Source organism: Moschus berezovskii, chromosome 17, assembly GCF_049115385.1.
Source record: "Moschus berezovskii isolate FMDL1 chromosome 17, NW_MosBer_1.0, whole genome shotgun sequence".
NCBI classification, from domain to species: Eukaryota; Metazoa; Chordata; class Mammalia; order Artiodactyla; family Moschidae; genus Moschus; species Moschus berezovskii.
In genome coordinates, this window is record NC_142476.1 from 49,533,595 (window position 1) to 49,820,854 (window position 287,260).

Below are 287,260 nucleotides of genomic sequence, written 5' to 3' on the forward strand. Positions count from 1 at the left end.
GGACATGGGGGAGGCACACAGGCATCTACCTTTCCCTGCTAGCAGAGAAAAGAGGGGAGCTTAAAAACACGAGTCCACAACGATGGGGAACATGGGAGAGGACTCGACATCTAGGAAGCTGGAGAAACAGATGGACAGGTGGAAATGATGCTGCAGGAAGCAGCTCTGAGCTGGCAGTGAAATCAGGATTTTTGTGGCCCCAAGTCCTGGACACAATAAAGCATCTTGCCAATCCCCGCTTCCCATCCCCCAACCCCAGCAGAAACAGGCAATTTATTCTTGGGGGATACACCTGTCAAAGCAGGAGACGTAAGAAACACAGGTTTAATCCCTGAGTTGGGAAGATCCCCTGGAGGAGACCATGGGGACCCATTCCAGTGCTCTTGTCTGGAGAATCCCATGGACAAAGAGCTTAGCAGGCTGCAGTCATAGAGTCACACAGAGTCAGACATGACTGAAGCCACTTAGCACTCATGCATGCATTCTTAGAGGAAGGATTTGGAGAGTCCCAGGTCCTGCCGAGGATGGGCTCTATGCGGACAGACCAGCCTTCCTCGGACTCAGCTCCTGGAATCTGGCAGCCCCCAGGCTTCTCTCTTTCCCCTGGGAAGAGTGAAGAGGTCAGGAGGAAAGATCTAGAGATGCTGACCTGAAGGTTCTACAAGCAAACGGCTCAGTGTGTCATCCACCGTGCAGGTCACTGACACGTCCCTGTCATGTGCTCAGAGCTTCCAGTTAGCTTTTTAGCCCCCAGTCTTACTTATGGACAGAACTTTCAATGACTACTGAGGAAAACCTCATACATGAGAAAGACCAAAAAAATATCAACCAAGCAGCCAACCACCACAAAACAGAAAGCATCAGTGAGCAGGAAATACCCAAACTAAAAGGAAGCAATCATTATTTTCAAAGGAAGAGGGCCAGCACAGAAGCAGGCACAGGATGCTGTTTAACAGGAGCATTCAGAGAACAAAACATGGTTTGCAGAAATAAAAATACGATAGAAACAAAAAACTCAAAAAAATGTTTGGAAGATAAGCTGAAGCAATCTTCCAGAAAATAGAGTTTAGAAAGAAATAAAAAAAAAAAAAACAGTAAAGATAAGAAGTCTTATATGGGGATTTACCTTGTGGTCCAGTGGTTAAACTCCGAGCTTCCAATGCAAGGGATGCAGTTTTTCGATTCCTAGTTGGGGAACTAAGATTCCACAGGATCCACAATGTGGCAAAAATATAAAAAACTAAAAAACAAACAAACAATATTCATTCGTAAGAAGTCATATACAGTATGTCAAAGACTGAAAAACAGAAATTCCAGGAAAAGACAACTAAGAAAGCAGAAGAAAGGAAATTATAAATAAACACAAGGAAATTTCCCAGAAGAGAATGTAAGTTTATTGATTGAAAATGTCACCCAAGTGCCCAGAACAAGAGATGAAAATAGAACTTTACACATGTTATTTTAACACAGTAGAGAGAAAACTATGTTCTACAAATTGTGAGATAAAAAGAGGGAAGCAGAGGGAAAACAGAGCAGATCACACACAAGAGATCAGGATATAAATGATCCTGGAGCACTCAAAGCAACACTGGAAACTAGAAGCCAGACTCCAGTGAGTCCCATATTGGGATATTCACATCCTCACCTGTAGAACTTTTCCACATTGATCAAACCAGTCAGTCCTAAATGATATCACCCTGAATACTCATTGGAAGGCCCATGCTGAAGCTCCGATACTCTGGCCACCTGATGTGAAGAGCTGACTCAGTGAAAAGACCAGATGCGGGCAAAGACTGAAGGCAAAAGGAGAAAGGGGTGACAGAGGATGAAGAGGATGCTTAGGTAGCATCACTGACTCACGTATGGACATGAACTGGAGCAAACTTCGGGAGATAGTGGAGGACAGAGGAGCCTGGTGTGCTGCAGCCCATGGGGTCACTAAGATTTGGACACAACTTAGCGACTGAACAGCAACATAGGTCATGGCTGAAATGATGGTATGTTATGTGTGCTGAGGCATTCAAGGCATCGCAGAGTCTACCTGGCTCTCTTCCGGATCACTTGTTCAGGGGGATGTCAGCCACCATGAGTGAGAACAGTCCACTTCAAGAGGAAATGGGTCCTCCTGATAACCGCCTCTGTAATTTGCTAGTCCCGTGACTGAATCATCTTGGAAGCTGACCCTCAGCAATAGCAACAGCTTTCCTGCAGCCTCATGAGTGACCCTAAACTGAACCAACCAGCTAAGTCACTCCTAAATTCCTGGTCCACAAAAGACATGCTTAGTGCTACTCTTTCAACCTACTGATTGTTTCCCCGTGCTACATTTCGGGCTAATTTTAAATGATGCAATGATAATAAGAATGGAAAAGAGCAAATCTCTAAATGTTGAAGGGAGATCACTGCCAACGTATTTCTATACTCATCTAAAATCTGTACCCATCAGTTAAGCATGAAGATGGATAAAGACTTTCTCGCGTGTCAGATTTTTAAAAACTTTCATCTCTTGTCCCCTTTCTCAGAAAGCATCTCAAGGATGTGCTCCACCAGAACAAGGCAGTAAACCAAGAAACAGAAAGATACGGGCTCTGAGAGTCAAGAGTGGAATTCCATCTGGGTAGTCAGGAGACACAGAACAGACTTGTCAGAAGATGAAAATGATAAAATACCTGTAGAGCCTAAAGATTCTTTAAAAAGCTTTTTTTCAGTAGTTATTTTTCCTAAATGAATGTGAAAATTAAGCAAATGGAAAAAGCCTCCAGGGAAAGCAAGAAGCTATGCCAGAGATAAGGTATCGTTTTTTTTTTTTTTTTTTTTCTGAGTCTCAGCTGCAAATGTTATTTGCATGGTTGTAATGGTGCAAACACTGAATCCGGAGCCAAGTGAGACTGTCATTTAATTGTTGAGAGTGTGGTAGGGGCAGGGAAGCAGAGAGCTACATCTTCACCTTCCCAAATGGGAAATCGACAGATTGTGACTAAAACTGACAACAAGCATACTGCTTAGAGTCATGATGGTAAATACCAAAATAATCAACGGAAGAGGTGAATGTGGCTGCCTCTGGGGAGAATAGTGGGTATACAGAGGGGCTATTTTCTCCTAACAGCTCACGTGGAAACTATTGGAATCCTTAAAGTGGGGGCAGGGCTGCTTTTAATACCTGAACTTCAGAATTCTAGATAGGATTCTGATTCTATTCTCCATGTCAAGAGACTAGACTTGTTCATGGCCCTCTTCTGGATTTTTGGGACTTGAGAAGACTCGACTCACGTCTCCACTAAACACCTGCTTCTGCAGATGAGTCTGTGTCCACATCATGTCCACCCAGCTGTGGGGTCAGTGCGTTTTCTCAAAGGCCAGTCTCTTTGAGGTGAGTGCCTACTTCACTCACATTTGAGGAAGTGGAGGGATTTACAATGCAGACACCTTCCATTTCCAGGTCAGGTATTTTTTTTTTAAATTATGCTTTGAAACTTCCCAGAGCAGGGATCAAACCTGTGTCCCCTACCTTGGCAGGTGGATTCTAACCACTGGATAACCAGGGCAGTCCCAGGGAAGGCATTCTTGCTGCTATTTCTGCAATCTGGGCCCTTTCTTCTTCTTCCCCTGCTCTGAGAAGGAATTCTGATTTCCACCAGCTCAGTGAGAACCATCTGACACGTGCTCTTTGAGAAACCTTGTAACCCTTGAGGATCATTGCTCCCATTTTACAGACAGGATAACTGAGTCAGGAGTTGTGAGTATCTAAGTCACAGGCTTCCCTGGTGGCTCAGACAGTAAAGAATCTGCCTGCAATGCAGGAGACTGGGGTTTGATCCCTGGGTTGGGAAGATGTCCTGGAGGAGAACATGGCAACCTACTCCATCGCTCTTGCCTGGAGAATCCCATGAACAAAGGAGCTTAGCAGGCTAGAATCATAGGGTCACACAGAGTTGGACATGACTGCAGTGACTTGGCACACATGCATGCATTCTTTTTTTTTTTACATGCATGCATTCTTGGAGGAAGGATTTGGAGAGTCCCAGGTCCTGCCGAGGATGGCAGGGCCCGACAGCAAACAAGGGCTCTATGCAGACAGACCAGCCTTCCTCAGACTCAGCTCCTGGAATCTGGCAGCCCCCAGGCTTCTCTCTTTCTGCGGGAAGAGCGAAGAGGTCAGGAGGAAAGATCTAGAGATGCTGACCTGAAGGTTCTACAAGCAAACGGCTCAGCGTGTCATCCACCACGCAGGTCACTGACACGTCCCTGTCGTGTGCTCAGAGCTTCCAGTTAGCTTTTTAGTCCCCAGTCTTACATATGGGCAGAACTTTCAATGACTACTGAGGAAAACCTCATACATGAGAAAGACCAAAAAAATATCAACCAACCACCACAAAACAGAAAGCATCAGTGAGTGGGAAATGTCCAAACTAAAAGGAAGCAATCATTATTTTCAAAGGAAGAGGGCCAGCACAGAAGCAAGCACAGGATGCTATTTAACAAGAGCATTCAAAGAACAAAACATGGTTTGCAGGAAAAAAGACACAATAGAAAAAAAGAAAAACCCAACAAAATGTTTGGAAGATAAGCCGAAGAAATCTTCCAGAAAATAGACTTTAAAAAGAAATGAAAAAAACAATAAAGATAAGAAGTCTTACATAGGGATTTACCTTGTGGTCCATTGGTTAAGACTCTGAGCTTCCAATGCAAGGGATGCGTTTTTCGAATCCTAGTTGGGGAACCAAGATTCCACGTGCCCCACATGTGGCAAAAATATAAAAAACTAAACAAACAAACAATATTCATTTGTAAGAAGTCCTATACAGTATGTCAAAGACTGAAAAACAGAAATTCCAGGAAAAGACAACAAAGAAAGCAGAAGAAAGGAAATTAAAAAGAAACACAAGGATTTTTCCCAGAAGAGAATGCAGGTTTATTGATTGAAAATGTCACCCAAGTGCCCAGAACAAGAGATGAAAATAGAACTTTACACATGTTATTTCAACACAGTGGAGAGAAAAATCATGTTCTACAAATTATGTGATACAGAGAGGGAAGCAGAGGGAAAAATCACATGCAAAAAATCAGGATATACATGATCCTGGAGCGCTCAAAGCAACACTGGAAACTAGAAGTCAGACTCCAGTGAGTCCCATATTGGGATATTCACATCCTCACCTGTAGAACTTTTCCACATTGATCAAACCAGTCATTCCTAAACGATATCACCCTGAATAGTCATTGGAAGGCCCATGCTGAAGCTCCGATACTCTGGCCACCTGATGTGAAGAGCTGACTCGGTGAAAAGACCAGATGCAGGCAAAGACTGAAGGCAAAAGGAGAAAGGGGTGACAGAGCATGAAGAGGATGCTTAGATAGCATCACTGACTCATGGGTGGACATGAACTGGAACAAACTTCAGGAGATAGTGGAGGACAGAGGAGCCTGGTGTGCTGCAGTCCATGGGGTCACTAAGAGTTGGACTGAACAGCAGCTAGCGACTTGGCTGAAATGCTGGTATGTTACGTTCGAGACATTGCAGAGTCTACCTGGCTCTCTTCTGGATCACTTGTTCAGGGGGAAGTCGGCCACCCTGAGCAAGAACAGTCTCTTTGGAGAGGTCCACTTCAAGAGGAAATGGGTCCTCCTGATAATCGCCTCTGTAATTTGCTAGTCCCGTGACTGAATCATCTTGGAAGCTGACCCTCAGCACTAGTGACAGCTTTACTGCAGCCTCATGAGTGACCCTAAACTGAACCAACCAGCTAAGTCACTCCTAAATTCCTGGCTCACAAAAGACATGCTTAGTGTTACTCTATCAACCTACTGATTGTTTCCCTGTGCTACATTTCGGGCTAATTTTAAATGATGCAATGATAATAAGAATGGAAAAAAGCAATTCTCTAAATGTTGAAGGAAGATCATTGCCTACGTATTTCTATACTCATCCTAATTCTGTACCCATAAGTTGAGCATGAAGATGGAATAAAGAGTTTCATACGTTTCAGAGTTTTTAAAACTTTCAACTCTTGTCCCCTTTCTCAGAAAGCATCTCAAGGATGTGCTCCACCAAAACAAGGCAGTAAACCAAGAAACAGAAAGATATGGGCTCTGAGAGTCAAGAGTGGAATTCCATCTGGGTAGTCAGGAGACACAGAACAGACTTGTCAGAAAGATGGAATTGATAAAACTCCTGTAGAACCTAAAGACCCTTTAAAAAGCTTTTTTTCAGTAGTTATTTTTCCTAAATGAATGTGAAAATTAAGCAAATGAAAAAAGCCTCCAGGGAAAGCAAGAAGCTATGCCAGAGATAAGAAGGTATCAGTACTTTTTTTTTTTCCTGAGTCTCAGCTGCAAATGTTATTTGCAAACACTGAATCCGGAGCCAAGTGAGACTGTCATTTAATTGTTGAGAGTGTGGTGGGGGCAGGGAAGCAGAGAGCTACATCTTCACCTTCCCAAATGGGAAATCGACAGATTGTGACTAAAACTGACAACAAGCATACTGCTTAGAGTCATGATGGTAAATACCAAAATAATCAACGGAAGAGGTGAATGCGGCTGCCTCTGGGGAGAAGAGTGGGTATATAGAGGGGCTATTTTCTCCTAATAACTCACGTGGGAGCTACTGGAATCCTTAAAGTGGGGGCAGGGCTGCTTTTAATACCTGAACTTCAGGATTCCAGATAGGATTCTGATTCTATTCTCCATGTCAGAGACTATAGCCTTGTTCACAGCCATCTTCTGGATTTTTGGGACTTGAGAAGACTTGACTCACGTCTCCACCAAACAGTGGATAAATCTGTGTCCACATTACATCCCCCCAGCTGTGGGGTCAGTGCTTTTCCTCAAGGCCCATTTCTTTGAGGTGGGTGCAGACTTCACCTACATTTGAGGAAGTGGAGGGATTTACACTGCAGACATCTTCTACTTCCAGGTCATACTTTTTTTTTTTTTATGTTTTTAATCTTCCCAGAGCAGGGATCAAACCTGTGTTCCCTGCATTGGCAGGTGGATTCTGAACCACTGGATGACCAGGACAGTCCCGGGTAAGGCATTCTTGCTGCTGTTTCTGCAATCTGGGCCCTTTGTTCTTCTTCCCCTGATCTGAGAAGGAATTCTGATTTTCACCAGCTCAGTGAGAACCATGTGACAGGTGCTCCTTGATGAAGCCTTGCAACCATTGAGGATCATTGCTCCCATTTTACAGACAGGATAACTGAGTCAGGAGTTGTGAGTATCTAAGTCACAGGCTTCCCTGGTGGCTCAGACAGTAAAGAATCTGTCTGCAATGTGGGAGACTGGGGTTTGATCCTGGATTGGGAAGATCTCCTGGAGGAGAGCATGGCAACCCACTCCAGCGATATTGTCTGGAGAATCCCATGGACAAAGGAGCTTAGCAGGCTAGAGTCATAGGGTCACACAGAGTCGGACATGACTGCAGTGACTTGGCACACATGCATGCATTCTTGGAGGAAGGATTTGGAGAGTCCCAGGTCCTGCCGAGGATGGCAGGGCCCGACAGCAAACAAGGGCTCTATGCAGACAGACCAGCCTTCCTCGGACTCAGCTCCTGGAATCTGGCAGCCCCCAGGCTTCTCTCTTTCTGCGGGAAGAGCGAAGAGGTCAGGAGGAAAGATCTAGAGATGCTGACCTGAAGGTTCTACAAGCAAACGGCTCAGCGTGTCATCCACCACGCAGGTCACTGACACGTCCCTGTCGTGTGCTCAGAGCTTCCAGTTAGTTTTTTAATCCTCAGTCTTACATACGGGCAGAACTTTCAATGACTACTGAGGATAACCTCATACATGAGAAAGACCAAAAAAATATCAACCAAGCAGCCAACCACCGCAAAACGGAAAGCATCAGTGAGCGCGAAATGTCTAAACTAAAAGAAAAGTGAAAGAGAGTGAAGTTGCTCAGTTGTGTCCGACTTTTGGGGACCTGGACTGTAGCCTACCAGGCTCCTCCATCCATGAGATTTTCCAGGCAAAAGTACTGGAGTGGGTAGCCATTTCCTTCTCCAGGGGATCTTCCTAACCCAGGGATCAAACCCTGGTCTTCCGCATTGCTGGAGATGCTTTACCATGGAGCCACCAGGGAAGCCCAAAGCAATCATTATTTTTAAAGGAAAAGGGCCAGAACTAGAAGCAAGCACAGGATGCTGCTTAACAAGAGCATGCAGAGAACAAAAAATGGTTTGGGGAAATAAAAATACGATAGAAACGAAAATCTCAATAAAATGCTTGCAAGGTAAGTTGAAGAAATCTTTCACAAAATAGAGTTTAAAAAGAAATGAAGAAAAACAGTAAAGATAAGAAGTCTTATATGGGGATTTACCTTATGTTCCAGTGGTTAAGACCCCGAGCTTCCAATGCAGGGAATGCGGTTTTCTGCTTCCTAGTCAGGGAACTAAGATCCCACATGCCCCATAGTGTGGCTGAAAAATAAGAAACTAAACAAACAAACAAAAATCATGGTTAAGAAGTCCTATACAGTATGTCAAAGACCGAAAAGCAAAAATTCCTAGAAAAGACAACAAAGAAAGCAGAAGAAAGGAAATTATAAACAAAATTAACATAAGGAAATTTCCCAGAAGACAACGCAAGTTTATTGATTGAAAATATCACCCAAGTGCCCAGAACACGAGATGAAAATAGAATTTTACACATGTTATTTCAACACAGTGGAGAGAAAAATCATGTTCTACAAATTATGTGATACAGAGAGGGAAGCAGAGGGAAAAATCACATGCAAAAGGTCAGGATATACATGATCCTGGAGCGCTCAAAGCAACACTGGAAACTAAAGCCAGACTCAAGTGAATCCCATATTGGGATATTCATATCCTCATGTATAGAACTCTTCCACACTGATCAAACCAGTCAGTCCTAAAGGATATCAATCCTAAATAGTCATTGGAAGGACCCATGCGGGAGGATATGGGGAGGAGGGAGGTGGGAGGGGGGTTCAAGAAGGGGAACACATGTACACCCGGGGCGGATTCATGTCAATATGGCAAAATCAACCAATATAATATTGTAAAGTAATTAGCCTCCAATAAAAAAAAAAAAAAGGAAGGACCCATGCTGAAGCTCCAATACTTTGGCCACCTGATGTGAAGAGCTGACTCAATGGAAAAGACCAGATGCGGGCAAAGACTGAAGGCAAAGGGGTGACAGAGGATGAAGAGGATGCTTAGATAGCATCACTGACTCATGGGTGGGCATAAACTGGAGCAAACTTCAGGAGACAGTGGAGGACAGAGGAGCCTGGTGTTCTGCAGTCCGTGGGGTCACTAAGAGTTGGACACAACACAGCGACTGACCAGCAACTAGGTCATGGCTGAAATGATGGTATGCCACATATGGCGAGGCGTTCAAGGCATCGCAGAGTCTACCTGGCTCTCTTCTGGATCATTTGTTCAGAGGGATGTCAGCCACCATGAGTGAGAACAGTCCACTTCAAAAGGAAATGGGTCCTCCTGATAACCACCTCTGTAATTTGCTAGTCCCGTGACTGAATCATCTTGGAAGCTGACCCTCAGCAATAGCAACAGCTTTCCTGCAGCCTCATGAGTGACCCTAAACTGAACCAACCAGCTAAGTCACTCCTAAATTCCTAGCCCACAAGAGACATTCTTAGTGTTACTCTTTCAACCTACTGATTTTTTCCACGTGCTACATTTTGGCATAATTTTAAATGATGCAATGATAAGAAGAATGGAAAACAGCAAGTCTCAAAATATTGAAGGGAGATCATTGCCAACTTATTTCTGTACTCATCTAAAATCTGTACCCATCAGTTCAGCATGAAGATTGAATAAAGAGTTTCATGGGTGTCAGATTTTTAAAACTTTCATCTCTTGTCCCCTTTCTCAGAAAGCATCTCAAGGATGTACTCCATCAAACCAAGGGGGTAAACCGAGAAACAGAAAGATACGGGCTCTGAGAGTCAAGAGTGGAATACCATCTGGGTAGTTAGAAGACACAGAACAGACTTTTCAGAAAGATGGAAAGATAAAACACCTGTATAGCCTAAATATCCTTTAAAAAGCTTTTTTTTCCAGTAATTATTTTTCCTAAATGAATGTGAAAATTAAGCAAATGGAAAAAGCCACCAAGGAAAGCAAGATTCTATGCCAGAGATAAGAAGGTATCAGTATTTTTTTTTTCCTGAGTCTCAGCTGCAAATGTTATTTGCAAACACTGAATCCGGAGCCAAGTGAGACTGTCATTTAATTGTTGAGAGTGTGGTAGGGGCAGGGAAGCAGAGAGCTACATCTTCACCTTCCCAAATGGGAAATCGACAGATTGTGACTAAAACTGACAACAAGCATACTGCTTAGAGTCATGATGGTAAATACCAAAATAATCAACGGAAGAGGTGAATGTGGCTGCCTCTGGGGAGAAGAGTGGGTATACAGAGGGGCTACTTTCTCCTAACAGCTCACGTGGGAGCTACTGGAATCCTTAAAGTGGGGGCAGGGCTGCTTTTAATACCTGAACTTCAGGATTCTACATAAGATTCTTCTTCTATTCTCCATGTCAGAGACTAGACTTGTTCATGGCCCTCTTCTGGATTTTTGGGACTTGAGAAGACTCGACTCACGTCTCCACCAAACACCTGCTTCTGCAGATGAGTCTGTGTCCATATCGCATCCACCCAGCTGTGGGGTCGGTGCTTTTCTTCAAGGCCCATCCCTTTGAGGTATGAACAGACTTCACTCACATTTGGAGAAGTGGAGGGATTTACATAGTATATACCTTCTACTTCCAGGTCAGGCTTTTTTTGTGTGTGTTTTCAATCTTCCCAGAGCAGGGATCAAATCTGAGCCCGTCTGGCAGGTGGATTCTCAAGCACTGGATGACCAGGGCAGTCCCAGGTCAGGCATTCTTGCTGCTATTTGTGAAACCTGGGCCCTTTCTTCTTCTTCCCCTGCCCTGAGAAAGAATTCTGATTTCCACCAGCTCAATGAGAACCATCTGACATGTGCTCCTTGATGAAACCCTGTAACTGTTGAGGACCATTGCTCCCATTTTACAGACAGGATAACTGAGTCAGGAGTTATATATAAGTCACAGGCTTCCCTGGTGGCTCAGACAGTAAAAAATCTGCCTGCATTGTGGGAGACCGGGGTTTGATCCCTGCATTGGGAAGATCCCCTGGAGGAGAGCATAGGAACCCACTCCAGTATTTTCTTCTAGAGAATTCCATGCACAGATGAGCCTGGCAGGTTACAGTCCATGGGGTTGCAAAGAGTTGGACATGACTCAGCAACTAACACTTTCAAGTCACAGAGTTAGTGTGACCCAAGCCCAGTGTCCCCAGAGGTGGAACCCATTTTCACTGTCTTCCTTCATTACTCTGATCATGCTCAAGTTGGGTCCTCCTGGAGCTTGGTCACTGACGGGCCTAAGACGGGGAGGTGGGGCGTGAAGAGTGGAGGTCTGGGCAGACATGTTGCTGGCAGCACCAGGGTCCTCGGGCTAAGCTGCCTCTGCAGATGGAGTGGAGCAGTTCCTAGGAGGCCTGCAGGCTGGTGTGGCCCTGGGAGGTCACCTGATGTGAATTAATAGTTATGTGGAATTAATAGTATCTACCTTCCTTCCTTACTCTGCCAACAAAGGTCCGTCTAGTCAAGGCTATGATTTTTCCCGTGGTCATGTATGGATGTGAGAGTTGGACTGTGAAGAAAGCTGAGCGCCGAAAAATTGATGCTTTTGAACTGTGGTGCTGGAGAAGACTCTTGAGAGTCCCTTGTACTGCAAGGAGATCCAACCAGTCCATTCTAAAGGAGATCAATCCTGGGTGTTCATTGGAAGGACTGATGCTAAAGTTGAAACTGCAATACTTTGGCCACCTCATGCAACGAGTTGACTCACTGGAAAAGACTCTGATGCTGGGAAAGGTTGGGGGCGGGAGGAGAAGGGGAAGACCGAGAATGAGATGGCTGGATGGCATCACTGACTCTGTGGACATGAGTTTGAGTGAACTCTGGGATTTGGTGATGGACAGGGAGGCCTGGCGTGCTGTGATTCATGGGGTCGCGGAGAGTCGGACACGACTAAGCAACTGAACTGAACTGAACTGAACCTTCCTTCCTTAATTAAGGTTAAAGGAATTAAAGCAGGTCGGACAGTGCTCCTCAACTGGCCATCACTAGTCTTCCTTTGCCTGGTACTCATGTAGCCCAGATAAGTCCTGACTTCACGGCCTCCCAGGGAGGAAGACCTGGGATGGAATGGGGAACTCAGCTTGGGTCAGACTTGCTGACCAGGGATGAACATCAAAAAGTGCTCACAGTCCAACAGTTTCATGACGATGGAGAAGCCCAGAGAGGGTGGTGACTGGCCTGAGGCCACCAAAGGAATAGGTGGCAGAGCTGGACCCCTGTTCCCACTCCCATTATGACTGCAATCTTAGCCTTTGCTGAGTGGGTGCCCAGGGTAGGGGTGGGGCTGGGGGGACCCTTGAACTACCACCAGGTTGGAGCAACTCTTCTGTCCTGCTCCCTACCCCCTGTCTCCGAGGTTAACATGATCCCTGGCCACACCGCTGCCAAGGGCAGATGTGGGGCTGGGATTGGTGAGGCCAGCTCTTGCAAGGAGTGAGGACCTTCCTTGCCAATCCTGAGTCAGGAGTGGGCTAGAGGCCCCCTTCCCCAATCTGTACCCCATTGTGGTGACTCTGGTCCCACCATCAGAGCCCCAGTCCTGGCAGCCAGGAGGGCTGAGGTGCCTGCAGGTTCAGCACCTTGGAGAGGGGACAGTCCTGCGCCCACAGAGTCCTTGTGGCAGCTGCCCGCACCTGCTTGCTCAGCCTCTTAACACTTGGGGGAAGTTTCTAAGAACTTACCAGAGGGCACACTCATGAGGAGGGGAGGCAGGATTTGAACCCAGGTCTAAAATCTGAGCCAAGTCAAGGTACTTAATGTGCACGCCCAAGAAATTGGATCCAAACCAAGCTCCAGACAGCTACCTCTGGGGTCACCTCCACCACCTTCCCCAGGATGGGACCTGGCCCAGATTCTTCTGAGACCCCTGTTGTGCAGCCCCAAGGGAAGGCAAATCCCTTGATTTTGACAACTCCCCAGCCCAGACCCCACGGGTCTAACAACACCAACCTTGTGTGGGGCTTGGGGATGGAATGATTAAGGGCCGCTTCTCAGGACAGACTTGGGCCAGTGTGATGATTCTTGCATCTCTGGGTCCTACAGAGCTCAAGGGGCTGGCCCAAGGTCACACAGGGAGAGAAGCCTGCCTGCTCCCACAGCAGACACTTGGAGGCCAGACAGGGGGGCCAACTCAGGGTCTGGCACACAGGAGAACCCACTGATGGCTGAGGTAGCCCCTGCCTGGGCCCATCTGAAGTCCAGGGACACACAATCCAGAATTTTGTTATAAATACATGTGTTTGGTGAGTGAGGGGCAACAGAGGTGGGGGAGATGCTGTACACAGCTGGTATAGGTTTGGTGGCTGAACGCCACCCAGAGGAAGACAGACAGTCCACCCAGCAGGGCCAGCCGGACAGCGTTCTGTAACAGTCAGTTGGTGGGCGAGCCAGCAGGAGTCTTGTCCAGGGCTGGCGGGACCCAGGTGCCCCAGAGGCTCCCTGTCCGAGGTCGTGGGCGGTGTCAGCAGCAGTACCCAGGCTCAGCTCACATCATTCAGGGCCTGGAAGGACACAAGGCCTCGTCGGGAGGGGGCTGGGATGGGGGGGTGGGCAAGATGGCCCTTCAGGGAGCCCTGGGTACTCCCTGCCCCCTGGGGGGAGGGCTCACCTTCCGGGCAAACTCAGGCAGGACGAAGGCTGCCCGGTGGACATCGGAGTTGTAGTATTTCAGCTGCATCTCTTCCACCTGCTTCTGCGTCAGTGGCTGCAAGGGCTCCCGGAAGTTGGTGCTCTGGGGACAGGGGTGTGTCTCAGAGATGTGCTCTCCTGGCCCACCTGCCAGGCTCCCGCCCCCACCCAGGGGCCAGTCCACTTCGGCTCACTGGGTTCTTGCTGCACAGCATGAAGCCAATCTGGCCGCTGGGGTAGGTGGGGATGGTGCAGTAGGCGTAGTCCACCACTGGGAAGAGAGACTTGCAGAAGTGCCGCATCTCCTTGATGAGGTCCAGGTGCAGCCACTGGCACTCGCCTATGGTGGGGGGGCGGGGTGGTCAGATGATGTCAACACCGGCTGGGGGAAGTGCCTGATCCAGCCCCAGCCGGACCCCTCCCAGAGGGAGCCTGGCTCACCCAACGGCACCCAGTCCACCCTAGCCCCCTCACCCTGGCAGCAGAGAATGCCATCCTCCTTGAGGGCAGTCTTCATGAGCTGGTAGTAGGACTCCTTGAAGAGGCTCTCAGCAGGACCTGCAGAGGCGGGGGGCCAAGCACCAAGGGACACCGCCTGAGCCTGCCTCTGGGGGCATGAGGCCACTCTCACCCCAGGATACACATCCACACAGCCACCAGGGGGCACAGCTGGGAGTTGAAGCCAGGCCTGTGGAACTCAGAAACCAACCACGAAGACAGTGCTTTGGAGGGGTGCAGGGATCCGGTGCCCCAGTGTGAAGGGGCTCCACATTTTAATCCCATTCCTGGGGGATTTTTGTCGGCACTGCATCTGGGCAGTCTCCAGCCTAGGCCTTGGTTTAAGACTATATCACATGGAACTTCCCTGGTAGTCCAGTGACTAAGACTCCACATTCCTAATGCAGGGGGCTCAGGTTTGATCCCCAGTGGGGGAACTAGATGCGACGTGCTACAACTAAGACCCAGCACAGCCAAATAAAAATAAGTGTTAAAAAAGAAAAGAAAAAAGATGAGATCCCTGCATACATCCTGATGCTGGCCTGTCAGGAGCAGAGAGGAGGCTGAGAAGGAAACTGGGGCCTCAGTGGACCAAGGCCCCACTCTCCTCCAGGTTCTCAACCAACTCTGGGCAGTAGTCTAGTGCCCCTACTCTGCTGAGCCATGTTTGAGGGCGTAGGTGACACCTCAGAAGGGAAAAGAGCCACACTAGCTCTGGAGGGCCCCTCCGTCCTCTATTCTGCAACTTGGGCTTGGGACACACAGGGGGACGCTGGCCTCCCCTCTGGTGGCTGCCAGAGGCCCCAGGCCAACCCCGCTTACCCATGGGATCTGAGGAGTCAGTGATGATGACGTCGAAGGCGTCCTGGTTCTGTTTCATGAACTCAAAACCGTCACCCACGTGTAGGGTCAGTTTTGAGCTGGAGTAGCCAACGGCCATGCTGGGCAGGAACTTCTTGGAGACTTGAATGACATCCTGGGGAGGGGACAGGAGGGAACAGGTTGGGCCACAGGGGTTGTGGACCCTGGAGCCAGAGTTGAGGGTGACCCCTTCTCAGAGCCTGATTTACCTTAGACAAGCCATTCCTTTGTGGAACCTCAGTTTGCACATCTGTACAGCAGGGAACAGCTTGGTACCTCCCCTTCTCAGAGGGCTGACACACGTCACCACCCACACGGCCACCACCCCTGCTCCCCCTGCCCAAACCCAAGTGCCCCAGGATAGTGGCTTCCTTACTATTTCAGAGGGCTGGAATTCCACCTGGCCTGTATGCCTTACTACACACACCTTTATCAGATAACCCTTTGACTCCTAAGTTGAATGTCAGCTCCAAGGGGGCAGGGACTAGACTTGCTGATGCACCAGTGAACCCGGCACCTAAATGCTCATGAAAGCCCCCAGCTGCTGTAAAGGACAGAAGGAGTCCCCTGGGACTTCTGTGAAGCATCAGCTCTTGGTGTCACTAAGAAATAGCATCAGCGGCACACCTACTGTGCACCAGGTGTTTTCCTGTCTGCTTTTCCTACTGAAGCCTCCAACGTGCTCTTGAGACCAAGAAACAGGCCTGGAAAGGTTAAGCAACTTGCCCGGTGGTAAACAGCCAATTCAGGGCAAACTGGGACTTGAACCCAGACTCACCCAGCTGTGCGCTCACCTCGTCAATCTCGCACTGGACCACGGACTCCACAGAGGAATGCTTGACCACCTCCCGCAGGACGCCTCCATCCCCACCCCCAATGATCAGCACCTGCCGAGGGGAGGAAGAGTCAGCCAGGAGCCAGGCAGGAGCCCCACCAAATAGACTCCAGAGGGAGTTAGTGGCTGGCCTCTTTGCCCCCTAAACTGCACTGAGCAGACAGAGCTCCCTGGAACAATTTCTCAGCTCCCCTGTGTCACAGATGTAATCACTTCATCTTCCACTTTGTCCCCTTTGCCCGGGAACTCCTGCCAAGGCTGCTCCATCTCAAGCTTCAGGCCTCAGCCCGGGTGTTAGCCCCCACCGCTTGTGAAATGGGCGGCTCCTCTCCTCTGGGCCCCTCTTCCTCGCTATCACTTCTCTGACAACCCTTTAGGGAGGGCGGAGCACTGGGCACTCCTGGGGCCCCCAGCACTGTTCTGTGGGGGCTATCCCTGGGCCCAGGGTTGGATCTAGCTGGGATGGGGTACCTTGCGTGGGTTGGGGTGGCTGCAGAGGGGCAGATTGGCGATCATCTCCTGGTAGGAGAATTCGTCCCTCTCCGTGCACTGGATAACGCCGTCCAACACCAGCACATTCCCGTAGCTCTTACTGAGGGCGGGAGTGACAGTCAGCGACCTGGGCTCCTCGGGAAGGGGGCAACGTGCCCCCCACTCGCCCACGGTGAGAAGAATCTCTCCCAACCTGCCGAGGGGCCTCCAGGGGTGAGTCCGGGGGGTGACACGTGGCGAGGATCGGCGGGCGGGCCCGCTGGGTGGAGGCTGGACGCGGGGTCCCGGCTCTGACGTGTCCGGGACTGACACGTGGAGCTCAGCGCAGCGGGTCGGCGCAGATTCCGGCTCCCTCCCCGCCGAGGAGGACCGCCCGAAAAGCCGGTCCCCAGCCCAGCGAGACGGATGCGGGTTGGGGAGGGGACGGAGGAAAGAGACGGGCCTAGTTCACGAGAACTTCTGACAGTTTTGCAGGGGAAGGAGCGGGCAGAGACGGCCGGGGGCGTCCGGAGGTAAAGCGCGGAAGACAGGGGTCCGGCAGGAAGAGGGTCGGGCTGGGCCGAGCCCAGGGCTGGAGTGCCGGCGGGCTGCGAGGGGCCGGGCGGCCGGGGCGCGGGGCCGGGCGGGCGCGGGTACCTGCGGAAGACGAGGATATCCTGGTACCGCGAGCGTTGATGGTGTAGCAGCTGCTCCACCTGCAGAGACAGGGCCTGGCCGGGCCACAGGCTGCACGTCTCGCGGAACCAGCCCTCGCGGATGGCAGCGGGGCCGGGGGCGGCGGGGCCGTCGGGGCCAGGCTCCATGGCGGGCGGGCGGGCTGGCGGTGCGGGGCGCGGGCCCGGGACTGCAGGCCGCGCGGCGCCGCAGCACAACGGGACCAACTCCGCCCGCCGCCCGCGCGGCAACCTAACCCGCCGGCGGGGCGGGGCCTGTTGCCAGGGGCGGGCTCCAAGCCCTCCAGTGGCGGCGCCGGTGTGCGGCGGCCCGGCGGCCCCGCCCCCTCTGGCGTCCGAGCGCACTCATTGGTCTCCGACTTGCAGCGCGGCGTCCAGTGGCTGCGGCGGGCCGTCAGTCTGCGGCAGCAGGCTAGTGCGGCAGCTTCCCTGGGCCACGTGGGGCCGGGCTCGGGGAGGCACAGACTGGCCCTAGAGGGAGTGAGGGGTACCCGACTCCGCCGGGGAAACCTGAGCTGACATCTCGGGCCCGGAGCGGCGTGTCGGAGCGCCGAGACGTCAGGGCTGCTGGCTTGAACCCTTGGGCTGGAAACACTGGACCGGGTGGCTACACTGTCGAAAGAAGAGTTACGTTGTTTCGCTGGAGCTAGAGTAGAATGTATCATCTTTACCGCGTCCGCAAATTTGGGTCCGTGTTGGACTTCAGCACAGCAGTGTGCTTGGTCAGGGGGCACAACGAGGGTTTTATTTACTTGAGAAGAGCCATCACAGCCCCAGGACTTAAACTCGATTTAGGCATTTCCTCTTAGAGTCTCTGATCCTTGGGCGTATGGCTGCTGAATGAGAAAGAGTTCTTTTCTAAACGAGTTTCTAAATTTACCAGCAGTGTCCCGGAAGAGGCCAACACATGCATATTCAGCACCAAAAAAGACTGGCACACAGGGTTTTTTTTTTTTTTGACAAACTGGGCCTCGCTTCTTGAAAGGTGGGCGGGAATGTGCTTTCTGATTTTGTGAAAATGTCAAGGAACTTTTCTGAATCACATTAAGCATGCTAATTACCAAATATTAAATGCTAATTGCTCTACATGCTTAGTTCTTAGCATGCCAGGGCAGGGAGGTGAAACTGGTATAAGCCACGGGTGACATTATGACAAGGGTGTTTTTTTGAGGGACTTTTTGTAATGCTGAAAGCTCAGCTTCTCTGTATACTGGTGCAGAATCAAATCTCAGAGACAGTTTTGGGTGATACTTCACCCAAAGACTACCTTTTCTACCGGAAAGGGTAGCTTTCTTGCTTCACCAGGTAAAGGGGAATGCAGAGGGCTCATGCCCTCAAAACCATGTGTCCCCAACTTGGGGAAGACAGTGATAAGTTTTCTAGTCATTGCTTAAAGAGGGCATGATCAGCTCGTGGACATTCTTCTAATGGATTGGTGGTGAAGTAAGTAGGAGTCCACATTGTCAACCTTCAAGTCAAACTGATATGGGGCCTATGTGCTTGTGGGCAGCATCAGTTCAGTTCAGTCGCTCAGTCGTGTCCATCTCTTTGCGACCCCATGGACTGCCGCACGCCAGGCTTTCCTGTCCATCACCAACTCCCGGAGCTTGCTCAAACTCATGTCCATCAAGTTAGCGATGCCATCCAACCATCTCATCCTCTGTCATCCCCTTCTCTTCCTGCCTTCAATCTTTCCCAGCATCAGGGTCTTTTCTAAGGAGTCAGCTCTTCGCATCAGGTGGCCAAAGTATTGGAGCTTCAGCTTCAGTATCAGTCCTTCCAATGAATATTCAGGACTATTTCCTTTAGGATTGACTGGTTGGATCTTCTTGCAGTCCAAGGGACTCTCAAGAGTCTTCTCCAACACCACAGTTCAAAACCATCAATTCTTCGGCAATCAGCTTTCTTTATGGTCCAACTCTCACATCTATGACTACTGAAAAAACCATAGCCTTGACTAGATGGACCTTTGTTGGCAAGGTAATGTCCCTGCTTTTTAATATGCTGTCTGGGTTGGTCACACCTTTTCTTCTAAGGAGCAAGTATCTTTTCATTTCATGGCTGCAGTCACCATCCACAGTGATTTTGGAGACCAAGAAAATAAAGTCTGACTGTTTCCGTTGTTTCTCCATCTATTTGCAATGAAGTGATGGGATCAGATGCCATGATCTTAGTTTTCTGAATGTTGAGTTTTTTCTCCAGCTTTTTCACTCTCCTCTTTCCCTTTGATCAAGAGGCTCTTTGTTTTCTGCCATAAGGGTGGTGTCATCTGCATATCTGAGGTTATTGATATTTCTCCTGGAAATCTTGATTCCAGCTTGTGCTTCATCCAGCCTGGCATTTCTCATGAGGTACTCTGCATAGAAATTAGATAAGCAGCGTGAAAATATATAGCCTTGATGTACTCCTTTCCCAATTTGGAACCAGTCTGATGCTCCATGTTCAGTTCCAACTGTTTCTTCTTGACCTGCATACAGATTTCTCAGGAAGCAGGGAAGGTGGTCTGGTATTCCCATCTCCTGAAGAATATTCCAGTTTGTGGTGATCCACACAGTCAAAGATTTTGGCATAGTCAATAAAGCAGAAGAAGATGTTTTTCTGGAAGCAGATGTTTTCTCCTGCTTTTTCTATGATCCAATGAATGTTGGCAACTTGATCTCTGGTTCCTCTGCCTTTTCTAAATCCGGCTTGAACATCTGGAATTTCTCAGTTCACGTACTGTTGAAGCCTCGCTTGAAGAATTTTCAGCATTATTTTGCTAGTGTGTGAGATGAGTGCAATTGTGTAGTAGTTTAAACATTCTTTGGCATTGCCTTTCTTTGGGATTGGAATGAAAACTGACCTTTTCCAGTCTTGTGGCCACTGCTGAGTTTTCCAAATGTGCTGGCATATTGAGTGCAGCACTTTACCAGCATCATCTCTTATGACTTGAAATAGCTTAACTAGAATTTCATCACCTCCACTAGCTTTGTTCCTAGTGACACTTCCTAAGGCCCATTTGACTTTACATTCCAGGGTGTCTGGCTCTAGGTGAGTGATCACACCATCATGGTTATCTGTGTCACTTTTTTGTATAGTTCTTCTGTGTATTCTTGCCACCTCTTCTTAATATCTTCTGCTTCTGTTAGGTCCATATTGTTTTTGTCCTTAATTGTGCCCATCTTTGCATGATATATTCCCTTGGTATCTCTAATTTTCTTAAAGAGATCTCTAGTCTTTCCCATTCTGTTGTTTTCCTCTGTTTCTTTGCACTGATCGTTGAGGAAGCCTTTCTTATTTCTCCTTGCTATTCTTTTGAACTCTGCATTCTAATGGGTATATCTTTCCTTTTCCCCTTTGCCTTTCACTTCTCTTCTTTTCTCAGCTATTTGTAAGGCCTCCTCAGACAGCCATTTTGCCTTTTTGCATTTCTTTTTCTAGGGAATAGTTTTGATCACTGCCTTCTGTACAGTGTCACAAACCTCTGTCCATATTTCTTCAGGCACCCTGTCTATCAGATCTAATGCCTTGAATCTATTTGTCACTTCCACTGTATAATCATAAGGGATTTGATTTAGGGCATACCTGAATGGTCTAGTGGTTTTCCCACTTTCTTCAATTTAAATCTGAATTTGGCAATAAGGAGTTAATGATCTGAGCCACAGTGAGCTCCCGGTCTTGTTTTTGCTGACTGTGTAGAGCTTCTCCATCTTTGGCTGCAAAGATGACTTGCAATCAATCTGAATTCGGTGTTGGCCATCTGGTGATGTCCATGTGTAGAGTCTTATCTTGTGTTGTTGGAAGAGGGTGTTTGCTATGACCAGTGTGTTCTCTTGGGAAAACCCTATTAGCCTTTGCGCTGCTTCATTATGTACTCCAAGGCCAAACTTGCCTTTACTCCAGGTATCTCTTGACTTCATACTTTTACATTCCAGTCCCCTATGGTGAGAAGGACATCTTTTTTTGGTGTTAGTTCTAGAAGGTCTTTTAGGTCTTCATAGACCTGTTCAATCCTGTTTCCCTATCCCTGTGGGCAGCATACCATTGTTAATCACTAACTTCTCCCTCCTGGAGGGGGTTTCCATATCTGCAAAATAACTCAAAGATAATGTTGTCTACTGGAGATATGCTACTGGAGATCAGAGGAAAAACAACTCCAGAAAGAATGAAGGGATGGAGCCAAAGCAAAAACAACACCCAGTTGTGGATGTGACTGTTGATAGAAGCAAGGTCCAATGCTGTTAAGAGCGATATTGCATAGGAACCTGGAATGTTAGGTCCATGAATCAAGGCAAATTGGAAGTGGTCAAACAGGAGATGGCAAGAGTGAATGGTGATGTTCTAGGAATCAGCAAACTAAAATGGACTGGAGTGTGAATTTAACTCAGGTGACCATTATATCTACTCCTGTGGGTAGGAATCCTTTAGAAGAAATGGAGTAGCCATCATAGTCAACAAAAGAGCGTGAAATGCAGTACTTGAATGCAATCTTAAAAATGACAGAATGCTCTGTTTGTTTCCAAGGCAAAGCATTCAATATCATGGTAATCCAACTCTATGCCCCAACCAGTAACGCTGAAGAAGCTGAACAGTTCTGTGAAGTCCTACAAGACCTTTTAGAACTAACACCCAAAAAAGATGTCCTTTTCATTATAGGGGACTGGAATGCAAAAGTAGGAAGTCAAGAAACACCTGGAGTAACAGGCAAATTTGGCCTTGGGGTACAGAATGAAGCAGGGCAAAGGCTAATAGAGTTTTGCCAAGAGAACCCACTGGTCATAGCAAACACCCTCTTCCAACAACACAAGAGAAGTGGGCCTTAGGAAGCATCATTACGAACAAAGCTAGTGGAGGTGATGGAATTCCAGTTGAGCTATTTCAAATCCTCAAAGATGATGCTGTGAAAGTGCTGCACTCAATATGCCAGCAAATTTGGAAAACTCGGCAGTGGCCACAGGACTGGAAAAGGTCAGTTTACATTCCAATCCCAAAGAAAGGCAATGCCAAAGAATGCTCAAACTACTGCACAATTGCACTCATCTCACACGCTAGTAAAGTCAAGCTCAAAACTCTCCAAGCCAGGCTTCAGCAATACGTGAACTGTGAACTTCCAGATGTTCAAGCTGGTTTTCGAAAAGGCAGAGGAACCAGAGATCAAATTGCCAACATTTGCTGGATCATGGAAAAAGCAAGAGAGTTCCAGAAAAACATCTATTTCTGCTTTATTGACTATGCCAAAGCCTTTGACTGTGTGGATCACAATAAACTGTGGAAAATTCTGAAAGAGATGGGAATACCAGACCACCTGACCTGCCTCTTGAGAAACCTATATGCAGGTCAGGAAGCAACAGTTGGAACTGGACATGGAACAACAGGCTGGTTCCAAATAGGAAAAGGAGTACGTCAAGGCTGTATATTGTCACCCTGCTTATTTAACTTATATGCAGAGTACATCATGAGAAATCCTGGTCTGGATGAAGCACAGGCTGGAATCAAGATTGCCAGGAGAAATATCAATAACCTCAGATATGCAGATGACACCACCCTATGGCAGAAAGTGAAGAAGAACTAAAGAGCCTCTTGATGAAAATGAAAAAGGAGGGTGAAAACGTTGGCTTAAAACTCAACATTCAGAAAACTAAGATCACGGAATGTGGTTCCCTCAATTTATGGCAAATAGATGGGAAAACCATAGAAGACTTTATTTTCTTGGTCTCCAAAATCACTGTGGATGGTGACTGCAGTCGTGAAATTAAGACACTTGCTCCTTGGAAGAAAAGTTATGACCAACCTAGACAGCATATTAAAAAGCAGAGACATTACTTTGCCAACAAAGGTCCGTCCAGTCAAAGCTATGGTTTTTTCCAGTCGTCATGTATGGATGTGAGAGTTGGAGTATAAAGAAAGCTGAGCACTGAAGAATTGATGGTTTTGAACTGTGGTGTTGGAGAAGACTCTTGAAAGTCCCTTGGACTGCAAGGAGATCCAACCTGTCCATCCTAAAGGAGATCAGTCCTGGGTGTTCATTGGAAGGACTGATGTTGAAGCTTAAACTCCAGTACTTGGCCACCAATGTAAAGAGCTGACTCCTTAGAAAAGACCATGATGCTGGGAAGGATTGGGGGTGGGAGGAGAAGGGGATGACAGAGGATGAGATGGCTGGATGGCATCACTGACTCGATGGACATGAGTTTGGGTGAACTCCGGGAGCTGGTGATGGACAGGGAGGCCTGGTGTGCTGTGATTTATGGGGTCGCGGAGTCAGACACAACTGAGTGACTGAACTGAACTGAACTGAATGTTGTATATATATCTGTTGGCAGAGAAACAGTATTGATTGTTTTTCCCAAATCCCCTCCCTTCCCTAATTAACAGCTGCTTGAATCTGCCCACTGAAACTCAGAGAAGTTCCTGGAGGCTGAATGAAGGCTGTTTCCTATAATCAAAGGAATGGGGGACATGAAGGCCTTATGCCCAGGAGCCGCACAGTGCCCTGCATGTGATCAATACCCTCCTTTTCTTTGATACTCCTCAACCTTGAGACCAGATGTTGGATGAGAAAAGGAATAATTGTTTTTGGGTAGATCTCAGCAGAGGATGGGATTCCCTGGTGGCTCAGAAGGAAAAGAATCTGCCGTCAATGCAAGAGACCTGGGTTCGATCCCTGGGTCAGGAAGATCCCCTGGAGAAGGGAATGGCAACTCATTCCAGTACTTTTGCCTGGAGAATCCCATGGACAGAGGAGCCTCATGGGCTATACGTCATGGCGTCACAAAGAACCACACATGACTGAACAACTAACACACACACACATGTCAGAGGAACTTGGTTTTGGGGGAGCTCAGTTTTAATCCCCACTTTGGTTTTCAGTTCAGTTCAGTTCAGTCGCTCAGTCGTGTCTGACTCTTTGTGGCCCCATGAATCACAGCACGCCAGGCCTCCCTGTCCATCACCAACTCCCAGAGTTCACTCAAACTCATGTCCATCGAGTCGGTGATGCCATCCAGCCATCTCATTCTCTGTCGTCCCCTTCTCCTCCTGCCCCCAACCTTTCCTAGCATCAGAGTCTTTTCCAGTGAGTCAACTCATTGCATGAGGTGGCCAAAGTGTTGCAGTTTCAGCTTTAGCATCAGTCCTTCCAATAACACCCAGGATTGATCTCCTTTAGAATGGACTGGTTGGATCTCCTTGCAGTACAAGGGACTCTCTAGAGTCTTCTCCAACATGGTTTTATCTTTCCCCATATCTTTCAGGGAATGGAGTGATGACCACTGTAACTACTTTAAGCTGAGATGGGGCATAGTCCTGCCTAACTTTGGGGGAATAGGTACCGGATTGGAAATAGTTGAGTTCCATGTCCTTGATCCAGGTCTCATATGATTAAGATCTCAATCCCTTGTTCTGCCATTTTGGTGCAACAGACCCAGTTAGAGGTAAAAGGAATGACAGCTAGAACTTTAGTAGACATAATAGATCTCATTTCCTTAGGAATTAGGGAGAATAAGTCTGAAGACCAGTCTGGAACTGGCATTTCAGAGAGACTTATTGTAGCCAGTTGTTTCCAGACCATTCCCTACATGGGGAAAACCCATCAAAATCCAGGAGAGACCTGGAAATAGGAAGCTGGCCACATAGCCAGCAGTTAGAATGACTGAAAGAATCAGCATATGAAATCTATAGGTAGAAGGTATAAGAAAGGGTGAGAACACAGAACTTCCATTCCGCTTGTTGGAACAATACAATGTCTGCTTCTCAGGAGTCTGCTTGCTGACTTGGCTGGTCATCTGGTAATCTTTTTACTCTGGTGTGATGTACCCACAGCTTTACTCCATCCAGTTTTAGAGAGGTGTGAATAGTAAGTAGTAAGAAGAATGTTATAGGGTCCCTTCCTTTATTTTCAAGCTGCAGCTCAGGTTATTGCTTTTTTCACATTTTCAGTAGCATTCGGTTTCTTGCTTTGAAGGGATGGAAGGAAGCTTCTGGGTGGCGGTGGTGGGGGGACCTGTGGAACACAGACTCATGCATAGCAGTTAATAGTTGTCCGGTCTGTTGAATATAGAAATTGGCAAGACCTTGTCCCATTTTTGATAAGGTATTTTGCATTGCTTGGCAAGAGTTTTCTTTATAACCTTATAGTTAAAGAGTTTTTCTTTATAGTTTCCTTAAGAAGGGTTTTTGTCACTTTCAGTGCTTTTTCTTTTCTGACTGGAAAAGTCTCTATTCAACTTCTCAGTCTTTAGCCAAAATCTTGTTGAAGAGGGTGGGGGAATTTTAAAATCCTTGTGGATGGTGATATAGCTCAGAAAATTCAAGTTTGCGACAATTCTGGAATGATCACATCTGAAAGCACAACCACTATGGTCACCTAGTACTCCATCTTGACTTTCAAATGCATTCCCCTCCCCAGTGTCAAAGCAGATGTCACTGTTAATGATTTCATTCCTTTTCTAGATATGGGAAAATGCAAGAATTCAGGCTCATAAAATCTTCTGAAAATACCTGACCACCTGAAGGCCTGTTCAGCCAGTTTTTCTCAGGGCACAGAGTGCCTCATTTCTGATCTCCTTTATTCTGAATTCCTTTATTCAAGGGCTGTTGAAGTTCAGTGACTATAGTGGCCATTGACTTAATCTTTTCAGAGGCAGATGGCAGGTGCCAATTTTCACTTGGCAGGGTCCCTTCAGGGTCATGTATGTGATCATGGTTTGCGGGCATTTAATGACCATTTCATCCATGGTGATACGAATGCTTATTCCCAGGTCTGGTGAAGATAGGCCGCTCAGTGTGTTGCTATTATTGTACTAGGCCTCCTTTTAACAGCGCCAAAAGACTCTGGACCCTTTGTGTCACTAGCCTCTTAAGGAAAATATTGCCTCTTATTCTTCCCATATCTAGAGTTATACTGTTACAGTCACTGATCTCATATAGAACTATATATCATCATTTTATCAGAGGCTCAGTCACATATCTGATAATGCAGTAAACAATACTTTTATAAAACAGGTAAAATAAAAACATAGCTAGTAGTGTTAGTCCTTAGTATGATTTAATTGTCCCCAGAGTAAGGGAGCCTATAAATTTAAATGACCATCAGTTCAGTTCAGTTCAGTCACTCAGCCGTGTCCGACTCTCCGCGACCCCATGAATCACAGCACGCCAGGCCTCCCTGTCCATCACCAACTCCCGGAGTTCACTCAAACTCATGTCCACAGAGTCGGTGATGCCATCCAGCCATCTCATTCTTGGTCGTCCCCTTCTCCTCCCGCCCCCAACCTTTCCCAGCATCAGAGTCTTTTCCAGTGAGTCAACTCATCGCATGAGGTGGCCAAAGTATTGCAGTTTCAGTTTTAGCATCAGTCCTTCCAGTGAACACCCAGGATCGATCTCCCTTTGAATGGACTGGTTGGATAGCCTGGTGGTAATCTCCTGGTTGTAGATTATGGAGCATCTGATCTTTATCCAAAGATTAACTACATAGTTAGGCTTCAGAAACAAACTTAATGTTCTTCTGACAATTAAATTTTGTAACAATATGATGTAACAACAAGGAAAGTGGGTAAACATAGACCTTATTTAACAAAACTAGAATTTAAAAGTGAAACCTCTTTTTTTCTAGAATTACCTCCATTTTCATTATGTACAGCTGAGACTAATTTGTTTTTAAAATAAGTTTGGTCCATTGACCACATCGGTTCATCCACACTGATTCTGGTGTAATTCCTCAGTAGGAGGTCTCAGATGAAAGTTTCAAAAGGCCTCTCAAGGCCAAGAAAGCCATGTCAAAGGCCTGCCATCAGATTTTGCTTAGGTGATTTTCTCTCTTCTATAGAGGTCCTCAGAATATCAAGATCCCCACACATGCCAGAAGAGTCTTTCCCATTTGCCTGATAAGGCTGCTCAGAACCCAAGAGTTTACAGTGTTTGAAGGAAACAGGCAGAGGGAAAAGAAAAATATCTCAGTTTTACTCACAGAGGTATAATTTACCAAACTGTTGTAAATCATAACCAATTTGAGGAGAAGGGCTTCCCTATATCTGGAAAACATAAGTCAAAACCAGTGACATTTCAGATGAAACCCATAAAATTATTACAATGTTCAGCAGTCCATTGAGTAACCAATCCTGTTTTTAACTTTTTATGACGCGATCAGGTTTTCCCTTAGGACTTTCTTTTCCTTACCCAGTTCCCCAGTATAACCTGAGATTTAGCAGACTACAACAGTGTTGTTGTTGTTCAGTCCCTGAGTCATGTCCAACTCGTCTCGACCCCATGGCCTTCAACATGCCAGGCTCCTCTGTCCTCCACTATCTCCTGGAGTTTGCTCAAATTCATGTCCATATATGAATATACATGAATACAACAATCGTTCAGTTCAGTTCAGTTCAGGCGCTCAGTCGTGTCCGACTCTCCGCGACCCCATGAATCACAGCACGCCAGGCCTTCCTGTCCATCACCAACTCCCGGAGTTCACTCAAACTCATGTCCACAGAGTCGGTGATGCCATCCAGCCATCTCATTCTCGGTTGTCCCCTTCTCCTCCCGCCCCCAACCCTTCCCAGCATCAGAGTCTTCCAGTGAGTCAACTCGTCGCATGAGGTGGCCAAAGTATTGCAGTTTCAGCTTTATAGCCATCAATAAATCACAGAAAGACTTTAAAAAGTCATAAACATTTGGTCACAATGGGATTGACAAAAGAAACTGAGTGATTGTGACATGCAACATTTTAAAACAACTAGAAATAATGACTGATAACATTTTACTAGGGCATATCAGATTTTTAGAAATTCCATGAAGTTTAACATACTAATTATTAAGTATTTCTCTCTGAAGCCTTGGCCTTCTGCTGCTGCTTAGTGTCCAAATCTTTGTGATCCTATGCACTACAGTCTGCCAGGTGCCTCTGCCCATGGGATTCTCTAGACAAGAGTACTGGAGTCGGTTGCCATGCCCTCCTCCAGGGGATCTTCCCAACCCAGGGATCGAAGCCGGGTCTCCTGCATTGCAGGCAGATTCTTTACTGATGAGCCACCAGGGAAGCCCTTTTAGAATCTGTCAAACAATACTTACTTAACCAAAGTAAAAGATTTCAATGGGAAATACAGATTACTTAAAAGCAAAGGAACTCACAAGCTGTCCTCTAAAGCAGAATTCCAAGAAAACTTTGAAGGGTGAAACCAAATCTCTAGCCCACTCCCAATTAAATCCATATACCCAATTAGATTTAATCCAACCTAACAAAATCCTATGGAAATAAACCCTGAATATTCATTAGAAGGACTAATGTTGAAGTTCCAATACTTTGGCTACCTGATGCGAAGAGCTGACTCACTGGAAGATATCCTGATGCTGGGAAAGACTGAGGGCAGGAGAAGGGACTTCAGAGGATGAGATGGTTGGATGGCATCACTGACTCAATGGACATGAATTTGAGCAAACTCAGGAGATGGTGAAGGACCGGGGAACCTGGCATGCTGTTGTCCACGGGGTCCCTAAATTGGGTACTATTAGCAACTGAACAGCAAGAGTTTTGTAAACATACCCTACGAAGGGGCTACAAGATGCAACAGAGTTCTGGTTGCCCATAACAAGGCTAGTCCAAAAGGGAAAATCCCAACCAACATTCCATCACAGGCAAAGCCTGATGCAATAGGGAAGGATTCCCTGGAATTGCCACATGGGAGCCCTGTTGTTTAGTCGCTAAATCGTCTCTTGACTCTTTTGTGATCCCGTGGACTATAGTCCTCCAATCTCCTCTGCCCATGGAATATTACAGGTAAGAGTACTGGAGCAGCTTGCCATTTTCTCCTCCAGGGGATCTTCCTGACCCAGGGATCAAATGAATGTTTGTCTCCTGCATTGGCAGGCAGATTCTTTACTGCTGAGCCACCAGGGAAGCCATTAATAACTTACGTGCTAAAGTGCTTAGTCGATCAGTCATGTCTGACTCTGTGACCCCATGGACTGTAGACATTGTAGCCAATGTAGACATTCTTCCAATGGGTTGGTGGTGAGGTAAGTAGGAGTCCACATCATCAACCTTCAGGTCCAACTGATGTGGGGTCTATAAGCTTGTGGGCAACATACCATCATTAATCACTAACTTCTCCCACTTGGAGGGGGTTTCAGTCTGTGCAGAGCAGCTCAGAGATACTGTTGTGTGTATCCTTTGATGGGGAAACAGGACCTTGCCCCAAAGCTGCTCTTGACTGTTTCTCCCTGGTCCCCTTCCTTCCCTAATTAACAGCGGCTTGAATCTGCCCATTGGAACCCAGGAAAAGTCATGGGGGCTGAATGAAAGCTGTTTCCTATAATCAAAGAAATGGGGGACACAGAAAGGTCTTGTGCCAAGGAGCCCCACAGGGCCCTGCATGGGATCAGTTGCAACCTCCACTTGGAGGTGGGAAGCCTGCGTCCTCTTGACCCAGATGAAAAACACACTAGTGTTTGTTAGTACAAGCCTCACGCCTTATAGCAATGAGCCTTTATTGAGTTAAACTCCTTTTAAAGGGGAAGTGAGCCAAAACAGTAAAAGAATTGCTAGGCAATTATGTAGAAGCTTGGATGGGAGAAGAGTTTGGGGGAGAATGTATGCTGTGTGCTTAGTCACTCAGTCATGTTTGACTCTTTGTGATTCCATGAACGGTAGCCTGCCAGGCTCCTCTGTCCATGGGGATTTTCCAGGAAAGAATAGTGGAGTGAGTTGCCATGCCCTCCTCCAGGGGATCTTCCCAACCCAGGGATTGAACCCAGGTCTCCTGCATTGCAGGCAGATTCTTTATCATCTGAGCCACCAGCGAAGCCCAAGAATACTGGAGTGGGTAGCCTGTCCCTTCTCCAGAGAATCTTCCTGATCAAACCAGGGTCTCCTGCATCGCAGGTGGATTCTTTACCAGCTGAGTTACTAGGGAAGCTCTTGGGGGAGAATGGATACATGTACATGTATGGCTGAATCCCTTCACTGTTCACTGGAAACTCTCACAACACTGTTAATTGGCAATGTTGTTGTGATGGCTTCCCTGGTGGCTTAGATGGTAAAGAGTCTGCCTGCAAAGCAGGAGACCCAGGTTTGAACTTTGGGTTGGGAAGATCTCCTGGAGAAGGGAATGGCTACCCACTCCAGTATTCATGCCTAGAGAATCCCCATGGACAGAACAGCCTGGTGGGCTACAGTCCATGGGATCACAAAGAGTCAGACATGACTGAGCACCTAACACTTTCACTTATGTTGTTGTTCAGTCGCTAAGTCGTGTCCAACTCTTTTCAATCCCATGGACTGTAGCACACCAGGCTTCCCTGTCTTTCACTCTCTCCTGGAGTTTGCTCAGATTCATGTCCATTGAGTTGGTGATGCCATCCAACCATCTCATTCTCTGTCTGCCCCCTTCTCCTTTTACCTTTGCTATATCCTAATACAAAATTAAAAGTTGTTTTTAAAAAAAGAATTGCTAGGAGACGGCTCCTTTGGAACTGTTAACCTACTCAGGGTCGGGATCACACAGCCAGCCAATGAGACAGTCAACCCATGCCAGTTACTGCAGGCTTGACTGGGTTCAGCCCTGTACTTGGATCATAGTGCTCACATCACAGCCTGCACATCAAGACACTTATACATGCTCTGAGTTGTGACAGCCTGCTTACTTCTGTGTGCCCCAAGCTAGACTGTAAGCAGACTAGGGATGGTGTTTATAGCTGGCAGCACTGGGTAACAGGCTGAGTGAACACGGGCGGCCAGGACGCGGGCCCAAGCACCCGGTGGAATCAGCTGTCTTGGCTTCCACCCAGGCACTGCACAGCTGAGCCCAGGTTGGGGCCCTAGCATTCCTGGGGCACTGCATGGGGGTGGGGGTGGGGCAGCGGGTGGTCAAGTCTGTCCTGTCCCTCCTGCAAGCTAAACAAAGCTGTTCCAGCATGTGCATCTGAAAATGAGGACAATAAATGACACCCTTGACCCTCCTGTAGAGGAGATAGAGCTGTAGTCTTGGCCTTAAATACCAACAGCAAACGGGACCTCTAGGATAATTTGTACAGCAGTAGCCCAGACCTTCCAAGTTGAAAGAAAATGAAGGTCCTGAATACATTTTAGGTGAAAAAGTCCCCAGATGTACAGAGACCATGAGCCCAGAAAGGTCACCCAGTTTCAGATCACAAGGAGGAAAAGCTGGTTTTGCCAGAAGCAGCCACTGTCATACAGCCCACTTAAATCTACAACTGATAGGGAAACTCAGGACGGGGAAACCTGAAATGTTCCCTTGCATTCAGACCAATGTGTGTTTACAACTCAGCGGTAAAGCGGTACCGTTCAGTAGGTCAACTGTCAACCTCCTAAGGGTAGCTAGTTTATAAGAGAACAGGAGGGGGAGAATGGCCACCGTCCAAGGCGATGGGGCTGCCACAGGGCAGGAATGTGTTTCTGTCACTGATTAGCACTTGGAGTCATTCTTTAAGCCAGGTAGACAGCTGTGGTTCTGAGTGTGAACGAATCTGGCCAGTACATGGTGTTACTTGGTTGAAAATGCTTATGGCAAACTTCCTAAGGGCCACAAACAGCAGTGTACCTCCTTGAGCAAAAAGTCCTTCTGCTCAGCTTCTGCTCTTAAATTCTCTACCTCCAACCCCACCCGGTCCTGCCAGATTGTCTTCCCAGAGCGCAGGGCCCTTCACAGCCTCCACAGTTTGGAATCACCAAGCAGTTCCCGACTGACAGGTACCCTCCACCCCCCACCTCACGCTCCTCCCTGATCCTTGAGGATCCAATCAATCTCCCCACGACTTCAAGCTTCAGTGAAATGGAGCTACAGATGTTCTCCAAACCTCCAAGGCTGTTGGCTCCATCCCTTGGCTCAGTGGTCCTGGACTTTGGGGTTCCAGGGACCCGTAAAATTTCAAAAAACACGCTGGGGCACTGCTATCAGGTTGCCAACTTTTTTTGCAAAATAAGACACTTAGAAAAGATCTCTACTTGTACAGTTTATAGTCTCCACCTTATTAAAAAACAAAATCACGACTTCCCTGGTGGTCCAGTGGTTAAGACTGCAACTCCACCGCAGGGGGCACAATTTGATCTCTGGTTGGAAGTTCCACATACAGTGCAGTGTGGAAAAAACAAAACCAAAACGACAACAAAATCCAGGCAAAATGAGCAAGGATAACTTCCAAATACAGGACAAGGAATCATTTTACCTCCACGAGAAATTTACTACATTGTCACCACTGTTCACTTCACCTCTGAAAGGTGGTGAGCCCACTGAACATGAGGCCCCCCACCTTGCTTTCAGCACTTGGTCTTCAGACTCAAGCACGCACAAAAGAACCACCAGGAAAGTTAGGACTGGGTGGGCCTGCTCCCCCGGCCTGATGGCTGGTCTCGGGAGGACCTGGGGCTCCGCCCACTCTTTGAGTAAAGCTGGCAACAAGGTTCTCTGCACTTCTTATGAAGCTTCCTCAGTAGAATATAATCTCTTTCTCTGGTTAAAACTTTTTTTCGGCTGGGCTTTGTGGCATGTGAAATTAGTTCCCCCGGGATCAAACCTGTAGCCCCTCGCACTGGATATGCGGAGTCTGATATGCGGAGTCTCTACCACTGGACCACCAGGCAAGTCCCATGAATATAATTTCTTAAAAAAATTCCCATCTCTTTTTTTTCTTGACCAGGGATTGAACTCAGGTCCCAGCAGTGAAATCCTGGTATTCTAACTACTAGACCACCCACCAGAGAACTCCCTCATCTAGCTTTTATAGTGGAGACTCCTCTCATTTTGTGGCAGACGATTGCCTCAATGTCTATTCTTACCAAATTCTGATTAATTATAGAATTACAGAACCCTGAATTTTCAGCTGGGCATTGAACTAGTGAGTTTCTCAGTATCCTTTGATGTGGTCATGTGGCTAAGTTCTGGCCAGTGGGGAGTGGAGGTTGGGCGCTGGTCTCCCCTCCCTCCAGCTGAACAGAATGAGGATGTGGCGGGTGGCATGGGGGCAAGTCACTAGGCCCGGGAGGTGGGAGCCCTGCGCTTGAGTTAAGGACGGTAGAGCAACAAGATGGCAGTCAGAGTCTGAGGACCACCAGTCACTGCACCAGCTTTGGGCTGACTGCATTTACAGAGAAGAAATGAAGCCACTCAGTCGTGTCCAGCTCTTTGAGACCCCATGAACTGTAGCCTGCCAGTCTCCTCCATCCATTGACTTTTCCAGGCAAGAATATTGGAGTGGGTTGCCATTTCCAGACAGAGAAAAAACGTCTTTTGCTAAGCCAGGGATAGTCTGGCTTTTCTGTCGGCTTCGACCACTCGAGTCCTACCTTGTTCACACTCTGGCTGTCCTGACTGCTCTCCACAGCACAACCATGTCTGGTCTGGCCTGGCAGCCCCGCAGGGTCTCACATACAGTCAGCCCTCTCAATAACTCATGGGAAAGACTTCCAAGAAAATAGGTTCCCTGTTTAAATATTTGTTAAAAAAATAATGGTATCATTCTGTGCTTTCTTGATAGCCCACCTCCAGACTAAAATAAAATGGAATTTTGAAGAATAATCAAGAGACTGGGTCACGAATTTATACAAAAAGTTCAGTGTTACATTAAGCACAGTACAAAAATGGTGGTCCCATGGTTACGAATCCGCCTGCCAACAGGGTATACGGGTTCAATCCCTGGTTTGGGAAGATCCCACATACCATGGGGCAAATAAGTCCACGTGCCACAACTACTGAAGCCCGTGTGGCCCTAAAGCCCGTGCTCTGCAACAAGAGAAGCCAGCATAATGAGAAGCCTGCAACTAGAGAGTGGCCCCTGCTCGCTGCAACTAGAGACAAGCTTGAGCTCAGCAATCAAAAAAAAAGTACAAGATGGAAACTTAAATGTTGAATGATGTGCATTAGCTAAAATGAATTTCAGGATGAGAAAGGTCTCATAATATAAATTTTAAAGGTGAAACACTATAGAAATATAAGGTCATTTGGAAGGTATTCACACATAAGGTAAAAAGCCTTTCCATCAAAATAGTAAACATTCTTTCTGTGCTGCACGATTAAAGATGATTTTTCTCTTTGCATTTTTCTATATTTTTCTCATTTCCTATAATAAACATGTTATTACTTTTATAACAGGGAAAAAACAAAATGTAAAAAAAAAAGAAAGGAATAGAGAAGAGACCAGGCTGTTGAGAAGCCCCAGTGGCTCTAAGCACCCACCAGTCCCTCTTCCCGAAGGTACTTTTCACCATCTGGCTTCATCGGCATGATGTGCAGGATTGGACAAGTGCGTCCTCTCAGGATGGAGAGTCAGGTGGGCGTCGTGCCCTGGCCTGTGGAGGCCTCCCTTTCCTGAGTCCTGGGGTGTCTCTTGCATTCCTCCTCGGGGGAAGTTCTGGATTTCTCCGGAAACCACACTCCAAGGGCACACTTACCCCAGGCCGCTGAAGAGGGTGACCTGGATAGGATGAGGTGTGTTCTTGCCTGCCAGAGCTGGAATGGCCGCAAAAGAAAAGTCAGGAACTCGCTTTCTTCCAGCAAGAATTATTTTTTAATGGTTTAAAAATGAGTCTGTACAAAACCAGCACCACTATCTGGTGCTTCCAGTCCAGCAGGGGATCCTGAGGCTGTCTTCCAACACTATCTCTTTGGCCAATTGTGCCTGAAACCTCTGTAGAGACAGTGTGAAAACAAAAGGGTTAGTTCTTGCAGTCTGGCTGAATGGTGGCAGTTAGCCAGTTTATAAAACGTTGTGAGCCTTACTATTGCAGAACTGAGGGACAATAGTCTATTTGGGGTCGAGGAGAACTGAGCTGGGCAGTAGAGTGCCCCTGGCACTCCAAGGGCACTCCAGGGGACGGGAGTGGAGGCGGGAGCAGCAGCGCCCTGTGGCCTAGCAAGGGAGGGCTGGCCGAGCTGAGGATGGTCCCTTCCCCGCTGCCACATCCTGGGAGCGCGTCCTCCGACTTTAGGGTCTGCTGCAAGGCTTAGGGTTTCAGGCTTTTAACCAAAATACTCTTTTTTGGGTGATGCCATGCGGCTTGAGGGATCTTAGTTCCCCAACCAGGAATTGAACCCAAGTTATCAGCAGCAAACGCACTGGACTGCCAGGGAATTCCCTAAAATATTCTTGGACAACAATGACTATCCATACTTGCTTACTGATTTTTTTTTCCTCTTTCCTCAGAAAGGGACTGATACAGGCAGATTTCACACCTATTTGCTCTGGAATGACCCTAGGAGACCACGTGGTGATGGGAGAGGGTAGAGGGTGACTGGAGTCCTAGGAGGCATGGTTACGACTGTGGTGTCCGGTAATCACCTCTCCTCCTCCCAGCTCAGTTTTCTGACTGACAAAGATCGGGATCAGGTCAGGAGATGTACTCTGAGACTCTCTCTAGGTGAGGCCTCCCCAGGTTTCCCTGGCCACGATGGTATCTTGCACGTACCTGTCTGACTTTCCAGTTGGAAAGGACATGCTTTTGTTTCCCATCGACTGTTTAATTTTTTTGGCTGCAACGCATTTCTGAAAAGACAAGAAACCACCTAGGCTGAGTGACGACCATAACTGCACGACACACAGGACAACATGCCTAGGCTCAGACAGCCCATCAGAGCCTCCAGTGCCAAGGGTGTGACTCTTGGTTTCCTTGCAACTGGACATTTCTGGGTGTTAGTGAAGGCAAGGCTGTACGGATGAGCTACTGAGGGAATGGCCAGGCTCTACGCAGGCCTCCCTCGCCCTCCCCATGCCAGACGTCCAGTCAGATTGCGCTCTGGCTGGCAGCAACGCCCACGGGGGCAACGGCAGGCCTGTACTGGTACCACAGGGAGTGTTTCAGCCTGCTGCTATAATTCCCAAGGCAGCAAACAGTAACACCCTTCAAAAGCACACACCCACTTTTAGAGACACTTTACAACATTTTTTTTCTTGCTGAACTAGGTGATGGGTATTGTTTGTGCCTGGGAAGAAATGAGGCGAGGGAAAAGCTATGCAGACGGAGAGGATTCCTAGATGGGCCAGTCTTGCCAGCAGTGGAGGGTCAACAACGCACACCTCGAGCCGACTGGAATTCTCAGTCTGTTTCTTACCTTGCCTGACTGCGGCTGTCTGCTTGGGTCAAACTGGGAAGAAGGTTTGGATTTGGTGTTTCCTGAAAGGTAAGAGAAAAGAGAGGCCGCTGACCATGTGAGTGAGTTAATTCATACTCACTACCAGGCCAGGTGCACGAGATCCAGGCAGTGTGGGCCGTCAGCTCACTTGCCTTTCACAGACAGAAACTTCTGACTTGCTATCACCTCACAAATCATGTTCTCAGTAGCTAAGGGCAGCCCAGAGGCCAGGCTCATTTCTCACAGGTTTATTCTCAGGTCAGGGGCCGGTGGCTAAAGCACTGGCCAGTTCACATCAAGGAAATCCCTCTGGTTTCTGTGAAGGATGAAGCCACTGTCTGTAAATTGGGGCCAGAGGGGATGTTCTTGCAGAAGACGGCTGTGTCACCAAGGAGGCTGCTCTGTCATCAGGAATGTCACTGCAGCCCTTTCAACACAGACAGGCTCTCACAGGCTAAGGAGGCACAGAGCGTCATCTTCGAGGCACCAGGCTGTCTCAACAAACCACATCTTTCTCAACAATCCACATCTCTATGTGTGTGTCTGAGAAAATGTGTTTCCGGGCACAACTTGTGAAGAAGGACGGGGCCACAATTATTAACAGAATGGACACTATCTTGATGAACCACCAAAGTGGCTCCTGCAGCTCAGGCCCGGGGGCTGAGGGTGGGGTTTCTGCCCCGTTCCCGTCATGTCCTTGTGTTGCCCTCACAATTCCAGGCAGCCTGCCTGGCCTTGGGCAGAGCTTAATCTCCACTGAAGTTCTGCTCTTTCCTTCCCTCCCCGCCACCTGCTTCCCCTGACAGGACGTGGTCAGGTGGTCCCTGCCGGATACCCTCTCTGGCCTCACCAGCAAAAGCCTTGAAATCCGACTTGCTGTAGTCATAGGGCGTAAAGTCTTTTTCTGGCGGATCTGGGTCTTTTGGCTTCTTGGAAATTTTGAGGCGTTTCTTCTCCTGCTTCTGTTCTGTTGTCCTCGGGTCACTTGTTGCCCGCTCTCTCTTCTTGGCAGCGTTTTCCAGCTGTGGATTGAACAGACCTGTTAAGAGGGAAGCACGGCCAGGGCAGAGGCCACTCTGTGTGTGTGAGACCCCTGTGAGCACCCTGTGAGGCACACAATGCCTCCAGGGCTGTAAACACCAGCTCCGGACGGAGAGGAGCACTGGTGGTGGGGGCCGAGCTCCCAGCTGGGGGATGACATCAGGCCACTTGGAAAGGCCAGAGCTGAGCACTCCAGGGTGCTGGGGAGCTGGCGGGCAGGGGGTGCTCCCAGGTGGAGTGGGACACAGAGTGGGCTTGATGCCTCACCTCCTTCTACAGGCCAAAGGCATGTTCATTCCAAATGCAGCGGGAGAACCACCCCAGACGAACAGTGACATCGAACTTCTGGGGTGGGGGGCAGGGGGTGGCCACGAGGCAGCACTACACTGGACCAGCAGTCGGAAGACGCCTATAACCCAACGCTGAGGGTGAGCCCTCCCGACATTCCAGACCAACCCTGACCGCGACCAGAGAAAGCAGAAACGCAGGCACGTACTGCAGCCTGCTGGCGGACGGACACGGCCTGCTCTCCGGCTGCCCTGTACTCCTCTTGGGCCTGGTCCTGGGCGGCTGCAAGAGAGAGAGAACAGTTTCTGTGATTGTGGCAGCAGCCGGGCCTCTGAGCCACACTGCTTGCAGCGTCACCCCTGCTGAGTGCAGCCACCTGCCCCACAGCCCCAACCCCCACATCCCTGGAGGACCCTGCCTCGAGGCTCAGCCCAGATGTTCCTCTCCTCATCAACCAACCTCTGGGTCCACACCCCTGCCTGCTCTTCACCCAGCGGCCTCCGTCACTCCCCTGAGGACGTGGTGTCGGGATCTCAACCCTCACAGGTCAAAGACCAGAACCAAAACCTCCGCCTCTAACCGGCCCCCCTGCAGCCTCACTGTCCACACAGCCCCACCTCCCAAGGTGCTCAGGACAAAACCAACTCTCCAGGACCACCTCACCCAATGCGGTCAGCTTCTCTATGCGACATGCCAGACTCTGACTTTCCACCACCTGCCCTGCCCCCACGACGTCCACACCAGTGTTCCCCTTCATCTGCACCCTGACTGGACTGCCTGCCCTGCCCTCTGCCCAGCAGCTGGTGAGGCCTCCACACCTACGTCAGGGGACAGCCCTTCCCTGCTCAGAGCCCTCCATGGCTTCCAACTCACTTGGAGTAAAAGTCCCAACAACAGCCCCTGCCTGCTCTCTGTCCTACCCTCCACCCACCCCCCGCCCCCATCCCTTTGGCCTCCTGGGTCACTCTGAGCAGTATTGCAAGCTGTGGCCTTGGCCTCGCTGGGCTGCCGGTCTGAATACTCTCTCCTGATGGCTGTGGGTCTCGGCTCAATGTCACATTCACTAGACCACCTCCCTGGACCGCTCTATAGAAGCAGCCCACGCCCCGTCAGGCCCAGCTGCAGCACTTCCTTCCTCTCTCTCTGCCTAAGTACCCGCTGCCCTGACAGCTCACACATCTCCGGTTCACTGTCTGCTACCCCTCGGCAGAAGGGAGGCCGTGGAGGGGAGGGCTAGGGCTGCTCGGCTGTGCCTGGAGCTTCGCTCGAGTAACTGGACAGAACAGTGAGCCAGGGCTGCTCTCAACCAAAGGTGCTGGCTGAGCTGACAAGGGGGTGGGCGCTGCACTACCTGTATGCTCAGCTGCCTTCTTCTTGGCAGTTTCTTTAGGTTCTCTTTGTACCTGTACCTGGCTTGCCAGCTTCCAACGGTTGCTGATCTACAAATGAAAACAAACAAAACAAAAAATCTCCAAAACTCAGCCACCTAGGATGATTCTTTTAATGAGGTGATGCAGAGCATGCTAACTGGTAGCTATACACATTCTAGGTCCTAAGTCCCATTATCTAATGATCCTGTATCTAATGACATGAAAAATAAGAGCTCATGCTGGCTTTATTTATAAAGTACTTATATTATTCCAGGCACTGGGTTGGATGCCTGCATATCCACCCATTCAGTCCCTTCTATGACCCTGAGGCAGAGGTACCATCATCACCCCCACTTTACAGACAGGAAACAGGTTGAGAGAAGCTAAGTAATGTGTCCAAGGGGACATGGTTAGTAAATGGTAGAGATGGTGTTCAAGGTAGGACTCCTGCAAGTCTAATATGCTTCTTTACGACACCACATTTACCTGGGGCACAAGAACACATCTTGGTGACAGTAAATGGTAAGTCTGGTGGGTGGGGCAGTGGGTGGGGGGGTACAGATGGCTGCCCCAAAGTAAGCCACAACCAGGGGGACGAGAAGAGACAGCAGAAACCTCACCTGACTCCCCGTTTCTAAAAACAGCAGGCTTACCAACAGCGACAGGGTGGAGGCCCATCAGAGTTTCAGCCTGATTCTCTTTTCCATTTTTTTTTTTTTTGGCCATGCCACATGGCACATAGGATCTTAGTTCCCTGATTAGGGATGGAACTCTCATCCCTGCACTGGGGAGCATAGAGTCTTAACCACTGGACTACCAGGGAAGTCCCTTGGCCTGACTCTCTGGCCTAAAAAGCAGTGTGGGGCTGGGGTGGGGGGCAGAGGGAGCCAGGCCACCCATCTGATCAGAGCACCACTTCCTGTAGGGAGGCAGAGGGCTTTTTAACAATTAACATGCCGGTTCCCAGGAATATTTCATGGGGATCCAGGGAAGATGGATTCTTATTCTTACTTAAAATGCTGCTAAAAACAAACCACACAACATAGAACAGAATGTTTCAAAATTTAAGCTGTCATCTTTAACAGCATTAAAGTAATATTCATAAATAGAAATGCATCAAGCTATACATTTCTTATCTGTATACTGTATACCTTGTAAATTAAACTTTAATTAAAAAAAAAACAAAGACCTGTTTCTTTAAAAAGTTCCCCAATGCTTTCAAGAATCTGATTAAAGTCTAGCTCCTCTCTCTGGAAACAATGCTTATATATGAAGTGTTTCTTGTACTCATTTTCACGGAGGTTCAAAGATGGGCTTATTTAGAACAGAAACCTGGTTTAAGAAATTAAAAAGTCCTCTTTTCTTAGAAAGTTCACTCTTAGAAAGGGTGACAAATCCACTTACTTCATAGATTTTCGATGATGGATCAAACTTTGCTGACTGAGAAATATGAGCCCGGTGTTCTACTGAAGGCAGAAACTGGAGAAATGGAAACAGTCACGTTAAATGCTGAGAAATAGAATCTGGACCCAGAATTTGGTGCCACTCAGATGGGGGTGTCCTGCTGGTTACATCTTAGGAGGCCTCAATGCAAAGCGTCAGCCTGGCCGCAGCTGCCTGGCCCTCAAGTGGGGTCCTCTTGTCGACTTGGTCTCAGAAGACCTGACTCGGGGTCTCGACCCCCTGCCAGGGATGACATCACTGTGGTGAGGCTTCTCCGGTCTCTGAAGTCGCTCGGTTCCTTTTTCAGGCAAGAGGCCCCTACAGCTGCAGAAAGCTCTGCCTCTTCTGTCAGCCCTTAACATATGCAACCAGTACTTACCATCCGAAATGGATTTTCAAATGACTCCATTATGTTCCGGGCTTTTTTCTGTGCAACTGTTAACGGGCTTTTTTCATTTCCTTCAGCACTAGGTTCCTGCAGGGACAGAGAACGATGGCTTACAACTGTGACCATTTTATGATGTTAGATGCAGGCAAGAGGGGTAACAGTAATAACGCCAACAACTGACTTTTTTAAATTATTTATTTATTGGCCATGCCACACGGCACATGGGATCTCAGTTCCCCAACCAGAGATTGAACCCGTGCCCCCTGCAGTGGAAGCGTGGAGTCTTAACCTCTGGAGTGCCAGGGAAGTCCTAATACACACTCATTGAATTGGTGAATTCCTTCCACATCCTTACAACCTATAAGGTATGTGGCGTTACTCTCATCATCGTACAGATGAGGAAACTGAGGCTGAGAGAGGTTAAGAAAGTCTTCCAGAGCCTTACAGCTAATAGGGGCAGAATAAGGATATAAGCCCAGATCTGGCTGACTGGAGAACCTGGGGTTGAAACCTGAAATTAGCTGAGATTTAAAATCATACACCTTTATATGTGACCAACAAAACTATGCAACAGAACGTCGCTCTCACCAGGGACATCAGCCTGCGTTAGCCCCTGGCCTTCTCAGTGGTCAGGCTTCCTGCACACCAGGAACAGGGATGCAGCCTCTGCTGGACAACACACAGCGCTCACACATCCACACAGCCGCAAGTTCACGCTCACATCTTTAGCTGCCTAATCGCCCTGGTGAGTCAATGAACTCTGTGGTCAACTAAAGGTCCTAGACTTCTTTTTGCACTGGCCACTGAAACAAGACTAACTGTATGTAATTAAGAGAAAAGGAAAGTTCACTCCCAGACAGTTAATGCATCTTGCTGCTCTGGCGCAGCATCTGAGTGTGATGGGAGAGTTGTGAATGGGATTGGAGCGCCCAGCTTCTTAGCATCTGAACACGTGCTAAGAATGAAACTTGTCTTTATCCAGACAGTATTCTTGTTTCTCATTCTCAGTTCCTTCTTTCTAGAAATTATAGTTTTTCCTTCTTATCACATCTGTTGCATTTCCTGGTGGCTCAGATGGTAAAGAATCTGTCTGCAACCCAGGAGACCCAGGTTTGATTCCTGGGTCAGGGAGATCCCCTGAAGAAGGGCATGGCCACCCACTGCAGTATTCTTGCCTGGAGAATCCCATGGGCAGAGCCTGGCGGGCTACAGTCCATGGGGTCACAGAGAGTCGGACACGACTGAGCGACCAACACTTTCACATCTATTGTGTGCTGCATTCAGAATTTATCTGTGTGATTTCCTTTTTTCCCTGGTCATCTCGGTAACTATCCATCCTGACCAGCACATGCACCCTGGTCTTCCTTTTGCACAGAACCCAGAGCTCATGTCTGTGGTGGAAAGGAGAAGCGTGCTGGGTGGGATCGACCAGGACAAGCTCTGTTGTGTCCCAGACCAGATTCCAGGAACAAGGTCCCCAAGTGGGCCACACTGGATGGAGTCTCTACTCAGCCTCCCTGGGAGGGGGGAACAAGTTCTTACCCACTTCCTGGTACTTGCATCTCCTGCTGCTCACTTAATCTAACAGGCCATACTGGGGAGAAATGTTTTTCTTTTTTCCTTCTTTTCACCCAAAGCACACATAGATGATGCTGGCGGTCATCAGGAAAGTATACGCAGCACATGCTCTGAGTTCACTGGAAACACTGTTATACCCTTTCTGGGAATCAGGATAAACTGGCCCTTGACTGACCTTGGATGAACGGGGAAGAAAGGCCCCTGTTTATATGTCCCTGGAGCTCCTGTCCAGCTCCCTGGGGGCACTTCCCCTGAGGATTTCCTCAGGCAGCACACAGAACCCTCCACCACCCCTCACAGACCTCTTCATCAGGGCAGCAAACACCATCCGGCCAATGGGCTTCCCGCCCAACCCCACCGCCACTGGCTTCCATTTCCGGCAGACGGCCTCCTGTCTGATAGCCAGCACATCCCCCTAGTCTGGGTCACGTCCCGGATGGTGTCACTCACGTTAAATAATGTGATGACAGCGGTAGCGACGAGACATCTAATGTCTGGCAGGGTCTCCTCGTCTTCTTTGGCGGAGAGGAGGCCCTCCTGTTTCTGCACTGGCACAGGCCCTACAGGGAGGGGAGTCAGCACGGGCCAAGCCTAAGGGGCAGCACACCGGGCAGCCCCACCCCCAGGACGTGCCAGGGGCTTCTTCGTTACCGTTGGTTGGGATGAGAGGGTAGCCATCTGACGGGGTATGGGAGCAGTCATGGGGGCCAAAGAGAACATTCTCCAATCTCTGTGTCAAAAAGAAAGCAACAGGCCGGCGTGAAGGACCTGCAGGCAGGCGGCAGCTTTATGACCAGATGACAGGCCCTGGTGTCTGTCAGGGAGGCTGGGTCTGTCCAGGCTGTGACTGGTTCCCCCTCCCTCCCTCCCAAAAAGCCACAACGAACACATCGCGGTACCTCAGGGTTGGGCAGCGGTCCACTCTTCCTCACTCCTGCTGCGACTTCAGACTAAAAACAGAGAGAAATGTGAGGAGAGTTCCCTAAGTTTGACGACACACTCATCCTCTTTTTTTCCCTCAGGGCAGACGTGTCTCTTCACTAGACGGTGTTTCTCAAGAGCCCAAGACTTTCTCTCGTCCCTTCACCCCTTCCAGTGCCTGGCACCGTAATTACTGTGCTCAGTAATTATTTGTTGGATGAAAGAATAAAACCCTTTATCACAGTGATGCAGAATACAGAAGGATTCCAAAGAGCTTGAGAAAGATTTTTGTCTAGTCACTGTTGTTTTGCTCTTTACTTGGACAAAGTATAGAGTCAAGAAAGAAATATTAGCATGAAGACATTAAATGTGTTTATCCTCAGATTCTCTTTTTTTTTACCTCAAAGGGATTTCAAGTCACCTGGGATGAATAATCTTTCAAAAAATGACAAGCATATTTTACACATGCTAATATTACTACTGAGACAAAACATTAAAAACTGTGCCAATTAAAACACAAATTGAAACATGCCTATCTTTTTGAACACCCTCTTTCCCACCCCATGGCAAGGGAAGAATAAATGTTTGTATGGATTAAAAAAGAAAACAAAACACTCGCACATGTGAATCTACATATAATCTTGTGTAGACATACTATAATATCTACAAAGAATACAGTTGTGTTGGTATGTGTGTATGTATGGGTTTGTATTATGGGCTGGGCATCCTGCTTTCATCTAAATTTGCCTAGACTTTAGCATCTTCTTCACAGTTAGCTCTTTCTGAATTCCTTTCTCTCCGGAGTGCTCCTGTTTCTCGTCACCTCGGCTTTCTTGTGTGGAATGAATGGTCCTTGACTCCACTTCCATTATCTTCAACTCTACTTGCCATTCAGAGAACACCTCTAAAGTACTTAGCATGGTGCTCAGAAAAGAACCACAGCCACTGTCACCACCTGTTATAAAGTCCCATCAGTCTTTGCTTTTGAAGATGTTTCTTGAACCTGTCTTTACCCTTCCATTCCTGTGACCGACACACTCATCAGGGCTCTTATCATCTCACTTTGGACTACTGCCAGGCTTCCAAAATGCAATCTCTGTGCTGAGATCCCCATTCCATTTTATCCTGCAAGCCTGACTGCCTCGGGACAACAGCTAACCAGCCCATCGTCAGACATCATGAGACATCACTGGCCCTTGGATTAACAAAGATAAGGTCGCAAAGAAAGAAGGATGAGGGTTTCCCTGGTGGCTCAGTGGTATAGAATCTGCCTGCCAATGTAGGAGACGTGGGTTTAATCCCTGGTCTGAGAAGATCCCACATGCTGTGGAGCAACTAAGTCCGTGTGCCACGTCTATGGAGCCTGTGCTCCAGAGCCTGGGAGCTGCAACTTCTGAGCCCAAGTTCTGCAACTACTGAAGCCTGTGCGCCTTAGAGCCTGTGCTCAGCAGCAAGAGAAGCCACTGCAATGAGAAGCCTGCATGCTGCAATGAAGATTAGCTCCTATTTGCCGCAAATACAGACAAGCCCATGCAGCAATGATGCCCCAGCACAGCCAAAAATAAGTAATATTTTTTTAAAAAAAGGATGAACTTTAGCTTCTAACTATCATAAAGACACACCCACTGGATTTCCTAAATCCTATTATTTCCTCCGGTTTTTTTTCAGAATGCAGACTGACTCACGTGTGAAGGAGACTATAAGGAGCAAGACGCCAGCAGACAGAGCTGAGAACCTGTGGAGTTGGGGAGCTTCTTACCTTGAGCAGAGGCATCTCTCGTGCCTGCTGAATCAGAAGGTGCATTTCGTTGATCTGCTGCCGTACGAGGGGAGGCACGGGGTTACAGCAAGCGATGATGCCCTGAGGTTCCCTGAAGGAAGTGAGAACACATTCAACATTGCCCAGGAGCTCGGCCCACAAAGGCTCCAGGAAAGAACAACGACCCAGTGAAGGCAGAGCGTAGGTGCTCAGGTGAGAAGTGAGGGAACACAGTCCGTCAGGGTGGCCCCGCTGGCTGTTCCAAGACATGCTCTCTGCTGCACTTAGCCCTGAGCAGACGCCTCCTACTGCTGCCTCCTGCTCTCAGGGCAGGCTGGAACGCAGCCCCACAGTTCTGCTCACCTGCACCCCTGCAAGGAGGTGCCAGGTGATGATGAGCTTTGATTCTTTGCTTATAGTCCAATTAACATCATAAGACATCTAAAATCATGAGACACCTTAATCCAGAAAGAGGTACAGATCAAAGAGTCTGAGACATTTTCTCTCCTTTAAAGTGGATGCTCCAGGCTCAGAGACTTACACACTGAGGCTGCTGTTAAGTCACTCAGTTGTGTCCAACTCTTTTGTGACCCCCATGGACTGGAGCCCACCAGGCTCCTCTGTCCATGGGATTTTTCAGGCAAGAATACTGGAGTGGGTTGCCATTTCCTCCTCCAGGGGATCTTCCACACCCAGGGTTAGAACCCATGTCTCCTGCATTGGCAGGTGGATTCTTTACTAATGAGACACCTGGGAAGCCCAGAGACTTACACAGGAGTCCATATAAGGGATAAACATGGAAACAGATCCAGTTCAGAAGCTCCGCTTCCTAAATGGCAGCGCATGGGCAGAGATTCTGCATTCCTTGGACTTGCCAACTTCCTCAGAGCACTAATCTGCTCTGAGCAAACAGCCCTGAGGTAACAACAATCAGGGAAGCCGGATCTGAAGGACAGTACTTCCTCTACTGAGGAAGTCAGAGCACATTAATCAGTCTTCACTCACTTGGGCAGCTCCTCAGCTATCTTTAGCATCATGTGGTTTGGCAGGACGTATCTGGAATAAAACACACAACAGGATCCCATTAAATTCCGCCAATAAGCTCCATGATGTGCTGTAACCCTGGGAAAACATAATCATCTTTCACGGTGAAAAGAGTTGAAAAAGCCCATTATTTCCTTGTCACCAGATCTAGCAAGAATGAAAGGGGTCGACAGTCCCTTACCCGTAACTCTCATCTTCCCGACGAGCTGTTTTATCCCTCCAGGCAAACAGCAGCTGAAAGGCCGTCAACTGCTGTGTGTTCAGATGCTTCTTCTGCTTCCTATAGAGTTCCAGGTAAGATTCGTCTGTGAAGATGGGTTTGATGAATTTCTGCAAAATATTAGAGAATATTCAAGATAAGTGGGAATCAATACTGTGCCTTGGGCTCTTCGGGACACTGGGCTCTTTCATGAACGTAAACAGCAAAGCAGATGTGCGCCGCCACAACCACTGAACCCCTGTGCCGCAACTACTGAAGCCCGTGTGCCTAGAGTCTGTGCTCTGCAACGAGAAGCCACTGCAGTGAGAAGCCCGCACTCCCCAACTAGAGAGTAGGCCCCACGTGCTGCAACTAGAGAAAGCCTGTGTGTAGCAACAAAGGCCTAGTGCAGCCAAAATAAATTAACTTATTTTAAACATTAAAAAAAATAAAAGAGCAACGCAGAGCACGGGGACCCAAGCGGAACCCGGGCCTAGGCTGTACCTTGAGGCAGATGTCGCGACTGCGCTGCCACACCACCTGCAGCTGTGTGGGCTGCTCGTTGCCACGCTCCCACAGTTCCAGCCGCATCTTATCATAGATGTACAGCAGGTAGTGAGTGTCGTCTCGGGCGTAGCTCAGCATTTCCTCGGGCAGAGGTCTAGAATTGCAACAGAGAATGCTGTTTCACTGGTTTCCCCTGCGGTGGCAATTTGACTCGTCTACCCTGTGGGTTCCTGCTGAAGTCCAAGAGTCTCCCCTGGCCAATACTATAGCCCCACCAGCTTCTCCGGCATCCTCATGGGACAAGCCACTCTTTCCACAGCTGGGCAGAAGGGGCAGCAGGGCAACGATGTGGTTAAAAATCAGGGCCCTGTCTTGAGTGTGAATCTTATCCCACTGTGTGGCATGTGACAATGGTTAAGTAAAAGGAAGTGGTTTTTAATCAATTTTCATCTTATAGCTCAACTTTACTAAATTCTCTTGAGAAATTCTGGCATGAGATGTACAGAAGAGTTTGGTGCTTTTGCATACAACAGCTACAGCCTCAGAGAGGAAGCCAGCCATCTGAAAATGACCAAGGGGAGCAGGAATCCCACAAAGTGTGGCAAAACTACATAATAGCCTTAGATTATAGTAAATACTATAAATTACTATACTATAAATTATTATATTTATATAGTATATATTTACTATGTGCTATATTTACTATATTATAAATTACTATACAGTAATTACTCCACTATAAATTACTTAGATTACAGTAAATACTGATTACAAGGCTAAGTCAGTTCTGTTCTTAGAATTCTCTCACACTTATGGGAGACCACTTTACACACACGTATCAGGGAGATGTGGGTTACAAAAAAGAGACTGACATGGACAAATGCTGACACGGCATGGCAATTTCAACTATTTCCATGAAGCATGATGTACTATTTGTTTGTTTGTCTAAGATAGTAATTCCTGACTTTTTCAAATATGAAACATTCTTTTCACTTTTTCATATAATTTATGCTCAAGTACACTCTAATTTCCTGCTCAATAAATATGAAGCATTTTTTTAAACAAAATTTACTTCCATTTTAAAAGTTTTAAATATTTCACATCACAAAACTAAACTGAAATTTATTAACCTTCTCCTCTATGTAACATAATCAGTCTAACATTAACTCTGCTGCTGCTGCTAAGTTGCTTCAGTCGTGTCCGACTCTGTGCAACCCCACAGACGGAAGCTCACCAGGCTTCCCTGTCCCTGGGATTCTCCAGGCAAGAACATAAACTCTATATTATTCTAAAACTTCCAGTTGTCCTTATGCCATTAAAAACAAATGGAGAAAAGCCCAATGACGTTCAGCTCAAGATCCAAATGGGGTACCTCCCTGGTGGCCTAGTGAGTAAGAATCCGCCTGCCAATGCAGGGGACCAGTGTTCGACTGCTGGTCTGGGAACTAAGCCTGCGCACCACAACTACGGAGCCCACCCACCCTACAGGCTGGGGTCCTCAGCAAGAGAAGCAATGTAATGAGAAGCCCAAGCTCCACAATAAAGAGTGGGCCCTGCCTGCAACAGTGAAGACCCAGTGCAGCCAAAAAGAAACTAGAAAAAAGAAAGATCTAAATGGTGTTACAGCCTGCATGCAGGTCTCCACAGTGGGGTTAACCACCACCCAGGCCTCCCTCCACCAGCCCTGTTTCCTTATCAAGAACAAACTGACCGTATCCGCCAGTCGGCCAGCTGGTACTGCTTGTTTGACTCCACACTGCAGTACAGCTTCAGCAGGTGGTCCAGGGAGTGCCTGCCCAGGTTAAGAAGGCGAGCTGCCTGGTGGGTATCAAACATGTTCACCACGTACAACCCGAAGTCCTTCTGAAGCCATTCTATGTCTGAATCGGCACCATGGAAAACCTGAAAATAAAACCAAAGCCGTGCAGTACAGAGGCACAGGGCCATTTATGCTCTGAAGTGAACTCTGTCCCTAGGTTATTAGAACACTGGAAGAAAAGCCAGGAGAAAGACAAAGATGGTTCAGTTCTACATGCTTCTTTTAGTTTGGGCCATAGTCCTTTACAATCCTAATTGTATGCTTGTAACTGCTAACAGCTGATGACTCTAAGAAAGTCACGTTGCTAGCTTCAAGGACAGTCATTAAGTCCAACAATCTTGAGATCAAGGGCTCGCTGCAATATTCATTAAAGTGTTTTAACATTTTTCTGGGTGGTGATGAGCTAAGTCTTAGCTGTTCTAACAGAGGGTTAGAAACAAAAGCATGTGGTACCCTACTGGTATTAGTCGCTCAGTTGTGTCCAACTCTTTGCGACCCCATGGACTATAGCCCACCAGGCTCCTCTGTCCATGGGATTCTTTAGGCAAGAATGCTGGAGTGGGTTGCCATTTCCTTCTACAGGGGATCTTCCCAACCCAGGGATGGAACCCAGGTCTCCTGCATTGCAGGCAGATGCTTTATTGTCTGAGCCACCAGGGAAGCCCACCAGAGTGGAGGAAGTTACAATTTTTTCTCTCAGCTTTACTGGGGCTACGCTGAAATGATGACAATAGTAAACTGAGAAGCACTTAAATCGTGTGCTTACATGTAAGAGTGGGAAAAGGCTGGCTGACCTTAACAATAGCTGGGTCTGTGAGGCTCTCATTGAGAATGTACATGTCACTGCGAAGCTCCAGAGTGTCAACGATGAAGTCTTCTGTCCGGGTGGAAATCTGCATCAGGCAAGTGAGCCCCAGGAAGCTCCTGTAAGAGTGGTGCTAAAATACACAGAAAGAAGGGGAAACAGCGAAAAAAGGATTTCTATCAGGCTTACAGTTGAATTGATTTTGAAAAATCAGTAATAAGTAAAGTAATGTGATTGTTACCAAAAACAGGTTTAAATTAGTATTAATTTTATACTTCTTGAATAGGTGAACTCACAGAAAATGTAAACACTTCCCTCTAGGTCATTAATAAGTTACCTCCAAGTCTACAGCAAATTCTTGACACTTCAGGAGCTTTTCGTTGAGTTCCACTAGTTCATCCAGTGTGGACACGAAGTGGCAGGGTGTCTCTCCTACAGGTCTGTATAACTGCATCACAAAAGTATAGGGAGAAAGGGAAGACTATGAACCATCGTCTTTCACTAACGGACAAAGTGAATTATGAATCCAAAAAATGATCTGAAGACACGCCCTTCTATTTGGGTAGCCAGAAAATTCATTCGGCTTTCCATAACATCTTATGGGAAAACTTGAAGGAATTTTTGGCTACCCCAATACTATAAAAGCAACTAAGGAAAGCCAAAACTGCATCTAGTCATCAATGTACCTGATTCGTCCTGGGCTACTTGGGAACCACCCATCAGCTAAGACTGGCACTTACCTGAGGCTCTGGCTTTTGAAGGACTGAGTCTGGTGGCGTGAAGTGATTTAGTTCATACTGATAAGGATGCGCAAACCTGAATCAGTAAAACGAAAAGGTACAAACAATAAATGCTGGAGAAGTGTGGAGAAAAGGCCCTCTTGCACTGCTGGTGAGAATGTAAACTGATACAGCCATTATGTCAAACAACATGGAGGGTCCTTAAAAACTAAAAACAGAACTACCATATGACCCAGCAATTCCATTACTAAGGGTACACCCTGAGAAAACCATGATTCAAAACGACATGTGCACCCCAATGTGCACTGCAGCACTATTTACAACAACTAGGACACAGAAGCAACCTAAACGTCTGTTGAAAGATGAATGGATAAAGAAGACATCGCACACACACACAGTCATTTACAGAGAAGTGGATGGACCTAGAGGCTGTCAAACAGAGTGAAGTCAAGTGAGAAAAAGAAAAACAAATATTGTATATTAACACACATATATGGAATCGACAAAAACTGTCCTGATGAACCTATTTGCAGGGCAGGAAGAAAGATGCAGATGTAGAGAATGGACCTGTGGACATGGTGGGGAAGAAGAAGGTGGGACAAGTTAACAGAGCAGCATTGACATACACACACTGCTGCTACTGCTGCTGCTAAGTCACTTCAGTCGTGTCCGACTCTGTGCGACCCCAGAGACAGCAGCCCACCAGGCTCCCCTGTCCCTGAGGTTCTCCAGGCAAGAAACTGGAGTGGGTTGCCAATTCCTTCTTCAGTGCATGAAAGTGAAAAGTGAAAGTGAAGTCGCTCAGTCGTGTCTGACTCTTAGCGACCCCATGGACTGCAGCCTAGCAGGCTCCTCCGTTCATGGGATTTTCCAGGCAAGAGTACCGGAGTGGGGTGCCATTGCCCTCTCCCATACACACACTACCAGGTGTCAAATGGACAGCTAGTGGAAGCTGCTGTATAGCACAGGGAGCTCAGCCTGGTGCTCTGTGACGATCCAGTGGTATCTTGAAGGGATGGGTGGGAGGGAGGCTCAAGAAGGTGGGAGGATATATTTGTACATATAGGTGATTCCTTTTGTTGTACGGCAGAAACACAACACTGTAAAGCAATTACACTACAATAAAAAACAAAAAAGAAAACAAAAAGAAAAATTTTTGTGATTAATTCCATGATTCAAGGAAGAACAACTGTTTTAATCCAGTCTGTTAAAACAAATAAGACCATTGTGAAAATATTTTAAAAAGCATCACTGCTTCAATGATAATTCAAGTGCATCAAAAAAAAAAAATTAGGTGAAACTTGTTCACCCTTAAAAGTATTTAACAATTAAAAATCTATTCATTTATAAAGATTTGAGCACTAATTGGAAAAACACTGTATAGCTGCTGCTGCGGATGATACAGAAAGGTGAAATATATAATTCTTTGTGATCTGGAATAACAGATCTGTGAGGTGAGAGAGGATGGGGCAAATACCTCAGTTGTCATATACTAAATGATGCATTTTCTTCAGTTCTGCTATCAGATTCTGGCATAAGAATCCTGTCTTTTTTGAATTCCCTGAGGGCAGGGCCACCTTTCTTTCTCCAGCACTTGATTGGAGGCCTCATAGTGCAGAGCTGGGGCTGAGGCATGAATGCCCAGACGCTCTGGCTATATGTGAGAAAAGGACCAACACTGACAAAGTCCCCCTCATCTTTTTTCTTTACACTGAAGGCAAAGCCCTACTGTCTGTTTACAGCAAAGTTTTTCCAAGTTGCTTATACTGCCAGGGAGAAGGTCTTTTCTGTGCTAAGTTTACAGTTGAGCCTTACCTTCCTGTGTGAGACCCCACCTGACAAGAGAGGCAGAGTGGTACAAAGGAAAGAAAATTTTAAGAAAACTTGGGTTTGAAGTTCTAGTTCTGTGGGAAGTTAGCATCTCAAGTTTGGTTCTTTCATCTGTACAATGGGGACGAGAGCAACTGGCAGCTCTTAGGACTGTGTGAGGGCTACGTGAGCGACGCCTATGTGAGGCCCTCTGTGAACACAAGCAGGTCAGCTGGTAAGATTCACGTCAGGATGAGGGGAAGAGTCACCCACCCCTCAGGTTCTGCTCTCATTCACACATTTTACAAAAGTGACGCAGAGTGAAAACACACATGGCGGTCAAGACTCACAACAGGACATTCAGACAGGTGAACACTTACATGTCCTGCTCCACCTGCTGGGTTCTCTGCTGATGGATTAAATCCGCCAGGGCAGGGGGGACATCCAAGTCCTCGGGGCGGTCTTGTGGGCGTTCCCGCCTTTCTTTGGAGAGTGCTGGAGACCCAAGCAGCGACAAAGACAGGTTGGCACTTTGTCTAGTTACTGAGGGTTAACTGGCTCCCTCTGAATTTGAAGAAAGGAAGACGGGAAGGAGACCTCTCCCCCTTCAGTTGTGTTGTTGGGCAGAGTTGGCACCACTTACCCTGAGGGAGGGGTTTCTGAGCATTGGGTTTGATGAAGATTTTGGGAAGAAATGGTGTGTTAGAGTTGTCGATCTTCTCTCGGAACTTAAGCTGAGGTCGGATGATGTTCTTTGCATGAAGCAGCCGCAAAGTTTCAGATTTTGTTTTTTTGCTATATTCTCCTGCCTATGATCAACAAATACAAATACTTTATAACACAGCAACTTGAAAACTTAGAAAACTAAATTCCGTTTTACACCAACGGCCACCCATTAAAGAATGTACGTGTGACATTGGGGGTGGGGTGGGGGATGCAAAGTTGACTAGAGGGTGGAATTAGGCTGTGTCTGTTTATGAGAACAAGTTAGGCAGTGGCCAGTTCTGTGTTCAATAAATTAGAACAGAAATGAAAAGGCCCTAAAGTCGGTATCAGATACTCCAGCGCCTCTGAAAAGCAGCCCTCACCTTCCGGTTCCAGCTGGACACTATGGTTTTGGGGACCTGTAACCCTGCAGGGAGGACAGGTTGTTGATTCTTATTCACGCCTGATGCTTCATCCAGTAAAATGCCCTAAGAGTACAAGAGGTATTAGTATCTTCCTTTAAGGGTTAACAGAGTTAATTACCTAAAATTTTACAAAACATAGCCAGAGAAGTACGTGCAAGAGTACACATTTTTAAGAGCGAATAACTGTAGGAGACGTGATTTGAGAGTCAACCCAAGTAATTAAAGCATTACTTGCTCAAAGGCAGGGCAGTGATCAGGCACTCCCAACCCTTGACTGACTCTCTTCACAGTTCTGAATTGGGCTGAAAATTCAAAAGTGACTTAACAGGATGATGTGGCCTACCATCCTAGACTGCATTAAACACAGAGGAATGGTAATCAGAGTGAGAATGAAGGCTGGCCTCATCTATCCATATTTTGTACAGCAGCACTAGATGTGGGGTCTCAGCTTGGGTACTACTAACAGTGGTACACCTAGCTGACAAACGGTAGGACTTAAAATCATAAAATTTGAGAAAACCACTGAAAGACCTGCGGGCATTTAGACCATGGAAGAGATGACTTCATGGGACAGGAGAGCATGATTTAAATATCCGCAAGATTGTCACATGGCTAAGCATTAGTTGTGTTTTGGACAATCTGTGTATATCTGTTAAGGAATATTCTGCCGCAGAATTAGGCAGAAGAAGACGGATGGCTAGCTATCTCAATGAGCCACATCTCCCTCTAATCACGCAAGTCAGGGTATTTAGAAGACTGAATGCGTGTGTGCTCAGTCATGTCCAACTCTTTACAACGCCATGGACTGTAGCCCACCAGGCTCCTCTGTCCATGGGATTTCCCAGGCAAGAATACTGGAGTGGGTCGCTATTTCCTCCTCCAGGGAATCTTCCCGACCCAGGGAGTGAACACAAGTCTCTTGATTGTTGTCTCTTGCATTGGCATGCGGATTTTGTACCACTAGCGCCACCTGGAAAACCTAGTAAAAATGGATTAAATGTTGGTTGTGCCCTGTATCCAGAGGTCTCCTCTCCTGCAACAAAATGGAACTGGCAAATCTGGAGGGCAGATTTCTGATAAAGGCACTTTAGAAACAGGCATCCCCTGGGGAAGTAATATTCTGAAGTGATGTATCTGAAGACAACTGTGTTATTCTTTGGGAAAAGAAGCCAACTATCAGAGGAAGGGAATGTTGTTATGGGCAAGAAATGCTAAACTTCCCTTCTTTTCATTTCCTGAAGTGCCTGGGTTTTCTTTCATTATTTACTAATACAAAGGTTCTTCATTTGTTAGTTACCTTAAGAGTGAGGTGAAATACTCACCACTCTTTCTAGAATAACATCATTGGTGTCGACCAGCAAATCAAACTTGTCTTCCAGCTCGGTCACTTTACTCCGGTCCTTAATGTTGCTTCGGCACCCATGGTACTGCATCACCCTGCTCATGCTGGGAAGGACAGGGAAACCCAAATCAGTCTGTATACTTTTGTTTGCTTGTTTACTAGTCTGGCAGAAAGCTCCCAAGGCTTTGCTCAGATTATTCCCAACACTTTCTATAACAAAATATTTATTTATTTGGCTGTGCTGAGTCTTAGATGCAACATGTGTACTCTTAATTATGGCATGTGGGATCTGGTTCCCTGACCAGGTATCGAACCTGGACCCCCTGTAGTGGGAGGGCAGAGTCTTAGCCACTGGACTCCAGCGAAGTCTTCCCTAATACTTTTTGATCAAACTAACAAAACCTGCACCCTTATAGCAAAAAACATTGCTAGTTGTATGGCATTGGGCAATTCACTAAATCTCACAAAGCCTTATTTTTTTCATTCGTTATTTGAAGGGGTAGAAGAAATTACCCCAGCATCAGAGTTGGGAGGCCTGGCGTGCTGTGATTCATGGGGTTGCAAAGAGTTGGACACGACTGAGCAACTGAACTGAACTGAAGAAATTACCCCAAGGCTTTGTTTAAATTCTAAAGAAATATATAACACTATGTAAACGATGTACTCTGCATTCACTGTTTTAACATGAAATCTAAAACAGATTCTTTAATTCTGTCATGCAACAGTTCAACAAAACCAAGTGTAATGTCTGTCCTAATACACTTATTAGAAAGTCATTACTGAAAAAGAAAATAGATTAAAAAAAAAAATAGAAAGCTAAAACCTGTGACTCCACAGGTTGTGTGAGAGAATCTTGAATCTAGGTTTTCAAGTCCCATATTAATTAAAAAAGATTCACTGTCTATAGCTGTAACAGTCAACATATGTATTTTTTAAAGTTAAACTCAAAATTTACCAAGTAAATTTTCCCTAATCAAAATCCATTGTCATTTTTACATTTTATAGCTCCAAAGCACAGAAAATTATGGTGAGAAAAAAATACAAATCTCAGGAAAAATCATCTACTTCTTCATAGTCGTTTCTTTCAACATGAGAAAAGAATATATAGTACTTACCACTGAAGCAACCTGTCTCCCTGTGTTTCACAAAATGCCTGGAAGCCAGGGAAACTTCGGTAAAAATCATACTCATCACCAAACTGCGGTAGGCCCCCAGATGCCTTGGTGACTGCCACCACTGCCCCAAGAGCGGACTGTTAAAACCAGAAAAACAAGCATATTTTAGACACGGGTCACCATTCATTCAGCTGCTCATTTTTTTTCAAGGTCTACTATATATAAGGAACGGTCTTAGATGAAGATACCCAATCTCCACGCATCATTTAGTGCCGATTTTACCCCAACCCTTATGATACAAGAATGAACGTGAAAACGAGTTTTGGAGCTTACATTCTTGGGAGAATGGGCATAGAAATAACAAATACATATATAATAAGGCTAATATTCAAAACAGCCTGGTACTGTGACTTTGGGCAAGTTATTTTATTTATTTGAACCTTAGTTTCTGAGTTTGATAAACAAGTGTAAGGGAGTTCCCTGGTGGTCCAATGGTTGATACTCCATGCTTCCACTGATAGGGGTATGGGTTCAATCCCTGGTTGGGGAATTAAGATCCCACAAGCCGCATGGCTCAGCTAAATAATAATAATAATAATAATAGATACAGACAATATAAGAATATTCTAGATCTTTCATATGACTGATTTAGAATGGCTACTATCCACAACTGGACTTGTGTTTATGGCTCAGTTACTGCCAAGGAGGTCTCTATTTCAATTTCTGTGTGGTAATGAGAAAAAACCTGAAGTGGCTCTCATGGGTAAATGATGGTTGGTCACGTAAAGGCCAAATAACATCACTGTAAACTGTGTTATAAATGTTTTCCAAGAAAAAAAGAGAGAAAATGGGAACTTGAATCATGGTGGCGTTCTTGGTAGCACAGAGCCACCCAATCAGGACCATGGCTAGTGGCCCTGGAATTATTCAGAACCAAATATATGAATCTGTGGTAATGATAAATTAGACAAAATGCAAGTGGAGTTTTAGGGAATTTATAGCGCTAACTTACAAGCTATCTCAGTTTCACGGTCTTGTAAGAGCTATGCATGAGATGTTTAATTCCAGATTTGTTTGTTCATATTTAAGCACCATTTGACAAATAATCCAAATGAACTCTATGGAGGGAGGCACTGATCAATGTTCTATGGCACCTGCAGGAGGGACACTCGGTGGCAGCTCTACATTAAACCCAGGGTTTAGGATAATGTAGGGCTGGACCTCAGGAGAGGGAAGAAGGGCCATCCCCGCCGCGGGAGGGGAGGACAGCAAGTGTGGGCAGCTTGAAGCAGCCGAGCCTCTCCGGAGGTTTGTTTGAGTGGCTCAGGCCTGGGCGGGGTCGGGGTCGCGAGGGCAGGGGGTTTCAGGGTGACCAGGAAGCCCTTCCTATGACGTGACGACAGCTCTCCATGCTCGGGACTGCAAAGGTTCAAACGGGAGATCCAGGACCCTGGGGAATGGGGAGTCCCCCAGTGTCAGCGAGCGAAGCCCCATCCCCGGAGGGTGAAGAGGCAGTCTGTGCCGGGAGAGGGCACAAGCCCCTTTACCCTCTCCCGGGGCTCGGCTGCATCGTGCACGCGGCCGGGTGGGCAGCCGCCCAGAGGCTTCGGGCCTGCTTTCGGTCAGCCGCGGGCGGCTCCCGATGCCCCCGAGGCCTCACGAACTCACCTTCACGAAGCTGTCTGCGTCCGGGAAGCCTGGCAGCACCATCTCCCCGTCAGACTTGGCCGCGCTCGTGGCCGACTGGGCCTTGGACTCTCGGGGACTGGGAGGCGCCATTTTTCCGGCTGGCGCGGCTCTTCTCGCGACAGTGCCTCGGCCAGCGCGACGTGCGCGCACTGCGCATGTGCGGAGGCAGTTCTTGCTGGGGGCGAGCTGGGGAGTTTGAATTGGGGCGAAATCAGCCTGAGAGTCCGGCTCCCGGCGCCCTCCCACCCAGGGAGATTGACATTTTTCTTTAACCTCGTCTTGTTTCATGCCAACAACCCAGTGCTTTACGGTGAGACGCAGAAGACCCAGTAATTCTCAAATTTAAAGCCAGCTGTTCCTAGGCTCTGGTTTCGTGTCCCCTGACCCACTTGATTTGACTCCTGCAGTTCTCCCTGTCTGGTGTCTTCCCTCGTTGCTGGTTTTTCCGTAACAGACTACAAGTATGCTGGCATCTCTCCCAAATGAAAGGCAAGACAGAAAACGCCACTCCCCTCCACACCTTCCAGCCACCGCAACATTTCTCTTGCACTTCATAGGTAAGCTACTGGAAAAGGCGTCTGTTACCTCCAGCGCTCTGGAACTTATCCAGTTAGAGGTTTCTCCTGATCCACACCGCTGGAACCACTCCTAAGGCACTTCAGTGTGAACGCAAACGTTTGTGAAATGAATATCTGCAAGAGATCTTCTTAGGAGGGAGGCAATATTAGGCAGCTCAGGAGTGGATTTGGATGCCTCTAGGGTGTATCCTGGGCTTTCCTGGTGGCTCAGAGTTTAAAGCGTCTGCCTCCAATGAAGGAGACCCGGGTTCGATCCCTGGGTCGGGAAGATCCCCTGGAGAAGGAAATGCTAACCCACTCCAGTATTCTTGCCTGGAAAATCCCATGGACGGAGAAGCCTGGTGGGCTACAGTACACGGGGTCGCAAAGAGTCCGACAAGACTGAGCGACAGAATGGAACGGAGGGTGTATCCTCTCTCCTGAGAACAGGGATGACACACCCTAATACAGTTTGTTTGGCTTAGTAGGTGTTCAGTAAATATCAGCTGTTACTTTTTTTTTTTTTTTGCCAGGCCTTGCAGGATCTTAGTTCCCTGGCCAGGGATTGAACCTGGAAATTGAGAGCCCTGAGTCCTAACTACTGGACTGCTAGAGAATTCCCACCTTAGCTGTTATCTTAGTCAGAATATCTTATTAACAGGATGCTTTTTTCAGTCTCCCCACCCCCTCCCCAGCCATTTGTGTACCTCAGGTACATAGATACCATGGCAGAACAAACGCTAGGCTATTTCTTTTTAAAAAAACTAATATATTTTGGTTTGTTTATTTTTGGCTGTCCTGGGTCTTCATTGCTGCACACAAACTTCCTCTAGTTGCTGTGAGTGGGGGCTACTCTCTAGTTGCAGTTCATGGGCTTCTTCTCATTGTGGTGGCTTCTCTTGCTGCTGAGCGTGGGCTCTAGAGCTCATGGACTTAGTTGCCCTGTGACATGTGGGATCTTAGTTCTCTGACCAGGGATTGAACCAGGCGTATGGTTCAACCTAGGCTGTGCTGAGGTGCTTTACATGGATTCACACCTCCTCAAAACAACCTGATAGGAGAAGGAAATGGCAACCCACTCCAGTACTCTTGCCTAGAAAATCCCATGGATGGAGGAGCCTGGTAGGCTGCAGTCCGTGGGATCGCTAAGGGTCAGACATGACTGAGCGACTTCACTTTCACTTTTCACTTTCACACATTGGAGAAGGAAATGGCAACCCACTCCAGTGTTCTTGCCTGGAGAATCCCAGGGACGGGGGAGCCTGGTGGGCTTCCGTCTATGGGGTCACACAGAGTCGGACACAACTGAAGTGACTTAGTAGCAGCAGCAGCAGCAGGGTAGACTCACATTTTCAGTGGAGGAAGCAAACACAGAAAAAAAGTAGCATTTCTGAAGTCACACTGGTAGGATGAGACAGAGTTGAGATTTGAAACTAGTTAATTTGTTACCTAGTGGGCACAATAAAGGATAGAAACGGTAGAGACCTAGTAGATGCTAAAGAAATCAAGAAGAGATGGAAAGAATACACTGAAAAACTTTACAAAAAAGATCTTAATGAACTGGATTACTACAATCATGTGGTCAGTAACCCAGAGCCAACATTCTGGAGAGGGAAGTCAAGTGGGCGTGCTGTTAATAAAGCTAGTAGATGCAATGGAATTCCAGTAGAGCTATTCAGATCCCTAAAGAATGATGCTGTCAGAGCATCATTTGCATTCATTATGTCAGCAAACCAGGAAGACCCAGCAGTTGCCATAGGACTGGAAAAGGTCAAACCTCATCTCAATTCCCAAAATGGGTAGTACTAAAGAATGTGCTAATCATCAGACAGTTGCACTTATCTCCCATGCTAGTAAGGTCATGCTTAAAGTCTTGCATGCTAGGCTTTAGCATTATGTGAACCAAGAACTTTTGGGATGTCCAAGCTGGGTTTAGAAAAGGAAGAGGAACCAGAGATCAAATTGCCAACATTCGCTGGATCATAGAGAAAGCTAGGGAATTCCAGAAAAACATCTACCTCTGTTTCATCGGGGACACTTTCCTTCTGATGTCTATATTAGAAGATTTCTCTGTCTCTTTTTATACTTTAGTAAAACTCTGCTACACAACAGTTCTTGAGTGATCAAGGCTGGTCCCTGGTCCCGAAGCTAAATCTTCTTCAGAGATCATGAACCTGATCCTGTTCACCCTTAAGCTATCATCTTGGGGGCTTGCCCAGGATCTTCAGGATAAGGTAAGAACCCTCAGAGCTCTAGCCTCTGCTTTCTCAGTACACACGTTTTCTGATTTACTAACTCTGCGGTGTGCTTGTGTGAATGAATGACATGCCCTGTGCAAAGCAAGTGATGAGCCCTGCTCTGTGGTCTCATGGTGCCTCGAAATGACTGAAGGCAGCCCCACAAAGGGGAGCCTTGTCGGGGGTTTATACCGACCTGCCAATGCCAAGAGACACCCAATGTCCTTGCAAGGGAAGCGGCCAGAAATGGGCGAAGCATGTGGACCAAACTTTCCTTTCTGGGTCAGCTTTTCCTGGTCTCTTTGGCTGTTTCTGAGAGGGGAATTAGAACTACTAACCTAATCTGTCAGATCACAGACTTTCAAGGGACTTGTGATCCATTTTGTCACTATGTGCTTTTACTTAGACCTGAGTGTGGAAGCGCCTAGCCTTGCTAGGAGCCAAAAGTTGCAAGAGCACGTTTGGGAGAAGGTAGAACTCTAGCTCCAGGAACGTCTCTCAGGTTAGAGGTCACTCTCTTGGCTGCCTGCCTCAGGGGCCAGAGTCCTAAAAGTGAATCTTTGCCCCTGATCTATGGCTGTGCCTCTGATCTATGTGGATAGAAGCACTGCTGGTGACCATGAGGTTTTTGAGGACACAGATTGGGAAATTGCAGGATCTGGTCAGATTGGAAGTGCAGTGGGCTTCTTCTCTTGGTAGTACTGGGCTTCCCTTGTGGCTTAGCTGGTAAAGAATCTGCCTGCAATGTGGGAGACCTGGATTTGATCCCTGGGGTGGGAAGATCCCCCGGAGAAGGGAAAGGCTACCCACTCCAGTATTCTGGCCTGGGGAATTCCGTGGACTGTATAGTCCATGGAGTCACAAAGAGTCAGACATGACTGAGCGACTTTCACTTCTGTTTCATCAGCTATGCTAAAGCTTTTGACTGTGTGGATCATAAAAAACTGTGGAAAGCTCTTAAAGAGATGGAAATACCAGACCATCTTACCTGTCTCCTTGGAAAGCTGTGTGCGGGTCAAGAAGCAAGTTTAGAACCCTGTATGGAACAACTGATTGGTTCAAGATTGAGAAAGGATTATAACAGGGCTGTCTGTCTCACCTTGTTTGTTTAACCTATATGCTGAGCACATTATGAGAAATGTTGGGCTGAGTTACAAGCTGGAATCAAGATAGGTGGGAGAAACATCAACAACCTCAGATATGCAGATGATACCACTCTAATGGCAGAAAGTGAAGAGGAGCCAAAGAGCCTCTTGATGAGGGTGAAGGAGGAGCGTGAAGGAGCTGACTTAAAACTAAATATTAAAAAAACTAAGATCATGTCATCTGGCCCCGTTACTTCATGGCAAATAGAGGGAGAGAAGGTGGAAGTACTGACGTATTTCCTCTTCTTGGGCTCTAAAATCACTGCAGATGGTGACTGTAGCCATGAAATCAGAAGATGATTGCTCTGGCCGGAAAGCTATGACAAACCTAGACAGTGTGTTGAAAAGCAGAGACATTACTCTGACGACAAAGGTTCCTATAGTCAAGGCTGTGGTCTTCCGCGTGGTCACATACAGTTGTGAAAGCTGGACTGTAAAGAATGGAGAACACCAAAGAATTGATGCCTTTGAACTGTGGTGCTGGAGAAGACTGCTGAAAGTCTCTTGGACAACAAGGAGATCAAACTAGTCAATCTTAAGGGAAATCAACCCTGAATACTTGTTGGAAGGACTTATGCTGAAGCTGAAGCTCCAGTATTTTGTTCATCTGATACAAAGAGCTGAGTCATTGGAAAAGACCCTGATGCTGGGAAAGATTGAGAGCAGAAGGAGAAGAGGGCATCAGAGGATGAGATGGCTGGATGGCATCACTGGTGCAATGGACATGAACTTGGGTAAACTTCGGGAGATGGTGAGGGACAGGGAGACCTGATGTGCTGCAGTCCATGGGATCGTAAAAATTCGGACACGACTTGGTGACTGAACAACAGCAATTTGATACCACAGCCTTGACTCTCACTGCTTTAGCTGTCTCCAAGATATTTAAGGCCCTCCCCTCACACTAGTTACTTGAAACCATCCTGGATTAATAGGGGGATTAGGCTGTCTTTAAAAGCTTCTACAGAATTCCCTGCAGTCTAGTGGTTAGGACTCTGAACTTTTACTGTCAAGGGCTCGGGTTCAATCCCTGGTCAGGGAACTCAGATCCCACAAGCTACATGGTAAGGCATAATATTAATAGTAATAATAATATAAAAGCCTCTTTTAGCTCCTCACCTTCCTCTGCTAAGTCATTTCAGCAGTCAGAAGGTTTTGCTTAGATATAACTTAAAACCCATTGGGTTCACCAAACATCTTAATGCTAAGAACTTTCCATGTCCTAAGAAATATGTCTTTATCATAGGTGGCCACCATTTTCCTGAGTCCATCCAGTCTCATGCCATTTGTCTTACAGTGATGCTGACATCACTGTAGTCATTGATAGTTACTTCACATAGAACTTTGTCATATTTTGGGGAGCAAAATATTTATTTTTGGCTGTGTCAGGTCTTAGTTGTAGCACATGGGCTCCTCGTTGCTGCACAAAGGCTTCTCCGTAGTTACGGCGTGCGGGCTTTGGCATGTGGCATCTTAGTTCCCCGACCAGGGATCGAGCCCTCGTCCTCTGCATTGGGAGGCTGATTCCTAACTACTGGACCATCAGGGAAGTCCCACTACTGAGAGTTAAGTCCATCTTTGTTTTTAATAGAGGAGTCCTCCAATAAGTGTTTATGGAGCACCACGGTGCACTTGCTCTTCTGACAGATTTGGGGGATACAAAGTCCCATAAAATATGGTTACTGGCTTTATAATCCTCATCCAAGTGCAAGTGTTAAGTCGCTCAGGCGTATCTGACTGTTTGCGACCCCGTGGACAGTAGCCCACCAGGATCCTCTGTCCGTGGGATTCTCCAGGCAAGAATACTGGAGTCGGTTGCCATTCCGTTTCTCCAGGGGATCTTTCCGACCAAGGGATTGAACCTGGGTCTCCTGCATTGCAGGCAGATTCTTTACCATCTGAGCCACCAGGGAATAAGTTCTTTTTAAAAAATTTTTATTGAAGTGTAGTGGATTTACAATGTTAATTTCTGCTGTACAGCAAAGTGACTCAGTTATTCTTTTTCAGATTCTTTTCCATTATGGTTTATCACAGGACATTGAATATAGTTCCCTGTGCAACAGTAGGGCCTTGCTGTTTATCCATTTTATATGTAATAGTTTGCATCTGCCGGTCCCAAACTCCCAATCCTTCCCTCCACCTCTCCCCCATCCAGTGGCAAACACAGGTCTGTTCTCTATAGCTGTCTGTTTCAGTTCTGTAGATATGTTCATTTGTGTTGTATTTTCTTTTTATTTTTTGGTTGCGTGGTGCGGCATGCAAGATCTTAGTTCAACCAGGGATTGAACCCATGCCCCCTCAGTAGAAGCACGGAGTCTGAACCACTGGCCCACCAGTAAAGTCCCTATTTGTGTCGTATTTTAGATCCCACATATAGGTGATACCATATGGTATTTGTCTTTCTGACTTACTTCATTTAGTATGATAATCACTAGATCCATTTTACAAGTTCTTTGAATCACTTTTATAATGAGTCAGTAGTTCTCATTGGGTAGCTGTGGTCCACGGGAATTTCGAAAAAGAAATCTAGCTCAACAACTGAAAACAGTATTTTGTTGGTAGAACTCATTAGGCATGCTCTTTACAGGAATCTGTATCTAGTACTTGCCGGCTCCGTTTAAGTTCTCTCTTCATTATTGCATAGGTTTTGCAGCTTTTAATTTTCTTTCTACCTGTTTGATACTAGTTTCTTTAAAAAACACTACTGAGATTCTGCTTGTTTTAAAACTTCACATGGTTCCTTCCCTGCAACCCACAGCACCAGGTTCAGACTCCTTGCCGTTGGCTTGTGAGGTCGCCGGTCTGGCCTGGATCTATTTTCTAGCGTCCTTTTAGTTCCTTTATTTCCCACTGAGCTGGGCATGCTGAACTGTGAGGTCCCAGTGTGTCAAACTGCTGTTTTTATGTATAAAAAGCGTCCTAATACCTGCAATCTCGCATGGTTCAGGTTCACACGTGCCCTTCCTGCACGGTATTGTGCTTTCACACCTCTTTTCTGATGAGGACGTCCTCACTTGCTTCATTTGACAGACTCCCACTCCCATTTAAGACCCCCGGCAAGTGTCCCCTTTCTATGAGGCTCCCAGTGGAACCAGTGGCCCCTACCCAAGGCTATCGCAGCTCTCTCTTCTTACCAGGTGGCCATGTTGCTCCTAAAAGACGTGGCTCTGTCTTGTCTGGCCTGGGAACACCCCGAGGACAGGGATCACAGCACACAGAACCCTATCTTGCCTAGTCCCAGTACTCAGTGAATGTTGAAGGAATAACTGTTTCTTTCATGAACTGACTAATATACAGGAATAAATAGCCACTCATATTCATGTTTTTAAAATTCTGATGTCGTTTATTGGCACAAAAATTATTCAGATACAACATGGTGTCTAGACATGGCTACACTTTATACTTTGTGCATTTATTTCTTTTGCTCCTACTTCCCAACATGTACTAGACCTTCCCTCTCTGTGTCAGCACCTCCGTGACAGCATTTCCGTATTCCAAGGCCTTGCTCCAAATGGAGGGCATTCAGACCTCACTGAAGACATCCCAGAACCAGGCCGGGTAGGCCAGTGTGGGCCTCCTACTGCACTGTGATCCCCTCTGTGCACCTGCCCAGCCGAGGCTGCCCGGCGATCTGAACAGACTCTCCTCTGAGTGGCTCGGGTCTTGGCTTGAAGTGTATATGTCGCAGCGTGGCAGGTGAGGCAGAAGACCAACCTTTCCCACCCATTTTGGCCCATCTTGCAAGGGTTGTTGCTGAGTCCACGGACCAGTGAGGTAATGAGATGGGCAAAGGTGATGAAGTCAGCTTCTCTGCGTCTTTACAATCCAGAGTCCTAATCTGTGTCCTCCATGACCTGAGGCTTCGTGACTGCGCTGAGTTTGCTGTGTCCATGTTGAGAGGAACGACTAGGCCATTCTCCTGTCAGCAAACACTTCTGAGTTCTTTTGTGAGTTAAGTCAAAACCCGTATTTCTAAAGTTATAGATCTTCTGTTCCCCAAAATCAAGGGCTTGATTTCTGTAGTATTACTGTGTTAATTGTCCTGGGAACCAAATCAAGCCTTGTGTTTCCGACAATATATTCTTTAACAGCAGCTAGAAAGTTGGTTCAAACCAACTTATAATATACAGTAGTTCTTTTCATTTACATTTCAGAGCTGAACTTTCTGACCATGGTTTCAGTTTAGTGGAAGCAGATACCAAAGTACAAAAGCCTCAAGAGAAGTGCTGTGGGCACGTCTGTGCCTCCAGTTACCAGAAAGGACACCTAACGAGACAAGGAGAAAAGGAATATTTTAATAATCTGCGCTTCTTCAAAGCTTTATGCAGATATACTGAGAATGGAAACAGCAAGGTCTGCACACCCCTGGGACCCTCCCTGAGGTCTCCCGCAGCTAATTGTGCAGGACAGGCGTTATCGTTTCCAGCCCAGGCCAGACGCCTGCTGTGGTCCCGCAAGGACGCCTCTCTGTCACCGTCTCTCTCTAGTTTCTACCTTCAAGCATGCCTCAGGCGATTAATCAAAAGAGACCCCAGAGTGGTCCTTGAGGTTACAATCGTGGATGATAAATCTGTCTTCTCATCTCCTTCTGTCACCCCTCTGGCTTCTTCTCCTTTGCCCTTCCTGTATTTCTGAATTGACAGCAAAACCCCAAAAAGAACACCCCCACTCCTCAAATAAGGGGGCCTCACCTATTCATCTAAGTCAATTTAACATGTCATTTTAATTCACTTTGGTGTTTGCCTTCCAAATACACATCCATATGTCTCCATTTCCCCCTTTTTGGAACAATGAGCACACCCAGTAAGTATAAACTTTTGAAGAGATTTGAGACACAATTTCCCTGTATGGATACTCCCCCCCCATCTTTTTTTGCAATTCTGGCTTTGGGGCAGAGGGTAGGGGCCTGATTGCTTATTTGAACAGAGGTGCTCACCAGCCAATGTAGCACTGGCAGAGGTTTTCATGGGATGTCGCTTGTTTGATGAGCAGCTCGACTTGTGTTGGGACATCCAGGGTTTCGTCATGAGAGAAGTCCCGACCTAGGACATGAGGAACAAAAGTGTCCAGTGTGCACCAGGTACCAACCACCCAGCTCCAAAGTCCCCTAGTCAGGCTCAACTGTCCACACAGCCTGAATCAGTTCCCCCTTGTACATTAATATAAATGCTATATAATACTTGGATTTTTAAATTCACCTCCATGTGACCCATAAACACCTAATATATACTAATAAACACTAATACATACTCGGCTCTCGGTTTACAGAAGGTAAAATCCTACAGTGGGCAGAGTACAGGAGTGGCGAAGATCTCCATAATCACCCGTGAGTTGTGCAAGTGGCCAAGGAGCCTCTTTCAATCCTACCAGCTTCTCCTTCTAGCCCCTTGTCCTGCAGGGCTGCCTGCTTTCATCACACATTCATAGTCTCCCGCCTTACATGGCCACTCAGCACTGCCTGGCCAGCTCCTCTGGCTATACGCCCTTCCATCTCCACCATGAAGTTCTCTCCTCTCCTTGAGCGTCCACACCTCTCCTCTGGCTCCTCACTCTCGGCAGGTGCCTTCATCTCCTCCTCTAGAGCCAACTGACTCACTAAGGGCAGAGTTCAGAGCCCTGAATATGTTGGGCAATGTTCGAGGTGCCAGCTTTGTTCAACATGAGCTCCCCCTTCTTCCTTTCCATCACCCCAGATAGCAGGCCCTCCACCCATTTAAGGCCAAGATCACTTGCACTGTGATCTACCACCTCCTCTTTGTCAGGAGCCTGACAGTACCGACCATCCTGCCTCTCACTCACGTCTGCAAACCCTCCCCTTCACGTGCTCACTTTCTGTAAACACTTTCCTCCTCCTGTTGAAGGAAACAGAGCCGCTCATCCAGCTTCTCCCTCTTCAGCGATGTCCTCTCTCCTCCCTGCGCAGCCACACTTTCTGAGAGCTTTGAAACTTGTCTCCGTTCCTTCTCTCTCTCACTTTGCATTCTCTTCCACTGCTTTATTCTGGCTGCCAGGCTCATCAGAGCTCTCAGAAGGCCACCAGAGACCCAGAACCACCCTTGATCCCTCCCCACCCCTCATAGCCCATCATCCGTCCTTTGCTTTTTCCTTCTAAACAGCTCTTGACTCCATCTCCACTGCTACCCTTGTCTAATCAACTGTCCACCTGGCATCGACTGTGGCAGCCGCTTCCTCCCCTCCAGCTCCTGCTCCCCCCAGTCAGAGCTGGCAGGATCTCATAATGTAAACCTGCCCAGCTCCCCGCTACCCCCTTAAAATCTTCAGTGGTTTCTCACTGCCCACAAGATACAGGGTGAAAACAGAAGGCCCTGCATGGTCTGGCCCTGGCCCTCTCAGAGTCTGAACACTTTGTATCGTGCTCCTCTCACCCTTCTTGGGGGCAGTTTGGTCTGCCAGGCTTTCTGACCTTTTTTTCTTGCTATCCTCCCTCCTACCACAGAGTCTTTGCACATGCTGTTTCCTTTACCTGGAAGAATCTGCCCTAATTAACTCCTCTAGCAAATTTTGGCTCCTAGGTAGTTTATTGAGGGAAGCTTTTCTGGAACTCTTGGACTTAAGTTCCAGTTACTGTCATCACAGCCCTAGTCTCTCTTCCACTTGTAACAGTATTCCTCTTTAGAGTCTAAGTCCCATGAAAGCAGGGAAATGCCTGTTTTTAACCGACACTGTTTCTTCAACATCTGGCACTTGCCGGTGCTCAATGAATCAATATGCCTTGACGACAGAGCTTATGTGCTGGGCCTCCCACGTCCCAGTTCATCCTCACCGCCTTCTGAGTGAGGTGTTCTTGTCACTTTCTGGCCAGAGGAAGAGACCCAGGTCCGTGGGGTCCCAGCAGTGGTGCTGGGCCTTTGGCCTCTCTGCCTCCTACCCCCACATCACACCATATGGTCAACATGACATGTCTCTTATTCAAAAGTACACGGTGTTCCCATCCAGGCTCTTCACTCCGTAACAGCTACCCAAGCACAGGTGGGCAGTGAGCCAAGTGGTCAGATTTACTCTAATATTCAGCCATGATGATTAATTTTCTTGAATTTGGCTGACTTTGGACTCAACAGAACTTTACTGTTACACTTTACTGTTAAAACAAGATTAACAACATTACTTGAAGTTCACTGGTCATTAGAGAATCAGAGAGGATCCTTCACTGATGGCCTCAGAGACACTCCAGTTAGCAGCACAGGGTCACAGTTTAGGCACCAATACCACTGGAAACCGGGCTGAACACCCACTCAAGGAGATTTTATGTTCCTTTTAAGTAAACACATATACACACTCACCAGTGAGCTTATCTCGAACCCTGTTAATAATTTGAATAGCTTTCTTATTTAGGGCCTCTGGTTTCACCAAACCATCTCCAACTGCAATAAACAAAAGCAGCAATAATAGTAAGATTGGATCATCATGACAGGTTCAATGCACACCCCTGTTTTTCTCAAATATTCACTTTTGTAAGTGTGGAGCAATTCTTCCTCTTTGTCTATCTTTGTCCTCAGAATATAATGAGAAATTCATGGGACCTTTGCTGCTCAAAGGCAGTTCTGTTGCTTCCTATTACTGACCCTCCTCCTGGTGTTCACAGCTGCTCTTTTCTTAATGAGCTTTCTGATGCAATTCCTCAGAGGCTGGACTTACTGAAAGAATGAATAGATTCTGGCACTGTGGTCCCTGTTTTCTTATGGGCTGGTTCCCCAAGTTCCACACCATCCAAAATTTCTAGGAGGAAAAACAATCAGCAGAAAATTCAAACACCAAGAAGCCATTGTTCCAAGGTATTAGCTTTAATTCTTCACATATGATCTCCCTTCTAACACCTGCCCCACCTGTCTCAGAGGAGAAAGGAAATAGGAAGTGTTATGCTCTTTATGAATTTAACACTTTTTAGGGAGTTCCTGGGTTGTCTAGAGGTTAGGACTCAGCGCTTTCATTGCTGTGGCTTGGGTTCAATCCCTGGTCAGGGAACTGAGATCCCACAACCTGCACGGCACAACTTCACCACCCCCTCAAAGAAAGGTTTGAAATCTGAATGAATTTGCAAACACACAGCATTATTAAAATGTTCTGACGTACAGAATAGGCTCAAGGGTCAAAGATCTGGCCACAAAATTTGGTTGGTTGGACCCAAACTGGTCATAACATAAAGAAAACTAGCTTTCAAAGGATCACACGTATGACTGAAATGTTATTCCTTGGAGGAATTTATACATCAACTCTGGGGAGAAGTCCACAGGGTTTAGGCTCACCCTCTGCTGACTGTGGCCTTCAGGAGAGGCATCTATAATCAGAACCCTGAAGCTATTTACACACTGCCCTGGGACACAACAGGTCTTCAAAACGAAGCTAGTGATGATAATACTTTAATTAATGAGTCCTTGGAACTTCACTTCTGAGGCACATACACGCAGCCAGGTTTAGCACCACTGATGCCACCAGAAGAAGCTGTCCTAACTCCCCTCGGTATATCACAGGCGGCACATGGGAGTCACCCAATAATGTATTAACAAGGCAGACCCTGAGAGTTATACCAGTAAGTGTCACATAATCTGGGTGAGACCAGTCATCCGCACGAGACCCCCAGTCACTGTGGGTGATTCACGGATTCACAAGTCCTATCATGGTGTCCAGGGTAGAGTCCAAGCTATTCTGGATGACACGGATCCAGGAGGCCTATTTCCTGGCAAGAACACTCTCTTCCTTTCTACCCATCCAGATTCCACTCATCCAGTAAGGCTCAGCTTCAATTCTACCAGCCCACGGGCTCCCTTAACCCTCGCAGTTCAGAGTGATACCTCCTTTCTAAGGCCTACCACCCCGGGTTCCCAACCAAACCACACGGTACCTGCCTACACAGTGTAGTGTGCTGCTCTATTATTCCATACACACTCTGGGATTCTGTGCTTCCTCAGAGCATTCTCAGTATGTCACATTGTTTTCATACCTCTGAATACCATTTGGCCTAGTTGGTAACCAGTTGCAAATGTTCCATAAGTATTTGGAGAGAATATTTAACTGTTTTACATCCCAATGGTATTTCTAAAATATGACTGTGTAGGATTTTGTTGAATGTGGGGGTCAAAGGGTTGGGTTAGGGGTAAGGGGCAAAGGGGAAGGGTAAACAAGTCAAACAAACAGCTTGACTCTAAGACGTCTGAGAGCAGGGAATACACGGAGCCCGTTCTGGCTCTCAGAGGGGCATTATCTTCTTGTAACCCTGCTTTGCGAACCACATTCCCGGGAACAGTGTTTCCTGTGGCTTCCTAGCTGCGCAGGCAGCAGTGTATGTATATTTCCACTGCTTCCACCTTCCCATTTCTGAGCTATTCCCAAAGCTTTAGAATTAAGGTAACATAGTCGGAGAAGGCAATGGCAAGCCACTCCAGTACTCTTGCCTACAAAATCCCATGGATGGAGGAGCCTGGTAGGCTGCAGTCCGTGGGGTTGCTAAGGGTCGGACACGACTGAGTGACTTCACTTTCACTTTTCACTTTTACACATTGGAGAAGGAAATGGCAAGCCACTCCAGTGTTCTTGCCTGGAGAATCCCAGGGACGGGGCAGCCTGATGGGCTGCTGTCTATGGGGTCACACAGAGTCGGACACGACTGAAGTGACTTAGCAGCAGCAGCAGCAGCAGCAGCTAGTAATTATCCCAGACACCATTAAAGGGCATGCTAAAGACTGGCTAATATTCAGACATACTTAAAAAAAAATGGACTCTGCTGGGTCTTAGTTGCAGCACATGGAATCTCTGATCTTAATTGTGGCATGTGGAATCTAATTCCTGGACCAGGGATCAAACCCAGGCCCCCTACATTGGGAGTCTTACCCACTGGACCACCAGGGAAGTCCAATTCAGACATACTTTTAATTGATTGTGTTTTATCAAAATTTCTGAGCTTTAGGTACCCACTTCTTCCTGAGAGTCATTAAATAAAAAATACATTAGATGCTTATTACTTAAGTCATGCCTTCTAAAGGTAGTGACAAGGCTTGCCCTATTCTAGAAATACCCTGGACAAAAAGAGGACAGTCTGCAGCACTCACCTACTGACTGGCCAGCAGAGTAGGAATCTGTCCTCGTCCGTGATCGTTTGTTACCTTTGGTATTTGCTAGGGAAAGAAAGAAAAGGAGGGTTAAAAAGTGCTTCAAACTTTGATTTGAAAAAAACTTGCCTGATACACTTTCCCTTAATCATGAAAATATAATTTTCCCAAAAGCCATAACTAAGATAAAACCAAAAACGGGTGGATGTTCACAAGGCATCTGATCCTGAGGGGCATTTTATATGGCTGAGTGGGATTCAGACAATGTAAACTGGATAACAAGTGACTGTGTGACAACTGCAGTGGAGGAGACGCCTCTGATCAGTAAACACCTTCTGAGGAGGTTGGAATAAAGAGTAGACTAAGACACTGTTGAGACAGCACAACTGTTTACAAATCCTGTAAAAATTCCATCTGCTGTTTAACATGAAACCTAACAAAAGTCACTAGAGTACTTATTTATTCTGAAAAATGCTTTAATCAAGATCTAAACTGATGACCAGAGTTTTCTTAGTTAATAAAAGTACTTCAAATTGATTTCCAGACACCACAGCTGCCTTGTGCAAGTGTGGTGTGGCAGCTGAGTACTGGGTCTTGGGCTCTGTGTGTGAAGCGGGGCAGGACTGTGAACTGGCCATGCCCACTGTGGGAGGGGGTGAGCCCAGCACCCGGGCTCTTGATGAGACTCACTGTCCATCAGCCTCCAGTTCAGCAGGGGGTCATAGACGAAGGCTTCTAGCACGGCCATGACGCTGTCCTTGTGCTCCCGGAGCACCTCCATCACGGTGTGGCATGTGATCCTGTAGTTGCCATCAAGGCCCGTGACCTGCAGACGGGCCAGAGCCACTCACCATGGAAGTCACCATGCTGGTCCTGGAAGGCCTTACCACCCAGCATCACCTCAGAGGGTGTGTCACCCCACTCAGAGAGATGACATGGCCATCACTGAGGGGCCAGGCTGGGAATGCCTCAGAGCAAAGGGTCAGGAATGTCATTCATATGAAACAATGTCTGGCATAAAGGTTGGGTAAGACTTTTAAAGACTGATCATTTCTAACAGGATGGAAAATACCAGGAGGATACGACTACAGCATAAGCTGGGCATTTGGGGAGCTGGAGATCTAACAAGGAAGGAAGTCTGTCCTTGGAGAGGGGCTAGAATTGTACTGGTCCCACTTCAAAGCAGCTTGTTACCAACATCCACTCACCTCCATAGCATTTGTCAGCATTCTCGTTAGTCTAAATGGAATCTTCTCTGGGAATTTCTCTCTGGTCATAGCAACCTAAGGGTAATAAAAGGAAAACCCAGGTCCACTGGTTAGACTGCCTTTCTCAGCTGGAGCCAGGTGCAGGTAGGTGGCTTTCCTTTGCATCACCAGCACCAATTTCAATTAGAGCACAGAAAGGAAGCAGTGTGAGTCTAGTTTAGTGATGGGACTTATCGCTGTAATTTAAGACAGCTAAAATTTTTAAAATGAAAAAAGAGAAGGTGGGGGAGTTGGGAGGGAGACAGAGAAAAAGATAAGTGTGTATCACGCCCAGGCCTTCAACCAGCATCTCCTTTTCTGAGTCCTGTAACAGCAAGAATTAAACAGCACGTACTTCATCTGTTAGACTGATGTTCTATCACCTTGAGAGAAGAGTCAGGGATAAGAATACAGCATTTGGGCTTTTAAATTTGCCTAAATGGTTGGATCGGGGTAGAAGATGGTCTTCTGGGTTCTGGAACATATGCTCACCTCAAAGCAGTCCCCAAAGTCAATGTGCAGGATCTTTCCACTCAGCCGGTCCAGCATCAGGTTGGATGGGTGTCTGAGAAACAGAAGAGAGAACAGCTTGGATGAACAAATCCCCAAGTCTGTGAGACTCTAGGCCAGGGGTTGGTAAACGACAGCACTCAGGCCAAAGCTAGCACTCCACCCCAACTTTGGCAACTAATTTTTACTGAAACACAATCATGCTCATTTGTTCATGTATTGTTTTGGGCTGCTTTTGTGCTGCAGCAGCAGAGATGAGTACTTGTGATGGAGACTGTAAGGCCAGCGAAGCCTAAGGTATTTACTATATGGCCCTTTCCAGAAAAAGTTTGCTGACCCCTGCTCTAGGGCGCAAATGAGAATTGATCTGTGTAAATCAAAAGTTGCCCCATGATACCAAGACAGTTTGTTTTCCCAAGATCTCTGGTCACAGGATAAATGGTCACAGGTTTCTGGCAGTGCTGGCATCTCAGAGTGACAAGGCTCTTCGAGATGGGCTCTCATCTCCCTGAGTCCCTGAGCCCCTCCAGGCAGGAGCACCTGGGTATTCTGGACAGGTGCTCTACTAAGTTTTTTAAAAACAGGAATTTATTACTTTTGGGATTAAATTTTTTCACTCTCAAATAACTGCATGAGAATGATCCCAGAAGAAAAACTGTAGACATCAGAATATTATCATTGTTTAAAATTTCTGAACATTCCTAAATGACTTGCAGTCAGTACATTTGGATGAAATTTAATATGTAGAAATATCGGAGGGATCTACTTAGGCTGGTTTCAATTATAGAAATAGGATTGTCTTAGCATAGTGATGATTGATAAATGTTTATTGAATCAATAAAATCAACTGGATTTCATATGGTTTTTAATACGTTAAACCAACCAATGGAGAAAGTACCCCTGAACTATGGTTTTTCTTCTCTTTAGTTTGACGTGTTGTTTTGATGGCATGGACAATAACAGGGGACTAAGGTTGATGCTGCAAAAAAAAAACAGCTAAAGTACAAAATACAAATATATACCAAACAGTCATAAAGCTCACTGGAAAACAAAATGAAATCATTCAAGAAAAATATATAATGGAGAAAGAAGATTCAAAGAAACAAATTCACTCACCTATCGCCCAGGCCCAAAATATACCCAACCATAGACATGACCGCTAAAGAGCGGGTATAATTGGTTCTTCGATCAAACCACACCTAGAACACAGGAGCACATGTGAACCGAGGCTCTGAAAACTAACTGGTTTTCAATACAATTATAGCCTAATTAGTTGATTGCTTACAGTCTAACAATAACCAGTTAGAATGTTTAAGGGAACAAAAATCATTCATAATTACAAAATTAATAAACTCTGCTCAGAATAAACTTAATTGGAAATGTGTAGAACTTAGATGACTAAGCAAATTAAACTTTGCTTAGAAATATAGAGACTAGAGTAAATGAAAATATCCATTTAAGGATATCCACTTAAGATTGAAAAGATGTAATATCTTTCCAGATTATTTAATACATTTAATGTAATTTCAATAAAAGTTCTTTGGCACTTTCTTGGGAATCTTGACAAAATGATCCTAAAATTTACCTAGAAAAAAATTACATGTAAATAACTAGTGAGAAAAGACTTGTATTAACAGTGGGATACTTGAGGATCAATAGGCAGAAAGATCAACGATACAGAAATTCTAGAAAGAAATTTAAGGGCATATAAGAATTTAGTATATAATAAAAGTTGACTCTGTTACAGGATGGATTATTTGGTAACACTGTGTGTGTGGTAAGTCACTCCAGTAGTGTCTGACTCTTTGCGACCCCATGGACTATAGCCTGCCAGTCTCCTCTGTTTATGGGGTTCTTCAGGCAAGAATACTAGAGAGGGTTGCCATGCCCTCCTCTAGGGGATCTTTCCGACACAGGGCTCGAATACATGTCTCTTACATCTCCTGTATTGGCAGGCAGGTTCTTTACCACTAGCACCACCTGGGAAGCCCCTGGTAATACTGTCATGTTGGTTAATCACCTAAAAAAAATAATATCTATACCCTAACTTTAAATTCCAATTTGGGTTGAGGATTTAAATGTAAAAACAAATCTTATAATTAGTACAAGAAAATCTTGTGGTGGAGAGAGCCTTTCTAAATATAAAGCCAAAGAAACTTTAAAGAAAGGATTAAAAAATCTATTAACTTCTAACATTTAAAAATGTACATCAGAACCAAACCAAATAAAAACTTCAAACCTAGAAACATACTATTAACGAAATTGAAAAACCAGATAAATAGAAAATTAGTAACACATATGAAAAAGATTTAACAGCCTTAATAAAAATACTACTGTAAGCAATGGCTGAAACATGAAACTAACTACAGCTACACTGCATGGCTCAGCCATTCGGTTTCTGCTCTAAAAGACTACACATCACCTACAGCTAATCGTTACATGACACGTCCACAAGGTGCACAGGAGCAAACAAGCAAACAAGCCTTCCTGACGAGAGGGGAGGTTGAGGGGTAGGGGCGCCATACCTCAGAGCTGGGGCTCTTCAGCCACAGCAGTTTGGCCAGGTCGTCCCCAGCTGTGTTGTTGACGGCGTGCTCAAACACCTCGACCTTCTGCATCAGAGTTAGGTGGTCATAGTCCGGAGCCATCTGCACCAAGACACAAGTGCTGTGAAAGAGGTCCCCGAGATGAGCAACTCACATCCGGGAAGAAATAAGGCTCTGAGACCAGGCAGAGATGTGTTCTGATTTCACCACTGCTACCAAAAGGAGAAGGGGAATAAGGAGAAGCAGTGGCCACTCTAACCTGAGGACCACAGGAGGGGCCAGGGCACAAGGGGTAAGCCTCGGTACCAGCTTCAGTGTGAACGAGGGCACTGGGAGGTTCATAAACTCTCTCACTTTTCTCCCTCACACACCTACTCAACACTGCTTCTTTGCTTCTCCATTCAGCCAGTCAGCGCTCTGTATACCGTGTTAGGATCAGCAGATGTATGTTGCCTGATGAGTAACACTGTCCAGTCTCATGAACGGTGATGAAAACCTAATTGCTGGGCTTTAGGATCCTTGTTTCTTAGAGAAGGTTATCTGCTTGAAGACTCATACCATTAATCCTTTGTCAATAGCTAATTCCCTTGAATAGATTTTTCAGTGATGGAACAAGGAAAACAGCTCTGTACCAATTCCTGAACTGATTTGAGAGCTTCGCCCTCAAGACACTAAAGGGTTGGGTCTGGCAGCCTCATCACATACCCGCAGCATGATGCGATGCTCGATGTTGAGAAGGATCTTCTTTTTCTCCCTGTAGTCGCGGATGAGGGCGTGCAGTGTGTCACAGTGGGGGACCCAGCCGATGAGGCCCGAGTTGGTTGATAATGGAATGACGGCGTATCTCTGGATGCTAAAGCCCACAGGAAAGCAGGGTCAATGAAGAGAAAACAGAGCAGACCCTTGAGCCTCTAGTGGCACATGCAAACTGGTTTTAATGAGCCTGTCCACACAAGGCTATTGTGGGGCGTGTGATGAGGGATGTGGTGTGAAGCATAAAGATAAAAACACAATCGGGGTTGATGGTATAAAGGTCTTTCCAACCTGCCTAACAAACCCACTGCTTTGGGGAAACAATCCCATGATGACTTCTAAGCCTAAAATGACCCCTCAACTTAATATCCAAGTTCTTAACAGAAAGAGGAGTGAGAGAAGCCTGAGGACAGGAAGGGCTTGTTTGGGCTGTCATTTCATTTGGATAGAACACATCAAATTTGTGGAATCTCCCATCTGAAGGCCATGAAATGTTCCTTTCTGAGTCCTCTGAAGGACTTCCCCTGAGAACACTCTAAAACCAATGGAGAGTCTTTCTCTTTGACATTTTGGCTACCGATGACCTCCTGCCATTTACTTGGCAAAGGTAAGTGACGACCCAGAAGAGAAGTCAGAAATAACTAGGTTTCTCTAGTTATCCAGGGCCGTCTCTGTGGCATCCTGAATACCTGAGGTTCTTCCGAAGAGATGTTGGGTCGTTAGCCAGAAGGGTGTTGACCAGGCCAAAGAGCTGCATCACCCGCTCGTCCTGCCGCAGGTCCTCGTGGCCCTTCAGGAGGAAGACGAACTCGTGCCCGTTGCTGCCTGTGGGGAGCGAAGCGGGGAGCAGTCAGCGAGGATCAGAGGGCGTCCATCCTGGTGGCTGGGCACCACCGCTGCATTCGCAGGTCGGCAGACACATACCATACCCAGTCACACTGTCCTGACAAACAGAAGAAATGCACCCTAGAATGGGTGAAAAGAATGGCCTTCTTTTTGATGGTCCCCCAGTGAGATGTTCGAATCAACAGTAAGTAAAGCTTTTTAAAAAGCTCTGTTCTTCAAGTGCCAGGAATGAGTCTGTACAGAGATGGTCACTCTACATGTCACCTCCCCAACCCACTCTCTGTTCTGCTCTGACCTTAGAAGCCTGACTCCTAGACAACACATCCCCTGGGCTCCCTGGTGTGCTTGGCCAATGGGGGCACTGGCAGGAGGTTAGAGGGTGGAAGAGGGAGAGGTCGGGGTACCTGCCCCTGACAACTGGCCAGGTTCTGGTTCTACAAGTAGCTCCCTCCCTTGGTCTGGGCCACAGCGTCAGGGCGTGTCCTCTCTTTTCAGGTTACAGCCCGTGCCGGGCTCCGTGCCCTCTAGGTCTGAGGGGTGGGGGTGAATAATTATATACTTCATACTGCTGGCCCTCTTAACTCAGCCATGCCTCTGAAAACAGTCCTTTGTTAAAGTCTCTTTAGTTAGAAGCTGCTGAAAGCTGACCAACACGCATGTTAGTATTAGAAGAGACCAGCCTACAGAGAGACAACCACCCAGGGACCAGCATTCGCCACTGCTGGTTAATAATCAGTTTAAGAAACATGAGTACTGTTAAAGGTGCGAGAGCTCTGAGTACCAGCAGAACACTCAGGCCTTCAAAACCGCCCTCCCGGTAGCACACCACACTGTCAGAACTACTGCTTCACTAAGTTCACTTTACAAAGCATCCCCGCAAAGAGAGGGTGTGAAGTATAAAGAAGGACACTCCAGCCCAGGTGGCCCTCCTCGATGTGGCCTGTCACCTGCTGTGCTGCATCCGCAGCCTCCTCCTTCCTCACCGACTCCCTGACCGGTCCCCTGCCAACCGTGCTGTAGGCCTGCACGGTTCCCTTCCACCTGCACTGGGGTGGGGCTGATAGGCCTCACCTAAGGAAGCACAACAGTAGGAATCAACTAGAAGTCCCAGCGAGGATGTCCTCCACTCGACTCTCAATACATGGGAGAAAGGTTAGCAGTGTGGATAGCACGCAGTCACGTCAGGAGGGGAGGTGTCCCCTGGGCTGGGAGTGAGACTCCAGTACCAAAAGTGCATGAGGGGCCTTACCCATAAGCGTCAGCTTCCGCGGCCTCTGCTTGGATGTGATGACTTGCAGAGATGGCGCGATGGACTGAATGCGAATGATGGGCTGGTTGGGGTCGTAAGTTCCCGGCACAGCCAGTTCCAGATCCCGGCACATCAGAAGTTTGGGGGAGACGTATTGCAGCTCTAAGGATGTGAGCTGTGAATAGTTACCACAGGGTTTAGCTTTCTGCCTCTCGGGAGGAACTGAAATGCCGTTTATGTATTTTGCAATGGATTGCTAGTAGCCATGCCTTGTCCCAAAGTCCGCAGGTGGAAGTGGAGCCAGGTGCTGGGGACTCAGTGTCAAAATGTTCACAGGCAGTGGGACAGAAAGGACTATAATGACTGGTAACCCTGCTAGAACCATGAGATCCTACCTGAGGCAGCTGCTTGGAAATTCGTCTGAATACATGGTAGTAGAGGTCCCAGGCTTGGGTGAGGTCCTTGACGTTCCCTGATTTCATGTACTTCCTGCACCATTCCTGGGCCTCCATTAAATCTCGACCATATGCCTGAGAGGGGAAGCAAGAGAATGCGCAAGGTGTCACTTGTGTTGACTAAGCCCAACTCTGAATCCCCAGCAGGCAGTAGAACTGCTCGGGAGGGTACGCTGGCTGGACGGCACTGGCCGGGTTGATCAGCAGCTTTCCAGTCCTGGAGCCCCACCCTCAGGATGGCTTCTCAGGTAAAGTGAGGTTGGAAGAGAGACGAGATGGCCTTGTGAGGTACCTCGTGGTTTTCTAGTTAAAGTTTTGGAAGGGTTCTTGTAACTTCATGACAATTCTATTTTTGGTGTTTTATATCCTGTGACCTCCCTCCATCAGAATACATTTCATTCAAGTCAGCAGAAAGGTTAGAGAGAAAGGAGTCTGCTAAGGACTTTGGGGTCCCGTCAGTTCACGTCTTTTTTTATCCCATACCTGGTTAAAGGATGTTTCCTTCAGTGTCTGGGGTCCCCGCTCCATCATGGCATGCAGGGGCTCCAGCACCTCGAACATGCCTTTCACGTTCCTCTCCCCAAAGTACAAGCGAGATGCCTCTTCCAGGCCTTCATGCCACATCTCGTGCCAGAGGATGGCCACTCGGATCAGCTCCTCACTCACCTGCATCAGAAAGGGGAAGGAAGGATGTGCTCAGGGTGAGCTAAGCTCAGAAAGGCCCGTCTCAGAGAAACAGGAGGAACTCCTTCTGGCAGAGGGAGTACATGGCCCTGCCCTAAGGAAGATTCCTCATTTGAGACCTCTGCTTGGTGGCTCGAGTGTCTCATTTGAGACCTCTGCTCGGTGGCTCGAGTCCGCGGACTTACCATCATAGCCTGCTGCACCAGGGTGTTGCTGTGTTCGCACATGTTCTTCAGGATTTTGTTGGCTGCGTTGTGTCGGGCTGTGGTGGTGGACTTAGAGGCCACTGTCAGCGGATAGATGAGGGCCTGAAGCAAGCACAGAAGGAGCGTTTGCAAACGTGTAAAAGGAGGATGACAAGAGTATGGTGCTGACACTCATCCAAGTCTACCAGGCAGGGGCTGTGTGGCCTTGGGTGGAATTTTTTCTTTCCCAGAAGACCCTGGGTCCCTGAGCCTGCCAGCTGGGCAGATCCTCCTGGGTGCAGGACAGGACTCTTGGCTCCCAGGGGCATTTGTGTCCCTAGAGCAGTTTTAGGAAAGGTTGATGGCCAAATCAAAGGTCAGTGGTTAGACAGAAAACTGCCCGGGGTCTCCACACACCTGGGGGTGGTACCGACCGATGTCTGTGAGAAGCTGGTGGATAAGACGTCCCACCAGGGGCCTCGGCGTATCAATTCTTGCAATGAGCTGAGGTATAACCTGATATTCAGAAAGACACAGTATGCAGCCTATGCGATGTGAAAACAACTCCAGTTATTCTTCCAAGCCATCAACAGCTCTTGCAACTGGTTTGATAGATACCGTTAAGCATGGAAATGGTTCATTCTCTTCAGTTCTCTAAAGGAACTGAAGAAAATATGGAGTCTTGACCTTGGGGTTGAGCGCTACTTCCTTACCACTGTATAGTGCATGCTTCCTTGCTCCTCTCAACACTGCATGATTCCAAGAGAGATGAGGAGCAAGACTTGACCTATCCTCATCTGTAACCCAGTGCTCTCATCTGTGACCCACTAACCTCACCTGTGATCCAGTGTCCCCACCTGTAACCTAGTGCCCTCACCTGAAATCCACCCGTCCCCACCTGTAACTCAGTGCCCTTACCTATAACCCAATGCCCTCACCTCTAACCTAGTGTCCTTACCTGTAACCCAGTGCTCTCACCTATAACCCAGTGTCCTCACCTGTAACCAAGTGTCAATCTGGATTGCTTTCACCCCTTCCACTAAGGCTTCATTTACATCAGGCCAGTGACCATAATCAAACCATAAGGTGAGGACTCTGGAAAAGAAAAAGGAAAGTCATAGAAAATTTAATTTGCCAGGTTTTGCCTGTTTTCTCATTTTTAAGACTCTTTAAAAGAGAAGTACTGGCGGGGTCCCAGATCAGTGACTCTCCAGTGTGCTTGGTCTCGGGAGCACTTGGGAGTGGCGGATGGTGGTGATGGTTGGCAGTGCCTGACTGGACACAGGAAGACCATCCCCAGGGAATGACTATTTCACTCCAGACAACACAGAGGGATCACCATGGCACCAGTTCATACATCTAAGAGATGAGTCCATGGATAAGCTTTGCATGTGTAGGAAGAGTTGCCTCTAACACAGCAGCAACTAGGAAACCTGGCACTTAGCCTGAAAACCCCCAGACGCAGGACGGCTGGACACTGACAGCCTCTGGACTGACCAGCTTGTACTATTTGTTTGGGCCTCTCAGAGTCACCTCTGAAAGCTGAAGGGATTCTAGCAATACTCTGAGAAAGAGCTGGGCTTCTTCTTCCTACATAACAGGTTACACACCAGAGCCCTCAGGCACTGCTCTTTCCTCTTAGCATATTTCACCACACAAGTTAGGCCCCGTCAGCTGCGACTCTGGGATGTACTCATGGGGGTGGGGAGGGAAAGAGGACTTTATGGTTGACTCCTGTGACCTGCCCTCGACATGGCCCACCAGGACTTCCCTTCCTGATACCTGAGTGTGTCCTGGAGGTTGTTGCCTCGTGACAAGGAGATGGAACGGAAGAAGCCCTGGACAGCAGGGACAGTGTACATCAAGAGGGTTTTGGACAAATCCTGTTGGAATACATGTATGTTAGTGACACTCCCACCTCAGCTTTCTCATCTGTAAAATGGGCAGAACAGCCCACTAAACAGCACATCTCCAAGAGTGGTTATGAGGATTCAATCAGTAAATGCACAAAAAGCCTTTAGATTGGCACCTGACGTGTAGCAAGCACCCAGTAACTACAATGGTGCCCTAACGTTAGTATCTTGGGCTAACAGTGGCTTCCTGGACAGGGTGGCAGAGGAGTGGGGCCAAGGCCCTGAACATGCTGATCTCTGGGCTTATCAGCTGCCCCAGAGCTTGAACTGACTGCCCCAGGGGAAGTGGAAGGGGAGAGAAAAAAAGAGTAGATTCTGCTGGGCTCTGTGCTCAAAGTGGGCCCGCAGATGTGCAGGCCAGCCCCACACAGGTGCCGGGCATTAGGAGAATGAGCTCAGCCACGTGGGAGACGTGACAGGACCTCATTCTTCAGCATGGAGGCTACGTCAGGTCCCCAAGCACAAATGCACATACAGAAGTACTGTCTAAACAGTGCTGGATGGCAAGCCATGCCTTCTGGCTTCCTCCAGGGCTGCGAGCGGAGCCTCAGGCTCCCGAAGGGTGCTCAGGGCCCCAGCCTCAGGGCGCCTGTGCCGGCCGGCCCTTGCAAGCGGGGCGAGTACCTCGGTGGCCTTCCTCTGCGGGGGAGACGGCGCGGGGCTGTGCTCGGCGCTCTCGGCCTCGCTCTCGCTGTTGCTGCCCTCGGTGCTGGTGGCCGTGGCCGTGGCCGTGGTGGCAGCGGCAGCCGCGTTAGTGATGCTGGCCCCGCTGGCATGTCGCAGCTTCTTCTTCTCGTCGCGGGCTTGGTTCTGATGTTTGTAGTGGAGCACAGCCTCAAAGTTCATCACTGCCCACGCGTGCCAGGCCTGCGGGCAGGGTGAGAGGACAGACACAGGGGCTGTGACAAGAGCTGGGGCAGGAGGCTCGGGTATCAAGGGCCTTGAGGGGTGTGAGGCCACAGCTGAGGCTAAGCAAGGGCTTCCCTTTCTTCTCAGCTGTCAGTAAAGCGAATCCTCACTTCACTTCAGTGGGACACTTGGGAATGGGGCGTTTCACTAAGTCCAATGTGATTCATTCATTCTGTGGTGCATCTGTTGTATTGGGGACTTCGGTGGGTGATGTAGGATGGGGGGCATGTAAAGAGGAGCACGCCATGGGCCTTGACTCAGGACCTCTTCATCTAGAGAAGAGGTCGCTCAAAGACCTGCAAATAGGCAGAATGGGACAGGGGCAACAAGAGAGAGACAACGGGAACGCCAGGTGCAGGGCTGGGAAGGCTTCATGGAGGAGGGATTTGGGGCAGGTCTTGAGCCCCGCTAGATGGGTGAGGAGGGAATAGGAAGGCACAGCAAGGATGTCCTGTAAGAACAGGGACGAAGATGCAGGTGGGCAAGCAGCGTGGTTCATAGAAAATAGACATGTGCCTGAAGCTTAGGACACACACAGGAGGGCAGGGAATTCCCAACAGAGCTTTTAAGAGGGGTTAAGGGGCTTCCCTGAAGGTCCGGTGGTTAAGAATCTGCTTGCCAAGGCAGGGGACACGGGTTCGATCCCTGATCCGGGAAAATTCCACATGCTGCAACTAAACCTGTGCACCACAAATCCTGGGCCAGCACTCTACAGCCAGGGATGTGCAGCTACTGAAGCCGGTGCACCACAGGGCCCGTGCTCCGCAACAAGAGAAGCCACTGCAGTGAGAAGCCCGTGCACCACAACTAGAGAGTGGCCCCCACTTGCTGCAATTAGAGAAAAACAAAAATGACCTAGCACAGCCAAAAACAAATAAGTACAGTTTTTTTTTTTTAAAAAAAAAGATAGGTTAAGGGAATTCCCTGGTGGTCCAGTGATTAGGACTGGGTGCTTTCACTGCTAGGGCCTGGGTTCAGTCCCTGGTCAGGGAACTAAGATCCTACAAAGTGTGGCTCTGCCAAAAAAAAAACAACAAAAAACAGGGGATGCGTTAAAAGCTGGATTTGAAACATTCCTTTGGCAGCAGATACAAAACAGATTACCGAGCAGAGCAGAAGTTCAGAGAGGGAAGGGGGAGGTCGTAACCAGGCAGAGGACAGTGGGAAAGGGGGCACACTAAGAGCACAGGCCAGCCACGGAGGGTGGCTCGCTCAGTGTGTGGCCCTCACACCTGGCTGAGGGCCTGTCAGAGCTCAATGACTGCCAACCAGAGAAGCCTTTGGTGCTAACTACTCACACCTCTGAGGGTGTGAGCTGTAGTAATGCTTTGAGATAGCATTGCCTGGTGCACAGGGCATGAGGAAGAGTTTGATTTTGGATCTTGTAAATTTGCGGTGATAGCAAGACATTAAATAATCCACTCATAGTTGGAACTTTCTGGATAACTGGTACATTTCTATGAATCCCTTGCTAAAAACCTTGCTTTAACACAGAAGTGTCCATTTCCCCAGCTGAGCAGAGTAGATGAATCACAATCAACTTCTACTTGATGAATAAGAATCCTACAATGACCCAGGCTCAGCTTTCCCATACCTTCGTTTAATCCACAAATACCTGTATGTGTACAGTGAGCTGGGGCATCACAGCAAACAAGACAGAAAGAGTCCTGCAGGCAGGTGGGACTAACATGCACCACTGACGGGAGATTACAGCACAGACTCAACAGGCCCAGACCAAAGTCAGTGTTTTTTTTCCTTTGATTTGTTTCTTTCAGAAAAGTTGAATGAAGGAAAGTAACCTGGTTAGGACACAGTTCTAATTAGTAAGGCTCAAGCTGGTCAAAGGTTCACTGGACATATTCTTCCAGTCTTGGACTGAAGCTGTCCGAGAGAGAATAATTACTGCTGCTTTCATGAAATGGGCATTTTTCAGATCATGTTTAAAGCATGGCAAGAATTTTACTGTAGATGTTTCTGGGGCCTTCAGATGCAGGTTTTGACCCCAGAGGGATTCATTCCCAGAGTATCAGCAGGTTAAAGAGACACCAGAAAGGAGTGGATGACATCTGCCTCACAGGCAGTCTAACCAAGAGGCCCCCCCAGGAAAGACATTAAAAAAACATGAGAAACCATGCTCTCACCAGAGGTGTGTACTTCCAAGACTTATTCTTCTACCAGTCAAGCTTTTATACATTTTCTAGTTTTCTTTATCTTCTTGAAAAATTTCCTATGATATAACAGGATGTTACTCAGAGCTTTCCAACAGAAACAGAAAGTTCAGTTCTTAGATGAGAAGCAGGCAGGGATGGAAATCATAAAGAAGCTGGGAAGGAACAGATGACCCAAGGGAAGATAAAGTTCCAGAGACTACAAGGGAAGATAAAGTTCCAGAGACTAACTGTGTGTCCAGATGGTCTAGGAAAACAAGCTGCTAAGAGTCTGTAAGACTGGAGAGGGTATGAAGAAAAGGGAACCTTTTGTGCTGCTGGTGGGAATGTAAACTGATAGAACCACTATGGAGAATAGTATGGAGGTTCCTTAAAAAACTTAACAGAACTACCATAAGAACTACCACAGGACCCAGTAATCCCACGACTGGGCATACACCCTGAGAAAATCATAATTCAGAAAGAGGTATGTACCCCAGTGTTCACTGTAGCAATATTTATAACAGCCAAGACATGGAAACAATCTAAATGCCCATCGACAGATGAATGGATAAAGAGGATGTGACACATATACACAACAGAATATTACTCAGCTATAAAAAGGAATAGCATTGGGTCATATGTAAACATGTGCATGGACCCAGAGTCTGTCACACAGAGTGAAGTAAGTCAAAAACCACACTGCATGTTAACACATAGATGTAGAATCTAGAAAAATGGTACAGATGAACCTATTTGCAAGGCAGGAAGAAAGATGTAGAGAGTGGTCATGTGGGCCCAGGGGGTTAGGGAAGGGTGGGACGAATTGGGAAATTAGGATTGACATAACATATACTAACTACCGTGTGTAAAACAGATAGCTAGCAGGCAGGGAGCTCAGCTCAGTGCTCTGGGATGACCTATAAGGGGAAGGGGTGAGAGGAGGTCCAACAGGAAGGGGATATGTGTACACACATAGCTGATTCACTTCAGTGTACACAGAAACTAACACACCACTGTAAAGCAACTATATTTCCATTAAAAAAAGAATAAAAAGATGACAGCATCTCCACAGCCATGCACACATTCATGGTGTAATAAATATTTTTCAAGTGAAAGAATCTCTCAATCTTTCTGTATCAGTTAGACCTCTGACTGACTAGCTCTTGGCACTCAAAGAATCAAACTCATGGTACCAGACCAGGCCACCGAGGCTCTGCGGTGAAGCACGAGCACCCTTGGGCGTACTGGCCGGCGTCTGGAGGCAGCGGCGGGAAGCCAGGCTCACTCCTGTCTCCGGTTACCTTGTACCAGCTGCGGTCGTGCTCCGTGGCAGCGCTGTAGTACTGCAGGACTTTGGGGATCGTGCTCTCGTTGATGCCCTGTAGGTTCAGCTGCCACTCCCCAAGTTTCAGGAAACATCTGAAAGCAGAGAAACAAACCCTGTGTTGCTCCCTCCTCAGAAGAGCCATGCTGAGGAGGACGACGTCCTGGGAGCACAATGGTCTTCCTACGGTTGACTCCCAATTTACGGAGGCAACACAACTGAACCACCTGGATTCTCAGCCACCTGGAGGAAAACGGACAGGTTCTGGGCACCAATTTTTTAAGGAATGGTCTCTTCTTGCTCTCTTTCAATGCTAACATAAACCAGGTAACTGGCACACTGAAGTCTGAATGGACCTGGCTTCCCCAAACTCATTTTGGTGGGTGGCAGCTGCTGCAATTTTTCTTATTGATTGCTTTATGGCTTCTCCCTTATTTTCTGGCCGTGCCATGCTACATGCAGGGATCTTAGTTCCTTGACCAGGAATGGAACCCAAGGTCCCTGCAGTGGAAGCATGGAGTCTTGATCACCGGATTGCCAGCAACGTCCTCCTTCATTCTTTGTAAAATGAAATTAACAGCTAATGTTCACTGATTGCTACTCTGTTCCAGGTACTGCTCCAAGTGCTTGATGTTTTCTTTCCACACTATCCTGTTCCACCTTAGGGAAAAGGAACTCTTACTATCCCCTTTATAGATAATAAGGAAACTGAGGCACAGAGAGGTTAAGTAACTTATCTAAAGTCACACATCAAACCAGCAGCATTTGAAAGCTAGGAGTCTTAACTCTGAAGCTGGACACCAGGAGAACAGCACATGGGTGCTCTTGGGCTATTGGATCCTGGGAAAATAAGTGGCAGAGACTGTGGAGCACTGGAAAAGGTGACAGAGATGCACGCTACTGGCTGCTCTGGGAGCTTTGAACACCATGGGGCAGAGGCTGCTGACAGGGCAGGGCTGGGGTGTGACAGGCCTGGCCGTAGGGTGCTCACCGGGCCATGAGCTTGTGCAGCTCCTGCTTGTGTTGCTGGTCCTCGGTGGCGATGGCATGCTGGGCTTGCTGCTGCATGGTCTGAACAAAGTGCTGCATGTGCTGGAAGGCGTCAATCTGTAGTAGGACAAAGGCACAGAGAGTCACTTTGCATCTGGCCCAACACCAAGGGAAAGGAACTGCCGTTCACCCTCTCCCAAAGAACATCCTAGAGCATGGGGTAGGACAGGGGGTCAGGGCATGATGCTGAGACATGGCTGAACTTGTCAAGAGGATTCATATTTTTCCAACTCAAGGAGTAACTCTCCTTGGCCAACTGCAATTAATAGTTTAACAAGCCTTAGAAAAGCTACTTGCCCAGCTTCCCCAAATAATCCATATGAAGTAATCGGAAACCACTGCTTAATTCACTATCAATATATTGCCCTGGGGGAAATCAGACTTCTTGGGAGTTGTTTCAGGCTAGTGAACCCTTAGTATTTGTTTAAGACACTGTATACCTTGGATACTAGCACAGGAAAAATTACAGTGTAAAAAATCTAATAGATCCGGGGACAAACCACAATGGAAAATATAAGAAACAGTGTGCCTGATGTGTATACACACAAGTCTAAATCACTGCCATATAGCAGAAATTACACAACCTTGTAAATTAACTATATTTCAATAAAATACATTAAAAAGATCTGCTAGAACCCTCAGTACCCAAATAAGAACACAGAGATGGGGTGAGGCCCCTCATACATCCAAGTGGAATGGGAAGACACTAGCCAAGCATTTAGTTGAACAGGCTGGCTAAGAAGCAAAGACTTCTGAGGATCCTCAATCAATTCCATCTCTTCACATGATTTTATACAAAGTGAGCAGGAGGCATCTGGGTTAGTAACAGATAGTGGAACTAGCGAAGAGTAGAGCCAGAGTCAGAGGTTGGGAGTCAGTTACAAGCCACTTGCATAAACCTGCCATGTCCACATGCACCAGCATCATGATAAATGGAGTCCAAACTCTTCAAAGGGCTTCAAGGAGGAAGACAGAACACACAGACATGAGAAGCACAAATGGGAAAAGCAGTGGATTCCAATCCACCGACAGAGAGGGGAAATGGCATGGGACAGAAAACGAAACAGAGTATGTGTTCTTTGCTACAGAAAAGGAGAGAAAAACCCAACACTTCAAATAAATAAGGTCAAAACGATCTCCTTATAAATTATATAAGGTTTCCTTTCTTTCTTTTTTAAAAGTGGAAACATATTAGTAATGATAGGTCTGAAGGAAAATGAAATTCCCTTGCTTGGGGGCCAGAACTAACCTCAGATACTTTTAATATATAAGGAATTAAGTAATTAATTGGCATCAAGAGACAGAGGGCTTCACCCAGAGGAAGAATGACGTGTCAACGATTTACTAGGGAACTAATCCACACATGAGGACAGTGCAGACACACACATGTTCTCACACTTAACAAGACATCTGTCTCCTTCACATCTGCTTTTAGTTTCATTCCTCACCACTGGCTTTGAAAAATGAACTATATTAGCCTCCCACACCTGGGAAGTGGTAAGTATTCTTTTAGTTTTTCTTCTATGGAAACTATACTGACTAGACTTAAATCTGATTAGGAAGAGAAAAGAGAATTAACCTCTCATGACAAAGGTGGAGGATAACTCTGGGGCTTCCCTGGTGGCTCAGCTGGTAAAGAATCTGCCTACAATGCAAAAGACATGGTTTGGTCCCTGGTCTGGGAAGATCCCACATGTTGCGAGCAACTAAGCCCACACACGAGAACTACCAGGCCTGTGCTCCAGAGCCTGGGAGCTGCAACTACTGAGTCCACACACCACAGCTACTGAAGCCTGCGAGTCCTAGAACCTGTGCTCTGCAATATGAGAAACACTGCAAAGAGACGCCCGCACAATAAACACTGGCCCCTACACGCCTAAACTAGAAAAAAGCCCGTGCAGGAACAAAGTCCCAGAACAGCCATAAATAAGTAAATAATTATTAAAAAAACAAATAAAAAAATCTCCTTTTCTCCATCTCCAGGAAATGAGGGGGGAAAAATGATTCTTTCTCTCTTACAGATAGATCACCCACTTGGAGGACGGGGCTTCTCTTAGGCTGAGTGTGAGCTGGGCAGACTCTTCTGGCTCTTGATTGCCTGGGGGCTTGTGGGCAAGAACTAGGGTCTCGGCTTAGTGAAGTTTTACAGAAGGAACCAGGCTGTCTCTAGATTCTGTGAACTGTCTCTTCTAGAAGAACACTGGCCACACACCTACTGCCTGATGTTTTCCTGCAGAAGGGGACCTGCTTTTCCCCATGTCTACCTGTCTAAGGCAAGGCAGAGAGTCCAGTCCTTATTTACAGAGGAAGAACATAATGCTCAGAGAAGTAAAGTGACTTGTTCAACAGCACAGTTAGTATTACTAGTCAGTCTTCTTGGAGTAGCTCCTGAACTCTTATGAAGATGTGGCATCTCTAGCTCCAGGCTTGAAGTTCAAGCACCTAATTTTAAACTGATTTCTAAATTTTTAATCCATGTGGTTTTGTGGTCTGCCTCCAGAATGTGGGCTCCTACGAAAAGGTCATAATCTGTGAAGTTGGGCTGTAATCCTATGTTGAAAGAAGCCACTCCGTGGTTGAGATATTAGCCAAGATATTCCTTATGCCTGCCTTCGGCGAGACATTCAAAGACTTGGAGGCTACACATAGGAAGGAAACCAGACTACATTCAGATCCAGCACCTTCTGTTTTTCTCATTTGCCTGAAGGAAGAGCAAGCTTTGAATCAGAAGTGCTCTGGCCTGGGAGGCACACCAAATAGAGACTAAACAAACATGTCCCCCCAAACAATAACAAAAGAGAAAAACCTTAAACTGCACATTTGGAGAAGGACACTTGGGCCATTACTTTTGAAGTATGCCCCAATCAAAGATCCAGGACCTGGGTGCATGGCTGTGGCTCCCACCCTGGGTGGCATTCAGAGTCACAGAACCCAGTACCCACAAAAGAGGTCAACTCCCAGCCACAGTCCAAGGATCTCCCAAGTGAGCCTTTAGCCCAGACTTGACTGCTCTTCTCTCATATCTCCCACAACCATGGCTTCAGTGGCTGCTCTGTGTTCCTTCCTCACCTCGGACACTGTGGACACAAAAGGGAGAGGACAGCTGGGACTCCCTCCTGTTTCTTAGGAGGACGATGAGGAGCCAGAGAAGTGCTGACGGTGCCTCCACGACCTACTTTGGGTTAATCACCACCATCAGCCAGGGAGATTGTTTTTAAAAATAAATAGAAAAAAATCCCACCAGAAGTCACATCTATTTCTCAAGGCCCTGTCTGTAAATAAAGTCAGAGGAATACCACACTGGCTTCAAGATGACTCTCCCCACTGTTTCTAGCATTACACCCTGGGTGTTGCTGCTTGTGAATCCAAACTGATGAGTGGAGAGGAGACAAGAAGTCTGAAAAACCAAGTTGGTCTTATGAAAGTTTCAGTCTGTGTTTTCATAAACATACTGCTTTTTTGGGTACTTCTCTTAGGGAAAAAAACAAAACAAAACACAACCCAGAAACTGTGCTTTTTCTGTTGCAGCACATTCTAGCTGCTCATAAAAAGAACTGTTATTACATGCATTGGTTTGATCCATGAGTATACGTGCATCTCCCCGAATGTGATTCACTTTTTGAAATCTGGCCAAATAGCCTCCCCACAGAAGCAAACTCCCTGACTTGGCGGTTTGGACACTGTCTCCTTTCTGGCCTGGAGGAGGCAGTAAGAAGCAGACTAGGCGAGTGCTCTAGAGAAACGTGGTCTACTGCTGTAGTCGGGTACAGACCTTGCGGGCGCTCTTCCACATATTTTTCATGTAGGCGTAGGTCACCTGGGGGTGAACTGTTGGCAGAGGATGGTCAAGTTGCCGAGATGGATCAACTCCCAGGAGCAGCACTAAGGTTTTGTGAGCAAGCGCCTTCAAGACAAGAGGTCAGGTTAGACACAGGACTGGACCAGGAGCAGTGTTCCCTCCTCAGCCCCCACCCCACTGAGGGGGCGGGACACTTACCAGCCTGCCACTCTTGCCACACAGGCTTGCGTACTTGAGCCAGGTCCTCATGTCCTCGTGAGGACTAACGACAAGTGACCGCACCATGAGGATTTTTTGCCAGTCCTCCACAATACGCTGGCAGCCCTGGAATGTTCAGAAGTGAGGATTAGATATGTGCTCTGCTTATATCTTAACCCCTCATGGGCAACAGTGAAACCCACTCCAAAACAAAAAAAGAGATTCACTTTTATAATCTCATATTTCTCAACAGAAGGGTACTGTGAGTGAATGCCTCTTAGGAACTTTTCAAAATTCAAGAAGCTACAGAGCAAGGCCTCTGGAGCCTGAATCGCGGCCCATACACTTACTACCTATTGTGACTCTGAATAAGTTACTTAACCTGTGACTGATCTGTAAAATAGGAAAAGAACTGTACCAACTTCATGGGGCTATGGTGAGGTTTAAATGAAAACTAAATTATTTAAATTTCTCTTCTGGATTGTAAATAATGTATTTTTGCTTTAGTCTCTCTGGTTGAAGATGACTATCGCTGACAAAAATTAAAGATGTATCATTCAAAATTTTAAAAACTACTTAAGTGTAAAAAAAAGTTTAATTAAAGTTTCAACTGATATTATTTGAAAGTTGGTGGCATTTATATTCCTGAAGTTATTAGAGCCTAAACTTGCACTCAGATCTTGGCCTTGTCTTTCCTCTTCATTTTTTAAAAAAAAAATATCTCAGATCGAAAACCGTACACAGAAGGGAAAAGACCTCATTCATTCACACGTATAAGCTCTTTTAAATTAAAAACAGTGAACTAATCACTATCAAAAGGGCCAAGTTAATTTTATATCAAAAGACTGTTGAGAATACAGTGAGCCTCTCCTCCTCTATCTTCCTGATAAGAAATCAGACGCAGAGACGAACACCAGGGGGGCGGGTTTCTGAGATCTATCAATTCATCAGTGAATTCCATGAAACCAAACAAGCTGTCTTCCATGGAGGTAGGTCTAAAAGTCTAGCAACAATGGTTGAGGGCTTTAAAATAACTTTTCACAAGTAATTTTTATTTATTTATTTCTGGTTGTGCTGGGTCTTCGCTGCTGTGCAGGCTTTTCTCTAGTTGCAGTGAGCAGTGGCTACTCTTTATTGCAGTGACTTCTCTTGCTTGGAGCACGGGCTTGAAGGCAAGCAGCCTTAGTAGTTGTGACAGGGGGACTCCATAGTTGTGGTTCCCAGCTGAACAGCTGCAGTGAATGAGCTTAATTGCTCCGTGGCATGTGGGATCTTCCCAGACCAGGGATTGAACCTGTCTCCTGCCTTGACAGGCAGATTCTTTACCACTGAGCCACCTGGGAAGTCCAGTTGCAGGCTTTTAATCATGACAGGACACAGTCTGGGTCTGAATAAAGAACCCAAGGCAAGAAAAGAGCCCAATGCAAGTAAGGCTGACCTCTCATACTGTCCCATGGGAGCTACCGGCTGGGGAGTTCAGCTGAATGGATCACAAAATGGCAGTCTTCCAGCTTAAGCAGTTGGTTGAGTGTGTTCGGACAGCAAGCCATCCATAAGAGCCAAATTCCTACCACAAAGTTAACACTGTATTTTTAGCCTTTGGACCATCATTTTTCATCCCGTTAACGACAATGATTTGCAAAGTTAGAAAAACAGAACAAAGTACACTGAGTGACTGTTCTGGTGACTTCTCATCTGCCAGCTTCTCCCACATGCTGAAATCCCTTGGCTCTGGAAAGCAAAAAGTGTCTCAAGGCAGGAAGGTCACGAAGGCCTAAGATGATGATGGTATCATGGACATAGTAAAGTCAAACATGGGTCTCCCCTCTCTGAGACTTGTCTAGTCCACCCCCTTCCAAGTCTCTGTCTGGCCAAAGTCCCACTTGTTAGAAGGGCAGAAGATTCATCAGATCTCTGACTTGGAAACTCTTCACCCCATTACAGGCACTTAAAGAAAACAAAAACGAGGGTGTGGACAAGCGGGAAATTCTGGCTTTGTGGAATTCTTTTCTGGGGTTCAATAGACAATTTTCCACCAAAACATTCACTGGACATTTCATAATTGCTAATAAAACATGGGAAGGAACTGCATGTGCTCATTTCAGAGCATAAACGACTGTGCTCATGGGCGAGCCTCTGCCCCACTCCTTTCCTTTCCAGAGGAATGTGCCCGGAACTCCATGGACAGGAATGCAACTTGGAGTCAGAAGGCTCTGTCACAGCCTGCTGAAAAGCTGGAAGCACAAACCTCTACTGGTCTGGGGACAGAATTTGGAATTAACTGTGGATTGAATCAAGAGGAAACCACTAACGATCGAGGGAGGTTGATTACGATGAGCAGGGGGACAAGTGCCTTCTGGAGCAGTGAAGGCTTTGCCAATGAACTTCCCCTTCTGTCTCCTCAGGGGACGGAAGAACTGTCCTTTCCAAGAACACTTGAAACTCCTGACTCCCAGGTTGGGAATCGACAGCTCCTTATGCTAAAATGATCAGAATGTACAATGAGAATACTAATGGAGAATTTGGACTAGTCTCTCGATGAGGGGAAACTTCGGTGGAAAAAAGTTTGCAGAGATTATTGCATGACTAAGACCTGAGGAACTGTAAACCGCAGAAGTTAGTAAATGAAAACATCAGGCCGCCCCACTGAAAGGTGGCCAGCAAGTGGATTTAGAGCAGTGGATCTCAGCATCAGACACATCCTGGAATTATCTGGGAAGGCTGGAAAGATACTGATCCTGGGTCTATCTCTAGGACTTTTGTTGATTTGGTCTGACATGACCTGGGTATTTCAATTTTTAAAAGCTTTCCAGGTCATTCTGGGCTTTCCAGGTGGTGAAAGTGGTGAAGAACCCAACTACCAATTCAGGAGACATAAGAGACCTGGGTTCAAACCCTGGGTGGGGAAGATCCCCTGGAGGAGGGCATGGCAACCTATTCCAGTATTCTTGCCTGGAGAATCCCACAGAGGAGCCTGGAGGGCTATAGTCCATAGGGTTGCAAAGAGTTGGACATAAGTGAAGTGACTTAGCATGTAGTACCAGGTCATTCTGTCACGTAGCTGAAGTTGAGAACCACTGATTGTGAGGTCAAGATTCTCAACCTGCTGGCCATAATGTCACTTATTTAAGATATTTTCCTTTTAAGAATTTCCTGGTGGTCCAGTTAGATTAGGACTCCATGCGTCCACTGCAGGGGGCACGGGTTCAATCTCTGGTTGGGGAACTAACAACCCACAAGGTATGGGGCATGGACAAAAAAAAAAGATTATTTTATTTCCTGAGAAGGGTAAAATGAGGCTGGAAAAGTGGTTCATTCTCTCACAGCTAAAGGCTCAGGTGAAAAGCCCGTGGGTGTTCTGCTCTGAATGTATACTGGGCCTCAGTGAGGAGGCAGGAAGTGGATGCCAGCAGGGGATGGAGGAGTTGGGGAGGGTAGCACAGGGCTTTCCACCAGGCTCACCTGCAGTCTCTCCCACCAGATCTGGCGGATGATCTCCCGTCGCTCGGGGACAAGTTTGTACTGGATAACCTCCTCCAGTTCAGATAGCATGTGGCAAGAAACCATGGCCTGATGGAAGCAAATCACATTCCAACTTAATACAGCATGAACAATCCGAAAGCCAGGCTTCATTTCAGTCATTCCTTCTGGTCCCACAGGCACACTCCCAGCAGCCTGTGTGTCCTCATGAGCCCACTCTGCAAAAAGAACTGAACCGAGCTGGAAACCTGGCACTGCGCAGGCAGTCCACACTCACCCCATAGGCCCGGCTATAGCTCTCTCCCGCCATCGCCGTTAACTCCGCGTCCAGTAGGTCCCGAGCTTTGTCGATGCACTGGAAGAGAACGAGAGAAGCACAGGAATGGAGCTACAGGCTTGGGAGCTGAGGGAAGCACTGTGATTTTGGGGCTTCCCCACCAGACGCACAAATTCCCTGTCTCACTGAAATCCCAGTGATGAAGAGAAAAGCTCACTGAAGAAGGGAGGAAGCCTTTTACCTGATTTGAAAGCCCAGATAAAAGCATTCTCTGATTTCTCAGAAAAACAGAAATATATGGCAGCCAAAAGCTCATCGTCTTAGAGATTGGGCGACAAAGGAAGGGAGACGTGTGCTTAGAAACAGAATCACTGTGCTCTCTCATGTCAAGAGGACAGCCTGTGGACCGATCTGCTTTCAACTTCTTCTTACTGGGCATATTGGTTAGAACAGACGGTGCAAGCACTCAAATGGCGCACCTGCTTTTAAGCACCTTGTCCTCCTAAGGAGGGTCTCTGAAACTGGCAGAAAAATGCCAAATCCTCTCCAGGTAAATGGGAGCTTTTGTGTCTGGAACGTGAATGGCCCAGGGCTCAGTTTTCACATCGTGTAAACCAGAGCTCATAGGACTGCAGTCTGAGGCTTCTCTGTTTCATCAGTTAAAACCCAAGCAGGGGGAACTCTTCCTTTCTTGAATGTTTCAGGTTAATGACTATGTGCCCGTCCTGGAGTGCTCAGGGCATTCACCCAAGCACCTCACCTAAGACAGTCTGGTGCCCGACAGGGTGGGTGTGATCACCTCATTATTTTAGTCTGCCAGACAGCAGAGGATTTCCAAATAAAGTGCTGGCTTCCCTAGAAGGTGAGCAGTGTGTGACATGCCCTCACAGCTAGAAGAGGTGGGATTTTTGCTGCAAGGGGCGCGCTGCTCTCTGAATCCTTCTTTAGTGGACAGTTTGTCTCCACCATAGGGAATGCTAAAGCAGCATGGTAAAAAGGAGGCCACGATGACCCAAGAAGTCAATTCCAAAAGCAATCTACATGGTAACTTCCAGAACAGGTGTCCCTCTCAGAGCGGAAAATGGCTGACGTGCTAGGAGTTGTCTTCTCACTGAGTCTTAGGCTCCTAAGCCATTCTAGCAGGCTCCTAAGCCATTCTAAATGCCAGAGCCTGTTTACACAGGTGGCCTGTGCCTAGGAGCTGACTGGGCACCTGTGATTACCATTTCATACTAGAAGGTTTTGGTTACATGTAGATTTTTACCTGTTGTGCCAAGGAGAAGAGGTCCTGATGTAGTGCCAGAACGGCTCTATAAAATGCTCCGTCGTGGGTGTCCCGAGGGATCATACAGGTGTACTCTTCCATGCTGTCCCACTGACCTACATGTGCATACACGCACACACATATACACAGAGAAAACATCAGAGTGGTCAGCTTGCTGGGCTACAGGCAGTGTATCAAATAGGCCTTGTCACTGTTACTTGCATTTAGCTTGGGGTTCAAATAGGACAATCTTGAGGCTGATGTATCAGAATCCCGCAAAGAGACTCTATACTCTGTGAGGCTGAACAAACCAATTTAACAAAGCCATAGCTATCTTCCAAACACAGGCCTCTGTGGCTGCCCCTGGGAGTTAGTTCCATGAGAGATGGAAGGAGACACATGAGTATGAGCCCACAGGTCAGGAGGGGGAGTGCAGCACCTCATTAACCTAGAGAACTCACCTGGGACTCTCCCAGTGAGACCAAGAGCCTTTCCCCTACCAGTGGAGCATCGCACAGTTCAGTCAGACCTTGGAAATTACATTTTCCCACAAACAACCGATATGGGTCATTATCTGGACAGGGGACAGGATGAGACAGTTTACTCGTCTCGTGCTGGCAGCACCTCTACCTCACAAGGAGGCAATAAATATTTTAAGAGGCTCTGTTACAACAGAAAGATGGGCTAGGTCATAGCACAATAGTCCTGTATCACGGCAGGCTGGGGAAATGGTGGCATCTGGGAACAGATATCTGCTTCCCCTGGTGGGGTGAGCAAGTCTCAAATGCCAGGATTTCTAAGACCATCTGCAGAAAAGACACTGGCTTCATTAGTTGCACACTGTAGGGCCCCTGATTTTATGAGGCCTTTCTCTGCCTTTCACTCCAGACCACCGGTGCATCCATTCTCTGTGCCTCTAGGCAAAAGTGAATAACAAACAGTGACTCCTCAGGAAGTAATTCATTTCTGAAAAATGTTCTGGATCCAGCTCAGAGCTCATGAAAGGAGAGGATGTGAGCTCTGTGACTCAGAGGGTGGGGATAGAGGCAGATGTTATGTAACCTTCCTCCGGACTCCACAGGTGCAGCTTCCACCTGGGACACCCATGGACCCTCCCCCTCTGGCCAAGAGCACTGCTGGGACAGACATGGGTAATCGTCTCTGCTGGGGCCTGAGATCAGAACATGGCACTCTTCTGTGGGGATTAAAAGGAAATCGCTGCTTGAAGACACTCAGGGAGTGAGGAAGGTGGGTGAGTGTTGGGCAGCAAGGAGGAGAAGAGAGAAAACAAGACTATCAGAATGTCTGTAACTGCTGGAGGAGGTGAACAGCATACAGGGACTCATTGTATTATTTACTTTTATCACTGTTGGGAAAGTTCTACAATAAAATTAAGAAATCAAGGATAGACAGCTGACTTCTTTCATTATTCCTGTGGGGTAAAGACATGCTGGTAGAACTCCAGCAATCATACTGGATCATGACACAGAGGACCTAGGCAAAGCAGAAATGCAGGAAAAGGCTAATGACAATGGAGCCAGAATGCAAACTTCACTAAGTATCTCAATGCTGATGCTTGCACACTGTTTTCCCTGGCTTCCCTGTGAAGAGAGATTTTTATGCATGTCTAACAAGTTAGTCAAAGCCATGAGATAGGACAGATGGAAGAGGTGGAAGTGGACATGAATGGCTTCACGCTTCTGTAGACCTGACACTCTGCCTATAGCCACAGTGCCTTGCTACTCAGAGGTGAATCCCCAGCCTCACTGTCCTCCCCATGACAGGGTACCTGGGAGGGCAGCCTTACCTAAACCCCATGCAGCTGCAGCAGCCATGCGGGCCATCTTGGCTTGTGTCTCATCATTAACCAGAGTCCATTTTTCGCAGCACTGCTGGTGAAGCTGTCCCCTGAAGGAAAATAATTATATAGTCGGGTTAACAGAAATCACCTCCATGACCTGCCTATCTTTCTCTCGAGCCCCTTGGGTTAGCTGGGGGTTTGCAGAGGAACTGGATGATAGGGGCCTGCCTTCAACTGGAAGCCTTTAAAGAAAAAGTGCTTTCATGATATAATTGAGCAGTGTCTGGTGACTTGTCGTTTCTAAGGCCTGGTGGCTCAGAATTTTCCTGAGAATGAGTTTATAAGAGAGGGACTGTGTCTAACTCGATGTGACATGAAATGTCCTAAACGTCTGGCCCTCTTCATAAATATTAAATAACTTCTCTCCTATGCCAGTGAACTCTGGGCTCTTTCCATTTGGTAGGCCTACAGAGAACACAATCAGAAGAGACATCTGGACGTTCACTTTGGCCTCAAAGCTATAGGGACAATTGGCTCTTATAAGTATTATACAAATGGCTGCAGTCTGAAATGAAATTCAAATGAAATTAATCTGTGCAGAGGAAGAAGGCTCTCCAACAGTCACATCCACCAGAAATCCAGATGCTGCTTACTCTCGGAATTTTGTACAATGATTGTGAGTGTAGGTGTCACTAGGAGACAACGAGATGCATTCAATACACAGAGCAGAATCCCTCAAGAAGAGACGTCCTGTTGGCAGTTAAAACTGCTGCCCTCCTATGTGGCACTTCTGAGTGAAAGGAAACAAAACTCTGCTTCTGTGGGAATACGAGCTCCTGCATGAGCTTCAAGACTCAGCTAGGAGACTCCTCAATCTCTCCTGCTTTCTGAAAGAGATACTGCAGGATATTTTAGCTTGATATTGGGATTGGAGTCAAGAGAAAAGGTACAAGCTCCAAGTGGCCCAGCTCAGAAGCCTTGTGGGACAGAAGTGCACTGGAAGGTGACCTGGGGGACCGTGAGCAGGGAGGAGATAAAGATGCTGAAGGGGCCTAGGCTGAGCTCCCCGAGAAGCTGAGTGGTGACCACATCCAGGAGAACTGCTCGGGCTGCTATCCAGCATCGCGGCCTGGCAGACATCACCTTCCACTGTCTCTCTGGCACACAATGAAGACAGTCAGGGACATGAGCATTCTAGCTTAATACACGGCCAAGATAAAAAAGAGGAGGCGAGCAGTCATCCTGCCCCATGGACTTACTGAAGCTCAGTGACAGCAGCTGGATGACCTCAGTGCTGGTTTCTTGCCCCCTAAACCTAGAAACCTTCACTCTGGGTCCTGCTGGAAGTTCTCCTAGAGTAGCAGCTCTTCCTGCAGAAGACTTAGGTTTGATCCCTGGCCTGGGAAGATCTCCTGGAGAAGGAAAGGCCAACCCACTCCAATATTCTTCCCTGGGAAACCCCATGGACAGAGGAGACTGGGAGGCTACAGTCCATGGGGTCACAAAGAGTCAGACACGACTGAGTGACTAAACAACAAGTTTCTAGATGATACAGATGCTGTGACCCAAGGGCCACCGTTTGAGAACCACTGGCTCGGGGTACAGTACAGCTCCTCTGGGCAGTGTATTCTGGTGGGAATCCTGCTTGCTGCTGCTGCTAAGTCACTTCAGTCGTGCCCGACTCTGTGCGACCCCACAGACGGCAACCCACCAGGCTCCGCCGTCCCTGGGATTCTCCAGGCAAGAACACTGGAGTGGGTTGCCATTTCCTTCTCCAATGTGTGAAAGGGAAAAGTGAAAGTGAAATCGCTCAGTCATGTCTGACTCGTAGCGACCCCATGGACTGCAGGCTACCAGGCTCCTCAGTCCATGGGATTTTCTAGGCAAGAGTACTGGAGTGGCTTGCCATTGCCTTCTCCGAGCTAAAGAAAAGCGATGTTCTCTCTCTGAATGGTCCTTCCAACCCTAGAATTCAAATCTGTACAGCTCACAGCCACAGGCACTTCAGCCTCCCTCTGCTGTTTCGTTAGGACACCCCATTTCTGTGTTCCAAGCCTGAGATTTTGCTCTGCTTTTCACCTTGAGCCTGGGAGTGAGTTCAGAGTGAAACACCACATACTGTTACCTCCAGAGACAAAGCAAGGAGCATTGCAGAGCGGCATCTTAGAGAGGAGGCCTGCCAGAGGATACGGGCACCGCCTTTGAGCTGCAACTGTGTCAGTAGCTGTCAGACCCTTGTCAGTGTGCACAGAGACGGGGTTCCTCTCCTACAAAGACTTCTTACAAATAAGAGTGCAGAATATACTAACTCCTAACTCTCAAAGGTGGGGAGGGGAAGAGAACCAAATAGAGAAAAAGTATGAGACTGTCTATGGGGCAACCACGAGGAGGTTCTCTGACAACTCTTTGTGACTCCAAGGAGGTTTGGGTAAAAGATCCTCCAAGACTTTGACTTTCTTGCCTACAGCATCAGCCAAAAGCCTAGGGGAGTATTCTTCGATCTGGAACACCTAAGTACTTGGCTGTCTGGGATCTCATTCCCAAGGAATCTGTTCTCAGGATGCAGAGGCCACGCAAGGCAACAGTGTGGGGAGGGGGCTTACTTAGCTTCATGTGGCTGCAGGTGTGGCTGGGGCTGGAGCTGGGGGGAGGGGGAGCTATTTCTTGTAAGCATGGGGAAAGGGGATCTTCCACTCATTGGTAACCCCAGATTGTGCCTCACAGCCACCTCTGGTGAACACCTGCCTCAGGCACATTCAGGATATATACTCAAAGCAAAAACAATTTAAAAACTGCACTCTAAATAGAATTGACTGAATAAACCAAATAAAAAAAACCTGCATATGATCAGGAAAAGAATTCTGCTTCTTTCATCTCTTTTAAAAATCTTTTCTACTCTGCTGCATTTCTAAACCCCTTGGTCAGCATCACTGGCCACTTATACTTTATAGGTAATTATAAAGCTGGAAGGAATCCAAGACCTCAGGGGTGGACGGCACTGTGAAGTGCAGCGTCAGGAGGCCCAGAAGACTCTGTTCTCGAGAGGGCTCAGGGCAGAGATGTCAACTCCTACGAGCCTCAGTTTCCCAACTGTCACACGAGGAGATTAGACAAAATCACACCTAAAGTCACTTCTCACAACCAAGCCAGCCCTGTGTTCGACAGTGGTTGTTTCTAACTGAAAGGGGGAAGGCAGGACAGGTTTCCAAGAGGAAGAAACAGTTCAGGTGGACCTTGAAAGATGCAGAGAATTTCAAAGGAGAAAAAGGGGAAGAGGTGAGCAATCCAGGGCACTGAATGAAAGAATGCAAAGAAAAAAATTCTGTGGGGTTTGGAGAATGGCCTAGCAACAGCCCTTTGGTTAAATAAAGTTCAAGTTCCAACTTGGTCTACAGGCCTGACTTGGCCTGGGCCTTGCTGAGCTCTCCTGCCCCACCTCTTATCTCTTTTCTGCATCACACCTGACCCCACAGCCACACTGAACTTTCAGAACCCGTAACGTAATACAGTGCTCGATCCTCCTCACTGTCTAGGCCCGAGTTAGAGCACTTCTTCCTGGAAGCCTTCCAGAGCCTTCCAAGTCAGGATTAGGGCCCCTTCTTATATCTCACCAACCCTGGGCTTCTCCTTTATAACTGTATTCACTCAGTGCTGCAGCAGCCTGGTCATCTGCCCTGTCGGCTCTGGGAAGGCAGGGGCTGTGCCCTTCTTGTTCACACTGTGTCCTCAGGGCCCCAGCACAGACATTGGCAGTGGGCAAGCGCTCAATAATAACTGGTTGAATGAATGAATGGAGGGTCCTCAGTCTTACAAGCAAGAGAAAGCGGAGATACCTGCTCCTGGGGAGGTAGTAAGGCATTTGTTACTAAAAACTGTAGTTAAACTAGTTCATGACTGTAGTATGGCATTTTATTTTAGCTGTTTTAAAAAAACTGCACTTCACGCTGGAAAACATATCCAAACAACTCCCCAGACCAAGACCGTGGCAAACGTTCTCAGCTGAGCATCCCTGCTGCTTCCACCTGGAATAACCCTTCCCCTCTCTCCACTCTCTTCACCTGTCTCCCAGCCTTGGTCCTTCCTCCAGGGAAACTTCAAGGGCGCCCCACCCCCATGTGGGTCTTTCAGAGTTGTCCACAGACCATTGTCCCTGTACTCTCAGTAACTGTACAGTAACTGCCTGCAAGCAGTCATCTGTTCTTCTTTCCTAAAATCACTTGCAATAGGTAATAAAGAGAAAAAGAAAAATCAAGTTTGCAGAGTAAGAATATGAAGTCTTCATCAGCCAGTCAAGGTCAAGAGACAGATAGAAACAACAGGTGTAGACCCTAGGAACACACCCACTCCTGTCCTGTCCTAGAGCATTATGAAGACTAAGTGAAAGAAAGAGTTAAAGAAAGAAAAGAATCTTTCTATTTATCACTGAGACAGAACAGAGAGAGAAACACTCCCAAGTGAGACATGCTTCCTGGGAAAACAAATGAAATCAAAAACGGGAGTCTTGGGAGAGAGCACTGGGAGAAGTCTTTCCAAGGCAGTTGGGCCTCCATCCCGCTGCAGCTCACCATTCCCCCAAGGCCTCGAGGCAGCGCATGCGGCCCAGCATCAGCTCTGGGTCGTCCTTGTTGGTGTCCATTTTCTTATCATAGGCCACGAGAGCATCTTCCCACTCGTGCAGCTTTTCATACCAGGTAGCCTGGATCTCCTGCCAGGGAGAAAGGAGAGAGGACTGCTGTGAGGCACAGAGAACACAAAGCTGTGTTTTATCCACAGACTCTTTCCCTGAGCATGCCGTGTTGTATGCGTGACACTCCACCCAGCACAGTAGGCCTTCAGAGCATCCGGAGGTATGTGCGGTGCTGGTGGGGATGCTGGCTCCTCAGCACAGTGACGGAACGACCCGGGGATAATGTGAGAGCAGCTGTCAGGTCATGTCTTTCCCCATCACTTCCTGCCCAGACACAAGAGTCACCAGAACTCTAGCATGTGGGCATGCGAGGACAGGGCAAATCATCTGGATCGCAGGAAGCCCTGACAAGGGCTCCCATAAGGAGGCCAAGGCCTGGATCTGCTGGACTGCTGACAGAGGGCCACCTGGCAGGGCCAGCAGCTGCTTTCCTGATGAAGCCAGAGAGACCAGGCTACATCTGCATATTTGCTGGAGGAAAACAACTTGCTTTTCAAAAGCTCTTTATTCTCTGCATTACTTAATACATTTTTTAACTTTCAGGAAATAATAATTTAAAATACAATATAACACTGCCACTTAAAATTCTTTGGAAAAATCTTCCTCCCTTCTACAGTCTCCCATCCAATGTTCCCTCCTCTGAGCACTTGGCAGCTTCATCACTGGCAAGGGCCAAAGGACGGATTCCATTACCCAGCAGATGGCGTGCCACGCTGCCATTCGGTGTTGGCCACGTGAATGAGCAGCCGCTGCAGTCTAGAAGCTGCAGACTACGGTTCTCTGAATGGCCAGGGGACTGTTTTATGTCTCTGTCTGCCCTCCATCTGCCGCTACCCCAGTCTGTCTTCTGGGCTTCTTCCTCGCCAGCTTGGTGACGACTAGTTCTCTACCAGGCCAAGGAGCGGCACTCCAGGGATTTCTTTAACAACAATCTGATCCTGCAGCGGCATTCGTGTGACATAACGCAGGGCCCGCATTCACTCTCCCCATTATGCTTCTTCTCCTTGCCAAATGAAACTCTAATCTGAGTGGCATGTATGCTCACAGCTATGTGCTATTAAGCTCTCTGAAAGAATCTTTTCTTCTTGAACCGCCGTGAGGAGGTCATGTCTATTTTAGGTTATTAACTTGTGCCTACTTCCCCTCTTTTGTCTTCAGCAGAGCCAATCCCCTCCGCTTCCCCTGTCCTCATTCTGCGGCCACAACAGCCTTTGCTCCAGGGTCTGTGTACAGTGCAGTTTGCCAAAAATGGGCTCTAAGCTTCATTTCCTGAGCTCGTTTAGAATCATGCTGCTCCACTATGCCTAAATATGAAAGACACAACTTAGAAAAGAGTGGCTGCAAAGACTGTAACATTAAAAACTCAAATTAAAAAGGAACACTGGTAAATTTCCCATGTTGAATTTCTATACTGGGTGAAAAAGTGGGTACTAACATACAGTACCCACTCAGTATGAACAAGCAGAGAGTAGGGGGAGTAGCGTATGGAGCAGGTCAGGTAGGGGGCAGGATATTTTGAGTTGCATAGATTGCAGGAACTATAAGGTTTAAGCAGTGAATCACACACAATTCTAATGAGATTGCTGTTACATAAATTGCGCTGAGAAAGCACAGGCTCTGCCAAGAAAAAGCAAACCATTGTCGAGTTTAATATGATTCAGCTACCTAAATATAACAGAAAATCCACCAGGGTTTAGCAATAATCCTGGAGCTAATGGCCACCTTCAGAACCTGGAGATGGGGATCTTTTCATTTAAGGTTGGCACTTTGAGCCACCAGCATATAAGATCACCTGAATACCAGATGTTTGTAGAATCCTTGTTTCAACTACTGCAGTCTGAGCTCTAAGGATATCAAAGGAGAGGACATCTCTGTCTGAGTGGACTACATTAAGCGCCCTCTCTTCTGACTTTCTTCCCTCTGCAAACAGGGTTGTGGCAAAGATGGATGAGACACAGTCCTTTCTGTTTGGTTATCTGGAGATGCTTTCTTAGTTGAGTTACAGGCATGTGTTCAAGATGGCAAAATACTCCCTTAAAATTTTCAGTCCAATTGACCAGCCATTACATAAGGCAATGAAGTAATCAATTTTCTTTACTCTAACACACTGGGCTCTTGATTAAGGCAAACCGGAGTAAGTGACCAATACAACTAATAAAAGGTTCCTCATCAAATATATGGACCCAGAACTTCTTGAACTTCCAGGAAGCCAATGTTAAGTTGATTAAGTCAATGCTTTACTATATGGTTAGGAAGTTAACAAAGCACCCTCCCAAGACCACAGAGAGTAACGGAAACATTTTAATATTGGTTGGGCAAAGATGGCAGGATGGAAGAAACTATATAAGCAATAATGAAATGGAACGATCCCTCAATATCATGTATAAATTATGGCATATTTTTCCAGAGAATTAGCCATGGTTTTTTCTGAAGTATATACTGAGCTTCAAGTATGGGCAATGGTAATGCTGGCTGTTAGACAACACAAAGATAACCTGGGTCATAGTTAAACATCTGGGCTCTGATCTGACACCAGGTTCTGCCACTTATTCACTCTGTCAGCTGAGGTAAGGCTGTTGGGACTATAGTCCCTCTCATCCCTGTAAAATGGGATAACAATAGTACCTGTTCACAGGTTGCTGTGAGGACTGAATTAGACGAAGGACATAAAGCACATAGCAAAGAGCTGGGCACATGATATTTGATAAATACAAGTCACTACTGTTCATTAGATTCTGTCCTCACAATCTCTGTTCAGCCTGAATATACTCCATACGGCCACTGCTTCCCTCAACCTCAAGATACAGGTAAGTCAGCATCAGGCTGTTAATAACTGGGAAAAAAACAGAAAAGGAAAGTAACTTTCTCAAGGCTTGTGGCCTAGTGCTTCCCTAGCCAGGTGGCTGCCTCTTGCTCTTCTAAAAGGAATGAGACACTTACCAGCTCTCCAAAGTGCTTCATAGCATACTCCAACACTCCAGCAGCTGCCTCTGGCTGCTGCAGCTTATTATTAATGCTGGGAAAACAAAAGGAAGTGGAGGTTATACTCAACACGTCGGAGGGTGGGAAGGGCAGGGTCACTTGTGGGCAGATGGCTCCCCAGCACACTGGGGACAAAGTCTTACAGAAGCAGAAAGAACATCAGTTACCTATTATATTACCACTCGGGAAGCTTGGCCTGAATAATTTCATCTTGACCTCACACTCCTTATCTTGAAGGGGCCACATTTGGTGGACAGGAGGCCTCACCTGCCTGGGGCCCTTCCTTCAAGCAGTAGACTGACTGGTTTCCTCTCTGACATCAGACGTCAGGCAGCATGTGTCTGTTTTTGAACTAAGAAACCCTGGCTCCAGAACCATCCCAACCAACACAACAGATGAGGTACCTCTGAACTTTTAGCTTTTATGTCTCAGTGATAAGAATAACCAAAACAAATAGAAACCATCAGGCTTTGTGGGAGACACAGAAGTGGCCCTGAGGCTGGGTCATGCACGTTAATGACAGAGAACCCTGGGGCCTAAGGCTGTGCAGCTGTCTCGACTGCTTCCTGATGGGGTCCATGTCTTTCAAATCCAGATACCCCCTTAGTCCCTCTCCTAGGACCGTGCTCTGCCTCTGAAGCAGGCTGTGAAGGGACCACATCCCAAGGCACTTGCCTGGTCTCTGGTGGAGAAATGCTTTTCATAACCACACACAACGCTGCTGATGTCATCCTAAGGGCAGTTGGGGCTAACTGTATTGGGGAAACTAGGCAGAAAAGCTGGAAGGCTTGCCGCCTGGGGTTGGTTCATCAGAGAGGCAGTGAGGACATCCTGAATGGAGAGGAGCTGCAAGACTCAGACCCTTGTTCCAACAGGGAGGTAAAGAGCAGCTAACCCAACACTAAACATAAGCTTGAGTTATGGGAAGGAAGGAAGAGAGGGAGGGAGCAGGCCTGAGAAAATCATAGGATAATAATGACCGTATCTGTTCACAGGTAGGGAGTAAAATGTGACAGACCAGCTTGGGAGTCCAGACTGGTTTAACGAGCTAGGATCTAGTTTACTGTCCTAAGAACAAACTGTCTACTGGACTCAAATTAATTTTTAAGTGGTTTTGGGAAATTCCAGGACGTGGGTTCAACGTGGTAATATGGCAAGAGATTGGTGTTATAAAATACTATTTTTAAAAATTCAAATTCCACCACATTTCTTCCAATAAAACTGAGAGGGAACTGCCCAGAAATCTGATGAACTAGAAAAGTTAACATTTGTGAAAGTAATACTCGAATGCCTCATGTTTGCAAATCACATCTCAAACACTCTTTCCAACCTATCTCTCCTCTGACCTCATGCATCCCTAAGAGAGGGGAGGGAAGGGTATCATTAGGCGTGTTTTACTCCCGGGGAGACCAAGGCCTGGGAGGGCAGTGACTTTCCCCAAGACCCACATGAATGGGGACAGTCTCCATACAACCGGAAGCAATCTTACTGTCTCCTTCATGGCATTCTTTAGGGAATCAAATGAAATAATGGATATGAAACTGCTAAGCAGGTTCTTACATGTGCTTCTTCCTTCACCTGTTTCTGTCCAAGGATAGAAGCTTTTGGAATCTTACTTATATGTTTGTGTATAGAAAAAACATATGTCTAATGTTCAGACTTGAGCCAGCACTAGGCAATCATCCACCCAAGTTCCATCTTGAACAGGACTATTCGAGTGGGCTCCAAGCTCAAGGTACAGGCTCTGCAACCAGAGGCGAAAGTAGCCGTACAGACGCCCTTCTCCTTCACGTACAGCAGACGGGCCACCTTGTGTGGAATCTACTGCACAGACTCTCTGGCACTTCTGAGCGGGTCCCAAGCAAAGCACTGAACCTGAGTGCTTTCCATAAGCTTTCTGCTGCAGGATTCATAAATAGTTTTAATTTCAGAGTGGTGCTGTAATGTCATGGTTTTCTTTAGGCAGCCCTGTGAGAGTTCAAAGCTGAGAATGAAAATCCGAGTCTGAAGGGACTCCCTCCACTGCACGCTCACTGTCAGTTTCCTATTCCTCTTGGCCTCGAAAGTCAAGTTCTTAACTTTGTTCTCACTTATGTGGGGCTGGACAAACTGTATTAGTAATTAACACTACTGGGTATATATTTGTGATCATCTAATTCCTTGAGCTCAAGTAAAGATTTTGGCAGTATAAGAAGACAGAAAATAAGAAATCCAGTATATATTCTATATATTCAGTTCAGTTCAGTCGCTCAGTCGTGTCCGACTCTGCGCGACCCCATGAATCACAGCACGCCAGGCCTCCCTGTCCATCACCAACTCCCGGAGCTCACTCAAACCCATGTCCACAGAGTCGGTGATGCCATCCAGCCATCTCATTCTCTCTTTTTTTTTTTTTTTAATTTTACTAATGCTTTTAATGTATATTTTAATCACAAAACTTCTGGATGTGAAAAGAAATCAGCAAATAAAAGTAAACATTCATGACAAACTGTGTAATATATCAGTATTTACATTGAAACCATACAAGAAAACACAATACTGGCAATCTAGCATTCTTTCTCTAGTATTTTTAACTCTGAGTTACACTCTGGAGCTAGTCCTCTGCAACCATTATCTCTGATCTATACAGCTTCTGTGTAGATAGATTTGCTTTATCCTTGTACTTTACAGATGAAGAAACAGAGGTTCAGAGGGAGCTAATTTTTTTAAAGTGCCAAATCCAGGTTCAAACCCCAATCCACTTAACTGAATCCTCAAGATGTCTCCATAGTAACTTCTAGGACATATCACAATTTGGAATTTAAATTTGATGTGCTAGGTATTGTTAAAACCTCAAATACAATAAATCTAAAAGAATAAGATATCTAGGAATAAATTTAGCTGAGGAGGTGAATATTTGCATATTTAAAATCACAAAACATTGCTAAAAGAAATCTAAAGTGACTAAATAGAATAAGTAAATAGAATTTAAAGTGACTAACGTAAACAGCCTCACCGTACATGGCTACAAAGAACACTGCTGAGATGTCAATACCACCCAAAGCCATCTATAGATTCAAATCAATCCTATTCAAAACCCCAACAGATCTTTTTTTTTTTTTTTGCCGAAATAGAAAGTCTATCCTCAAATTGACAGAATTGCAAGGGGCCAGGACAACCTTGAAGAAGAACACAGTTCCTGATTCCAAATCCTGTTATAAAGCCACAGTAATCAAAACAATGTGGTTTTACTGGCATAAAGATAAACATACAGTCCAACAGAATAGAAACCAGCATCCAGAAATACACCCAAACATCCAAGGCCAATTGCTTTTGACAAGGGTGCCAATTCTATTCAATGGGGAAAGAACAGTCTTTTCAACTCATGGTGTAGAGACAGCCCCACATCTCATTCTCTGTCGTCCCCTTCTTCTCCCGCCCCCAACCTTTCCCAGCATCAGAGTCTTTTCCAGTGAGTCAACTCGTCGCGTGAGGTGGCCAAAGTATTGCAGTTTCAGCTTCAGCATCAGTCCCTCCAATGAACATCCAGGATTGATCTCCCTTAGAATGGCCTGGTTGGATCTCCTTGCGGTACAAGGGACTCTCAAGAGTCTTCTCCAACACCACAGTTCAAAAGCATCAATTTTTCGGCGATCAGCCTTATTCACAGTCCAACTCTCACATCCATATATGACCAAGGGGAAAAACCATAGCCTTGACTAGACGGACCTTTGTTGGCAAAGTAATGTCTCTGCTTTTACTTATGATATATTATACTGGGCTTCTCTAGTGGCTCAGACGGTAAAGAATCTGCCTGCAAGTGGGAGACCCATGTTCGATACCTGGGTTGAGAAGATCCCCTGGAGAAAGGAATGGCTACCCACTCCAGTATTCTTGCCTGGAGAATTCCATGGACAGAGGAGCCTGGCAGGCTACAGTCCATGGGGTCACAAAGAGTTGGACACGATCAAGCGACTAACACTTTCATACTGAAATATGTAATATATCATATGTAAATATCTGTAATGATATAGTCTGTATACTACTTTGAGTCCTAATGTGGATACTGGGATGGCCCTAGTAGGAATATAAAGTATTTTGATGAGAAAGATAAGGAAAGTGTTCTTTGCCTGAACCAAAAGAATCAGACATAAAAAGTCCAGTAGTTCTACTGTCTTCCAATCTCATGTTCTGGAACATATTCTATTTTCAAGATCAATTTATAAACATTACCAAAACTCACCTTCCTCTGGGGATAAAGCAACAAAAACAAAAGCAAGCGAAAGTCATTTCCCCCTTCACTCTCCTACTCGTAATACATAAAAAGGAGAATTTTATAAGAAACTGATCAAAATCAGGAAGTTTGTAACTAGAGACCTCAGAGGAGAAATACAGATTTTACCTTACTATTGCAATGACTTTGACCTACCTCCTCTAAGGACAGACCAAAATTGCTTTGCAAATGTGACAAGAAAACTCATCACATGGCCCCAACTCCTCTAAGAGCAAGTCCAAATAAGTCACCTGTATAGTACTTCCTGGACTTGAATATGGTGGCAGGTGAGGATGCAGACAGAGCCCCACGGGAAGGAGAGGGGTTGGGCTCATTGAGGACCCAGTGACCAGGCCTCCATCAATGGTCAGGAAAACCGGGCGTACAGCTTGAGATGCAAGCTAAGCTCTTGTCCAACGGTAAGGACAGTCACTGAAAAACGACAACTCTGACTAAATGGACTAAAATATACCCATGAAAAAGGACTGTGAGGAGAGAAAAAGGGTCCCTTTGATAAATTAAGTTCTGGTTTGAGGACCTGAAAGAAAGGAAACCGTACGCACCTACAGTCAACTGTTCAGAGAGAAGAGATTTCAAGTTAACTGGCTGTTCTCTCCCTCTGTGTGATTTTTCTTTCCCACAGAACTTTCTCTCTAATGCACCTCTCTCTTCTCCCCCCGCCCCAACCCAGGAGTCTCCTGCAAGGCTGCTGGAGGATGCAAGCGCAGGGCTGGGGATCTGTAGGTTCTCTCATTGCTTCAGAGTCTGCCACCTCATTTGAGATCTTAACTTTTTCTCCCTCCTCCATGGCTTCTGGCACTCCATCATGCGAGGCCAAGGATTATAGCAACAACAAGATACCTAAATTTACTGAGAGCTCCGTAGGTGCCAGGCACTGTGCTGACTACTGCTGATACGTGTTATCTTAACCCTATGAAGTAGACACTACTATTAACACTTCCATTTTGCATAGAAAGAAGCTGTAGCCCCGAGGGCTATCCTTTTGCTTCAGAACTATGCCATTAAAAGGATCTCAAGTAATAACTAAGGGTACAGCTCTGCAGGAGGAGAAAAGTGTGTCAGCGGTCTACTCCCTGCATCAGTGGGCACCAAGCAAGTACGTGTGAAATAAGTGACTGAAAGCAGGGAACAGATGGAAGTAGGGCAAGGACGTTTCCATGAGCTAACTGCACATGCAATTCACCATACAGGACAGGAGCCCTACTGCACTTCACTTTAGCCTCCTCACTCACACTGTGGTGACACCCTGCTCTGACCCCTAAGCTCCCATTCCCCAGTTTTCTTTTTTTTTTTCTGGCTGCATCACTCAGCCTCTGGGATCTTAGATCCCCAAGCTGAAGCGGAGTCGTAGCCATTGGACCGCCAGGGAAGTCCCTCCCATTGCCCTGTTTTTTATTTCCCTTCAGAAGCCACTGCCTCCATGCCTCCCAGCATGACAGTCCCCATGCAGCCACCCAGTCCCCATGGGTGTTTCTGGGGCACTTGTTTGAGGCTGCCAGGCATACAGACAGAGTCCAGGCTGTGAAGTGGAGGATAAGTAAGCCTCCACGGAAACACAGTAGTTCCCAGCTACTAAGTGCCCCATTGCCTGCCTACTTGGGTAACACAAGACCATCCTTTGAGATACTCCCCTTTGAAACTCAGATGTGCTTTTATGAGACTGAAGGGAGAGACAGCATGTGTGACTCATGGGCAGAGATCACCTTTGCTCAGAAGCCCCCCTGATGAGGAGCCCTCATTTACAGGGCAGCTGGGAGTCTTCCACAGCCTGTTCTATAAACGCTCCCGAGTGTGCCCTGGAGTCTTTCCCTATTAACACTGGAGGCTTATAAAGGGCAAACTGTTCAAAGCTTAGCCCAACAGCAGAGGAGTGCTTAATGACACAAACCAGACCTCACTGACGCTGGTGGGGCTGATCAACAAGTTTAGAGAGAGGGAGGCTTTGACAGTAACATGCCCACAACAGCACAGAGATGACAGTTGACCACAGGGCCTGCCCACTGAGGCCAGAAGGCTAAGATGGCTTAGCTGCTGTCTTAAGCATCAGTGTCGTGGTATATTTATATTCTACTTCATATCCCAGTGAGAACAACCAGCTGAGGTTTCGCATAGTTGCGAATCTATATAGCAAACAGAAACTGCCTACCCACAGAATAAAATGCAGAGCCCACAAATAAACCTGGTGTTAGAAATACAATGAAGACAGAAAAACACAATGAATTAGGATGTCAAGAAGGGAAAAGGCAATTATTCAGACATATTCACTCATTCATTCCCGCCTCCCATCTCCTACTCCAAGATTTAATTTTTATTAAAGGAAAATGAGTTGAAGAGCTTAAAACTGGGAAAATTCACAAGTGAGGAAAGCACTTTCTAGATTTGAGTCAAATTAACAAATAAGAATAAGAAATGGCCTCATTGTCTTCTACACTACACAGATTACCCCAGACATCTTTTCTTCACTATCCAAAAATCTCTTTCCAAATGCAGGGAAAGTGTGTAAGTGAGCAAGGAACTCAGGCATGAAGGAGCTTCTCACTGCCTTGGTGGGTTTCCTGTCAAGAGTGATGGACGAGAAGTCAGTGCTCGGTGCAGGGCCTGTCTACTTTCCCATGACTCTCCCTTTTGAGCTCTTTCTCAGGGCTTTCCACAGGCAAGTGGTGACCAGTGTCACTGAGGATGCGCCTGAACAAAGGGTAGATCATGAATGCTCCAGGTTCTAACCCCAACTTGTTAGCAAAATAATAGGGGGGTCGCTGGCTCAGCATCCAAATGCCATTCCTACCACCGGAAGGGAAACCTGAGGAACTCTATCGTCTCTAAGTCACTGTTCCACAGGCTTCTGGACTGACGTCAGATCCAAAATCCTCTGGCCTGGGAAGTCCTCCCGGTAGAGTTCATTGTCATTGACCCCATCTCTCAGCCTTGGTGACCTTCGGCTACTAAGAGCAAAGTGATGCAGGCGCACTCAACACTAGCCGGAACCCACAGCAAAGCCAGTCACACGAGGAGTACCTGCAGTGGCATCTGGCGGACTACTCAGGCTTCCTGGTGCTCCTGTCAGGAATTTATGAGAACGTCATGCACTCACTTCCCAAATGGCTCTGGGCCTTCTCTCTCCTGTCTATTTCTAGTGCAGACTGCTGTCTGCATTTTATTTGGTTTCCTGTCAAGGAAGAATTTTCTGAATTCCCTCAGTGCTGGGTTGGTGACATGCAACACAGCTGACAGGGGACCTCAGCAGGTCTCGCTGAGGAGTTCCTGACCAGCCAAGTTGTGAGGCCAATGGGACCCTCCTTTGGGTCCTTACGCTGAATCAAGCTGTATCTTTCTTATTTATCTCTCAGAACAGTAGCTGCTTCAGGCCATCCCTGTCACTTCTTCCAGCACCAAGACTCAGCTCTGTGTCCAGTGGGTGCTTAGAAACAAAACCTCTTGATTCCTGTACAGAGTCAGGAAGATCCAGGGTTGATAAGGCCCTGATATCTTCATGAGGCAGCTCCCTGGGGCTCTGGGGAGCTCAAGGGAATGACAGTGTCTTTTTGAGCAGGACAGCAGTGAAGACAGAAGGCAAGGTAAGAACATCTGAAATGTGCGCCAGAGAAAGGCAGTGAGGGGCAGCTCCAAAGCAGGTGGCAGGGAAAGCGAAGGGAACCGGCAGGCGTTCCAGCTCCCTCACTTAAAGCCATAGTCAGGTTGTGAAGATAGCACCTAGGATCTGTCAGGTCAAACTTTCCTTTCTTGCTCCAAGAACTTAGGAAAAGCTACTCTTCTTCTAAACGTTAAAAAAGTGGAGGCTGGCCTTGTTCGAAGGTTTCAAAGCTGGGACATTTGGTGTCCCTGGAACTCTTGGGGGCCTAAGGCACCAAGACAAAAAGAATGTGATGCAAGAGAGGTGGACTGCCTCGACATCAAATGGGCTCCTGACGCCTTACCCCAGAGTGGAGTAAGGGTGAAGAGTTCTGACTTGTCTCCACTTTTTCCTTTGTCTGATCACAGTATAAATGACATGTCTGTCATAGTTCCTAGAAGACTTGCCAGATCTGTATGTGAGAAAGTGGAACCTTAAGAATAAAAAAGACAGGACTTCTCTTTTGGCCCAGTGGTTAAGAATCCATCTATCTGGATAACAGTATGGTGATTTCTTAAAAAAAAAAACAAACAAACAAACTAGGAATAAAACTACCATATGACCAAGCAATCCTACGACTGGGCATATACCCTGAGAAAATCATAACTGAAAAAGACACATGCACCCCAATGTTCACTGCAGCACTATTTACAGTAGCCAAGACATGGAAGCAACCTAGATGTCTGTGACAGATGAATGGATAAAGAGGTTGTGGTACATATATACAATAGAATATTACTCAGCCATAGAAAGGAATGAGTTTGAGTCAGTTCTAGTGAGGTGGATGAACTCAGAGCCTGTTATACAGAGTGAAGGAAGTCAGAAACACAACTATTATGCATTAATGCATATATATGCAATCTAGAAAACTGGTACTGATGAACACATCTGCAGGATAGGAACAGAGACTCAGACACAGAGAACAGACATATGGACACAGCAGGGGCAGGAGAGGGTGGGATGAACTGAGAGAGTAGCATTAAAATATATACATTACTATTACGTAAAATAGATAGCTAACGGGAAATTGCTGTATAACACAGGGAGCTCAACCCAGTGCTCTGTGACAACCAAGAGGGGTGAGATGAGGTGGGAGGGAGTTTCAAGAGGAAGGGTTCATATGTATACCTATGGCTGATTCACGCTGATGTATGGCAGAAACCACATAACAGTGTAAAGCAATTATCCTCCAATTAAAAAAATAAATAAATTTGAAGGAAAAAAAAAAAAGAATCCACCTACCAATGCAAGGGGCACAGTTTTGGTCCCTGGTCCAGGGAGATCCCACATGCCTCGGGGCAACTAAGCCCGGGTGCCACAACTACTGAGCCTGCGCACCACGAGACGCCACCTCGACAAGAAGCCAGCACGCTGCGACTGCAGAGGAGTGCTTGTTCTCCACTAGGGGGAGCCCGCGCACGCCACAAAGTAGGAAGAATTCAGAAGACAGAAGCTAGCAACTGTGGATTACGGAAAGAAGAGACAAAAATCCCCATCTTTTCAATTCTTGTGCATATGTGCTAAGTTGCTTCAGTTGTGTCTGGCTCTTCCGTGGGCTATATGTAGCCCACCAGCCTCCTCTGTCCCTGGGATTCTCCAGGCAAGAATACTGGAGTGGGTTGCCGTGCCCTCCTCTGGGGGATCTTCCCAACCCAGAGATTGTACCCATGTCTCTTATATCTCCTGCATTGGTAGATGAGTTCTAAGTCACTAGCACCACCTGGAAAGCCCCTTTCAATACTGGTAGTGGGAGGGGTGTGTATGTGTCTGTGTATATATATACATATAAAATATTTTTAAATTAAAATTGGGGGGAGTTCACAATATCAAAATGATACTTTTGCCTATGCATATTCTGTATAAATGCATTTTAGACACAGTGCTAGTCAGAGTGATGATATAGTACTGTATTCTGCTTTTTTACATGACACAGGCATTTCCCACTTTATCTGGAGTCTCCACAAAAACTTTTTAACAGCTGTGTAAGAACATCTCCTGTGCTTGATCCTATGTCTGAACCAGTCTCTTGGACGCACCCTTGTGGCCGGGTGAGAGCAGCACTAGTTAAGCCACCAAGGTGTGGCAGGAGCTCATAGGGGATTCGTCCTGCAGATGTCTGCAGGCTTGCCCCTGGGAATCAGAGCAGCCGCCCAGAATATGGACACAGGGTCCAGCAATAAGCTGGACAAGCTGTCCCATTTCACTCATCACTTCCGGCACCCCTGGCTGGATAAACGGGGCCTAAATGCCCTAGCACAACCAGCGTGAGGCACTGAGAGAGTGCAGAGCCCTGGAGTGTCAAAGCACACGATTTGTGCTGGCAGGTTTGCAACCCAGGGGCCTGTCAGAGGCGTGTTGTAAAAATGATGAATGGCTGTCACATTTCCAAGGCTCGGCTGATTTAGGGAGCCACTGGCAGGCGCATCACTCCCAGCGTGTCAGCCAGTTAATTACTTCCAACTTTATCTTTCTTGTCAACACTTCTTGACAAATTGGCCATTATCTTTTTATTCTACAACAATGAGCACTGCTTCTTTTCTGGTGAGGCCTGGAGGATTTTCTCCTCCTTTCTGCTTCTTCATATCCAGAGTGAAATGAAGAGATCTGAGAGAGAACATTAGGGAGAAGAAGCTGTCAGGGAAACAGAACAAAGTGGGGAGGGTTGACAGATGGAACCCAAAACTTATTTTCAACTACCTTGACTCAAAATAGAGTAGATATTTTGGGTAAAAATCCATCCTGATTTCCTGGCTGCTGCATGTCCAAGAGCTCTGACTCAGGCTATTATGTGGATGAAGTTGGGAAGCAAAAATTAAATGAGTTGGCGTCCAGGGACTTGGCAGCCCTGAACTCTCCACACTTATAACTGTGTGAGGAGACATGCCCTGGCCCTGTGCTCTGGCACAGAGTAAGGCCACACTGTAGAAATACTGATGCCCGTCCTGGAATCGGGAAAAGGAAAATATGCCTACCTTCCTGGTAAGGAAAAGCTGAGAGATGAGGACTACAACACACTCTAACTGAATCATCAAGATTCACAGCCAGTGAGATGTTCAAAAGAAGCTGGAGAGACCAAAGGTGTCACCACTGACACTTTTCACTGTCACTGGGACAGACTGTCAGAGACAGCCATGGGGCACCCACTGTTATTTCATCAGTTCTAAGATGCACACTGAACATCTCTGAAACCATAATACAGCTTATGATTCAAGGTTTCAGAGTACCATGACCCAGCTTAACTGCCAGTAGTCTGCCCCCCATCATACAGGTACATAAAAATCAGAAGCACCTTTGTTAACTCACCATAAGAGTGGTCCCTTTAAATCTCTAGCCATTCCTGAGGATGAGCTAGATGCAGTGGAAGGGCAGAGGTTAATTACTGACCAATAGCAAGCTTTTCATTGCGTTCATGGGGTTGCTGAAGCTGAAGCTCCAATACTTTGGCCACCTGATGGGAAGAGCTGACTCATTTGAAAAGACCCTGAATCTGGGAAAGACTGAAGGCAGGAGAAGGGGGTGACAGAGGATGAGATGGTTAGATGGCATCACTGACTCAATGGATATGAGTTGGAGCAAACTCTGGGAGATAGTGAAGGATGGGGAAACCTGGCCTGCTTAAGTCCATGGGGTCACAAAGAGTTGGACACAACTCAGTGACTGAATAACAAGAGCGGCAGCAAGCTGCGCCCTTTAGAATGGTCATGGGTGCAATGGAAGACCCTCTGTCTTTCTGGTCAGCTCTGGGAGAAACCCCAGGTCTCTGCCCTTTGTATAGCTCCTCACTGACAGCCAGCTTTCTGCACTGAAAGCAGTTTTCCTTGGAGTTTGTAAGATGCTCTACAAAGGCAAGCTGTTATAAAGTGAACATGTAAGAAGTCTTCAGAGTGGCCAGAAATAAATTTAAGCTCTACTGGTGACTGGTGAGGGACCTGGCCTCTTGGGTAATGGCTGGATGTAAGGGCATTAAAGAAAAAGATGGGGTGAGAAAGAAATATACAGTCTGTGCTCCTGCTCTGGCAACACCAGGGTTTCCTCTGTCTGCCCCCTCTTTGCTGCCTGGAGCTTTTCTACAGGGTAGATTCCTAGAGGAACACTGGCACTTCTGAAGGCAGCATGAGTCCAGACATTTGGAATGTGTTTTTACCAAGAAGATAGGAGCTTTGAGCAAATCCTCACCCCCTGGACAGAGTATATTCTCTTCCAGCAGAGGTGCGGGAAAGAGAACAAGACTGTACCTTTTCAGGAAGCCAGGAAACAACTTTAAAGGCTGGGCTCATGCTTCCAAGCAACACAAGAGACACCTTGGGAACATGTGTTTAGAGTTAAGACAGAGTGGGCTTGTTTATCATCCAGCCTCTTGTCTGTAGGCTGTAAAGGCCAGTCACCCTCACCATTAACTGGTTGCTCAGGCACAAACTGGCTCAATTTCTTTAACATTCTCAGAGAGTTACAGGCCATTTCCCGTTAGTGTTGCCTAAGTCAGGGAAGCTAAGGCCCAGGCCAAGGCGATGCTTCTCAGTTCCTGGGCAACTGCGCACGGACTTGCCATCTCGTGCTGCACCCTGGCTGGGATCTGTCTCTGGTGAAGAGTGATTTTCTACAATTACAAGGTAATGTGCATGTGATTCCCCTTTGGAAACAGACAAGATATGTTAGGTTCCTGGATTAATTATGGGGAACACAGCTGCTCAGACATACGACATGTTACTTTCTTTTTCACATGAACCTCTGCGTGTGGCCCCTCAGGCTGTGATGAGGGTTAACTGACAGGCCAATGCAGGGTCAGGTTATCGCATACGCTGTTCATACAGGCCTTCAGAATATACAGGAGCGGGGAAATCCCTACCCCAAATGCTCTGAGGGCCTCTCACTCATCTTCATATGTAACAAAACAGGTTGCTACTGTTTGCTTTAGTCTCTCTTTTGTGATCCTACGGACAGTAGCCCGCCACTCTCCTCTGTCCATTTTCCAGGCAAGAATACTGGAGTGGGTTGCCATTTTCTTCTCTGGGGGATCTTCCCCAACCAGGGATCAAACCTGTGTCTCCTGTATTGGCAGGCAGATTCCTGACCACTGAGCCACTGGGGGTGAGATATGAATTGATGATTTCGGGGGATACAAAGTGATTATATAGTAAAGATGCTACTTTAAGTTACTGGTTAAAAAAGAAGCCTGAACCAAATGATCTCAACTCTTCCAGTTCTCACTTTTTTTGATTCTATAACTAAAACCTATGGAAGAAAATGTTAAAGCAGGAGAGAAGACAATGCCCTGCAATGAAGAACTCACCATGATGAAGACTGGCAATGACCATGGAGAGAGATTCTAAGCCTCCACAACACATGCTTATTTAGGGGGAGACAATCTTCTGCTGGGAAGTCATTTTTAGAATTGGCAAGTATCTCTTTTGTCCCAGGCTTTGTGCTAAGTGCTGGATGCTAGAGCTACTGCAGTAGATGAACCAGGGCAGGTCTCTGCTTTCACAGAGCTTATAGGTCAGGGAAGTCGATAACCAAAACGCAAATGGAAATAAGTGCTGTGCAGGTAAACACCCTGAAGAAGACAGGGCACAAAGATGGAAAATAGCACAGGGTGCTATTTTAGATTTAGGCGGGCAGGGAGGTTTTTCTGATGAAATGATAATCCATCACCTAAATTAATACTACTTCAGATTTGCTAGATATGGACTATGTGTCAGACACAATTCAAAGTGTTTTATAGCTCATATAACTCAATAACAAAGAAACCAAACAACCCAATTGAAAAATGGGCAGGAGACTTAAACAGAAATTTCTCCAAAGAAGACATGCAGTGGCCAACAGGCACATTAAAAAAATGCTCATTATTGCTGATTATTAGAGAAATGCAAGTCAAAACTACAACAAGGTACCACCTCACACCAGTCAGAATAGCCATCATTAAAAAATCTACAAATAATAAATGCTAGGGAGGGTGTGGAGAAAAGGGAACCCTCTCACACCGTTAGTGGGAAAGTAAACTGGTAAAGCCACTATTGAAAACAGTACAGAGGCTCCTCAAAAAACTAAAAATAGAGTTGCTATTTGATCCAGCAACCCCACTCCTGGGCATATATCCAGATGAACTATAATTTGAAAAGATACAAGCACCTCTATGTTCATAGCACCACGATGCACAATAGTCAAGACGTGGAAATAACCTAAACATCTATCAAAAAACGAATGAAAAAAGAAGACGTGTAATACTGCATGCAACCAACCATAAAAAGGGATGGAATAATGCCACCTGCAGCAACATGGATGGACCTAGAGATTATCACACTAAGGGAAGTAAGAAGTCGCTCCATCATGTCTAACTCTTTGTGATCCCATGGACTGTATCTTGCCAGGCTCCTCTGTCCAAGAATTTTCCAGACAAGAATACTGGAGTGGGTTGCTATTTCCTTCTCTTAGGGGATCTTCCTGACCCAGGGATTGAACCTGGGTCTCCCACACTGCTGACAGTCTCTTTGCCGTCTGAGCCACCATGGAAGCCCCAAGGAAAGTAAGAAAGAGAAATACAAATACAATATGACAACACGTATATATGGAATCTAAAATACAACACAAATAAGTGTATCAACAAAACGGAAACAGACTCACAGACAAAGAAAACAGTCTTGTGGCTGCCAAGGGGAGGTTCCGGGGAAGGGAAAGCTTGGGAGATTGGGAGTAGCAGATGCAACCTATTACGCATGGGATGGATAAACAAGGTTCTACAGTATAGCACGGGGAGTGAGTGAAAGTCACTCAGTTGTGTCTGACTCCTTGCGACCCCCATGGACTACACAGAATTCTCCAGGCCAGAATACTGGAGTGGGTAGCCTCTCCCTTCTCCAGGGAATCTTCCCAACCCAGGCATCGAACCCAGGTCTCCCGCATTGGGCACATTCTTTACCAGCTGAACCACAAGGGAAGCCCAAGAATACTGGAGTGGGTAGCCTATTCCTTCTCCAGCGGATCTTCCCAACCCAGGAATAGAACCAAAGTCTCCTGCATTACAGGCGGATTCTTTACCAACTGAGCTATGAGGGAAGCCCATATAGAACTATAGACTATATTCTGTGATAAACCATAATGGAAAAGAATATGAAAAAGAATACATATATATATATATAACTGAGTCACTCTGCTATAAAGCAGAAATTAACACAGCACTTTAAATCAACTATACGTCAATCTAATTTAAAAAATTGTTTTAGGGGCATTATCTATTTTTAAAGATACTTTCTGACTGAAGTACAACATACAAGAAATTGTACAGCTTGATAAATTATCACAAAGTGAAGTTACCATTATAACTACCAACCAAACCAAGAAACAGAACACACTGCCAGCATTGCAGAAGCACTCAAGCCTTTTCCCATCACAGCTTCCCTCCTCATCCTCAGAGGTAGCAACTGTCTCACTTCTGACACAACTGGTTAGTGTCACCAGGTTTTGAACTCTATATAAATACTTGTCATTACATTTACGAGATACATCCATGTTGCTGCATGCCATGGTAGCTTGTCTTTTTATTGTTGAATAGTCACTGTATGAACCCGCCACAAGTGAACTATCTTACTGTCAACGGAGGTTTTAGGTTGTCTTCGGTTTGGGGCTAGTGACGTTACCACAAACATTCCTGTTTGTGTCTTTGCTCATATTTCCGTTGGGAACAAACCTCGTAGTAGAACTGCTGGGTTTCAGGGCATGTTCAGCTTCAGAAGATACTGACAAATGGCTATTGTACGTTCCCAGCGGGAGGGTACAGGAATCTCAGATGCTCCACATGTTTGTCAACACTTGGGATTCACTGTTTCCCATTTTAGCCATTTGGGCTGGTATGTAAGTTGCATCTTATAGTTTTAAATTTGAGCTTCCATAATGACTAATGAGCTTGAGCGGTTTTTCATGTGTTGACCGGCCTTTTGGATATAATCTTTTGTGAAATAAGTCCTGTTCACATCTCGCGCCCATCTTTTAACTGGCTACTTTTTGTCCGATTGTTTTGACAAGAGGTCTATATATACTCTGGATACAGTACACACAGAGGAATGTACAGGAAACACCTCGTTATCTTTACACTCTCTTCATGATGGTTTCCAGTGAAAAGAGATGACTCCTTGTATTACATTTGATAAAGTTTTCCTTTATGGTTACTGTTTTTCAAATCTTCTTTAAGAAATCTTTGCTTATCCCCCAAATGCTGAAGATAATTTCCTATGTTATCTTCTGGAAGTGCTCCTGTTTTCAGATTTAGAATGTAAATCTCCAGAACTTGAGGTTTTGGGTATGGTATGGGGTGAGGGCCAAGAACCTTTATCCCCCGCGAGGCTATGGAGTCAACCCAGCAGAGCTCACTCCTCTGTTATAAACCATGAGCTCACAAATGTGGGGCTCTATCGCAGGACATTCATGTCTCCTCCATTTATCTGCTCATCTACCCTGTGCCAATACCACATTGGCCTAGTCACTGGCTGCAGCTTTAAGATAAATCTTGAACCCTAGTACAGTATTCCTCCAAATTTATTTTTCTTTTTCAAAAATGCCTCAGCTATTTTTAATCTTTTGCTATCTTTAACTTAGTCTTCATAAAAACCGTGCAAAACAAAGTAGTTATAATTTTTTTTAACTAACATTTTTTTGGGGGGGCCACATTGTATGGCATGAAGGATCCTAGTTTCCCAACCAGAGACTGAACCTGGTCCCCTTGCAGTGGAAGCACGGAGTCCTAACCACTGGACCATCAGGGAAGTCAGGACTAGTTATAGTTTTTATCCCATTTCATGGAGTGGTCAACTCAGAGGTTAATTTGCCCCGGGGTCATATAACTATCAAGTGATGAGAGGGGATTAGAACCCAGATTTATCTGATTCTAGACCTAAAACTCCGGAGAAGGCAATGGCAAGCCACTCCAGTACTCTTGCCTAGAAAATCCCATGGATGGAGGAGCCTGGTAGGCTGCAGTCTGTGGGGTCGCTAAGGCTTGGACACGACTGAGCGACTTCACTTTCACTTTTCACTTTCACACATTGGAGAAGGAAATGGCAACCCACTCCAGTGTTCTTGCCTGGAGAATCCCAGGGATGGGGGAGCCTGGTGGGCTTCCGTCTATGGGGTCACACAGAATTGGACATGACTGAAGTGACTTAGCAGCAGCAGCAGCAGACCTAAAACTCAGAAGTCCTTCAGATACTGCTTCCTTAATCCTCAAGCCAGATGAGCCCTTCTGGGCATTTAATATGAATGCATTACAATGTTAAGAAATTCCAATGTTCTAAGCCACCAACTTCCAGTTAAAAATCTTGTTTGGCAACTACAAAGAGCCACTGTCCTGGTGAGACTGAAGAAAACAAAGGAAGAAGAAAAAGCTTCCTGGCTTTCTTCCATAGCCCGTCTCCAGAACACAAGGGCCCGGCGGCCCGGTGCCCCTGCACCCCTGCAGCTTTCATTCCGGCCACCACTCCTCTTCCTTCTCGCCCCCCATGCCACTCTTGACTACTTAGGTTGTATACGCCCAGGCTTTTCAAACAGCTGCACTTTGCCTCAGGATGTTCTCTCCAATCTCTTAAAAAACAAAAATAAAAACAAAAACACCACAAACCCTGGGTATCAGGCCATCCAGAACCTCAGCTGGGTTGGGCATTCCCCCTCTGTTGTGTCCCCCACTCCAGCCTGTCAAACAGCCCTGCAGTTCAGCCGTCTGTCTCTCCAACTAGCCTGAGACGCATGAAGTTTCGAATTCCTAAAAGGGGTCAGAGACAGACTTTTTTTGCCAAGTGCTATAATTACATGGTAGACTCTAAGAGGAAGCCTGAAAGAAATGGTTTCTAAGTCCAGGGCGCACTCTTAGGTGCATGTGTGTGAGCTCAGTCATGTCGTATTCTTTCAGACTCCATGGACTATAGCCTGCCAGGCTCCTCTATCCATGGGATTTTCCAGGCAAGAATACTGGATTGGGTAGCCATTCCCTTCTCTAGGAGATCTTTCCGACTCAGGGATCAAACCCATGTCTCCTGTGTCTCATGCATCGGCAGGCAGATTCTTTATCACTGTGCCACCTGGGGAGCCCACACCCTAGGTATGACAGGCAAACTAGGAGGCTTAGGGAAGAGGTGGCCATACCTTCTGGGATGCACCTGGGCTTTGGGCTGAGAAAGAAATAGGACTAAGTGGCAGACAGGTCAGGATTAAATGGCCACATGTAGAAAGGCACCTGTGGCTCATTAGAAGACTTCAGAAGTAAAACACGACCATGAGCACAGAATTCAACTAAGAACAAGGCAGGTTCTTCTGAGATGTATTCATTCAACAAACTGAGAGTTTGGCACTGAGGGCAGCTGTCCCTCCCTCACCGGTTAGGAAGCATGGTGTAAGAGCAGGCTGGGGCAGGAATACACTGAAAAACAAGGAGTCTCTCCAATAGGAACATTTTCAAGAAAATGAGATAGGAAGTCCACATTGGGGTAGAAGGAAAGACCACCTCTAGGCCCTTCTGAGCTCTGAACTCCCCTGGCTGCTCAGATACCTCCAGTCCTTGGTGCTGGCCCAAGGTGGCACAGCCAAAAATGTAAGATTGATTGATTGGTTTTGTGGCTGTGCCCTGTGGAATGCAGGATCTTAGTTCTCTGACCAGAGATTAAACCCAAGCCCCCTACATGTGGAGCACAGAGTCTTAACCACTGGACTGCCTGGGAAATCCCCATAAGCTTTATTTCCATAAACATCTTTCCCAGGAGCACCAAGCTGACCCTCTTTCACCACCAGAAAAATGGAGAAGAGGAAAAACTGTACAGTGTCCAACCCAGGTTTTCCATATTTTCTTAATTAATTTCCATTTCTTATGGCCACTTTGTTCACTGAAGGGCAAAGAAAGGATTAAAAGCCTCTCAGAGAAAGGAAAACCACTCTAGTCTTCCACATTTGTTCTGGTTTTCTCTACTGGCTTAGCTGTACTCAAAACAAGGACTTATTTTTCCTTCTTTTAGAAATTCAGAATCTAGGACATTTAGGGTTGTGAATGTTTTGGAGAATAGATCTCTGGCATGGGATATATGCCTAATTAGCTATCTTTCTCAAAGGAGGGGGGCAGGGGGGATTGAGATTTGGGCAGTTTAGATAATTTAAGAAAATCTTCAAATAAAAAAGCTTCTGTCTCCAACTTATGCCTTATGTTAGAAATAAGTTTCCAGAAAAGAGATATCAGAGAGGAGGTACTCATGCTAAAAGTTCCTACCTTTCCTGGAAAGGACTGCTCCATGGGTTTCTAATATGAATGACTTCAGAGTGTCTGAAGAACTATGGACAGAGGTTCCTGACACTGTACAGGAGGCAGGGATCAAGACCATCCCCAAGAAAAAGAAATGCAAAAAGGCAAAATGGTTGTCTGAAGAGGGCTTACAAATAGCTGTGAATAGAAGAGAAGCAAAGGAGAAAAGGAAAGATATACCCATTTGAATGCAGAGTTCCAAAGAATAGCAAGGAGAGATAAGAAAGCCTTCCTCAGCAATCAATGCAAAGAAATAGAGGAAAACAACAGAATGGGAAAATCTAGAGATCTCTTCAAGAAAATCAGAGATGCCAAGGGAACATTTCATGCAAAGATGGGCTCAATCAAGGACAGACATGGTATGGACCTAACAGAAGCAGAAGATATTAAGAAGAGGTGCTTAAGAAGAATACACAGAAGAACTATACAAAAAAGATCTTCATGACCCAGATGATCACAATGGTGTGATCACCAACCTAGAGCCAGACATTCTGGAATGCGAAGTCAAGTGGGTCTTAGGAAGCATCACTATGAACAAAACTAGTGGAGGTGATGGAATTCCAGTTGAGCTATTTGAAATCCTAAAAGATGATGCTGTGAAAGTGCTGCATTCAATATGCCAGCAAATTTGGAAAAATTCAGCAGTGGCCACAGGACTGCAAAAAGTCAGTTTTCATTCCAATCCCCCAAAAAGGCAATGCCAAAGAATGCTTAAACTACTGCACAATTGCACTCATCTCACACACTAGTAAAATAATGCACAAAATTCTCCAAGCCAGGCTTCAACAGTACGTGAACAGTGAACTTCCAGATGTTCAAGCTGGATTTAGAAGGCAGAGGAACCAGAGATCAAATTACCAACATCTGTTGGATCATCGAAAAACCAAGAGAGTTCCAGAAAATTATCTACTTCTGCTTTATTGACTATGCCAAAACCTTTGACTGTGTGGATCACAATAAACTGTGGAAAATTCTGAAAGAGATGGGAATACCAGACCACCTGTCCTACCTCCTGAGAAATCTGTATGCAGGTCAGGAAGGCAACAGTTAGAACTGGACATGGAACAACAGACTGGTTCCAAGTCGGGAAAGGAGTATGTCAAGGCTGTATATTGTCACCCTGCTTATTTAACTTATAAGCAGAGTACATCATGAGAAACACTGGGCTGGATGAAGCACAAGCTGGAATCAAGATTGCCAGGAGAAATATCAATAACCTCAGATATACAGATGACACCACCGTTATGGCAGAAAGTGAAGAACTAAAGAGCCTCTTGATGAAAGTGAAAGAGGAGAGTGAAAAAGTTGGCTTAAAACTCAACATTTAGAAAACTAAGATTATGGAATGTGGTTCCATCAATTCAGGGCAAATAGATGGGGAAATAGTAGAAGACTTTATTTTCTTGGGCTCCAAAATCACTGCAGATAGTGACTGCAGCCATGAAATTAAGACACTTGCTCCTTGGAAGAAAAGTTATGACCAACCTAGATAGCATATTAAAAAGCAGAGACATTACTTTGCCAACAAAGGTCCGTCTAGTCAAAGCTATGTTTTTTCCAGTGGTCATGTATGGATGTGAGAGTTGGACTACAAAGAAAGCTGAGCACTGAAGAATTGATGCTTTCTGAACTGTGGTGTTGGAGAAGACTCCCGAGAGTCCCTTGGACTGCAAGGAGATCCAACCAGTCCATCATAAAGGAAATCAGTCCTGAATATTCATTGGAAGGACTGATGCTGAAGCTGAAACTCCAATACTTTGGACACCTGATACAAAGAACTGACTCATTGGCAAAGACCCTGATGCTGGGAAAGACTGAAGGCAGGAGAAGGGGACGACAGAGGACGAGATGGTTGGATGGCATCACCAACTCGAGGGATGGGAGTTTGAGTAAACTCCGGGAGTTGGCGATGGACAGGGAGGCCTGCATGCTGTGGCCCATGGAAGAGTCGAACACGACTGAGCGACTGAACTGAACTGATTCATTTTCTGCCCAGATATGAAAATCTATTCATAACATTTTTCTGTTTGGGCAGGGGAAGTGGCTACTGCAAAGAATAAACAGAAAGCTGGCCAGAAAGCCGCAAAGCACCTTTCTTCCAGGATGTTCTCTACCAAGATGGCAGGGTCACGTGTGATGCCAGACAGGAGTATGTGACACATGGTCTGAGCTCAGGGTCATTTGCTAGGTAGGAGATCATCTTGAAGATGCTAGTGGAGTTTAGCAGACCCCGGTGAACCTGGTGGTTGTGGCCAGGTTCACCACAGTGAAGTGAACACCATGAGCTAAGGCTGCCACGGCCAGATATAAGCCAAGAGAGGGCAGGGGTAGGCTGATGGCGCCCGTGTTGAACAAGCCCTTTTGAGTATAGTGACAACTACCACAGGGCGCCAGCAGTACCCTCACTCCTAGGCAGGCACAGAAGACAGGAGGTAAGCAAACCAACCCTGATCTAACTGATCCACTCCTGCTTTTTGATTTACAGGAGGAAAAAAAAAAGTGTCTGGTAACTCCAGCGGCCTGAAAAGAAATGACTTTCTGAGAAGCAGAAGCCCTCACTAGAAAAGGGCTCTGGGGGTCACAGCAGGAAGGAGGGCCTGAGGCCAGGTCTCACGCTCGTGTGTGAAGGGCCCACACAGAATAGCCACAGAACACACAACAACTGTACCTGGAAATGACAAGCGTATGTTCCAAAGACAATTACCATGTACAGAGAGAGGGACCTTTGTTTACATTCTTAGTGAAAAGCTCATTTTAAAGATTTAAAATGTGCTGAAAACCCAGTCTTTTTCCCCATTTGTTTTCAAAGGAGGAATCTCCTTTAAATACAGGACACGAAAAATTACAATATCCCTATTTTCAGGGATATAGATCATATATAATGAATCTGGAAACCATATTCCACAGGAAAAGGGAAATGAGACTCTAGACATGCATTATTAGGCCATGGAGATTCTTTTCTCTACATTTTAACTTTTCAGGTTTAGAACCTGGGCTGTGGCTGGGCCTGTTTCTTGATCTGCCTGAAGACCATGGACGTGCAGATGCCCATGCAGGTAACAAGTCCTGTAGGGATCATGCCCTGCGTTTCTGCCCCACTGTCATTGCTGACACACCTGTGCCAAGAGGCTAACCTGGCAGACTCCTTATTGAAGGAGAAAGTATGTAAAAAGACAGACAACTGGGTAAACCCTGTGAGTACAAACTACAAAGTTCTTTTTCACTTCCTAAGAACTTTACTCTATCCTCCTATTTCTAAAGCTTTTTCTATGTTGGAAATATTCAAATGTGAGATGGCATTAGATCCTAGCCAAAAGAGGGTTTTGTGAAACACTGAATGCTGATCAGAGAAAGGAATAACCAGCCTTGTTAAAAGCACTCAGAAGGATGCCAAAACAGACTAGAGCCGTGTATAAACAGCATGGATTGCATTAACAGGTCTCCCGGGGTGAGTGGAGTCTTATCCCCACTCTTTGCCTACCTCACGCTCACCCCGTGGTTATGTAACCTTCAGAACGGAATCTGGAAATTCTTCTGACCCTGCCCTGCTCACTGATAGAGCGGAGCCAGTGGTTGGCAGGGGCACAATCTAATAGGCAAAACTGGAAACACACGAACTCAGTCCTCTGGTCTCGGCCCAGAGACTGTGCAGGCAGGGGAAGAAAGACGTGCCCCTGTCTCTCCCCTCCCCTCCTCTGGCCTAAGTTTGCACTGACTTCACCCCACAGGCACCTGACCCTCCCAGATGAGCTGGGAGGGGCTAAAGCGCCATGCTCGGCCATGGTAGGGGTGGAGGTGCAGCAGCAAACGATATTTAAGATGCTCAGTTTGTTGAGCATTCAGACTTGGGAAGAAAAACTACGGGCTACCCAACTGAGCTGCACTTTCAGAAACGAGAGTTTTGAGAAAGGCTAAGAAAGAGCAAGGAGAGAGAGAACAGCAAAGTGGTAAGTCCATCATGAGTGAAAGTCTTAGGTTCTAATCTGCCGCAGCTTTGCACACCTCAGTTGGGCATAGCTAGGTTCCCCCGAGGAAGAGCCTTCCTCACCCAGGCCCACGAAAGATGCTGAAAAAGACTTTCTCGGCCGTGGTATGGCTCTGCATTTTCCTCGTGGCCTTTGTCAGCCACCCAGTTTGGCCACAGAAGCCCCCTAAGCGCAAGACCCCGGCAGAGCTCACCGCAGCCACCTGCTGTGAGGAGGCAAAGGCGCTCCAGGCCCAGATCACCAACCTGAGCAGCCTGCTGAGCGACCTGGGCAAGAAGCAGGAGAGGGACTGGGTCAGCGTGGTCATGCAGGTGATGGAGCTGGAAAGCAGCGCCAAGAGCATGGAGACGCGGCTCACTGAGGCCGAGAGCAAGTACTCCGAGATGAACAACCAGATCGGCATCATGCAGCTGCAGGCAGCGCAGACAGTCACCCAGACCTCGGCAGGTAAGGAGGACGCAGCCTCACGCTGCTCGCCACCTCCCGCTCACACAGCTGAGTGCCTCCCATCTGCAGTCCCGCTTCTAGGTGATGTGGTCAGAATGCTCCCTGGGGTTTCTCGTGGAATTTAGTTTCTTGGGTATGTGCCACCAGCTCTAGTTTCTCTTTTGCAAAGGCTTACAAAGTGTTTCTTTTGATTTCTAAGATGCTGTAAATTTACCCAGGTCTCTCTTTGCTCCTGCAATGTTTCGGTATACTGAAGGTATGCATCACCATCCTGGAGCACAGAGAGATCAGGCGGTCTACCCAGAGTCACATAGCAAGTCTTAGAAACAGAGCTCACGTATTCCCGATTAATCCACTTCCTTGCCCAGAGCTGACCGGCTGTCCCCTCAGTCCCAAGGAAGTATGAACAAACACCAAAACCATAACATCTCTAGAAGCAAAGTTTTTACCAGAAACAGTTTTCTCGGGCTCCTGGGATTTAGTAGGCTGGGCAGTAATGGAACTTGGTTGTCCTATTGGCCAATCTCGCTCTTCTCACTGGCTCAGAATTAAGTGCACAGACATTGCCCAGGGCATCTAAGGAGTACTTCGTGTTCAAAAAGGACTGGTTCCTCAAGGTTCTTCAATTCTGCATTTCTATTCCCGCTCAACCCCGCAATCTCAAAACTGGCCCCAGTCATACAGGAAAACGCAATGCTGAAATTTGCATTTTTCAGTAGGCCCAAAATAAGATACATTTACTACTCTTTTCTTTTGCAAAACAATTCTTAGTTTCTAGTTAGCTTGGCTTAGACAGGCCAGGTGAATTTATTGTTTAGACAGAAATTTGGTTTTCTGAAAATATCAGCAAATTATTAGTTACAAGGAGCAGAGTCTATAGATATGTCACTTCTTAGTGATACAAGAACAGAGTAAGTCACTGGTAATCCTTAGTTCAAATGAAGAAAAAGTTTTAACTGGAAATTAAGCCTAAAAATTTTGTGTAAATCACTTTCTCAGTACGTACTTCCTGATCCTCAGCTTGGGATGAGAAAGGTATTTTCAGGGCATTTTTCAGACAAGTGAGTCCTGATTTGGGTCTGTGAGATGAAACAGATATGCAGGTGACCAGGGAAGGCAGAGGAACCTGACCTGTACCACCTCCAAACAGGTCAAGGAGCTTCTTGGGCATTAAGTGCAGCTCCCTTGCCAGGCCTCATCCTCCTACTGCCCAGGCCCTCATTCCTTACTTCTCTTCTCTACTAGCAGATGCAGGGGCACCTTTATACTCTGTAAGGAGTTAGCCCCTTGGAGAGAGCAGTAACAGGAAGTGAAGAACTCTGATGGCAAAGACAAGGGTCTCCCATTTCCCCTCTGCAAAGCACTCTGCCTCAAACAATTCCCACAGTGGAAGAGTCATCATCTGCAACCGTGTCCTCTTCTTGAAGGCTGAGTGCAGTGATAACCAAGAAAAGAACTCCCAGACAGAGAGGCAGGGAGCATCTCCTGGCCAGGCGAGGGTTTCTGCTTTCTGATCCTATCTGGAAAGGCTGTCCCTTCCACAGTGCTCTCTGATATTCAGAACAGGAGACAAAATCCGGCGTAAGGCACTAGCCCCCAGGGCAACTGAGGAAACATTAAAATCAACCCCAGAGAGAAAGCCAGCCTGCCCAAAGCTCTCATTTCCTTGTTTTAATAACAGTGCCAGGGGAAGGCCTGCAGGGGTTCCTTAGACTGTTTGCATTTTCATTAGTTGAGCAGTGTTGGATTAAGGTAGAGAAGATAAAATTATAAGTCTCAGCTAATAAGAGACCTGGTAAGCAGTAGCCATTACCTCTGAAAAACAACAAAACAGAGAAACAATAAAACCAAACCCTCTGAGATCCTCATGACTTATCTGGGAATAGAGGTTTCCTGTCCCAGAAGCTGAATCCATTAAACAGTAGCATCTGTTAGTGGCCCTCACGCTACTCCAGAATCCATGCCCTAAAACCACAATACGATAATTTACTTCAGCACAAACCTTAAGCATGTTTGTACTGCTGTGGAACTCAGGTGAAGGGCTTCCCTACCTCTCAGCCCTACCACCAGTGAGGCCAACACACACCTATTCCAGATCTCCTGATATCCATGTCTCCCAAGTCTGGATGTGGCACAGGAATGAATACTCCTATGAATTTCATGGTAGAAGGAAGTCTTCCTTTTAAACTTTCAGTGTAGATGCAGCAGGGGTGCGGCCAGCCCTGGAGCCTGGGCCTGGATGCTCACCCTGTGGCTCACTCCTGCAGATGCCATCTACGACTGCTCATCCCTCTACCAGAAGAACTACCGCATCTCTGGAGTATATAAGCTTCCTCCCGACGACTTCCTGGGCAGCCCTGAGCTGGAGGTGAGGCCATCACAGCCCACTGCCTGGGTTCTGTCATCTCTCCTCTACCCACTCAAAGGCTGGGGACAGCAGGGCTAGTCAGTCTAAAGAGCGGGAAACTCAAGACAGGGACGCAAGCACACCAAATACCAGAGAGCGATCTAAACACTCCATTAACAGGGGGGAAATGTCCAGGCATCTGTTCGGCTCCTTCAAATCACTACCAATCAAACACGAATCCTTTAGATGTGGTTAGATCACGTTCTCACCACAGCCTATGTGCTGTGAAGTCTTGCCACGGTCTACGGCAGTTACTCTTTGGGGAGGAGAAAACAGAGAACACGTAGGGAGCATGTCAGAGGACCTGGATGCTTTCCGTTCAAACTCTACGCGCACTTGCTCTCATCCTCGATTTTGATCTTTCTCAGCAAACCACCAGCCTGCCCAGCTTGCCAATACTGGGGAGAATTGCTACCTAGTGAGCCAGTGGCTGTGGAAGGGCATATGTCCATTAACTCTGGGGGCAAAAGAAGGTGAGAAACCATGCTCAGGCTTATGCTGCCTGTCTCGGCGGGTCCTGACCAGGGCGTCCCCTCCATTCCAGGTGTTCTGTGACATGGAGACTTCAGGCGGCGGCTGGACCATCATTCAGAGACGGAAGAGTGGCCTCGTCTCCTTCTACCGGGACTGGAAGCAGTACAAGCAGGGCTTTGGCAGCATCCGTGGGGACTTCTGGCTGGGGAACGATCACATCCACCGGCTCTCCAGGCGGCCCACCCGGCTGCGCGTGGAGATGCAGGTGAGCACGAGGCGCAGTCCCTGGGACTGGGCGTGGGCTGCCACTCCCATCTCTGCACAACTCCGGGGGTATCATTCCTACTCCTTTCGGATACTGGGATACTTGTATTGTCAGCTGGGATACTTGCTATGATGGTTTTCCTGCAGGTTGTAGTACAGTTGAGGAAGAATAGGTTTTTTGGTGTTTTTTTTTAACCCCTGTATTTTTCACAAAAGTGAGGCGGTAGGTACAGGAGAGGCCAGACTCAGGCCAAAGCAGAGGAATCCAACAGTCAGCTGGGCTGAAACACTGGTCCCTGCCCTGGCCTGGGGTATAAGGACCTCTGCAAGTAAACCTTATTGATGTCAGTTGGTGATCTTCCTTAAAGGCCCTGAAGCGTCACTATATTCTCAAGTTACTCTTTTGATACCTCAGAGTACGATACAGCAAAACTCAGGTCTACACTTCACAGACAGAGGAAGAGAGAATGAAGGGGAAGAGAAAAGAGAGACTAATCAAGCCATATGGGGACTCAGGAGGGAAGTCTGATCTAGGACTCTTGCTGTCTGATTCCCAGGTTAGTGTGTTAAACTAGAGACAGACAAGGAAAGTCTTGCTACGTTCCCTGCAGTAAGAAGACATATGGCTGCAGCTGGAGAGAGAGAAGAGGGGCAGGGTGGTGTGACAGGAGGCCCTGCCAGTTTTTCTAAGGCTCTGCCTCCCCTGACAGGACTGGGAGGGCAACATGCGCTACGCCGAGTACAGCCACTTTGTTCTGGGCAACGAACTGAACAGCTACCGCCTCTTCCTGGGGAACTACAGCGGCAACGTGGGGAATGACGCCCTCATCTATCACAACAACACAGCCTTTAGCACCAAGGACAAGGACAACGACAACTGCTTGGACAAGTGTGCCCAGCTCCGCAAAGGTGAGAGTCGGGGTCTGGAGCGGGGAGTTCAGAGGCAGGGCCACAGTCCTGCTGGAGGAGAAAGAGGGGATTTATAGCTGCACAGTCCATTTTCTGGCTTTGTACTCCTTTGTGACACTGACCCTAATGGCTTCAGTACATCCCTGCTGCCAAGGGTGTCAGTGGTCTCTGAGGACACCAGAGCACTGATTGTTTTCCATCGCAGGTGGATACTGGTACAACTGCTGCACAGACTCCAACCTCAATGGTGTCTACTACCGCCTCGGGGAGCACAACAAGCATCTGGATGGCATCACCTGGTATGGCTGGCATGGCTCCAGCTACTCCCTCAAACGAGTGGAGATGAAAATCCGCCCGGAAGACTTCCAGCCGTAAAAAGGGGCCTGCTCTGGAGGAGGACTGGAGAAACTGGAGGCTGGGAAAAGGGCAGAGGAGGAGAGGGAGGGAGTCTAGAAAGGGGAGGGAAGGGAAGCGGCCCATCATCTTCAAGGAGAGGGGGAGTCTCTTAGGAGAACAAGACTCTGTGCTAAGCATGTTAAAGTAAGTAGGAGGAAGTATTTAAATGCAACAGGTCCAGACACATACTTCTCAGGGGGCTGGCCTGAGGGGGTTCCCTGCCTGTGATCCCTGACATAGCAGCAACTTCTCTTTTCCACACAATTTTTCTGTGGAGGAAAAACAATTCTGAGTTCATTTTAGCCATTTTGCCTGAGGCCGAGGTGATGTGAGGGCAGAAAATGAACCGTATTACTTTGGTTCTCTTGGGTGTTAGTGAAAGAATTGAAGGGGGTGGTGGGGGCGAGGGGTTTCTATTTTCAAACCCAATGAAATTACCTTTGGTCTACACACTTTTTTTTTTTTTAAAGACAAAAATTATTCAGCTGGAGGTGAATGGACCCAGGCTGGAACTGACCGGAGGAGGCTCCAGGGTTCTGGGCCTTGCACTGGTCTCTGAGCACCTCCTCTGCTCAGTCTCGATCGGGCGCAGCACTGAGAGGCAGGGAGTAAGCCCTGTGGTGGCAGAAGCTCAACTGGAGGGGAAGATAAGGCCCTGTGGACACTCGCACAAAACTGACTTAAAATTTTCTCAGTCAATTCAGATACATCTATTTTTATTTACCTTACGAGGAAAGGGATCAAAAAGCTTCCTCTTTTATCTCGTCTATAAAAAAATGGCTGAAACAGGAAGGTAAATGGCACCATGGTTAATAAGTAATTCATGATGCATATAAATAAGCATTTTGCTTTGTAAAAATAAAATACCGTAGTTTGTTTTCAACATTCAGTTTTTTTCCTTCCTTCCATAATAAACTCTTTTAAATCCTGTTCCTTTTAAAATGATTACTATTACCACTGAGGGCATGGTGAAAAGTTTTAAGTGAAAAATCAGAGTGAGCCATGAGAAAGACTCTGGGTGTGCTGCAGTCTTCAGGGATGCCCAGGGAGGAGCAGGAGGCCGAAGACAGAAAAGCAAGGGAGAGAAAGGGCAGCAGGAGCTGGACAAGGTCAGACTCTGGTCTACCCACCTGACACCCCCAGAGGCCGGGGCCACTGCCTGGCTTCAGAATATTCTGCAAAGCAACACTCCTACTTTCTACCTGAGCAAACTTACATACACAGAGGGAAAAAAATATCTTCAGTCATAACAGACATCAAATAATTTTGACCTTCAGGAAGTAATTTTTCTTTCCCAAAAAGAACCATTCCCTTGAACCAATCAGGGTAAGGTAAGCATAATTCTCTAACTCACTATTTTCTAATGTACCTAGGGTCCTTTGATTGTTGGGAACCCACTTGACCTTAAAACCAAGATCATCAGGATTTTCAGAGAAGTAAAGTAAGTAGAGAATAAGTATACTGAAGCAGGGCTTCCTATGGGACAGGCAGTCAGAGAGAAACTTCCTGAAGCAGGCAAGGGATCTGAGATGCTCAGAAGTGGGCACAGTACTGCTTGGAGAGAGGAGAAAATGATTAGAAGGAGATGAAGAGAAGAAACAGCACAAGATGCTTGGGGCAGAAGTAGCTAGTAATTCTCTCTCATGAACTAAATACCCCACAACTAAAGAAAATGGAGGCTCTAGGTAACAAGAACTAAAATAAGTAAGTGAGACTACCTCAAACTAAAAAGCTTCTGCACAGCAAGGGAAACAAAAAAACTGAAAAGACAATCTACAGAATAGGAGAAAAATATCTGTAAACCATAATCCCTGGGTTAATGTTTAAAATATATAAAGAACTTACATGACTGAATAGCAAAAAAGCAAACAATCCAGTTTAAAAATGGGCAAAGAACCTAAACAGTTCATTTTTCCAAAGAAGACATCCAAATGGCCAATGGGTATATGACCAGGTGCTCAATGTCACTAATCACTGGGGAAATGTGAAGCATAACCACAGTGAGACACCAACTCACATCTGGGAGGACGGTGATTATTAAAAAGACAAAAGATAGTAAGTGCTGGCAAGGAACTGGAGAAAAGGGAACTGTTGGTGGGAATGTAAATTGGTATAACCACTGTACCAGTCTGGCAGTTTCTCAAGAAATTGAAAACAGAACTACCATGTGATCCAGCAATTTTTCACTTCTGGGTTCATATTTAAAGGAAACAAAATCACTATCTTGAAGAGATATCTGCACTCCCATGTTCACTTAAGTATTATCTACAATAGCTAAGAGATGGAAACAACCCAAAATGTACTTTGGGCTTTCCTGGTGGCTCAGAGGTAAAGAATCCACCTGTCAATGCAGGAAGACATGGGTTCAATTCCTGATCCAAGAAGATCGCACAGGCCGCAGAGCAACTAAGCCCACGTATCAGAACTATTGAGCTAGTGCTCTAGAGCCTGGGAGCCACAACTACTGAAGCCCACGTACCCTAGAGTCTGAGCTCTGCAACAAGAGAAGCCACTGCAATGAGAAGTCTGAGCACCACCATGTAGAATAGCCCCAGCTTGCCACAACTAGAGAAAAGCCCGCAGAGCGACAAAGACCCAGCACAGCCAGAAACAAATAAATAAATAGCACGTGTGTGTGTAAATATATACACACGTATACAACATAAACAACGGACTATTATTCAGCCACAAAGAAAGAAATTTTTCCATTTGTGACAACATGGGTCAATCTGGAAGGTATTATGCTAAGTAAAATAAGACAGAGAAAGACAAATAACGTATAGTATCACACATGCAAAATCATGTTTTTAAAAGTGATTTCACAAAAACAGAGACTAGAATGGTTGTTGTCAGGGGACAGGAAAGTGGGGAAATGTGGAGATATAGGTCAAAGGGCACAAACTTTCGGTTATGAGTAAGTTTTTAGGATCTAATGCACAGCGTGGTGACTATAGTAACAAAACAATTTTGTATATCTGAAATCTGCTGAGAGTAGATCTTAAGTATTCTCACTACACATAAAAAAATCAGCCATGTGAGGTGGTTATGTTGATCTTAGTAATCATTCTGTAATGCATATCGAATCATTATGGTATACATTTAAATACATACAATTATATTTGTAAATCATTCCTCAAGGTAGTTGGGAGGGACAAAGTACCTATGTTATATTAATCAAAACCTATAGTTCCTGAAATTGACTCATATTTATATAGATATGAAATTGAATAACTGAAATAAAAACCTTTTTGTGGCAAGGTTAAGATCAGAAAAAAAAGTCACCGTAAAAAAACAAAAACCAAAACACTGAAGCTCTAATTCAGCATCTGTGGTTTACCTTACCCTTCTGGGTAAATGAGAGACGAGGGAAAGCAGGTGGAAATAAAACACAGAATGTAACCCACAGAGGTGCAGGTTTTGACAGTAACAATCATTTTTAAAGCATTTTGTCTGGGGCAGGGTGACATGGATTCCAAGGACTTGAAGGTGAGCACAGCACAGCCTCTACCTTCAAGAGGACAGAAGCACAAAAAGGACAGCTCAGCTCAGCTCTCCTGAAGGTAAAGAGCACTGTGTTGTGACATACCCTTCAGGGTGTATGAGAGAAGGTACAAAGGGTGTGAAAGAGAACAGGACTGACAGGCAGTTGGCAGAGCTGACGCCGACTGTAAGCACTGGAATTTTCTCAATCAGAAAATTTTCTTAAAATGGGATAACATGTCAGGGGCTGGGCAGTGAGGGCATCAGTTTTGATCAGACCCTGTCTTCTACTTCGGGTGGAGAAAGAAAAGTAGGTGCTGTGGACAGAATCTGCATCTCCCTGATGCACCCCCCAACACCCCATTCATATTTTGAAGGCTAATTCCCAATGTGATGGCATTTGGAGATGGGAGCCTTTGGGAGGGGATTAGGCCATGAGTGTGGAGCCCTCATGAAAGGGATTAGTGCCTTTATAAAAAGACCCCTGAGGACACACAGAGCAACCAACATCCCAGAAGAGGGTCTTGCCAGAACCCAACCATGCTGGCACCCTGATTTTGGACTTCCCAGCTTCTAGATTTTTCTCCTAAATGTGAAAAATAAATGATGTTCAAGCCACCCTACCTATGGTAATTTGTTACACAGTCCTGAATGAACTAAAAATGAGCAGGACACCAGATCTTATCCTAATGTTAATATACCAAGTAAAAACTGTGCACACGTGCAAGTACAGGAGCATGTGTGTTTCAAAGTACCTAAATACTCATTTAACTCTCTGCTCCCCAAATAAGCAGTTATACTCACTGATATACACAGCGTTGAGAGGCTGTCGGCCCCAGTGTGGGGATTACATGTGGATTTAATGTGTCCTGGAGCAGGTAGATAAAAATTTCAACAGGTAGGACGACAGATTGATCCAGTAGCAAGAGAAAAGTACTGTCAGCACAGCACAGGTTTTTATAACAAAAATAAAAACTAAGAATCAATTGTGCAAAGACGTTTCTGTGTATGATTAATCTGATTGCTTCAAAAAGAATTTAAGGTAGTTGACTCCAATTATACTAAACTTTAAAATAAATGACAAATGCTGAAGAGAAAGTAACAGAAGGAAAAATATAAAATTAGAGAAGGGAGCTGGGCAGTAGAAAAAACAGGTAAGATGTCTGCAATGTGATACAGGTGGGCCAGGAATTGAGCTTTGAGCTCTCTAGCAGCCATTGTGAGGAAGGGAACCCAACCTCTTCAGTTCAGTTCAGTCGCTCAGTCGTGTCCGACTCTCCGCGACCCCATGAATCACAGCACGCCAGGCCTCCCTGTCCATCACCAACTCCAGGACCGACCCAACCTCTTACTGAACAGCAATGCCTCCAAGACAAAACCAAAGTTGTGGAGGAGGGTCTGGGCCATGGCAGGAGTGTCTGTAAGAACTGCGGTAGTGCTGAGCGACTTCTGAATAAGCAGCTTAAGAATGTTTCTTAAAACTTTCTTCACTGAATATGACAGCATAATGCGGCAATGGTGCTGAGAAAAAGCAGTTTTACAAATTCAGCAGGAAAAGCTACAAGCAGAAACAAAAAAGATGGGTATTGGGAAGATACAGGAAACCAACCAAAGGGTTGAGCTGAGCTGAACCAGACTTGGAACCAACCAGAGTGTAGAGGCCCTGGCTTCACTGGGACCAGAGGTTTTTGTTTGTTTTCTTAAAGCCAGTATCAATCTGCAGGGAATTCCAAGGATGTATTTTCAATTAATGGAGAAGGAAATGGCAACCCATTCCAGTATTCTTGCCTGGGAAATCCCATACACAGAGGAGCCTGGTGGGCTACAGTCCAGAGGATTGCAAAAGTCAGGAACGACTCAGCGACTCAACACATTTTCAATTACACTGGCTTTAAGAAGTTAAATGATCTTCTGGAACACTTTTCCAGGCCTCTGACTACTTCTTCTACTACATATCTGCATAAACACTAATGCTTCAGTGATTGTCTCAAATATGGAAAAAACTGGGGGTTGGATGACGAAAGTTTCAGAGAGGTATCAAACAGAAAAAGGCAAGCAAGGAAATTAATGTGCAAAAACTTAATGTTGAGTCACAATATTTAGCTATGGGGTCTTCTTCCAGTTATGAAGCAAGATTGCATTATATAAGCCAGAGACAGAAGGAAGGAAGGAAGGTGTCCGCTTCTGCCTAATTTGAAACTGAGGCCTACCCATAGGATGGCACATTTCTAACCGTTCCTGTGTGGTATTTTAGAAATCAGCATTCTCTATAAGTCCAATTTATTTGGGCAAAAACATGTTTCTATTTCTATCTTTTTGGTCACTTTGTAAAGCACTCAAAGGAACAGAGTTTAGCATCTACTCAAAAGCAGAGCTAGCAGAGAACTTGGTTATTTGATTACCCTTTCAAATGAAGGGAGTGCCACTCACAGCAGGCTCTTTCAGCCACAGTGGAGGTCCTGATTAGCTGCATGAGTTTTCCTAAACTATTTGTAGTGAAATAATCTACCATGTTAGCATTTACATGAAGATAATTAGATCTCGGAGTTAATATTCTCCGATAATCATTAGGGGAAGTAAACAACTCTCTAGGAGCTGTGGAGCTAACATTTAAGGCTGCTTGTAATTTCATAACAGTGAAAAATTTATTAAACAACCTATTTTTTCCATACCCAGAAGACTCAAAACAACCTTATGAGAGAACATAAGCAAATGAGAGGAAAAGATCACTGGATTTCAGACATGACTCTGCCTCTCACATTCATAGCACTCCACAGAGGAAGGCTCAGGTACCAACATATTTAGTCAATAAAACCCTAGCCTGCCTGTGGGTGGTCTCTGAGGCACGGAAATCAGCTCCTACTCCCAAGCCAGGGAGTGCAGTCTAACTCAGACATAAAATCTATCTTTCCTAGGCTGCTCTGGCCACAGAACTGCTTTAGGCTAATTGCATCAGGACAAGTAAGCACAGGTTGGAAAAGAACAGGAGCTCAGGTGTTAAGGATCAACAGAATTGACAATTCTGGCTAGAGTACCAGGAAAGTCCACCTGCAACCACAACTCGTCTACACATGTGGCCAGACCCGATGGCAGATTTGACAGAACAAAGGTCTCCAAGGGCCTCCAGGGAACTGGGACCAGGCAACCAGGCAGTGGGAGAAGAGAGGTCATGTGAGATGCAGGCATCAAACAGAAAGGGTTTATGGCCTACCTGATGAGAGACTCGAGAATGGCGGGGGTGGGACCTTTCTGGAACTCCAGTTCTTTGTAGTGCAGCGCTTTGGCATATGCTCGGCACTTGGCAGCCCTCTCGCCCAGCAGGACAATGCCATTGTCATCTCTCAAAGGCAGGGGGCCCTGGAGGAGAGCAGAACCCCACAGCATAGGAAACAAATGGCAGACAGGGCACAGGCAAGAGTGGGCTGTGCGGTGCTTCCCCTCCTCCCACCAGCTGGTTCCCTGACAGGCTCACCTTGTCACTGTGTTCCATGAATTCAGCCAAATTTAAGAGGGTTTGCGTGACTTCTGCGATGTCCTGGGAGGTGAGGGCCAACTCGATGCTTCTGATGAGCTCATCCTGCTGGTCCTCATTCAGCTCAGACCAGCAGGACACAAATGCAGCATTGAAGAGATCCCTGAAGGCAGACAGGAGTGGAGACAAATGTTGGAAATGCCCCTCCTGCCTCTGATCAGTGCCACAAAGCCACAACTTATCAAGCTACTCCCGGCATTGTCAATGGTTGTACAGGCCAAAGCAGTCCAACAGAACTTGCTGGAAATGGTCTCTATCTTCCCCACCCAACATGGCAGCCACTGGTCAATGAGCACTTGAACAGTGATAAGTGTGACTAAGGAACTGAATTTTAAGTTTTAGTTACTTTTAATTAACCTAAATTGAAATAAGCACATGTGGCTAGTGATTGTTCAATTTTTCAGCACAGGTCCAGGGAAAACTGTGGGGGCAGGATGGAGTGGGAGAAAGAAGAGCAAAACAAAATGACTTGTCTCCACAATGTTTGCATCACTCTCTTTCATTGGAGGGGACGAACAGAAAGGGACTTTTAACATAGAAGCTGACATAACAGATTCAGTTAACATTCATCTTCAAATGATTCTTGGGATGCTTCTTCTCAGGCAACGTCCAAACTAAGATCAGAAGTGGCAAAGGCAGCATCTGCTATTGCTTTTCAAAACATAAGCAGAACTTTTAGTTGGGTGGTCATAAACCAAGTGACAACAGAGCTTAAGAAACTAGAAGCATCAAAAAACAGAACCCAAATCCGTTAAGTCTTAAAACATTCCCTAAGCCAAACCCCTAACAGCTGGGGCCTTGGGAAGACCTGGGAGCAGGATCACAACAACTATTTAAGACCACTACAGCACCATTCAGGTGGACACGTTTGCTACCCTTGACATCTGGACTTCAATCCTACACTCTTGTTTTTGGTGAATGTGTGGAGAGGGAGTTGGAAACTACAGGATATGCCTGTATAATATATGGGCTTAAGCACCTGACGCCTATACATCTATTTTTATTTACATACTTAAAAGGTTAGATCAGTTCGATGTGTACATAATTTTGGAATCTGATGAAAGAAAACAAAGTCTGAAATTCACAGGGTAACATGAAGACCAAGAGAAGCCCTGTGTGCAATAAGAAGTAAGCTTTCTGATCTAGGTCCAAAGCTACGGTGGCTCCCAAATGGACATGCTTGGCATTAAGGGGACAGACACATATGTGTGTATTTATCACAAACCTCTTTTAGATGAGGGTGTACTCAAAAAGGACTTGAAGCAGATGAGAGGAAACACTATTTCTGCATACTATGGAAATAGAGAATGTGAAATTTGCACACTATGGAAAAAGAGACTCCCTAGAAACAATTTTTTTAAGCATTAAAAAAATTTGAAAGAAATCAGATGAACCAAATCATGGCATCCAAGTAGCAGTCTCAGGGACCATCTCTATTCCTGCTAAATACACCCCAAAGAGCAAACTAGCCATGATGATGAAAGTGAAATGGAATATTTCACTTTTTTGGTTCAGGGTCGCAAAGAGTCGGACACGACTGAGCGACTGAACTGAACTGAATGAAAAGATTGCTAATGAAATCATGCTTCATTATAAATAAGCACTGTCCATTGTAGAAAAACTTAGAAAATAAAGAAAAAAAAAGAAAATAATTGCTCCTTCAATCCTCCTGAAGATAATCATTGTTGTATTACTTTATAATCTTTTTCCTATGTACACATATTTTTAATAGTTGAATCCCACATTTGCACCATTTTGTATTCCATTTTACTCACTTACATTATACCCTAAATCTTCTATATGTGTTACAACTTTTTATAAGCCAAATTTTCAATGACTATTTAAGATTCACTGTGTAAGATTTACAGTATTTTTAAGGTAAATTCTATTTTCCAAAGACGGCTGCAGCACTAGCTCCTGTTTCACACGTTCTTCTAGGATCTTTCCTGCTGCTGCTAAGTCACTTCAGTCGTGTCTGAGTCTGTGCGACCCCATGAACAGAAGCCCACCAGGCCCCTCTGTCCCCAGGATTCTCCAGGCAAGAATACTGGAGTGGGTTGCCATTTCTTTCTCCAATGCATGAAGGCATTCTAAGTCACTTCAGTCATGTCTGACTTGTGCGACCCCAAGGACAGCAGCCCACCAGGCTCTTCTGTCCACAGGATTCTCCAGGCAAGGATGCTGGAGTGGGTTGCCACTTCCTTTTTCCACTTCCCTATAAAAAAGTGGCATCCACGTCTCCTCTCCTTGAGCCCGAGTGGGTCTTTGTGACTTCTTTTGACAACAGGATGGGGCAGAAGTGACACTACATGACCCCCAAGGCAGGTTGTACAAGCACCACGCACTTCTGTGTTATGTGTCAGTCCCTTGCGGACACTCACTCCTGAATTAAGACAGTATTCTGTGAGGAAGCCCAAGCAACCCATGGAGCAGTCCACATGGAGAGGAACCAAGGCCCCGGCCAGGACTGAACCTTTGGCCAACCGTGAGCCCCAACTTGGCAGATTTATGAATGGGCCATCTTGGAAGTCAACCTTCTAGCCCTAGAACTAATACCCCTGCTGATACCAGGTGGGCCAGAGACAAACTGTTCCCACAGGTCCTGCCCAAACTGCAGATTTGTGCGTAGAATAAATAATTTTAGATGACTGTTGTTTTAGACCACTAAGACTTGGGGACTTATGCAGTCACATGTAACTGGAACATTACTATTATTGGAAACAGATTATATTAAACTATTACATAGTTGTTTTCAGAGTTATAAATGACTTTGTAATTAAAATTTTTTACCTAAATCTACTAATGAAAGGTCTATTAGGAAGGTTAAGATGGATCTTCTTCCTATAATAAGAGCTTGTTCAATTTACCTTTTTATTTTTTATCCCAGAAGTTAACAAAATTAAAAATACCTTTCTACTCTTACTGCTAATAAAAACTAATTCTTATATATTGCTTTCTACAGGCTGGTCCTCTTGATCACAATGTGAAGCTGGGAAGAAGGGAGCCCTGACACACCGCACCTGGCCATCGGGTTGTAGGCCTGTGCCAGGGCCCAGCAGGAGCGCAGGGAGGGTGATGAGGAGTCCTTTAGCAGCTCCAGGCTCAGCCGCCGCAGCCATTCCAACCAATCATCTTTGGAGACCCTTCTGGCGGCTCCCCAGGCCTATACACCACAGGCAACAAAGGAAAACCGTCAGCTGTGAGGGCCTATTGTAAGTAGCCCTCGCCTATCTAATGATTATCTCATTTCTTTGGTTTATACAATTATCCCTCTCACGACAAAACTCCCTGAGTACAAATACAAAAGAGTAATATTTAATTAAAGTCATAAAACAAAAGCAGAAACCTCTGGAATATAACACAATATAGAGAACTCCTCTTTTACAACTCATTTGTGCTCGACTCTATCCGCCAAGCAGAGAGCTCCACAGCCCCAGAGTGGATGGGGACCGTCACACTCAGAATGGCCTCCAGCAGTGTGGGAAGGGCCCAGGGCACCCTGCAGTGGGACACTGGCTCATCTGACAGCGCAGTCACACAAGGAGAGGGGAAATGCTCAGATCTGTACCATCATCAATAGTGTGACAAGGCCCAGAGGACACAGCACTATGTTGGAATGAGACAAAAGGAGTTGAACAGATAGAACTTTTACTTTGCAGTTCAGTTCAGTTCAGTTCAGTCGCTCAGTCGTGTCCGACTCTTTGCGACCCCATGAATCACAGCACGCCAGGCCTCCCTGTCCATCACCAACTCCCGGAGTTCACTCAAACTCATGTCCATCAAGTCGGTGATGCCATCCAGCCATCTCATTCTCTGTCATCCCCATCTCCTCCTGCCCCCAATCCTTCCCAGCATCAGACTCTTTTCCAGTGAGTCAGCTCATCGCATGAGATGGCCAAAGTATTGGAGTTTCAGCTTTAGCATCAGTCCTTCCAATGAACACCCAGGATTGATCTCCTTTAGAATGGATGGTTGAATCTCCTTGCAGTCCAAGGGACTCTCAAGAGTCTTCTCCAGCACCACAATTCAAAAGCATCAATTCTTTGGCGATCAGCTTTCTTCACAGTCCAACTCTCACATCCATATATGACCACGGGAAAAACCATAGCCTTGACTAGACGGACCTTGGTTGGCAAAGTAATGTCTCTGCTTTGTAATATACTATCTAGGTTGGTCATAACTTTCCTTCCAAGGAGTAAGTGTCTTTTAACATGGCTGCAATCAGCATCCGCAGTGATTCCAGAAAAACATCTATTTCTGCTTCATTGACTATGCCAAAGCCTTTGACTGTGTGGATCACAAAAGACTGTGGAAAATTCTGAAAGAAATGGGAATACCAGACCACCTGACCTGCCTCTTGAGAAACCTGTATGCAGGTCAGGAAGCAACAGTCAGAACTGGACATGGAACAACAGACTGGTTCCAAATAGGAAAAGGAGTACGTCAAGGTTGTATATTGTCACCTTGCTTATTTAACTTATAGGCAGAGTACATCATGAGGAACGCTGGGCTGGAAGAAGCACGAGCTGGAATCAAGATTGCCAGGAGAAATATCAATAACCTCAGATATGCAGATGACACTACCCTTATGGCAGAAAGTGAAGAGGAACTCAAAAGCCTCTTGATGAAAGTGAAAGAGGAGAGTGAAAAGGTTGGCTTGAAGCTCAACATTCGGAAAACAAAGATATGGCATCTGGTCCCATCACTTCATGAGAAATAGATGGGCTAACAGTGGAAACAGTGTCAGACTTTGCAGTTGATCTCCTTCAATTTTCCTCAAAACTCGGAGCACTCCTGGCACCAAGAGTTACTAGCAGGGGCAGCTTAGGGAGGTGGATGGAAAGACTCAGGCCCTGGGGTTGGGTAATAGAGGGTACTGGCCAGCAGCCACACTCTGTGAAGCTCGGCAACTTGAGTTCAAATCCCAGTTATGTAACGTATTGGATGCCCAGTCTTGGGCAAGTTACTTTTCTGTGCCTCAGTTTCCGCCTCTGTAAAGTGTGGGTAACAGTCCCCACCTCAGAGGGTGTTTTAAGGATTGACTAAGTTAATGCGTGTAACAGACTTAGCACAGCGCTCAGCACAAGTTAGTGCTCTATGTGTGAGTGGCTGCTACTCTGAAGGTAGAAACACCCAGCTGGAGCCCTGGCCCTGGCACTCAGCTGCTGCAGAAACTCTGGGCAAACAACCTATATGCAGTATCTGAGTCTTAAGTCTTCCTCATCCAGGAAAAATGCATCTAAAGAGTCTGGCTGGAATAACGAGCAAAACATTGTTGCTCTTCTTATCAAAATGACTTCTCTCTGAATTGGCCTAGCCCTAACTACTAAATCTCTTAACTTCTAAAATATATTCTTAAAAGGTTTTTCTGGCAGAACAGACAGATTGAGCCTCCCTAAACTAAGGGAGGATCAGATAAGTTAGAGCAGAAGTTCTCAAGGGGAGTCGTCCAGGGAGTGAAAGAGACCTGTGTGTGCTACATCACCTGACCACCACTGATCCAACCCATCACCTCCCTGGGATGAAACAGAAGTCTGCTGTAGCTTTTGACGAGTTACCAGTAAATGACAGTACATAAACTATTACTGTACATCAAAAATGGAAGTGGAGATACTGTAAGAGACAGCTTAAAATTTTTTTGGATTCTCACTGACACAATGAGAATTCCTGAACTAGAAAGAAGAGTGACACTAGATACCAAAGATTTTTAGACCTTATTCTGTGGAATGAAATGGGAACATCAAGTCCTTTTCAATCTACAGATTGCTGGTTTCCACCCTACACAGTGAGTCTCTGCATAGCAGCACTATATCACAAGGTATTTAAAAGTCAGTCATATACAAGGAAGTAGTACTAACGTCCTTTGCCCTCTAAAGATGTGAGGCTGAGTTTGGGTGAGGTGAAGACAATGCAGCCCAGTGGTTAAGAGACTGGTCTCTGGAGTCACACCTGGCTCATATCTTTGGCTCCACCACCTACTGGCTGACATTGGATAAATTTCTTAACCTTTCAGTGTCTCAATGTCCACATCATAAAAGAGGGATGGTAATGATAGCACTGAACTCACACGGTTACTGTGAAGATTAAATGAATCAATACATATAAAGTGCTCATAACAGTGCCTGACACATGGGAAGTGCTCAACAAATGTAGACGGTGGTTACTGCGAACATTAACATTGGTACCATTCGATAAATGGTAGCAAATAGCTCTCCAAAAAATTCTGGCTTAGTGAACAACTGCACAATCTATCAAACAGGGCATGTGCCTCACAATGGCCTTTCCCCACTGCTCTGTAATTTAAAACATAATCAACTCTCAATTCTCTGGGTTTCACAGCAACTGTTGAAACTCCAGTCAGTTTCCTCTCATCACCCACCCTCTGCTGACTGCCTCATCTGGTAACACTGGTGCGCGCTGACGGAACACCAGCTCACTCATTTAGAAGGTAAGCCTGAATCAATTACATAAGACAGGAAAGCAGCTAAGACTCTTGGAGGCATGCTGGAGGTATATATAAATGGTTTTTATGCTTTCTGTACTATGTAAATTCTCTATTAGCGTAGCCAATAGAAAGGTGACTGAGGTGGCAAATTATTATTCTGAAGGCTGGTTAAAACTGACAAATATACCAATCCCTAGTTATCATCACATGAATACGTAGAAGCACAATTTACTTTCAGATGAAATGAACCTGAGCGTTAGGTGTGGAGAACTTTGCTTAGGGTTATTGAACTTGATCTGTTCTCTCAGGTGAGACAAACTAAGATGACTTCTTTCTCTCAAATCCTGGGTAAAAAACAAAACTTCCTGGAAGCAAACTAGACCACTGGGGGATTTCCTAAAGTAAAGAAAACAAAGCCCTAAAGCAGGGCGGACAGCTGCCTGGCTGAAAGGACATTCTGCACCAAGGCAGGCTGAAAATATCTAGGTGGAAACATGCCTCTGGCCTCCTTGTCCAGCCCCTCCCTCAAGGGTGAGGTGTTAGCATGGCGCCCTCAGCAAACACTTGGGAATGCCAGGTGTCGATGACCTTTCTCCTCCTGAGGTCTGGGACTAGCAATTACAAAACACACATAGGAGAGCAACATCACTCCTGACCCAGGGGTATTTTACCACTTTCATCTTAAATCATCAAACTTTTCTCAGTAGTGGTTACTTTGCAGTTGCCTATGTGGGTAAAGGCTGACTTCAGGAGTAAAGGCCAGTATTCCAAAGCTGTGTGTGAGCACATGCACACACGTCTGTGTGCAAATCCTTACGGGCTTGGCCAAGAGACCAAGTCAGCTGGGACCAGCCCTGCCTAGTTCTGTACCTCTATCGGCTGCTGCAGAGAAGTGCAGCTGCCTTGAGTCAACTGGTAATAAAGGAAAGAAAACTACGTTGAAATTCAAACTGGGAGCTGCTTTCAGTTACCAGAAGTACTAAAGACTGATGTAAAATGTGGAAAATAAGCAACCTGATAAATTTATTTAAAAGTCGGTGAAGTGTATGATTACTCTGTTTAGATCCATCAGAGATGCTTTGAAATTGCCTATTTATAAGTGGATCGCTGGTGGCATACGTGATGAGAAGCTAGTTTTATCCCAGGCTTTGGTCAGCACAGAGAATCCAGTACTGACCTGCAGAGATCTAAAGCCTTGCTACTCAAAGTGTGGTCCTGTGGACCACTGGCATCAGCCATTACCTGGGAGCTTACTAGAAATAGAGACTATCAAGGCCTGAGCTTGAGCCTGAATCAGAACAAGCATTTAACAACAAGTACCCCAGCATATGGTTAAACCCAATGAGTCTGAGAAGTTTGTGAAGGACTGCTTTAAAGAGCCTGCATCAGTCTCAGTGCTAAACTACAAGGCTGACTGGTTGTGTTCTATTCATGTAAAAAATGAAAATGCAAACTGCAACAAGTTCCACTGGGCTTCCCTGGTGGCTCAGTGGTAAAGAATTCACCTGCCAATGCAGGAAACACAGGTTTGATTCCTGATCCGAGAAGATCCCACGTGCCACAGAGCAACTAAGCCCATGCGCCACAACTACTGAGCCTATGCTTCAGGGCCCAAGAGCCGCCACTACTGAGCTCACGTGTCCCACAGCCCATGCTCCACAACAGGAGAAGCCACTGCAACGAGAAGACTATGACCCACACTAGAGAGTAGCACCTAGAGACAAGCCCGCACAGCACCAAAGACCAGCACAGCCAAAAATAAAATAATTAAGTAAAAGTATTAAAAAAAAATAAGTTCCACTACCAAAGCTCCAAGGGAACATAAAAGAAAACTTTGTTCTTTACTTTCCTTATATTAAAAAACTGTATAATTCAGATACTTGGAAAAGACAAAATGACCTAAGTTCATGGTATCTAGATTTTCAGAAAAATGCTTGGATTTTGGTTATTTTAGACAGAAGACAGCAAGAGTTGAAAGTTTTGAACAAGTAACAAGAGCAGGGCTCTCCTTTCCAAGCCCCCCAGGACACAATGGACTTGCCTTTTGGAGGTTGATGGTGCTGACATGCAGTTTCTTCATGGGCCCCGTTTCCACTGGTCCACTGGCTAAGGCATCACCTTGGCCGCTCCTCAGCATTCGATGCTGGTAAATCAGAGGGTCCTCCTCCTCGTCAGCCAGGGTATACCCCTGCAACCAGAGTTTACAGAACACCTGCGACTCTGCAAGCTGCTCCAGGTTAGAAAACACCCTTAAACCTCAGAAGGGTCCCACCTTTCAGAAGAGCCAGGATTCAGGTATGATTCCAGGTATGGACAGAATGAATCATGAGCGGGCTGTATTCTGCATTGAGACCAGCCTGCGTTGGTCAGTCCCGGTTGCTGACAAGCACTGACTTAGGAGTATGAGCATGCAACTGGCACATAAGCAATAAACGTGATGAAGAGCTGGGGTAGCAAGGAGCTACTTGCTGTCTGTTTTTGTCAGACCTAAGGGCTAAGGCTGGTTTCTACATTTTTTTAAATAATTGAAAAAATAATTGAAAGAATACTGATATTCTGCAACACATGAAAAGTATCAGAGAATCATATTTTGGTGCTCATAAATAGTTTTACTGGAATGCAACCTGGCTCATGTGCTTATGGATGCCTATGGCTGCTTCCAGGTGGCAGTGGCAGAGCTGAGTAGTTTAATCAGAGACCAAAGAGCCTGCAAAGCTGAAAAAATGCACTATCTTGACAGAAGTTTGCCAATCCCTAGTTAAGAGCTAAAGGGCTTCCCCAGTGGCTCAGCAGTAAAGAATCTGCCTGCAATGCAAGAGCCTCAGGAGACTTGGGTTCGATCTCTGGTTGGGAAGATCCCCTGGAGGAGGGCATGGTAACCCACTCCAGTGTTCTTGCCTGGAGAATCCCATGGACAGAGGCGCCTGGTGGGCTACCGTCCATAGGGCTGCAAAGAGTTGGACACGACTGAACCGACTTAGCTCAGCACAGCATAGCACAGCTCAGAGCTAAAAAGCTACATGTACTCCCATTGCTAAGATTTCCAGTTAAGAAAGATGACGAGGGGGCTTGAGAGAAGAAACGAAGCACAGCTCACCTTGACTATCCTGCAGATGAGGACGTCGTAGCGCTGATGGTTGATTCGGTGTCTCACCAGAACTTTGTTCACCATTGGAATGAAAATTTGGTACTGCAAGAGGAGAGCAAACAGATCAGAAACCATTACTTTGGAGAGTGGGAAAGAGAGAAAAGATTATTAGCACTGCCTTATTACAGCTATTACTTTGGGGTTTGGGACTAGCTCTGTGGTTGCAGGCGAATCACTTTCTGGCCCCTGGGCTATGATCCTCATGCCCACCGCCTTCCATCTGGGTCACTGCAACTGGTTTTTACTGTAATGGTCTCTCTGCTTCCACTCTTGGCCCAGTCTGTTGTTTCACACAGCACTAAGAGCCATCATTTTAAAATGTTAGGTCAGATAACAGTATTCCTGTGCTCAATCTCTCCAAAGACTTTCAGTGTTGCTCAGAGTAAAAGCCAAAGTACTTATAATGACCTGTAACAGCGATGTGCAAATTCTCAAGTGGGCATCAGAATCACCTGGAAGGCATATAAAACCAGAAACTGCTGCGCTCACAATCAGAGCTCTGGCTCGGCAGGTCCTGGGGGACCTGCAGTTCTAATGGCACCCAGCTATGTAGATACTGATGCTGCCTGTCAGGGAATCACATTCTGAGAACCACTGGTCACAACATGTAGCTTCCAGTGGGCCCATCGTCAGCCCAGCCCTCACAAGGTTCTCTATGACCTTTCCAAGTCCTTTCCCCTGCTCCCCTGCTGAAGTCACTATTCTCCTGCTGTCCCCTCCCTTCAGGTTCTGCCTTCTGGAACCTGTGCCTTTGCTCTTCTATGTGCCTGCAGCCAGCTCCCTGGGCCTGGGCCTTTCTGTTACTTAGGTCTCTGCTGAAATGTTACCTCATCAGAGTGGTCTTCCTCACCTCCCCTAAAGAAACAGTGTCTCTCCCCACCCGTCACCCTCATGAGATAAATGATGTCTCAGAACTTTGCTTCACTGGAATGTGAGCTCTGTGGGAACAAGGGCATCACTCTGTTCACTGCATCGTCCCCAGAGCAGCACTTAGCCCACAGAGGTGGCTCAATAAGCACTTGCTGAATGAAGAAGGGAAAAAGCGTGTAAATGATTCCCCTCTCTCTGACAGTGGTTGAGGCCTACAGACTGACAAGCAGAGGAGTTCACTAAGACAGAAGAGCATGTGTGTCGAGGACTCCCGCCTCACCTTCTTTCCCAGCTGAAAGACGAGTGAAGACAACGTGTCCATTGCTGTGGAACGGAGTTCTGGGCTCTGGTCCAGCGTGCGTACAATTGGATGAATGATCCGAGAGGCATAATCCGTGAAATCCAGAGACTCCGTCAGACGGTCCACAGTCTCTAGCGCGGCCCTACAACAACCAATGAGATACAGTAACTGCTGACACATAGCCCAGAGTAACAGAAACAACTAAGGGCTACCTTAACAATCAGCATCTATTGGGAAGCAATGGCTTCTGACGTTATTTTGGGTGCACAGAGCTACCACACACTGCAGTGGGATGGGGACAGTTAAGATTTCCATAAGCCTGGTACACCTCTGGACTAACCTAATGGGAGTGCATTTCTGGACTAACCTGAAATGACGAAAAGGACATTTTCAACAAGACATTTTAATGGTTAACTAGATTGATGACTGTTAGTCCTAGAGGGCAGGTGCTCACTTTCGAGAAGGCAATGGGGCTTCGGGGGCGTCAAATAACTTCACGATCGGGGGCAGCAACAAATGCAGATAGTCGTCCAGGTTGGCACCAAACAACTGGATTGCAGCCAGCAACTGCAAAAAGGAGCAGAGGCACGGTGATGAACAAGTACAGTCAGGGATCAAGTCCCTAAGTCCACAAAGGGTGGCAGTGGTAGGATAATTCCAAATTTGGGGGCACTCTGAACAGACTTTAATAAGTGACTTGGAATTACATTCTCTTGGTAGCACAGTCTCCCCTCACATTGTTTTGCTTACATGCTACTTTGCTTTCTCTGAGCTTACTTCAATTGTAAGGAATCAGTGGCTGGATAATAGAGAAAACTGCTCTGCCATAAACATTTACCAAGATTATTCCATTAAAGGAGACAAAACATAAAGATAATCAAGAGAGGGTCAGAAACATTGTATAAGCTGCACACCGCACACTTCAGATACTGGAGTACTCCCTAGACTCAGTCTTCTAGGTTGAGCACCACCCTGTCACTCAGAACAGGGTCTCATCTCTTAGATGACCAACTGGGGACTAAGACAGACTCTGGAAATCTCTCTAGAGGATGCCCCGGGATACTTACCTTGATGGAGACGATGCGGCCTGAGCTATTGTCATGCATGAAGACTCGAAGCATGTGTGGAATCAGCTGGGGCAGGTAGAGCTTAAATTCACCCCCGAGGGCTACCACAATCTGCTCAATGAGGAGAATGATTGTGCTCTGGATGGAGGTGTTCATGACCCAGAATTCCTAGGAAGAGGGAAGACAGAGGAGCAAAGTCAGGGGCCCTTCTGTTGAAAACAGGGACCAAGGAACTAAGATAGCTAAAAAGCAGCAGAAAGACAGTGAGTATGGTCTGCCCCATGGAACCCCTTCCCTGTCCTCCGCTCCCCAGGTCCTCCTGTACCCCCATCACAGTGAACAACTGAGCTGCTTCTCCCCGAAAGCACCAGACTAATTTCACCCTCTGTGCTTCGCTCATGCTGTTCTCTGCTTAGATCCCACCGCTTGTTCAGCTAAGCCTCACCTCTTTCCAGGCCTGGCTCAAGCCTCATTTCTACTCAGAAGCCTTTCCTGTCTCCTTCCATCATCCACTGTGGGTCCCTCTGCTCTCCTCTTTCCAGCACCTGCAATACTTTTTTTTTTCCCATTTTCCCTCTATTCAACTGTAGGCTAGTTAAGAGCATGAAACCCGCTGATCCATTTCTGTCTCCCTGAATCCAAACACATTTACAGAATGAATGGACTACCAGCTCTGCAGTGCTCTAGAATCTCGCTAGTTGTCCAGGGTGGTTCTGCTTTGGGTACCACCTGGGTTCTGCCAGAGGGTAACTCTAGTATTAGCAAGATTTCCTGCTCTTTCTAGATATAGACTTCGCTCAACAGCAACTAACATCTGTCCCAAACCATTTTCAGGCCAAGGGAATGCCACAAAGAGTATTTTTCTACATTCATCCAATTATATCCCACAGAAGTTACTAAAATGAAAACCTGGCCAACTACCTCCAGATCCTGTCTTAGTACTACAAAGCAAATTGGTCTAATCTCTTGCTCCAAGGAAAGCTGTCACTTCAAATCAATTCAGAAAGATAGTTGCCGAGTACCTTATTTAAAACCTCTAGAGCAGGAGACTTAATGATGGCAACATGTGCATATTAGTACTCTTGGCTGTTGCTAAGTCATGTCCGACTCTTTTGTGAACCCATGGACTGTAGCCCACCAGGCTCTTCTGTCCATGGGATTTCCCAGGCAAGAATACTGGAGTGGGCTGCCATTTCCTTCTCTAGGGGATCCTCTTGACCCAGGGAATGAACCCGAGTCTCTGGCTTGGCAGGTGGATTCTTTACTACTGAACCATCAGGGAAGCCTGTTGGGCTTCCATTTAAATCAGAGTAGAAGTCAATGAAAAAAAAAAAGACAACTCCTTGGATGAAAGGCTTTAAAAGTGGCTCAGTGGGCCTGCCAATGCAAGAGATGTGGGTTCAATCACTGGGTCGGGAAGATCCCATGGAGAAGGAAATGGTAACCTACTCCAGTATTCTTGCCCGGGAAATCCCACGGACAGAGGAGCCTAGCGGGCTGCAGTCCTTGGGGTCACAAAATATCTGGCATGACTGAGCACGCACACACTACTACTAGTCCTCTCCACTGGAGGACTACCGCAACTCCTCACAAGGGGTTTCCCCTACCTCAAAGAAGCCAGGCAGCCTCCCCAGGGATGTCGGCTGGATCACTGTTCACAAAGCCCAAGCTCTCCCTGGGCTGGGGGGAGCCTACTAAAATGCCCTGGATCGAAAGTCAAGGCAAGAGCCCTGTTGCACATTCTGTACCCTGAAGGGAGTGAAAGCTGGATTTGGCAGGTGTAAGGCTCCCTGCCCCAAACTCCTATGCTTTGGCCGTAAGTCTTTTTTTGGGAAGTAAGTCACAGATTACTTCAACTTTGACCCAAGAGCACACTGCTTCCTCCTGTGCCACTCCCCACTTCCCTAATTCCATCCGACAGGCTCTTCAGCCTCCTGCAGCTCTTACTTATTTATACATATAGGAGTTATTTGGTTCTGAGAACTCATTTTTGGGAAAGTTCCATTTTTGAAGCCAGTCATTTTGATTTTAGTCCTGCTGCCTCCTTCAAGCCAACTACAAAGTGCTGGTATAGAAGAAGAAAAATGACTGGAAGAAGTGTCTTCCAAATTTTTTAGGACATAGCCATCTCTGCAAAGCAACCTCCCCAGCAGACACTGAAATTATAAAGAACAGAAAAACAATACTACTGTCAATGGGGTGTCCTCTGCACCTGCTTAAAGTACATTATAACATCTGGGATGCAAGCCCCCTCTCTCATGACTGCAGAGTCAGAAGGCGGCAGTCAGGCTGTAGAAGGCAGCAGGGGAAAGCATCACCTTCCTCCTCAGAGTCTGACAGGAGTCCATCATATTTAATGGCCCCAGGAAGGCCCAATCCCCAGTCCTCTCTTAAAGCCATGGTTTTATAGGCAGTAAGGAAGAGGGCTTTTGTGGAAACAGTGAAGCACTGTTGTGATAGTAAAGTGAAATTGCTCTGCTGTGTGTGAGGCAAGGAACTCAATTCTATTTCTGGCAGAACAATTACTTCAGGATTTCTCCTCAGACTTCACACCTTGAATTCTTGTACCTGGGAGCCTGTAGCCATGGCCCCCACCCCTTCATGATCCGCTGGGATAGCATGCTCCACTTTTCATCCTCAGGTTGTAACAGCTCTATGACGACCCATAAACAACATGTCCATGTCATCCAAACCTGCTTCCAGACGCTACTGGACCCAAACCCCAAAGAACAGGCCAAAGCATTCATTTCTACTCACTCTCATGAGTGTGACTATCTCATCCATGTAAGGTCTGATGTGGCTCTTCACAAAGGAAACCAACATTCCCAGCTGCTGGAACAGAAACTGAAACAGAGAAGAGGTCAGCACGTTGGCACCACAAACGATGTAGAACTTCCAGGCCTACCCAGGGTCCACGTGAACCAATAAAGACAACCGTGGATTTGGCTTCTGTACCACCCTATCTGCTGAGAATAAGCTTCAAAGAATGAAATTTAAAACTGTCGGCAGGAATGGTGGTGGGAGCTGAAACAACTGTCAGTGGCTTTACTTGCCAGGTGAGCCAGTTTCTGCTCAGCAGGGGATCTGGGGGCAGACTAGCTGTTCTGAGCCATTTCTGTTACCTACGAGCTTCGTGACCTTCATTTAACTTCTCTGACTCAGCCTCTTCAGTGGGAAAATGAGAGATAACAGTTCTTATCTCATAGGCCTGGTCTAAGAGTTAAATGTGCTGATGCCTGGAGAGCACCAGAGTTCAGTTCAGTTCAGTCGCTCAGTCGTGTCCGACTCTCCGCGACCCCATGAATCACAGCACACCAGGCCTCCCTGTCCATCACCAACTCCCGGAGTACACTCAAACTCATGTTCACAGAGTCGGTGATGCCATCCAGCCATCTCATCCTCCGTCGTCCCCTTCTCCTCCCGCCCCCAACCTTTCCCAGCATCAGAGTCTTTTCCAGGGAGTCAACTCGTCGCATGAGGTGGCCAAAGTATTGCAGTTTCAGCTTTAGCATCAGTCCCTCCAATGAACATCCAGGATTGATCTCCTTTAGAATGGACTGGTTGGATCTCCTTGCAGTATAAGGGACTCTCAAGAGTCTTCTCCAACACCACAGTTCAAAAGCATCGATTCTTCGGCGATCAGCTTTCTTCACAGTCCAACTCTCACATCCATACATGACCACGGGAAAAACCATTGCCTTGACTAGACGGACCTTGGTTGGCAAAGCAATGTCTCTGCTTTTTAATATACTATCAAGATTGGTCATAACTTTCCTTCCAAGGAGCAAGCGTCTTTTAATTTCATGGCTGCAATCAGCATCTGCAGTAATTTTGGAGCCCAAAAAAAAAAGTCTGACACTGTTTCCACTGTTTTTCCATCTATTTCCCATGAAGTGATGGGACCAGATGCCATGATCTTTGTTTTCTGAATGTTGAGCTTCAAGCCAACCTTTTCACTCTCCTCTTTCACTTTCATCAAGAGGCTTTTGAGTTCCTCTTCACTTTCTGCCATAAGGGTAGTGTCATCTGCATATCTGAGGTTATTGATATTTCTCCCGGCAATCTTGACTCCAGCTTGTGCTTCTTCCAGCCCAGCGTTCCTCATGATGTACTCTGAATATAAGTTAAATAAGCAAGGTGACAATATACAACCTTGACGTACTCCTTTTCCTACTTGGAACCAGTCTGTTGTTCCATGTCCAGTTCTAACTGTTGCTTCCTGACCTGCATACAGGTTTCTCAAGAGGCAGGTCAGGTGGTCTGGGATTCCCATCTCTTTCAGAATGTTCCACAGTTTATTGTGATCCACACAGTCAAAGGCTTTGGCATAGTCAATGAAGCAGAAATAGATGTTTTTCTGAAACTCTCTTGCTTTCTCCATGATCCAGCGGATGTTGGCAATTTGATCTCTGGTGCCTCTGCCTTTTCTAAAACCTGTTTGAACATCTGGGAGTTCACGGTTTACATACTGCACCAGAACAGGGACACAAATACTGTTAAAAGCCCAGCGAACATCATCATCTACTGGTGAAGGACTACTAAAAACGTAAAAAAGGACATGAAATTTTTAATTAACTATAAATGTATCTTTTATTAATTTAATAAAGCTAATTAACTATAAATGTATTATTTTGCTTATTTTGTTTGTCTTAATTCACTACCACTTACTTTCTAAAATAAATACATCTAACCATTATGGGCATCGTGATTCATTTGTAGTAATTAACTCAATTAATTAGGTCTTAATTAATTAGCTAATCGCCTCTCTAAGACACTGTAAACCAAAACAGCAAGCAAATTGAGGGAGGGATGGAATAAGGAGATTCTATTTAGGCTGGTATCTTGCCACTGTCAAGAGATGCCATTCATGAAATAAAGTTAGGAGTAAGGACAGCTTTGGGAAGAGAAATCCCAACTCTTTTCAGGTTTAAGATGTCTTTAAGGCATAGTTTTTATTTTGTTATGAACCTCAGATAGTGCTCCATGTCAATATCAAGTAGCAAATCATACTCTAAACCCATGCCCCCAATTTTTATAGCTCCCTGCGCCTTTGCTGCCCTCCACCAACAAGGATAATTTCATACATATATATTTCCACCCTTATTCATGGCTTTAAAACTTGGGTAAGTTTTAAAAATAAAGTGCTTCAAATAGTGAGTAATGGGCCTACAGAACTCATTACCTAAAGAAATGAGACTGACAGGCCTCTTCAATATAGGTCTGGCTCAGAGAGAGTATGGACTCATTCTCCAAGTTCAATGACACCAGTGGATTCTAAGGGGGTTAGAAGCTGGTTCCACGTGGGACACAGGTTTGACTCAGTGGAACCATCCCTTCCCAACTCCTGGGCACCTGATCACAGAACCACTGCTGACAGTTTCTGTGAAACGGGCCCAATAGTACGTTACAGAGATCAAGGGACAGGAGATTCTAAAATATAATGGTTCTTGAGTTAAATTTGTGTGATGCGCAACACGAGAGGAGGCAGAAAGTCTAAGCTGGAGGAAAAGCAGGGCACTGTGGATGGCAGGGAGGTCAGGGGAAACCTCAAGACAAAAGCATCCTGACCGTGCTGTCGTTTCCCATGAGGTGTCCAGTGGCAGCCTCTCCAGTGGCTGATTCACAGGATATACACAGGCAGGCGCATCAGCGCCAGGCAGGGAGCCCAAGCAGCCACCTCATTTCTTCTCCTTCTTTCACAAGCTTTTTTCTCTTTTTCCTCCTGAACATTAGTATTTTAAAAGAACACATAGTTTTGTTCCTGAAAATACTTTCCTGGTGGCTCAGATGGTAAAGAGTTCACCTGCAACGCAGGAGACCCAGGTTCGATCCCTGGGTCGGGAAGATCCCCTGGAGAAGGGAATGACAATTCACTCCAGCATCCTTGCCTGGAGAAATTTGTGGACAGAGGAGCCTGGTGAGCTGCAGTCCACAGGGTCACAAAGAGTTGGACACGACTGAATGACTACCACTTTCACTTCGAGATGCCCTCCCAGGTCCCCTTGCTATGAAAAGCCTAAAAATAATGCATAAAAGATGACAAACACTGTTGGTAGATTATCTGAACTGAAACCTTTCACATAAAGCCAAAACTTCAAAAAGTTACATATTAAGAAAAATGGTGAAGGCCTCCACCCCCCAATCTGTCCACTGGCAAAAGGAGACAAATAATGTCAGTCTCGACGTGAGGTTGAGATAGAAGAAAAAGTCTTCCTAAAAGTGTGTAATTTCAAGGCCACACTCACACAATGAGTTTAGAGGATAACTTTTAACTACCTGTGTGGCTTGAGAAACTGTAAGCCAAGAATCTAACTTCAGTTCTCCTGGATCACGTGGTAGAAGCAAATGCAAACCCTCACTGGAGAGATGCAAGTTAAGAGCATATATTCCAGTATTACCGCTCCAGGGGGAGCCCAGCTGAATATGATGCATGATCCAAAATTGTGAAACATACAAGGACAGACTTACAAGCTTGCTGCCAGCATGACTTGGCAAAAGCAATAAACAACAGAATTAGACCCATCGAAAATCCTACATATACTAGAATTCAGTACAATTCAGTCACTCGGTCATGTCCGACTCTTTGCGACTCCATGGACTGCAGCACTCCAGGCTTCTCTGGAGTTAGTGGACAGAGAATATAAAACAAACCTGCTTAAAACGCTTAAAGGAATAAGAATGAGAATTTTAAAAAATGAGTTAGGAACAAAGTACTATAAAAATATTAGGCGTGTTTGAAAGAACCCAGGATGACTTTAGAAATTATAAAATGTAGTAGGAACTAAAAACTCAATGACAGATCAAAGACATGGTTAAAGAATTAGTGAACAGAAAATGGATGTGAAGACACATTCAGAATGCATCTCTGAGAGACAAAGAAGAACTACACAATAAGAAACTAAGAGACATTAAAGAGAAAGTGAGAAGTCCCACGTGTTGAACCAAATTCTGGAAGGAAAAATAGAAGGACAGAATCTTCATATTCAGAGTCCACAAGTTCCCAACAGGGTAAAAAAGAGAAATGCAAATGCAGATTTGCAGTCCTGAAACCTCAGGACAACAAAAACAATGAGAAGATCTGAAACAGTCACAGAAGAAAGGGAGATTAAATACAAAGGAATGATAACTCCTTAAGAGCAACAACAGAAGTCAGAAAACAGTGGGATAACATCTATAGCTGAAGGAGAACCCAGAATCGTATTCTCAGCTAAAAAAAGGTTTTAAAAGAGGGTGAAATAAAGATTTTTTTTCAGATAAACAAAAACAACATTTACTTCAATGGATGCTCAGAAAAGGTATCTGCCTTAGAGAGAACGAAAATGACCCTAGGAGGAAGCTCTGAGATGGGAGAAGAAATGAAGTGGCAAATGTGGATAAATATAAACAAATATTGTTTGCATAAAATAATATAATAATGTTTAATTTGGTGTTAAAAAAAGTGATACTACATAATATAAGAGGGAAGGGAGGTACTTTGAGCAGTCATCCCAAGTTCTGTATATTGTTCAGTGAAAAGGATAGACATACTGATTAATTTTAGACTTTGTTAAATAAGATATGCAAGTCAAATTTTATGGGTGAAAAAGATAAATTTGGACCCATTTCTCAATCTGTACACTGGGACATATACGAAAGAGCTCAAAGACCTAAAAAGTGAAGCCATTTAAGTATCGATACAAGAAGAAACAGAGGTGAAAATGATATATACCCAAAGCTTTTCATTGTGGGATTATTTTAAATACCAAAGACTGGAAAAAATACAGTCATCGGCAGGGATTGGTCAAATAGCTATGGTATGTTCACACAATGAAGTCCCATGTGTCTCTAAAGGAATGAAGGCATTTCTCAATACACTGCTATGGTGTGAACTCCAGGATATTCTGTTGAAAGTGGGAAAAAAGCAAAGTTCCGAAGGTTTATATTATGTTACCTTCTGACAAAAGGAGGTAGAAGACAAATATTTTCTCATTTTTCAATAATAAACAGTGAAAACATAGAATTTAAAAACTGGAAAAGCTGGTTACCTTAGGGGGAAGCGTGGTAGGCAGAATTATAGCACCCCAAATACTGTGGCCACCTTATGCAACGAGTTGACTCACTGGAAAAGTGTCTGATGCTAGGCGGGATTGGGGGTGGGAGGAGACGGGGACGACAGAGAATGAGATGGCTGAATGGCATCACCGACTCGATGGACATGAGTTTGCGTGAACTCCGGGAGTTGGTGATGGACAGGGAGGACTGGCGTGCTGTGATTCATGGGGTCGCAAAGAGTCGGACGTGACTGAACTGACTGACTGACTAACTGAAAGATGTCCAGGTCCTATTTCCTAGACCTGTGAATAAACTACTTTACATGACAAGTGGGGCTTTGGAGGATGTGATTAGGGGGTCAGGACCCCAAGATACAGAGATTATCATGGTGGGCCTAATCTAATTACAGGAGTCCTTAAAAGCAGAGATCCTTTACCAGTTATGTTCAGAGAGAAAGATTTGAGGGCAAAAGAAGAGTCAAAGAGAGACAGTGTTGCTGACTCTGAAGAAGCAAGGAGACGGCCAAAGAAGGCAGGCCGCCTCTAGAAGCCAGAAAAAGCAAGGAAAAGGGTTCCCCCTAGAGCCTCCAGGAAGGAACACAGCCAAAAGGGCACCATGATCGCAGTTCAGTATGATCGATGTCAGACTTAGGACCTAAAGACCTGTAAGACAATCAATCTGTGTTGTTTCAAGCTGCTACGTTGGTGGTGATTTGCAATGGTGAATGACAGAGGACAGAAGAAACAAGGTATGAGAATGGAGAGAGAAGCTAGTCTTTGCTGAATAGATCAATCTCTTGTCTTACAGTTTTGACTTTGCAATCATGCTAATGTCTTACAAAACTAGAATGAAAGTTAAATTAGAAAAACTCTCAAGAAATTTCTAAAAATTGAAAGGAAATAGGAATAAATGAATTTAACTATAAACCAAGTTGGTTTCACATCACTCAAAGGATTATTTCAAGTGACTCTGAACACAGTAGTTTGGTGTATATTCCCAATAGAACACATCTTCAGAACAAAAATAAATTGCAAAAAACCTTGACCTGCACTCTGTAATCATAGTTAACGCTTGGTCATTTACTGTATATATGTGTAAAAAAATATATATACATTCTGTAATATAAAACAAGTACTTACAGAGAACTCACAACACAGGAATCAAGATTTTCAGTGTAACAGAAAAGAGATACAAGTATAAAGTCAAAGAAGTAAAAAACAACTCTTTAATCTTAAATTTGAACTATCAGTATTAAGGTATGGATTATTTTTCCTTTTTAAAAACTACATATTTCTAGTTCTGTTCACTGAGAAGGCCTAGAAACAATGACACAGCAGCAGCAAAGAGCATCCTAGCATACAAACTGCTGTCTCTATGTTCCATCTCTTACCTGAAGAAACCACAGCTCCTTGCAAGTGGCTATGCCCAAGCTGGAGTGTAAGTCTGAAGTCTCTTCTTTTTTTTTGGCCAGAAAGAAAGAAAATGATCAAAGACTAAGATCACTGGGCAGTTTAAAAAGAACACAAAGCCGGGTAGATTGAAATAATTAGATCATTAAAAGAAGACTGTCTTCAATACATAAATCCATGCATTGGCAGTGATATTCCAAAAAATGTCAGGGTCGAGGGGGTTGCCTGGGTCACCTTTTGAGAGGTTGTCAGGGACCCGATTCATTATTCTCAAAAAGCGATGAAAGCAAAGAATCCTGCGTCTGTTCTGCCCTTCCTGAATGAACTATCCTTTAAATGACTAAACTGTTGATGACACAAAGTTTTTTATAGATGATTTCTAACTAATAAATCCAAAAGGAATAACAGAAAATCACCACTTTGCAACTGCTATTCAAATAACAGTTCTAGGAAACAATAATCAATAAACACTAAAGTGATTGAGATAAAGGCGGATGAAGAATGCAATATCACACCACTTGAATCCTCCGGTGAACCTGTACATCACTAGAAGTGGATCATTTAGAAAATACCTGTTTACTAAATGCCCAAATACAAAGTATATGGTACCACCTATGAAGTATTTCTTGCCAAAAGAATAAAACCTGAAAATAATGAATCCTCTAAATCTAACTGGTCTACGAGAAAAATTAAAAGACATCTTGACAATACAAGCAGGCAAATCCAGAATGCAAAATTCTGTAGGACAAATGACCTGGTTTCTTCCACAAATACACGGAATGAAAAGAAAAAAAGTGAGGGGAAAAGGAGAAGATACAGAAAGAGAACTAGATATATAGGCCAAGTGCCATAGTATTTGGATTCTCATTTGAACAAGCTAAATGTGAAAAGAAAATTTTAAGACAAACAAGGATATCTGAAGAAGGATTGGTATTAGATCACATTAAAGAATTTCATTAATTCATTAATTTTGTAGCTATTGTAACTGTGGTTACACAGAGAGGGGAGACCTGAATGGTGAAATATTATTTTATCTGGAATTTGCTTTAAAATGCCCCAGAAAAAAAGTGTGTGTGAAAGTGTGTGTGTGTGTGTGTTTAGGGCAGGAGGGGGGCAGGTAATAAGATGAAACCAAATTGATAAGATACTTATAATTGTTGATGAGTATGAGAATTTAAGTTGTCTACTTTTTGTTTATGGTTAAAATATTCCATTACAAAAGAGAGGGCAAGAGATAAGAAAATGAAAGCTCAATCAAACCCCAAAAAGAAAAGAAAGAGAATATACAAGGTAAGACAAAAGTACTGCACTATATAAGACGGTGGGTATCAGCCTAAATCTATCAGCAATCACAGTAAATGTAACTGGACTGAACATACTGCTTGAAAGACAAAGAATTTCAAATAGATTAAAAAGTTAATCTAGCTATATTATTATATATATTATTATGAAATACCAACCTGAAGCAAAAAGTCACAAGACAGTCAAAAGTAAAAAGATAAGAAAAGACTCAAAAAAAAAGCTGGCATAACTAAATTAACATTAGGCAAAACAAATCTCAAGGTATTATCAAAGACAAAAAGGGTCTGTAAAATGATAAAAGATTCAGCTCACCAGGAAGATATGATGATTTAAAATGTGTATGCACCTAATAATATAATCCCCAAATTAACTACACTATGAGAAATTTATAAATCTATCCTTGTAAAAGAGAATTTTTATCTCACTTCTCTCAGTACTTGATAGATTAAGCAAACAAATATTAATAATGATATAAAAGATTCAAATACAAGTTCAAATCTAATAACATATGTAAAATCTTGTGCCTAACATTAGCAAATACATCCTATTCCCAAGTGCAGAGGAAATGTTTGCTGAAAACAATCAAGCATTAGATGATTAAGGCAGTTTCAGCACACATCAAAGAATCATAAACCCAAAGCAATCGAGTTAGAAACCGATATTGAAGAAAGAAATTTAAAATCCTACATTTGCAAATTAAAATACCCACTTCTAACTAACTTGATGATGAAAGAAGTCATAACAAAGATTAGAAAATACTTACTTCTGAAGAGTAATGAAAATACATTATTATTCAGCAATGAAAAAGGAATGAACAATCTGAACAACACAGATGAATCTCAAAAGTAAAAGAAGCCAGACACAAAAATTGTGTATGCTTCTAATTCTATGAAATGTCCAGAAAAAGCAAATCTACAGAGACAGAAAGTAGGTAAATGGTTGCCTAAGGTTGGGATAGGAATGGAAAATGACTGCAAACGGGCAGGAGGTTTCTCTCTGGGGTTACGGGAATTTTCTAAAATTAGATTGTAGTGATGTTGCAACTCTGTAAATATACTAAAAATCATTGGATTTTACATGTAAGAAGGACGTAAGAAGGATAAATTTTTATGGCATGTAAATTTCACCTCAATAAAGTTTTTGAATGCAGCAGCTACATTTAATTTGCAAATTAAAATATCCACTTCTAATTTAACTTGGAGTTAAATTTACAGCCTTAACAGATTACATTTAGACAAGGAGAAAGATCAACCATCAAGAAGCTAATATCTAATAATTCTTTTTTAAAGCAGAAATAAAAAAATAGAAGGAAAGTAATAGTAAAGAGCAGATTAAAGAAATAGAAACAAAGATATAAGAGAGAAGAGAAACAGGGGACTTCCCTGATGGTCTAGTGGCTAAGATTCCCAACGCAGGGGGCGCAGGTTTGATCCTTGGTCAGGGAACTAGATTCCACATGACACAATTAAGAGTTCCCATGTTGCAACTAGATCCCTCATGCTGAAACTAAGATCCAGGGCAGCCAAAAAATAACACATAAATTTTAAACTTTTTAAAAAAGAAGAGAAACAAAAGCAAAAATTGGTTCTTTGAAAAAGAAAAATACTATGACAAACCTCTACCAAGAAATTAAAATATAAAATAGTGAACAACTTCATATCAATAGATTTTATTATTCAGATAAAACAAATACTTTCTTAGAAAAATGTGACTCAAATTGTCTCAAGAAGGAACAGAAAAGCGAAACAAATCTTTGAAACTGTGGTTAAAAAAAAATTATAGGTCAGCTCCTCTCAGGAACACAGATGGAAAAATTCTAAATTACATAATAGATAGAAAATCAATGAATTAAAAAATATCATAACCAAGATGATTTTGACACAAGATATCAAGGGTATTTCAGCATTAAAACATGTATCAGTGTAATTCAACATATTAATAAATTAAAAGAAAAAAAATGATTATCACAAGATAAAAAAAAAGCATTTGATAAAGCTAATACCTATTCATGATAGAAACTCTTTAGCAAATAATACCATAAGGAAACGTTCATAACCTTTAAAAAGCTACCTATCAAAAACCTACAGCAAACATGATGTTTATTGATGAAATCTTAACTGCAGTCCCATTACATCAGGAACAAGATTAAAGGTTTCCTCTATTACAGTCTACTCAACACTACAGTGAAGGTCCTAGGAATGCAGTAAAGAAAAGTAACAACAGCTTTACAGACTAAAACAAAAAAGGCAAAACTGCTTTCTATTTTCTGCAGACTATATGATCATCTAGAGTGAAAACCTGGGAAAATATACAGGCAAATTATTAGAATTAGTAAGAAATCAATGAGGTTGATTATGTAAAAATAAACTGCACTTGTACACTCCAGGAGCAAAGTTAGAAAATACATTTGCTAAAAAACATACTATCTCCTCTGCTGCTGCTGCTAAGTCACTTCAGTCGTGTCCGACTCTGTGTGACCCCATAGACAGAATGTACATCAAATTGACCATATGATCAGAGAAGGAAAAATAATTACTTCCAGTATCTTTTAAAGGCAGTACTCTGACTGTATACCCTTGTGGAGTATATTCTAAGAACAGTAGGCACTGCAAAGCCACCCTGAACTGTATTCAGTAGGTTTGCTGTAGGTAGTGGTACAGGTATGGTAATCACAGAACCACGGTGCGTGCTCTATGGTTAGAGAAAGAAAAAGACCAAGAGAGAGGAAGAGGAAGGGAAAGGGGAAAATTATTCTTTACAGAAAATGACAGCTATCAGAAGCAGAAGGAAAGAAAGAACTAAAGTTATTACTTTATAAACAGCATGATAACTGATTTCAGCAAGGATCCTCAATGGAGGCTAAAATCACTAGGTGAAAGGTAGCCGGGGGAGAGGACAGTCACACAGTCTCAAAGTTATCACCCCACACGCTACTGATGACTGAGGGAAACAGGTAACTTTACATGGAGAGATCTGATAGATACCAACCTTACCACATGCTCAACCTTAGACCAACAATAACAGGACAAACTGACATTACCAGATCCAATAAGAAGTATTGTAACTGCACCTCTGGAATATTCCCACAAGTGCGTGACTTAAATCTAGTTATGAAGAAAAAATCAGAAATCCACTGTGGGATGTTCCATCAGATTACTGGACTGAACACTAGATTACTGAGAATAACAATGCTGTCCCGTCCCACCAGCCACTCATCTTTCAGCCATTCTGAATAATATGACAGGAAGCTGGGCTGAGCTGATGAATCCTGCACACCTAGGTGTCAGAAGCTCAGGGAAGTAACAGCAAGCAGAGTGCATTATAAGGAAGCCAGGGCGCAGATAGACCTTCCACACAGGCACTGGGCAGGGAGGAACAAGGGTCAGGGGTTTAGGAACTTACTTCCCGGATGGCCCCATCACAAACCCGAATGACATTCAGGAATGTGGGCATGACCTGGGGCAGGAACTGCACGCACTTCAGCCCCAGGGACTTGAAGATGAAGGTGATGGCCTGGACGACCATGGTGTGGTGGTGAGAGAGGGACTGGTCTCGGAAGATGCGCATCAGGGCCACCATGGACACGGCCGGGTAGAACTCGTCTAGAGGCAGGTTCCCCATGTTGACCAGCATCTCGCTGGTGCTGTAGTCAGCTAGGACCAAAGAGTGATGAGGGTTATGAGCTACACGCGACTCTGACTGCGGACAAAGCATGGTTAACAACAAACAAAAATCCTCCAGACACTCATTAGCATTCATGTCTTTCTCCCTGCCACATTCTAACAGCACTGGGAATACAGGGTATATTAGGAACCAATGAATAGGCTCTCACCATGAAGGACACACAGTTTTTGGCTTGTCTGTTATCTAAACTATGAAAGCCTAAAACAGTACATGATGGGTTTGCTTTAAATTGCTGTGTTTAATTTAGCTTCTTATCATTTCAGTTCACAACTTCGTAGCTGAAACCATCAATAAAAATAATTACTCCCCCAAATGAAAGTAAGGGGGATTAAATTAGGCAAACATCTGTTCAGCAGTTGCTTGGTCCCCCTGGGGAATTCAGACAAGTTAGCAACAAATGCTACCTGACCTGAACAACAAGGATCTCAAGGACTGGGGGTGGAGGAGGGTATGGAGGGTGTTTAGCAGCACAATAAGGACACTGAGAAGCAGAACACCCAGAAGACTGGATGACACGGTGCTGAGGGTGGAGGAACACCTAGAGGACATGGCTCGGGCTCTGCTTGATGCTATAGGTCTGCAGGATACATCACAGGCACACTTATCTAATATAACTGGAAGCAGAAGGAGCCCGTCCACAGAGTTCAAATACAAATTATTTATTTTTTATTTATTTTATTTTGCTGAACTGGATGGGGAAGCCACTGTTGAACTTTTATACTTTCAGATAAATCTGCCTGATGGAGACAGTGGGTTAAGTCTAGAAAACTTGCCAGCATCCCCAGGCCCTACCCAATCTCTTAGGCTATTTATCTACAAGGCAAAGAACTCCAGGGCCAGACCACTTGATGGAAAAAGAACCATGGATTCAGACTGCAATCTGCTTTTCTATGCCCTCTGAGCCTTGCATCATATTTCCCTATCAATTAAAATTGGGAGAATCAGTTCTACCCTCTTCCTACTTGGGTGCCATGGGAAGAGAAAACACCAAACAGGCACTAACAAAGAATGACAGATGAACAAAGGTGATGGGGTGAGAATTCACCTCTTCTCATCAGCACAAAAAGTGAGCACAGACATAGTCTGTTAACCCTTAACAAAGAACCTAGGCAACAGGGAGACTCTAGACACAGCCCCCTTCCTATGATTCAAGAGGAAACTGCTGACACTCCATTCAAAAGTCAGCACCAAGTGAACCAGTGAGGGATCATTTTATAGTTATCCAGCACCAGGCTCTTTCTAAACACGGCCAGTGAGGGTTTTGTGAGGCGAGCACTTGGCAAGCCACTCACGGGTCCCCTCAACTTACAAGAATCCTGACTTGACTTGGACTCTGACAGGCTGACGGCAGAAGCGTCCCGGGACTGGTCAATCATGCCAATGTTCACTTTGTGCTTGTAAGGATCCAACGCACCTAGGAGCCCCAACACACGGATAGCCTGCATGGGAAAGGGGTGGGGGAAAAGGAAAACATTTATCACAGCACCTGACTACAAAACAGTGCTCACGGACACTCCTCTCCCGTTCCCAGCTACAGGGACGAAACCGAAAGGGAGAGGAAGTCTCATCAACACCGCTGGAGCCTGTTAATGCCGCAAACATCTCCCACTCTCTCCATTCTCCCAGCAAGTCTGTAAAGACTAAGTCTGACAAGTTTCCTACCTCCCGCCGTGTACCCTGGTTCTGCTCAGTCTTCAGAAAGTTCAGCAGCACCTCCAGCAACGTGGGGTACTTCCTGTAGGGCTCAACCACATAGCCAGTGCTGGCCACCAACTGCCCCAGGGTCCACAGAGCCACCTGGACAGGAAAAAGGTCACATGACTAATACAGCCAGTAAGAGAGAAAGGAAAACATACTTCGTACTCTGTGTTAAATGGTTATAAAAAAGAGTTAAAGGCTATTACAAGAAAAGAATTTCCAGTGAAGACACTAACCATAAACACAAATTCTGAGAGCTGGGGCATAAAAACAAGGCTACAAACCAATACAACCGTCACTGGATCAAAGGTAAAGAGCAGTCCTGCCTTTCTCAAGGGAAGTACACAGTCCTTCTCACCATGGATGATTGATAGAAGTCTGACCCAAAAGGAAATTAAGGTTGGTCTTCCTTTTAGTCTAGGCACCTAATGATCTCAATGATCAAAGTGAAACCAGGACTGGGGAGAGTAGGCTGGAGCTCTGTTGCCTCTATAGCTAGAGGCCAAGGCACTCTTTTTCCTTTTAGGGGGCCGGAGTTCTGATGGATGATCTGTAATTTTTTTTTGTTTAGAGGAAACGGCACTGGTCAGCTCTAACACTGATAGCAACTCTGGGTCAGGATGACAGCTAATTCGGGTTCCAAGTCTTTCTTCTTTTTACTAAGTCAACAAATGTTTCCGAGTACCCACTATGTGCTAACCATTGTTTGGGGACACTAAGGTGACAGGGCCCTGGCCCCATGGGCCTGTCCTGTTCAAAGAAGTAGTGCTACTCACCTGCCTCTTGGCCAACAGAGAGGAGTCTTGCAGCATGTCCATGATGATAATAAAAAGTTCATCAACCCATTTCCTCATTTCGAGGCCACTAACCTACAAAATGAAAAAGGAGGTGGCAGACACCATTAGAAATTATGGCATTAAGAACTATTTTGACCTCATCAGAGGTATAATCACATTCTTCCCATCCTATGGAAAAAAACAGCTGTCCCCTTACCTGAGCCAACTCTCCTATAGTAGCCAAGACATTATTGATCACACCTGGGTTTGGATCAGGGTCTGGATCTTTCAGTTTCAAAATTAAAGCCTATGGAAAAAAGGTACAAGAAAATGAATGCTGGTGAGAGTTGACTAGGAAACTTCTTTTCACATAAGTAAAGTTCACCCCAGAGACCATCTCAGACACAGATAAATTACTTCTCTGGCTTTATGAACCCAGGGTTCCTCTGGAATGTAAATTCTCCTTTCTCCATACTGTACGCAAGTCTGACGTAGGAGGGAGCTGGGAAGTGCCATGATTTACAAATGTTTCCCATGCCTTTTCTAAACTGCATCTGTGTGACCATGTACCCATATTCCCATAGGTTGTGACACACATAACTCTTAATATATTCAGATTTGAAGGCTGTCTCAGATAAATATATATTTTTGCCTGTGTCCTGCAGAATATGGGATCTTAGTTCCCTGACCAGGGCTCGAACCTGTACCTCCTGGACTGGGAGTGCAGAGTCTTAGCCACTGGACCACCAGGGAAGTCCCACTGCCTCAGATTTTAAAGCTCACTTATTTCTTCACTTTGGAGGAGCTACTTTATGCTGCTATTTTCTCCTCTTCAGGCACATTTGATAAGTGATGATGTGCTTGAAACACTACATCCTCCTGGTCAGGAGGAGATCATCAGGAGAGCGCTTTCCTGCAATTGGTGAAATTCCTGGTATTCTTGAGCTGCAGGTGCTTGATGCGGCTCTTGTCCCTGAGTGTGGGACCAAAGAAATGATCTACTTTGTTCAGTGTACCAACGAAACACTCCCTTTGTCCCAAGACGGCCTGGAGAGAGAGTACCCGTCTCTGTCTGCTGCAGATTACCTTCAGAATAGGCTCCATGTAGGGGCGGATGAGCCGCGGGGCGTTGGAGACCAGGTGGCCCAGCATGCGGGCACTCTGCTCCTTGATTCTTCCAATGCCACTGTGCTCCAGCTCTGTCAGAATCTGTAGGTAAGAAAGGCTCTCTGTGGCAGAGGAAACTCAACAGGGGCTGTGTGTCTGAAGGGAGAAAGAGGCGGGGACTAGAGGAAGGAACCAGAACTGGGGATACTCCACAAGCAAGGCCATCTCTGCAGCTCACAGAACAGTCCTGAAGACAGCAGTGACAAGAGGAAAAACTGCTTGGGACCAGCCCCTTCTCCGTCTGTCACAGTGCTCCACGGGCCCTTGGTCCTCTGTGAAACACAGCATTTAACAGTGGAGACAGTCACAGGAGGCTGAGAAAACACACGGCTCACTGTGAACAGGGTTTTGCAAAAATAAAGACTGATGCGAGGGCTCTCTGCAAAAAAAATCTTGCAGATTCCAGTCAGCAAATCACTCAGAGTGACTATAAACAATAACAATGGAATCAAAGACCGATGATGCTGAAATACTGAAACTCAGCAGTGGTTCTGGGCACCTCTAGATAAACCTAAACAGGGATCATACCAACAGGATCCCTTTGAATCTTAATGAACAGAGATAACATGTGTGATCTAACCAACCTGCTGAAAACACCAGCAAATCAGCATGTTATGCTCCTAGGGACACAGACATAAACAACTTAATATAGACAAACTTCTGGAGAGCTGAAGTTGCCAGAAGGAAACCTCTGCACAGTGGGAAAAGTGAGAAACAAAGCTCATGTTAACTCAGCTACCCAGAGAAGTCCCCAAGTTAATGTTTCGTCATAGAGTATTGCTTTAATAATCCCGATTTCCTGGATGCCCCTAGCCTGTTGTCAGTAGATCACAACAGACAGCAGTGAGAAGGGATGGAGAGGGATACTATGAATAGACCCGTAACTGCAAGGAGAGATGTCTGGCTGGGAGGAAACGGCTCCAGGGAGCAATGCACAACTCTCTGGGACAGCGTGGTGCCAAATCAGAGTCCTCAACTTACTCCAGAGCCAAAGAGCATCACTGAGCAAGGGAAGTGGGTAATAACAATATGCAGTGCCCTCCCTGATGATCAAGACACCAAGAAAAGACCACAGCACACTTGGGTATGGTCCCTTACCAAGGCATGAAAATGTACAATTCAGCAGGGGGAAACTTGTGTCAAAGTTTAAAACCAAGAAAAATTATTTAAAAATTTTCCCCAAGCAGCCTTGTTTTATTCATTCCTTTTGCTAATAAAGGGTTCCCAGATTTGAGCCTTCTGATAAAACAGAAAAAATGAAATAAAACTTTGGTATTTCAAGGGCTGAGTTCAGTACAGCGTAAATTCATTTAATGATGCTTCACATTTTCCAGCATCAGAAAAATGAGAAGGCCTGACAGCTTACTGTAAGCTTCTCGACGACACAGGCCACCCCTGGCTGCTTCACTGACGTGCTTCCAGGACCCAGTAGTACTTGGAACATAGCAGGTGCTCAAAACATCTGTTGTCTGAATGAATGTACTGATATTCTCATTAGGAATTATATCCTTATCAAGCTTACTTAGTACAGTTTGAGTTGGCAGGCTCAACAATGATTTCTTGTCCTTCCCCAAACTTTACCTATTTCAAAAAGACTTAAAATGATAGGCACTCCTAACACAGGCCAGCAGTTAAGAAATAAACCATTAAGCTAAAAGCGTAAGTGCCAATATAAGTATAATATTTATTTGTTCACTGATGACTTTATTCATTGTCACTTTAACTATGATAAATTGTGAATAAATGCTATTTCTTCAGGGTAAAAGTGACATATATTTATAATTTTCTATGTCTAAGTACTTTATTTGTTAGAAGCATTTATTTACTTCAAAAGAAACCATGGGGAGGGTCATGAAGCTGAGGGTGAGGTAGGGACAGGATGGAGTGAAGGGACGGGAAATGACCGAGTAAGCCACGCTGAGACCCAGAGAGGTGGGTGGAAGTAACGCAAGGCAGGCAGGACTGGACCCCAAGCATTGCTCACAAGGTGGCCGGAGAACTTCCTTAAGTAGATAAAGACAAAAACCAGGGGATAGGTTTCAGGAGCTCAAGCAGCAAGGTCAACCTGAGGCTCTAGTCCACTCAGCTGAGCTTGGCATCTGGCGTTACTGAGGAAAGACAGCCAGGGACCACAGAGCAGGGGCAGTGATAATGAGAAACAGAACTGGGACCTCTCCTGTGCTCAGCCTCTGTGCCTGGCCTGGCACCAGTGGGAAAATTAGGAGGGGAAGGACAGGGAGGCACTGGGCCGACTGACACCCTCTGCAGCAGATGCAGAAAAGAGGAGCAAGAAATGGATTTGCTGGTGACTTGCCAGGAAAAAGGAAGAGCTGCATGAGAGGTCAGCCTGGGCCTAGGAGGCCTCCTGGAGTCATACCGACAAAAGGCCTATGAGGTGAAAAGCACTTGAACCACAATTACCAAGCTGGGAAAACATGTGGATTCTTGGCACCAAATGTGGCTTCTACCAGGCATCTCAACCCTTCTCCCCCTTCCTCCTCTCTTTCCCCAAACAGTGCTCACAGGAGCATGCCCTCCCCACCACCACAAGGGGTGGCCGTCACACCCTCACCTGGATGAGCATCTTGCGCAGGAAGGGCATGACGAAGGCTGGGTTCATGCTGCTGAGCCGGCCCACGGTACAGATGGCCAGCTCCCGGATCTCAAACACCTGGTCATTCAGAGCCACGAACAGGGCCTGTAGATTCTCCGCCTGGGCCAGGTGTGCGTCAAAGCGCTCATCCAGGGACGCCAAGACACAGTAGCGGATGTCAGGGTCTGCAAGAGCAAGTGAGCCTTTTAGTGCCTCCACTCCTTCATCCCTCCAGTCCTTTCCCATGTCTGCCTCCACTGCCACCATCCTAGAGAGAGGACTCCAGACACCCTAGTCTCACCGACGAACTTGTCATTTTCTTTCTCTACTGAAAGGACAAAGATGACAGAATTTAAGGCTGATTATCTTACACAAAAGGCTGGTGTGACCAAACCTAACGCCTTGCCAGAAAAGGAGCTGGACATCAGTTTGTTGAGGCCAAAGGATTCCAGAGGGGTCATGCAAGGAAACTGGTTCCTTCTAACTGCACCTGGCATCTACACTTCGCTAGGCTGCCTGAATCTCAAACTTTACCAGGATCGGTAATCCCAACCACGAGCAGTTTGCTGAGCACATCTGCCACCACTTGCACTGCAGTCTGGCTGACCACATGAGCGTGGCCACTGATGAGGTGGACAGAGGGCGTGAGCAGGCGGGAGCAGGTGCGGGCGGCCTCCATGCGGATCTCCTTGTGCTCGCTGTTCAGGAAGTGATCCGCACAGTGGCGGACAAACTGGGTCAGAGAGTGGCCTGGATACAAGGGCAGAGAGAAGACAGAATGAACACCGCTGCTTTGGACAGCAGCTCTGCGACTCGCTGGCTGCAATTTCCACTTAGTGGCTACTAATTTAATTTTCAACAAGATATTGATCAGCAAGAAACTGACCCAGAACTCTTCTCTTAAAAAGGTAACAAATGGGATTCCAATGGGCAGAAAGGCAGATGGAGAAGGAACTGGGAGACATACAAAAGACAGTTCCTCCCTGCTTCCATCCTAATCTTTTATTTTCCTCAAAAAATGAATTATTTTCTTTTATTCTGACCCTGATTTTTATATTCCCAGAGAGAAAAACCATTTTTGATCAAATTTACCTTGTCTATTTTAGTTTCCAGATTCAAATACCAAAAAGAGACTTTGATGTAGGCTGAGTTTAAATATAACTCCTTTCTATTCATTAGAAATCAATTATCCCGAGTGTTAATCAGTGTAACTGGAGGAACTGAAACACGAAATCATCGATGCTGTTTAAGTACTCAGACAGCACATCTAGACTTCTTATACTTGCTTCTCTGTAGTCTTGACCAGTACCACCTACGTGATCTTAAATTTCATTTACGTGTGCATTTTTCTGTCCTGAAATATATCTCCCTAGGGCGTTAACGTGGGTTTTTCTGCAGCTTGGAATTCCAAACTGAACTGCACAGTATAGTACTCTTGGAAATCATACAGCCATAGTAATGAAAACACCCCAAGCCCTGCTTATACATTTTACAGCATTAAACACCATCTCAGCTACAGGGAGGTAAGAACGTGCAGAGTCCACCTCTGTAGTATTAGTTCTTTGGATTAATGCATACTATTCTTCAAAGTATCTGTACCCCCTACCCACTTTTCCTATCTTTGTATGAGACAAAGAAACAAACGATAGGAATTAATAATACACGGAAAAAATACAGAAAGGATGAGTTGCTGCAGTATCAGCTACCCTGTCTCCAGGACCCAAGCAAGAGCCAGGGATTCGAGGCACCCTCAGTCTGTTCTCCAGGTTCCCAGTGTCACTGACTATCACCATTTCTTACCTTCAAATTCAAAACTGCCGAGAGTTCGGAGAGCAAGGGTGATGCTGCCCACATCACTGGCCTCAGGGAGGGTCGTAAGGCCAGGGGAAGCCAGCTGATGAGCCAGGCCCTTGGGCATGCCTGGGTGCCGGAGGGGTTTGTGCATAAGGACCAGGGACAGCATCTTCAGGAGCCCGTCTTGGATGTCCTTTTTCAGCTGTGGAATCTGACGGCTCAGGTCATAGAGCACAGCTGTGAGGGCAGGGCTGAAGGGTGGGAAACCAGTCACGTCAAGGGCACATGTGACATCTGGACTGTTCTGGAGAAGAAACAGCCCTTTCTCTCTAGAATGGGGACTGGGTCCCATCTCTGCTTTGTCTTTACAGCAGAAAGAATACTATGAAATTGAATATATATCCTAAACTCTCTTGGTCTGATTCCAGATTTCTAAACAATCTGTGATTTTGTCATGAGCAAACCTGTTTACTATAATTTAGCCACTAAAACCAAGTCTCAGTAAGTCACCTGGGAAGCAGATTGACAGCATCATCCTTATTTTATAGATGAAAAGAACAAAAGTGTAGGGAGCTTAAGTAATTTGCCCATAATAATATAAATGACATATGCGAACATTACCAGAACGCTTCTTAAACACTTTATGAACTCTTCTACTTAATCCCCATGACAAATGCAGACAATAGGAATTGTTATTGTACCCACTTTTCAGACTAGAAAGCTGAGGCTCAGAGAAGTTAAATAATTTAGTTACAATCACCAAGCAAGCTAGTGAGGAAACATGGATTTGAAATCAGCCTGTGTATTTAGTGTGAACTATCCTACCTGCTGCTGCTGCTGCTAAGTCAGATCAGTCGTGTCCGACTCTGTGTGACCCCACAGACGGCAGCCCAACAGGCTCCTCTGTCCCTGGGATTCTCCAGGCAATGTTATATGCCAACATCCATGCCTCTTTCTTTCCACATAGACCCAGGACTGTGGCTCGAGCCTCATACTACCTGAGACAGGGACAGCTCAGGTTCCTGACACCTACCTCAGGCCCACTGCCAGCATGGGCTCCAGCAGCTCCTTGATGTCCTGTTGAATGCCTGGCCCCATGGCTCGGGCCAGCATGCTGATGCAGGTGAACACTGTGGCATCTACCTGCATAGCCTTTTGTCTCCTGCATAGAACCCAAGGGTGGACAGTTTAGACATAATGGCATTATGTGATGTCCTACCTCAAAATCACCATGGGGCAAGGAGGGCAGGTTACCCAAGCGGGGCCACCCCATGTGGGTATGCAGGTGACCTAGTGGGGCCCATCACACTGCCGTCACTACAGACTTATATATTTACAACAAATGTCCAGCAGATGGCAGTAAAGTCTCCTGAGTAGGGGGGCCCACTTCAGAATTCACACAAAAGGTGCCACATGGGTTAGTGTGGTGCTGGCCAAGGTACCAATTTAGGAAGCAAACTTAAAACATGCAGGTCAGGGACCAGGAGTGAAGGGCACAGTCATCATATGGGAAGAAATTCTTCCTGTGAGGAGAATGCTGGGCTTGAGATGGGCGAGGCTCATTAATTCACTAGCACAATCCTTGCTACTAACGCAGGGAACTATGAAGACACAATTCTAATGAACTCTGTCCCATTAGGTGCCCTCATTTCCAGTCTGGGAATCCTCACTTTAGTTGTAATCAGAATAAGACCTTTGAAAGCCAGAGAAAAGAACAGAACTAGGAGATTCCCAGTAAGTAATATACACATTGAGAACAGCACTGGTATCTAATATGTTCGCAGGTATTCAAGCTTCCCAAATATTTACATCGATGTCACTTCATTTGCAAAAGGCCAGAGCTCGACTGAAGAAGGGCTATTATTTATTATATAATTTGCTGGTTAATGACGCAGAGAACAGGCTTAAGCTCCACAGAAACTGGGATGGAGCATCCTTTCTCTCCAACCAAATGGGGTGGAAGGTGAAATAGTAATAAAGATGCTTACTTATGGGCGAAGTCCTTAGGGGGCAGGGCTGCTCGGATGATGTCTAGCACACGAGGTAAATAGACCTTGAACTCAGACCTCACAGCCACAGAAAGTAGCCCCAGAGCTTGAAAGGCTGCTGTCCGTTCCTTTTCCTTCTTGACACAGCTCAGGACATGGTTCATGGTATCCTGGAGGTACTGGGTATCTGAGCACAGAAATGACAAAGTATATATGGCTCAAGGGCTGGTCTCTGCGTCAAAGAACAGAGTTCCAATACAACATGCAATTAAAGAATAAATCAAGAAAGCCTGTTGGAAAGAGAATTGAGAGAATGTACAAACCAAAATCTTATGCTTGATAATCACTCCTCTGATAAAGCTTTTAGAAATATAAGCTGTTTTTCTCCTTTAATAAAAAAAAAAACTTAAAAGTCTCCTCAAAACAATATCACATTAATTGTCCCCATCCATGTTACATTTTGAGGGAAAAGATTATATGCTCTTGTTTAAGAAATATATGTTAAATCTTGGTTTAAAACGAGGAAAGAATCAACTAAGCTATTTTATATTGAAATTTATAGTAATATTGAAAATTGTTTCCAATAAACAGGCCATTCCACTCAGCCTAGGCCTAGAAATCACTTTGCTATCACCTAGAGAATTCTGTACAGTTATATTTAAGATTTAGTCTGTAATTTGGAAAGCCACATGTGTATTTTCATTAAGTTTACATAAGCCAATGTGCACGGGTAGGCGATTCTTGGGCAATTTAAGCTAAAGTGTTATGACTCCTCAGAAGGCTAGAGCTGCCTGCTTCGCGCCTTGCTTCTGTTTCTCCTCTTCCATCTTGCTGGCCTCAAGGCCGCGCACCAGCAGCACATACATCAGGGTGGAGAAGGCGAGACCACACGTCCACTGTCCCTGAGAAAGTGAGGGCTGTGAGGGCCACGAGGACCACACTCAGCAACACACCACTGCATTTACGCCATCAAGGAACGTCTTCTCTCACAGCTCGTGGTCAGATGACGTGAGACCACACATCCCCCGTGCCCGAGAAAGTGAGAGCTGGAGAGGGAGGGCCACCAGGACCACACTCAGCAACACACATCACTGTGTTTACACCACTGAGGAACATCTTCTCTCACAGCTCGTGGTCAGATGATTTGACCTCCTGCCAGTTGAGGCACGCTGGGGCTTGAAAACAGTCAGAGACCAAGGAGATACCACCCTGAAATCAGAGTGCACCTATGAGGAAAACTAGACACTCTTCTTTCCAATCCCAAAGAAAGGCAATGCCAAAGAATGCTCAAACTACCGCACAATTGCACTCATCTCACACGCTAGTAAAGTCATGCTCAAAATTCTCCAAGCCAGGCTTCAGCAGTATGTGAACCGTGAACTTCCAGATGTTCAAGCAGGTTTTAGAAAAGGCAGAGGAACCAGAGATCAAATTGCCAACATCCGCTCGATCATGGAGAAAGCAAGAGAGTTCCAGAAAAACATCTATTTCTGCTTCATTGACTATGCCAAAGCCTTTGACTGTGTGGATCACAATAAGCTGTGGAACATTCTGAACCACCTGACCTGCCTCTTGAGAAACCTGTATGCAGGTCAGGAAGCAACAGTTAGAACTGGACGTGGAACAACAGACTGGTTCCAAATAGGAAAATGAGTACATCAAGGTTGTATATTGTCACTCTGTTTATTTAACTTATGTGCAGAGTACATCATGAGGAACGCTGGGCTGTAAGAAGCACAAGCTGGAATCAAGATTGCTGGGAGAAATATCAATAACCTCAGATATGCAGATGACACCACCCTATGGCAGAAAGTGAAGAGGAACTGAAAGGCCTCTTGATGAAAGTGAAAGAGGAGAGTGAAAAGTTTGGCTTGAAGCTCAACATTCAGAAAACGAAGATCGTGGCATCCGGTCCCATCACTTCATGGGAAATAGATGGGGAAACAGTGGAAACAGTGTCAGACTTTATTTTTTTGGGCTCCAAAATCACTGCAGATGCTGATTGCAGCCAGGAAATTAAAAGACGCTTACTCCTTGGAAGGAAAGTTATGACCAACCTAGATAGAATATTAAAAGGCAGAGACATTACTTTGCCAACCAAGGTCCGTCTAGTCAAGGCTATGGTTTTTCCAGTGGTCATGTATGGATGTGGGAGTTGGACTGTGAAGAAAGCTGATTGCCGAAGAATTGATGCTTTTGAACTGTGGTGCTGGAGAAGATTCTTGAGAGTCCCTTGGACTGCAAGGAGATCCAACCAGTCCATTCTAAAGGAGATCAATCCTGGGTGTTCATTGGAAGGACTGATGCTAAAGCTGAAACTGCAATACTTTGGCCACCTCATGCGACGAGTTAACTCACTGGAAGAGTCTGATGCTAAGAAGGACTGGGGGTGGGAGGAGAAGGGGATGACAGAGAATGAGATGGCTGGATGGCATCACCAACTTGATGGACATGAGTTTCAGTGAACTCCAGGAGTTGGTGATGGACAGGAAGGCCTGGCGTGCTGTGATTCATGGGGTCGCAAAGAGTTGGACACAACTGAGCGACTGAACTGAACTGAACTGAACTGAGACCTTTGCAGAAGGGCAGTGTTTCAGCAGGAAATGAGCTTAAATCATGGTGGCAATTTCCTTTTCCAGATTTAGCACCCCAACAGACTAGGAATCTGGCACTGGTAGAGATTCCAGCCCAAACTCAAGGGGAGTATTTTTGACATTCCCAAACTCTGCATCATCAGGGAGTGCAAGCAGTGACTTCCAAACTGTAAGCTTTAAAAAGTGGCACTTTCCCAATGAGACTGTACTTACGCGGGCTGCCCAGGCTGAATTCCTAGGACATATTATTTAATGAAACAACGAAAACCCACATCAAAAGAACAAACCTGGGGGCCTTCTGAGCCCTTGTATCCTGCTGCTAGGCCATCTTTTTGAACTTACTAGGGTAACTGCTTCCACAATATGCCAGACTTTGATCAAATATGGCCTACTTATTACTCTCTTTTGAACCAGACTTTCAAACCAAGATCATTTAAAGCTCTACTGAATAGGGGCATATCTGGTTATTAAAAACAGAGAAAAGCTGCTGAGCACCAGGAAAGAAGAATGGAAAACTGAAAAAATACAGGTGATTTTCATCACATCCTTTCTTTATGGTTCAGTGATTTTATGTGGCTAATTGTCTCATCCTCACTCAACACAGCCTGAGCTCACACCCCACACATTAACACTTCACCAGCTGTATTTTGCCGCTGTCTCATCTGAGCTGAGCTGTGTGAAATGAGTCTATGCCAGGGAAAGGCGTCTGCTGAGGGGCAGGCTGGCCTTCCGTTTCCCATCTCAGCTCTCACTGAGTCCTGTATGCTTATGAAATGCAGGCAGCATGCATCACAGTGAAGACCAAAGAGATGTAGGGCTAAGGTCTCTACACCCAGCAAGGAGGGCGGTGAGACAAGGATGTTAAATATGAACAGGCAACTGGAGTAATAGTATAATTTTTACCTTTACCTTATTTTTAAAAAGGCTCTGAAGTAGCCAGAGAAGCCAGCAACAGTAATGGTTTCTATGTCTTGGAGTTCACTCTGCACCAGGCACTTAGAAAGGTGCTTAGACATTAAGGCAGCCCATCTCATGGTGCAGGAACCATCACTCTAACTGCACCCATCTGGAAGTGAAGGTCCAGGAAGGTCACACAATCTGCCCCAAACGTCACAGTTAAGAACATAGGCTGAGACTTCCCCTGGTGGTCTACTGTTTAAGACTCTATGCTCCCAAAGCAGGAGGCGCAGGTTAGACCCCTGGTTGGGGAACTAAGATCCAGCATGCCTCACAGTGCAGCCAAGAAAAAGGAACAGAGGGAAAATTCACCCCAGGTCTGATGCCATGGCCCTTCCACAGCTGGGGGTTATAATGAGAAAGGAAAAGCATACTTCCAGCTAAAGTCAACCAGGCAGGCCTCAGGAGAAGCCACTGTCCGAGCTGGGCCAGTTTCAGAAACTAGGAATTCACAGCAACAAGTGAGAACAGGGCAGGAATGGGGGAATCCACAGTCTATCACCTGTGAAACCAGCCCCTAAAGCATCCAGTCCTTCCTCATTGTGAGCGAGGAGGCAGCCTGGTGCCCACCTCAGGGGCAGACGCAGGACTGTCATCGGATCCTCCGTGTCCCACAGACTAGCTGCTGCACCCCACAGAAACCCAAACTGCCCTTCCGTCAGTCTATCTGGAGCCCATTCGTGAACGAACATGTTGGCTTCCACATGAGAACTTGCTTGGCTCTAGAAGCGCCTCTGCCTGCACATTCGGACTGTCCCGGTGTCTGCGACATTTACAGAAAACCTGAACTGCGTACCGCTGAAACTGGCTAAGAAACCAGAGACTGGCCACTCAGCAGTCACTGCTTCAAATGAGAAGCAGCTGTAACTTTTTGCAATCATGTCTTCTCTGTTTAATTACCCCAATGGGTAACAACACGACGCATCCATGGATATCCTCACCTGTGAAGGCAGAAGGTCGGAAGGCAGCCAAGCGGGGCAACAAATTAAGGATTGTCATTTGGATCAGCGAGTTCTTGCTATTCCTGCACTTCAGCACCCACTGGCACACCTGAGACAGGAACGACACAGGGTTGGCAAAGGAAGGGGAGGCGTGGAGCTTGGGAAAAGAGAGGGTGGGCTTCCTGCCACTGACCTGATCAAATTTCTCCTCCATCAAGTCCCTGCAGCAGCGACTCTCCACCAGCGTGGACTTTGCCGGGCTAGGGGAGGCCCCGAAGCCCATGAGGCCTTGGTGAGAGCTGTACCCCAGCAGCCCCACCAAGGCGTTTGACTGCTGGGGCTGCACGGCCTGGAAACTGGTGAAGGGGGTGATGTGACGGGGTTTCGTTCCAAAGCCCATGAGATCCTTGCAGTACTTGTCATGGACCAACTGCTGCTGTGTGATTTCTTCCATTTCTTCTCTCAGGCGCTATACACGTGGGGGAAAAGTCACCTTTACTCACAAGAGGCATTTACCTGGGCACTGTGGAGTCTATGAGCAACACACACCCAACCCTGAAATGTAACTCTTCCCACAGGGTATGGCGGCCACTCTTCTCGAGGATTCAGGTTTCCCTAGGACCTTGCAGGGGGCCTGATTCTGTTCCAATTTAGACAGAAGAGCACCACCTACTGAACAATGAAGCAGCAGCAGGGGGCTGGCTCCCAAGGACCCCTACACTACCCTTGGTGTGGGAAAGCTGACCGTTGATGGCAAAGACAGGAGACTCCTGAGAGGGTGAGGGGCAGCCCCACTCCAGCACCCTGCTAAGGAAGCTCCGCTGTCGCTCTTCTCACCCGAAACCCAGGTAGAAGCAGCAGAGACAAGTGATATTCTCAGAGGCCTAAGAATTCCGTAAGAGGCATGGAATAAGCTGAGAACTCACACCTCTTACCTATTCAAAGGACTGCTCAGTAACTTGTCCTCCAGCAGTCCAAATTGAGAAAGATACGAGAACAATTAATTTCCAGAATTCCAAACTCTTCTCACAGATATTTTCATTCTTCAGAAAATCTTGTCCACTATTTTTGTCAAGGTCACCAACACTCTTTCGTTGCTAAATCGAATGGTCAGTCTCAGTGCTCCTCTTACTTGACTTGTCTGCAGCATCTGGGAGAAGGCAATGGCACCCACTCCAGTACTCCTGCCTGAAAATCCCACAGATGGAGGAGCCTTGTAGGCTGCAGTCCACGGGGTTGCTAGGAGTTGGACACCACTGAGTGACTTCACTTTCACTTTTCACTGTCATGCACTGGAAAAGGAAATGGCAACCCACTCCAGTGTTCTTGCCTGGAGAATCCCAGGGAAGGGGGAGCCTGGTGGGCTGCCGTCTATGGGGTCGCACAGAGTCGGACATGACTGAAGTGACTTAGCAGCAGCAGCAGCAGCATCTGATCCAATGAAGTGTTTCCTCCTCCTTGAAACCCTTCATTCACTTGGCTTCTTGGACCCTGAGCTTTGCTGGCACCCACACCCACCGTTACCACTACTCCGTGGTCTCCCTGGGTTCCTCAGAATCTCAGCCCCTCAGGATCTCAGCCCCCATCTCTTCCCCAACCATCTTAGTTGCCGGGGAGTTCTCATCGAGTCTCACGACTGGAAATAAGATCCACATGCCAACAACTCCCAAATCTGTCTCTCACTCAAATCTCTCCCCCAAACTACTCAACATCTCCACTCAGATGCACAATACACATCTTAAACTTAACAAGTTCAAAAGCAAACCCCTGACCTTCCACCCCAGACCCATTACTCCCATCTCAGTAAATGGCAAATCTATCCTTCCAGTCGCTGAGGCCCCAAATCTGGCACTTCTTTATCTCCCACCGACCTCTAAATCTCAAATTTAGAATCAGCCCCTCCTGGCACCACCACAGCTCCCAGTATGGTCTAAGCTGCCCAAGTCCTCTGCTGAGATGCTACAGTTCTGTCCTGACTAGACTCCTGGCCTCAGCCCTGGCTCCTCCAGTAACCTATTTCCAACGATATGTGCAGGGGCTTCTGAGATCCTACATGATGAGTCCCCTCCTGCCCCAGGTATTCCCTGGACCCTGCCTCCCTACTCCTCTCTCCTCTCACTCAGCTCACAACAGCAAGCTCGCTCCCTTCATAAAGCAGCACACTCCTACCATGGGGCCTTGTGCTTACAGAACCAGCTGTCTGGAAGGGGCATCCCCAGATGTTTATATGGCTTTGTTCTTAGCTTCCTCACGGCTATGCTCAAATGTCATCATATTGTAAAATGTAATCCTTGATCCATGCTAGCTTCCCCATTCCTTTCTCTGCCCTACTTTTCTCCACAGCACATATCACCATATGCTGTACTAAATATACTTTTATTGATTTGTGTATTGTCTGCCTCCTTTTGCTAGTATGTACTGTTTTATTCACTGCAGCATTATTCTAGCTCTTAGGACACGGCATAACTGGCCTATAGTAGATGCTCATTCTATTCTGCTGAATGAATGAAGAAGTTAAGAAATTATAATACTTTATATCCGTATGGTGGTGATGGTTTAGTTGCTAAGTCATGTCCGCCTCTTGCAACCCCATGAACTGTAGCCCACGGGGCTTCTCTGTCCATGGGATTTTCCCAGAACACTGGAGTGTGTAGCCATTCCCTTCTCCAAGAGATCTTCCCAAACCAGGGATGAAACCCAGGTCCCCTGCACTGCAGAATTCTTTACCGACTGAGCCAAAAGGAAAGCCCTACATTTGTATAGTTCTCTATAATTTAAAAAGCACCGTCACAAAGTACTATTTCATTTAAACCTATGAGCTAGGTGATATAGTCCCATTTTTCTGGACACAAGGAAGATCCCAGAGCTGTGTGGGGTACAGTGGAAAGCAACATGTTATACTCAGGTGGGGAAATCTCTGAGGATGGCCATTTACGCAATGCCCACTAAGAATCAGGAGTTGTGCTAAGCACCTCACACATATTTAGAAACCTTACAGGAGCCCAGTGAGGTGGATAAGACCCTGTTAAAACAGAAAACTGAGGGGGTGAAGTAATTTACCCAAGTCACACAGTAGAGAGAGGAGTGGGGATCCAGAGCTAGACTCTGCTTCACACGCTGCAGCACACACTGTGCCCACATCCAGGACACAGGCACAGACAAACGTCACTGGGCCTCCAAAAGCAGGAAGCCCTGGGGTGAAATTCCACAGCAACCAGCTCCCCATGGGAAGATTACCTCCCAGATACACCCTGAATCCAGCATGAGTGGACTGACACTGAATCCACTTCTGCGTCTACACTGCCAGAGTCAGTGGAAGCCGTGTCTGTGCCACGGCCACACCTTCCAGGGGCCGCTTCCAGCCGAGAGAATGCAGTAAGAATGCTATGGTGAGCCTCCTCTGACAGCCAGGTCTGGCCCGAGGACCCTGGGATGGCTCTGCACGGTAGATTAGGATGTTTCCATCCAACTCTTCTTCCCGCTCTTGTTCACTCAGGGTCGCGCTGAGGCCTAATGGTTCTCCCAGCCTCTTCCAGCTCCCTCCTCATTTTCTCTCACAGGCTATTTCCCTAATACAATCCTTGTACTTTTAAACCCGTCTTTGTAGCTGCTTTTTGAGCCAATACACGTCCTAACTCATCTCTCTGCTTTCCTCCCTGCCTCTCCACAAGCTCTTCCCCACAAGCAGCCAATGGCTGTGAGAGACATGCCGTCACGTCATCCCTGGGATGAGAAGAAGAGCCTGGATGACCACAAACTATGAGCTCCCGGGGGCCCCGCCCGCCCTCTCCCCACTCATGGTCACCAGCTTCACTTCCCTTCCTGCTTGAACTTGTCAAACTCTCTCACCCCCAAGTCTCTGCATGGACAACCTCCCTGCCGGCCACTAGGCTGGCTCCTCCATGTCACATGGTCTCAGCTCAAATGGCATCACTGCAGGGAGGGAGTCACCCCCTCCATCCCATTTCCCTCCACCCCATTTCTTCATAGATCTGGCTGCTGTCTGAAATGCTCTTATTTGTCTATTACCTGTTTCCCTACAAAATGTAAGCTTGTGAGGATGAGAATCTCGCTTTGTCTCGCTCTCAGAATGGCACATGGGAAGCCTGGAACCCCTGACCGCACTGTTCCTCAGAAGTGGCTTCTCACCTCTCCCTCCATGCTGCTGATCCGGACCAGCTCATTGAGGATCAGCAGGGCTCCATGGATCCGGTCATCCCGATTCATGCCCTTCTCCTTGGCCAAGGTCTCATCAAACCCTTTCTCTGCTTCTTCAAATGTGTGCTACAGAGAGATGCAGAATGCCTTCATTACACAACATTAGCCCAGAGTTAGAAAGCAGCCCGCCCATCTATGTGGGGGGTTCTGAGGTTACCATGCCTGCTCAGGGACTCGTGCCAGTATCACCAACAATACTAGCTCACTGAGCTCTTTCATCTAATTTAGCTTCAACTCACAACGCCACCATGAGGCAGATTAAAAACAGAAACTAAATGACTTGCCCAAGGTCACAGAGCAGCCAAGACTAGAACCCAGGTATCCAATCCCATGTTCAAGGCTCTTGGTGTAGGACAAGCCTCAGTAGGTTCTCCTGGCAGCAGCAGTCAGCATGGGACTCACAACACTAGAGGAGAATTGGTATTTTCTCAGTATTTACTGCATTTAGTTCCTCCAGAGACACCCATTTTTCCCTACTTTAACATCTCTGAAAAGAGACGCCTTATAGCTGTTGTTCAAAAAGGCAGTGAGTGTAACCGGCACTGCAGTCTCACTCTCGGTGGTGCGTAAAATAACAGCATAGCTATGAATAGATCTTTGCTTTTGTGAAAAACAACAAAGTAACCACTAATTCACAGTGAACTTAAAAAGTCATGAAAGACCTAAGTAGACTCTACACTAGCCCTGTGGCCAGGGGCCTACTGCTGCCCTTTAATCCCAGTGACACTCTAGGCCGAAACGCTTTGCTGGAGGCTGGAATGGAACCATCTCCTCACCCTGTACCACTGCGGCTTCTGCATCTCCTTCGGCTCCCGCTGGGTGGTGAGAATCAGACAGGCACGAAGGGCTGCGACAGCTCCCTCCCGGATGGCCTGTTTGGGGTCCCACACGGCCACAAAGATATTGTCAAAGAAGGGCTGCACTTGCTGGAAGAAGAAGGTGGGGACACTGATGGCCAGCTCACGGAGCACCAGGACCTGGGAGAAAAGGCACACAGAGATCTTGCATCTGGATCAGAGAGCTCTGTTCTCTCAGGAACACAGCCTCTTTTCATGCCAGAGCCAAAAGACACTAGGAAAATAGCCCACTCTTGTAGCTGAGAATTCCTGCGGACCTAGGAATGAGAGTAAAACTGATCAAACATCTCAGTGTTCATAATCACAGGGTGTTTAGAAATAGAACGCTTGTACAGGAAAGTTAGGACACAAGTTCTGAAAGGGCAGCCACGTTTGATGTTTTATATACTGCTCCACTAAAATAGATAGTAGATAGATAAACTGCCTAGAATGTACCTGGACTACTTAAGCATTCAATAAACCTTTATTGAATGAATGTTCCTGTTTAATATTTAATCTTGCTACTTTTTTCATTTGACCATGGAAAAACGGAAGGTGGGCAGGGGGTTTGCCCCAAGTTAGAGTTAGAGAATGGCACCAGAGGCAGGCCCCTCACCCAGGCAGGCTTCTTTCTCATGATGCTGCCTGCTAAAGAGGGAAGCAACTGGAAAGGATCCACCTAAAGCTTCTATTCCCACCACCGTGGTTCATAGATTCTGTCTCTTAAGGACAGACTCTCCCCTGCCTCCCAGCCTGGATTCTTAGCCCATCAAACCAGTCTTTTACAGGGATGAGCCCTGAAGAGCGAGGAGGATGTGCGTCTAGAAGAAGAGGGTAGAAGCCACCATTCCCTCAAATGCAGAACAGCCAAGGGGAAAGAGGAAGTCTGGACTGTGTACTGACCAATCAATAAATGACTAAAACATAAACAGGAAAGGCCTGGGAGAAGGCAGACCCACTCTTCCAGCAGGGGGAGCGAGTACCTCCCTTGCTCCTCTCTGCAGCCCAGAACTTCCTTATTCCACAGGATATTGAGGGACCTTGACAGAGGGATGCTGCATATAGTGCAACTGTCTGAGGCTCTGTAAGCCTCTTGGCTTGTGGCTTCTCTGAACGGTGCCTTCTGGGGAGGCGTTTTCGACTGGAAAATCAGAGGTCAGGGTAAGAACTGCACACAGGGCTGCCTCTCAAGCAATGAAAGAGAACATTAATTTTCCTCCTTAGGAACGAAGCTCAGGGTGAGGAGAGAAACGGATTCGTGGCAGAACTTAGGGCCACCAAGAAGCACAGTGCCTCTGCCTGGAGCGACTCCTCTCACTCTTTGCCTTCCAGGGCCCTGAGCACATCACATGAAGGACCCCGACACAATGCACTGCTCCCCAGACACTCACAGCCGCGTGTCTCCGGCCCTCGTTGCGGTCAGCACCCAGCCATTCCAGGGCTCGCTTCACCTCAAACTCCACATACTCAGCAGTGAAAGTGTCCCCTGCCATGGCAAGGCGACCGATGGCCTTGGATGCCATTTCCATGACAACTGGGTCGTTGGAGGGAAGGAGGTTCCGAAGGTAGTTAGCAAATCTTCCGATTCGAGTGGCATTCCCTCCTTCCACTCCTATGAGGCTGGCTGGAAAAGACAGGAAGGCAAAAGGTGAGAAGGGGCACAGGCTGCCCAGGAAAGTAGGCGGCCTTCAGAGGGACACAGCCAGTGACCTCTTCCTTTTAAGTACCGACTGCAATCTCCAGACAATAAGGATGCAAACAATTTTCATTTCAACCAACAGATTTGGCATGTGTGCCAGAACCACTTACACAGAGCAAAATGACCTCATTTTAGTAAATACAATTTGTTTTCCCAAGAAGAAAAGGAAAACAAACTGGGACTGAATAATAGTTCACAGGATAGATGACTAGTTCCTGGGAGCTGAAAATTACCTGCCTTTCATTCAATGGATCCCAACTCTACTTTTCTTTTTGTGAGTCCTGCTATGCCACACTCCACTATGGAGAAAACAGAGCCTGGAAGGAAAGCAGGCTTCTAGTCTCAGCCCCGGTGCACAGGCCCTAGAAAAGTTGCTTAATGGTTCTGAGATATGCTTCAGATATATGGATATCTGAAAATACCTGCTTTGCCTATGTCCCAGGACTACTGCTAGAATAGTTGAGTAAGTACACTGAAAGCCACGAGGCTCCTTAAAATTCCTTAAACAAATGTGAATTAAGTATCCAGTAGGAAGCAGACACAGGGTGCAGGGGACACAAAGGTGAGCAGTCCTTTATTTCCAGTTCTCACCTCACCAGAGACTCTGTCCTTACCTATGGCCAAAATGCCGCCTTTCCTCTCATTGGCATCTGAGCTGGACACCAGTTCAAAGATGTGATGGTTCAGCTGATCATAGAAACGAGTAGACTCCTCTTGACTCATCTACAAAAGAAGATGTACTCAGCACAACTGCTGTCTCCCTGATGGTGGGATGGCTCCCAAAGGTTAGGACCTGAGAGGCAGCCGGCAGGTACAGTTCAAGCTAAAGGGGACATGGCTGCTGCCCATTTCTAGTTTTAAACTGTATAGCAATTCATTGGTCTATTTAACAAATACTTATTGCATATCTTACTCGATAGCAGGCCACCCACCGTCCTAGATTCTACCTAGTACCAGAGGTATAAGGACAAACAGACATTGTCCCTGACCTCGAGTCTGGTCTCTGTTTAGAAAGCCCCAAGCAACAAACTCCTCAAAGCCATGCCAACCACTGGTATCAGGTAGAAAGAGTGGAAGGTCTGGAATGTGGCCTTTTTTCTGTGAAACAGAAAAAAATGAAAAGAAACAGCCATCTCTATGCTGACTCTTAAAATACCACACCACAGGAAATGACACAGAAATGTGTAAATGTTGCAAAGGAATCTGCATGTTCTATGGACATGAGAAACCGGACGCCTTTCTGAAATGGAATCTTTGCATTTTCTGAATCCTCACTTAGCTGTCAAGAGACATCTAACCCAGGGATGGTACAGGTAGCCCCAACACTCCATGATGAATGGCCCCAATGACAATAGTCCGAACCTCTCGGAGCTCCATGGTGACATAGTGCTGGAGCTCCTTGGCAGCTTTTGCCCTGGTCTCTTCATTCCGGCTCTTCAGGCCGCTGGCAAACTGCTGCAGGACACTCACGTTGCTGGATGTGGTGGCAGCTGTGGTGGCGGCGGCAGGGCCAGTTCCAAGCATCTTGCCCTGAGGTTCTTTGGAGAGATGCTTCCTTTAATATTCTAAATAACAAACTATGGCAATGAACTTGTATATGGTCCCAGCTCCTCAACACAGATCTTCATATACCCAAGTCAAACTGGGGAGCCAAACAAGGTTGGGAGACCTCGCTGAAAAACATGCAAAGAACCTTGAGCCATTCAATGATGACTGATGTTTAAAAGAGGCAGCACAGTAGCACAGGTCAAATTATGGGCTATGCTGCCAGACTTACTTGGGTGTGAATTCAGTCCAAAATTATATACCTTGAGGAAGATACGTAACAATATCCTTAACTGTAATAAGAGAATAATAGTACCTAACTCATAAGGTTGATGTGAGGATTAAGCAAGTTAACCCATGTTAAAAAATGATTAAAACAGTGCCAGGCACACAGTGAGTTAACAGTTCCTAGCTATAATTATCATTATGACTACTACATACATGGCACAGTCAGGTACTAGAGTAGGGAGGCAGAGGGAGAGAATAAGCATGCCTAAGACTGCCCCTTTCCTTGAGGAAAATTTAAAAAGGGCACTGTTTATTATTCCATAGCAGCACTGCCCAACAGCAATATGAACCACAAATGTAACTTTGAATTTCCTAGTAGCTATATGGAAAAGGTAAAAAGAAACAAGAAAATTTAACACATTTAATCCCAATACATCCCAAATATCATTTCAAAACGTTATCAATACAAAAAATTTATTGATATATTTTTTCATTCTTTTTTTCTGTACCGAGTCACCAAAATCGAGTGTGCATTTTACAGTTAGGTCAATTTCAACTTGTACTAGTCACATTTCAAGCACTCTAAGCCTCATGTGGCTGATGGTTATTGTATTGGGCAGCGCAGTTCTTTTTAAAATTTTTTATTATTTTCATTTTGTGGTCCTGCCCTGCAGCATGTGGGATCTCATTTTCCCAGCCAGGGACTGAACCTGTGCCCACAGCATTGGAAGCAAGGAGTCTGTACCACTGAACTGTCAAGGAAATCTCTGTTCTATAGAACATTAGTAGCTGGAACGTGAGCTAAAAGAGACTGATTTGTTCCTGAGATCACTCATTTATTTCTCAATTATGTACTGTCCCTTCCCTCAATAAGCTTACAGTCTAGGTGTAAACACAAATAATCAAGTGACCATTATAAAGTGGCTATGATAAAGCTCTGCCCAGATTGCTATGGCAGTAACATATACACCTATCCTAGGTATGTCCACGTTATAATAGAAAATCAAATTTTCAAAATTCTTATTTTTGAAAGAATTTGTGAAATGCAGAGGTGTGTGTGGGGGGGAACAGTAATAATTGATTCTGAAAAGCTTTTAAATACTCCAGCGTCAAGAAGACTGCAGAAAGAAGTGTCAGACTTTAGGGCTGAGGAAACCCAAGGATTCCAGAGGAGAAAACTACTACAGAGGGTGTGCACTTGGCTGTGACGAGGAGAAGGAAGGCCAGCAAGGAATTTCCAGCCTCAGGAAGGAATCAGCCTATCTTCAGAAGGTCTAAGGCCCACAGGCTATTTACTCCAGGCAGAATTCAATGAAAACACTATAAGTTAAATATACGAAGGGTCTTGGCGAAGGCTTACAGAAGTTAAAGCCAGGTGCCGAAACTAGGGATGGGGCGGGGAAAGCAGAGAGGATGAAACTCAGGGTGGAACCAAGCTCAGCTCCGGGGGAGGGGTCCTTGAGAGGCATCCACAGTGGAGCGCAAGGGGCTGACACTGACGTTGGTCCTCTCTGAGGACAATGTGTAGGTGGCTCAGAAGAAGGGTTAACTGATGGGCAGAGACCCAAAGGCGCCCCAGCAATACAGGAGCTGATGGGCCAGCCTTCGTGGCCAGAGACGCACGATAGGCTAAAGGGTCTGGGGGTTTCCTGGAGGTCCGGGAGGAGGTGAGCGTAGCCTCGCAGGATGAGGGTCAAGGGCTCAGGCGGCGCCCAACTCCATGGGGCCAGTACTGAGGGGACCCCCAAGTCCCAGACGGACGGCTTCCCGGGGTGCCCCCACGGACCACGCTGGCCGTGGGTCTGGACATTCCGCGCCTTGGAGGGGTCGGTGCCAGGCCCCAGACTCACCGCGCGGCTTCGGCCAAGGCCTCAGCTGCCGCCGCCAGCGCCGGTACCGCCGCTTCAGGGCCCGGTCCCCACCACCCGCCTTCCCCGCTGTCCTCTAAGCCGGGCGGGAGGGAGGGCGTACTCCTAGCCCTAACGACCAATCGACAGGCACAAGAAGAAGATAGACAGGAATACAGGCCAATAATCATTTAGGAGAAGTGAAGCTTCGGGACCCGGCTTCTCCAAGGGGCGGGGACTATTCAAATAGACAAACCCCGTGGCCAGTGGCAGGAGAAAGGAGGCTTAGGTCCTCTCGGGAGAACCAATCATTCGTGAGTTGACTTCAGTCACTTCCACGCACACATCCGGTGCGTCGTTACTAAAGTTCCCCACTGCACCTGGGCCGTGGCGGTGCCTATTTCACTGTCCGGGTACTAAGGGATGGGACCACGAGGGATTAGGCGGAGGTTCGCGACCCCAGATTTAATTTTTGAGAACAGTGTGTGAGCGAAACCGGCGCACTAGCACTAGTGTATCCATGATTTCTCTTGTGTGAAATGTAATTCACATTTTAAAGCATTTTTAGTTATATTTCCCCACTTGCCCAATTATTATCGAGTTCCCAAGATCATTCGCCAGAAACCATAGGCAAATTTTTAACTAAATGAGCTACTTGGGACTAAATAATTTCGAAGCAGTATCATTTTTTAAAAATCCTTTCGAAAATCAGTAGCAGAAATGGAATTTGACTACGTCTTATTTTCTAAAAATTCAGTTCAGTCGCTCAGTCGAGTCCGACTCTCCGCGACCCCATGAACCGCAGGACGCCAGGCCTCCCTGCCCATCACCAATTTCTGGAGTCCACCCAAACCGATGTCCATTGAGTCAGTGATGCCATCCAACCATCTTATCCTCTGTTGTCCCCTTCTCCTCCTGCCCTCCATCTTTCCCAGCATCAGGGTCTTTTCAAATAAGTCAGCTCTTCGCATGAGGTGGCCAAAGTATTGAAGTTTCAGCTTCAACACCAGTCCTTCCAATGAAAGACTGATTTCCTTTAGGATGGACTGGTTGGATCTCCTTGCAGTCCAAGGGACTCTCAAGAGTCTTCTCCAGCACCACAGTTCAAAAGCATCTATTCTTCAGCAATCAGCTTTCTTTATAGTCCAACTCTCACATCCATACATGACCACTGGAAAAACCACAGCCTTGACTAGACAGACCTTTGTTGACAAAGTAATGTCTCTGCTTTTTAATATGCTGTCTAGGTTGGTCGTAACTTTCCTTCCAAGGAGTAAGCGTCTTTTAATTTCATGGCTGCAATCACCATCTGCAGTGATTTTGGAGCCCAGAAAAATAAAGTCAGCCACTGTTTCCACGGTTTCCCCATCTATTTGCCATGAAGTGATGAGACCAGATGCCATTATCTTAGTTTTCTGAATGTTGAGCTTTAAGCCAACTTTTACACAATGGAAGTCCTATTAAATAAAATATGATGCATTTATATTAAGGAAAATACGTGCAGTCACTAATAATCATAATTAGGTGAATATTTGCTAAGAAGGAAAAAGGTTAACAGTTATACCATGTAATATAACCTATTAAAAATTTGGGCTTCCCTGGTGGCTCAGATGGTAAAGAATCTGCGTGCAATATAAATCTTATGTGTCTATGCTCACATGGGGAACTACAAAAGTAAGATGCAATGGAGTTTGGGGAAGGCATACTTTTTTCTTTTCACATTACCCTCAATTACTTGTGTAATAGTAGAAGTGTTTGTTGAAGAGGTGTAAGTTTCTAAAAGTACTAAATTGTCAAAAGAGGTTTGGTGGTATTCTGTGGCTAACAAAATGCTTTAGCAGATTTAAAAGAGAAAAAAGTTATGACTACTTCAGGTTTAGAATCTTTTCATTACATTGATTCCTTTATGAAATAATTATCCCTCTGAATTTCACATTTTTCACTTGTTTTCAACATCTCTATATTTAGTCATTAAATATTTCTGAATGCATAATGCATTCACTATTCAAATCTCACTATAAATTAAAATTATATTTATCATTAAAAGTCTTGCTCCACCCCTGCCCCTTCACTACTTATTTCTTTAGTTCTTATGTATCCCTAGTTTCTTTTCATGTAAATACAAAGCATATGAATATATGCTCTATTTCCCCTCTCTTGTTACCCTATGTACACTGTTAGGCTCATTTTAAAATTCTAGAGTGTCTTGGGGATCTTTCTATTGTAGTGTATAGAAAGCTTCTTCCTTCGTTATTGTTGTAGCTGCATAGTATTCCATCATGTGACTATATCATGATTTATATTTTCAGTTCTCTGTTGATGGACACGTGTTATTTTCAAATCCTTTTTTATGTCTTTTTTCTTTTTGGCTGTGCTGGGTCTTCACTGCTGTGAGCGGGCTTTCTCCAGGTGCAGCAACAGGGACTGCTCTCTACTTGTAGCACACAGGCTTCTTCTTGTGGTGGCTTCTCTTGTTGCAGAGCATGGGCTCTAGGGTACTTGGATTTCAGTAGTTGTGGCACTTGGACTTAGTTGACCTGCAGCATGTGGAATCTTCCTGGACCAGGGATAGAACCCATATTCCCTGTGTGGGCAGGAGGAGTCTCAACTGCTTCACCATTCGGTTCAGTTCAGTCGCTCAGTCCTGTCCGACTCTTTGTGACCCCATAAATCACAGCATGCCAGGCCTCCCTGTCCATCACCAACTCCCGGAGTTCACTCAAACTCATGTCCATTAGGGAAGTGCTGTTTTCAAATTCTTGTGGTTACTAATGATGCTATAATGAATGCCTTTGTATGTACAATCTTATTCCCTGGCATCTATACAAAATAATACCAAGAAATGTGATTATAGAGTCATAGGGTAAATGCCCGTGTAATTCAATAGATTTTGAATTAATCATCTCACATGCTAGTAAAGTAATGCTTAAAATTCTCCAAGCCAGGCTTCAGCAATATGTGAACCATGAACTTCCAGATGTAAGGTGGTTTTAGAAAAGGCAGAAGAACCAGAGATCAAATTGCCACACACAATGGATCATCGAAAAAGCAAGAGAAATTCCAGAAAAACATCTATTTCTGCTTCATTGACTATGCCAAAGTCTTTGTGTGGATCACAATAAACTGTGGAAAATTCTGAAAGAGATGGGAATACCAGACCACCTGACCTGCCTCTTGAGAAACCTATATGCAGGTTAGGAAGCAACAGTTAGAACTGGACATGGTACAACAGACTGGTTCCAAATTGGGAAAGGAGTACGTCAAAGCTGTATATTGTTACCCTGCTTATTTAACTTATATGTAGAGTACATCATGAGGAACGCTGGGCTGGAGGAAGTACAAGCTGGAATCAAGATTTCCAGGAGAAATATCAATAACCTCAGATATGCAGATGAAACCATCCTTAAGGCAGAAAGTGAAGAAGAACTAAAGATCCTCTTGATGAAAGTGAAAGAGGAGAGTGAAAAAGTTGGCTTAAAGCTCAACATTCAGAAAACTAAGATCATGGCATCTGGTTCCATCACTTCATGGCATATAGATGGGGAAACAGTGGAAACAGTGGCTGACTTTATTTTTCTGGGCTCCAAAATCACTGCAGATGGTGATTGCAGCCATGAAATTAAAAGACGCTTACTCCTTGGAAGGAAAGTTACGACCAACCTAGACAGCATATTAAAAAGCAGAGACATTACTTTGTCAACAAAGGTCTGCCTAGTCAAGGCTGTGGTTTTTCCAGTGGTCATGTATGGATGTGAGAGTTGGACTGTAAAGAAAGCTGAGCGCCGAAGAATCGATGCTTTTGAACTGTGATGTTGGAGAAGACTCTTGAGAGTCCCTTGGACTGCAAGGAGATCCAACCAGTCCATCCTAAGGGAGCTCAGTCCTGGGTGTTCATTGGAAGGACTGGTGTTGAAGCTGAAACTCCAATACTTTGGCCACCTGATGCGAAGAGCTGACTCATTGGAAAAGACCCTGATGCTGGGAAAGATTGAGGGCAGGAGGAGAAGGGGACGACAGAGGGTAAGATGGTTGGATGGCATCACTGACTCGATGGACATGAGTTTGAATAAACTCCGGGAGTTGGTGATGGACAGGGAAGCCTGGCATGCTGCAGTCCATGCGGTCACAAAGGGTCGGACACGACTGAGCGACTGAACTGAATTATCCATTCATCCATGGATGGGCTTTCAGTTTGCCTTCCTTTCTTGGCAAAGCTAATAATTTCTTAGACAGCATTTCCCATTTCAGAGCTTCAGTTTTCGCACTTGAAAAGGAAGGGATATGATTATACCTTCCTTATCACCCTCAACATGCTCCCTGGTTTTGCCCATTTTGTTCACTGCTGCATGCAGTAGGTGTTCAACAAATCTTGCTGCACACAGTGGGGGCTCAATTAACGTTTGTTGAACGAAACACAGAATAAGTTCTATTTCCGTGAGTGAAAGCTCTTGGTAAGTCGTAAAGCGACATGCATTTGTAGTCGTTCGTCAGGCTGTTTTCAACAAGACTCAAAGCAACTGTGCGTCCCCGACCTAGGGCAAGAGAAGAGCGGGGCTGTTGGGTCGCCACCCTACCTCGGCCCCGCCCCTAGACCTCTGGCCCCGCCCCGGCCCCTAACCCCGCCTCGGACCTGGCCCAGGCCCAGGGCGGCGCTGCCGGCCGGTGTTTCCCGGAGGGCTTGAGGTGGCGGACGCACAAGATGGCGGCCCCGGCGGCCCCGGCGGCCCTGGCAGCCCCGGGGTGGCGGCCGCGGCTCGTGCCCGGGCTCTAGGGCGGGCGGGGCTGGAATCTGGAAGCAGGCTTACACAGGTGACAGGAGGTCGGGGCGGTGCCACCGGGCCTCCTGGGGTGCCAGGCCCGCTCGCTGCAGCACCCGGGCCCCGCCGCCTCCCCATCCCTGTCCGTGGTGGAACCGAAGAAGGTCAGGTCCGTCGCCCCGCCCCGTCCGTCCTCGCCCTAGGGCGGACGCTGCGCAGTGGGTGGCTCACTACCACTGACTTAACACATGTGCAGCCTCCATGGCGGAGAAGATTAACATCCACGCAGGAGAGACGGCCAAGGTCGAGGACAGGGACCAGCTGGGGAACGGCTGTCCTCAGCAGGACAGACCTCCGCAGCGCTCGTGGAGGCAGAAGTGCGCCTCCTATGTCCTGGCCCTGCGGCCCTGGAGCTTCAGCGCCTCACTCACCCCAGTGGCCCTGGGCAGTGCTCTGGCATACAGATCCCAAGGCGTCCTGGATCCCAGACTGTTGGTGGGTTGTGCCATAGCTGTCCTCGCGGTGCACGGGGCTGGCAATTTGGTCAACACTTATTACGACTTTTCCAAGGGCATTGACCACAAAAAGAGTGATGACAGGACCCTGGTGGACCGAATCTTGGAGCCCCAGGATGTCGTTCGGTTTGGAGTCTTCCTCTACACCTTGGGCTGTGTCTGTGCCGCTTGCCTCTACTGTCTGTCCCCTCTCAAACTGGAGCACTTAGCTCTCATCTACTTCGGAGGCCTGTCTGGCTCCTTTCTCTACACAGGAGGTAAGTTGGCCTATTTGCTGCAAGTCTTAGTGGCATGGAAACTATAGTTTGCTTAGGAATTACAGGGCTCTCAAAGGAGTGTCAAAGGTTATTTTCTGAATTAGGCCATTTTATGTGAAACCTATAATGTTTGGGCCATGTGGATTTGGGGAATAGCATTTTTGGCTTGGCTTATGGATGCTAGGAATAACTCATATACACGGAATATACAGAAATTTTTGGTATCTAATTTCCTTTCATTCTTCATACCTTATAATGCCATGTGTGCGGGTGCTAAGTCGCTTCAGTCGTCTCCGACTCTTCAACCCTATGGACTGTAGCCCACCAGGCTCCACTGTCCGTGGAATTTTCCAGGCAAGAATGCTGGAGTGGGTTGGTTTCCCGTCCTCTAGAGGATCTTCCTGACCCAGGGATCGAATCGCTTCTCTTACGTGTGTATTGGCAAGCTGGTTCTTTACCACTAGTGCCACCTGGAAAGCCCTTATAATGCCACAGTGTCAATTTTAGTGGAATTAAATTTGAAGAGCTCTAAATTATACACCTAATTACTTTCAGCTAGTTTGCTAGGTGATCCCTTGCAGCAGGCTGATTAAAGTGCTGATGGGCAGCTGTTTAAGCCCTATTTATTGAGCACCTATTATGTGCCAGGTTCTGTTCTACCTGAACACAACAGTCAAGTCCCTGCCCTTCTGGAAGTGATTTTATATATCATGAGGAGAGATAGAAAATAAAAATAGTAAATTATGGTTAAGATGACCAATATACTGGTTTGCTCAGCACAGAGTGTTTCCAAGATGTGGGGCTTTAGGAAACCGTGGAGTTCCTGGTAAGCCAGAATGAATTTGTGCCTTGGTTATAGTACATGAGAAGATGACCAGTTCTATAGGGAAAAAAAAATTAAGTAGAGCAAAGAAGGAGAACACAAACTAATTTTAGTTAGTTTGATCAGGTTGCGTTAGTTTGATCAGGTTCAGTTCAGTTCAGTTCAGTCGCGATCAGTTTAGGCCTCATGAAAAAGGTAACATGAGGGACTTCCCTGGTGGTCCAGAAGTTGACTCTGTGCTTTCAGTGCAGGAAGTGCAGGTTCTATCCCAGGTTGGAGAACTAAGATCCCACAGGCCCCTTGGCATAGCGGAAAAAAACGGTAACACGTGATCAGAGATTGTGAGAGGGAGGTGAGGGAAATTGGCTAAACAGGTATCTGGAAGAAGATAGCATTTGAGCAAAGATTGTAGGAGGTGACAGGTGAGGGAGTTGGCTGAGCAATTATCTGGAGGAAGAGTATGTTGGAACAGCAGTTGCCAAAGGCCTTAAAGCAGGAGTGTCCCTGAAAATGTTGGAGGAACAGCATGGAGTTCAGGGTGTGCATGAGGGAGTCAGTAAAAGGAAGTGAAGTAAAAGAAGTATGTTTGGGCAAGGCAGTCTGGCACAAAGATGACATAGGCCTTAGTGTTTTGAAACAATCACTCTGGCTAAGTTATTGAGAATGGATAAAGGAGGGTGAGGGGAGAAGCAGGAACACCCAGGAGTCTGTCAGGTAAAACAGGCAAGAGATGTCTGGTGGCTTGAATCAGGGTGGGATTAGTGGAGAGGGAAGAAGTAGTTAGATTCCGAATATATCTTGAAGGTAGGCAGGGTTTGCTGATAGATGGGACCAGAGGCAGGAGAGGAACAGGAATTAAATACAACTCTAAAAAAAACCCATCCAAACAAACATAACTCTAAGGTTTTGGCCTGAGCAACTGAAATAGTGAAGTTGATGTGGAGTGAGAGAGAGAAGATTGAAAATAGGTTTGTGGAGAGAAAATGCAGACGTTGACTTTGGACATCTTAATATATCAGATCTCCATGTGGAGCTGTCAGATTGACGGTTGGATTTGAGTCCGAGTTCAGAGGAGAGGTCTGACCTGGAGGTAGAAACTTTTGAGAGTCTTTGCACATAGATTAAGTTGTATGACAGGGTGAGAGCCCAGAGGAGGGATTGTTGATGGACACCCCGGGGAGCCCCAATATTAAGAAGGGAGGAGAGGAGAAGACTGGCCAAGGGAACTGTGATGGAGCATCGGAAGGAGAAAGAAAAACAGGACTAACTGTGGTGAACTAGCAGCCACTTGTAAAAAGTTCTGTGAGGGAAATCAGTAGGGTGCTGAAATAGAGTGAATGTGTAAGGTGCTGGTGGAGGAAAGAGGCCCTCTGTGAAGGTGACACTTAAACTAAGATTTGAAGGACAAGGAGCCATCCGTGGGGCAGAATTGGAGTCTGAGTCAGGTCCTTCAGGACTGAAGGAACAGCAGATGCAAATATCTTGGGGTAGGGAAGGGCTTGGCATCTCGGGATTTGCTGAAAGACCAAGTAATCAAGAGGGAGACTGAGATGCAGCCGTCAAGGGAGGCAGGGGCTAGATCATACTGGTCTCATAGGGCCTCAGTCTCGGCTGGTTCCTTGTCACTCCCAAGCCTAGCCCTTAGACCTCTTTTCTCTAGCTCCATTTACTCCCTTGGCGATTTCAGCCAGTCTCATGGCTTCTGTCGCCATCTATTAAGCTGGTGAGTCTCGGATTTCTACCTCTGGACCAGGTATCTCCACTAAACCCAAACTCAGATCCCACTTCTTTTTTATTTTTTTATTTTTGGCTGTGCTGGGTCTTTGTTGCTGTGCACAGGCTTTCTTTTCCTCTAGTTGTGGCGAGCCGGGGTGACCCTTCACTGCGGTGCTCGGGCTTCTCCTTGTGGTGGCCTCTGTTGTTGCGGAGCACAGGCTCTGGGCACGCCAGCTTCAGTAGTTGTGGCTGCAGGCTCTAGAGTGTAGGCCCGTTAGTTGTGGCACTTAGGCTTAGTTGTTTCTCGGCATGTGGGATCTTTTCGAACCAGGGATAAAACCCATGTTCACTGCACTGGCAGACAGATCCTTAACCACTGGAGCACCTGGGAAGCCCCAAGGTCCAACTTCAGTAACTTCTCTTAGAGGTTATAGGCATCTCAGCCTTGACATGTCTGAGACCAAATTCTTGATCTTCTCCCCCGCAAAATATCTGCCGTACCCTCAGCTTTCCCCTTCTCACTCGATGCAACTCCATCCTTCTGGTTCTTCAGGCTGCAAATCATGGGTATCATCCCTGACTGCTTTCTCACATCTCACATCCAGACCGTCAGTAAGTCCCGTTGACTCTCCTAAAATGCATTTGGGGCCGGACCACTTCTCATCCCCTTCCACCACTGCCACTGTCATTTCCCTTGATTACTGCGGCTGATGCTTCACCGATCTCTATGCATCCACCCTTGTCCCTTTCAGGGTGCTCCTGGATCAGTAGCCAGAGTACTCCTGCAGCCGTGTCAGTCGTCTGCTCGAAACTGTCCTTGGCTCCCATCTCGTTAAAGTCTTTACAATGACTCCCAGGGCCTGACATTATCTTCTCACCCCCCACCTCCCCCAGCTCTCTGACCTGTGCTCCTCCTCACCACGCTCCAGCCACACCACCCTCCCAGCTGTATTTGGAATGCACCAGGCACGCTCCTGCCTCGGGTCCTTTGCAGATGCTGTCTCCTCTGTTTAGAACGTTGTTTCCCCATCTATGTGTATGATTTGTTTTCTAACCACCACCCATTTGCTCAAATGTCAGCTGCTTGGTAAGGCCTTTTTTCTACCCTATTTAAAAACTACAAAACAATAAGGCTTTCTGCAGCAGCTGAAAAAAATAAAATCACACACCCTCTCTGTGTTTTCCCTATAGTATCTTCCTCTGCAGTATCTTCCTTATTGCTTTTCTCTGCTTTTTTTACACAGCACACATCACATTCTAACCACAGAAAGTATTTACTGTGTTAATTACCTTCCCACTTAGACTGTAAATTCACTGGGGGTAGGGATTTTAGTCTCTGTTCTCTGCTGAACCCCATGGTGTCCAGAACAGTCTCCGCCTGGCATGTAGTCAGTACTTAATATTTATTGAATGAATAAATGGGGAGACATTGAAATGTATTGAGTGGAGGAATGACATAATCTGACTTATGATTTTTTTTGACGTTGACTTTATTGATATATAATTGATGAACAGTGGAATGCATGGATTTTAAGCCTTATAATTTGATGAATTTTGGCAAATATTAGTCCATACAGCTGTATAACTCATGTTGTTGTTCAGTCATCCAGTCGTGTCTGACTCTTTGTAACCCCATGGACTGCAGCACGCCAGGCCTCTCTGTCCCTCACCATCTCCTGAAGTTTGCCCAAGTTCATGTCCGTTGCATCGGTGATGCTGTCCAGCCATCTCATCCTTTGACACCCTCTTCTCCTTCTGCCTTCAATCTTTTCCAGCATCAGGGACTTTTCCAATGAGTTGTCTGTTTGCATCAGATGACCAAAATACTGGCGCTTCAGCTTCAGCCTCAGTCCTTCCAATGAATATTCAAGGTTGATCTCTCTTAAGATTGGCTGGTATGATTGATGACCCATAATACAGAACATTTTCATCACCCCCAAAAGCCTCCTTGTGCTTCTTCCGTTTCAACCCCACTCTCTCCATCTAGAGGGAACCAGTGCAACCACTGTTCTTACTTCTTTGACATGGATTCATTTTGCCTGGTCCAGAACATCATATACATGGAATCATTCAGTATGAATTCTTGTGCCTGTTTTTGAGTTTCATTGTGTTGTGATGTGATCAGTAGTTCCTTGTATCTCTGAGAGGTAGCCATTGTATGAACATAACACAGTTTGTTTATCCATTATCCTGTTCAGTGACTTTTGGATTTCTTCGTATTTTGGCTATCATGATTGAACATTCATTTTCAAGTCTTCTGTGGATATTTGTGTTTGTTTTTTCTTGGGTAAATGCCTAGGAATCAGATTACTGGGTCTTAGGGTAGATGACGTTTACCTTTATGAGCTGCCAAAGTGTTTCCTAAAGTGCTTCTATTTTGTTTACCTTCCCACCATCAAGGCAGGAGAGTTCCAGTTACTCCATATCCTTGCCAACATTTTGATTTGTTTTAACAAAGTCCTTCTGGCTGTCTGTGTGGAGAACTGGCCCAGGATTTCACTGTGCTGGCCCCTGTGGAAAGTGGTGTTGGGAGGAGGGGATGCCTAAAAGGAAACTCCCCAGTGGGCCACGCCTCTGAATCGGGTGGAGCTCGTGAGCTTTGGGTCAGACACTCTGAAAACAGGACTTTCTGCTCCAGGGCTGTGTCATTTTCTAGTGTCAGATAGCCTCAAGAAGGTTGACAGACCTCTCTCATCCTCAGCTGAGCTTTGTGGTTGGTTTTTGTGCAAGGTCTGTTGAAGGTGGGGGCTTATCTTTTCAGGCACAGGTTTCTGTTCAACCTTTTGTTGTTCAGTCACTCAGTTGTGTCCGACTCTTTGTGACCCCATGGACTGCAGCATGCCAGGCTTCCCTGTCCTTCACTGTCTCCCGAAGTTTGCTCAAACTCATGTCCATTGAATAACATACTCCTTTCCTGTTCAGCCTTGCTCACGTCTTTTTTTTTGCCAGGTGACTTAATGAGGTGTTCTTGGGTACTCTCGCCAGATGTCAGTCACGGCTATAGAGCTGTTCTGTTTCTTTCCATAGAGTCCCGAGGTCTGTCTGGGGAGCTGAGGAAATAAAGGAATGGGCAGCTGGTGGAGAAACTTGCTGGATCGGTAGTGGGAGCAGTCCTGTCTGTCATCTTCCTTGGGCAGGGGCAGTTGCCTAAATGTGTGAGATGTCGCATAAGACATCGGTTTCCTCATTTAGAGCTCACGTGCTGCTGGAGAGACCGTCCTCCTGAAGGGCATGTCCTCACACAACCAAATTATTTATCAAAATACTGCGTGAGGAGTAGAGAATGAGTTTGCTGGGTGTTGGTGGGACTCAGGGACCATGCCTGTTATAACCTATCCTGGAGATGCTTTGTTTCCAAGAACCAACCATGGTCATTTAGCGCTAAAGAGTCCCAACCACAAGTCTGGAGGTAAACTTGCACTGTGTCTTGTTCTTCAGCTGCCAAGCCTTTAGAGTCCCTACAGATAATGTCTCTCATATTTAACTGTTTAAAATGCAATTTATGACCCAATAGTTTTTATTTTTTTTTTTAAACTTTCTGATCCTGGGGCCATGTCTTAGTAACCTCTTTAGATCAGAGGTTTCCCAAGCTTCTGTAGCAATATATATGTGGATCACCTCTTTGAGTGGGTGCCTCTCACTCTTCCCGCGCTGCTTTGCCTGTTTCAGTCCCAGTGGGACATTTTTCACGATCTTGATCCCAAATTCCAGGTGCTTGTTACTGTAGCTCTGTGTTCAGTTCAGCCTGTCAGGCCTTGAGGAGCCAGCTGTGCCCTCGTGAAACCTACCAGTTCGTGGGAGAGAGGGAGATTAAGAATTAGAAGTGTGGGAATTCCCCAGAGAGCCAGTGCTTAGGACTCTGTGTTCTACTGCAGGGGACATGGATTCAATCTCTGGTTGAGGATCTAAGATCCTTCATGCCACTTGGCACCAAAAAAAAAAAAAAAAAGAATTACAAATGTGGTGGAATTTATGAAAGTCAGGATGCTATGGTGCATATTGCAAGGGGACTGAATATGGTCTCAGGCTGAGGAAGGCAGCTGAGGAATGACCTTTAAAGTCCGAGGGTTGAACAGGAGTTGACCAGGCAGGGGGCTGGAGGTGGGGGAGTGTCTGAAGGCCCTGAGGCACTGAGAGGAACTGAAGGATATAGAGGTGGGGAGGGGAGGAGAGCTCAGAGCAAGGCAGGAGGGAGGCAGGGCAGGGCCAGGCCAAAGCTGAGTCAGGTGAAAGATTTGGGGCTCTTCTTATCCTGAGGACAGCTTGTTGATAAGGGTGTTCTGGTATGTGTTTGTGGAAGGGCACAGCCAGCTTAGTGTTTTGAGAGGACCATTCTGGCTGCAGGGCTTCCCAGGTGGCTGCCTGCCAATGCAGGAGACGCACTGGGTCAGGAAGATCCCCTGGAGAAGGAAATGGCAACCCACTCCAGTATTCTTGTCTGGGAAGTCCCATTCACAGAGGAGCCTGGTGGGCTACAGTCCACGGGGTCGCAAAGAGTTGGACACAACTTAGCAACTAAACAACAAATTCTGGCTGCTGTGTGGAGATTCGATTCGGGATGAAGGAGGGGAGGCAGTTATGAGAACGGAAGATGCGGGACCAGTTGAGTGTCACGGGGAGTGGGGGGGGTGGAAGTGTAGTGCATAAGATGGCCCTGACTTGGACTTGGGGATAGAGTGAGGCAGGATGGAGCGTGGCTTTGGGGATGGAGAAACTGGGCTGGTTCGAAAGACAGGATTTGAGGTCGATCAGCAGCACAGGAGGAAAAATGAGAGATCATTCAGCGTTTTAACTTCACAGGAACCAGAGCCAGGGAAGCAATGTTGTAACTTCACCTTCTTAGCTGTCTTCCTTATTATGTGGGTGAAAGTTTCTCTGTATGGAGTTTGGGAACCCTGAAATTTTGCTGAGGTTAACTGGGGACTTTCAAAACCAGAAGATGCTGCTAGAGGTTGAAAAGGAAGAAGCTGGGATGGATATTCCATGAGGGGCTAATCTCACGGTGTTCCTGACAGGAGCAGTGTCTTACGGAGACTGGTGGATGGTGAAAGAAAGCCAAGCCCTGGACTGTAAGGCCTGTGAGAGCCTTCATGGACTCCCCATTGAACTGTGTGTGACTGGGAACCCCCTGCTCTTCTTTTTTTCCAAAACCTTTTCCAATTTTTAATTTACACAGTTTTTAAAGATTATTGTCCATTTACAGTTACTATAAAATATGGGCTGTATTCACTTTGTTGTACAGTACATCCTTGAGCCTGTCTTACACCCAGTAGTTTGTACCTCCCCTTCCCCCTCCCTTGTTCTGCCCCTCCCCCTCCAACTGATAACCACTAGTTTGGGAAACCCCTGCTCTTTGTGTCAGGGCTTTGTTGGGGGACGTGGATGCAAAGTCACTTCAGTCGTATCTGATTCTTTTTGACCCCATGGACTACAGCCCTCCAATCTCCTCGGTCCGTGGGATTCTCCAGGCAAGAATACTGGAGTGGTTTGTCATACCCTTCTCTAGGGGATCTTCCCCAGCCAGGGATCAAACCTGTGGCTCTTATGTCTCCTGCTTTAGTAGGGAGTGTTCTTTACAAATAGCCCCACCTGGGAAGCCCTTTTGTTGAGGGACAGCAGGAAGGAAGACTCAGGGATGACTCAGACTGAACTGGGTGTTAAAGGATTAGTCTTTTCTGACCCTCTGTGTCACCAGAGGAGAATTCAGATTTTGCTCTGGAGGGGAGGGGAATACAACCACTGCCCCGCCTCCCAGTCTAAGAAGAAAATGCCCTACCCAGCCACAGGCAGCCTACTTTTCCACTGGAGAACAGCCCCGCAGTTTCCAGCCCTGATCTCACACCAACTCTCTGGGTTTTCTGGCCATAGGAATTGGACTCAAGTACCTGGCTCTGGGGGACCTCGTCATCCTCATCACGTTCGGCCCACTGGCTGTGATGTTCGCCTACGCCGTCCAGGTGGGATCCCTGGCGGTCTTCCCACTGCTCTACGCCATCCCCCTCGCCCTTAGCACTGAGGCCATCCTCCATTCCAACAACACCCGGGACATGGAGTCGGACCGGGAGGCTGGCATCGTCACACTCGCCATTCTCATCGGGCCCACGCTCTCCTATGTACTCTACAACACCCTGCTCTTCCTGCCCTACCTTGTCTTCAGCATCCTGGCTGTGCACTGCAGCATCAGCCTGGCTCTGCCCCTGCTCACCATCCCCATGGCCTTTTCCCTTGAGAGGCAGTTCCGAAGCCAGACCTTCAACAAACTGCCCCAGAAGACTGCCAAGCTCAACCTTCTGCTGGGCCTCTTCTATGTGTTCGGCATCATCCTGGCACCAGCAGGCAGTCTGCCCAAACTCTAAGGGGATCACTGCCCTCCACCCCACATAACAACGTGCCCCCCATTCTTAGTATGTATTGAAGGCGGTGTCTGAGGAGAGAAGGTGATTCAGCACTGAGGGGCCTCCAGATGGCTTGTGAACTCCCACCTTTTTTTTATTATTACATTCTTAAAGAAAATGTTTTGTTTTTGTTATTTTACTCCGTTTTATGGGGACTCCGGAAACCACTCTGGCCTCAGAAGGTAAATGGGATGCACAGCCCTTGTTTTATTTATAATTTCCACTAGAGGGTGTTGTCAGGTCACTTTTAAGTGGATTAAAATGCCCTCAGACTTGACGAAGGAGCTGCCAGGATTGGCCAGCCTCCTGTCCCAAAAGAGCCGTAGTAATTGAGCCATAAGTCCTCGGTACCTTGGTCTGTCAGGATGTGTGGTGATGATCCCCCATGACCAGGAGCGCCTGTCTCACCCTGAGCCCTCAGGTCCAGTGATGCGCTGCTTGAGAGAGGACGTCCCTCATTAACAGCCCGACTGGGCTCCTGGCTTTTTGCCTAAATTGTGACTCAGAGCCTTTCATCCTCCCTTCACTTATTGCCACAGTTGAGGAAGAGCGTCAGGTTGCCACACAGCAAGGCATTCGGGCTGGGGACTTGGAAGGAATTAAAAACCACCCTGGAGGTAGCTGAGAAAATCGCTCTGCTTTTGGAGAGAAAACCGGCAGGGCAGCTGGTTACCCTGTGGAACCCACTGGTCTGGCAGGAAGGGACACCCCCCCCCCCGCCCCGCCCACCTGCCCGTCCTTTTGGTAACTAATAGGTCCTCAGAAGTTGTGGAGGCCTGCTGTCCTTGCCAGCTACTGGAGGCATCCCTCCAGGGATCCCTTTTTGCCCTTCTTTGCAGTTCCTCGTGCTCCCCTATGACCGCCCTCCATTTCTTCCTGGTCCCCATTTGTGTGTTTCCCATCTGTTGCTAAGTTGTGTCCAACTCTGCAACTGCATGGACCATAGCTCACCAGGCTCACCTGTCCATGGGATTTCCCAGCAAGGAATACTGGAGTGGGTTGCCATTTCCTTCTCCAGTCTGTGGAGCTCTGCTATTTGGGCAGCATCTTAGCAGAGGTGAGTCAGGGATGGTTGCCCCTTTTCACAGAACCACAGGATGAAATGACCCAGGACAGTAGCCCCTCCATGAGTGAATAAACCAGTGGTCAAACAGTCCTGACCCTGATCAGCCAAAATGTCAGGCCTAATAGTAAAGAAACTACATCTTTCTCCTTGGGGACTTCTGTCCTATACTGACCCGAATTCTCCTGAAGGCTTCTCTTGCCTTGTGTGGGATAGTTTGCACCCAGAGTGGGGAGGGGGGCAGATTCCACAGTTGATCCAAGCTGCTTCTCATTTCATTGTCCATGCAATATAACTTCCTGGGCTAGAATTGCTTGGTTGCCTTGGGTCCAAGACAGAACTAGATTGAGGCTGTTGTCATCATTATTTTCTGTTGTGATTAAAGCCATTCTGGCTGGTATGTCAGGGTCTCGACCTGCAGAAAAGAACATCGGAACCAACTCTTCATCCTTAAAATGAGGCCAATTATAACTTGGCTTCTTGAGTTAGAATTAGGCATCTTACTTGGAGAAAACACATTTGTAGAAGTTGGAAGTTGCAGTTCTTCTAAAGTTAGAGGTGGTCTGTGTGCAGAGTTCCAGAATCCTCTAAGAGTGGTCAGAGCCCATAAGGAGGGTGAGGAGGACAGCACTCTCTCCTGCCTGTCTTCCCAGCACCATTTTTGTTTTATGCCAGGCTTGTGGCATTTTGGTGCTCTCTGGAGTCCTGCCTTCAAAGACCAGCAGGGCATTGTCACAAGTCTTACCCCTGAAGCTGTGGGCCTGAGAGCTCCCTGTGGTAAGGCCACGTTGGTAAGGCCTTCTATCGGGGGTGTCAGTTAACCTCTGCACTGTTTCTGGTGCAGGTTTTAATGCATATTTTTATATATAAATCTTTCTAAAAGGCAAGATTCGGTGCCAGGCTTTGTATTCAGGTCCCTATAATTTGTATTACACCCCTTGATTCAATGAAAGTTTTCTTTCGACTTGTTAATAAAACCATTTTTTTAATTAAAAAAAGGAAAATGTGTATCACTGGTCTGGCTTCCAGTTTCCCTGTGTTTTCCTCGTGCTGCTTGTCCATCGTCTGCTTGTGAACTCTGACTCATAAACCTCAGGAGACCAGCATGGGCACATAGGTGGGGTGGGGGCGGGATGTCTGATCTTTGGTGATGAGTTTGACTGGATTCGACGAGCCCTTAGAAAAGACAGTAGTGACCTCTCCGTGCCAGTATGGGTTTGCCAAGAGCCAGTCAGGCCAGATTAACCTCTGTTCTTTCCTACTTTCACTTTTCTCCAGCGGGTCACTGTGCTGATAGATGGAGAATGTGCAGACAGAGGACATTTGGTTTTCTGCTGGGCATTTGACAGTATGTCCTCTAGAACACAGCCAGCAAAGATACACGGAATGGATAATAGTCTAGTTAGGTGAATTTCTGCGAGACTGAAAAGGCTGCTTTGATGTGTCAAAGGAAGACTTTACCACAAGTAAATATGAAGCAATGTGCTTGGGTCCCCCCACACCACTATATGCCATCAGAAGGGGAAGCTCCACAGAGTGACGGCAGCAGACGTGGTGGGTGTTGATGACCCTGAGATACAGCTTCCCGTGCTTTTATTTCTGTGAGTCAGACTTACTCTGCTCCCCAGTGGACATGGATGGAAATTCAGCCTCAGTCATCTCTTGGGTCAGTTCTCATCTCCTTAGGACCACCCAGGACCCCTGTGCCTCCGTGGGGCCAGAGCCAGGAATATTAGCTGAGTCCTAGCTCCATCTGCTCACTGTCTGTAAGGTTGCTTCCCTGCTATTTCAAGCTTGGGGGTGGCTCTGGAATTTACCCTTGTTTCTTGTACACTCTAGAAGGGTTCAAAAATGCCCCCAACAGCAGCCTTCCTTGCTGAGTACCATAGGCCTAGGGGGCTCTTGTCCCGGCCACTCCATCCCCATTTCGACCCAGTCCTGAGGAAGCTTTCATTTTGTCCATGAACTGCCTCATCCACCTGACCTACTCAAAGCATTTCCCTCCTGCCCCACCCTGGCAGCTCAGATGGTAAAGAATCTGCCTGCAATGCGGGAGACCCAGGTTTGATTGCTGGGTCAGGGAAGATCCCCTGGAGAAGGGAATGGCTACCCGCTCCAGTATTCTTGCCTGGAGAATTTCCATAGAGAATCCTGGTGGGCTATAGTCCATGGGATCACAAAGAGTCAGACATGACTGAATGATTAACACTTTCACTTTCCACCTCTTTGGGACCTTTGCACAAAATCCCACCCAGGGAACCTTTAGAAGCTCAATGCTGGCCTCTCCTGGAGCTGGGCAGTGACATACATCATGTTATCTTACCAACTCTTCTGTTGTGTGTGTGTTGTGTGTGCTTAGTTATGTCCAACTCTTTGCAACCCCTGGAGCCCACCAGGCTCCTCTGCCCATGGAGTTTTCCAGGCAAGAATACTGGAGTGAGTGGGTTGCCATTTCCTACTCTAGGGGATCTTCCCAACCCAGGGATCAAACCTGCATCTCTTGTGTCTCCTGCATTGGCAGGTGGGTTCTTTACCGCTAGTGCCACCTCCTTTATTAAAACCAAAATCAACCTGTTACCTGGCCTGAAGCTCAGTTGGAGTCAGTGATGAGCTCTGGCTTCCATGTTAGTTAATGTGACCTGAGGTAGAATGAATAGATTAGTGTCCAGGACAAGGAAGGCGCAGGTCCTGCCCATCCCTGTGTTGTTGACCCCATGTGGTTGGCTAAGCCCATTCCTGGGCACCCTTCCTTCTTTCTTAGTTCTTTTCTGGATAGAGCAAATGGGATAAGTCAGGAGCAGGCCTTGGATGTAATACACTGGGATTTCAGCAAGGCATTTGAGAATATGGGATGAAATGCTAAATGCATGAAAATACAGCTCCAGGAACTTCATCTCTACCTGCATACACACGTCCGTCTTCACACTGGTAATAGCTGCGGCAGAGATTTTATGTCTGTCATTGTGGGACCCACATTCTGAAGATATTATTCATAAGCTGGATCTTGTCCAGAAAGCAGTAGGCAGACTGGTGAAGACACTTAAAACCATGTCAGGATGGAAAGGAGGCTGGAGAGAGGTTGTGTGTGTGTGTGTGTGTGTGTGTGTGTGTGACATCAAAGGCAAAGCTACGGACTTGTGTGTGTGTGTGTGACATCAAAGGCAAAGCTACGGACTTCCAAGATGGTACAGTGGAAAAGTGTGTGTGTGTGTGTGTGTGTGTGTGTGTGTGTGTGACATCAGAGGCAAAGCTACGGACTTCCCAGATGGTACAGTGGAAAAGAATCTGCCTGCCAATGCAGAGGACATGGGTTTAATCCCTGGTCTGGGAAGACTCCACGTGCCATGGAGCAGCTAAGCCCATGAGCCACAACTACAAAGCCTGCAAGCCCCAGAGTCCATGCAACAAGAGAAGCCTGTGCATTGTGATGAAGAGTAACCCCTTCTCACTGCAACTAGAGAAAGCCCCTGCAAGGCAACAAAGACCCAGTGCAGCCAAAAAAAAAAAAAAAAAAGGCGAAGCTAGGAGAACAGGTGGAAGTTACTTGGCCCCAAATTTAAGCTCTTAGGTCAGGAAGAACTTTCTAGTTGTTAGAGGAGTTGGAACAGGAGATGTTTGAAACGTCCCACTGGGTGGTGAGTTCCCTGTGACTCGAGGCATTCAAGAGAAAGGTTGATTCCTTGTCAGGAACACTGAAGCGAAGACTTGGACATTGGGGAAGGGATATATGAGAAGACCTTAAGGGTCTTCCCATGCTGTGAGGTGGGTGCTCTGTTATTACGGGATCATCTCTCAGACCTGCCTCCCAGGGGCTGGGAGGACAGAGTACAAGAAACATGTTGATGCCTCTCCTTGATGTCAGGTTGTCTGTCTGCCCATGTTAACAGGCATGGCTGTGATTGATATTACTTTCTCTTTTTTTTTTGAAGATCACACACACACATACACACACAGTTGATTTCCCCTTTGAAAGCCCTTGAAGGGAGGTAGATGACAGCTCCTTTCCTCTGAGCCCCACAGACCACTCTGCAGCTAATGGACTGTCAGCCTGTTTCATTAAGGGCTCCAGACTGTGCAGGCTGGTGTAAAAGTAGTGCCTCTGGCAAGAACCTGGCACTTGGGTCTCAGCCAGTTGACATTTGTGATTTGCCCTTTTTCAAATTGGGACAGGCCTCCCAGCGTGAGGGACTAAGCCAGGATGCCAAACAGTGGTACAAACCGAGTCAGGTCCCCTGCTTGATGGGGTGACAAGAGCCAAGCCTGGCTCTTCAGGACGGCCCACAGACAGGTTCCCAGGGCCAGGGAAAGGTGGTAACCACGGGGCAAAGCCCTCTCCCCTTAGGTGCACCTGACCCACTTCAAGATGCAGGAGCTCTGGGAGGGTCCCCAGGATCTTGAGAGGAACAGTGAGGGTCTTGATCACATGTGCTCAACCAGATTTCAAGGGTAAAAGGAAGATGCTCTGTGGCCCTCCTATGATGCTAATATTGAGTTGGCCAGAAATTCACTGGAGTTTTTTGTAAGATGGTACAGGAAACCTGTGGTTTCTCAGGTGACTCAGTGCTGAAGATTCTGCCAGGCAATGCAAGAGAGGAAAGAAACTCAGATTTGATCCCTGGGTTGAGAAGATCCCCTGGAGAAGGAAATGGCTACCCACTCTTGTATTCTTGCCTGGAGAATCCCATGGACAGAGAAAACTGGAGGGCTATAGTCCACCAAGTTGCAAAGAGTCAGACACAACTGAACGCCTGAGCACACACACAGCACCTGGGAACCCTGAGTGAACATTTTAGTCAACCCCATACATCCAGAGAGGCAGCCCTGTGCGTGCTGTGACTCCAGAGGCATCCTAAGTCAGCACTCCCTTACTCCTGCCATAGCCTTGTCCCTCTGTCTCCTAGCCTGCCTTAGAATTATCCCCATTGGGGTCACAGGGGGTGTAACCAGGTGGTCCTGGGCATGGTGTGGGTGTTACACACCTGTTAGTTTGTCAAATGTCTATTGTCAGCGCCCCCAGGAGCTGGTAGGATTAGGGTACTTTATTCATCTAAGTCCTCTCAAGCACAGGGCTTGGGGGCTCAGAGCAGGAGCTGAAGGACCGAGCCACCTCTGGGAGCAACTGGACTTGTAGGGCTGACCGACAGGTGTGACAGTTCCGACCGTTCAGAGCAGCTGCTCCTGAGCAGCAAGGTGTTGGGAGGGGAAGGGAAGCTGGGCAGTACCTCCTAAGATCTTTTAAGATTAGCTTGTCTTCCTGGTACATGTGCTGTGTGCTCAGTTGTGTCCAACTCTTTGCGATCCCACGGACCATAGCCCACCAGGCTCCCCTGTGCATGGAATTCTCCAAGCAAGAATACTGGAGTGGGTTGCCATTTCCTTCTCCATCCTGGTACATGGAAGCCTCTAAATAAATAAATGTTTCCTGAAATACTTAGTCAATGACAGTAATAAAGCGATCATGTGCTTGGCATTGTTCTCAAAGCTTAACTATATTATTATTATTTAAAAAATTATTTATTTATTTTTGGCTGTGCTGGATCTTGGTTGCTGCGTGGGCTTTTCTCTAGTTGCGGGGAACCGGGACTACTCTCTAGTTGCAGTGTGCGGGCTTGTCATTGCAGTGGCTTCTCTTGTTGGGGAGCACGGGCTCTGGGGTGCTCGGACCTCCGTAGTGGCAGCACATGGGCTCAGTAGTTGCAGCTCCCGGGTTCTAGAGCACAGGCTCAATAGCTGTGATGCATGGGCTTAGTTGCTCCATGGCATGTGGGATTTTCCTAGACCAGGAACTGAACCCCTGTTTCCTGCAATGGCAGACGGATTCTTTACCACTGAGCCACCAGGAGAGCCCTAAATACATTCTTTTAAGCCTCAGAGAAACCTCAGGAATGGTATATTAAGATCTTTTTTTATCGTGAGAGAGGAAACTGAGGTTGAGGGAGATGCTTACATTTGCCCAGGGTCACCCAGCTAGTTGGGTTTCCTAGGTGGCGCTAGTGGTAAAGAATCTGCCTGCTAATGCAGGAGATATAAGAGAGGTGGGTTCGATCTCTGGGTCAGGAAGATCCCCTGGAGGAGGGCATGGCAACCCTCTCCAGTATTCTTGCCTGGAGAGTCCTCATGGACAGAGGAGCCTGGCGGGCTACAGTACATGAGAGTCACACAGAGTCGGATGTGACTGTAGCGACAGCATGCTCACACACGCCCAGCTAGTAAGTGATCGAGCCAGGGTTCTTACCTGAACAGTTTCAGTGCAAGTTCTGCACCTCGTGTGTGTCTTTGCATGTCCCGCAGTGCCTTGTACACTGGCGTCTCAGTTAATTGGTCTGCCCTGGGGAGTGGTGGGTGGTGAGGAAGGGGGAAGCAAGGCCGGGGGTGTGGGTGCCTGAGAAGGGGATTTTAGAAGCATTGAGAGGGACACAGTCTTCACCGCTTCCTCAGTCCCACCAGTGCTCTTAGGCAGGGGCTCCTGGGGTGGCTCCTAAGAGTATGCGAGCGACGAGGCCAGCAGTGGGCCCAGCGAGGTGGCTCAGGGCTGAGGAGGTAGCTCCAGGTAGGACAGTTTGCTCCTTGCTGGTGGCGCTCTAACACAGGAAGCAGAGAGCCTGAAACCTGGCAGAAGAATCAAGCAGTTGTACATAGAGGAGGTAGGTACCAAGGGTTGGGCACTGCCCTTGGCCTTGGCATTGGGCTACTGCCCTCTGGTCTTCTAGGTTAGGAAGACCAGAGGGTAAACCCTCTGCCCTGTGCCCTCCAGCATCCCCAGGAAGCCAACTCTGTGGAGATAATAATTTAACCCACTTGTCTAACCTGCTCTGGCCATGTGGGCTGAGGTTTCGGGTCAAATCTGCCCCTGCCCGCCCACGATGACACAGGAAGGTCCATCCTCAGGTAACATTTCGCCTCCTGTTCCCCCAGGTGCCTACCTCCAGTTTCTCTCCTTCTTGCCGTCCTCACCCAGCCACTGAATCCGAGTGCCCACATCAGGAATGTGGGTGACTCTGCTTCCTGAGCATGTGGCTGGGGGAGATTTCAATCTCTTCAGGGAGGCAGAGCCCCTCCCTGCCTTCAGGACGAGCAGCATCCGGAGCTGAGAGTTACACGTGTTTGGGATACAGTAGACTTACTCTCTGTGTTCAGTGAGGGGAGGCTGACGCATGTCAATGGTCAACTAACCCCTGACAACCACAGCGCATTGAGGGTAGAGATGGGGGTGCTGGATGGAACTAATCAGGAAGGCTTCCTGGAGGAGGTGATGATGAGTCATGATCAAGGCTTCCAGGAAGAGGTGGCCATGAGGGTGATGGTTTTCTCAGAAGCTTGAGGTGCTGCTGGACAGCTGTCCCTGATTTGCCTAGCTGGAGAAAGTCCCTGGGATGTTGCCCAAGACTGCAAGTGAAGTTTTCCCTAATCAATGTCATTGGCAAAGCAGCACACAACTGCAGCACTGAGGCAGGTGTGCTGAGGGCTGTCACATCACTGCCAAGGTCAGAGCCTGAAGAATGAAAAGCCCTGACACCTCCTCACGGAGACACAATCAGGAGGGGAGGTGGGGTATTTAATCAGCCAAGGCTGCCAATACCTAATCAAGATGAATGGCGTTGAGAGACAAGGCCCAGGGAAGGCATCGTCTTAGGATAATGGGAAGACTGCCTTGCTCCAGGGTGCACTGAGACGGGGCAGTAGTAGGTGAGGAGGAGCCCAGATGCAGGGTCAGAGGTCACCAGTGAGGGCCTTCTAGCCAATGCTTCTCCTGGCCAGAGACCTTCACTGAGAACCTGCTGGGTGCCAACTCTGTCCTAGGATTCAAGACAAACGGGTATGCCCTTGCCTTTTAGGGCTCATAGTGAACTGGTGGGGAGCACACGTACATGTTTTATTCTGATGTCATCCCAAGTGTCATAACAGAGGCACAAGAACTGTGCAGAGATTAAATTCTCCACTCCCCACTGTCGCAGACTCATTCACTGGCTAGGGTAAAAGCCTCTTTCTTACCTCTGCTCCTCTCTGGCGCCACCTGCAGGCAGCTGTGAGAAGAGACAGTTACAATTAAATGAGCAAGTATTATGTTCCAACCCTTCACTAGGCTCTGGGGTGTAATGGTGAGTGAGACCAGTTCCCTATCCTCAGGAATCTTACAGTCCAAGGGGAAAGACAGACAAGCAAGCACTTCCGGCATCACTCATGGAACTTCACTGTGAAACACTCATGGAGTCTGACAGCACTGGGTTTAATTCAATCTAGGCTGTATCACTCACCCTATGGATGTGCTCAGCCAAGCCATGGGCTTCCAGTTCCTTCTCTACAAAGGAGGATGATAGTATTTGCTTTGTAGAGTAGCTTTGAGTTTAACTGAAATATGTTCAGAGAATACTTAGCATGGTACCTGGGATGTAGCAGGCACCTCTTGTTGTTATTTAGTTGCTAAGTCATGTTCAACTCTTTTCTACCCATGGACTGTAGCCTGCCAGACTCCTCTGTCCATGGGATTTCCCAAGCAAGAATACTGGAGGGGGTTGCCATTTCCTTCTCCAGGGGGTCTTCCTGACCCAGGGATGGAACCCACATCTTCCGCGTTGGCTGGCAGATCCTTTATCACCGAGCCACCTGGGAAGCCCAGGCATTTCTTAGAGTCCCCATTCCTCTCTTATTGATGAACGTTTTAGAGTGTGGTTGTTTCTGTATAATCTCAGACTTCCCCACTAAAGGGCAGAAGACCCACAGCTGACATCATGGTGTTCTTCACAGTGCTGGAGCAGTGCCTGGTATGGTCATTCATTCACTCAACAAGCTTTCACTGAGCATCTGATGAGTGTCAACTGTAACTGTGTGTGCTGAGTCGTGTCTGACTCTTTGTGACCCCATGGACTGTAGTCCGCCAGGATCCTCTGTCCTTTGGATTTTCCAGGCAAGAACACTAGAGTGGGTTGCCGTTTCCTGCTCTGGGGTATCCTCCTGACCCAGGGATCAAACCTGCACCTCTTGCGTCTTCTGCAACGGCAGGCAGGTTTTTTACCACCGTGCCACTGACAAGTGTCAGGCACTGTGTTAAAAGCTAAAAACACAAGGTGAACAAGACCAAGTCCCTGCCCTCACTGGGCTTATAAAATAGTAAGGGAGACCAAAGAGAAATGAAACTATTCATTGTGAAACTCTATGTGTGCGTTGGGGAGGGGATCCATTTTGTAATTTCTGGGGGGCCTCTGCTTTGGCACCCACACAGGGTTCTATGAGGAAGCCAAGGCAGGACCCATTTAGAACCTTTGTCTCAGGAGATTGGAATCCCAGTGGGGTAACTATGGGAAAGTTGGCCCTCCCTCCACCAGAGCCTAGTACCCTTGGGCTTCTGGTCTTGGGGCTTCCTCAAGAAGCCTTTCGTCCGGTCTAAGTGTCCTCCTCTTTGAATGCCCCATGACCCTGGGAGCCTGACCACTGAGCAGCTGCTAAGAGAGTGTCGGATGGAGAGACAGATGGTCTTATGTACGGTTGTAAGTGGCCTGTCATTCAGAGGAGCTTCAGTAATCTCTAAGTTAGGGACTTCCCTGGTGGTCCAGTGGTTAAGACTGTGGACCTGCCTGTCAATTCAGGAGACACGGGTTCGATCCATGTCAGTAAACTAGAGCCTGCATGCTGCAACTAAAGACCCAATGCAGCCAAATAAACAAAGACTCCTCGTTTCCTTTGTGGGATGCATGGGTTTGATCCCTGTTTGGGGAACTAGGATCCCTCATGCCACACAGTGTGGCCAAAAATAAAAAATCTCTAAGTTAAAGGAATTTTCAGGGTGTCATATTTCCTAAGTGCCGTGGGGAGTGATGACCTCATCTCCTTGGGCTCCTGTCAGGGTTCAACCAGTGAAGGACATTCAGCAAACATCTGAAGTCTGTTTTTACCAGGGTTGTCATTATATTTAAAAAAAAAAAAAAACTTGCCCATATGCCTGTGTGTGCCCCTGTGTACACGTGTGTATGTGTGTGCATGTGTGTACGTTCAGGGACACCCACTCCTCTGCTTCCTCGCTGACAGGGCAGTTATTGCTCTGAATGTTCAGGATGAGCTGAAAATTAATGAAACTCAATGCAATGAGCGACACCTTGTAAAACAATCTCAATTACCAGATAACCAATCTCCGTGCAATTCCAGAGAAGATAAAAGGAAACCACGGGGACTGTGAGCAAATGATAGCCCCGAGCCACTCGGGCAGAGCAGGGAGATGGAGCCTTCTGTTATCCTGCCAGCTCAGGACAGAGGTGGGGCATGGGGTGGGCTGCTTTCATGAGAAGAGCCATTCCTTTTCTGAGAAGGGACAGCGGGGAGGAAGATTAGTCAGGTGGGGAAGACTGCTGTGAAATCCGAGCCCCCAGCCCTTGGTTGCAGTTAATCTTGCTCAGCCTGTGAGCTGGGAGAAGACCTGCTTCCTCAGGTGGGACCTCACCCCCCCCACACCCCTGGAGAGGGCAGGCCCTGCCCCAGACACCCCACTGCCAGCCGGGGAGATCTGCGGTACCCATTCTCCAGTCCCTTGCAGAGGGTCTGATCACCCAACCTGGCTGGCTGCTCTTGGAAGTGGCCTGGGCTGCTGGGAGGAGGGGTTCTAAACCGTGGGAGTGGTACAGCCGTCCACACCGCCTGGGGAACAGTCTCCATCCTCCAAGTTTACCACAGCTCTGGGAGGATTTCCTCCCCACCTCCCCACAACCTTGAGACCGGTGCTTGCTCAAGGTCACAGGGTCACAGAATGGCAGATCCTCCACCCGAATCGGCTCTTTTACTCTCTACGCAGCCCTCATTTGGTTAGAAATCTTGTTCATTTTCAATGCTTCTCCTTACAAAGGCAGGGAGGGTGGTGGAAAGTGTGATGGGTTGTCTTTGTTTTTTGTAAACCTCATTTTCAATTTAAATTTCCTTTAAAATATGGAAAGAACCACAGCTGCTTCTCTCGTCATTGTCTTTCTCTCCCATTCCCTTTCCTGCCTCTCCTCCTGCTTCCCTCCCTAACCCTTCTTCTGGCTCCCCCTGCACACAGGGGCTTCTCGAACTAGTTGCCCTGTGTTTATTGAAGGAGAGATAGAAGAAGCAGGGTTGAGGGGCCCATCAGGGAAAGCATCTTGGGGTTCCCACTGCTGAGAGGAGGATGGATGATTCGATCTGCTTTGTGCAGCCTGAGGTCATCTCAGCCATCCCTCCAGTCTGGAACAGAAGCATGTCTCCTGCATCTTTGGCAGATATCATCTTTGGGCTGAATAGCCTCAGACAAAATTTCCCTCCAAAATGCACACTGCAGTGCCTCAGGGCCCTTGTCCTCAATGCTTCTGCTATCTGACCTGAATTAGGTTCACATCATCAGGCTTTCCAGGTGGCTCAGATAGTAGAGAATCTGCCTGCAGTGCAGGAGACCTGGGTTCGGTCTCTGGGTTGGGAAGATTCCCTGGAGAAGGGAATGGCAACCCACTCCAGTATTCTTGCCTGGGGAATTCTGTGGACGGAGGAGCCTGGTGGGCTACATAGTACATGAACTCGCAAAGAGTCAGACACGACTGAGTGGCTAACACTTTCAGTTCGCTTTCATATGTGCGTCACCTTTGAGACTCATCTCAGTTCCAGGATGGAGTTATGATATGTGACGTCCGTCTCATAGATGAGGAAACCAAGGCTCCTGCTGCAAAGTTAAGCACCATATTCTCAATATCCCTAGTCAGATCCATCCTCGAGAGGTCACAGAGCCAGTGGCCAAGCTGGGATTAGAAGCCAAGTCCTTTGACTCTGCACCCAGTGCTCTTTCTACCGGGCTCTGTGGTGTGGGCCAGCATCCTGACCTTGGTCCCAGCCTTGAGAAGGCAGCACCGAGATCGGAGGACTTGAGAGTCCCAGCTTTCTTCTGAAGCAGAGGCCCAGCCCATGACAGAGATAAAAAGCAAGCCGAGAGGCAGGTCTGATCCTGCGGAGAGCAGTGATAGCTCCCCGGGTGAGGATAAAGCAAACAAGGAGGAGGCTGACGGGGAGATAATCTCAGAAATAATGGAGTGCCGGTTGCTTCTGCAACTGTGGAGCTGCATCTGGGCACCCGTGCTGACATGAGCTCCGCCCCCGGATCCGCATTGTCACCGGCTTGTTGGAAAAACAGATGTTATTGTCCTTTGTTCCCGTCCCTTTATCCCTGCTGCTGCTAAGTCGCTTCAGTCATGTCCGACTCCGTGCGACCCCATAGACGGCAGCCCACCAGGCTCCACCGTCCCTGGGATTCTCCAGGAAAGAACACTGGAATGGGTTGCCATTTCCTTCTCCAATGCATGAGTGAAAAGTGAAAGTGAAGTCGCTCAGTCGTGTCCGACTCGTAGCGACCCCATGGACTGCAGCCCACCAGGATCCTCCGTCCATGGGATTTTCCAGGCAAGAGTACTGGAGTGGGTTGCCATTGCCCTTAATCCCTAATAGGCACTTAAGTGAAGAAGGGGAACAGAGAAACCGAGACAGAATTGTGTGTCTATTTTAGGCTCTTTCCGGAAGGTTGCACTTCTATGGGATTTGGAGTTTGGGATGGAATGGGTGCAGGAAGGACCTCCACCCTTGCCCTGAGTGGTCTGGGTCAGCCTTGGGGAGGAGCTGCCCTGGCTGAGGACTGGTTCCTTTCTTCTCTCTGAGGTCCACCACCTGGACTGGACCCTTAATTGAGATTAGGAAAAGGGGTGATGGGGACCTCTGGTCTTCTGCCTTGACTCTCAGAATCTGGGAGGTTGGGTGGGGTCAAGGGGGCTTCCCGGCGGCTCACTGGTAAAGAATCCTTCCGCCAATGCAGGAGACACAGGAGAGGCAGGTTCATTCCCTGGGTCGGGAAGATCCCCTGGAGAAGGAAATGGCAACCCACTCCAATATTCTTGCTCAGAGGATCCCATGGATAGAGGAGGCTGACAGGTTACATACAGTCCATGGGGTTGCAAAGGGTCAGACAGTCAGACAGGACTTAGTGACTAAATAACAACAGCAACATGAGGTCAAGAGCTGATGAGATCAAAGTCCTGGGTTGCATTTTTGTTTGGGATTCATTCATTCATTCAGTGATCTGCTGCTGAGCACATTCTTAAAGGCAGGGCCCTGCATGTGACAGCAGCGTGCTGTTTTGCGGGTGAAAACTTTTCAGGGAAAGAGCAGTATATCCTGTTACATCAGGTCACCGTGGCTATGATTTAATGGAAGCTCAGAGGCTCTCCTGCACCTAAATAGCTCTGCAGCAACCTGCCTGGTGCCTCAGATTCCATCATCAGTCAGCCCTGTGAATGAAAGCATTATATCTCCCAGAGGCCCTTGCTAAAATATAAGTGTATAACTGAGCAGGGTTCACAGAGGGCAAACAAAAATCTACCCATCGCCATGGAGAACAGGCGATGGGGCCCAAAACGAGTGCTTTGTGAGATGGGTAAGTTTTGGTGGGAGACAGAAGAGAAGAGAACTGTCCAGCTCATGGGCTGCTACCCTGGGAGGGAGAGTCTGAGGGGTTGGATGAGAGAGTGAGGGGTTTAGGGGAGTCAGTTCTCAGAGGGACCTGGTTCCATGCACCACTGGTTGCCCCATTCTGCTTTTTTAAAAATAAAGATTCAACTCAGGCTTTATTTATTTATTTACTTTACTTTTGCCTGTGCTGGGTCTCCATTGCTGCTCGGGCTTTTCTCTAGTTGTGGTGAGCAGGTGCTACTCTCTTGTTTTGGAGCATGGGCTCTAGGGCTCGAGGCTTCAGGCTTAGTAGTTGTGGCCATGGGCTTAGTTGTTCTGTGGCATGTGGGCTCTTCCCGGATCACGGATCGATTCCTTGTCTCCTGCAGTAGCAGGCAGATTCTTTACCACTGAGCTACCAGGGAAGCCCCCATTCTGCTTTGAGACTGACAGTATAAGACTAAAGAACTATCCTAACCCTTCTGCACCTGTTTGGAGTATGGGGAGAACTTTAAATGCTCTGCTGATCCTCAAACACTGGAGGCTCAGAGATGGGACCACCTCTGTCCCCACAGGTGCCTCCTCCACATCTCAGTGGGATAGATGGGGCAGAGAAGGGGCGGATGGAGGCCCCAGTGTCCTATCCATCCCCTATAACCCTGCAGCCTCACCTGGAGCCACACCATACTCTCTGCCTGGCCTCCTCTCCTACTGGGGTCCAGGGGCTGATTACAGGTGAGCTCAGGCCCCCAGCCAGGGGTTTCCCAGGGGGCAGAGAGCACCTTGGTCCACCTGGACAACTTTGATGAAAGAAAAGAGAACTTAATCCTTGAGTGGGGCCTGGGGAGACCCTGTTCTGCCATCCTCCCTACCTGATGGGTATTAGGGAGCTAATTAACTGGGGATGAGCCCACCCGGCAGAGATGCCCTTTGTAACCTCTTATTACTTAGTATTCAGAACCTCTTTCACCTCCCGGTAGCAGAACTTCTGAAAAAAAGTCACATAATAAAGCACATTAGAATTCATCTGAAGTGGTCTCCATAAAGATGGTTATTATTGCCTAGTGATGATTCTTGGTGAGCGCGCAGGCTCACTGAATATCAGAGCTGAGGGAGGGCTCGCCCCTCCCCCTGTAGCCGCTTTGTCCTGCTCTTGGAAGCACTCAGGAAGGGTCTCTCACCCTCCCCTCCTTTCTTCGTCTCTGCCAGCTTGCCTGACTTCCACACTGTCCAACAGCTTGCCACACTTTCCAAGTGACAAGGGTTGGATGATGACCGCTGTCCAGGAGAAAATGGAAGGAGAGTGGCCTCAAAGGCTTGCTCACCTCCAGTCACTCCTTCTTCCCTCCCCTCACTGTTCTGCCCGCCCCTGCAGCCACCACTCCTGCTCCCATGCACGGGTCTGGTGCAGCAAAAGGGGTGCCCTCTGGAGCAAAGGGCTTTGCCCTAAGGATGCCAGTCAAGGACTTAGGATGGAGAGGAGCTCCGAGAAGCTGAAAGACCATCTCCCTGCCCCAAACAAGGCCCCTGATCCTACAGCCCTGAAGGTGGGAATGATGCCTTAGTCATGACCCAGGTTTGGGACCTGGGCACAGATGGGTCTTCTGAAAGCATTTTCTCTACAAATATACATTTCAAAACTAATCTATGGGACTTCCCTGGTGGTCCAGGGAAGCCACTGCAATGAGAAACCCTCACACCGCAATGAAAAGTAGCTACCACTCACTGCAACTAGAGAAAGCCTGTGCACTTAGCATGGCTAAGTCTCCATGCTCCCAATGCAGGGAACTCGGGTTCCATCCCTGGGCAGGGAACTAGATCCCACATGCTGCAACTAAAATATCCCATGTGCAGCCAAATAAATACGTAAATATTAAAAAAGCTAATCTATGGTGTCAAAAGTCAGGAGCATGGTTGCCCTTTGTGGAGAGGCATGGATCAGAGGGGGCTTCCTGGTGCAGACTACACCGGGGCATTCACTTTGGGAAGATTCACTGAACTATATACACCCTTGCTATTGCTGCTGCTAAGTCGCTTCAGTCGTGTCCAACTCTTTCATGGATTCTAGCCTTCCAAGCTCCTCTGCCCATGGGATTCTCCAAGCAAGAATACTGGAGTGGGTTGCCATGTCCTCCTCCAGGGTATATATACCCTTACAATTTGTGAGTTCTTCTGAATGGCCATTACATCTCAATAAAATATTTACCCCCAAAGCCCTTTGTCAAGTAGAGATTGTTAATACTACCATAATTTTATCCCTGAAATAAAATAATTGAAATAACTGCTGTGAGGGTGGAATGGAACAGGTAGTCAAAAGCAGTGGATAATCCACAATTATTTTGGATTTGGAACTGGAATGAGCACCTCACACACACATGCACTTGTTTGCAATGTATTTATTCTGTGGGTGTGCTTTTGTTACTATTAAAATTAATTGTAATACTACTCAGACCTGCGGGTGAGATGGCCCAGAAGCATCCCCTGGGGCACTGAAGTCCGACGGAGGCAGGATTAAGACTCTGACATGAGGACTTCCCTGGTGGTCCAGTGGTAAAGAATCGGCCTGCCAATGCAGGGGACTCGGATTCGATCCCTGGTCTGGGAGGATCCCACATGCCATGGAGCAACTAAGCCCGTGCACCACATCTACTGAGCCTGCCCTCCAGAGCCCTTGAGCCACAACTACTGAGCCCATTTGCCTAGAGCCTGTGCTCTGCAACAAAAGAAGCCACTGCAATGAGAAGCCCTCACACAGCAACGAAAAGTAGCCACCACTCGCTGCAACTAGAGAAAGCCTGTGCACACAACAAAGACCCAGCGCAGCTAAAATAAGTTAACTAATTTAAAAAAAGAGTGGATATGTGTATACAGAGGATGAAATGGTTGGATGGCATCATCGACTCAATGGACATGAGTCTGAGCAAACTCCAGGAGATAGTGAAGGACAGGGAAACCTGGCATGTTGCAGTCAGTCCAGGGGCTTACAAAGACTCAGACAAGACGGTGATTGAACAACAATGTATATGTGTATAACTGATTAACTTTGCTGTACAGTAGAAACTAACACAACATTGTAAATTAACTACACTCCAATAAAATTTAAAAAAAGACTTTGACATGGGTCATCTCCTCCCCCTATCTGCTGTCCCCTCCCTTAGCATTGGGTGTGGTCACTGTTCATGTCACTGCAATGCACATTTCGTTCCTGCTTTGGTGGGTACCAAAGTCAGGTCTTGAGTGAGTGCCATCTCCCCTTGGCATGAAAGATCAGGAAGAAACTGTCCATTGGGGGAGGGCCCGAGAGCCTGATCCCAGACTGGTGACTACGGCACCCTGTTTGGGACAAGCCCCCTTCCTGTGGCAGGTCCCCTTTGCAGGGTGCTTTTGCCCCACTCTTCTCATCATGATGCAGAACCTCCTACCCGGTTCCTTAAATCTGAGTCGATCCTTGACTTACTTTAACCAATAGAGGATGATGGAAAGGAAGCTGTACACTGTCCCAGCCCAGACCTCGACAGGTCTTCAGCTTCTGTTCTCCTCCATCTGGGCAGATAGCCACATGAAGGAGTCAGGTCTGGCCTCCTGAAGGGAGAGAGGCCGCATGAAGCAGAGAGGAGCTGTCCAAGCTGAGGTCCCCAGACCACCCAGCCAGCAGCCTGCACCAACCACCAGACATGTTGGTGAGGCCAGTTTTATTTTTAAAATTTTTTACTTGTTTATTTTTGGCTGTGCTGGGTCTTCCATGCTATGCACAGCTTTCTCTAGTTGCGATGAGTGAGGGCCACTCTCTAGTTGCGGTACTTGGGCTTCTCAATGCGGTGGCTTCTCTTGTCATGGAACATGGGTTCTAGGTGCACCAGCTTCAGTAGTTGGGGTGCACAGGCTTAGTTACCCCATGGCATGTGGAATCTCCCAGGACCAGGGATTGAACCCACATTCCCTGCTTTGCCAGGCAGGTTCTTAACCGCTGGACCACCAGGGAAGTTCCAGCCCAGTTTTAGACCCTCTTTTCTTCCCAGCCACCAGCTGACTGCACACAAACCCAGAAAAGATTGGCCCAGGTCATCTGCACACAGAATCACATCCGCACAACAACACCTCCGTTGTTGTTCCAAGTCACTGAATTTTGGGGTGGTTTGTCACATGGCAGTTCATAATGGATGTAGTCACTAATGCCCCCACCTGAGCACCTACTGGCCAATGCCAGCATCCCGGGGACGGGACTGCGCCCTCCAGGGCTGTCCATTCTTCCATCCACGAGCCCCGGAAGCAACTCTGCCCAAGATTTCTTTCTTTGTGCCTCCCCACCGGTTTCCAGAGCAGACATGGCAGTGCCCATTGCTCTTTATTAGTTTAATATATGTTGAAGCCTCCAAATGGATGCTGGGGCCCAGGTGGAACAGATGAAATGTGACTAAGTTCTAGGGGGATGATTGATAATGAGCAGGGACTGGAAAATCAATTGTGTTAATTCCTGGTCTGTCACTGGGACCGAGAATTAATGAGAAAATCTGTCTAACTTAATGGTATTTACACATTATACAGAGTGTGATAAAATTGTCCGCAGGTGCTGCCTGGCATTCCAATTACGTAAGGTCTGCACAGCCTGAGGGGCCAGCAGGTCTGAGCTGTCGAGGTCCTGGGCCAAGCATGTAGAGACTTATTCAGATGCCCCAACTACCACACTAACCTCTCAATGGGTCCAAGGCCTGGCATGGGTCTCACTGGCATGACTGGTCCTTGCCTGGTGTGGGCCATCCAGCTGGCAATGTCATAAGGATATGCTGGAGGGCACATTTATGAGCCTGCTTTGAAGATAACCACTCCAGAAGCCATGTGGCCAACTGGACCACAACCAGGGACGGGTTCTGTCTTATGTGTTGGCATGATTTGAGAGACACAGATGGTCCTTCTGGCCCTAGCCCTCTGGCCCCAGGGATAGTCAGCACTAGCCTGTCTGACACCACAGCCATGGACCAGTCACTATTGGAAGGTGCCTTGAAAAGTCTCACAGAAACTGATGGAAAAGATTGCCTCAGAGTCTGAATGTCTGCTTCCCTGAAATTCTGTAGAAGGGCTTGTCCCCACTAGGGCTATCAGGGAGGTATCCCCGAGAACCCCCAATTCCTGATATTCACAGGAATATGGTCTTCTTTCATATTGAATAGGGCTGATCTGAGGGTTCAATAAGATATTATAGAAATTACTGTGACTTCTGAGGCCAGTTCAGCGATTTCCCTGGCGGTCCAATAGTTAAGACTCCACCCTTCCAATCCAGGGGGTGTGGGTTCCATCCCTGGTTAGGGAACTAAGATCCCCCATGCATGATGTGGCCAAAAAAAAAATTAGGCCAGTTCATATATATATACAAATATACATATACATCAGGCTTCTGAGGTGGTACCAGTGGTAAAGAATCTGCTTGCCAGTGCAGGAGATACAAGAAATGCAGGTTAAATCCCTGGGTCGAGAAGATCCCCTGGAGGAGGGCATGGCAACCCACTCTGATATTCTTGCCTGGAGGATCCGATTGACAGAGGCACCTGGTGGGCTATAGTCCATGGGGTTTCAAAGAGTCAGACACGACTGAAGTGACTTAGCACTCATACATGCATACGTATACGTAAAGGCAGCTTCTGCCTTGTTCTCTCATATCACTTACTCTGGGGAAGCTACCACCATGTGGGGAGGAACTGAGGCCTCCTGCCAGCAACCAGCCCCATGAGAGTGAAGCATCCTGGAAGTAGGTCCTCCAGCCCCAGTTGAGCCTTCAGATGATCACAGTCCTGGCTGACGTCTTAACTGTAACCTCAAAAGATACCCAGAGCAAGCTTGCTCCTGAATTCCTGTCTCGCAGAAACAGAAAGGGATTATAGATTTAAATGTTTGTTGTTGTTTTAAGCTGCTAATTTTAAGGGTAATTTGTTACTTGGCACTGGATAACTGATACAAGTGGGGAAGGAGATGGGTGGGCAAGGCCAGGGATATTTCACCGGGGATGTGGAGCTGATGGAAGAAACCCCCTTGTACCTTCTCTGCACAGTTCAAGTGAAATCCAGAAATCCACTGTTATGTTGTTGTTGTTTTTTGGCAGCACTGCATGGTATGTGGGATCTTAGTTCCCTGACCAGGGACTGAACCTCCTTTCCCTGTATTGGAAGCTCGGAGTCTTAACCACTGGACTGCCAGAGAAGTCCCCACTTTTATGTTTTGCTGATTCCCCAAATACCCTAACTTTCCCACCTCTGTGCCTCAACATGCTATTCCTCTGCCTAGAATGCCCTTTCGCCTCCCCCCCACCCCCCCGCCTATTGCACCTCCTCTTCTCCTCTTTTTCTTTCTCCTCCTGAGATGAACTCCTACTCAGCCATCAAGACCCAGCTCAGATTGGCCCTCCTCTGGGAAGGCCTTCCCAGTCTTTCTTGGGCGATTTTTGTCACCTTCTTTGACTCCCCTGAAAGTGAAAGTGGTTCAGTCATGTCTGATTCTTTGCAACCCCATGGACTATACATGGAATTCTCCAGGCCACAATACTTGAGTGGGTAGCCTTTCCCTTCTCCAGGGGACCTTCCCAAGCCAGGGATTGAACCCAGGTCTCCCACATTGCAGGCGGATTCTTTACTAACTGAGCCACAAGAAAAGCCCTTGTGGAGACCCTATTGGCATCCCTGGGGAGACCCTGTTTTTTAATGGATACCTGAGATCAATCCTGGATGTTCATTGGAGGGACTGATGCTAAAGCTGAAACTGCAATACTTTGGCCACCTCATGCGACGAGTTGACTCACTGGAAAAGACTCTGATGCTGGGAAAGGTTGGGGGCGGGAGGAGAAGGGGACGACCAAGAATGAGATGGCTGGATGGCATCACCGACTCTGTGGACATGAGTTTGAGTGAACTCCGGGAGTTGGTGATGGACAGGGAGGCCTGGCGTGCTGTGATTCATGGGGTCGCGGAGAGTCGGACACGACTGAGCGACCGAACTGAACTGAACTGAACTGAGGAGGTTGAGCTGTAATGATTGGTGCCATGAGTTCTGGCTGGAGTTTAGAACTTGAATTTCATTAATCAACTCTGTCCTCCCTCTCTGTTCACTGGTACCCAGGGGGATGCTCAATGGAAGGGTGTTGAATGAATAAAGGAATGAATGAGCAGCATTCAAGGTCACTTTGGGGAGGAAGAAAGGGTCCACATGAAGCCTGCCTTGTGGGTAGGAGGGCAGAGCTTGGCCTGAAAGAATGGAAGGAGTGCAGGCTGGTTATTGTGTCTGTAAGTTTCACATCTGCTCATCCCAACACCAATGAGAGAGCTCTTACCTCTGGCTGCCCCAGAGCTTCCCAGGGTCAGGAGAAGGGATCTCACTCGGGAGGCCCCCATGTCTGTGTGTCCCAGTCACACCCCTTTCCTAACCCCTGCCCTTCCTGGCTCTCTGTTTTCCATGCCCCACAGGCAGCCCTCCAGAGTCCCTTCCTTTCATACAAACCTAGAGGGCAGGTGAGCGGTGGCCAGACAAATCTGATTTCTGAAGCAGGTTTAAAGGTCTCTTCCCAGAGTCCCTGAGCTCATCTCTCCTTTCTCTGTCTCTAAAGTGTCAGAGCAGCAATTCAGAGCTCAAACGTCAGAGCAGGGGTGCAGCCAAGTTCTTTGCAGCACAGAATGAATTTGTTATGTGGGGATTCTTTGACCGGAAGGATTGCTTAATGTCCTTATGTCACCCGGCGCCCCAGCCTGGCTGGTGCTCAGGTTGGGAGAACTGCCTCGCGTGCCAGTTGACTGAGAGGAAGGCTGAGGGGGGCTGAGGTCAGGCATCACCTGCAGACTCTAGCCCCACTGCTGGCCATTCCTATTTATTGATTTATTCCCATTGTAAGCAAAGTTTATTTCTTTTATTTTTAAATGTTTTAAGTCTGTATTGAATTTGTTTCAATCCTGCTTCTGTTTTATGTTTTGTTGGTGTTTGGCCACAAGGCATGTGGGAGCTTAGCTACCCAACCAGGATCATACCAGCATTCTCTGTATTGGAAGGCAACGTCTCAACCATTGGCCCACCACGGAAGTTCCTATTTCTTTTTTTAAATTGAACCATAGTTGATTTACAGTGTTGTGTGAATTACTTCTGTATAGCAAAGTAATTCAGTTATACATGTATTGTTGTTGTTTTCCAGTCACCAAGTCATGTCCGACTCTTCTACTATGGACCACAGCACACCAGGCTTCTACTATGGTTTATCACAGGAAAGTGAATCTAGTTCTCTGTTCTATATAGTACGTGCTAAGTTGCTTCAGTCATGTCTGACTCTTTGCAACCCCATGGACTATAGCCTGCCAGGCCCCTCTGTCCATGGGATTCTCCAAGCAAGCATACTGGAGTGGGTTGCCATGCCCTCCTCCAGGGGATCTTCCCAACCCAGGGATCAAACCCGTGTCCTTTGCATTGGCAGGTGAGTTCTTTACCACTCGTGACACCGGGGAAGCCTGTGCTGTATAGTAGGACCTTGCTGTTTATTCATTCTGCATATAACAGTTTACATTTGCTGACCCTAAACTCCTACTCGATCCCTCCCCAGCTCCCCCACCCCCACTACTTTTATTTATTGAGTATGTAGAAAAATCAAGTCCCAGAGAAAGAAATCATTTGTCTGAGGTCCCATGGCAGGAAGTGGCATAGCTGAGATTTGCTCCCAGGCCTGTCTCACTTCAAAGACCCCTTCTCTGAAACCACTGTCTTAGCCTGACCCGGCCACTCCTGGAATCATGCAGCTCCCAGCCCATCCAGGAGTCTTATGTGTTTTCAGTATACTGAGCCAGAGGCCAAAAATAATGACAGCCTGGGCTGGAGGGTCCTGGGTCCCTAACATCCATTGGCCACTCCAGCTTCCAGAAGGCAAACGGAGATCCTGGGATTTCCTGCTCAGCTGAATTCTATTCCCTCTGGAGCAGAGAAGGGTGGTTTGCCATGTCTGGGGGAGGTGGGGCATAGCTTTGGAAACTGCAGTGCATGTGGAAACCTATGAACCAGAAGAGGTGGAGGAATGATTAAAGAGAGAAAGGATTAACATCTACAGGGCTCCCCATGCTCTGCAGAGCCTCTCCCGCAAGCGGTGCTGTGATCTCTCTATTAGACAGCCAGCTGGCCGCCAGCTGCAGCGGTAAGAAGGGCTGAGTCCCTGACCCCAGCCATAAGTCATGGAGAAAGCAGCGTGTTGGGGCATGGAGGTGGGAAAGGCAGGGTGTGTTTGGCAAGCGGCAAAACATAGAAGTGGATTTCACTTGGCTAAAAATCAGGGTGACGTGAAGGGGAGATGCATGGGAATGCCTTTATTTTATCAGCTCCACACCCTGGGTGAGGTACCCCTGACCCTGCCCACCTGTCTCCCTCCCCGTCTGTATCAGTTATCTAGTGCTGTGTGACGAATCACTCCCCAAACTTAATAACTCAAAGCAATAACAAACGTCTATATTTATTATCTCTTTCTGTTTCTGCGGGTCAGGTACTCTGGAGCAAGTTCACTCTGGGTCTCTCTTGAGGTTGCAGTCAAGATGTCAGCCAGGGCTGTGGTCATCTGAAGGCTTGACCAGGGCTGGAGGACCTCCTCCCAGGATGCTTCACTCCCATGGGGCTGGTTGCTGGCAGGAGGCCTCGGTTTCCCAAGTGGTGGTGTCTTCCTCAGTGAGCGACATGAGAGAACAAAATAAAAGCTGTCGTTTTTTTTTTTTTCCTTTTAACGCACTAGCCCCAGAAGTCACAAACAGTCATAAGGCCAGCAGTTACCGTTTCCAGCTTCTCCTGCATTCCAGACAAACACTGCTGATAGCATGGCTGCCTGGGGTCCCTGGGGTGACTGTGTCTGCCTCCAATGTGGCTGGTCCCTACTCCTTTTTGGAAATCATGATGTGAGTGACCACGGTCTGGGAAGGCAGACCTTTGCTGCATAACTATTCCCAAGTCTGTTGCCATCCCGTGCCCTCCACCCATTTCTACCTCCTACTTGCTGCCACCTTCCCCTCAATTGCTACATCTTTCATATCTAAGGATGAGGCTCTCGGCAGTGATTGGCACATAGGGAAAGCTGGGAACAGTAGTAGCCCACTTTTATGGAATACTTACTTTGTGTTAGGTTCGTGTAGAGCGTGGTTAAAGTGCTGACTACTTACAGCCTCTCAATGGGTAGGTAAACTGAGGCACAGAGAGGGTAAGTCGCTTGCCCAAAGGCACACAGCCCAGAGCTAGAATCTGCCTCCAGAGCCCACTCTGCCAACCTCACAGCTAGTGCATCTGTGATATGAGGCAACATTCCCTTTTTAAGGAAGCTATAGTTCATCAGACAGAGATGGGGGTTTGCAGCACAGCACGAAAGATGGAGCTTGGCCACTTGGAAGACCCTCCAGACTACAAGCTGTGAGGCCTCAGAGCAGCTTTGTCCCTGAGTACGTTCAGGAAATGGGGTCTTCTGAACTGCAGTGAGCACTGGAGGAGCAGCCAGGTCAAAGGGCTATGGCTTTAAAAAGAAAAAAAAATTTTTTAATTGCCTGGTGGCTCAGATGGTAAAGAATCCACCTGTAATGCGGGAGACCCGGGTTCGATCCCTGGGTCAGGAAGATCCTCTGGAGAAGGGAATGGCAACCCATTCCAGTATTCCTGCCTGAAGAATTCCATGGACAGAGGAGCCTGGTGGGCTACAGTCCATGGGGTCGAAAAGAGTCAGACATGACTGAGTGATTAACACTTTCAGTTTTTCACCAAATACACATAAGATAAAATTTCCCATTTTAATAAACATTTTGAAGAGTACGGTTAGTGGCGTTAAGCACATACACAAGCTTCACAACAATCACCATTCACCATGTCCAGAACTTTCCTGCCATCTCGAGGTCTCTGCTGACCCCCCAGTTCTCCTGCCAGTCTGGACCCCCTCCCTCCTGCTGTCAAGGATGCCATGCAGCACAAGCAGGCTTTCCGCTTCTGAGGGGAGGGAGGTTTGCAGTGATCCACTGCTGAGATTCACTCTCTGCTGCAAAGGCCCAGAAGGGCTGTGCAGACGATGAGCTAGAACAACGGCATGAAAGGGAGTTTATCAATAGGACCTGAAGCTCAGTAATTCATAAACCTTTCATTAGTTTTACATCGATGACGGCTCAAGTTCTAGGAAGTAGATTTAGGCTGGGAAGACAGCCGTCTCCATAAATCATCATCTCTGAACATTAGGGAAGTGGAAGGAGTCTTTTTATAGGATTTCCCAGCAGCTCACTTGGGAAGCTTTGCTTTCTAATTCCCCGCCTTTTTTTTATTAGAAAAAAAAATTAAGTTTTAATTGGAAGGTAATTGCTATACTATGTTGTAAATGTTAGTCTCTGCTGTACAACTACGTGAGTCATGTGATGTATACATATATTCCCTCCCTCTTGAGCCTCCCTGCTACCCCCCCGACTCCCATCACACTCCTCTAGGTCACCACAGAGCACGAGCTGAGCTCTCTGTGCTATGCATCAGGTTCCCACTAGCTATCTATTTATATGATAGTGTAAATATATATATATATGGGCTTCCCTGTGGCTCAGTTGATGAAGAATCCACCTGCAAAGCAGGAGACCCCAGTTCGATCCCTGGGTTGGGAAGATCCCCTGGAGAAGGGAAAGGCTACCCACTCTAGTATTCTGGCCTGGAGAATTTCATGGACTGTATAGTCCATGGGGTCACAAGAGTCAGACATGACTGAGCGACTTTCACTTGGGCTTCCCAGGTGGCAGTAGTGGTAAAGAACCCGCCTGCCAGTGCAGGAGACAGAAGAGACATGGGTTCGATCCCTGGGTTGGGAAGATCCCCTGGAGGAGGGCATGGCAGCCCACTCCAGTATTCTTGCTTGGAGAATCCCATGGACAGAGGAGCCCAGCAGGCTACAGTCGTGGGGTCACAAAGAGTCAGATATGACTAAAGCGACTTAGCATGCAGTGTATATATGTTAATACTACTCTCTCAATTCGTCCCACCCTCCCTTTCCCCCCGCTGTGTCTTACTCCCTTTCTGAGCTGATGTTGAATTTCCAGCCTCATATCCTTGGACAAAAAACACAGTCAGAGGCTCCAAGGAGGGATTAGAAAGGGAACCAAATGCCTCTGCCATTTACTGGGGCACCTCCAAGCTTGTGGGCTGCAATCTTGTGTCTGGACCGCGGGGTTACCTGAAGCGGGCTCAAGGGAACAGCTCTCCCTGGAAGGTGCTTCTGTGAAAGCAAGAAACTGGAGCAGCAGGAGGACAGCACACAGGGAGGAGCTTTACAATTCAGCTCTCACCAGAAATGAGAACAAAGCCTTTTTATCTTTTTTCCCCACATTCGAACTTTCAATTCAAACTTGGCCTTTGGCTATAAGTATAAGCATTATTATTTTTTTCTCATTGGACTTATTTTATTTTTTATCAAAGTATAGTTGATTCACAGTGTTGTATTAATTTCTGCTGTACAGCAAAATGACTCAGCTCTGCATGAGTGCTTGTGTGCTCAAGTCGTTCAGTCGTGTCTGACTCTTTGCAACGCTATGGACTGTAGACTGCCAGGCTTCTCTGTCCATGGGATTTTTCAGGCAAGAATACTGGAGTGGGTTGTCATGCTCTCCTCCAGGGGATCTTCCCTGATCTATGGATCGAACCTGCAACTCTTATGTCTCCTGCATTAGCAGGCGAGTTCTTTACCACTAGCGCCACCTGGGAAGCCCTGATTCAGTTACACACACACACACACACGCCCTGATTCAGTTACACACACACGCCCTGATTCAGTTACACACACACACACACACGCCCTGATTCAGTTACACACACACACCCTGATTCAGTTACACACACACACACACATTCTTTTTTTTATAGTAGTAGGTGCAAGAAAGAAATGGCAACCCACTCCAGTGTTCTTGCCTGGAGAATCCCAGGGACGGCGGAGCCTGGTGGGCTGCCATCTATGGGGTCGCACAGAGTCGGACACGACTGAAGCGACTTAGCAGCAGCAGCAGCAGCAGCAGGTGCAAGATAAAAAAGCCTTTTGCCTGCTAACGAGAACAGTAGTGACAACAGTGCTTAGAACAGTGCCTGCCACAGAGACAATTCTCCACATTGGCCAACACAGAGGAACTCTCTGGAAGGTAGGGTCTCCACAGACGGGATGTCAGGATGCAGTCCTCACTGCTCCCTTTCTATATCCCCCCTGGGCCCCCCACCCTGCCCCTGACTGGCTGCCTGCCATAAAGGCTCAGATAAGCTAATTACGAGACAGAGAGGAGAAGCACTGACAGAGATCCGGGTGGTGATTTGGCGGCCGGGGCCTCTGGACTCAGTGACGTTCTGCGGTGGGGGCAGCGCTGGCAGGCTTGACAAATCAAAGACTTTTCAATTTCCTCCCCTCTCCCTGTCTCTTGCCCCTGGAGGGTGAACCCGCGAGCGCGGAGCCGGAGGTGAACTGCTGCAGTGTTTGCCTGGCTGTGGAATGAGACGGCTTCTAGCAAGAAGTGTCCCAGGAGAACTTTTACTCAGGAATAATCTGCATGAGGATTTATTTCCTCCTTGCTGGGCTTCCCGCTGAAATGCAGGCTTGTTTCTGCTAGTTTCCGGCAGGAGGAGAACTCGGCTCAAAGATTTCAGTGAAGCAGCCAAAGATTCAGATTCAACGAGTGTTCACTGAGTATTGACTGTGTGATACCCTCTGCCCCTGGCTTTGCCCACTCTGTCCTGTTTAGCCTTTCTAACAGCTTTCTGAGTTGTATTTGCATTCTATAGATGGGGAAGGTAAGTCCAAAATTGGTAATAACTCCACTAGCTGACATTTCTTTATTGCATTTACTTGCCATGTGTCAGTTCTATTCACTGAGCTCACTTAATTCTCTGACAACCCTATGATATAGATACTGCTATTATGCCCATTTTACAGCTGAGGAAACAGGCCCAGTGAGGTTAAGTAACTGCTCCAGGTTACAGGGGTTGAAGGTAATGGGGCTGGGATCCAAATCTAGGCTAGTTGGCACCAGAGCTGGAAATTGGGTCCTCCGATTCATGCCCAATTCCTAAAAGCCATGCTTATTCTTGGCTTGATGCCCATAGGAGGGATGGACTTTGGGGGGATGGTATCCCATATACCTAAGGATCCCGGGAACTGTAAGGCCAAGACTTGATTGTGTGTTGTGATCAGGCTATTTAAGTGGCAAGCTATAGAAACCCAACTTAAGCAGCTTAGAATGAAGGAATTTTATTGGCTCCAGTGAAACAGGAGTCCAGGGGTGAGTCTAGGAATCAAATGATGTCATCACAGCTCTGTCTGACTCTCTCTTGAGTTCATTCACCAGCTGCTTTCTTCTGTCCTCCGGACAGGGAGAGTGGGGGCGGCATATATTGGCAGTTTAGGAACTGCTCAAAAGTCCCCTGCTAAGGGGCTGAGTGAGAGCTGAAATACATTCAAAGCTTTGCTTGCCAAGCTCTGTGCCCTGGTACAAGGCAGTGTTGGGGCACTTTCCCCAAGTCATCTGCTAGGGAGACTCACTTGTTCCTAATACATGTAAGATGCTCTATATGTTACAGGTTACCCTGACCCCACCTCATCCACTCAGGGAATATTTATGGAACCCCTATTACTGGACTCAGGTACTTTCCTGCCCTCTTGCAGCATATATTTTGTGTGTATGCTTAGTCGCTCAGTCATGTGCGACTCTTTGTGACTCCATCGACTATAACTCATCAGGCTCCTCTGTTCATGGGATTCTCCAGGTCAGAATACTGGAGTAGGTTGCCATTTCCTTTTCTAGGGGATCTTCCCAACCCAGGGATCAAACCTGGGTCTCTTGGGTCTCTTCCAGTGGCACAGGTGGGTTCTTTACTGTCTGAGCCACCAGGGAAGGATCCTATTGGCTTAGCTTGGGTTATGTAACCACACTTGGACCAATCACTTTTGCCCAAAGGAAAGAGTGGATACAGTGGAGCCAGGTGCCCATCTCTTTGGGGGAGATTGGCACTTGATTGGCAGTCTCACCAGTACCACCTGGAATGGGGGTATTTTCTCAGAGGAAATAGGAGGACTAGGCTGTAGAAATCGGAGAAGGCAATGGCAAGCCACTCCAGTACTCTTGCCTAGAAAATCCATGGATGGAGGAGCCTGGTAGGCTGCAGTCCGTGGGGTCGCTATGGGTCAGACACGACTGAGCGACTTCAGTTTCGCTTTTCACTTTCACACATTGGAGAAGGAAATGGCAACCCACTCCAGTGTTCTTGCCTGGAGAATCCCAGGGACGGGGGAGCCTGGTGGGCTTCCGTCTATGGGGTCACACAGAGTTGGACACGACTGAAGTGACTTAGCAGCAGCAGGCTGTAGAAATAACTGACATCCACCCAACTGTGGGAAAATTATAGTCCTAGGACTGAATTTCCTTTTCCTGGGACAAAAATGTTCCTAGGAAAATTTCCTCTTCCTTGACCAATAACCTTTCCATCTAGGCAATGGCTGACCTCCCATACTCTGAGAGGAGTGGATCAGGATGTCCCTAAGGGTTTAGTCATTGGTCCTGTTCAGGAAGGTCAGGGGTCAGGACAGTTTACTCAATATCAAGGCAGTCTGACCTTCAATTTGAGAAAGAAGAAAATTGACGGGGCATCAGGGAGTGTCAGGGGTGTGCATGTCAGGGAGCAGGTATTGAGTAGGGCTCCTGGTCCCATTGTTGGTGGAAGGCTTGTATGCCATATTTACTGAGTATTTGTTACATGCCAGGAGCTTCACTTCAGTTCACTTCAGTTGCTCAGCTGTGTCTGAATCTTTGGGACCCCATGGACTGCAGCACGCCTGGCTTCCCTGTCCATCACCAACTCCCAGAGCCTCCTCAAACTCATGTCCATCAAGTCGGTGATGCCATCCTACCATCTCCTCCTCTGTCATCTCCTTCTCCTCCTCCCTTCAGTCTTTTCTGGCATCAGGGTTTTTTCTAATTATTCAGTTCTTCGCATCAGGTGGCCAAAGTACTAGAGCTTCAGCTTCAGCATCAGTCCTTCCAATGAATATTCAGGACTGATTAGGATTGATTGGTTTGATCTCCTTGCAGTCCAAGGGACTCTCAAGAGTCTTTTCCAACACCATAGTTAAGTTTCACTTGCTTTGTCTAATTTAAGCTCCACACCTATCAGGTATGTGTTATCACTTTTTGTTGGTGAAGAAACTGAGGCTCAGAAAGCAGGAAAAGAAAAATGCTTACTCGGGTGTGCTGACTTCCAAGGTCCCTTGACTGAGCCCACAGGGCCCTGAGGTCACAGAGGCATCCCCAAACCCCCGCCCACATGCCCAATGAGGAACCTCATGTGGACTCAATTTAATATCTTGATCCCTGGCCGCCCCTTCTCCAGTCTACCCACTCAGAGAGACACAGTAAACCCTCCTTTAGCCTCTGCTTGCACCGTCTCCCTTGCTCCCACTCGCAGCTGCTGGCATCTTGCAGTTTCCTGAGCACTTTCCTGTGTTCTCAAAGGATGAACATCTTCTGATCCCTGAGGCCACCTCATGGTCCCAGGACACCCTCCTGCCCATTACAGGAGGCAGGCCAAGCTCAAGCTGAACTGAGGGGCCTGTCTGCCACTGGAGAAAGCTCCCAGTGTGGCCTTGTTCCTTTTCAGGGTGCTGAGAACTGGGTCCTGGGTAGAGGACACAGCCCTGTGGATGCGTTGCCAAGGGTCTTCGGGGGACAGGATCACCCCTCCTGGAGACCCGGAGGCTCTGCTCTCTGAGATAAGCGTCTCCTTTCTCTTCTTTTCTTTCACTGAAGTATAGCTGATATATAATACTGTGCTGGTTTTAGGTAGACAACAAAGTGATTTGGTTCTATATTCATATGTGTGCTTGGTTTTATATATATGTTGTTGTTTAATCACTAGGTTGTGTTCAACTCTTTGTGACCCCATGGTCTGTAGCCCACTAGGCTCTTCTGTCTGTGGGATTTCCCAGGCAGGTATACCGGAGTGGATTGCCATGTCCTTCTCCAGGGGATATTCCTGACCCAGGGATTGAACCTGCGCCTCCTGCATTGGCAGGTGGATTCTTTACCACTTAGCCACCCGGGAAGCATCCCTGCCCCCCTATATATATATATTATGCTTTTTTCCAATTCCTTTATATTATAAGATATCAGATGTAGTTTCCTGTGCTATACAAGCAAATTCTTGTTATCCATTTTGCATACGGTGATGTGTATCTGTCAAGCCAATACTCCTAATTTATCCCTCCACCTTTGGTAACCGTAAAACTGTTTTCCACATCTGTGAATCTGTATCAGCTTCATAAATCTGTATCAGCTTCATTTGTACTATTTTTAGGTTTCACATATAAGTGATATCATATAATATTTGTCTTTATCTGACTTCGTAAGCCCTAAGGTAAGATCACATAGTAATCTCTAGGTTTAACCGTGTTACTGTAAGTGGCATTATTTCATTCTTTTTTTTAACGGGTGAACGTCTCCATTATTAAAATGTGAGCCTGGGGAGACGCAAGTGACTGGAAGAGGAGCCGCAGCGGCACCCAGGGCTGGGGACTCCAGCCCTGCCTCCTCTGCCCTGTCCATGCCCGCTGCTCAGGCCCACTTGGAATCAGAGGAGAGCAGGTGAGACTCAGAGCAGCCCACAGCCGGCTTCGTATTCCTTATTCACTGACACCGACTCCTCTATTCAACAAATATTTTGTGAGTACCTACTGTGTACGAGCCCTGGGCTAAGCCTTGGAGATACCGTGATCCCCCTGCTGCCATGGAGAGTTCAGCCTTGTGGGGAGAGAAGGAGAAACATAAACAAGCAATTGTCATGTTATGTGTTAAGTTCTAGTACAGGCGTAAGCACGGGAGACTCCAGGTGCCAAAGGGAGGTACATAGCCTCTACCTGGGGGTTTCTGCCTCTACCAGAAGGCTTCTCCGAGGAGAGATGATATCTTAGTAGCTGAGACCTGAAGGATCTGAGGAATTAGCTCGGCAAAGTGAAGTGATCCAAACAGGGTTATCAGTTTGTGATCCGTTTGCCTGGAAGTGAGAGAGTATGCATGTATGCATTCAGTCATTCATCCGTTCATTCAACAAATACTTTCCCAGCATCAACTGTGTAGCTAGCAGTCTTTTAGATGTTGGAGCTGGCCATAGCCGTGACCCAGGCAAACAATGTCCATACCTCATGGCACTTACATGCTAGTGGGACGTGGCCATTCATTTAATCCAAAGAAATCTTGATGCCATGGGCAGACACGTGGAAGGGACAGGGGCCTCTCCCCTGCTAAGGTTCCCTTGGGCCCCAGTCTCTATCCTCCTCCTGCCAAGCCTGGCAGCCGACCCCCGAGCCTGCCTGCACCGGTCAACTGTGGGGAGGTCACCCAGTCCAGGGGGCAGCCTGTGCCAATGTATTAATAGCCTGGATGAAGGCCTGCTGAACAGTTCTGCTAATTACAGTGATTAATGGCTTTAATTTACTTAGTAAGAGTAATGTGCTGTCACTCTGCTGTCAGAGCTCAGTCCCAGTGTCTGCTCCCTCCTCTCTCCTTCAACAGGTGGCCACCTGGGTTCTTACAGCCTCCCCACTGATGACGGGGCTTGCTCGAGTCCAGGAACCTGCCTGCTCATCATTGTGTCAGCTTGGGACCTGTCTGCTGCCCCTTGGTGGCAAGGGGAGGAGAATCCTTACCTGTCCCCACTGTAGAGGGGCCATAGTCTCTCTGGGGACATAGCTGGTTGAGTCCTCCCCAGCCGTCCATGTCACCTCTGCACAGGGCACAGAGAACCCCTGGTCTCTAGTTGATCCCCCCCAGCTCTGTCCTATCCCTGTGGAGCATTCACCCTAGCTAAAGTCATTTTATGTGGTTTCCTGATTCATGACCACCCTCTGGCTCCACAGCACGTGTGTCTTTGAGGACAGGGACCCTCTCAGGTGCTCCATTTGTCAAATGAATGAATGACTACATTAGGGTCTTACTCCCCCATTGCATGAGCCTCAGTCTTTGTAACAAGATGACTTCGAATCTGGTGGTTTTCTTCCCCCAATCCCTCCTCAGCACCCCTCCCAGGTGATGTCTATAGGTGACAAATGGCCCAGCGTCTTCATTCTGCTGCCTGAGAAATGCAAGATCATGCAGCACAGAGGCTGAACAGGAGCCGAGGCCTGATGACCTGAACCCATTGTCCACTATAGCGGGGACATCAGGACCAGAGCGTTCACTGAAGCCCAGGTATCCATTTCTAGGGGATGGTTTCAAGCCTTCAACTTGCGCTTCCTTTGACTGCGATCCTTTTCTTTTCTGTTCAGGGTGGGGGGCCAAAACTTCCTTGTGATCGGAGTCTTCTGCTGTCTCACCTGACTCCCTCCCTTTGCCCCCAGTAACTGCTCTTCATCATTGTAGTTGGGTTGGGGGGTAAGGACGGGCTGTCTTCTCAGGGGCAACCTTGGAGCTTTCTTCCACTTTCCAGGCCAATCCTGAGACAATGAGGCTCCTCCGTTTCCTTCTGGCCCCAGAATCGTCTTGTTGCCAAGCCTGCTGTAGCTTTGAGCTGTAGCATCAGCTTAGTCCCTCCCCGCCTCCCCTACCTCCCCAGGGGAGCTGTGACAAGCTTGACTGAGTGGATGGCCACAGTCAAGGGAGAAGGGGGTGCTATTTGTTTTGTTCGCTCACTGCCATGCTTGCCCAAGCAGGCAGCCCCAGCTGGCAGGATGCCCGAGGGAGCCCTTCCCTCAATCAAGCCAAACATGACTGGTGCTGGGAGAAGAGTGGGGTTCAGTGGGGACAGGGCCATGTTTCCGTTTCCTTTCCTGGCTGCGACAAGAAACTCACTTGTCAATCTTTCAGCCCAATCAGAACAGGACAAAGGCAACAGTGCAGCAAGAGGGATTGCAGTCAAGACGGCAAGGAAAGAGAAGACACACCTTCCAGGAGAGGAAGTGAGGGAGAGACCCAACATGTTAACCTAGGAGTGACAGCCCCAGGCTAGTCCCTGGCTGTCTGTGAGTGGACAGGTCACGTCTGGCTTGGCCTCAGTTCCTCCATCTGCAGTGCAGTAGGGGGAGGCCTGTATGAGCTGGAAACAAAGGTTGCTTTTTGTTCTGGGATTCCCCATCTGTATCTAATCCCTGCCCCCTAGACACCTGCAGGAATGGAGCAGGGTCCATTGGGAGATGGCCAGTACTTGCTGGAGGAGCCGACACCTCACGACCAGCTCCCTGCAGACGTGAGAGCTACTGGGTCTCAGCAGGCGAGAGGCCAGATTGATAATCGACTCCGGCCATGGGGGAGCCAGCCTGACCTAATTAGTATGCAGTGCCTGTGCAGAGCGCTTAAGAAAAACTTATTAATTTCCCCTCCACAAAGACTGAGAGTTCGACAGTAATCACAGTATCAAGTCGTAATAAAAAAAAAAATCCCTCTATTGAAAATAGCGGTTGGGGCTCTGGAGAGTTCAACAGGAAAAGATTGTATTAAGATAAAGGAGATTATAGCAGAACGGACATTAAAGGTTGTCATTGTCTGGTAAATCACCTCGGGGAGGCCCTGGGACTGCTGTTGCCCAGCGAGGTAGCGAGGACCAGGTTCCTGACCCGGCAACCCACCAGCCAGCCCATCTCTCTCTGGTCTCCCTCCTGCCCTCCAAGGCTGGAGCAAACTCAGGAATCTGATGTCCCTGCCCCTTGAAACTGGTTGAGGACACTCATCAGGGGCAGAAGGTGGAACAGTCTCCGGATTCTGGAGGACAGATCCCCAGTGAGACACTCTTATAGTCTAGCCTGACGGTGGGGGCTTCGGGACATTTGTCCAGCAGCGGAGGGACCTGGTGGGGGAGGGGTGTTTCTGTGTCACCTGTCCTGTTGTCATCTTCATGGTAGGGATGGAGTCCCAGTGTTTGAATCCTCCAGACTCTGCCTGACCTGCGTCCCAGACACAGGCTGAGTCAGAGAGTGTCCTGACTTGCCCATGGGGAGGTTCCAGTCCTGGTGGAAAAAGCCCAGAAATTCCAGTGAGGAATTATCAGGATTGAGACTTCCCTGGTGACCAGGTGGTTAAGAATCCGCCTTCCAGTGCAGGCGATGCAGGAAAAGATCATGGCATGTCCGTCTCTGGTTGGGGAGCTAGAATCCCACACACCATGGGACAACTAAGCCAGCATGCTGCAAGTACAGAAGTCCTTGAACTGCAACAAGAGGAACCCCTGAGCAAGGCAACTAGGGAAAGCCCACTTGCAACAATGAAGACTCAGCACACCCAAAATACACTCAGGTGCTAGATGGTCGTCACCCCTGGGACTCTCACCAAGCAATAGCTGGCTGGGTAGGTGCAGGGCAGAGCCAGGGAGTAGGACCCTGCTACCTTTGACACAGACTCCAGAGGTGCAGTCTGATCTGAAAGTTACACTGAAATCAGGACCAGAAGTTTCCAGTTGTTAATGGCTGGGAGGCTGCCAGTAAGAGTGGAGTGATGGTGTGCTGAGGGGCTTGTTACCTATAATGGGGTTGTAGGGAGAGGATAGTCTCCTCAGCTTTGAGTCCTGACTCTGCTGTATATTAGCTGTCCTTAGGTGAGTTACTTACCTCTCTGTGCGTCAATGTCCTTATACATAGAACAGTGGGAATAGTAGTAATGCTGCCGTGAAATTAAAAGATGCTTGCTCCTTGGAAGAAAAGCTATGACAAACCTAGACAGCACATTAAAATGCACAGACATCACCTTTTCTACAGAGGTCCATATAGTCAAAGCTATGTATGGGTGTGAGAGTTGGACTATGAAGAAGGCTGAGTGCCGAAGAATTGAAGTTTTCGAATTGTGATGCTGGAGAAGACTCTCGAGAGTCCCTTGGACAGCAAAGAGATCAAACCAGTCAATCCTAAGGGAAATCAACCCTGAATATTCATTGGAAGGACTAATACTGAAGCCTTATTAACACTGAAGTCCAATACTTTGGCCACCTGATGTGAAGAACTGACTCATTGGAAAAGACCCGGGTGCTAGGAAAAATTGAGGGCAGGAACAGAAGGGGGCGACAGAGTATGAGGTGGTTGGATGGCATCACCAACTCAATGGGCATGAGTTTGAGCAAGCTCCAGAAGATGGTGGAGGGCAGGGAAGCCTGGTGTGCTACAGTCTGTAGGGTTGCAAAGAGTTGGACACAACTCAGCGATTGAAGAACAGTGGTAGTAACGGTATCTACTTCATAGGAATGTGATAAGGAGTAATGTATTATTATACACGAACAGTGTTAAATTAAAATCTGCTCTTATCTCCTAATTGCCCTGGCCTAGGTCACACAGTCAATAGGTGGCCAACTCACAGGGCATGGCCTCCTTCTGCCCGTCACCATCTTCCCACAAGCCACTTTTTTTTTTTATTTGTTTATTGGCTGTGCCGGGTCTTGGTTGTGGCATGCGAACTCTTCAGTTGCGGCATCTGGGGTCTAGTTCCCTGACCAAGGACTGAACCCGGGCCTCCTGCACTGGGAGCAGGAGGACCACCAGGGAAGTCCCTGTGCAAGCCACTTCCTGGGGAGTGCAGTGTGGTGGCCAAGCCCAGATGCCCTAAGTTCAAATCCTGCTTCAAAACTTGGGCAACTGGCTCGGTTTCTCACTCACTCAGCTTCCCCTTGTACAAAATGAGGAGGTCACTGGCCCCAGGTGAAGGTGCTGGTACCATGAGGAAGCCAGAAGGGAATGGTCTCTGCCTGCGGATGAGAAAGCCAGCAGGGCAGAGCCCTCCACCTGGCATTGCCCTCTGCGGCTGTCAGCCTTGGGCACGGAAGACTGCTCTGAAGTCACCCTGAGTTTATGACGCTGAGCCAAGGGGACCAGACTTGTTACCTGTAATGGGGTTGTAGGAAGATTAATGTGAGGCTGGGTGAAGTAGCTAAGGCGAGTCTTTTCCCCAGTTAATATGCACATTCAAGGGACGATTTGAGAATGTGAGAACTTTTAAAAGGAACGCTAATTTTAGTGGGAGAGATAAATTCTGGGAAGGAGAACGTTCAGAGAAAGGCTGCGCTGGGGTGGAGGTACCAGGCGGGGCTCAGAATTCAGCCCCATGGGGAGATCCTTTGAAGGCCTTGCTGTGCCCACTGTTTCCAGGAGCATAGGCCTCTAAGGGGGCAATGGAGGATGAGATGGTTGGATGGCATCACCTACTCAATGGACATAAGTTTGAGCAAGCTCTGGGAGATATTGAAGGACAGGGAAGCCTGGTGGGCTGCAGTCCATGGGGCTGCAAAGAGTCAGACACGACTGAGTGACTGAACAACAAGATCTTGAGGGACACCCAAAGCAGGCACTGGGTTGGCTGCAGTGACCCTGGACCTAGGTTGGAGCCTTGCTGAACTGGAACCCTGTGGTAGTGGGGGGCCCTTGGGTATATTATGGAGAGTAGGCAGTGGAGGGGGTGCAACTCAGAGGGGCAAAGTCAGGATGAGGGCTGGGAAGACTTCATGGAGGAGGTGCCACTTGAACTGAGCCTTGAAAGATGGGTTGGGAGGAAGGGGTGAAACCTTGTGGACAGTGGACTTTTGGTCCAGGAGATCCTGGTAGGATGCGGTGCCCACAGACAGGTGAGACCCAGGCTTCTTCAGGCCTGTGTCCAGGCTCTAGAAGGGTCCCTGTTTGCAAGCTCAAGTGCTGCCCTTCTTCCTCAGGGCAGCACTCCATCTCCTGGAGCCTCCAAATGGGACATATGGATTCTCTGCTTTTACACGCTGTAGTTTCCCATGGTATCCTCGGCCCTGACAGAAAGACTGGAGGCTGGATGTGGCCCTCACCCCCGTGCTCCCCAGCAGGGCAGGCCCTTGATTCTGGAGTCTCATCTCTCAGCATTAGAAAGGGTGTCACACAGGTTCTTCCAGGGAACCCTGAACTCTAAGACCCCATCCCATCCCATCCACTTGTCCTGCTTAATAGGGGTGAGGACTTCCCTGGTGGTCCAGTGGTTAAGAATCCACCCACCAATGCAGGGGACACAGGTTTGATCCCTGGTCTGGGAAGATTCCACATGCCATGGAGCAACAGAGCCCGTGTCCTGCAACAACTGAGCCTGCATGCCTGGAGCCCATGCTCCGCAGCAAGGAAAGTAACTGCGATGAGAAGTCTGTGCACCAAAACTAGAGGGTAGCCCCAGCTTGCTGCAACTAGAGAAAGCCTGTGCACAGCAATGAAGACCCAGCACATCCAAAAAATAAATACAAGTTTAAAAGTGGGGTGAGCCTGTCCCTCCACTTGCTTGTTCCTTCTGTATCCACCGAGACCCAAGTGCTGAGGAATCAGTGCCTGGGAAGCTCAAGGAGATGAAAAGCCTTTCCAAGAGCCCAGTGCGGTTATTAATAACATCTCTCAGCTCCGAATGCCTCTTTAATTCCTCCGCTTAAACCACTCTGGAATCCATAACACTTGCCCCTTAGCCTGTGGTTATTCCACTCCCTTAATGGCCTTTTATGGAGGGACCTTATTGAAAGCTTTTCCCCAGCCTGAGTAAATCATGTCCTCTGGGTCATCCTTGCCTGCAGTTTTATTAACTTCTTAAGAGAAGTCAGAAGGACCAGAGGGAGGCCAGTGTTTGCTCTGTCCCCCTAATTCCAGTGCTCACCTGGGTCTCTTACCTGGCTGAGGTCCTCGGAGGAGAAGGTGACTGGGGACCTTGGAGATCAAAGATGTTGGGGTGTCCCAACCCCAGGGCCCTCCCTCCCTCTCATAAATCAGTCTTTCTAGGGGGATGGAGCCTGGGAGACTTGGTGATATGAGCTAGGCACAGCAGGGAGCAGGGGCCAGCGCCAGGGAGGGCAACGCCCACATCAGTCACCTGGTGCATCAGTTACCTGGTGCTTTAGTTGCCTAGTGCATTAATTAACTGGTGCATCGGTTACCTGGTGCACTGAATACCTGATGAAATTGGTTACCTGGCACATCGGTTACCCGGTGCATCAGGCATGTGGTGAGCCCTAGATTTGACAGCAGAGAGGGGGAAGCAGAACCAGGGCAGAAATAAAAATGGAGAACTGGAAAAGGTAAAGGACCACACTGATGCAAGATGTTAATAACAGGGGAAACTGTGTGCAGTGGAAAGGGATGCATGGGAAGTCTCTGTAATTCCTTCTCAATATTTCCATAAACTCCAAACTGCTCTAAAAGTAAAATCTATTAATTAAAGAGAAACTCAAAGGCGACCCCAGGAAATGGAGATGCCTAGAAAAGATCAGGGGGTCCCCCTGGAGATCTGGGATGACTTTCAAGGGGCCCACGTGCCTCTCCCCTGCCCCAGGATGAAGAAAGGAGGGGAGCAGCAGATGCTGGGAGAGGTGAGGAGGGTAGCAGTGGGGCTGGGCGGGGACTGGGTGTCCCGAGGGAGTGGAGGGGGTTTCTTAACGGAGCCTGGACCCATCTATATGGTCTGTTCCTTGGGCCGTGGGCAGGGGTGCCCATAGAGAAGGACTATTTCAGACTGATTTCCTGCTGTCCTTTCTCATCCCAACTCTGAACCCCTCAAAGATGCTGGCTCCTCCCTTCTGGTCCGAGAGAAGGTCAGAGCAGACCCTGTGCTCAGCTCTAGAGCCCTGGAGCTTCCTCCCCATTGGGAGGTTATAAACCATCTTGATGACTACAGCTAGAGAAAGAGGAGAAAGACAGGATGCAGGGCTGAAGACCACTTAGAAGGGGCCCGTGTCTCTCTGACTGTCCCTGGGAAGGATCTCAGAGGGGCTTCCAGCCCTGCGTGACTGGGGCAGCAGAGGTTTTGAAAATTCTATCTGTAGCCCAGGAAGTCTGGATTGCCAACAGGCAGCACTAGGAGGACCTGCCACCCCTGGTGTCCCACCATCTGGACCCAGCAGGCAGGTCATCGTAGGAGGGGCTGGGGTCTCCTCTTCTCCCATGCCTGGAAGTGGAGTGAACACCTGGAGTCAGGAGTTGGGCTCTTCTGCCCACCTGTAAGAGGGTCCAGGCCTGAGTCTGACCTGTGGCAGGCTCAGCTGTATGGGGCTCCTCTTCCTCCAGCTCTGGGCTTGGAGTTGAAGGCCAGTTCTGATGCCCTCACCTTCCCCTCCATGTTCCCAGCAATAGTGGCTAATGGGTGCTGGCACTTAGCATGTACCCAGCTGTGTGTTGAGGGATATAAGTATATGATCTCATTATATCTCACCCTATCTAAAGAGACCTCTTTATTCTAATTATTATCTCCCATTGCACCCCTCTTTTTTAAAAAATACTTTTCTTTCTTTATTTGGCTGTGCCAGGTCTTTTGCTGAGGCATGCGAACCTCTTAGTTGTGGCATATGGGATCTATTTCCCTGACTAGGGATTGAACCCAGGCTCCCTGCATTGGGAGTGTGGAATCTTAGCCACTGGACCACCAGGGAAGTCCCTGTACCCCTATTTTTCACTTCTTAGCAGAGACTGTAAGTCATATTAACTGTTGCCTTGTTGCCTGTCTTCCTTTTGAGGCTATCAATTCTTTCGTTTGCTGTAACATTCTTAGCATCCATGGTAAATAAGACCTGGAACACTGTAGATACTCACTAAATATTTGTTGAATAAATGCAGGACTTAATCAAGTGAATAGGCTCAGAGAGGTTAGGTCATTTTCTCAGGGTCACAAAGCTTGGATCTAGTGGAGCTGGAGTTCTTGCCCAGGTTGCAGATATACAGTCTGAGTTCTTACTGCTCTTACTTATTCCCCTGGTACTGGGAGGAGCTTGAATCCCAGGCCCAGCACAGAGGCTGAGAATAACCTGAACCCTAAAGCCTTCACATACCCTCCTGCAAAATGGGTTGGGCTTCTCAGTGGTGCTGGGAGTGGAGTTGGATTCTCCCCTGAGCTGGAGCCTGGCCACTGGGCGAACTTTCTGGTCTGAGGTCTCCTTCTTCCCTCCAGGTAACTATAGACATAGATTTATAACCTGGCTGGGACAGTGAAGGACAAGTCCCCAGATAGGTGGCTGTGGAAATAAAGGCCACACTCCTCATCTCTGCTGGGAGACGAGGCAGCAGGAGAAGCTGAGTGTATGGACCAGTGCTGCAGCTCGACCTGGGAAACACACCTGGGTCAATTCCCATCACCTGGCCCTGGCAGAAATCAAGGAGCCTCCCCTCCTCCCTGACCCCTGCAGGCCACTCTCCATTCAGGAGCCAGAGTGATCACAAAAGACAAACTTGATTCAAACTTTGAAAAATTTATTTATTTTTACTTGGAAGATAATTGCTTTACAGTATTGTATTGATTTCTGCCATACATCAACATGAATCAGCCATAGGTGTACATATGTCCCCACCCTCTTGAACCTTGCTCCCGCCTCCCACCCCATCGCACCCTTCTAGGTCATCACAAAGCACCAGTTTGAGCTCCCTGTGTCATATAGCAAATTCCCACTGGCTATCTATTTTACATACGGTAATGTATGTTTCCATGCTGCTCTCAATTCGTTCTTACCAAACCTGATTAAAACTTTCAGTGGCTCTTCATTCTAGTCACCAAAAAATCCCAGGTTCTCTTGGTGCCCTGCGCCTAATCTAGCCCCTTGCCTTGCTCAACTTCCTCTCACCCATGACCCTCTTGCCACCCTGGTCCTCTCTGGCCCTGGCCTGCCAGAGCTCCGCCCCACTGTATACCTTTGCCCTGCCGTTCTCTTCTTCCTCAAATCCTCTCAAGGCTGGGCCCCTCTCATCCTGCAGGTCTCAGCATCTCCAAGAGAGTTCTCTCCAGATCCCTGGCTTTCCTTAGCTGCTCTTCCTGTTTCATTGCTGTTGTTGCTTTTCAGTTGCTAAGTTGTGTCCAACTCTTTGAGACTCCATGGACTGCAGGCTTCTGGAGTTTGCTCAGATTCATGTCCACTGAGTTGCTGATCTCATCCAACCATCTCATTCTCTATCGCCCCCTTCTCCTCCTGCCCTCAGTCTTTCCCAGCATCAGGGTCTTTTCCAATGAGTCGGCTCTTCACATCAGGTGGCCAAAGTATTGGAACTTCAGCTTCAGCATTAGTCTTTCCAGTGAATATTCAGGGTTGATTTCCTTTAGGATTGACTGGTTTGATCTCCTTGCAGCCCAAGGGACTCTCAAGAATCTTCTCTTCTCACTTAACACTGCAAGTTTAAAGTCTAACCTGGCCTCATTCATGCGTGGCTTATTCGTTTCATGTCTGTCTGCCTCACTACAACCACGAACATAGTGACCATGTCTGTTAAACACTGCCCTCAACCTGGGCCCTAGACCACTGAGTGCCACATAGTAGGTGCTCAATAAATGTTTGTTGAATGAATTAACAAATTTTCACCTCTGGAAGGGGACTCCCTTGGGCATCCCTGCTGGGCAGCTCAGTTCCCTCCTGCTCCAGGACTTGAAATGCCAATACTGGAAAGTGGGAGAGGTGGGGAGGGAAGTGGGGGTGGGCCTGGAGCTCCCAGCCTGAGTGCTGGCTAGTGGAAGCTGAGCACCCAGAGAGAGCAAGGTGGAGGCACCTGCAGCAGATGGCCACCTGGGTCCTGCTTTGATTCCTGGGTCGGGAAGTTCTCCTGGAGAAGGGATAGGCTACCCACTCCAGTATTCTGGCCTGGAGAATTCCATGGACTGTATAGTCCCTGGGGTCGCAAAGAGTCAGGCATCACTGAGCGACTTTCAAAAAAAGGAAAATAGCACTTGCTGGGGCTTCCCTCATGGCTCAGTGGGTAAAGAATCCACCTGCATGCAATGCAGGAGACACAGGAAGCTCAGGTTCGATCCTTGGGTGGGGAAGATCCCCTGGAGGAGGAAATGGCAATGAAGGAGGAAACAGACAGAACAGGCTCCATCTTGAAAGCAGGACTCCATCTCCGGCGGACTGTGGACTCTGAGCTATATGCCCAGTATATATGGAAACGACTTACCAACTGGAAAACCAGACCCCATGGATGGAAGAGCCCCAGGGCTCATACCTAGACTCTCCATTGCCTAAAAGAATACCTTAATTATCTGTGTAACTTGAGAGTCCCTTGTACTGCAAGGAGATCCAACCAGTCCATTCTAAAGGAGATCAATCCTGGGTGTTCATTGGAAGGACTGATGCTAAAGCTGAAACTGCAATTCTTTGGCCACCTCATGCGACGAGTTGACTCACTGGAAAAGACTCTGATGCTGGGAAAGGTTGGGGGCGGGAAGAGAAGGGGACGACAGAGAATGAGATGGCTGGATGGCATCACCAACTCTGGGGACATGAGTCTGAGTGAACTCCGGGAGTTGGTGATGGACAGGGAGGCCTGGCGTGCTGTGATTCATGGGGTCGCGGAGAGTCGGACACAACTGAGCAACTGAACTGAACTGAACTGAATAGAATCATACATTCTATTATGCTTATTGGGGTGTGACCGCAGGCCTATTGATAATTGTCCACTGTTAACTACTTAGGCTTAAGGTATACAGGTTAACTTTGATTGCATCTTTCTTTTCCTGTGTTCAGACTAGTTTCAGAGAATTTGGGGAGGTGGGTTTGAGCCCGTACACTTAGCGTATATAAGTTTTTCACAAAAACTGGTCAGGGTCCTTGGCTAAGAGGAGACTACCTTGGGCCCGCCTGTGTAATAAACTTCACTCCACTATCTGCATTGTTCTTCGGAGTGAGTTTGTTTCCCGGAACACATGGCTACAACAGCAACCCACTCCAGTATTCTTGCCTGGAGAATTCCACGGACAGAGGAGCCTGGTGGGCTACAGTCCATAGAGTTGCAAAGAGTCAGACACAACCGAGTGACTAAGCACACACAGCACGTGCCAGGAGGTGGTGGGGAAGGACGCAGCTGCCCCAGAGATAGCATAATGTACTCCCCCTCCCCCAACCCTCCACACCCCTCCCCCATCTTCCCCTCCGAGATGGGCCAGAGCCAATTGGGGAAATGGCACCCTATTTTCTAGAATGTAATTTTTTTATTAGGGCTGCCTTGTGAATAGGTTTGTGGCTGATCCTGGGCCCTCCATGTGGATGGCCCCTTTATTTGGGTGGACCCCACAAGCCAGCCAGGGAGAGGCAGAGGGATATTCCCTCCCCATCTCTGGCTGTGGCTGGCCCGAAAGAGGCCACACACTGCTGGAAGGGAATAGTCTGGGCCCAGGGGATGGTGGAGGGTGGACTTCTGCCTTGCTGGGGGAAGGGAGGGGGGTTTGAGGAGCAAAAATCAAGCTGAGTGGGAGGGAGGAGAGGGTGGGGGAGACAGAAAGGGTGCAGGCTGCTTGGTGGCAGTCAGGCCAGGGCAGAAAGGCCTGATTCAGACCCCACCGGACACCCAGCTTAGCCCTGGTTTGCATGGGGGGCTTTGAGGAGCCAGCAGAGCTGTAGACAGAAGCGGAGTTGAGCTGTTCTTTCCCCTGACAAGAAGCCGGAGGAATCTCCATCGCTGTTATTTTTAGGGGAAACACAGCGCCCTGTCACCTCCGGAGAGACCTTCTGTCTGCAGCAGACAAGCAGCTCCCAGTAGCTGCCAATTGGGGGTGCTGCGGACAGCCCTGCCTCTGCTTGGAGGCTCTAGCCTCTCCCCTCAACCCAGAGGCCTCAACAGGACTCCTCAGTGGCTCAGCTCTGCGGCTGTCCTGTTCCCAGTTCACAGCCTGGTCTGAATTCCCCACCCACCTCCCTTCTCACTGGGCTTGACCCCAGCTTGCTGTCTGTCTTGACACCCAGTCCCTCCATCTTATTGGGTCCTGCTATCACCAGCCCTGACCCCTCTCTGAGCCCTGATCCCCCATCCTGGGTCCCATGGCCCAAACAGGCCTCCCCCGACCCCCACCACCATGACTTCCGCTCTCGGGTGAGACCTGCAATTGGCAGGGAGGCCTGCAGGCCTATTCACTCAGTCCTGAGCTGACAGTGAATGTCATTAGCAGGTTCCTAACTGGGCCACGCTTCCCCAGCTGTCGGGACAGCCTGTACACCGTGCCAGAGAAATGTCACACTCTGGAGACCCCCATGTACCTGTGAAATGTCTCGGCCCCTGGGATCCCCCTTGCTGCCTCTCTCTGTTGCCTCCCTTTGATGGTTGAAGGTGTGTGTGTCTAGGGGTGTCCCTATGTGGCCTTAGGCATCATTTTTAGCTCTCCTTTCAGTTGAGATTTCTGCTCGGAGCCCCTCCACTGGCTCCCGTGTCTTCACTTGACCCTGGAATAATCCTCATGACTCTCAAGAGGGTACCTAATATTATCCCCATCATCAGCCCAGGAAGCAATGGTTTAGAGATGTCAAGCTACTTGCATGTGGCCATAGAGCTAAACACTGGCAGAGCCGTGATCAGGAGACCCTGAATGGCTATTTCCAAGTGGCAGAGCCTGGGTGAGGGTCAGAGATGTGTCTGGAGTAGTCTGTGGGCTCAGACACCATGACCTCCTTTCTCATGGCCGAATCATGTCCCAAAGGCCCCACCTCCTAATACCATCACCTTGGAGATTAGGTTCAATATGTGAATTTTGGAGGGACACATTCAGCCTACAGCATATAGTGTGCATAAAGTGTGTATGTGATGTATGTATTGTGTGCATGCAGTACACATACAGTGCATATATACTGTACACGGCGTACATGGAGTGCATCGGTAGTGTATATGTTATTAGTACACGGGTCCAGTCCCTGGGTGGGAAAGATCCCCTGGAGAAGGGAATGACAACCCATTCCAGTATTCTTGCCTGGAGAATCCCATGGAATGAGGAGCCTGGCAGGTTACAGTCCATGGGGTCGCAAAGAGTCAGACACGACTGAAGCGACTTAGCATGAAATGGTGATGCTTCCCACCTCCACCACCAACTCCTGGTTGATGGAGGGAGGGGACACATGGCACTGCCTTCTCCACACTTGCCCCTAGGGGGCGCACCACCTCCCTGCCCAGACCATCAGGGGAGCAGCCATGGACACAGGTGGAAACTGCTTTTTAATGAGACTAATCTGTTATGGAAACAACTTGAATCAACTTCAAAGTAAGTTAAATAAGAGATCATCTTTAGTTTCATAAATCAAGGGGGATATAAAGAGAGAGGGAAATAAAGAGATCATGGAAGCCAGGCAGCAGAGGGGCTTGGGTGGCCCAGAGTTCTTGCCCCAGGGGAGGGGGCAGGGTTCTGGCATTGTGTGCTGGGAAGGAATCTTCTTTTCCTTCTTCCAACTGAAGAACCTGGTCCAGAAAGCTGTTCCTCCTCCTGCTGCCACTGTCATGGGGGAGACGCTGGGGTTTCTGAGGTGCAGGTGGGTTTAGTCTGGGGCTGTTTGTCCTTCTCTTGTAGGCAGTGGATGTGCACAGAGATTCCTCTCCCCACCAAAGGGTTCCTCCTGCTCAGGGGGTGGGGATAGCTCTCTGTGTTTTGGGGTTGCCATTGGGGGTCTCTCGTTCCTAGATGCCTGTGAAGAGATTGGATTTGGAGTGTGATTGCAAGGCCATCTGAGGCAGCTTAGTGCGTGTCTACTGTGCTCTGTGTCCCCGCGTGTGTGTGTGTGTGTGTGTGTGTGCGCGTGCTTGTGCATGCGCCTGGGCTTTCAGCAGGGCGTGGCCGGGAATATCAAATCCGCTCCGGATAAAAGGGAGCTGCCGGCTGCCTGTTCTGTTTCCCTAACGACGGCTACCACCTCGCCTCGGGCCAAGCTGCCTGCAGCTAGGAGAGGCGTAGGGGCTCCCTTTCCCCACAGCAACCCCTGCCCGAGAGGATCCACTCTCCCACACTGAGGCCACCTGGACCCACTGCCCAGGCTCAGGGCAGGGCACCTGTGGCCTTTAGACATTAGACACAGACCAATTGCCAGCCGAAAGATGGGGGACCAAGAACGGCATGAGACTGAGACCTGGGAAGGGCAGGAGGCAAGTATGGAGGGACATCACAGGGGTAGAAGATGCCCGGGGCAGCGAGACAGCTGGGACAGCGGAGCAGAGAGGCTGGCAGAGAAAGTGACTCCAGGGGAGTCTGACCCGCAGAGAGAGAGGCAGGGCGCAAAGTACTGAGCGAGGGAAATCTAAGGTGACGAGGCCAGAAACACTGCAGGGACCAGGAGGCATGAAACACGGATGGGAGAGACCGAGGAGGCCAAGCTGCCCCTGCAGGGCTGGGCTGGGTGGGGCAGGTGATGCTGATCCCTCTCCCCGCCACCCGCCCTCCCATCCCTGGTGGCAGGCATTCATTTCAACCTGGTCCTCCGGAGTGCCTGCAGAAAAACAAACCCCAGTAAAGGTCTCTCACCAACTGCTGTCTTCATTTCTCTTTTGTCTCCAGAAGAAAGAGAATTAGAAACTCCTGAGGGGGATTTCTGTGCTGCTGACTTTGGTCCTTTCTCCCTCCCTCCTGCCCTCTTGATTCATTGTTCTCCGTTCTGTGCGTCTCTGTCCCCCAGCTACTGGCCCTGGCGCCGTCCTCTCTGACCTGCCGTGCCGGTGTCCATCCAGGTCTTTGTTCCACTGTCATCTGGGGGTTCCGGCTGCCTCACCTCCTTGCCCTCTCGCCCCAGCCCCACCCTCCTGATGAACCCTTAGCCACCCTCTTGGCCTCCCTCTCCCATCCCATCCCTGCTTGGCCAGATGGATGGCTATTCCTGATTCCTGCTTCTTCCAGCTGTCTCCATAGCTCAGTCTTCAAGCTGACAGGGCCCATAAATCACCGTGGCAGGCGGGGCCAGGGAGAAGAGTGGGAGGCAAGTGCTGACCGAGCACCAGCCTTGGAGTTGAGGTTCTCAGGTTTGCAGTGAACTGCTGGGGTACAGAGCACCCTGGCTTCTCTCTCTGCTAACAAAGCACTCTGGTTATGGTGCCTGTGTTGAGAGCTGGGCCTTGCCCAACTCCGAGGAAGGTGGACAAGAAGAAATAATTTGACTATAAGGCAAGGGGGATTTAGGTTAGACCGAAAGAGGGACTTACTGTGGTATCATTAGGAAGAGGAGACTTGGGAAAAGGTGAAATCTCTTGGCAAGGAGCTTATCAATTTTGGATAGATTCTGTCTGGTGGTTTAGATATAGTTCTGCTTGGAGACAGCAGGGTGGACTAAATGATCCACTCAACACAGAGCCTGGACTTTGTTTGAGGGGACACTGAGGGTCAGACACTGATTCCAGGCTCTGGGAGGTCGTGGAGCCAAGAGGTAACCAGTGAGTGCCCAGGAGACATGCAGCCTGGCATCAGGTCCTAGCTGCCCCCTGACCTGCTGTGTGCTCTTGGACAAGTCCCTCAGCCTGGCTGGTCTCCATTTGTAATGTGGGGTTAGTCCCGCTTCTTAGAGCTGCTGTGAGGTTTAAAAGATGAGGTGTGTAAATGCCTGCATGTAGTGCCTGACAGGGAAAGCACAGCTGTAATTGTTGGGCAAGTCACTCTGAATTTTTTTTTTCCTATGTTTTGTTCATGCAACACAGCACGCAGGATCTTAGTTCTCCAACCAGGGATGGAACCTTGGCCCCCTGCAGTGGAGGCGTGCTATCTTGACCTCTGGAGTCAAGTGAGGAAGTCCCTCACTCCACTTTTCTAAGCCTTAGTTCTTCCTCCATAAAATCGGGTGCCTAACCCTCACTCACCCATTCAACACACATCCACTGAGTCCTGCTATGTGCCAGCCCAGCACTGGAGATGTTAACAATTCACACAACAGGACAGTGTTCCTAACCTTGTGGAGCTCACATTCTAATTGGGGGTGGGGTTGACAGACAAAAGACACACATATGTACTGTAAGAAAATGAGACAGGATAAGGGTGATAGAGAATGATGGGGAGGGAGAGGAGCTATTTCATAGAAAGCGATTGGTCAGGACAGGCAGCTCTGATGAGGCAACATTTGAAACAGAGACCTACAGGAATCAAGAACGAAAGCTGCAAAGACATCTGTGGTCGGAGCTGCAGGCAGTGGGAACAGGAAGTGCAAGAGTCCTGGGGCAGGAGTGTGCTTGGTGAGTCTGAGGAACAGCGAGGAGGTGAGTGGAGTAAAGGAGGGGAGAGCAGGAGGAGAGGCCACTGAGGAGGAAACATAGCTTGTGTGTGTGTGTGTGTGTGTGTGCACGCCCGCTCACGTGTGTTCAGGTGCTCAGTCGTGTCTGACTCTTTGCAGCCATGGACAGCCACCCGCCAGGCTCCTCTGTTCATGAAATTCTCCAAGCAAGAACACTGGAGTGGGTTGCCATTACCTCCTCCAGGGGATCTTCCCAACCCAGGGATCGAACCCAAGTCTCTTGTGTCTTCTGCATTGGCAGGCAGATTCTTTACCCCTAATGTCACCTGCGCAGTCCAGCCCATTGTAAGGGTTTCATCTATTGCCCCAAGGAAACATGATGCTCTTACAGGATTTTCACAGAGGAATTCACCTGCACCAGGAGGTTCTTTGGTTGCAACATCCTGGAGGGAGCTGAACTTCCTGCTGCTCCTACCTGTTCAGGACCTGGAGACCAGCAAGTGTGAGGCTCCATGCCTTCCTAACCACTGTCTGTTTCTTGTCTATAGAATGTCTGGCTTTTTAATAATAATTTTAAAAATGCAAATCCATTTTGCCAAAGTAGAGGGAAGAATTTAATGCATCCAGCTTTGTTCCAACTTGCAGCATCATCTTTGTTTTGTAAATGTGGCAGTGAGGCTTCAGAAGTTTCTGTGCTTGCTGGAGGTCATAGGTAGAAGCCATATGGTGTGGAAGAAAGGGATTTCATTGACCATTGATTTATGAGCATTGTTGTCAATGTGTATCTTTCAAAATTACAGACATGCACACACACAGAGAACCCTCAAGCCCAGAGTGACACAATCACAGGGTCTGTTCCCTAAAGGCCATCTATTGCAAAAACCATCATCAATGCTGAGAAAGCAAACACATGACCCGAGTACCACTGTGTCCCAGGCTGCAGCCACGGCAGACATCCCTAATCAATCACAGGGCTCCTTCATGCTGAGCTCAGATGCAGCTTCTGAATTCTGCAAGGCCTCATAGGATTGGTTTATAAAAGGAAACATATTTGCCATTTCTACTGCAGGGGCAGGCTGTCCTGGGGTTGGGGAACAGGATTGCCGAATCTCTGGATTTGGGAACTTTCCTTGCCTGATGTGTGAACTGACAGCATCTCTAATAGATGGGAGAGAAACAGGGCAGTCTCCAGGGTGCTGCCCTGATATTTGGTTTTCCAGCCACTGGGTTCTCTGCCCTCCCAAAGGTGTTCGGAGTGCCTGGGATTGTTTGACTCTCCCGTGGGATTTGTTCCAGCTGCCAGAAATGGATCAGGCTTGTGACTGGTGAACCCAGACAAGAGTACCTGCTGCTAAATGAACTGGAGATGTAAGTTGGTCCTGAAAGCAAGTCCTTCCCTTGGCTCAGGTGCGGATCAGATATGGAACCAGGAAAGCTGCCTTGCCAAGCATGGTAACCAGAGGGAGAGGAGTGACGGTGATCTGACAGAGAAGAATGAGGCTGGGGAGAGGGGAGGGAAGAAGGGAGAGGAAGGGAGCAGGAGGGGTGGGGAGAGGGGGAATTGTAGACCAGCCTTTGGCCAGATCCCAGGGTTCTGCTGCAGGCTCCCCAACTCCTAAGGTCTTTTTACACTGGATTCATTTTATCACAGACTCCTGGAGGTTCTGAGCCCTTGTTTGTGGGATTTGTTGACAGCAACAAGCGAGGCAGAATAATGTGGGGAAGACAGACCTCAGTTCAAATCTTTGTCCTCCACTCACTTGCCTCAGTCTCCTCATCTACAAAATGGGCATCTTCACGAGGAGGGATGTAATGCTTCCAGCCTTCCCTCACCCTGTCACAGTCTACAACTGAGCTTTGGGCCCATGCTAATGCTGGCATTTAGCCTTTGTTTACGAGGTTCCAGTGCCTCTCTGTCTCAACTAGATCTGAACTCCGGTGTTGAGACAGTGAGATTCTTTACTGGGATCCATTAAACCTTAACAGTACCCAGCCCATGGACTTGGTGTAAGAATGAAGAAAGTGCTGGAATTCTATAGCCATCTGTATCTATATCTACACATATACCCTCTGCTGCTGTCTTCATTCCAACTGTCTATACCACACATCTTAGGGCCCTGCACAGATTAGAATGCAGTCTAATTTCACCTGACAGTTCCTTCCCTTCCAGGCTCTTCCTCTGGTGCTCTGGTGAGGGGCCAGGGAGGACTTGGGGCAGTCCTCTGCTTTCCTGGAGGAATAGGGCCAGTTATCACCATGGGGCAGCTCCAGGCTCCTCAGCTATGATTTGGTACATGAAATTGGCTTCCTGCGCAAAACCTCAGAGAAGTCAGGAGATTTTTAAAAATATTTACTCATTTATTTATGGCTGTACTGGGTCTTTTTTGCTGTGCGTGCGTTTTTCTCTAGCTGTGGAGAGCAGGGGTTACTCTAATTGTGGTGTGGGGGCTTCTCATTGCCGTGGCTTCTTTTGTGGAGCACAGGCTCTCGGGTGCGTGGGCTTCAGTAGTTGCTGCACGTGGGCTCAGTATTTGTGGCTCACTGGCTCTAGAGCACAGGCTTAGTAATTGTGGCCCATGGGCTTAGCTGCTCTGAGGCATGTGGGATCTTCCTGGACCAGGGATCGAACCCCAGTCTCCTGCATTGGCAGGTGGATTCTTTACCACTGAGCCACCAGAAAAACCCCTGGTCAGGAGATGTTTCTAATTTAACCCTGCTTCTGTCACCAACAGCAAGGTGACCTTGGGGAAGTCAGGACCTGGGGCTTGGGGCTCTGAGGGAATTGGTGGCAGGACACAGTCTCCCAGAAGGTCAGCGAAGCAGGACAAACTCCTTCCTTTTCCTGACCATCACCCAGTGTTTACATATGGATACTCTGTGCCAGGCACAGTGCTGGCTGTGGGGCGTGTAATATTATTACACTATCGATCATAGAAAGCATAAGAATGTTGTTGATCTAGGATTCCTCATAGAAACCTTTGGGGCTAGATGCACTTCCGAGTCTGAAATTTTTCCAGATTTTAGAAATGTAATGTTCTATAAATTATGGAACACTCAAACATATTCATATTTCTGTAGCAAAATACATATGAATAGTTCCAGCAAACGGGATAAATAAAGACCGTAAGTACCTCCGAGGTCAGTTCAGTTCAGGTTTTGCTGCCAAATGAGTTTTAAAAAGCTTTTTGGTTTTCAGAGCTTTGGGGCTGCTGGAATTGTGGAGATGGGATGGGAGACTGTCCCCTTACCAAGCTCTGCGCTGGCATTGAGCCAAACATTCGATTAATATATTAAATCCTCGTAAGGGCCCTATGAGGTTGATTCTATTTTTATCATTCCAACTTTAATAGAAGAGGAAATCCAGGCACAGAGAGGTTGAATAACTTGCCTAAGGACACACAGCTAGTAAACGGCAGAGCTTGGATTCCATCTGAGGTCTACTGTGTGCCAGAGTCTGCAGTCCTTACATGTTTATGATCCAGTGTGTGTTTATGGGGGTGCTTGTGCTCAGTTGTGTCCAACTTTTTGTGACCCTATGGGCTGTAGCCCACCAGGCTCCTCTGTCCATGGGGTTCTCCAAGCAAGAATACTGGAGTGGGTTGCCATGTCCTCCTCCAGGGGGTCTTCCTGACCCAGAGATGAAACCCACGTCTCCTTCGTTGGCAGGCGTATTCTTTACCACTGAGCCACTTGGGAAGCCCTGTGTTTAGCAGAGAGAGACATTAACAATAATTATTGCTAGAAAATGGTGGAATAAGTGCCAGACCTGGGGTGTCTAGGTCCCTGAAGTCCAGAGGAAGGATCTAGCACAGGTTTGGAGAAGATGACCCAGAGGAGGGGGCAGACCTGTCACCTACTGGAGATCTGAGAGGTGAGGAGGCACTAGCCAGGCATTGATGGGGCTTCCCAGGTGGCGCTAGTGTAAAGAACCCGCTGCCAGAGCAGGAGATTCAGGAGACTCAGGTTCGATCCCTGGGTTGAGAAGATTCCCCTGGAATAGGAAATGGCACCGCGCACTCCAGGATTCTTGCCTGGAAAATTCCATGAACAGAGGAGCCTGACAGGTTACAGTCAATGGGGCCGACAGGGCTGAGTGCGCGCGCGCGCGCGCGCGCGCACACACACACACACACACACACACACATATACGTACGTTGTTGGGGAAAGGAAAAGCATTTCAAGCAAAGGCAACAGCATAAACAGCAGGCACAAAGGCTGGGAGGACAGAGAGCATTAAAAGTCGGGAAGACAAAGATGAGCTGAACCCTGGCATGGGAGCCAGAGTGGAGCCAGAGAGGTAAGTTAAGGGCCGGCCTCCAGGGGGGTGCCTGCTGTTTCTCTTTGGCTCCTCCAGCCCCGCTCCCCCGCACCCCCGCCGTGAAATCCCACAGTTGGGAGGAGGTCAGATGGCGCAAGCAGAGAGGAAATTCAAGGGTATTTTCCCAATGCACAGGAATCCGAGTCTGCATAGCTCGCCCCTTCCAGGGCCAAGCAGGCAGGGCTCTCAGTGGGCACACACGGAGAAAGGATTATTGATCTTTGAGTGAGCATACTGATTAAACTCCAGGGGCTCGCGAGGCTGGGGTGAGAAGTGGATCCGTCGGTGGAGTATCAGGATTGCCAGGCGCCCCCCACCCCCGCCCCAGTCCCCCACCCCCAGCTGGCTGGGCGCTTGGCTTCAGCCCTCACCGGGCGGGCAAACCCTCTGAGTTCGAGAACGCACCGGCTGCCTCAGTCCTGTAGACAAGGCCCCAGCCTGACAGATGAAATCTTTATTATGATGATTTTTATTTTGGGGCATGCGTGCCTGCGTGAGTGCGGTGCACATCTGGGGCCGAGGCGGCAGCAGCTGAAATCCCCGCGAAGGAGGCTCATGAATATTCGGCGTCGGTGCCCGCCGCACTTTGCAGTCATCGATTATTTATACGGGAAAGAACGAAAGCTTCATAAATAATGAAAGCGCCGGCGTCCCAGCTGCATCCTCCGCTTCCCTCCGCCTGGCCCAGGTGAGGAGGAGACGGCTCTGCGGTAGATCGGCATTCCCGTAGGGACGGTGTCTGCGTCCCCAAACTCCCCTCTCACATCAGAATCCAGTCCTTCTAGGCAGGAGGCATGTGTGTGCACACATGTGTTCTCACTTGCACACATTGGGAAGGGGGTCTGCACACACAGGGCTGGGCAGCTTGTGTACACTGCAGACTCTATCAGAGGCTCCAACCGACAGAGACAAAAAGCCTTGCCTTATCTTATGCAGGAGCTGGGAAAACATCAGACACATCTTGTTCAGTTCAGTTCCAGTCTCATCTCTGGGGCTGTTGTACCAGTGTCCCAGTGTCTGATTCAGGAGGCGAGACTGTTTTCCTGAAGTGCTTCCCCCCAGTGACCCCTTTAGATACACAGCTGCTCTTTACAGAGATAAATCCTTTACAGAGGTGAATCCTTCCATTCACTTTGGCCTCTAGACTCTGTACAATGCAGGCAGCTTCTATGTCTTTGGCATGGAGGTATTGCAAGTACGCAGATGTACCCACACCAAGTGGAAGCCCTGCACCCTCCCAGTGGAAGCAAAGACCTACACCCATTTCCTAACCACCCACCAAACCGTTGACAACAGTTTTGACCTCAAACGTCTTCTGTTTTCCAAGCTTCTCATTGCCCTATTGCCAACCTTCCAGTCACTGCTATAGCAGCTGTGATTAGTGTAAGCCACTTTGCAAAGATGCTGTGTGAAAGTGAAAGTCGCTCAGTTGTGTCCGACTCTTTGTGACTCTAGTCCATGGAATTCTCCAGGCCAGAATACTGGAGTGGGGAGCCTTTCCCTTCTCCAGGGCATCTTCCCAACTCAGGGATCAAACCCAGGTCTCCCGCATTGCAGGCGGATTCTTCACTAGCTGAGCCACAAGGGAAGACCAAGAACACTGGAGTGGGTAGTCTATCCCTTCTCCAGAGGATCTTCCCAACCCAGGAATCAAACCGGGGTCTCCTGCATTGCTGGCGGATTCTTTACCAACTGAGCTATCAGGGAAGCCTGAGGTTAAATAATTTGCCCAAAGTTGCAGAGCTGTGAGTAGGAGAGCCTGGGCCTGTCCAGAGGTCCCCTTTTCTCCACTGCTTTGCAATTAAGAAATAGTCTGTTGTGCTCTGTGATGACCTAGAGGGGTGGGACTGGGATGGGGTGAGAGGAAACTCAAGAGGGAGGGGATATATGTATACACATAGGTGATCTACATTGTTGTACAGCAGAAACAAATACAACATTGCAGAGCAATTATCCTCCAACTTATAAATTTTTGGCTGTTGGGTCTTCCCTGGGTGGACACCCACATCTTGAAGGGGTATATGTTTTCTCTCTGACCACTGAAAGATGAAAGTGTATGGACTCTACTGATTGGGACATTGAGTTCTTCATATTACGTAAACGTTGAATAAAAGAGAAGCTAAATATGACAAGCTTCCTTATCCCTGGTTGAACAGAATCACTACAGGGAGCTTTCAAGAATTTTTTTAATAGAACTTTTAATATAATTGTAGATTTTGACATAATTGTAGATTCACGGGCAGTTGTAAGAAATAAGATTGAGAGACCCTATGTGTTCTTCACTCTGTTTCTCCCAAGTGTTAACATCTTTCAAAACTATAGTATAATATCATGCCAGGAAATTGACATTAATATAGTCTACCTGTATTACTCAGATTTCATCGGTCTGTATCTTGTCAAGATGTTCCATCAGCATGAGATTCCTCCTGTTTATAACCACATCTACCCCAGGCTCATCACCTCCACACCCCAACCTCATCTCTGACCCCTGGCAACCATGGATCTGTTCTCCCTCTCTATAATTTTATCATCTTGAGAATGTTATATAAGCAGAATTGTGCAGTATATAATCTCTTGGGATTGACTTTTTTCACTTAGCATATATTTCCTGAAAATTCATCCTAGTTGTTGCCTATGTCACTAGTCCATTCCTTTTTCTTGCTGGGCAATATTCCATGGTATGGATGGACCACAGGTTTTTTTGTAACCATTCACCCATTGAGGTATATCTGGGTGATTTATAGTTTGGGGATATTACAAATACAGCTGTTATTGGGGAGCTTTTGAAAAAAACTCAGGCAAACATATTCCTCCTTTGGAGGTTCTGACTCAATGATGGTAGGTCTGGGGGGCCTAGGGTTGTGTGAAACTGTCTGTGCTACTTCAGATTTTTCTGGGATTACTTCTATGTTCTTTGTATATGAATGGAGTAGGGATGGGTTGGGGAGAATGTTCTGGTCTGGATTTTGGAGAATGTGTGTCCCACCACTCTCTCTCTTTGGACTACAACTTTTATCTCGTTGTTGTTCAGTGGCTAAGTTATGTCCAACTCTTTGCAACCCCATGGATTAATGCCAGGCTTCTCTGTCCTCCACTGTCTCCTGGAGTTTGCTCAAATTCATGTCCATTGAGTCAGTGATATTATCTAACCATCTCATTCTCTGCTGCCCCTTTTCCTTTTGCCTTCAATTTTCCCCAGCATCAGGCTCTTTTCCATGAGTCAGCTGTTTGCATCAGGTGGCCAAAGGACTGGAGCTTCAGCTTCAGCATCGGTCCTTCCAATGAATATTCAGGCTTGATTTCCTTTAGGACGGACTGTTTGATCTCATTATGGCCTCATTGTGGGCTCTGTTTCTCCATCTGCAAATTGGGAACCGTGATTCACTTCTGTAGCTATTTAAGATAGAAGAAAGCAGTTGTGGCTGTGATATTCTTGAGGTTCCTCCAGCAAAGAAACCAGGGATCACCTGAAGGAGGGTGATGAGTTTGTCTCTTAGCTGCCTGTGAGTTGGAAAGGATGAACGCATCCAGGAGCAGCTGGTCACTGCTTCCTGTCTTCCTCTGCAGCCGACACAGCGGACATTGCTCAGATGTGAGCTTGTCACGCAGAGCTCAGGCTCCAGCCTCTGTCCCTGTATCTTAGAGAAAAGAACTGATGTGGCCAAATTGTACACCCCCCTACCCCTATTCTTGCCCTCCTCCCCACTGGAAGGCCACATGCCTTAATTCTCTCACTCCCCTAGGCACTCCCCTAGGAAAGGAAGTCAGACCCTCTCTGTTTCCAGACCAAGGCTGGTATTATTTAATGCCAAATCAGTAAAAGTGTCAGCAGCTTGTAGGTGAACTGCTAAGAGGAATGATTCATAACCCCATGCCAGGCACCAAGTATTTCCTCCCCATCATCACAACCCACCCCTCGAGAGAAAGGAGATAAATTACTGTCATTGCCTTTTATGGTACCCATAATCGGGTGGCAACTTGGAGACTCGACTCATCTCAAAGTCATTTACAGTGAATTATTCATTTGGCTGAAGAAGTCTTCAGCTGGAGGGGGAAATGGCTTCTTTACACTCTGGCTCTGGGATGCCCTCTCCATACTAGCCCTGGAAGATCCAGGTTCCCCTTGGCTACCTCTGGACCTCAGAGTCCTGGAGTGCAGTGAGGAGGGCAGAGAAGGGTGTCTGAGCTGCAGGAACCTGCTTACCTAATCTACTCCTGGAGGATACAATTGGAGTCTGATGTATCTGTCTCGACTTCTGCTCAGAGGGGACCACAGGCTCTTGTTCACATCCCTGCCATCTTCCTTTCTTCCTTCCCCCTCTCCCTCCCTCCCTCTTCTCTCCCTTCTCTATTTCCTTCTATAAACATTTATGAAGTCTTTACTAATATGTGCCCTATCAGTCAGGAAGTGGTAGGGTAGTGGTAGGCATTAACAAACATCCCCTGATTTCAGTGATCACCAGACATATTTCTCATGCAAGTTATTTGTCATCACAGGCCATCCCTGGGTTCTGCTGTATGTGACCTTCAATCTAGGAATCGGGATGGTGGCTGCTGCTGCTGCTAAGTCGCTTCAGTCGTGCCCGACTCTGTGTGACCCCATAGATGGCAGCCCACCGGGTTCTTCTGTCCATGGGATTCTCCATGCAAGAATACTGGAGTGAGTTGCCATTTCCTTCTCCACAGGATGGTGGAGTAGCCACTATCTTGAACATTACTGTCACACGTGTGCCTGGTAAGTTGCTTCAGTTGTGTCTGACTCTTTGCGACCCTATGGACTGCAGCTTGCCAGGCTCCTCTGTCCATGGGATTCTCCAGGCAAGAATATTGGAGTGGGTTCCATGCTCTGTCTCTTCCGAAAGCTTCAGAAATAACAGATGTCACTTCTGTTTCATGGGCCAAAGCAAGTCACATGGCCACAGAGAAACTCAAGTGGGTAGGAAAGTATCACCTTACCACATGCCCTGAAGGAGGGGACAAGGAATATTCGTGACCATCCCTGAAGATGGTCTCACAGGTGCTGCATCAGGCCTGGAAGATAACAAAGAAAGAGGGGTGGTCTTCCCTCTTTGTGAAATCATGGTCTAGAACAAAGGGCAAGGGGATGAGGCAGATGCACAGTTGATCGTGATCCAGGGGGCTCAGTGCCAGGAAAGAGGTCTTCTTGGAATGCGTGGGAGGCAGGATGATGTGGGATCTGGCTTCCAAGGGTGACCCCTTGGGGGTTTTTGATTGTGGACAAGGGGATTCATTTCTCTGTGCCTCAGTTTCCCCCTACTTCCTTTGGGGATGATGGTGGTGACACAGTAGCACCTGACACACAGGGCGGTTGTGAGAGATGCATGAGATAATGTCTGTAGAAGCCTTTGCTATGAATTCATTTACACTTTTTAAAATAATAACAACACTGAGTTGTTTCTCACAGGTACATTCAGTTCCCGAGCATGGCCCCCACCTTCCCTGCCTCTGGATCAAGGTTTTACCTGGTCAATGTGGCTTGCTGGGACTCTCCAAGGAGCTGCCCTCAACTCTATGGAGATAGCAGTTACCCCGGAAAATGCCAGTGTGGGCTGGGGCTTGGAGCTGCCCCCTGGCACAAGGGGCTTCAGGCTGGAAAGACCTGCCCCAAGGCCCAGGCACAGCTCCTTCTAAGCTCCAGATCTTGGGACATTCATTCATTTATTTGACACATATGTACTGGGTGTGGCATCTGCAGGCATTATGCTGGGGTTGAGGACACAGTGAATGATAAGGCAGTCCAGTCCCCTGTCCTCACGGTGCCGCCATTCCAGCAGGGGAAGAGGTCATTTTTGGAGTGGACGCTGTTGGTTGACCAAATGCCCCTGGGATCCCGGTGACTGCTTCTGTGTGTGCAGCTCTCAGCTTCTGTGTGCTTTGCTTCTACTGTCTCTGTGACTCTCTGCAGAAGTCTGCCTTTGGGCTACCTGAGCTGTTGTGTGTATGTGTGCAGAGAACCAGCATTTTCCCCAGAGATGGCCCTTAGCCAAGGACTGATGAGAGTTGCAGAATTTAAGTCTCCTTTCTTTGCCTGGAGTTGGGACAACCTTTGAGATGCAATTTCTGCTCCAGAGGTCCCCGAAGAGCTTCTCCGTCTGCTTTCCTGCTCCCTTGACAGTTTTTTCTAGGAGCACTTCCTTGCATCACCAGCACACACATTTCATCTCAGGGCTTGCTTCTGGGGGCCTCACTTAAGACACCTACCTGAAACCCTTCCTTTTTGAGAGGGGCAACTTTCAGCTTTGTTCCAGGTTCTTTCCTCTCTCCATGTGAGTCAGATGAATACTGGTTAGTGTGACTAGTTGTACTCACTTTTACTCCCTTGCTCTGGAGTGGGTTAACAGGGAGAAGATGACCCAGATGTGGCCAAGGACACTTGATGGGATATCCATGAGAGGCTTCTAGAAATGGTTTTCTACAATGAGGCACAGAAGAGAATCCACTTCCCCTACTGTTCTTATTATGTGTGGTGCTGGAGCCTTTATGGCCACGTGGGGGGAGCTAAAGTGACAGAGGATGGCCCAGCTCATAGGTGAAGGGCACCATGGTCTTGGATGATGCTGGCTGAGAAATGGAGTATCTCCTGCCGTGTCAGTAAACAAGGTTGTCACAGATATCAGTGATGTCAGCCCTCCAGGGCATCCAGGAAGGAGAATACCACCTGTGGGGTCTGGCTGGTGAGTGCTTTGGAACTCAGGAAGTGAAAAACACAAGATACCGGCCCCAGATAGCTGAGATGCATATGAAAAGAATGATTTCAGTGAGCCCAGACTCCTGCATCTTCCCATACATAGAAAAGTGCTGAATTCCTTAACTTGAGATATCTAGTTTTCTTTGATTCACAAAAATACTTTTGATGGTCAGACTACTTGCCTTTTGTTGAGAACTTCTATATAAATTGACTCTCCCCCACCCAACCCCCCCACTCCCCACCACCTCCTTGAAGCAGTTCTCTTAAGGTTACTTGAGATGCTGTCTCCTGGGCTTGAAGTCCTGATAAAACATAACACCCAAATTTTAGGTTGTGACTATATTTTACGTCAACACAGTGAAGCTCAGAATTCACCAGTGGAGTCAGCCAATCTCAGAATGATTCTATGAAATGACAAATCCCCTATTTGTGAAGCTATTTTGCATCAGGTCAGTTGTTATTTGCAACCAAAAACATCTCAATGGCTGTGAATTTAGACGATGACAGCTATTGTGTAAGAGGGGTCCCTTCCAGGTCTCTGTGTATTCAGTAAGTGGGCCTCATCTGGGTTTTCCATTTGGGAGAACGAAGATGCACCAGGTTTGGGATAAATTAAACAGTATCTCCTTGAGCAAACTCCAGGATATAGTGGAGGACAGAGGAGCCTGCTGTGCTGTAGTCCATGGGGCCACAGAGTCAGAATAACAACAAAACAATATCACATGGCATGGTTAAGGACTAGGCTTTATTGGAGAAAGAGAAAACTTATAAGGAAGGGTCAAAAAGCAAAAAAGTGAAGGCAAAGTGTCAGATGCTGAGTGGGGAGGATTCCAGGTAGCCTAGAGTTGTAACCTCATATAATTCTCCCAACATCCAGCACTTCTCCTGAATCATCTTTTTTTTTTTTCCTTTATGGGCTCTTGTTTCCTTCTTTGCTATGGCCACCAGGAAGCTCGGAGTTGGATTTGTGGCATACCTCGCTCATTGTTAGGACCTTGCAGATGCATGGTTGTGTTCTCCCCTTAGCCAGGCATTATCTTATTTTTCCTTTACCCTATGTCCCTCATCTATTTGCATTTATTCTGTCAGGCTCTGTACATGTCTGTAAATCCTGTGAGTTGTGCTTTAGAGTGAAGCAGGATATATCCAGTGAAGCTGCACTGGAACTTCCCTGAGGATGGGGGCTGCCAAGTGGCTTTTGAGATCCTCCCCTAGGCATCTGGCAGACTGAGGAGGAGCCCACAAGCCCCCTCTCTCTGCAGTTTCAAGGGGGTATTTATTGGCCACCTTAACTGATGCTTTTGAACTGTGGTGCTGGAGAAGACTGTTGAGAGTCCCTTGGACAGCAAGGAGATCAAACCAGTCAATCCTAAAGGAAATCAACCCTGAATATTCATTAGAAGAACTGATGCTGAAGCTGAAGCTCCAATACTTTGGCCACCTGACATGAAGAGCCAACTCTTTGGAAAAGACCCTGATGCTGGGAAAGATTAAAGGCAAAAGAAGAAAGGGGTGGCAGAGGATGAGATGGTTAGATAGCATCACTGACTCAATGGACATGAACTCTAGGAGACAGTGAAGGACAGAGGAGCCTGGCATGCTGCCGTCCATGGGGTCACAAAGAATTGGACACGACTTAGTGACTGAACAACAGCAGCCGCATCTCAGTTGTCAGTCTCAACAATCCTCAAGTTTATTCTCCTTTTCTAGGCCCAGGGGAGAAGGATGGTTCAACTCAGTCTCTTAAATGCTAGACCTGGGCAAGGGAGTGGAAAGTCCTTTGAAATTTCCAATAAATAAATAAAAATAACTTTGAGGGCTTGTAACCATGGAGACCAAAGGTTTGTTTAGTCGTCATGGCGACCCTGGGGTAGACTCTCTGCTTGAAATGATCAACATCATTGAAAAAGAGGGCCAAGAGAGGGAGAGATAGGAGCACATGCTGCAGAGTGAGAGCAGGGGGCCAGCAAATTTCTAGAGGCAGATGGAGAAGAGGGGCAGTGTGAGTGCGTGTGTGTGCCAGTAGGGAGAAACTAAGTGTCTTCTGGAACTTTTTCCCCCAGCAAACTGCCATTCTGATAGTCACATTATTCTAAGAGGCTTCTGATCCCTGTGCCTCCTGTGCCTTGTGCCCCTTGGGTTGAGAAGGGAACCAGGCCTCCAGCCTTGGCAATGCTGCCAAGGAGTTTCCATGACAACATCAGCCCCCACCCGTGGGAGTGGAGCCCTTGGCTGGGACCTTCAGGGAGTTGCCTGGGTAACCAGGCTCTCTTGCCCCACTTCCCCACCAACTAAAGCTCCTCAGCCCTTCCCCCCAGTTAGTGCTGAGAGGGTGAGTGGACAGGGTCACCGTGGAGACCTGGCTTGGCTGCCTCTGCCCCTTTCCAGAGCACCTGTCTCGAAACAGCTATTGGGAAGGGTATCTGAGTGAGATCCTCATCCAACAAAGGATGTGGAGTCTACTGGGTCAGGAGAGAAATAATTAGGACTCTTCTTCCAACCATAGAAGAAGGTGGACCTATGGTGACCATTCGCTTCTCTATCCTTCTAGAAGTGTCACTCATGGCATTTGCCTGGGGTACGAGTCAGGAGTCTGGCTGGTCACCTCCTCACCCCTTGCCCCGGTGCCCCGTCCCCAATCTGGGCTGAGAAGCTGTGACTCATTTGCCAGCTGAGAACACTCAGGTAGTTAACGAGCGTTTATTTCCCAGACGAGGAGACAGTTACATGATTAGTTGTTATTTTATCTTGCTAATGAAAATGCATAAAAAACAAAATGGCCAATTAGCAAGGCCATTCATTCCCCAGGTCTTGGCTGTTTCATTTTGGAGAGTGCCATTCTCTAGGCACAAGGCTAGTGCCTCTGTCAACCGCCTGAGGTCCCTTCTCCCCACCTCCACCCTCTGCCCCTTCCATCTTTGCCTTTGGTTCCTCTTGTGAGTCATCTGCATCCACGTGACCCTTGCGGGCCCCTCCCTTCTTCCACAGCTGACAAGATACGCTTGGTCTCGCTCTTCCTTCCCTAGCCATCTCCTTCTCTCCTTTCCAGTAGAATTCTTCATTTTCTCCGCTTCTCCCCCCAGCAGACTTCCTCACCATTCCCACCCTCGGTTAGTTTGAATCCCTCCTCTTCCAAGAAGTCCACCCTGATAGAATTGGGTTAGGCCAGTGAAGAATTTTCACTTGCTTCCCATTCAACCAAGCTTCTAGGAAGCCACCTTGTCAATTTATCCTCTGGTTTATCAACCAGAAAACCTGGAAGAATCCACCCCCACAAATCAACAGAAATGTGAAATTTGGGACTTCCCTGGTGGTCCAGTGGTTAAGAATCCACCCGGATTTGGACACAGGTTTGATCCCTGGTCTGGAAAGATCCCACATGCTGCAGAGCAACTAAACCCATGCGCCACAACTACTGAAGCCCAAATGCCTAGAGCCCATGCTCTGCAATAAGTGAAACCACTGCAATGAGAAGCCTGTGCACTGCAACTAGAGAAAGCTCCTGGGGAGCCAAAAATAAACATTAAGAAAGGAATGTGGAATGTGGGCTCCAGTGTTGGTGTCTTTGGGTTTTGCCTTGACCCTGGATCTCTCAGATTCTGAGAGCACCTAGGCCATTGTGAGGGCTCAAGTGCTCAAGTGCATGAGTGGAGCCGTCAGGCCTCTTCCACAGTGGTTGGGAAGGTTCTCCTACTCCTTGCAGAAAAGTGAGATTGATATATTCTGTATTTATGGCCTGGTGAATTAAAGGGGGAGAGGTGGACAGCAGAGAAAAGGCAGTCAGGGAGGGGTGCTGAAAGGGACCTCGATGGCCCTGGCAAGTTTGGTGAGTAGGAGTCAATGCAGCATTTTGACTGGTTCCACACACACACACAGGTATGCTTCATCCTCGGGAGGTGAGCGAGTGTCCCCAACCCCTAGCAACAGAAAATACAGCTTGTGCTTAATCTGCGTCATTGCAGAAGACTAGGGCAATGGGCGACAAAGTCAAGGAGACACTGTGGGAGAGGGGAGTGACCCAGAGAGGGATGTGGATAGGGGTCCCGGTGGGCATAAGCTGCAGAACTCAGAAACCCCAAATCCTCGGGAAGCTGGCAGCTACAATGGACCCAGCCCGACCCTTACATGTGCAACCTGCAAGGTGGGTACTATCATCCCCATCTTATGAATGAATAAACCAAGGCTCAGAGAAGTAGCAATATATCCACAAGGAGGCTGTAAGCCAAAGAGGCTAAGAGTATGGATTCCGGAGTCACTCACACTGCTCAGCTTGGTGCTTCCTGACTGTGGGACATCACGTGAACACACAGCCTCAACCTTGGTCTTCTTGTCATAAATGGGCTTATGATTACTTAACTCATATGGTTGCTGTAAGAATTAAATGAGAAAAATGCATGTCTAAAGGACTTAGTAAGCTCTTTGCACAAAATTCAAAAATGGTGGCTACTATCAAAGGGTGTCTCCTGAGCAGATCTCTTTCTGTCTGTCCATTCATCCATCTCTCTATCAATGAATCCATCAGACTTTGATTGCCAGACATCTAGTGCATGAATGATTAAGGAACAGTTCCTGCAACAAGGGGCGTTGCACACCAGTGAGGGAAACAGGCACACAGACACACAATCACATAAGGTGGAACTGTGAGAGAGGTTAGAACAGAGCTCCTGACAAGGGATATGACCAAGGAGGGACCGGACAATTTTATTTACAGAGGAGGGTCCGGGGCTAGACAGCTGACCCCCAAAGTGAGGACTGGGGTTACCAAAGGGGAATCAGAGGAGAAATAAATTAGAAGCTTGGGATTAACATATACACGCTGCTAGTATAAAATGGGCTTCCCCAGTGGTTCAGCGGGTAAAGAATCTGCTTGTGATGCAGGAGCCGTAGGAAATCTGGTTTCTATCCCTGCCTCAGGAAGATCCCCTGGCGGAGGAAATGGCAATCCACTCCAGTATTCTGTATTTTTCAGTCTTGCCTGAAAAAATCCCAAGTGCAGAGGAACCTGGTGGGCTACAGCCTCCAGGTTGCAAAGAGTCAGACACAACTGAGTGACTAAATACACACACACACACACATAAAATAGGTAACTATACAATAGCACAGGAAACTATACTCAATATTTTATAATAACCTATAAGGGAAAAGAATCTGAAAAAGAATATAATATATCGATATATATATAAAACTGAATTACTGTGCTGGACACCTGAAACTAACACCATTGCAAATCAACTATACTTCAATAAAAAAATAAATAAAACAAATATACTTTGATAAAAAAAGGTGAGGGTTGGGAGGTTCCTCTGAGCTGGGAAGCCTTCCCTTCTGGGAAGTGTGGGGACAAACCTGCCTCGCCTTCTTGGCTTCTCTACTCCACCTGTTCCAAGGATATCTTTGGGGAACAAAGGTTATTGTGCGAGCAGCTAATTTCTGCTCCCACGGTTACAGTGCAGTGTGGCCTCACATGCCAGGAGCAGGTGTGCTGCAAGTACCAGATGCCCCCAATGTCTTCTCAGGTCAAGATGCATGAGGAGACGCAGGGGTCCCCCAAAGACTGCCCTCTTCTCTCCACCTCCTACATGATGTCCTGACTTCTGAAATGTTTTGAAGGCTTTGGTCTACTGCCACGAGCAGGCTCAATTACCTACAGGTTCAGGGAATGAAGTTTATGAACCCTAAACCAGAACACATGGTTGAGTGCATGATTTGGCAATAGGACAAGAAGTTCAGATGAAAATTGCAAACACACACGTAGAGGGTTGTACTCGTGTGGTATGGCCAAAGGGACTGAATGACATGGGCCCCCAGCAACAACAGCCCCCCAGCCCCACACTACCCACTTCCAACTTAGCTCACGATACCTGGAATTTCACCATCAGAGACTCATTCCTTTGTCTATGGTTTATTCACACATTTAAGCCCCCTTGTGTACATGAATGCTTTCAACAAACACCTACTGAGTAGCTCTGAAGTACCAAGTTCTGCATCAGGCACGGAGGATCAGAAATGAATGAAACCTAGTCCCTGCTCAGCATCATAAAGCTTGCTCTTAGCTGGAGAAAGAAGACTTAATAACAGGCAAACAAAATGCAGCCAAGCCTGAATGAGGCCTGTGCTGGAACGTTGTCAGGGACCATCAAGCATTGTTGAAGGCCAGCCTTGTGGAGGGCAGGGAAGACTTCCTGAAAGAGATTTCACAGGTGGACCTTGAAGCTTTAATAGGAGCCCACTTAGCAAAGGGGTTGGGGTGATGGATGGTGTTTCAGTCAAAGGTGGGGCCTGGGTAAAGGTACAGTGAGGTGTCCCTGGCACATGGTTTTCTCAGCTGCCGCTCGGGGTGTGAGTATCATGGAAACTCTCCTGAGAGTACTCGGGAGTGGAGGGGGGAGTCTGTCGGTGGTGGATCCAGAGGCCTGAGCCTTGTGTCACATAAAGATGTGTGTGCACGCTCAGTCGCTCAGTCATGTCTAATTCTTTGCACTCAACGGATGGTAGGCTGCCGGGTTCCTCTGTCCTTGGGATTTTCCAGGCACAAATCCTGGAGTGGGTTGCAGTTCCCTTCTCTAAGGGATCGTGATAACTTCTCTGGGCTTCAGTAAGGAGGGAACAAGGCCGGGAAGAGGGAAGGAAAGGAAATGCCACCACCAGGTACCCACTTTGATTTGATCCTTTATACTTGTTATGACAAAATGTGGCTATTCTGTTGCTGTCCCTTATTTGGGAGTATTTATCCTCAGCTCCCCTAAGTTGGCTGGTTGAACAGTGTCTGGGCCTTCTGTTCCTTCTATTTTTAATTTATCTTTTAAAAAATGATATTTATTTATTTGGTTACCTCGGGTCTTTGTTGCAGCATGTGGGACCTTCATTGCATTTTGTGGGATCTTTTGTTGCAGTGCACAGGCTCCCCAGTTGTGGCACACAGGCTCTGGATTGCACACAGGCTCAGTAGTTGCAGCACGTGGGTTTAGTTGCCCCCAGCATGTGGGATCTTAGTTCCCCAACCAGGAATTGAACCTGCATCCCCTGCATTGCAAGGCGGATTGTCAACCACTGGACCACCAGGGAAGTCCTTCTGTTTTTATTAAAATAGCTTATTTAGGCTCTGCACATAGGAAGTGCTTTATAAATGGGACTTGGGTTTTCAGAAAATGTACCTTTGGCATTCACACTCCCCCAAAATATCCTCAGGTCACCCCAAGAGGTAGGTGTTCTTGTGAGAATCGGGGGCTCTGGGAGCATGGGAGCTTGGCTAAGTCCACAAACCTCTCTGGCCACAGTTTCCTCATCTGTGAGACAGGGTGAGGTCCTTTGAAGCAGGATCCTCTGTGGGAGCCCCACTCCATGCTGGCATAGTGTCAGCTTATCTACATGCCCTGTCCTGTTTTTCCTCCTTGGCCACCAGTGATACCTGGGAAATTGTTACTTCATGGCAACTACTAGATCAGTAATAGATTCTTTTAATAAGTCCATCAAGCTACAGGAAGGCTATTCTGTCTGCACTTGTGTGTCCAGCCACTGCTCTCAGTCTCTGGGTGTCTTGTAGGTATTCCAGAAAAAACTTGCATTGATCAGCCCACTGTGACCACTCAGTACATCCAGGGGAAGGAGTTCAGGCTTTCACTCTCTGGTGGGTACAGGAGGAGGGAATAGAGGGGAGGAAGAGAAGCAAGAGGATTGCATAAATAATCATGTATATTAGTTAGCACAGTGCAGGTTATGCTGTGTAACAAATCAACCCCCAAACCTAGCACAACAAAGGTTTATTTCTCACATTACATGTCCAGTGTGGTTTAGAGGGGATGGGGGAATGCTCTGCCCAGTACAGTCACTCAGTGACCCAGGCTGATGGAAGTGCCACCATCTTGGGGTGCAATATTTGGAAGTGAGATTGCCATGGTCACCATCATAGGGGGTGAGGGAAGTGAAGATCACACACTGACTCTTAAATGTTTCAGCTTGGAAGAGAATCGTGTGACTTTCTCTTATAGCCTTTTGGCCAGAACAAATCACATGGCCCTTTTTGACCACACGGAGTGTGGTAAATTGGAGGAGAAGGTAGGTTTTTGGTGGGTTCTACAAGCACCTCTGCCAAAGTGACCGAGTGGGTGGAGAGGGAGAGGGGGGGATAGAACATCTAAGTGAAGAAGTGAATGAAGTGAGGAGTGAAAGAATGAAAGAGCAAGTGGAGGGTGTGAGTGAGCACCGGTTTCCCGGCCTGGGAGCCCTCTCAGGCCAGGCCAGCGCCCCACGATCCGGGTAGCCACACAGAGCCATCCCTCCCCTGGGGGCTGTGCTGGCTACAGTCTACCTGCCACTGCTGGGACTACATTTCAGAAACGCATTTTGAGAGAGACAAGCTGGGCCCAGGGGAGCCGTATCTCTGTGTCCTTGTCCTTGGAAGGTGGGGAAAGGAGATGGGGAGGAGGAGAAGGAGGGGCCATAGGAGGGATGGGCCAGACTCTGAAAAGCAATTAGTCAAGAATGGGAAATTACTTTTTCTCTGTGTGTTTGGCTTTGGTGACTGAGCTGCTACCATTCCCTGGGGCTTCAGCAGGGCTGTGGTGAGGACCAGGTAGTATGGCCTTGGATAGGGGACCCCTCTGGAGTGGGGGCTTAGGTCTCAGTGGACTGAGGGCTGTCCTCTAGCTGCTCCCTGGAAGCTCCTTGACATGGCCTTGGCTGTCCTGTGTCCCGTGCCATAGGATCTTTCTGCAGGTTACTAAGTTGATGTGTCAAGAGCAGACAAGATGGCCCGTTTCATCCCCACATTCTTGTGGTATTGGTGAGTACCTGTTTATCTTAGTTGGGATTGGCCCCTGCAGGAAGCAGAGCCTGAAACAAGGTCTTGGGTGCAGGTGTCTTTTTTTTTAATTAAAAAAGTTTTGATCGAGCCAGGCAGCTTGCAGGATCTTAGTTCCCTTACTAGAGATCGAATACAGGCCCATATAAGCTCAGAGTCCTAACTAATGGACTGCCAGGGAATTCCTGGGTGCAGGCAGTTTAATTGGGAAGCAGGAGTGAGTGGGAAGGAGAGTCATGGAGGGAGGGAAAGCCACACAAGGTGCATGTGGAGGTTGCTGCTATGGGAAATAGATGCTTACTCCACAGGACTTCAGAAGAAGGCAGAACATCTCCCAGAATGCTCGCCTGAGGGACAGGGGTCCCAGCATTCATCCATTGGCTCCCTCCCCATTGGCTGAGGGTTTCCCTGGGGGTGTCTACTCCCCTTATTTCTGGGCAGCATTTGCCTGAAAAGGTCTCTGATCTGCAGTGCATCAAGACAGGAGGCTGCCAGCCGAGGCATCGGAGTCCTCACAGAATCATCATTTGCAGCTGTAACTACCACCAGAGTCAGGCTCTGGGGATGCAGAACTGAGTCCCAAAGCTATAGAGGCTGCTGTCCCCTGCTTACTGAGTGATGCTGGGAGGAGTGCAACCTTAGAGGACTGGGGTCTAGAGCTCCCGGTACTGATGCCAGTCTCACAGATACCTCTCTCCACTCCCCACTCTCCTCTCCTAGGCTGTGAGTTCCTGAGAAAAGGGATCCTGATTGTACATTTCTTGGTTCCCAGTGTCCTACCCAGAACACAACATGGGGCTCAGGAAATATATGTTGTGGAGAAAACCAAATCCTCGGAGGGGCAAGAGTCAGGATGTGTGCAGGACCTAGAATGGTTTCCTGCCTGGTCACCTACATGGACAAGTCCAGGGATGCCCAGAGACATCCCTGGGGATGTAACCCCGGGATCCCTTCACCAGCTCTGGGATAATGATCTCTTGAAGGGCTAATACTCAGTAGAACTTGACCCACAGGGAAAATACAACCTAAGCTGATGGCAGAAAGTGAAGAGGAACTAAAAAGCCTGTTGATGAAAGTGAAAGAAGAGAGTGAAAAAGTTGGCTTAAAGCTCAACATTCAGAAAACGAAGATCATGGCATCTGGTCCCATCACTTCAGGGCAAATAGACAGGGAAACAGTGGAAACAGTGTTAGACTTTATTTTTTTGGGCTCCAAAATCACTGTGGATGCTGATTGCAGCCATGAAATTAAAAGATGCTTACTCCTTGGAAGGAAAGTTATGAGCAACCTAGATAGCATATTGAAAAACAGAGACATTACTTTGCCAACCAAGGTCCGTCTAGTCAAGGCTATGGTATTTCCAGTGGTCATGTATGGATGTGAGAGTTGGACTGTGAAGAAGGCTGATTGCCAAAGAATTGATGCTTTTGAACTGTGGTGTTGGAGAAGACTCTTGAGAGTCCCTTGGACTGCAAGGAGATCCAACCAATCCATCCTAAAGGAGATCAGTACTGGGTGTTCACTGGAAGGACTGATGCTGAAGCTGAAGCTCCAATACTTTGGCCACCTCATGTGACGAGTTGACTCACTGGAAAAGACTGATGCTGGGAGGGATTGGGGGCGGGAGGAGAAGGGGACGACAAAGGATGAGATGGCTGGATTGCATCACCAACTCGATGGACATGAGTCTGAGTGAGCTCTGGGAGTTGGTGATGGACAGGGAGGCCTGGCATGCTGTGATCCATGAGGTTGCAAAGAGTCGGACACAACTGAGCGACTGAACTGAACTGAAAGCTGGTATTGGGGCTGTAAGGGCGCAGGTGCCACTGGAAGGGTAGAGGGTTTGTCTGCGATTTTTGTTTCTGTCCTGCTTCTCCCCTTATTGTGACAATGCCCTCTCCTTTGGGAGAATTGGTCCCTCCTCACTCCTTCCTCTCTCCATGTGCTTCTGAAGGGGCTGCCAATCACATTACCTTGTGACCACATGATCCAGCCACAGTGACTGGCTCAGGAATGGGCACATGACTCAAACTGGGCCAGTCACAATCCTTCCCTGAGACTGTACACATGGACACTTGGAGAAAGAGAAGCCTTTCCTTCCAGCCCAGGCTTTGGACTGGAGGGTGATCCCTGAGGCCCAGTGGCCATGTCTTCCCAGGTGAGGTGGCCACCCAGACAGAAGGGAAAGGGGAACAAGCTCCTGGGGGAACAAACTTCTAGCTGTCTAGTGGTTTGTCACTTCTGGATGAACCTAGGCAGGGCCCTGAATTCCTGCCTGGAGACTCTGTTGGGGAAGCCTCCTCTGGCCTTTTCAATATGCCATAGTCATTGGCTGCCTGTTCTAATTTAGGCAGCCTGGTCATCATAAACAAAGTCCAACTGCTTTGCAGGTACAAAGGTTAGATTTGCATGAAGAGGCCTGTGTAAATCCCACTGCTTTTCCATTACCATTCCTCGCCTCTGACGTCACAAGTTAGGGACTGGTTGAAACACAGGGTGTTAAGCTGCCTGGTCTCTTCTCTTCCATTGGGCCCGAGCCTGACCTCCACCCTGCTCTCCTGACTTCATGGCAGGACACTCCTCTGGCCTTGGAGCAACTCCTTCTTCTAGACCAGCACTGTCCAGTGGCAATATAATATGAGTCATGTGGGCAATTTCAAATTTTCTAGCAGCCATATTAAAAAATATAAAAAGAAACAGATTAAAGCCAGGCCTCCCTGTCCATCACCAACTCCCGGAGTTTATTCAGACTCATGTCCATTGAGTTGGTGATGCCATCCAACCATCTCATCCTTTGTCATCCCCTTGGACAAGTCTAACATTTGTATATATCTGTGAAACCATCTCATGGTACATATGAACCATAAAGTAACAAATAGCCAAGCTTATTTCAGTTCAGTTCAGTCGCTCAGTCATGTCCTACTCTCTGCAACCCCATGAATCACAGCACGCCAGGCCTCCCTGTCCATCACCAACTCCTGGAGTTCACTCAAACTCATGTCCACAGAGCTGGTGATGCCATCCAGCCATCTCATTCTCTGTCATCCCCTTCTCCTCCCGCCCCCAACCTTTCCCAGCATCAGAGTCTTTTCCAGTGAGTCAACTCGTCGCATGAGGTGGCCAAAATATTGGAGTTTCAGCTTTAGCATCAGTCCTTCCAATGAACACCCAGGATTGATCTCCTTTAGAATGGACTGGTTGGATCTCCTTGCAGTCCAAGGGACTCTCAAGAGTCTTCTCAAGCACCACAGTTCAAAAGCATCAATTCTTTGGCAATCAGCCTTCTTCACAGTCCAGCTCTCACATTCATACATGACCACGGGAAAAACCATAGCCTTCACTAGATGGACCTTGGTTGGCAAAGTAATGTCTCTGTTTTTCAATATGCTATCTAGGTTGCTCATAACTTTCCTTCCAAGGAGTAAGCGTCTTTTAATTTCATGGATGCAGTCAGCATCTGCAGTGATTTTGGAGCCCCCAAAAATAAAGTCTAACACTGTTTCTACTGTTTCCCCATCTATTTCCCATGAAGTGATGGGACCAGATGCCATGATCTTTGTTTTCTGAATGTTGAGCTTCAAGCCAACCTTTTCACTCTCCTCTTTCACTTTCATCAAGAGGCTTTTGAGTTCCTCTTCACTTTCTGCCATAAGGGTGGTGTCATCTGCATATCTGAGGTTATTGATATTTCTCCCAGCAATCTTGATTCCAGCCTGTGTGTCTTCCAGCCCAGCGTTCCTCATGATGTGCTCTGCATATAAGTTAAATAAGCAGCGTGACAATATACAGCCTTGACGTACTCCTTTTCCTATCTGGAACCAGTCTGTTGTTTCATGTCCAGTTCTAACTGTTGCTTCCTGACCTGTATATAGGTTTCTCAAGAGGCAGGTCAGGTGGTCTGGCATTCCCATCTCTTTCAGAATTTTCCACAGCTTATTGTGATCCACACAGTCAAAGGCTTTGGCATAGTCAGGAAAGCAGACATGATCCAGCAGATGTTGGCAATTTGATCTCTGGTTCCTCTGCCTTTTCTAAAACCTGCTTGAACATCTCGAAGTTCATGGTTCACATATTGGTGAAGCCTGGCTTGGAGAATTTTGAGCATGACTTTACTAGCGTGTGAGATGAGTAAAATTGTGCGGTAGTTTGAGCATTCTTTGGCATTGCCTTTCTTTGGGATTGGAATGAAAATTGACCTTTTCCAGTCCTGTGGCCACTTCTGAGTTTTCCAAATTTGCTGGCATATTGAGTGCAGCACTTTCACAGCATCATCTTTCAGGATTTGAAATAGCTCAACTGGAATTCCATCACCTCCACTAGCTTTGTTCATAGTGATGCTCTCTAAGGCCCACTTGACTTCACATTCCAAAATGTCTGGCTCTAGGTGAGTGATCACACCATCATGATTATCTTGGTCGTGAAGATCTTTTTTGTACAGTTCTTCTGTGTATTCTTGCCACCTCTTCTTAATATTTTCTGCTTCTGTTAGGTCCATACCATTTCTGTCCATTATCGAGCCCATCTTTGCATGAAATGTTCCCTTAGTATCTCTAATTTTCTTGAAGAGATCTCTAGTCTTTCCTATTCTGTTGTTTTCCTCTATTTATTTGCATTGATTACTGAGGAAGGCTTTCTTGTCTCTCCTTGCTATTCTTTGGAAGTCTGCATTCAGATGCTTATATCTTTCCTTTTCTCCTTTGCTTTTCACTTCTCTTCTTTTCACAGCTATTTTTAAGGCCTCCCAAGACAGCCATTTTGCTTCTTTGCATTTTGTTTCCATGGGGATTGTCTTGATCCCTGTCTCCTGTACAATGTCACGAACCTCCATCCGTAGTTCATCAGGCACTCTATCAGATCTTGTCCCTTAAATCTATTTCTCACTTCCACAGTATAATCATAAGGGATTCGATTTAGGTCATATCTGAATGGTCTAGTGGTTTTCCCTACTTTCTTCAATTTAAGTCTGAATTTGGCAATAAGGAGTTCATGATCTGAGCCACAGTCAGCTCCTGGTCTTGTTTTTGCTAACTGTATAGAGCTTCTCCATCTTTGGCTGCAAAGAATATAATCAGTCTGATTTCAGTGTTGACCATCTGGTGATGTCCATGTGTAGAGTCTTTCTTGTGTTGTTGGAAGAGGGTGTTTGCTTATTTAGAGTTTACTAAACGCCAAACATTATCTTAAACACTTTACATGAATAAACTTATTTAACCCTTGCAACAGTTTGTGGTAGATCGGATTACTGCTGCCATTTCTTTATTCCTTGATATAGAATTATGCCCCTACACCCTTTGATGTGTGATATGACAGGGGCTCCCTCTAGAATAAGTAGAGTATATTTCCCACCTATTATGGACTGAACTGTGTCCGTCCAAATCCTTATGTTGAAGCATTAACCCCCAATGTGACTGTCCTTGGAGATAAAGCCATTCAGGGGGTAATTAAAGTTAAATGAAGTCATATGGATGCGGGCCTAATCCAACAGGACTGGTGTCTTTATAAAAAGAGAAAGATAGCAGGAGAATGCACATAGAGGAAAGGCCGTGTGAGGACACAGGGAGAAAGTGACTGTCTGCAAGCCAGGAAGCGAAGTCTCACCAGAAGCTAACCCTGCTAGCACCTTGATCTTGGGTTTCCAGCCTCCGGAATGTGAGAAAATAAATTTCTGTCATTAAGCCATCCAGCTTGTGCTGTTTTGCTATGGCAGCCCAAGCAGACTAATAACATCACTCTGTTGATAGTGAGCTTGACCGTGTGACTGACCTTGGCCAATGATATGTCAGCAGTTTGCCTCTTTAGTATGGCTTTAGTGTGTTTGGAGGACTTAGCTTGCCTGCCGATGCTCCTGTGATTCCTTATGAGAGAGATAAACCTGGGAAACTGCTGGTCCATGGAGAATGAGAAAAAACATAGAGCCAACCTGAACTCAACCCACAACCTGCAGCCTCAGCCAAGACATGCTGATCATGACCAAACCCAGCAGAACTTCAGCTGACTCAAAAAACCCATAAGAAAGAAAATGAATGGAGAGATTGTAAGCCATTGAGATTTTGGGATTGTTTGTTATGCAGCCAAAACTGACTAATAAGCAGTTAATTGAGATAATATTGTTATCTCACATTTTATCAGTGAGGGAAGTGAGACACAGAGAGGTTAAGTACTTGTCCAAGGTCACACAGCTAGTTTGTGGACAAGCTAAGATATAAACTCAAGCAGCCTGGCTCCAGTGTACATGCTTGCAACCACTACACATACTAGTCCTTTTAAAATCAGAGTTCTCCACCATTCTTTGATCGGATGATTTGATTAATTCATTCTTTGACTTGTTAATTCATCAAACACAGAAATTAGGTTTCCCCATTATTTTTTCTCATAATATCCCTATCTTCTCCTTAGCAGTTATCAATAACTGTTATTTTATGTGTCTTTTTCTATGGTGGTTTTCTATCCCTCTTGCTAGACGTTCAGCTCTATGAGGGCAGGGAATGTATCTTTTTTGTTCCCACAGTATACTGATCAATAACAGTCAGTAACTTCCTGTTAAATATAAGTAAGTTAATTGTTAAATGCCAGCACTGGTTATGTTTTGGGACCGTAGAAATAAGACATCAGCAATATGTGAACCGTGAACTCCCAGATGTTCAAGCAGGTTTTAGAAAAGGCAGAGGCACCAGAGATCAATTTGCCAACATCCGCTGGATCATGGAGAAAGCAAGAGAGTTCCAGAAAAACATCTATTTTTGCTTCATTGACTATGCCAAAGCCTTTGACTGTGTGGATCACAACAAACTGTGGAAAATTCTGAAAGAGATGGGAATACCAGACCACCTGACCTGCCTCTTGAGAAACCTGTATGCAGGTCAGGAAGCAAGAGTCAGAACTGTACATGGAACAACAGACTGGTTCCAAATTGGGAAAGGAGTACGTCAAGGCTGTATATTGTTACCCTGCTTATTTAACTTATATGCAGAGTACACCATGAGGAACGCTGGGCTGGAAGAAGCACAAGCTGGAATCAAGATTGCTGGGAGAAATATCAATAACCTCAGATATGCAGATGACACCACCCTTATGGCAGAAAGTGAAGAGGAACTCAAAAGCCTCTTGATGAAAGTGAAAGAGGAGAGTGAAAAGGTTGGCTTGAAGCTCAACATTCAGAAAACTAAGATCATGGCATCTGGTCCCATCACTTCATGGGAAATAGATGGAAAAACAGTGGAGACAGTGTCAGAATTTTTTTGGGCTCCAAAATCACTGCGGATGCTGATTGCAGCCATGAAATTAAAAGACGCTTACTCCTTGGAAGGAAAGTTATGACCAACCTAGATAGCATATTAAAAAGCAGAGACATTACTTTGCCAACCAAGGTCCACCTAGTCAAGGCTATGGTTTTTCCCGTGGTCATGTATGAATATGAGAGTTGGACTATGAAGAAGGCTGATCGCTGAAGAATTGATGCTTTTGAACTGTGGTGCTGGAGAAGACTCTTGAGAGTCCCTTGGACTGCAAGGAAATCCAACCAGTCCATTCTACAGGAGATCAATCCTGGGTGTTCATTGGAGGGACTGATGCTAAAGCTGAAACTGCAATTCTTTGGCCACCTCATGCGATGACTTGACTCACTGGAAAAGACTCTGATGCTGGGAAAGGTTGGGGGCAGGAGGAGAAGGGGACGACAGAGAATGAGATGGCTGGATGGCATCACCGACTCTATGGACATGAGTTTGAGTGAACTCCGGGAGTTGGTGATGGACAGGGAGGCCTGGCGTGCTATGATTCATGGGGTCGCAGAGAGTCGGACACGACAGCGACTGAACTGAACTGAACTGAACCCTCTCTCAGACACCAAGATTGTGATGCAAGTAGCTAAAGGGTGAGCAAGCTATAGACAGCAGTAGGGCACAAAGATGAATCATTTATTCTGCTCTCAGGGAGGTGCATTAGGGGTTTCACAGAAGAGATAAATAGTTGGGACTTGAAGGAAGAGTGGAGAACATCTCTGATTTACTTTGATTTAGAAGGCAATCCCTAGCAGAGAGAACAACCAAGGAAAGTCATGGAGGTTGAAATGCATGGTGGGTGCTGGACTCTGGGTTATCCAGGTTGGTTGAAACATAATGTGTGCAGGGGAACTGTCTGGAGGTCAGGTGGAGGAGGGGGTAATGGTCTGATCCCCGAATGAATGCTGAGCTAAGGAGCTTGGACTCCACCTACAGGTCATGGGGAGGAGTCAGTTGCCCAATCCTGGAAGTGTTTGAGCTGACGCTACAGGCACTTTTCTAAGATTGTGTAAAGAGTATTTATGCATCAGAAGCGGACAGAGACTGTGCAGATTAATAAGGGGAAACTCACTAAGATGGAGCCAAGTGGCCAGAGTGGGAGCTCTCAGGCTCGTACCAATCAATGTCAATATATATCCCAACAGGAAGATGTGCCTTGCATCTCTGGCAGGAATGAAACTAGGAGTAAGAAAGATTTTCTACTTGCCTGGAAACACCTCAGCCAATGAGAGGCTGTCACAATTTAACTAATGAAAAGACAGTATACTTCAAACTCCCAGTTTCCTCCAAAGGACTTTTTGCTTATAACAGCCCCAACCAACTTTTCCCTTCTCTATAAGAGAGTTCCCTCTCCTTTACTTAATAGGACTTGTAAGTGATTCACTGTAGTTGCAAGTCTTGAGCTGCAATTCTTTGCTGCTCCCAAATAAATCTATTCTGCTGGTAAAACAGCCAGCAGTTTCATTGTTTTAGGTTGATATTACACGGAGCTTCCATTAAAATGTAGAGAAGATCGCCCCCCACCCCCCGCCCCAGCTGGACAACTCTGAGGCTGGTGAGCAAACATCCTGGTACCCACGGAGCTCACTGAGTTCACTGCTTTCTCTCTGATCCTGGAGTTTTAGGTTAAGTTTTCCTCCTGAATCTGAGCTCCACTCTTTTTGTATTCTGAAGCTTTCCAAGCTTTATTTGGGGTCTATTTAAAGGCTTTGTCCTTTTTTGTTTTGTCTATGAGTACTCAGTTGGAATTTTGGCCTCAGACTTTTGAAATCAGACTTTTCCTACTGGAACTCTGTGGGTATTTGACTTGTGTGCTTTTTAGGAATGATTCTTTTGCTCTCAAGAAAACCTCTGAAAAATGGGACCCAGTTATCCAAATGCTTTGGGGGCACCTTCCTTTCAGGAACGCTGGGTGATTTTATGTTTAAAAACCACTGTCCTTCCTTGTGTGCATTTCTAACTAAATGGACTGACTAATCAAAAGTAATTTAAAAAATTGATGGCCATGATGGGGAATCTTTGAATTCCCCAAACTTACCTTTCTCAAAATTGTATTAAACAGTCATGGCTCTAAAATCATCAAAACGGAATTGGACACCTATTTTGATTGATATTTTGAAGCTTCCAATGTTTATCAGGAGTCTAATATGACCTCCTTGAAAAACACAATAATTAAATTAAGAGGGAAACAAATGATTAAAGAAAAACAAAGTGGCTCCAAAGCCTCGTGTTCATCTCTCCTCTTCTTTGTTTCAGGTTCCAGCCCTAGTGCCATCTTACTCCTCTGGGCTGATCAGAACCTGACCCTTCAAAGGTAAATCTTCAGAGCATCCAAATAAAGCCCAGGTTACCTATATTCCCTGGATGAATTGTGAGCCATAGTTAAGGAGTTTTTTAAAGTAACTGAGGAACCTCATGGGTTTGCTGAAGATTTTCACATAGTTGTTCAGACTAGCCAGTCCGGTTTCTCAGATTTATATCAAGTAGTTTATGTGCTTGTTGGTGAGAGTCAAGCAAACACTGGACGAAACTAGCCCCATGGGAACATACTGGAGGGGATTTAGAAGTGCAAATCCCTAACTTTGGCAAGAGGCGAGAACACTCGATGAAAACCTCCACCAAGCAATTACAGTAGCCTTTCCTAAGCCTGTTGATCACAACGAAATTCAGCCTTGCATACCAAAATCTGATGACCTTTTCTAATCAACTTCAGGTTATTTTTAAAGAAAACTCTGATCTTCCTTCAGATGTTGAGTCCACTAGGGTAACTGTTACCTCCATGTTTATTAACAGACAGAACTGGGATCTTTTGTTAAAAAGACCTGGATGAAACGGGAAATTATGTCCATTCCAGATTTAGTTAATTTGGCAAGTAAGCTCATTGCACCAAAAAGTCACCAAAAAGAAAGACCACTAAAATTCTTAATCTTCATCTCCAGCAAATGAAGGTCCCTAAACAAAGTAAAAAACCTTCTAGTTTCCACTATTGCAAAGAGCCAGGGCCTTGGAAAAAGAGACTGCTACAAATTCAAGCATTTCAGCCCTTCCATCAGCCTTTCCAGTGTCCTCCTAAGGCCCACTGAGGGGCTCCAAGGAACGACGAGGCTCTTCACAGTTTTCTTTCTTAATCAGCTTGAAGAAACATCTCTTCAAATTAGGAAGGAACTTCTGTCTTTACTGAGCGCACAGCCACACTCTCAACCCCACTGCAGAGAACTAATACAGTTCAGATAGGAGATCTCTAATAACCCTCAACAGGCTTCCAGCCTTCTCCCTTTTGTTTGGGCCCTTTGAGAGATACACACCCTTTCTCCTTAGCTCCTTTGCTTCCATTCAATATTAGGTTAAGGCTTCTCGGAAGAGTGTTATGCAAGAATTTCTTTCTCCCAAAAGGGGGAAATAATTCTAAATTTGACAGTACCCATCAAAATACCCAACTAGGTAACTTAAATGATCTTTTGACATCTTTTTTCTGTTTCCAACAGTCCTGGAGCTGATTCTTGAAACAATGATTATTTGTTCCTATTGAATCAGTTATCACACCCCTCAGTTGGCAAAAATCTCCAACTGATATTGGTGAAATCCACAGTGTACCTTCCATCAAGTTTCAAATAGATTGCTTCAAACTTCTCCCAAGAATTAATCAATTCCCTATCAACCCACACCAGTATTCTTGCCTGGGAAGTCCCACGGACAGAGGAACCTGGCAGGCTACAGTCAATGCGGTCATAAAGAGTTGGACATGACTTAGTGACTAAACAACAACAGCAGTAAACAAAGAAGTCCCTTCAATGTATAAAGCCTATGAAAGAGGATCTCAAGGCTCATGGTCTCATTATCCCTTGCACTAACTGTGGTGTTGGAGAAGACTCTTGAGAGTCCCTTGGACTGCAAGGAGATCCAACCAGTCCATCCTAAAGGAGATTAATCCTTGGTGTTCATTGGAAGGAATGATGCTAAAGCTGAAACTCTGATACTTTGGCCACCTGATGCGAAGAGCTGACTTATTTGAAAAGTCCCTGATGCTGGGAAAGATTGATGGCAGGAGGAGAAGGGGACAACAGAGGATGAGATGGTTGGATGGCATCACCAACTCAATGGACATGGGTTTGGGTAGACTCCAGCAGTTGGTGATGGATAGGGAGGCCTGGCGTGCTGTGGTTCTTGGGGTCGCAAAGAGTCGGACACAACTGAGCGACTGAACTGAACTGAGTCCCTCTAACACCCCTGTTTTACCTGTGAGAAAACCCAGGGGATGACCTCTGAGCAATAAAAGCACTCTTATCCTTTGACAGGGCTTCCCAGGTGACATTAGTGGTAAGGACCCTGCCTGCCAATGCAGATGACTTAAGAGATGCAGGTTTGATCTCTGGGTTGGGAAGATCCCCATGGCAACCCACTCCAGTATTCTTGCCTGGAGAATCCCATGGACAGAGGAGCCTGGTAGGCTATAATCCACAGGGTTGCCAAGAGTTGGACATGACTAAAGTGACTTAACATGCATCCTCTGACACCCTGTTGTTCCTAATGTCCACATGCTACTAACATCTGTTCCCACTGGAAGCTAAAATTTTCACTGTAGTTAATCTATGCAGTGTATTTTTCAGTATTCTACTTGATAAGGTTAGCCAATATCTTT

At 47.1% G+C, this 287,260-nt stretch overlaps 5 protein-coding genes across 6 annotated transcripts; 2 read left to right on the forward strand and 3 right to left on the reverse strand.

Annotated features, from left to right (window-relative positions):
• Nucleotides 1–13,362: 13,362 nt before the first annotated feature.
• SRM (spermidine synthase) lies at nucleotides 13,363–17,383 on the reverse strand. Its single transcript, XM_055419555.2, has 8 exons — nucleotides 17,106–17,383; nucleotides 16,449–16,569; nucleotides 15,937–16,029; nucleotides 15,104–15,257; nucleotides 14,258–14,341; nucleotides 13,978–14,123; nucleotides 13,764–13,886; nucleotides 13,363–13,656 (listed from the first exon to the last, which is right to left on the reverse strand). The coding sequence occupies exons 1-8, from the start codon at nucleotides 17,270–17,272 to the stop codon at nucleotides 13,636–13,638; spliced, it is 909 nt and encodes a 302-aa protein (XP_055275530.1). The 5' UTR covers nucleotides 17,273–17,383; the 3' UTR covers nucleotides 13,363–13,635.
• A 16,231-nt stretch (nucleotides 17,384–33,614) lies between these two features.
• On the reverse strand, nucleotides 33,615–57,327 carry EXOSC10 (exosome component 10). 2 transcript variants are annotated; one of them, XM_055419559.2, is made up of 25 exons: nucleotides 57,168–57,327; nucleotides 55,500–55,636; nucleotides 54,365–54,488; nucleotides 53,001–53,105; nucleotides 52,556–52,721; nucleotides 52,293–52,407; nucleotides 50,104–50,179; nucleotides 49,701–49,811; nucleotides 49,353–49,496; nucleotides 48,451–48,641; nucleotides 46,737–46,893; nucleotides 46,215–46,363; nucleotides 45,995–46,045; nucleotides 44,990–45,101; nucleotides 43,209–43,259; nucleotides 42,961–43,039; nucleotides 42,760–42,869; nucleotides 40,723–40,818; nucleotides 40,305–40,379; nucleotides 38,882–38,969; nucleotides 37,739–37,812; nucleotides 37,052–37,223; nucleotides 36,181–36,242; nucleotides 35,538–35,614; nucleotides 34,617–34,759 (listed from the first exon to the last, which is right to left on the reverse strand). In XM_055419559.2, exons 1-25 carry the CDS (start codon nucleotides 57,276–57,278, stop codon nucleotides 34,729–34,731), a joined length of 2,664 nt encoding a protein of 887 aa, XP_055275534.2. In that variant the 5' UTR covers nucleotides 57,279–57,327; the 3' UTR covers nucleotides 34,617–34,728. The 2 variants fall into 2 exon arrangements, with proteins under 2 accessions (XP_055275533.2, XP_055275534.2); XM_055419558.2 differs by lacking the exon at nucleotides 38,882–38,969 and having other exon boundaries at nucleotides 33,615–34,759.
• A 7,113-nt stretch (nucleotides 57,328–64,440) lies between these two features.
• MTOR (mechanistic target of rapamycin kinase) lies at nucleotides 64,441–191,813 on the reverse strand. Its single transcript, XM_055419556.2, has 58 exons — nucleotides 191,710–191,813; nucleotides 189,449–189,624; nucleotides 188,701–188,809; nucleotides 187,779–188,011; nucleotides 186,328–186,528; nucleotides 185,483–185,617; nucleotides 181,527–181,802; nucleotides 181,334–181,442; nucleotides 176,842–177,028; nucleotides 175,887–176,015; nucleotides 174,860–175,104; nucleotides 173,594–173,809; nucleotides 173,039–173,244; nucleotides 170,386–170,508; nucleotides 169,517–169,606; nucleotides 169,300–169,392; nucleotides 168,488–168,622; nucleotides 168,135–168,264; nucleotides 166,544–166,794; nucleotides 155,157–155,243; nucleotides 152,400–152,567; nucleotides 151,787–151,899; nucleotides 151,312–151,474; nucleotides 150,111–150,203; nucleotides 149,055–149,201; nucleotides 143,589–143,731; nucleotides 140,509–140,671; nucleotides 140,248–140,393; nucleotides 105,456–105,531; nucleotides 102,394–102,533; nucleotides 97,835–97,935; nucleotides 96,028–96,143; nucleotides 94,764–94,841; nucleotides 94,469–94,576; nucleotides 91,007–91,132; nucleotides 90,782–90,913; nucleotides 86,951–87,066; nucleotides 85,937–86,054; nucleotides 82,201–82,443; nucleotides 81,446–81,546; nucleotides 80,662–80,758; nucleotides 80,081–80,179; nucleotides 79,664–79,786; nucleotides 79,278–79,460; nucleotides 78,735–78,869; nucleotides 78,340–78,514; nucleotides 76,934–77,069; nucleotides 76,197–76,344; nucleotides 75,471–75,593; nucleotides 74,062–74,144; nucleotides 72,928–73,000; nucleotides 72,397–72,471; nucleotides 71,879–72,014; nucleotides 71,189–71,254; nucleotides 68,781–68,861; nucleotides 68,426–68,506; nucleotides 66,061–66,166; nucleotides 64,441–65,390 (listed from the first exon to the last, which is right to left on the reverse strand). The coding sequence occupies exons 2-58, from the start codon at nucleotides 189,608–189,610 to the stop codon at nucleotides 65,375–65,377; spliced, it is 7,644 nt and encodes a 2,547-aa protein (XP_055275531.1). The 5' UTR covers nucleotides 189,611–189,624; nucleotides 191,710–191,813; the 3' UTR covers nucleotides 64,441–65,374.
• On the forward strand, nucleotides 128,520–133,614 carry ANGPTL7 (angiopoietin like 7). The gene is made up of 5 exons (XM_055419560.2): nucleotides 128,520–129,106; nucleotides 131,374–131,474; nucleotides 132,058–132,252; nucleotides 132,962–133,160; nucleotides 133,366–133,614. The coding sequence occupies exons 1-5, from the start codon at nucleotides 128,737–128,739 to the stop codon at nucleotides 133,533–133,535; spliced, it is 1,035 nt and encodes a 344-aa protein (XP_055275535.1). The 5' UTR covers nucleotides 128,520–128,736; the 3' UTR covers nucleotides 133,536–133,614.
• A 4,551-nt stretch (nucleotides 191,814–196,364) lies between the features above and the next one.
• UBIAD1 (UbiA prenyltransferase domain containing 1) lies at nucleotides 196,365–208,240 on the forward strand. The gene is made up of 2 exons (XM_055419561.2): nucleotides 196,365–197,235; nucleotides 205,643–208,240. The coding sequence occupies exons 1-2, from the start codon at nucleotides 196,725–196,727 to the stop codon at nucleotides 206,128–206,130; spliced, it is 999 nt and encodes a 332-aa protein (XP_055275536.1). The 5' UTR covers nucleotides 196,365–196,724; the 3' UTR covers nucleotides 206,131–208,240.
• The last annotated feature ends 79,020 nt before the right edge of the window (nucleotides 208,241–287,260 follow it).

What these genes read in the sequence shown, in the direction of transcription:
- SRM (XM_055419555.2), bottom strand. Translation starts at nt 17,272, where the DNA reads ATGGAGCCTGGCCCCGACGGCCCCGCCGCCCCCGGCCCCGCTGCCATC. An exon ending in TCCAGTGCGAGATTGACGAG is followed by an intron (nt 15,258 to 15,936) that starts GTGAGCGCACAG and finishes TCCCCTCCCCAG; the next exon opens with GATGTCATTCAAGTCTCCAA. An exon ending in TGCCTGAGTTTGCCCGGAAG is followed by an intron (nt 13,657 to 13,763) that starts GTGAGCCCTCCC and finishes GTGTCCTTCCAG; the next exon opens with GCCCTGAATGATGTGAGCTG.
- UBIAD1 (XM_055419561.2), top strand. Translation starts at nt 196,725, where the DNA reads ATGGCGGAGAAGATTAACATCCACGCAGGAGAGACGGCCAAGGTCGAG. An exon ending in CTCCTTTCTCTACACAGGAG is followed by an intron (nt 197,236 to 205,642) that starts GTAAGTTGGCCT and finishes TTCTGGCCATAG; the next exon opens with GAATTGGACTCAAGTACCTG.
- EXOSC10 (XM_055419558.2), bottom strand. Translation starts at nt 57,278, where the DNA reads ATGGCGCCTCCCAGTCCCCGAGAGTCCAAGGCCCAGTCGGCCACGAGC. An exon ending in GAGAGATGCCTCTGCTCAAG is followed by an intron (nt 43,260 to 44,989) that starts GTAAGAAGCTCC and finishes CTCTGTTTTTAG; the next exon opens with TCTGAAGTCGCAGCAGGAGT. An exon ending in CCAACTGGAAAGTCAGACAG is followed by an intron (nt 34,760 to 35,537) that starts GTACGTGCAAGA and finishes CTGTCTCTACAG; the next exon opens with AGGTTTCAGGCACAATTGGC.
- ANGPTL7 (XM_055419560.2), top strand. Translation starts at nt 128,737, where the DNA reads ATGCTGAAAAAGACTTTCTCGGCCGTGGTATGGCTCTGCATTTTCCTC. An exon ending in GGCTGCGCGTGGAGATGCAG is followed by an intron (nt 132,253 to 132,961) that starts GTGAGCACGAGG and finishes CTCCCCTGACAG; the next exon opens with GACTGGGAGGGCAACATGCG. An exon ending in GTGTGCCCAGCTCCGCAAAG is followed by an intron (nt 133,161 to 133,365) that starts GTGAGAGTCGGG and finishes TTTCCATCGCAG; the next exon opens with GTGGATACTGGTACAACTGC.
- MTOR (XM_055419556.2), bottom strand. Translation starts at nt 189,610, where the DNA reads ATGCTTGGAACTGGCCCTGCCGCCGCCACCACAGCTGCCACCACATCC. An exon ending in ACATGGAGCCTATTCTGAAG is followed by an intron (nt 169,607 to 170,385) that starts GTAATCTGCAGC and finishes TTTTTTCCATAG; the next exon opens with GCTTTAATTTTGAAACTGAA. An exon ending in TCGGTCGGTACCACCCCCAG is followed by an intron (nt 79,787 to 80,080) that starts GTGTGTGGAGAC and finishes TGCTTGCTTCAG; the next exon opens with GCCCTCATCTATCCGCTGAC.